Source organism: Aricia agestis, chromosome 11 (genome assembly GCF_905147365.1).
Source record: "Aricia agestis chromosome 11, ilAriAges1.1, whole genome shotgun sequence".
In the NCBI taxonomy this organism is placed as follows: Eukaryota; Metazoa; Arthropoda; class Insecta; order Lepidoptera; family Lycaenidae; genus Aricia; species Aricia agestis.
The window spans coordinates 10,061,872-10,282,311 of NC_056416.1; the positions used below are offsets into that span (position 1 = coordinate 10,061,872).

Sequence of the window (220,440 nt, forward strand, 5' to 3'; positions counted from 1 at the left end):
GTGCTTACACTATGCGAAAAGTAATATTTATCTCGAACAATGAAAAACTGCTTTCTTTCTAGTTATGTATCTATGCACAATTCCATTAATAATGTCGTACTGTTATAATGGAAAAAAAAAAACCCTTTAGAAAGAGTTAGGGGTGAACATGATAAGTAATTGGACATTACTAGTCATGGGACAGAGCACAAAAACATTATATTTAATAAGGTTGCTTTAAAACTACCTGTTTTACTTTAAAATCAGGCGTTCTATTACTTTAAAAACAGGCAGTTTTTATAGCAACCAATAACCATAAATATTGTGCTTCACCCAATGACTAGTAATGGCCAATCACTAGTCATTTACTCGATATCGATTTTTTTTTACAAGGTGGACATCCCTAGTAGAAATTTGTCTTATATTTTTGTCTTTGGGCTGCTCCCTTTGCCTGTCCCGACCGGGACGATTTAAAAAAAAATATCTTTGGACTGGAGTCTTGAGTGCAGTGTAATGTACTTTTGTAAATCGTAATTCCTAAATATCTAGAAAATTATTGCGTTTTATCGCAAAAAATTTAAAATAATTATACAAATTCTAACGTACATCGTTAAAAGTGCTATTGTTCCAACTTTTCTACGCTATCAAGTGGATAAACAAAGTTATCATTATCACATTCAGTGTTCACAATTTTGGATATATTTTGCAGACTTTGTTTTATCAAAAGCATTATATTTTCGTTGCTTGCAAACTAAATTCGTGCTCGGTAACTTAAGAAGTACTCAATGTATTTAGTCACCCGTTTCACTTGCGACTTGTTTTAATACTTCTTTGTTATCAATGTAATTTTATAGTCACATAATCGCTGCGAGTTTGCGAGCATCTCACAAGTCACACATCGGTATGATCGGTACCTAGTTCAGTAGAGTCGTAGTGGTTAATCCGGATTCGCGATCCACATTTACTCATTGTCATAGTCGTGTTGCTTTAGGTTTTAACACATTCACACTGTTTTATCGTGTTTGAGTATTTTTAGAATGTGTCTGTGGCAGTGAAGCTGATGTGATGATGTCTTTGTAAACATTAAAAGATTGTTAATACCTACATATACTGTTATATGAACCGTGTGATTTAGTTGAGTGAATTATTTTGATGCACACTTTCTACTTGAATGTGATGAAAATAAGTAATGCATGTGAAGTGGAAAATTTTCGAAGCAGATATTTAATGTTTATGGTAAGTAAATATGTAATATTAATACTTGTTATTGCTACTGATATCAGTTATTTGATTCCATTAGGGTTAATTTACTTTATGTTATGGTAGTCCCCATGGAACCATGGGGATTGTACTTTATTACACATATTTTGTGTTTATGATAATTTATTTATTTTCTTATCCACTTACAAATTACTATAATACTTGAATACTTTATAACAGTAGCACTTATTGTAAACACTTGTATCTCTATAATTATAATTACACATTATGTTGAGACAATGCATGTAAAAAAATTATGTACATGCAGTTTTCATTTCTGATCAAATAGTTTTATGAATGAGAGTTGTTTTCAAGTTAATCTTTCGATCGTGGATTCTTGGAAATCAATTGTTATTCTATTGTGTCTCGCTCACCAGTGAGCTTATGGGGCTTGATGGGTTCAATATTATCTTATCTAGTCGTCACATTTATTTCCCAAATGCACAGCGGGGCTAAAATGGTCGCTTTGAAGAATCATGATATGAATCATAATATGATTCATTTTTCTAAAATCGCAAATGCAACTCTGCTTGCAATTAATTTCTGTATTTTTGTACTGATTTGACATTTCTCATTTTGACAGTTTTGACAATTCATTTGCTGAATTGATTGAGAGGAATTGCTAAATGTGACCATTTTAGCCCCGCAGACCTTTCAGAGATAGCTACAACAAAGTAAAATATCTCAGCAAGGACTGTATCACAAATTTTATATCTTACTTGTGTCATAAAATACCGAAAATTCTAATAGGTTGGAAACTAAGTAATTGTGATTTTTTAGATTTTTTAGGGTTCCGTACCTCAAAAGGAAAAAACGGAACCCTTATAGGATCACTTTGTTGTCCGTCTGTCCGTCTGTCAAGACCCTTTTTCTCAGGAACGCGTGGAGGCATGAAGCTGAAATTTATATCAATTACTCAGGTCTACTGTCCCTTGAAGCTGTGAAAAAATCAAACTTCTAAGCCAACGCAATCAAAAGATACAGCCGTTTATGCCGCAAATTTTCGACACTTGCAAGGGAATCAAAACCTACAGGGTGCTTCCCGTGAACTCAGAATCTTGAAATTTGGTACGAAGCAACGTCTTATAGCATAGATAAAGGAAAAATTACGAAAACCATAAATTTTTAGTTACATCACATAATATATTTTTTTTTAATAATTTTAAACTTACTACCCATTTCCTCATAAACGCGTAGAGGTATTAAATTGAAATTCACACTAAATACTCAGGTCTATAATACCTTTAAGCTGTCGGAACCCTCGGTGCGCGAGTCCGACTCGCACTTGGCCGGTTTTTTTTTTTCATGGAACTAAAAAGAAAATTGCCATCTTTCAGGCAGCATCATAATCCCCCATTCTTAGAAATTCTGGTTTTTATTAGCAAAAATTTAATCAGGTATGATTTGGTATCTTTATCACTATTGAAATATGATAAAAATGTTCCTTTTGATAGTCCATTTTTTAATGAAAACTATGCAACCGATCAAAAAACTTTTTTACTGATTGTCAGCTGAATTACCAACTATCAAATAACAAAACATGTTTTACATTTGTACCACTTCTGCAAACCGAAAAATTCAATTGAAGCCATATATTATGAGTAAAATCTGCAATTACTTAGTTGCTAACCCAAAAAATCAATTATACTGCTATTGGTGCTATTTAAAGTACTAATATTATTCCACATCACTGTTTAAGGCTATTGAACATTCTTATTTCTTAAATGATATGAAAACTAATGTATTTTATTTCCAATATTAGTGAAAGTAGTAATAATCGGCCAGGTGCGAGTCGGACTCGCACACGAAGGATTCCTTACCATTATAGAGCATGTTGCCTCTTGCTGTTGCCATTATTGATATAGAGCAAAAAAGGCCAAAAACGTTTGTTGTATGGGAGCCCCCCTTGAATATTAATGTATTTTGTTTTTAGTATTTGTTTTCATAGCGGCAACATACACATACACAATCTGTAAAAATTTCAGATGTCTTGCTATAGCGGTTCATGAGTTACAACCTGGAGACAGACAGACAGACATTGAAGTCTCAGTAATAGGGTCCCGTTTTTACCCTTTGGGTAAGGAACCCTAAAAAACGATCCTGTTACTGATAAAAAAAATCGGCCAAGCGCGAGTCGGACTCGCGCACTAACGGTTCCGTACCGGTATAGAGTGAATGTAGACAAAAAATTGTGTTTTTTGTATGAGAGCCCCCCTTAATTATTATTATTATGAGCCTAAACTGTTCCACTGCTGTCCAAAGCCCCCCCTTAATTATTTACTTAAATTCTATTTTATGTATTATTAAATTATTAAAGTATAAGTACAACTTACTACATATTTCGTGAACATTTCAAGTGCCTATCTTTGGCCGTTATTGATATCAATTAAAAAATAGCAAATAAATTACGTTTTTTGTGTGGGAGCCCTCCTTAAATATTTAATTTATGTTGTTTTTAGTATTTTTTATTAAAGCGGCAACAGAATAATACACAATCTGTGAAAATTTCAGAAGTCTACCTATAGCGGTTCTTGAGATACAGCCTGGAAACAGACAGACGGACAGACATCGAAGTCTTAGTAATAGGTTCCCGGTTTTACCCTTTGGGTACGGAACCATAAATAATCGGCCAAGTGCGAGTTGGACTCGCGCACTAAGGGTTCCGTACCGTTATAGACGAAAAATAAGCCAAAAATTGTGTTTTTGTATGGGAATCCTTAAATTTTTATTTTATTTAAATATTATTATTAATTATCAAAGTAGACATATTTAACTAAGGCCGTTATGAAAATGTCAAATGCCTAGCTGTTGCCATTATTGATTACGATACAAAAATTTTAGTACTATATAAAAAAGGCCAAAAAAATTACGTTTGTTGTATGGGAGCCCCCCTTAAATATTAATTTTATTTTGTTTTTAGTATTTGTTGTTATAGCGGCAACAGAAATACACAATCTGTGAAAATTTCAGAAGTCTAGTTATAACGGTTATTGAGTTACAGCCTGGAGACAGACAGACGGACAGAGAGACAGACGGACAGACATCGAAGTCAGTAATACGGTCCCGTTTTTACCCTTTGGGTACGGAACCCTAAAAACGAACGTTTGCGCTAGTCTCACGGAATTCAGAATACGGAAAACGTGCGTTTGCGACCAGCCTACGCTAATAGGATGCGTGATCAATGATCATTTTGACAGTCGATGCAAAAAAAATGCATAGCAGAAGACATAATTATTGTATTCGGGTTACACTTTTGTGTCGTTTGTTTCGTCCTGTCACTAGAACTATGCTTTTATATCCTTTGATATAATTCTGAGGATCCTTCAAGAGTTCTTACAAGGCGCGGCTTTGTACCCGTTCGTCGATAGCTATTGCTTTGCGGATCCAGCACAAAGCATAATCGACCTTTGTTAGCCTCTGTGCTTGTTTTAAGTGCGGGGTTAGTGTCCTCTTGAGGGCTACGTTGTCTCCGAGTCTGGTTTCTGTTCAGAATTTTTTTACGGTGACGATTCATGAGCTAGCGACAACCTGTCCAGTACAATGAGCACGTCAGCATAACTTTTTGCTGTGCACGACACAAAAATTAAAGTCACCTCTTCACATTTTTATGAGTACCTATTGTCTTGTGTTCATAGTTATTTGTATTTACATCATGCATTACAGATGAGCGATTGAGCCCCTCTTGACTTAATGAAAGAACTGAAATTAGTTTAATCTTTATTAAAGTTGCCCTTTGAGTTGTAATCACTGAAGCCAATATGGGACCTAATAAGGGGCTGATAAATTGTCTGCAAATTGAATCTATGTTGTAGTTCATTACAGCCATTTTTTCATGGGAAATGGGGAACATTTTATGCATCCCCGGCAGAGAAAGATCGTGATCTTGACGTGGAAGAGCCATGCTTCGGCACGAATGGGCCGGCTCGAGCGGAGGAATACCACGGGCTCACAGAAAACCGCGATTGCGCTGTGTTTCGCCGAGTGTGTGAGTTTACCGGAGGCCCAATCCCCTACCCTTTTCCCTTCCCTACCCTCCCCTATTCCCTTCCCATCCCTACCCTCCCCTATTCCCTCTTAAAAGGCCGGCAACGATGATGCTGCGAGTGCCCATGGGCGACGGAAGTTGCTTTCCACCAGGTGACCCCTTTGCTCGTTTGCTCCCTTATTTCATTAAAAAAAACACGATATACGATGAAACCCACCCCAACTCACCAGCGGTCGTCCGTGTCGCGCAGAACCATCACAACAGCCTTTGCTGATGCAGTCGTAAAACTCTTCTTACGACTGCATCATCAGAGAAGGTCATAAATTGTGGCTTGTTCAGTAACAAGCCGCAATACTCGTATACGATCCCTACGCAGCGCCCGATCCAGCTATTTCGCCGCTCCGGGCAAAATAATAATTGCCGCCCCAAAAACCGGCCAAGTGCGAGTTGGACTCGCGTACGAAGGCCACCGACGCGACACCGCGCCGCTCTCAATTTGCCGCCCCGGGCAATTGCCCGGTTTCCCCCCCCCCCCCCCCCCAGATCGGGCCCTGTCCCTACGTAAACCTAAGCAAAACTTTGTCTAAGCCGCCTTCCAACATGCTTCGGCAAGGGTAACCAAATTAATTAGTGTAAATCAATTACTTATATTGGTATCGATAACGGGATCGTTATCTTGCGCCTTTGCGTGTTGGCAATTTGGCATCTGAGCCATAAAGGTTGGTATTTAGTACTAAAACCGATATAAAAGTTTTAAATGTCGACTGTCGCATAAACTTGGGATTTTGTGACAAAAACTCAAAACAAGGAATCTCGAATAAATTTAAGGGAAGGGTCAAGAAACTTTTATACGGAATCGACTTCCCCGCATTGGACTAAGCAGATGCCTCTTTCTAGCAGGGGCCATCTGCTTTTGGCTTAGCTTTTTTGATCTTACTTAGATTATTTAAACTTGATAAAAGTTACCACCCCGAACCCGACAAAATATTATAATTAATGTAAAAAAGTCTGTAACTTGTATGTCTGGTCTCTGCTAGTATTAACTCAAATATCAATATTCATAGTTAAGTCATCTAGCAACGAAAGATTTCTGATAAAGCATTATCAGTTATCACGAGACCTCTGTGATGAGTTTGTACCTTCTCGGTCGGATTTAAATTTATTGTTTTTGGTTGTCTGGAAGCTACAATTTATCATAATCTAGTCTGTGTCACAACACACTAGGGCCTAGGCCGAAGTTACGCGGCGTAAATGTGTTTTAAATTTAAAATTACCGATGACACACTATTCCGTCGCGTTCCGTTGTCATGCGTTTGACATTGCGGACGCAATCATGCGGAATTTACGCCGCGTAACTTCGGCCTAGTGTGTTTAGACACTAGGCCGAGCGAGAGCGAGTGAATGCCCATTGCATCTGCATCGGCAGATGAAACAGTATGACCTGGCATGAACGTAGAGTTTGCTACTTTACTGTAAGTCTGCCGAACACTCGCTCTGTCGTACAATATCAATCAATGAAGCATAATAACCAACCGAACAAAGTGTTATTTCACAGTTTTCTGGTATATATACTGTTATGTTTCGTAGAAAATTTCTCCACGTAGCTGGATTTGCAAATTAATGAAGCGTCACCCGCATGTCTGGTGTTGGTGGCATCCATACTTTATTATTATTATAAATGTGAGAGTGTGTCTGTCTGTTTGTTTGTCTATCTGTTACTTCTTCACGCCCAAACCGCTGAACCGATTTGTGTGAACTGAAATTTGGTACAGAAATACTTTGAGTTCCGGGAAAAGGATATAGGATACTTTTTATCCAGGAGAAATGTACGGTTCCCGCGCGATAAATGAATTTTGGCGCAACGGAGTTGCGGGCGTCATCTAGTAGAAAATGCTAGTAGTGAATGGCGAAATAGAATTCATCGAATACGGCTTTCCCACTTGAAAACGTTTTTTTCCCCTGAAAGCTCCATCAGAATAATGATTGGTTTGGTTTCCTTTGCCTTCGTATATGTAAATAGTAAATACCTTATTACTTTTCGATAAATGTTTGTAGTGAGCTAATAACGAAATGCTAGCTAGTTACTGAATATTAATATCGATGTATACGTATATACGATAAGGAGCGTAATATTAATTTGTGCGGTGCGATGTGGGGTGGTTGATTTTTATTATCTTGTGTGGTGGGTGTGGCGGTCGGGAGTGGCAGTCCAAACACTGGCCCGCCGAGATCGATATCGCCGTGGACTATTCCGCTACGACACGTTACAAACATTGGGCTTAGCGTAATCCCACTTGATTATATACAACCTGTCGGCTGTCGAGCGAAACCACCTGTTGTGAACTCCGCTCTGTTACTAGAGGGATGACATTAAATAATAGTCGTGTAATCGTGGCGTTAATTTTTTAGGGTTTCTTCTTACCCAAAGGGTTAAAACGGACCCTAACCTAACCTATTACTAAGACTTCGATGTCTGTCCGTCCGTCTGTCTCCAGGCTAGTGTAACAATGGTACTGCCATAGGTTCTTTTGCGATGTACCTTGTGGGAGTTTCTAATAATTGCTATCTAAGGACTTCATATTATTATATAGTGTCCATACGCCCTGCTGCTGCGCCAGTTCCTTTCCTGCTCCATTCTAGCTAATGGTTTTTGACAGGAGTTTATCTATTTATTAGCGCTTTTGATTGGCTAACGTCAAAACCTTAACCATTTAACGCAGTTGAATAGATAAAATGATGTCTAAAAACCTCTGAATACTACATAAGATTATGTTAGAACTGTCAGGATGCTCAATTCCTGTTCACACCTTAGAACCTCTGTTTACCTGAAGTCACGTGCTTTGGATATTTGTAAATAGATTCGGCCTTTGGTAGTACCTATTATGATCAAAACTGTCGCAAATATAAAGGCAATTTTCAAAATATTTGCTTACAATTATTATTAGTGAATAATGATAAACTTTTGTAGTAAAAAATGTCGAGCAAAGTATTTTTAAATGTATGTTAACGAAGGCATTAAAATGAAGAACTGTGACCGTTGGGTGCTGAATGCTGATTCAGCCTTTGCTTATGTATTCAATGTCTATTAATAACTCGGTCAATATGTAACCAAAGCCGAGGTTACATTCTGCTTAAATGTAGTTTATTTAACGTAATACTGGTGCGAACAGCTGCCTCGTTGATGCCTCATGTTCATTGACATTACAGTACACGCAGATATGGTATCGACTATCAATCGCATGTTAATATTGCTAACCCAGTCACAATCATGATTTAGGGCAAAATTTTATAAAAACTACTAACTAGTAATTTGGAGTTTCTTGTTTCTTCCAACTTTGTACCATATGGTGGCAATGGTTTGACCTAATATAAACATTAAAAATGTAACTTTAGTGTAAGCGGCTTCTTATGATAATTGAAATAACATCTGGTATCTCAAGATCTTTAAAGTATGTTGAGACTTGAGAGCAACAAAACGCATCAGTACTTTCTCCGTATCTAAGTGATATTTTAGGAAACTATCGTATTGTATTATGTATGTAACAACAATAAACGTTAAACAATAAATAGATAATAATTATATTTTTTTATCGACTTGGTTAGCAACATTTTTGAATAAGAGATTGAAGAGAACGCTTATGGAGCAGTTAACAAAATGTTGATTATAGAGAACGGTGATAAGAATAGTCACAATAACACAGAGTATCACTTGTATATTCAATTCTAAGTCAATATTGATTTTGTTTTATTTATGTTAAAAGTTGAGCGTCATGCAGTGAATTTTATCGCCCAATTTTAGCGAGTCAATGGTTAAAATATTGAATAATTTATCAAAATATGTAATTGGTGTTAAGCCAAGGAATTTCTGTAACTTTCTAAAAGTATTGTAATAATAAGATGTTTCGCTGAGAAGATGTACTCACGTCGTAAATCTTTATTATTAAGTAGGTTCGCCAATATTTTGTAATGAGAAAGCTGGGAATTAGCAATGCAAAGATCCGGCTCAGGCGGAGTGAAAAATATTTACTCAGCCATGTATTTAATTAATATTATCTTTGACGTACTTACTGTAATTAATTTGGCAAAGCCGACACACTCCCGACTCCCGAGCGTGTGCAGCTACGGCCGCATAAAAAATAAGTACATCGTTGTTATTATTTAGACATAAGCATCGTACTCCTGTTTAAATACTTTTTATTAAATTAAAGTTATCAATGAATGTCTTCGAATACGGCGGTAAGACCGTTAAATATTTTCAATTCCGCAAAAGTAATCTTCGTCACATTACCTTATATTAAAATCTAAAAATAACTTGTAGTGTTATCGTTGACGTTATCTCAAGGCGAGCGGTGCTGTTGGTTTGTGTCGGCCCGTCTCCACTCCGCTCTGTGCTCTGAATGTATGCTGTAGCCTGTATGCTGTATTCGTACTATTTTTATGTACAAACTAGACGCTTCCTGCGACTCCACGCGCTCAATAAGAAGGGAACCGTACATTTTACCGGAATAAAAACTAGCTTATGTTCTCCCTAGTAGTTTACTCTATGCCTGTACCAAATTTAATCAAAATCGGCAAGAGTCTGTTAACAATAAAATCTTCTTCTTTATTATAGTACCAATAAAATGAAGGGAAATAATGAATACTAATTGATATCGGATGAGCCGCTGAATTGGAAGCTGCCTATTAATGTTAAAATGTTTTACGTCTATACCATAAAGTTAATATAGGTACCTAGCGGAATAGAGCAACAATCTCGAGCTGTCAAACGAAACCGAAATTGGTTTTCATCTGTGTGAAAAATATGTGTGCGTATACACTTACATAAGCATGATTGAATATGATTTCTATGAGATTAAATTGTCATCGTGCGACACGTGCCGACTGGACGTCAAAAAAAGAGTGCTGCTGTCATGTATCAAACGTCTCATTTTACCACGCAGTGTTACTGATAGTGACATCTCTCTTGCTCAGGCCTTTGTTTCTCTATTCCGCTAGGTATATTAACTTTATGGTCTATACGCGACATACATCTATGTACCACACACAATACGGTATGCCGTATGCGGTATGTTTAAGATTAATTTGTGTATGTAAATAAATGCGTGCTTTACGAGCGAAAGACATTTGACATGACGCACTTATCCACAGAATTATTGCTTATGAAAATTCTGAGAAAGTTTTTGCATGCATCACGTTGTATTTTCATGACCGAACTCTAAGGTTTTTGACCTGACAAACACTCCTGAGCTATCCTCAGAAACCGACCACTAGACACTAGTGATGAAAATGGGTGATGGTGTCGTTCTCTCGAGGTGGAAAAGCATAATACGGTTTCTTGAAATCGACCGGGACAGTCATTTTGGCAAAATAACGTCAATTGGTTTAATCGACCGCCGGCTGCGAGGCAATTACTTAGTTGACAGCAGGCTAGCAATTCCTACATTTGAGGGCGGAAAACGCGCTGCAGGAAGACTTCCCATTATTTAGTTACAGAAATAGATACCTATTCGCTCGATTGTGAGATGTTTTACGTAGGAATTGTAAGTTTTGTACGATAATCAGACCAAAGGGAAATAAGGACTTAAAAAGTTTTAAATCGAGCGATCGACTACGGTCTACGCTTCTCATTTAGATATTTGAAAGACGAAAGTCGTTCGGTTCTATAAACAGATTTTAATGATCGATGTATAAAGGTTAAGACTCAAATATTTATAACAAACATCACGTGCAGAAAAAGACAACCTCGCCACCAATAATCCAGGCGGCTCGTAATAATCTGAATCTGCCCATAAGCGCAGTGAGCCATGTGGCTCGCATTTGCGAGACGCCGGCCGCTGATGAAACGGCTGGAACTCATTTTGGAGGAAGCGTGTTAATCAGATTCAAGTGTAAATTCTGACCCCGTCTGACAAAGGAGGCATTTAAAGCGTGCCCACTTCCTTACCGTTCCAACCAACATTGCTGATTCTTTAAAAAATGTAGCTTTTTTTAAGAATAAGCTTAATGTAGGTTGAAATGACAGCAAATTAATAGTTTTGATTTGATCTGACGAGTTTTTTGTTTACGAAAGTAGTACTTACTTTGTTCTATTACACTATAGGCCAGTGATCAAAAACGTTTGGCCGACAAGGCCAAAAGGTGAAAAATAAACTAAAAGAAATCAATATACTAACCTAAGAAACTCAATTTATTTTGATATTTATTTTGATTGATACGTGGGAGAGCCATGCTTCGGCACGAATGGGCCGGCTCGACCGGATAAATACCACGTTCTCACAGAAAACTGGCGTGAAACAGCGCTTGCGCTGTGTTTCGCCGAGTGAGTGAGTTTACCGGAGGCCCAATCCCCTAACCCCTACCCTATTCCCTTCCCTACCCTCAACTATTCCCTTCCCTTCCCTTCCCTACCCTCCCCTATTACCCTATTCCCTCTTAAAAGGTCGGCAACGCACTTGCAGCTCTTCTGTTGCTGCGAGTGTCCATGGGCGACGGAAGTTGCTTTCCATCAGGTGACCCGTTTGCTCGTTTGCCCCCTTATTTCATAAAAAAAAAAAAATATATAAATTCTGGCTTATTTGCAAAATATTCGCGATGCTGATGATGTAACTAAAGGCTCTATTCAAAATTTCTGTTTTGAGAGCATAAGATATACACCGTGGTAGACCTTTTATTAATTGTTAGCATTGCAAAAGAATTGAAAAGAAGTTTGTTCTGTAACAGCGTGCTTCATATTGGGCTTCTGTCGCAGGTGTTAGTGGCGCGGTGAAGGCAGCGGCATGTGGCGCGGCGCGCGGGTGTTCGTACTCGCGGCGCTGGGCCTCCTGGCCGAGCCTTCAGTCGCCGAGCTGCGCAAGCCCCTCGACATCACCATCGGCTACCTGCCCTCCATCAAGGGCGAGCTCCGCGACCGCCAGGGCCTCGCCATCTCCGGGGCCCTGTCGCTGGCCCTCGAGGAGGTACGTAGAGCAAAATAAGTCTTGTCGTCTGCCCGATTGTCTATCTTGCGTTTGCCTACTTATTTACCATCGAGGAAACCGATTCACCGGCAGAAGGCTAACCTTTATCGGTTGGACTATGTCAAATTGATATTAGTTGTGATCTGTCAGCTGGGCTCGACATAACCCGACCCAAATAGCACAGATCCGTCGCCTGTGAATCTTTTTCTCTAATAGTATTTTAGATGGCGAGGTAAGATGTACCCCATCCTATCCTAAGGTTCAGAGCAAAATAGCTCTTATTGAAGTAAAATTTCTTTACGCACGCTTGACTTGGGAAGTAAGCTGGGAAATGCGTGACGAGAGCGTTACGAAAAGTGTGATCGGGTGAGGCGAACCGGAAAGGTGCGCGCGTAAATCTTCTCAAACTTCTGTACAAATGCTTGACTTGGGGAGTAAACTGGTGAATGCGTGACGAGAACGTTACGACAGTGTGATCGAACGAGGCGAACGGAGCTCAAGAAGTTTTACTTCAGTTGTGTGGTCTAAAGCACACTCAATTTTTTGTCTTGTCGGTTGTTCCTCTTACGTGCTCACATTCGTCTGTATCTTCCAGATAAACAATGACACCCGTCTGCTGCCGGACGTGCACATTAACCTGACGTGGAACGACACGAAGTGCGACACGGTGACGGCGACGCGCCTGCTCACCGACATGAGCTGCTCCGGCGTCGTCGCCTTCTTCGGCCCCGAGGGTCCCTGCCACACGGAGGCCATCATAGCGCAGTCCAGGAACCTGCCTATGATCTCCTATGTGAGTATTTAGTTCTATCACAGGAGTTGATTCATAGGCAGATAGCGGACCTATGTCATTTGGTCGCGGTATGTCAAACCCAGCCGACAGACCACAACTAACAAACTAATTGTCATAACTCGACCAAATGACATAGGCCCGTTAACTGCATATTAGGATTGTTGAGGAGAGCAAAGTCCTTTAAGCCACTCTGACATTGGCAACTCACCGAGGCGGCCATTTTTAAAAGAAGAAGAAGAAGTGATTATGAGGAAGAGGAGGAAGAGGAATTTTCATGCGCAAATTTAGAGGATGCGGATGAGGAAGCGGAAGAGGAAGCGGATGAGGAAGAGGATGATAGAAAATAATAAATACTAGCGGACCCAACCCAAAAGTCTTTGTCCTGTCTGTACATAACTAGGTACATACATTTTTAAAAAAATAATTTAAAGGGCATTTTCCAGTGGACCAAACTATGAATCTGAACCATTCTCAAAACACACACAATAAAGAATCATCAAAATCGGTCCAGCAATTAAGGAGGAGTTCAGTAACATACACAACACACGCACACAAAAAAAAAGATGAGTGAATTCTCTGGCTCTGGCGTGTGCGTTGCCATGATTGGATACGCGACGCGCATGCGCAGTGAAATTCCTCATAAATTCCTCTTAAATTTTGAGAAAGCGATAGCGGAAGAGGATTTTTTTATTTTTATTTATGAGGATGCGGTAACGGTTGAGGAACCCAAAATATTGCGGAACTTCCTCATTATGAGGAAGCGGAAGAGGAATCCTCAGCAACCCTATTGCATATTATGAATCAATTACTTAGTAGGTTCAAACTGCCGAACTCACTGCCGCACTCAGTGGAACAATAATTACTTAAATGTAATTAATTCAAAATTTTGACATAAGCGCCATACATTATCTGTCAAACTCTTCATTAAATTCAAGGAATCGTAATTAAATGTCTCTGAGTACGGCGGTTAGAGACGAATATTAAGGGTGGGTTGCACCAATTCACTTTAACTGTAACTTTATAACAAAATGTCAAATACCTAGTAAAAGTCCATAATGGACGCTATATTTGACCATAACCTTTACCTTAACTATACAACGCCTCTGGTGCAACCCACCCTAATTATTATTTAAACGAAGATTTTGACATAACGCCTGGATACATTATCGGTCCAACTCTTTATTAAATTAAAGTTTAATCATCGCTGTATTATGGATTACAGAGTGTAGAAAACTAGTGAAATAAAAAAAGTCTCTTAAATTGACTTCAAATTCTATGCGTCTATGAGTAAAGCCCTAACGTCATGAATTCGCTCTTACTAATTATTCAAACGAAATCGTCGGTACCCCGCTGATTTTATTTTTATCTTTTCAGAAATGTTCCGACTACCAAACTTCAATGCTTTCCAACTTCGCAAGACTCGAACCTCCCGACACACAGGTAAGTAATAATTGTTAGTTGTTTATTATTGTGATATAGAAAACAATTATTTTAACTAAGCTTTATTTGCTCTTTAAAATATTTATTTAAACGTACCGCCGGAGAAATCAATTCATAGGCAGATGGCAGACCTAGGTACGTAGTTTGGTCGCGAAACGCCAAACTCGAATAGCATTGATTTGACATAACCCAACCGTCTGCAGTCTGCCATCTGCTTATAAATCGATTCCTCTGATAGTACTTAGTAGTTACGTACCGTATATTATAATATTTTATGGGGGTTATTTAAGATAATTATTATTGATGGTTATGTTTTCTTAGCACACTAAATAGAGTATGGTAACGACTAATAACGGAAATGGCTGTTGCATTCAACGATTTTAATTGAAGTCGATTTAGATATCTGTTTATGTTTATACTTTATCCTGTTTTCAATTAGACCAGCTGTGGTCCCCAACCTTTTTTTCATGCGGGCCACAAATATGTTTTGGTCTTGGTGTCGCGGGCCGCTACAAAATTTTTCGTACGTATACTTTGCGGACAAGCACAAAACATTGTATAATTAGTATACTTAAATCATTGTATCTGTATACATGGTGTGGATGTTTTCATTAGTTAGGGATTAGTCAAATATAATGTACTTAGCAGTAATCCTTAGTTACAACTTTCACAGGACACGTTGATAATTCTGTCACGAAAAACTGTATCTGTTTCCGTATTTTTAGGCGACAAAGTCAGTGATATCGTTGCTTAAATACTACAGATGGAACAAATTTTCTATTGTATACGAGGAGAGTTGGGTGACGGTCGCATTGACTTTGGAGAACCACGCGAAGAAAAACAATATGACGGTCAACCACCAGCGAGTGGTGATTGACGGGTTCAAGTGCTGCGAGGAGAAGATGTCGTGCTGCGCGCCCGGCTTCTGGTACCAGTTCATACAGGATACGCAGAACAGGACTCGCAGTGAGTAAACCCATAGTTTATTCTTATGCTGGCTTCTCCCGGCGCGTAATATCACGAGCCGCGCCACGCCTACTCGAGCCACACGCCGTGTGAAGAGGGTGGCCCGAGGTGGCGGGGGTTGGCTCGAGCAAGCGCGTCCGATCCGATTGAAGTTGGTAAACTTCAAAGGCGCGGCTCGGCGTGGCTCGAGCGGCTCGTGATATTACGCGCCGTGAAAACGGGTAGCGCGGACTCGCCTGTTGGCTCGTGCTCGCTCGTACAAATCGGCTCGGCGCGGTGCGACTCGTGATATTACGCGCCGTGACAAGCCAGCATTACAATTTACTTAGATCCAATTGCACCAACGACTGTTAAAGTTAACGATCGAAATAATATCATTTTACCTCTCTCGTTTATCGTATGGATGAAAGAGAAGTCATGACATTTTAACAAGCTGTTAAGACTAACAGACGTTGATGAAATTGGACCTTAATATTATAAATGCTAAAGTGTGTCTGTCATTCTACCTCTTCGCGCTTAAACGGCTGAACCGAATTAGATGAGGTATTGAGACACTTTGAGAGACGGAAAATGACAAAGCATAGTTTTTACTACAGAAATATGTACGGTTCCCGCGCGATAAACCGGCGAAATGGAGTTGTGGGCGTTATATAGTTATACGTAAACGATTGATAAAATACTTTAGGGTGTGAATGTGTCCCTTATATTGTTACAGCAAAAGGGTTATTCTGACTTTAAGGTTTATAAAAAATGCGCCAACGTCATGATTTTGCCTTTCATTTCGTTTCTTTCATTTTCACTTTCACCGTGAATTCAATGTAAGGGACACATATATACTGCTCCCAAAGTGATAATGCGCATAGAAAATTTCGTAATTTTTCGGCAACGATCGTATTTCCCACACCACCGTGGGATTTACCGTTTGTACACATTTAAGCAATTTTAAACCCTGTGTAGACAGTCTGAATCTTATGTGCAAATTATAATATTGGATTACCCTGCATTTCCATATCCTTTTATCACCTTTGGATTTCCTTATTCTATATTTAGGTATTTTATTGTTGTATGTTACAATTTCCAATATCCTCATGCTATATTTAACATCGTCGCAGGCTAAATATAGAGTAATTAGGTATAGAAAGAAAATCAAAAAACAATTTAGCGAATGTTAAAATAAGGTCCATAGATCCCGATAGCAACTAAACTGCACAAGCTTTTTTAAGTTTTATTTATATAACCTAGTTATTACTAGTAAAATTGCAGTTTGTTATAATAGTATGACTTGAATATTTGAATAAATAATACAGAAATAAATTAGACACTGTCCATGAACAAAATAAGAACATAATAAAGACACCTCCTCTTTTAATTACAGTATTGACACAATAAAGTATTACACATTAATCTTTTACTACGTATTAAATTTCATTGAGTACTTTATAGCTTTTAAGACTGTCATCGTACCAAGAAAATGGTATGACGCAGTATGTTGCGGTAGATCATCATTACTGCTTTGTTTTATAGACGCGGTGTCACCAAAATGACGAATTCTGACGTAAATATATTTTTCGGAAATAATAGGGAATATATTTGGAAAGGCCGATGCAGAGCGCGCTACTAGCATAAACAGTAAAGAATCTGACCAATTTAAAATCTGAAAAAAAATCTTCAATATTGGCAGACGTTTTCAAACGTCGAACGAAACTTTTTGTTTACTGTCTGTGCTGGTGCTGTTGTATAGCTTGAAATTATTACAGTAATTGTATGCTATTATTAAGCTTATTTTGTTGTACTATCAGAGAAGTTGATTCCAATGCAAATCGGGGACCTAAGTAGTTTGGTTGCGTTACGTCAAACCCAGCTGACAGATCACAATTAACATTGAATTGACATATTCGACCAAATAACGTTGGTCTGTCAATTGCATAGGAATCAACTTCCTCGATGGTACATATCTACTTTTAAACTTAAACATCTACATTACTATTGTATGTGTAATACAAGTGCGTAGAAATATTATAAAAAACAGTTAGGTATATCTTTGGAAGCTCGGAGGTAAAAATAAGGAAAATAAATTTAACGATATCAGACTGTTAGTCAGCAGAATGTAAACAATCTGCGATACATGAACACCACCGCTCCTTGGTGACGATTAAAATATCATATTATTATTTAATATTATGTATTATAATTTAACAAATATTAACAACTAGATGACGCCCGCAACTCCGTTGCGCCAAAATTAGTTTATCGCGCGGGGACCGTACATTTTTCCGGGATAAAATGTATCCTATATCCTTTCCCGGGACTCAAAAGTATCTTCATGCCAAATTTCAGCAAAATCGGTTCAGCGGTTTGGGCGTGAAGAGGTAACAGACAGACAGACACACTTTCGCATTTATAATATTAGTATGGAAAATTTTTGACAAACTGTTCAGGCTACAATTGTTACACAATTGTAGCCTAAACAGTTTGTCAAAAATTTTACCACGCTATCGATTCTGGGTTTTTGTCCCAATTCCTTTAATTATTAATCTAAACATACTGAGTACTGACAAACTTGTCAATCCATGCCAAAAAAAATAGTCATCATGCCTATTGGCATGATGACTATTTTTTTTCTTATCGGTAATTGAAAGACACTTAAAAAATAGAAACACCGTTGAAAGAATGACTCTGATAGCTTAAAAATTCACCAAGATATGACAATTCAAACCCATACTAATATTATAAATGCGAAAGTGTGTCTGTCTGTCTGTCCGTTTGTCTGTCTGATTTCTTTATTTTATTAACAAAATTCGCTAATCTTTGACCTTGTCATCATCCCCATTATTAGAAGCTGTTTGTCTGTTTAGGAAAAAATTGCTTTGAAGATATTTTTAATACTTACCAGAAATGGACATGGGATTTTTATTTAATATTATAGTTAGGTGGAGTTTTGTTTTAAAGTGTTTTTTGTATATTCCAGTATACGTGTTTCTGGGTTCGACGCCGGGTCTGATCGAGATGATGACGGCGATGGAGTCGCTGCAGCTGTTCGTGAAGGGGGAGTACATGGTGATATTCGTCGACACCATCACATACTCGCCCAAGGAGTCCCTCAAATATTTCATTAGTAAGCATGCTCATTAGTAAACTATTAGAGAAGTTGATTCATAGCCCTACGTATATTGGTCCCGTTACGTCCAACTCGGCCAACAGTTTTTGATTAATATTGAGTTGACATAATTCGACCAAATGACGTAGGTCCGTCAACTGCATATGAATCAACTTCCCTGATTCCTAGGCAGTTGTTGGACCTACGTCATTTGGTCGGATCATCTCAATTGAATGTTAATCGTGATCTGTCGGCTGGGTTTGACGCAACGCGACCACACTACGTAGGTCCCTCATCTGCCTATGAATCAATTTCCTCGATGGTACATAGTTTGTTTATAAAATACAGCTTAATTTTTTATTTTATTAATATTATTAAAAGCAGATATTAACTTCAGAAAGTTACTGAGTGTTGTAAATGCTATATTTGCGGTTTCAATGAGTATCAGAGGCTAAAAGTACAGTAGAACTAAAAATCGAACCACATCACTACGCAGTTGACTAACTTAGGTCGCTTATTATCACAACATTTTTTCTCACTTTGTAACTCACTCTTCAGAAACGGAGGATCGTCGCAACTCGCAGCCAGTATGTCCTAACACGCCAGAGTTCAAGAAGCGGGCGCAGTCGCTACTAGTGGTGGTTTCGTCGGAGCCCGAGGGCAGCTACGAGGATTTCACCAAGCGGGTCCAGGACTACAACGGCCGGAAACCCTTCGAGTTCAACCTGCCGGCCGTCTTTGGAAATAAATTTAATAAGGTGAAGAAATACTAGCTAGTAGGCGGGCCGCCTGACGCCTGACGCCTTCGTGGTCTAGTGGGTCTCTTGGCTCAGAGGTCGTGGGTTCGATTCCCGCGTTGGAAACGTGCAATTTCCATGTTTTGGTTAGGACAATGCAGGCTGATCACCTGATTTGTCTGACAAGTAAGATGATCCATGCGTCGGGCGGGCATGTAAAATGTCGTGAGCCTGATCTCTCGCCAACCCACGACCTCCGAGTCAAGAGCCGCGCTCTATACCACTAGACCACACATGTTCGATGTTGGTTATATAACATCTAAAATAAAATGAACGTTTTTATTTTTCAGTTTGTGTCAATATATGCAGCCTACTTGTACGACTCGGTAAAACTTTACGCTACAGCTCTAGATAAAATAATAAGGGAGGAGACCGTGTACAAAAATGAAACATTAACGCGTGACAAACTAACTGCAATATCAACGAATGGTTCCAGGATAGTCGCTACAATGATAAAAATTACACCATTTAAAAGTAAGTATATACTTGCGTCTTTTATGTTGAACTGAAAAAAATAAACATGTCATCTTATAGGACTATAGGTACTAAAGGTGATAAAAGCTATGCAGTAGCTTAAACGAAGTAAAAATTGTGACGTCATGTTTATTATCTTTCTGTTTCCAGGTGTATCGGGTATGTCGATTCGTTTGGACGAGCGAGGCGACTCTGAGGGTAACTTCTCTGTGCTCGCCTTCAAGTTGAACACTAACTCCTCCAATAGCTCCTCGATAAGCTTAGAAGATGATGTCAACTGCACTTACAGCATGAAACCCATCGGACATTTCCAACAAGCTGATAGCGCTAAGGAGTATCCTGTAAGTAGAAAAATATTGTCTCCTAAGGCTTCTTACAGGCGAACGGCATTTGTCGACGGCACGCGTCGTCAAGTGCCGTTCGTCTGTAAGCACTCTTATAATATGTGTAATTTCTTCTGAGATCAAAACTATTCTTTGAACTTTCCTTCCCGGGAAAGGAAGATATCTTCATACTCCATCTCGCTTTAATTACAAACGGTTTAGCATAAAAAGGTAACAAACAGACATATGTGTTTATAATACTAATATGTATCAAATTAATATACCTTTCGATGTTCTGCCTGCGTACTAACCTAGCCGGTAGACCGTATATTTTTGAAACACTCAACTAATTAAAAACATATTCAACAGGAATACAAATTGAATCCCCGTGTGCCGGTCGATTGGCCGGACAACGTGAAGCCAGAAGACGAACCATCCTGCGGCTTTATGAACGAAAAGTGCCCCAAAGATGACTCGCAGATAACTTCCCTCGTAGTCGCGGGCACGCTAGCAGTGACGTTATTCTGTGCGCTGGTAGTCACCGTCAGTATATACCGCAAATGGAAGATTGAACAGGAAATAGAGGGTCTGCTGTGGAAGATTGACCCGCATGAAATTGCAGACTACTTCGGTGGCGGTGGAATGGTGTGGTCTCCTAGTAAGGTAGTGTTCTCTCGTGTAAAAAATTCACGTACAGTGCTCCCAAAGTGATAATGCGCATAGAAATTTTCGTAATTTTTCGGCAACGGTCGTATTTCCCGAGCGTCGCAAGACGTCGCTGCAAGCGCTGTTTTAAACTTAACTTTAAGAAAAACAGCGCTTTGCAGCGACGTAGAGGCGCCTAACGTTGCTTGAACGTTACCATGGTAACGCTGCGATGGCTTTCCGGTGAGACAGCGGACAGCCACCGGATATATTATGATATTTACTTCTATTTCCTTTGAACAAGGTGCAAAATGCAAGTTTCATAGTTTCTTGATTACGACAATCAGCGAAGATTTCCATGCGCATTATTAATTTGGAGTACTGTATGTACTTGTTTAAGAAGTTACATGTAATAATTAATGTCTTCATATTGACTCGAAAATTTATTATACTTTATTACAGTTAAGTTTGGCGAGTGGAATGTCGTTGGAGAGTAAATGTTGTACGCAGATATTCACAACCACGGCGCACTACAAAGGAAACCTTGTTAGAATAAAGGAGTTAAAGTTCTCGAAGAAAAAGGTAAGAATTATTTATATATTTTATGTAACATGTGAGCTTAAAATATTTTTAAACTTTTACAAACATTAAATGCAATAAATATTGGCGAAAGTGTTGATTTTAAACTACTTATTCCATCATAACGCGACCTATAGTCTGGCATAAAAGTGAAGAAATTAAAAAGTAACAACATCATTGATCGTAGTGTCATCCCTTTCAAATCAATCTAAGAAAAAAGGGATGACACTACGATGTTGCCACTTTTTAATTTCTTCACTTTTATGCCAGACTATACACAATATTATGACGAAATGACAATAATTATTCGTTTAAAAGTTAGACCAACTAAAGTCAAGTATGCCTCGTGCTACTTTGAGGTGAACTTTTACCGTTCCGCCGCGTACGACATCATTTATAAGCGTTTCACACAGTCTTTATACTGTGTAAGCCACTTAAAAAGGTTTCTCTTGTTTGTGTAGGACATCTCTCGTGACGTGATGAAGGAGATGCGTCTGCTACGCGAGCTGCGACACGACAACCTCAACTCGTTCATCGGCGCCGTGGTGGAGCCGCTGCGGGTGCTGCTGCTTACCGACTACTGCGCGAAGGGCAGCTTGTATGTGAGTGTCTCTTCGTCTCTTTCGCACCTCGTGTTGGCGTATATAGTCATCTCATATCAACTCGCTGCGCGTGCTGCTGCTAACCGACTACTGCGCCAAGAGCAACGTATTGTGAATACCTAGTGTCGTCTCTTTCACACTTTGTTTCTGCGTATATTTCTTTCTCACTCTTTCTTTCGGCGGTCTCAGGATATATCTTTATTTCAGGCTACTGTTCCTATAACTAATTATTTTTTTCTGGCGTATTTACCGTGTCGAAAATTGTACCAAGGTTATTTTGATAACATTTACTATCTGGTTGTTTCAGGATATAATTGAGAACGAGGATATAAAATTGGATAACATGTTCGTGTCGTCGCTTATGCATGATCTCATTAAGGTAAGCTATTTTTATGGTTATATATAATGTAATTTTAAGCTCATACATTGCAAGAAATATTTACCATCGAGGAAATTTATTCCTAGGCAGTTGACAGATCAACGTCAATTGGTCGGATCATGTCAATTTAATTAATGATAATTGTGATCTATCGGCTGGGTTTGATGCAACGCGACCAAACTACGTTGGTCCCCTATCTGCCTAGAAATCAACTTCTCTGATAGTACATTGACTTACAAGTCCTATAACTTTATTCCTAGGCAGTTGACAGATCAACGTCAATTGGTCGGATCATGTCAATTTAATTAATGATAATTGTAATCTATCGGCTGGGTTTGATGCAACGCGACCAAACTACGTTGGTCCCCTATCTGCCTAGAAATCAACTTCTCTGATAGTACATTGACTTACAAGTCCTACAACTATTTGCCTTTTCACTTACGCGTGTTCATATCGCGGTTCTCTCACACTTTTGCGGGAATGAGATAGCAACATGTACGTGGAAGATACGCACGTGCGCGGCAAAGCAATAAGTAAGAGGTCAATGTACTGATTTCTTCTTGCTTCGTAATTAAACTATATAAGTTTACATCGAATTACATACTGTTATAGTTGGAATAAATAAAACAATTATGTTTCAGGGTATGGTTTTTATTCATAGTTCACCATTGATCTTTCACGGTAATCTCAAGTCCTCGAATTGTGTAGTCACGTCCAGGTGGATGTTACAGGTAACAAGTTTTAACTATTTTTTGTCTATTAAGTTTAAGTGTAACTTTTAAAAATAATTGTGGCAAGATTTATTTATGTTAACATACATTAAATATATCAAACTTACAATACATGTTAATTTGTAGGTTACTGATTTCGGTCTACACGAGTTAAGATATAGTGCAGAAAATGATTTGATGGGAGAGCATCAATATTATAGAGGTATGTAAAACATTCAAATACCTAATACCGGTGTCGACCTCTGTAATAAATTGGAACACATATTTAACGAAGTTCTGAAGTACTATAATAATTTGCTTATTATGTCCTATCACCGTTATTCAAGGCCTTTAAACAAAATTGAGATGGTAGTCTTCCGTTTCCTGCCGTAATATTGATCGTTGTAGTTCCTTTCCGGTCTTTTTGGCGCCAAGATGGCTCTACGATGGCGGTAAGATGGCGGTTTCCGGTGTTCACCAGGGCAGGCGCGCGCGCTTTCTTCCTCATTGGCGTCTTGAGTTTTGTGCCGTAAAGACGTATAACGCTGTTAGCGTTCGTTAAAGTTATTAAAATTATAAGAAATTTTGTTTCTTTGCTAATAACTATAATATTCTTTTTCTTAAATAGTTAATAATTTATTCTAGATCGTTTGTGGTTTCAAAATTTTTTAATTTAAGTTTTAACATTACATTGGTTGAAATATAATGTTGATAAAAGTGTTTGCGAGTGTGTTTCTTCTACATCGTCATCGTCAGATGAAGAACCAGTCGTACAACGGAAGCGAAAATGGGATGACGAGGTATTGCAAAACCTTGTCAAGCAGGTCAGTCAGATCCAAAATTTCTTAGCTTGTCTATCCACCTTTGGATACGATTGCGAAGGAAAATTGTGCTAGTACGAAAATATTGATCATGACGCTGTTTCTAATACGTCGAACTATTTTTAATTTCGATTTGACGACCAACCTCAAAGAACCGTCTATTCAGAATGCCTCTGCGGAGCATTTACAGACACTCAATTATTTACTTGCAACGTAGCTTGCAACACTTTATCTAACTCTGACAATTGGTCAAATATCCGTTAATCGGATATTCAAAAAATATACGCCCGGCCTTAAATTCGACAAAACCATATATGGTTTTGTCGAATAATAATTGGAGGTTAACGATTAACGAAGAATTGAAAGGCCCTGGGCAATTTGAGAAAGCAAATAATTTTAATTTGAATACGAGTGATAAGTCTTTTGGTGCTATTACGAGTTCATTAATAATGCAAAATAATGCGTTAAAAAAGGGTGTTTCTGATTTATTACAATGGATTTAAGATAGTAAAATATCGTTATTATCCAAAATTAAAGATCTTTGAACAAAACAACAAATCTTTGAACAAAAATTAAAGATATTTGATCTTTGGACTGTTTACAATTAGTTTGCGTTAGGCATGCTGATATTATTGAACGTCAGGAACTTTCATAAATCATAAAAAATAAGTAAAGGAATCGTTTTTGAAATTTAAAAATTCCTCCAACATACGAATATATTCTATTTAATAAAGACCAGCCGGGCTAAAATGGTCACATTTCATTTCATTTCATTTGTGAAACTGACGAATATGAAATACGTATTACTAGACATAAATTGCAAGCAGAGTGACCATAAGATTCATAATATGACTCTCCAAAGCGACCATTTTAGCTCAGCTGTTGTCCGATTTTATTAAAAATAATGGAGGTGTACTTAAATAAAATTTTCATTTGTTTGATACTAATATAAAGAATAAAAAGCCAGCCTTCTCTGCGCAAGAGAGGCGGCCTGCTTCGGGTGCTCTGGCTGCGCAACCAGGCCCCAGTTATTACAAACAAACCGGTCGCTTCCAAGCACCGTTTGGCTATACGTAATAATCAAAGTTATGCATATTCTGAAGCACAGGCGGTGCGACCTTTCCACCCCTATGTTTTTAATTATAATTTTGGCTCCCATGCCAATGTAATGAGGGGTTTTTTTTCGGTCCTCATATAAGCCAACAACGTCTCTTACTCCAAGACAACAGGCCCTGGGTACGAAATACGAATAAGTCTTTTAAACAATCCAATGCCCCGAGAGGAAGAGGTGACAGAAAATTTTGAGTTTCAACAGGAGTTTCGAGAGGGGAACACTAATAAAACAATATTTGCGTGCACTTTTTCCACTATATTAAGAAATTATTAACAAATTACACGACGACATTAGTAGAAAAAAGTCGTATTCGGTAGAGAAATTCTACCAAATGGTATAAAATTTCATGATGCTGACATCCCCAATATTTGTTTTGATTATATTTAATTTTGTAAAACTACCTACACTAAGTACACCTGAAGATGATTAATTTCGAAACCGGTCGTGTAATTTGTTAATAATTTCTTAATATAGTGGAAAAAGTGCACGCAAATATTGTTTTATTAGTGTTCAACATGCATTTCCACCAAGAACCAACGGTACAATCAATTACATATATTCGAGAGGGGAGGTTATAACTATGTTTGGGAAAATGTGGGGTGTTCCTTCTTCCCTTTTAAAAAATAATAACCGGTTATAAAATTCAATTTTTACGAAAACCGTCTTCGACTCTTATAGTCACGTTAATTCACGGACTTCGTCCCCAGAAATGGATCAGGTTATTCAAACGTTGCTTAAGGAATAAGCACAGCCTTTTAGAATATGCCCGCGAAACTCAAGAGTTTTTTATCAAAAATGTTTTAACCCCAAAAAGCGAAGTAACTATGCGCCCTATTTTCTATTTCAAAAAAAAAAAATTGAACGAGTTTCTAAAGATAAGCAAATTTCAACTGATAGCTACGCATCGAATACCAGAATTTCTGCAGCCCAACGATTGGCTAATGGTTAGTAAAGATAGACCTAACGCAGGCGTATTATTATCACACCGGTGTCTCTACACCATCGTTGTTTGAGGTTAATGTACAGAGGTCAACTCTTACAAATGACCTGTTTGCCATTTGGGCTGGCCACTGCCCCCAAAGTTTTCGCGTCCCTGACAAATTGGACAGCAGAATTACTACTAGAACAAGGTATGCGTATAGTCGCTTTCTTACACAATTTCGTAATTGCATGCCAGGATAAAACGAAAATATTAGAACAGACTTGTATCACACGAGCTTGATACGATGCTCAAGCTAGGTAAGGTTGTAATTAATAAGATTAAATCCCATACTTCAGCCACAAAAGGCTTTAGAATATTTAGGTATTTTTTGGGACACATGGAACAATCGAAAATCCATTCCAGATTCAAAAGTTCAGAAGTTAAGTTCTAGAAAAGCAACTCTCAGAGAAATATAGAGCATTGTCGGTCGTCTAAATTTCGCTCGACTAGCATTTCCACAAGGTCGCTTAAATTATTGAAATTTTTTGCAACCCATTGCAACAGTGTACTTGGATGTAGCCCCTATGAAAAGCGGTCTCTACCTTTTCACGCTATTGAATTAGAATGGTGTTTAGCTAATTGTAAAAAGTCTTCTCGACTTCACCTCCCCAAATCTAACTACGGACGCTTCCGACTCTGGTTGGGGACCGGATTTAAATGATGTATGTTTAACGTGAGATTGGCCTAATGATGAAGAAAATCTTCATTCAAATTATTAAATAAATAAAAAAGAAATGTTAACAATTTTAAAATGTTTACGCGAATACGGTCCTACGCTAAGTAAGTCGTGTCTGCTTCTGCAGTGCGATAACAAATCTGTAGTGGCATACTTAAGAAATAAAGGGGGGGAACAAATCAAATTCTCTAATGAATCTAACTTATAATTATTATTATTTTTTAGATCCATTCGATATATTATACCGCGTCACATTCCAGGCCGGTACAACAATACAGCAGATCGATTGTCGAGAAAATCTTTTCTCCCCGAATGGCATCTAGCCCCTGCGGTGACCGACATCATCTTTTCGGAAGTGGGGCATGCCCGAGATCGACTTATTTGCATCAACCCGAGCAAAGTATGTCACCTTAGACCAGAGGGTTCAAAGGACGTAGACACAACGCGTTTTCATGGGAATAGACCTTCAGTCTGGCTTGGGTATTCCCACCTCCGAATTTGATGCCCAGAGTATTGATGCATCTCAATCGTGCGAAAGGCGTGTTCTCGTGACCCCAGGCTTTATGGAAAGTGGATCTAAAGTCTCGAGTCACCGCCGTTCACGGTTCGGAACGTGGAGTCGAATTTTCTGTACTTATCTATCAACGGCCTTTTCTCCTCCACGAGTACAAAACCTGACGATGGAGATTTGGATAAGATGGTTAAATTGGTGCAAAGTTTTGGGGGTCCAGCCTACTAACTCCTCGGGGTCCCAATTAGTGTACTTTTTAGCTGATTTACATTTAAAACCTAATCTAGCAAAACAATCCTAGTTCACAAGTCAATTGTTTCTACACTTTGCAGTACAAAATATAATATATCATATCATAATATAATATAAGTCTTGCCTCTCATGTTTTGGAAAAGAAAAATTTGAACACCATATTTTCAACAAATAATGTTCAAAAATGTAATAAGCTGAGTACAGTTTGTGCCATTAATGTATCTACGAGTAGCGTAAATTGTGCAAATTTATTTGCAGATTTCAGGCGATGCGCCATTTTAATATTACTAGCTGTTTGACCGAGCTTTGCTCGGTATCCGATGAAAATGACATTTTATAGAAATGATTCCTAGCTAGATCGATTTATCGCCCCCGAAACCCCCTCTATACTAAATTTCATAAAAATCGTTGGAGCCGATTCCGAGATTCTAATTATATATATATAAGATTATAATATTTATATTCGGATCGTAGAGTGCACGACTTGACTTTATTAATCGTGTGCCTGTCACAGGGCAGTGTTGTAGATGATAATAAAATTGATACTGTGACTTTCTGACCAATGTACGGTTTTAAAACCGATTCAGAATCCCACAATCTATTAGGTTGGAAATTCTTTTCGAACAGTGAAAATCCAAATACTGATCCCGTATAAAATTAGTTGTTCTAGGTAGCGATAGACGGAAAGAAGCCGGCATCAAACATTTATTTGTATCAGATCGGGGAGTACCAAAAACTGCTTCTAGAACAGCAATTTCCGGATGGGTTAAGTTGATTTTAAAAGAAGCCGGTATCGAGGCAACTCCGGGAAGCGTACGGTCTCCGTTGCCTTTTAAAAATACTATACAAAAGAAGCTTATAAGCCGATTTCTTTTACCAGTAATTCTTAACTAATCTTTTTGAACCCGTTACTAGTTTTGATAAAATTTAAAATATGTACTTTAATGTAATTTTGAACAAATTGTAATTATTAAAACCATGCACAACTTAAAATACTAAGTAAATCATTTAAAAATATAATATAACAAACTCCTGTCTCATAATCATTTTGATTCTTCACATTGGCGTCTTGTTCACCAGGCGACAACAAACAATATCTCAATTTTGTTTAAAGGCCTTGAATAACGGTGATAGGACATAATAGCAGAGTTTTACCTACCAATAAAACTCTTATTATGTCCGGAACCTTATTCAAGGCCTTACAGTAAGGTCTGCCTGGTGCTAAAAAATTGAGACTGCAATGAGGAAGAAAGCGCGCGCGCCTGCCCTGGTGAACACCGGAAACCGCCATCTTACCGCCATCGTAGCGCCATCTTGGCGCCAAAAAGACCGGAAAGGAACTACAACGATCAATATTATGGCAGGAAACGGAAGACTACCATCTCAATTTTGTTTAAAGGCCTTGAATAAGGTTCCGGACATAATAAGAGTTTTATTGGTAGGTAAAACTCTGCTATTCTTTATGTAACTAAACAATTTGCTACGGCTTATCTAGAAGATTAGCGCTTAGCCGGACATACTTAATCAGAAATAAATGTATGTGATTTCTTGGCCCGATATTACCCAGATCAAATAACGTAAGTGTGGCAATTTCCTAAATAGTACACAATTTATTTTCCTTTGCAGGTCTGTTATGGAAATCTCCAGAATTGTTACGTCAGCTGGACGACCCCAACGGCACGGTTGGCGGCACGCAGAAGGGGGACGTGTATGCATTTGGCATAATTCTCTACGAAATTATCGCTAGGAAAGGTCCCTTTGGACCAACTACTTTAGAACCCAAAGGTAAGTTTTGTAAGTAATATAATATCATAAGTCAAAATGTCTTCTTTTTCTTTTAGCGTAAGCTCCCCGTTTAGGAGTAACCAGCGTCAGAGTGAAAGTGCAATAATGTACATAACAGTAAACTGATTGCCGTTCAATGCAGCTAGGCACGAGTGATGAGTGATGACTTTATGTGATCATGCAAATACAAAAATGTGCAGTCAAAATATCTGTAGCTCTGATTTACTGGCGTAGGTCGTAGACTATAACCCCCTTACTAATAAACGCTGTATAAGCTTTGAATAGTTATACAGTGTTTTGTCTTCTTCAATCCAATTAAAAATGTCACTTGTGTGACAGGAACACTGTATAACTGTTCAAAGCTTATACAACGTTTATTTTAGTAAGGGGGTAAATATTTAACTACTTATATGAATTCTAAATAGTTTTTGTTCACACTTCAACACCTTTAACTGCAGCGCCCCAGCCCACATTCATTGTCAAGCATTGTCGCACTGTATGTGTTTTTACTTTTTATATGTGTTGTTATTATCACGCGTTGCGAAAGGGGGCTAGATGGATAAATTTAAAAACAAAAGTTTTAACGACACTTTTTGCTATAGTTGAAAGCCGTGCGGCGTGCGCGTGTTTCTCTGTCTGTCTCTCTCTCTCTCATAAAAAGCAACTTCCTTACATCCGGGTGTCCCTTGACACCTCTCAAGTTTTTGTAACTGTTTTTGTGCACAATCTATACTAATATTATAGAGCGGAAGAGTTTGTTTGTTTGTTTGTTTGAACGCGCTAATCTCAGGAACTACTAGTCCGATTGAAAAATTCTTTCAGTGTTAGAAGCCCATTAATTGAGGAAGGCTATAGGTTATATATTATCACGCTTAGATTAATAGGGGCGAAGAAATAGAGGAAAATGTGGATAAAACGGGGGAAATTATTTGAAATTGCTTATTATCTTAAGAACTACTGCAGCAATTTTTATGTTATTTCGCACACATGAAGAATAGACCACTAGAAGGGAAATAGGCAATTTTTTGCAGAAAAATGTACGGTTTTTGTGAAATTCCTAAATACGCGGGCGAAGGGCGTGGAACATCTAGTAAATTATATTAATTCATTATTCGTATCGCAGAAATAGTAGAGCGCGTCAAGAGATGTCGGGCGGGGGCGGAGCCGTTCCGGCCGGACACGGGGGCGCTGGCGACGGACGAGCCGGTGCTGGCGATCCTGCGCGACTGCTGGGCGGAGGATCCCGCCGCCCGCCCAGACTTTCCCACTATACGCGCTAGACTCAAGAAGATCAAGTCGGGCAAGTGAGTTACATTCTTCTTTTTTTTCATTTTTAAGATGTGAAGAAGTCCAATTAAACAATATTTACTTTCTTTACTAAGATTGACCCAAAGCATATGCATATGCAGGTTTAAAAGCACCTCTATAACACCATATTGTACCTTATTTCAGCAAATAAATGATTTTGATTCGAAAAGTAATTTATCGTAATGGCAAAATAATCCTACTACGTCGTTAAAATTATTAAACTTCACTGAAACTTCTATGGATATCAGACAGTGTTTTATAACACTCTTATTTGCTTTATCTAGCTCTGAGGCACGTAATAATATTTTTCTTTCCATGTAAATGTAATTTCACTAGGATGAAAGTGTAACAGCATGATAGCTATCCATACTGTGTCTATCTTTCTGTCTGTCTGGCTGTTACCACTTTAGGCCCGAACCATTGAACCGATTTTGCTAAAATTTGGTATAGAGATACTTTCAGTCCCGGGATAGGAGATAGGATACTTTTTATCCCAAAAAAATGTACGGTTTCAGCATGATAAACGAGTTTTGGCGCAACGGAGTTGCGGGCGTCGTCTAGCCAGCGATAAATTGAGAAATTGCCAACTTACAGTTGCAGTGTTTCATCAGAACCTTTACATGTTATCTCCAGGAGACAGATCTAGGACAGAATATGAAATCTCACTTCTTTATAAACAGACTTGCACAAGGCTGCCGTCTTTGTCTGATAAATGCTTGACAAACAAAGTCCTTGTAGTTATGCGCTCCATAAAATAAAAAATATCCACAGCCGAACATATAACCTCCTCCTTTTTGGAAGTCGGTTAAAAGGTCATTATTACTAATTATAAGAAATTAAACCTTTAAAAAAAACTAATTTTATTATACTCATTTTAGGTCGCGAAACATAATGGATCAAATGATGGATATGATGGAGAAGTACGCGAATAATTTGGAGGAACTAGTCAAAGAGAGAACGAGGCTTTTAGACGACGAGAAACAGAAGACGGAAGATTTGCTGCACAGAATGTTACCAAAGTAAGTATCGGATATTATCGTGTCTGAAGTGTCTAAGAAAATTCTACTTTGTGTCCTCGACGTAAGATCTAATATCATTCATCCAGTACGGCTTAATTAATTGTATGTTTTATGTCTTAACATAGAGCTGCTTCACGACTCACCGACGATGTTGCCTGAAACATGTGACTATTAAAATGATTGTGCCTGTACTTGTTCGTTAAATGATCTTATGGTGGTTAATACGAATTGTCAATAAAATACTGATAGTAAGACCCCGCAGATGTTAAGAGGGTGCATGGTACATGTTGTATATTAGCTAGAATTAAGCGAAATAAGGCTGGGACTATAACCGAGATACGGAAAACCAGGAAATTACAAAGCACTGAATATAAAACTCTGGTCTTTTACAACACACTCGTGCGCTGTTATAATGCGTGACATTTGTTCGTTTTTCAACTATATTAACCTAGAGTTCTGTGTTCGGCGCTCTGAATTTTCTCTGGCATACATTTTAAATCATGTAGCCCCAGTCTGTGTCGATGTTACTAATATTTCGATGTAACAGTTTGTTCCCAATGTAAATGTAAGCACTGTCGAGGAAGACGCAAATACAACAAGCGGCATCTGGCTGACTGCAGTGGTGTGCGCTGGTTTACATTTAGTCCAGTCTTGTCGGTCAGATTCACTCTATATTACGGGTTTATTCAAAAGAAGTTCGACTCGGATTCGAAAACTTATCGCTCGGTTATTGAAAAGTTGTCGACTTGAGTTTATTGATTGCCGCTCATGTCAAAAGTTGTCGAATCCGAGTCGAATAATAATTATGATTCAGGCCCCTGATCAGGCATTTTTTTTTATTTCATCATCTTCATATACCACCAATAATAATCAATATTTTTGTTGAAAATGGCAAATATTTTAGTTGAAAAGTAAATTTAATTGTAGCATCGATGAATAATTTTTTATGATAATTAATTTTGTACAAATACTTAAAACTACTAATGCTACATGTTTGAAAACAAAAAAATAAATCCTATCACAGACTATTTAAAATTGTTTTGTATTTAAAATATTTTGTTAGGTAAAGTAGGCCCGGTTTTAGGAAATATTGCGGGGGAGAGTACAAGTATGAGTGATCCATAGACGTGGACTCGATGTAAAACAGTGGTACATGTATCAAAAAGGAGGAATGTTATTGTATTCACTTTGTTGTACTTGTGTTCTTTTCCAGATGTGGGGGTTGAATCCATTATAGTCGTGATGTTATGAGGTAATTAACTCTCTATTGGTGATCGTAGTATAACGTCGCTGTAGGCGCCGGCGCAGCGCCGGCACGGTGTGAGTCTAACAGTAGCGCTTGCTTGGGGAATGTGATCTAACTCGGCGCGTTGGTGGTGTTGGACTGTTTGTGGCTTACACGCGGTTTGATTTTTTTGTCCTCTCGGTTTGAGCATGTCGATCGTAGACGTCACCTAATACTTTTTTTACAGGTTTAATTTTTCCTTTATAATAGAGTAAGTAATGGCAATAGTGAGTTTGCCATTTTAAGCTTTTATAAAAGTTACTTCACTTTAGTAGATAGATAGCATGGTAGTGTAGATAACTACTATTATAGATTAGATTTTTTATATTTTTATCCCTTTGCCTATTTACCGCTACCGGTGGCAACGATATACGTGCTTCGGTCACAGTAGACTATTGTAACATTCAGTACTAGACCACCTGATCGCATTTTTCACACTTACGACTTGTAAATTCAGGGAATGATGGGGCAAACATGATGCCTAATAATTAGTCAACAAGACAAGACGTCGACAAGAGCAAGCAACCTTTGAATTAGCCAGCATAGTTTTTTTAGAGCATAAATCGCGATTTGGTTCTGAAAATGAGGCATCCCATTCTGACCTATCATCCCCTTGCTGTGACCGAACAAAGCCTGTAGCTAAAACGTTTTCTTTATCGCTTTTTTATAGAATGTTACATGGAATTGAAATTAGCCGAGTCTAACGTCAACGTCACATTATCGAACGCTTATGTCACTTCCGTACATTTTGATCGGTGATTCTAGAAAGAAGCGACAAAAAAAAAGTCTTCGCTAAAGGCTATCGTTGTGTAGCCGGACAAGACTTCGTTACTGATTCGTATGTTGTTGCAGGTCAGTGGCGCATCGGTTGACGACGGGCGAGGGGGTGGAGCCCGAGTCGTTTGATTCAGTCACAATCTACTTCAGCGACATCGTGGGCTTCACCGCTATGTCGGCCGAGAGCACGCCTCTGCAGGTCGTCAACTTCCTCAACGACCTGTACACGGTCTTCGACCGCATCATCAGAGGCTACGACGTGTATAAAGTGGAGACGATAGGCGACGCTTATATGGTGGTACGTATAACGTTTTCTTACCGGACTATGGACCATGGAGAAACAAAAAGGATCGGTCTGGCACGTATACAATATACATAGTACATGCAACTTGCACGATTTCAGTACGATATAATAGCACATTAGAACTACATCCGAGCTAGTTACGGAGGCGAGCAGTAATTTGTCCGCCACCTACCTATTATATTATTTGTTAGTACAGATTTCTATGTGGTCGGAACCTGTTCGACTGAAACTGTTACAATATCACATGGTTAAACCGTAATTCCAGGTGTCGGGGCTACCGATTAGGAATAAAGACAGGCACGTCGGTGAGATCGCGTCGATGGCGTTGGAGCTGCTCAACGCGGTCCGGACACACAAGATAGCGCACCGACCCAACGAAACACTCAAACTGAGAATCGGTATACATACAGGTAATGCACGAGTGCTATAATAATATTTATATGCAAACATGATTGTTCGAAAAAAAACAGTGTTTGTTACTCGTTTACGCATCTAATGCTAATTTTGGCATTTGCAATGTTACTTATAACCAACAGAGAAATTTATAGACAGATCGCAGATCAAGCATAGCCGGCAAACGCAAGCCTTATAATACAGCTGCTTAAAAACTCATTTATTTTTGCGTTCATGAAAAAAAGTGTTGATAAAAAAATAATAACACATCACTGTATTATGTTATCTACTTTTGCGAGAAGAGTTCATTTATCATTAATTACGAAATTTTAGGTGCAGTAGTAGCGGGCGTGGTGGGACTAACCATGCCGCGGTACTGCCTCTTCGGTGACACCGTCAACACGGCGTCACGCATGGAGTCCAACGGCGAACCGCTCCGGATACACATCTCGCCGAGCTGCAAGCAGGCGCTGGACAAAATCGGCGGTTACATCGTGGAGCCACGAGGCACTATACCCATTAAGGGTAAAGGGGTGGTGTGTATTGTGTTTTGTTATACGTTAATGTTAGAGCGAGGTGCAATATGAAGCATTTTCGTTTGACTTGTGAGATAAATCTGTTACCTGATTTAATTAAATCAATGCTTTCAAATTGGATATTTTCTCTATCACTAGTGTAGCATAGATTTAAAAATGCGTTCAACATGTGCGATCGTCTATTTTTTTCGGAGTCCGTGAAATGTGCATCTTATGCCCGTTTTCACCAACCGTTATTAACGCTAAGTATCACCTAGCATTTTTTTTTTTTTTTATGAAATAAGGGGGCAAACGAGCAAACGGGTCACCTGATGGAAAGCAACTTCCGTCGCCCATGGACACTCGCAGCATCAGAAGAGCTGCATGTGCGTTGCCGGCCTTTTAAGAGGGAATAGGGTAATAGGGGAGGGTAGGGAAGGGAAGGGAATAGGGTAGGGGATAGGGCCTCCGGTAAACTCACTCACTCGGCGAAACACAGCGCAAGCGCTGTTTCACGCCGGTTTTCTGTGAGAACGTGGTATTTATCCGGTCGAGCCGGCCCATTCGTGCCGAAGCATGGCTCTCCCACGTATAATTACGTAGCATTCTTTTAGGGACATATATTTCTTAACACAAACACGTTTTTGAAAACCCTTATGTTTTGCCAATGTTCTAAGGCCCTAAGGAGTAAGGACGTAGGTGACACATACAATAATTAATTCTTGAAAGACAGGTACACTTTATGGCCGCTAGGGGACACTTTACGATAGGAGGTGGTTGGTGAAAACGGGCATTAGTTTTTTTAACTTGCTTTCGAGAAAGTAAATTCATAATTTGTAAAAATAGCATTGCATTAATTTATCGAATGCGCACTGGCTGTAAAAATAAAATGTAAATATATAGAACCGTATTTCTGTTGCAGCTACAAACATATTGGTTAGTGGGTGCAACAGAGAAGGCGATACAGAAGCGACCGGTAGAGGGGGAGGAGCGACCTCTGTTTTGTCGACCGCGAAGGAGCCCGCGGCTAACCGACTCCCGACATCCTTCCATTACAGGTACACAAACTCAAGCTAAAACTCTATTGTCTGCATGGGGAATACTTTTTCCGCTTGTACTTAAAGTCTGTACAGAATGAAAATAGATAAAAGTTATAAGGCGCTGCGGCGCTATAGTAAAATAGTTGATTGTATTTTTTTAAGTAGGAAAGTTGCTATAGAAAATATTTCTATATTTAGGATCGTACTAATTCTGCAGTCTCGAAATAGAATAAGTTTGAGTTTATTGTTTACTAATCTGTATTTAGTTACTCACGTGCAACAATCGAGACTACTCCATCTCATAACTGAGTAAGAAAGCATTGATGAACAGCCGTTATTTCTACAATTTTTTCCACTTAAATAATAACTAATACATGATATAAAATTGTGTATAATGATTGTATTTCAGAGTTGAAATCGGAGGGTCGGTCGGGCAGCGGCGGCGTGCGACAGCGGCTACACAGCGGCGCGTCGCTGCCCGCGCACCCCAACATGGCGCTCTGCGCTGCGCCGCTCAAAAACGTTATACCCAGGTAATAATTTTTCGCTTGTATACAAACTTACGTACTAATTACCTTTTTATATAATTATGTCATTTGCTCGGGCTATGCTAAGCACAGTCGATAAGATCACGATTTAGTCTGGACACAAACGTGCTCATTTTGATATTCTGTAGTATTTTTTTAATATTTTGACTCAACCTGACAAAAATAGCGTAGGTGCGTTTGGGTCAATTTTTAAAATATTGTTCTTCTGTGTTTATAGGCACACGCTACGGTCTATCGCGTCTGTGACGGCGTGCGATGGCGGCGGCGAATGCGGCGGGTGCTCGCTGCGGGCGGCGCGCTCGTTGGACGCACTGGCGGGCGCGCGCATGCGCCGACAGCACACCTCGCGCTCGCTCGACGTCGACGTGCCCATCTCCATCGTGTCCGGGCCCATCTTCAACGGGAACGCGCTCTACAACCTCACCGACGACCTGCCGCGGACCGACGAGGACAGTCCGCTCCTGCGCAAGTCGAGCCTCTGCAACAAGTTCGACCGCGGCCGGCGAAAAGCGCCTGAGTCGGAGTACATCGAGTACAAGAAGTGGCACTCGCTCGAGAACGTGGTGGACCAGAAGGGCGATCTCGCCAAGAACACGCGGTTCGCGATCCGCTCGTGGCTGCTGGGGATATTCGGCGCCGGCACGCGCAGCAGCAACGCCTCGCTGCGCCGCGCGCCGCAGTTGCTCGACCGCGAGTCCGCCGTGTGAGCGCCTGCCGCGCCGCCGCGCGCCTACGTGTAAACTGAACGATCTTATATTTTAAATGTATATTAGATTATGTATATGTATATGAAATGCCGCTGTAAATACTTTAAATGTAAGTAAAACGATGTTACCGTAAATTGTGAAATAAGAGTTTAATGTTATTAAATAATTTCTATTGAACGGAGTCTCTTAATAATACTGACGTAGATCACTTCGATTAACTAAGTCGTTTGACGTAAACACAGCTCAGTCTCTTGCATAAATAAGTACGAGAAAGTGCCCTCTCGGCGTCCCTCAACGTGCACCAGAAATAGACTAATTCAAGGCCCCCGTCGCGGCGAGGGGCTGGCCCACTCGCCGCTATGTTCGTGGCAGAAAGGATACCGGCCTCTAGAGGGATGCCGAGGGGAGTGGCGGATATAGACTAGGGCCGAGCGTCAGCCAGCAGGGGCTGCGCGGCGGGGTCGCGGGGCGCCCGAGGCGGCACCACCAGACAGACGGCTGATGTGTGCTCGATGACGGGGCACGACACGCTCGTGTGCTCCAGCAGGCTCGGCGCCTCCAGCAGGTTGCCCGACGTGCGACCCTCGATTACCTGCTGTTGGAAAAATTAAATGAGATGGTTATCGTGCATCGTGCTGCCCGGCTGTGGCAGTTTATAGCACATGACGTTATACGGAAAACCTTTGTACAGGCATCTTATATTTTTTTTTCTGTCTAACACGCGGAGATAATTCATAGCATAAAATAGTATGCATGTATTTAATACGTCTTATAAAATGACTTACTTCCATGTATTCATCGCTTCGGTGGTGAAAAACGCTATCCACGTGCGATTCTAGATGGTTTCCCGTAGCAAACCGTAGTTTCTTTGGAGATTCTAAACTGCAACATCTGTAAAAGGAGTAAGTAGTTAAAAGTTGGCTGTAGGTTTTCCGAACAACATTCAAAAATCATTTATTCTTGTTTATCAAGCTTCTTCAAACATATCACATTGTATGTTTGAAGAAGCTTGATAAACAAGGACAAAACATTGTATGCCTATAATGTCTTAAAACGGTGTGATTGTATGATGTCATTTTTGTCATGCATAATATCGCCAGCCCTAGCGGCTGCACTCAGAAATTTTTATTAATTGCTTAATTTTATTTTAACGACGATTTTGACTTATAATTTAATATATTTTCTGACAAACTATTGATTGAATTAGAGTTAAACAATTATTTAAATGTTTCCGAGTGCGGCAGAATGTCATACAAACCTGTGCAAAGCGCTGCCCTCGAGCCGCGACCTCGTCTTGAGTGAGGTGCGGTGCCTTGCGCCGATGGGGGCGGGGCGGGGCGCGCGCGCGGGCCTCTGCTCCCCCCGCACCCAGTACGTCAGCTGGTCGTGCTTGCCCTTCATAGAGACGAGGCCGCGCTCCTCCACTATGTAGCCGCCGATCTCGTCTAGTAACGCCTTGCACGCCGCGCTGCAGTGGATCTTGAGAGCTGGAGATTTTTTTACGTTTTATGTTTTCAATACCTTACTCCCGACAGAATCAGAATCGAATCAAAAATCGAATCAGCTCAATCCTAAAGCTTTTGCTAATTCCGACATAAAATCGTGCTGCGGCTCAATTCACTAATTCGGCACTAATTCGATCTCAACGGCTTTTTCGCTCGGACTGACAACTACACTAGCGCCACGATCTTTCTGCGGCTCAATTTGAAACTATTGTAATTTTACTGAAAATAAAAACTGATATAATTTTGATTTACGAGTCTCGTAAATCAAAATTATATCAGTTTCTGGGGTTAGCCATGGCTTTAATTAAGAATTATTCATATTCAGGTCGGATCGCTAAGTTTTCAGTTTAAAATTTTTGGACAGGCTACTTGACCTCATTTTTTTCTTCATGCTAATCGCTTCATAATCATTCATTATTACAAAAAAACTAATATTTTAATATTTTACACAGTAGAAACCCATAAAAATGTTTATTGAAAAATATGCCTTATAAATGGCGCCGAAAACACTGTCCGCCATAGTGTGACGTCATACGTTTTGCATTTTAAGCTCTATGTTATATAGTTATATAGTATATGCTAAATGTACGCGTCTAATAGTGCCCAAAAATTATAAAATAATTAAATAAGAAATTAGAAATCAATTGTAATGTTGAAAACTTTTGGAGAAAAGTTTTGGCCATTTCGTTTCCCGTCTACAATAAATGGAGATAATTTATAAAACTGATGTTTTATTTGAATTATTCAAGAAAATATATTTTACAAATCTTTCTAGGCTTATTTTTATTATTTATGTAAAAATAAACTTACATATAACGAGCGCGATAAATAAAAGATATTAAATTACGAATAGAATGACGTCACATCCAATTCGGAAGTACCGCAAAAGCGTTTTCGCAGTACAAATCCTATTTTCATAAAATCATATTTTCAAATCGACTTTATATATCAATCATAAGCTTTTATTTGATGATAAGGGTGAAATACGGTTTCCTTAGACCAAGTTCTACTAGAAATATGTATTTGTTCAATGAAATTGAATATAGGTCAAGTAGCCTTTGGTTGGTTAGTGATAAGATCAACTTCATGGAAATAAACTTTTAGGTACTTATAAGATCACTAGTATGACAAAAGTTACGTACGCATTCCTGTAGATTCTAGTCGACTCGCCGTATTCACCGTGTCGCCGAACAAGCAGTACCTCGGCATCTTGAGCCCTACCACTCCGGCACATACGGGACCTTCAAATGTCAATGTAAAATATTAAAGTTATTTGGTACCCATATCTTAAAAAATTTAAACAATTTTAACCCAAATTTATGTTTTTGTAGCAAGTAGCAACGTCACTACTCACTAGTGTTTTTCCTAACCTAACCCAACCAAAAATTAACTGTACGGGTCAACGCCCGTACCTACAGCACGTGTTACCACTTACCTTATTATCTAGATAATATGTAACTTAGGCAATAATTCAACCCTACATTTTGTATCATTTTCGAAGTATATTAAAAAACAAAGTTAGTTCACAACGTGACATCCTACCGAGCGCGTGGCTTGATCTTTTAACTCATGTCTCATACCCTATTTAGTTATAATCAGATCTATGAGTTGAATCAATACGGGAATATTTTTGATCTCTATCCGAACGGTGAACACTGTACACTAGTATGTATATAATAATAATAATAATAATTAAAATACACTAGTATCTACCGACAACAGCAACAGATTTACCAACTGTATCCGCGGTAGTTAACGTACCCGAGTGTATGCCGATCCGCAGCAGCAGGCGGTGGTCGGGGCGGTGCCGCACGCGGAACGTGCGCGTCGCCGCCAGCAGCGCCAGCGCCATCGACGCGATCTCGCCCGCGTGCATCATGCCGTTGCGGATCGGGAGACCGGATACCTTGTGAAAGTTTCATTAGGTATAATAATCATTAATCATAAACTACTATGAATAAACGGCCTACTTATATAAAATACTAGCTGTCCCGGCAAATGTTGTTTTGCCATATAAATACTTTTTGGTATGAAAAATAGATGTTGGCCGATTCTCAGACCTACTCAATATGCTCACAAAATTTTATGAGAATCCGTTCAAGGTCGGTCGAGGTCAAGCCGTTTCGGAGGAGTATGGCAACGAAAACTGTGACACGAGAATTTTATATATTAGATGTAAGGGGAGCGCCCTATGAGAGATTAATGAAGTAAAAGTATAATCGGACTTCATTTATTGTGTTAAGATTTAGTGTTCACTATACAGGTAAATATAGGTGCCGGCAGGGCGACAAGCCCTTACGGAATCTTATTACCTATAGATTTAAGTAACTAAAGACTATAGGGGCACCTGTCACGTATATGTCAATGATTCACACACACAACATAATTATTGCGTATGTGCATAACTGCATTACTGCACGTTACAAATACATAATATGACATTTATATTATTTTTTGGATGTCGCAATAGACACACGTTCCACTAAGGCCCTTATCACTAGCAGTTGCCGAGCGGCTTTCGCGGACACGCCGCGGCTGCGTACCGATGACGTCGCGGACACGTGACGGATACGCAACGTTTGCACGTTTTCGCACCGCATGCGCCGCGGGTTTGTTACATAATAATATCGGCGTAACTATCTACATATTACAATTGTTACACAATAATCAATATAATTTTCCTTGTTGTTTGGTTTGGCGTACAATTTTAAAATACTTAAATAAAAAACTTACCACCATGTAAGCGTCGCCTATTGTCTCCACTTTGTAAACATCGAAATTTTCTAATATGGAGTCAAAACAGGTGTAGAGGTCGTTGAGGAAATCTACAACCTGAAACAATATTTAACATTGTCACCATTGTTATATGTCTAATAAGAGTATTATTAGTCGAACGCAATTTCAACAAATTGGTTGAGAAGAAACGAAGCAAGAAATGAGTATACTAAGTGAAGAGCTCTCTCATTGGCCGTAACCCGTAACGTAAATGCGTACATTGCGTATTGTTATTTGGAGTGCCGGTTTTAGCACTACCAGCGACCTGGGCGAGATTTCTTCGGCACCCAGGGTGCAAAAGGCGGCGCCCCTTTTGTTTGCGTTCGGCCGCCGGCGCTCCAATTTATCCGGCGCCTGGGCGGTCGCCCTCCCCTAACGCCGCTACTGGTGGTAACTGGTATAATTGGTATTGTTGGCGTATTTGGTCAATTTTAATTTTCTTACAAGTTTTTATTTGCATTGAATGAATGAATGATAAAAATTGTTTCCTGCTTACCTGCAGCGGCGTGCTCTCGGCGGACATGGCGGTGAAGCCGACGATGTCGCTGAAGTAGATGGTGACGGAGTCGTAGCTCTCGGGCAGCACGCGCCGCCCGCGCTTCAGCTGCTCCGCCACCGGCACCGGCAGCATCTCCTCCAGCAGCGCCTCTGTTACACAATTTCATCTATATCAGTATACTAACATGGAGGTATAATAAATAACCACGTGACCGTATTTGGCGCCCAACGTGGAGCGCTATTTCCATAAATCAAACCAAACGTTTTATGGCCAAGCATAATAGTTTGTTTTGGGAATTGGTAGTTACTAATCGACTTAAAACAAAAATAAAGATACATGTTCTGACCTGTTTTCTTTTTCTCCTCTTGCAATTGGTCAGTCCTCTCATCGACGAGGGCTTCCAAGTTGTTAGCGTACTTCTCCATCATAGCTATCATATTGTCAAAAATATTTGGTTTCCTGAAATAGAAAATAATAAGTAACTGAATACTATTTTTAATGTGCCTTTCAATTTAAGTGCATTTCCTATGTAAATCGAGGGCTAAGGCTATGTTCTTCGGCAGTAATTTCCAAAGACGCAAGACTCGACGAGGGTCTACGTAGGGCCAGACAAAAAAATGGGGGTCTACAATCGTAAGATTTAAATAAAATTAATTAATTTGGTTGAAGTGAAGAACTAAATACTTATTAGCTTTAATTTCTCTTATCGGAAAGCATAAGCAGATAATTTTGTTAAGAAGCAAAGCAACTGTTACTTAAAATAATAGTAAGTTCCACCGAATCCACCTAAAATTTGAAAGTGGTCTACAAAACCTCGTTCTACAGGATACTGCCTCGGCCCAAGATTTACCCTATACCCTATAGCAGGGGTCACCAATTAGTTTCGCTCGGGGTCCGTTTTAAGACATGAAATCGCTCCACACATTTTATAAAAAAAAAATAAACAAAGGTAATTACAGAAATTACAAAGGTATTTTTTTAGACATTTTTGTAGCTAATTATCACTCTAAAATTTGGAGTGAAATATTGGTGCATGCTCTATAGCTGATATTGACATTAAATCCTAGAGATGTTGAAGTCCTAAGATGAACGAAGATCATCTTCGAGCATGCTTGGTCCGCACACAATGGGTCGGCGGTCCGGATGCGGACCGCGGTTCGCCATTTGGTGACCCCTGCCCTATCCTACTATAATATTATAAAGGCGAAAGTTTGTTTGAATGTATGGATGTGTGGATGTATGGATGTACTAGATGTCCCGCGCGGCTTCGCCCGCGTAAATTAGGAATTTTACGGAAACCGTACAATACTTTCCCATAAAAAATAGCTTATGTCCCTACTCCCTTCACTTGGTCTACTCTATATTTGTGTCAAATATTGCCATAAAAATTGCTCCAGTAGTTCGTAATTTCTAATATTTCCCCGTTTTTTCCACATTTTCCTGAGTTTCTTCGGTCGTATTAGTCTTAGCGTGATAATATATAGCCTTACACGATAAATGAGCTATCTAACACTGAAATAAGTTTTTAAATCGGACCTGTAGTTCCTGAGATTAACGCGTTCAAGCAAACATACTTACTCTTCAGGTTTATAATATTAGGTAGGTACTTATAGATTTTTTTAATTATCGCTTGACAAATTACTCGAGCCTCGATCTTAAAGACTATGAAAAGTACCAATAACAGGGTCATTATAGGCTCATAAGTCATAACCATGGGACGATGCATGGTATAATATGGTAGTGATGACTGATGATGAATGTAATTAGCATAGTAGCATATGCTTTCCGTTCTTAAAACAACGCCGAAACTCCCAAACTTGTATCTATAAAGAATCAGGAGTTCTTTCAGCGCCTTCCGAACCACGGTATACCAGGTATACCTCGGTGCAAAATCTTACTTGTTGGTAGCATATGCTTAGAATACTTCTCACGAAACCGAAGTCACCACATGTTTCCCTATAAATTTTGAGGAGTTCCCTCGATTACTTATGGATCCTTCATCAGATCACCACTTTTGTGAATATAATACCAACTTGGGATATTACCCTATTTTGAAAATCGGTTAACAAACGGCGGAGTAATCGTTGAACATAAGAAAACGAACATAACACCTCCCCCATTTTGAAAGTCGGTTAAAATTGTAGCCTATGTGTTATTCTGATGTATATCATAGTTTTTTTCAATTCTTGTCTTTGGGACTCAGCTGATCTCAGACTGGCCGTTTAAACATTGTCTTAGTATCTAAAATTAAATGAAAAAAAAAACAATAATCCATTTTCAATTTGTCAACAGACTTCAACCATAAATAAAAGAGTATAATTCGAATGTATAGGCTTGTCACTCAAAAATCTGTCATTTTTCTAGTAGTAGTGTCGTAGTGTGTGTAACGTTTTATTTGTTAAAAATATATATGATAAAAGCATCATTTTAAAATAATATTAGCTCGATGCACTCCTTCACCATATAAACTATAACTGTGCGAAATTTCATGCACCTACGTTTCCCCATTTTTCGTAAAAAGGGTTACAAAGTTTTTCTCTCGCGTATTAATATAAAGATATAGCTTATACATCAGAATAACACATAGGCTACAATTTTAACCGACTTTCGAAATGGAGGAGGTGGTATGTTCGTTTTCCTGTCTTCAACGTTTACTCCGCCGTTTGTGAACCGATTTTCAATTTTTTTCTTTTGGTGTATAGGTTATCATTCCAATTTTGTACCATATTCATAAAAGTGGTGACCTGATGAAGAGATCCATAAGTAATCGAGGGAACTCCTCAAAATTTATATGGAAATATGTGGTGACTTCGGTTTCGTGAGCAGTATTCTAAGCATATGCTACCAATAAGTAAGATTTTACACTAAGGTATACTATGGTTCGGAAGATTCTGAGAGAACTCCTGACTCTTTATAGATACAAGTTTGGGAGTTTCGACGTTGTTTTATGAGCGGAAAGCATATTATGCTACTATGCAAATTACCTTCATCTTAATCATCATCACTACCATAAGCCGTTATAGAACCATGTATCGTCCCGTTTTGACCCTATTATTGGTACTTTTCATAGTCTTTTATGATAATATATCACTTAAACCGCGGGTAACACCGCGGGGCACAGCTAGTAGTCTATACGACTATATTACTAGTGAGTTGTTACGATCTACGTTTCCTACTAGACATTGTGTTTTGGAACCTCAAATAAATACTTTCAGTACTTACATGCCTTTCCTAAGCGGCCTCAGCTTGGTGCGTATGGCCTTGAAGTCCGGTCGTGCTGTCGGCTCCTCCGCCCAGCACTCCACGCAGCACTCGCGCACGCAGTCAAAGCTCGCCGACAGCGCCTCTAGTGGCGGTCTGTAAACAGTCAAATTTTTAATAATCAACTTCCATAGCCATCAAGCGACAAGCGTGTTGATCATGAAGAAACCAGACAAACAGCTTGTGGCTTATAACTTTTAAAAACTTTAAAAAATTATGATATAACCAACCCAAAAAACCTTCTCTCTTCACACTCACGCCCGTCTTTCATATGCCAGGTAAAAAAGGACGACGCGGAATCATCGCCAAGTTAGCGGGCAGTTATAGGTAGGTAGGTTCTTTTTTTTAAAGGATATCTATTAAGTTATTAAAAAATATGTAACATAATCCCTGCCTTATCTATAATGTAATTATACTAAAAAGTTTCAAGCTTTATTTTAATGTATTACTCGAATACTAGCAGTTTAACGTGTTAATTATAGGTGATTTGGAAGCAACTTCGTAAGTTTTTTCTATCGAGAAAATTGTATGCTATCGTGTTTTTGAGTAACATAGTCACTAGTGTTAGTCCTGAAGTTTGCTGCATCTTAATTTAACATTCAATTTTTCATTAATATTAATATTACAGACGATCATGTAAATCAATTTGACATAATACGCGCCCTTAAAATTATTTTTCTGCGAAAAGTCCTAGTTTAGAAGTATTAGCATTAGCATGAAAACATGCTTAGTAGACTAGCTATACCTACTTACTTAATAACGCTTTATTAAGCTTAAAATTAAATCAACCCAATAAACTTCCTAAAGAATGTCCATTACCATAAAAAGTGTGAATCTCATCACATAACGAAACATTTCCGTGATTGCAAAAAAAAATCGCACGCAAAAGAGTTTCAATTAAAAACACCCGAGTCCCGATCACCGAGCACGATTTATTGCCAATTAACTTTTACAAGAATTCAACGACCATCGACAGCTCCTAATTAAACACCGAGAGGTTTTATTGTGAAAGTGCCGCTCGAGTTTTGTTAGCGGGGAACACTTGGGTAAATTGTTGAAAGTTTTGCTGTATTTAATTAAAGAATGTTGCAACTTGCTGTGTGAAGAAAATAAAAATTTAAGTACAAGTGATTTAACGAGTTTGTTGGTATTTGGCGAGGTAAGTAAGTACATTTAATCTTATTAACATCGCAGTACTAAAAGTTTAAAAGTGAAATAAGCCTTTAGCCTAGCAAATTCAACCCTAAACGTAACTTCTAGGAAAACTCAACTTTACTTCGACATTTAGCAAGCACACAGCATCGAAGGGTTCATACCCGTTAAAGCCCCTTACTACACAATGGCCCACGATGGCAAATTGCAGGCCATCGTGAACTGTATACCACGATCACTTGGTGTTAAACACAATGGCGCATGGCTCATTACTGCAATCCACTGGCCATCGTCCGCCATCATACACCATTAGCCCGGGCGCGCACTAGCGGCCAAGCCGCGGCGGCAAGGCCGCAGCGGGCAGCGGCCATCGAGATAGATACCTTATATGAAACCGCCATAGACGTCGCGCACCTTACTAACCAATGGCGATGGCTTGTAGTGGGACTATTGTGAAGATACCTTTAGACGTAGAAATTACGGTTTTACTACCTAGCTAAGCCATGCTTAACTAACTACTTTTTAGTATCCATCTACATTGCTATATTTAACTCTACAAATCCTCTACTGGTAGGGCTGTAGCTAGAGTCAAATTTGAGGTAGGGCAGGCGGCAGCATTGGCTACAGGTAGGGCGGAAGTAAAAAATATCATAATAATTGATTGATTTTTTTGGGTTTTGGTATTTTTAAGGTGGGGCATTGTGATTTTATTGTAGGGCATTGCCCCCCAATGCCCCCCGGCCCCCTCTAGCTACGGCAGGCACGGCCGTAGGTAGATCCAAATCGCTTAGCCATGCTTAACCTTCTCTATCCTATTCACCACATTGTAGCTTAACCCTGCTCAACCCAAGCATCACAACGGACACGTACCTACCTGTATGGCGCGGGCATGGGGTGCGCTAGACGGCGCAGCAGCGCGGGCGGCGCAGGCGCATCCGGACCAAACGGACCGCGCCGCGCGTGCAGTTCATATAGCAGGAGGGAGAAAGCGAACACGTCCGCTGCCGGCGACCCCGCACGGACCTCGAGAGAGGTAGGAAAGCAGTCCTTGCCCCAGCCCGCTGAACGAAGCAGCTCGGGGGATAGGTAGGATAGACCTGTGGATTAGAGAACACTGCTTAGTTTTATTCTGAAGACGAATGTACGAGAAGTCTTGCTTAGCTCTAGGAGCATTGATTTGCTATGGCTGACATTGCAGTAGGTAAACAATTGTAGCTTTATAAACGCTGAGGTAATTAGGGCAAAGCATGTAGAATTTAAACATCATTTCCCGTACAAAAAGTTACACTGCTTACTACGTATAAGTAGAGTAAAGTGTCTCATCGTGGTCACATCCAATGAGTCAGGTTGTTTTCTAATAATTATTAATATCCACAAAATATATTACCATCTTTATAAAAAAACTCACTATCAATATAAGATCTTAGCGCGACGGGATCGGAGGGTGGGACTTCGCCCTTGCGGAACTCCCGCAGGCCGAAGTCGGCCAACTTGACGACCCAGCGCGCATCCACCAGGCAGTTGGACGGCCGCAGCGCCCCGTGGTACTGCAGCGGTGACTCGTGGATGAAGATCATACCCTACAAGATAAGGCAGCCCCGGATTTATAAATAGGCTCTACATTCCGCGGCTATGGAGCGGCACCGTCCTAGGGGGGCGGCAGATTTCGTACATATTGAGGCGGTGGAAATAAAGTGGAATACACTCATAACAAATATAAATCCGGCAAGTGGGATAAGGCCCTTTAGCCAAAACCTTTTCTTTATCGCTTCTTTATAAAATCGCCGACCAAAATGTATGGAATTGACATAAGCTTTCGATAATATGCAGCTAACGTTCAACTCGTGTAATGTCAATTTCATACATTTTGATTGGCGATTCTATAAAGAGGTGATAAAGAAAACGTCTCGGCTACAGGCTCTGGAATTATAAATAGGCCGTATAGGCCGCGGCCTAGGGGCGGCAGCATTCTAGGGGGCGGCAGATTTCGTACATATTGAGGTAGTGGAAATAAAGTGGCCTACCAGGCTCCACCTTTGTTTTAGCTTCGTGGGCTACACGAATAAAAAATATAAATCCGGCACTGGATATGATGGAGAGGTCTCAAAACACTGGCGTAAAAAGTATTAGGATGTACGCGTATAATTTAGTTGTAACTAGTTGGGTGGATTTGCAGTACTATACTTATATTAAATTCTAATTTAGTAGTAACTAGTAAGTAGATACTATTTATGGTCATAGTCAGCCTCTTCACAGTTGTCTGTTCCATTAAGAAATTAAAGTTTATAAACTTTTAAAAGTGTTTAAAAGTTTATAAACTTTAATTGTAATATAAAAATAATTTTCGTACCCTTTTATTAATTGTGTAATTAATAAAAGGGTACGAAACGGAAACACATGTCTGTGAATTGTGATACAACGATGCGCAAATAGAAAAAAAAATCTATCTGACAGGAATCTACCAAAACTTACCCGAATTATATCTCCGACTAGAGAGGCGATAAACATGTTGTCCAGCTTGATGTCTTCATTTTCTAAAATATCCTGAAAATTATTCAACCTTTTAAAATGCTTAAAGTTCTCAAATCATGTACAAATAAAAATGAAGTATACAAAAACAAGAAGCATCTTTTGGGGCCAAGTTTTAATAGCAGATAGTTTAATAAGGGAAGGAAATGAAAGGTCTTAAAACGTTCTTAAGCCAATCAGTTTTTAGCTCGACGAGACTGCATATTTCAAAGTCAATACTGAATCATCAACAATAATAAGGCAGGCCTAAAGCTACATAATATAGTCCAAATATATAAACTATTATTCAAATCATGACAGTTTAAGTTAGGGACATGGCGGTTTTAGGAAGTTTAGCAGTTAGCTGTAGAATTTTAAATATCCCAATGATCTTTATTAGGCTGCGTTCATACCCAACCCAACTGACTGTTAGCAGCTCACTTAGAACAAGATCAACAGCTCTATAAAATAGCGTAAAAACATAGTTGGTATATAAATATATCAAAATAAATATTCACTTTACGTTTACACCTAGTAAACGAAAAATGAATATTTATTTTATAGAAGTACCATGGACTGCGTAACACTCACTTATTTTCGGTGGCAGACCGTCAGTTTGGTGTGAACGCAGCCCTAGGCTTGTTATTCTAGTCTACTCCTTACGAATTCAGTAGAAGTGTCGTTGGCATGCAAATTTGATCTATGATTTCATTTAACAACGGTATATTATATTAAGTCTGCCCATGTTCTCCTTGCGAGCTGGTAATATTAAATATAATGGTGTTAATAGCGGAAATAATTTGCATAATAAGCAGACATCCGTAGGTCTATGGAACCTACACGTCAACGTCTGTGCCTATTGTACGTTTGGAGACAATCACGAATTAGCATACTGACTAATAAACTATAAGTATTATGCAATAATATCTACGGGGTAATCCGTAATACACTGTAATGCTCATGAGCACCTTAGAACGTTTTATAAGGGACACAGGGAAATATATTATACAGCTAAAGCCAAAATTATTGGTAAAGCAACAAAATCAGACCTTAATAATAAGATGTAAAATGAAATATTAATTACCTAATGTAAATTAACGTAAATGTAAAATGTAAAAATGTAAATGTAAATGTAAAATGTAAATACATATACATTATTTACTTACATACATGTAAGTAAATGTAAAAATGTAACACTTCACCCAATATATCACATTTTTCAACTACCCGCATACTATAGCCAATAAAAGTTTTATAGGACATACATAGACCTATAATGTTTTCCAGAACCATAGATTTACATCGTCCAGAACCTATTGACCATGTAGACGGAAATTGGAATTATAGTGGACACAATAATATTATATTGAAGAAAAAAAAAGAATTAAAATAAAGAACTCTGGGTAAGTACCTGAATAACATTGGTGTTTTCATTTGCCTAGCCAAGACTTCTTTACGATTAAAATAATAGCATATAACATAATTCTAAAAATATTAGTTTCTAACACTTTAGATTATTCCAACTTGGAGTCTCAATACAAACAATTTACAGTTACATCCTTCTTCCACTCTATTCGAGTGGAAGAAGGGTGTAACTGTAATCTGTCAAAATTCGAATTTCGAATAAATTGAATTTAAGAGTTGAAAAGAAGAGTTTACGTCCGTATTATTAGTTGTTTCCTCGACATTTCCTCTACTGGAGTCAACCTCAATCCTCAAAAATTATGTAATTTTTTGTAATGTCTGGTCTATGGATGTATAGACTACCACTTAGTAACCACTTGCACGCGTCAGCATTCACACTCCTGTATAGAGAGTATAAAGTACAGACCCTACATTTTTCAACAAAACGTCAAATTTTTTTAGGATTGAGGTTGAGTCAAATGGAGCAAATCTCGAGGTAACTAAGATGGGTGTCAATTTTTACCTTAAGACTGCCCCTGGTGCAGTACTCGGAGAGTGCGCAGACGTTGGGCGGCTCGATGCACGCGCCCACGAACCCATTCACGTTGTCATGCTGTAGATCCCGCATCTGTGGACACAAAAAATCTGTAGACATCTTTTCTGTAGTCATGAATTTTAACTTAATTCTGTATATGCGAAAGTTACCTTTTAACGAATTAAAACCGCACTACCGTTTTGCGCACGTTATAGAGGTATTTTTATATTCATTTATAATTTTACATTCCAATTTTTTACAACATCAAAAATACATTAAAACATTATATTAAAGAATTCTGCAATTTAATAAATCAGACTTCATAATTATTTTTTATTGCCTTAAAAATTTTATGTCCTTGGGAAAAACTTGTTGGGGTGAAAGTCAATACTGAGCGGTTGAATATAATGGTACTCCACTTTATTAAGGTCTGTAAATAACGACTTCGGGACGAATACGACACAGATAGATTCTATTTGAGCACATTATTGTGACTTGTGACACACCGTAGGAAAAAATCGCTCTCATAAATATAAAATTCGGTTGCTAGCAGGAAATGGGTTATATTAGGCAAACCAGTAACTATAATGATAATTAATTATTGACCAATTTCATTAACTATTAAGTACATATTATTGTAATGTTTCAATTTAAAATCTGTTCAAATTTCGAAGCGAAAACGTGATTAGTTTTGTTTGAAAAATTCGAAAAAAGACAATCACCAAAGCAACTACCAAAACAAGACTGACGTCATCTTGTGTTTTAAAAAACGTTCCATTTTCACAGATTATGTATTTCTGTTGCCGCTATAACAACATGTATACTAAAAACAAAATAAATTAAATATTTGAAAACATTTTTTGCTCGGTATCAATGATGACAACAATTAGGCACCTGAAATGTTCACAAAATACTCAGCTGTATTTATACTTTATAATTAATAACTTTATGTCAAATAATTAAGTGTGGCTCCAATACAAAAACATATTTTTTTTACTATTTTTGCTCTATAATGTTACGGAACCCTTCGTGCGCGAGCCCAACTTGCACTTGGCCGATTTTTAATTCATTTGTATTTTGAGTAAAATCATCATAATAGAAATTAGAAACGAGCGAAACGTCCAAACGAGAAACAATATTGTGTAAGTAAACACAAATTGAAATTATTTCAATATAGCGAGCGTGGGCGGAGGTTCCAACAGAATGTTTAATATCGCGGGTCACGGTGGTCCTCCATTAATGTTTTATTATTTTAACAAGTTTTTAGAGCACCGGACAGGTCATAGAGGATCCACTAAAATTAAACTGAAATTTGTTCTATGAATAAATTTACATTTTAGCGTTTTATACTACGCAGCTAAAAATAATAGGTATCATAATATTTCTTGAAACTAAAAATAGTTTTACAATATCTATGCACAAGCATATGGTATTTTTAGACGTTTTCCTGTAAACAGCCTTTCTATTGAGCCCTTTCACACGCGATTAATTCCTAATATCCCTCGTATTGTGGTTTACTGGCGGCTTAGAAATGAATATCCTACGAGTATTTCAACAGCCTTCTATTATGAAGGTTATATTAGAGCTTTATTCAGTAAGAGAGCATAGATGGCGGGTTTTCATCTATAATTTGAAAACATACTTATATTATTATTAATTATTGTTGTGTGAATAATTTTATTATTATTACAAATAATTATCAAAATCCACCCAAGGGATTCTACTCTGAAAAATAATACACAAAAATATTATGTCTGTTATTAAGTACCTACAGATTACAATTCTAATTGAAAATAATCACCAAGGTTCATGAAGAAAAGCCTCGTAGGCGTGTTACTTATGAGTATAATAAACCAAAGGCTTCAAATTTATCTGCAGCTACAGGCAAAGCGGGTGAAATGTATGAGTCTAATTCATCACTTGTCATACCGAATGTTGCGTGAAACACATTAGGAACGCGGGCTCCCAAACGATATTTAGAGTTTTCTAGAACGTTCCAGTACGAATCGTTGCCTCCTGTAGTAGTAGTATGTGAACTTTGACATATTGTACTTTGCAACATTCTTCCAGAAGAGTTCAAAAAAATGTTTACAAAGTATTAATTAATACCATGAAATATTCTTAAACATTCTTCCATATGCTATGTTTTAGGTTCGTCTTGTATAATCTGTTTGGATTCATTTCGATCTAAATGTAAACATAGTTCGTGGACGGCTAGAATGTAAAAAATTTAAAAGTCACGTAACCTTGCTTTAAAAATGGCACATTAGTTTAGTGGAGTTTAAACTTTTGTTAATACTTGGATAAAAATAAATTCAAATTGGGAATATCTTAATATATATATTTCTTGTGTGCGTGTGTATGTGACTGAACTCCTCCTAAACGACTGGACCAATTTTGATGAATTTTTTTGTGTGTGTTCGTGGAGATTCGAGAATGGTTTAGATTTACAGTTTGGTCTACTGGAAAATGTTTTTTCAATTAATTTCTTATTTATAAGGAGTTGTTGATTTTGGAATGTTTTACATTAGATGCGGCGGACGGCGCTATCATCGCATTCAATATTATTCTATTTCAATTTTAGTTTGTCCTGACAGATGGTGCTACGATTAATTTGAAAAAAATTTTGTTATTCAATTCATGTGCTGATTAAAATATTAAATAAATAACACATAGGCTACAATTTTAACCGACTTTCAAAATGGGGGAGGTGTTATGTTCGTTTTCTTATATTCAACGATTACTCCGCCGTTTGTTAACCGATTTTCAAAATTTTTCTTTTGGTATATAGGGTATCATCCCAATTTGGTATTATATTCAGAAAAGTGGTGATCTGATGAAGGATCCATAAGTAATCGAGGGAACTCCTCAAAACTTATAGGGAAACATATGGTGACTTCGGTTTCGTGAGAAGTATTCTAAGCATATGCTACCAACAAGTAAGATTTTGCACCGAGATATACCTGGTATACCGTGGTTCGGAAGGTGCTGAGAGAATTCCTGATTCTTTATAGATACAAGTTTGGGAGTTTCGGCGTTGTTTTAAGAACAGAAAGCATATGCTACTATGCAAATTACATTCTTCATCATCATCATCATCATCATCATCATCACTACCATATTATACCATTTCATAGTCTTTTAGATCGAGACTCGAGTTTGTCAAGCGATAATTAAAAAAAATCTATATCTACTTAATATTATAAACCTGAAGAGTATGTTTGCTTGAACGCGTCAATCTCAGAAACTACAGGTCCGATTTAAAAACTTATCTCAGTGTTAGATAGATCATTTATCGAGTAAGACTCATCATTTATCGAGAAGGTTATATTATATTATTACTCTAAGACTAATACGACAGAAGAAACTCAGGAAAATGTGGGAAAAACGGGGGAAATATTTTTTATGGGAAAATGTACCTACGGATTCTGTAAAATTTCTAATTTACGCGGGTGAAGCCGCGCGGGACATCTAGTATTGTGTAATTTTATACGTTGAAAGGCGTGCAGGTATTCTTGTACATATTGTAATCAGTAATCTATACTAATATTATAAAGCGGAAGAGTTTGTTTGTTTGTTTGTTTAAACGCGCTAATCTCAGGAACTACTCCGTCCGATTTGAAAAATTCTTTCAGTGTTAGATGGCCCATTTATCGAGGAAGGCTATAGCCTATATTTTATTACGCTAAGACTAATAGGAGCGAAGAAATAGAGGAAAATGTGGAAAAAAATTATTTGAAAGGGCTTATCTCACGAACTACTGGAGCAATTTTTCTAGTACTTCTACTACTAAAAGTAGACCACGTGAAGGATCATAGGCTTTTTTTTGATTTTTTATTTGTCTGTGAAATATCGAATATAATATCATATAATATCGAGTTTCTTACGCCGGTTGTTCTCGCCGGGTTAGTTCCCGAACCGGTGGTAGGCATCTGTGTAGCCCCGACGTTCAGAGAATATTTGAAAAAATTTATTCTGAATAAAAAATTTTGAGTTTGAGTTTGAATTTACGCGGACGAAGCCGCGCGGAACGTCTAGTCACTAATATATTATGCCGCTAAACTGCCTTTTTACGGTGGCACACATTACTAAGGTACAGTTTGGCGTTGTCATAATATTTGTAAATCAAAATTTTTGCTATTAAAAAAAACTCACAATCTTCAACTCCTTTTTGATTTCCCTGGTGATATCTATATGGTTTCTTCGGACCCTCTTGACGGCCAGCAGGCGGCCGCGGTAGAAGGCGACCTCGGTGAAGATGGCGGAGTAGCGGAAGTCAAGGTCGGGGTTGGAACTGAGGGAGACCTGGCTGGAGCGCGCGCCCCCCGTGCTGCCCTTCTCCGTGATCGCGTTGTTGGAGCTCGTCATTATTCCTATACTGCTATCTTGCTGAAAGAAATTATTCTCTGACATACTTGTTATGTGGTTACTGTAGGTGTGGACTGTGATGCTCTTATATATGTATAAGGGTAATGTATAACTCTCTACTAGCTAAGACATTCTGAGGAAAGCGCGAGTGTTTGTGCGTTTGGGCTTTGGCAAATGGCGCTCAACTAGCAGAGCCCTAAAACTTGAAGAAGACAGACGAATTGATGCTATTTGTTTAGGCCAAATCGATTGAACGGAAATTGATTAAAGTCGTGTAGAAGTTATAGCCTGGCTGAATCAATACACACTATGTGTAGTGTGTATTGATTCAGCCAGGCTACTGACTACTCACACGTGATAGCTCAAAATCTATAAAAAACCTGCTGTAATTACACAGAGGAGTCGCGGTAAAGGCTCATTTATAGTCAAGAATTAGGTAAGAAGTTGACTATACTTACTTTAATTAAATAAAATTAATTTTTAATTGTCTGCATCCCAGTCTGAATAATAAACGACTTTATAGACGTAAAGTGGATTTTCCCACAGAAAGTTTTCGGACGAGCAAAAGTTATGCGCCAGGTGTGAAGTTTAGCCTATTTAAGAATACTTAGTACTTTATAGGTTAAAGAAAGGACTAAGTTTAATGTAATGTATAAAATAAAATACATTTATTAGATAAATACCTTCTTATCTTTGGGTGCATGAAAAATAGTGAATTGTTTAATATTGTGCAAAAGAGCTTCTATAAATAACTTTACTATAACAATATCGCTTTGTTTTAGTTAAGCATTTAAATAAGTTAGGTGCATCGTGCTACACAAATATAGCTATATATAAAAGATAAAAACTAAAAATAACTTAAACAATGTAGCATCACTAGCACTGTTTATAAGAAAAATTGTATGCCCTCCTAGCCTCTTTCAATAAGCGAAAAATCTATACGTTTGCGTATTACTATTGTGTACAGAGCAAATAGTATGATAAGCGGCCGATTAGCCCAAAAAGCATGCAAACAACATATAAAATGTCCGTTTACCTACTCATTTTGTGAGTGCGCTGGTCCTCTGGTAGGTGCAGGTCTCGGAAGTCGATCTTCCAGAGCAGGGAGTCCAGCTCCTGCTCATAGCGCCAGCCGCGGTACAGCGCTAGTGCGGCTAGTGCCAGAAGCGCGAGGGTACCGCCCGCCGCGCCTAAAGCCCACGCGCCCACGTGACCTGCACGTGATCGGGTGTTAGTACCAGGAACACATAAATATACTTATTAAAAAGTACAGATGATGCTCGCAACTCCGTTGCGCCAAAATTAGTTGATCGCGCGGGAACCGTAAATTTTTCCGGGATAAAAGTATCCTATGTCCTTTCCCGGGATTCAAAGTATTTCGTTGCCAAATTTCAGCAAAATTGGTTCAGTGGTTTGGGCCTGAAAAGGAAAACAGACAGACAGACACACTTTCGCATTTACAATATTAGTATGGATTAAAGCTACATTACTTGATAACTGTTAAGGAGTTTATTTTGCGGCATATTAGTTTACCTAATTTTCACTTCGTATTTCTCTCTACATTCTAGTATTATACTCTATACGCCTCCGTGGTCTAGTGGTACAGAGCGCGGCTCTTGACTCGGAGGTCGTGGGTTCGATTCCCGCGTTGGAAACATGTTATTTCCAAGTTTGGTTAGGACAATGCAGGCTGATCACCTGATTGTCTGACAAGTTAGATGATCCATGCGTCGGATGGGCATGTAAAAAGTCGGTCCTGCGCCTGATCTCTCACCGGTCGTGTCGGTCGTCCGTCCCACTGGGTTATGAGAGTAAAGGAATAGAGAGTGCTCTTGTGTACTGCGCACACACTTGGGCACTATAAAATTACTCCTGCGTAGCTGGCCTGGTTTCAATGAAACCGGCCACCGTCACCGAAACCGGTGTGGGAGCTATTAGTATTATTAATACTCTATACATTTTTGTATATTATTAATTCTTCCTTATTATTCCTTGGAGTTGGACAGGTAGCGTAGGTAGGTACTTATGTGTTTAATGTATTTCAGATTTCGTATTGTCATGTTAGAATGTTTTGTAGTTAAATGTAGACCACCTTATTGATACGTGGGAGAGCCATGCTTCGGCACGAATGGGCCGGCTCGACCGGAGAAATTCCACGTTCTCACAGAAAACCGGCGTGAAACAGCGCTTGCGCTGTGTTTCGCCGAGTGAGTGAGTTTACCGGAGGCCCAATCCCCTTCCCTATTCCCTTCCCTACCCTCCCCTATTCCCTTCCCTTCCCATCCCTACCCTCCCCTATTACCCTATTCCCTCTTAAAAGGCCGGCAACGCACCTGCAGCTCTTCTGAAGCTGCGAGTGTCCATGGGCGACGGAAGTTGCTTTCCATCAGGTGACCCGTTTGCTCGTTTGCCCCCTTATTTCATAAAAAAAAAAAAAAACCTTAACAAAGACCTTGTTCTTTTGGTAGTGTTAGTGTATAGTATAGGTATCATTATATATTTCAGAAAGTTTCATTATTATTATTAATTTTACATTTTTTGTAGGTATTTGGTCGAACGAGAAAATTTACAGATATTATCTAGAGCTGCACCCTTCAGATATCCAAGTAATTTCAAGAAGGATTAAGCTTATTGTTCTTGTAAATAAAAAACTTTGAACCCGAAATGGTTATTTAAAACTAATTCTAATAAAATACTTCAACGAGAGTATATTACATAAGTACTGAATAAATACAGCTTAGTATAATATTTTTCTAAATGAATGCGTATTTTTTTAAAGTCGTAGCCAAAGAGGTCGTACTCGTAGCTATAATGTAGGAATAAAAGTTTTTAGAGAAAATGTATGTACGACCTTAAACTTTGATCGATTCATAGATATTGTAGCCCATCAAGAAGTTTTTACTGTCTTAAAATCTGCGAAGAGTCTATAACTTAACCGCTTTATTTGCAGTCGGTTAACATAGTTCTTATGTGCACTTAGGTGGTCTAAATAGTTTTCCATGTAGCTACAGTAGACGCAGCGGGCATCGCGTGAGCAACGCTCCAGCTACAAAGCTCTTACTCTACCACTTACAATAATTTACAAAACATGTTCAACGTACTGCGATTTTGTTTATATCTTGTTATTTATACATTCACTGACTGATCTATAAACACATTGCTTTTAACTGAAAAATAGCCCGCAAAAGTGGCAATGACGTAGGTATCTATACTATAATATTATAAAGTTGAAGAGTTTGTTTGTTTGAACGCGCTAATCACACTAAAAAGTTGTTTCGTTGTTAGATGGCTTATTTATTGAGAAAGGCTATAAACTATAAATTATCACTCTAAGACTAATAAACGGGAACGAACAATAACCGGGAAAATTATTTGAAGGCGCTTAAATCTCGCGAACTATGCGAACGGATGAATTTTAAGTTTGTAGCAGTTCATTCACCGATTGAAACAAGTTATTTGGCACAGATGTAGAGTAGACCATGACGTGAAGGAACATAGGCTATTTTTTGCGGGAAAATGTACGGTTTCCGTAAAATTTCTCATTTATGCGGGCGAGGCCGCGTGGAACGTCTAGTACGATATAAAAATAAAGACGAAATTGCATCGAATGGTGGGCCGATTATGACTCTAAAATTAATATAGAGTAAACAACGGTTAAGGACATAGAATACTTTTTGTCCCGGGAAAATGTACGATTAAAGCGAGATAGTGATACACGTATGTGAAGCACATATTTTAAATAATGTTTACAATAGTTGCGTTTACATTATTGTGCAAAAAAGTCCTATGACCTAGTGCAAATGTCACTGTTGACTCTAATTAGTGTAATAACTAATAACTAAAAACAACTTTAAGTTGAGGAAGCATTCGATTAATCGACTGAAATTTTACTAACTTTTTCAATGATCCGAACCCGTAGCTCATTTAACAGACAAACTTTTAGTTGACTTTTAGATTGTCAGCAACAAAGTTTGTTGAAAATGTGTTTCCCTTAACTTGGTAAGTGATATTTAAATTCTGAAAAAGAACACAATCTATGACTTTTATTAAATCTTCGGGATATAGGTATTAGACAACCGTTGTATAGCCGTTCTCGATTTGGCTAATTTTAGTCTTGAAATATTCGTGGAAGTTCAGGAAAGTTTTATAAGATTTAAAAGGAGATAAGTGATACAAAGTTCACCGGGTCATCTAGTTGTTTCAATTAAAATATGGGTTGGTTAATTGTGGTTCAACGAACTAGAAAATTCGGGCGATGAACCCAAAAAACGTTTATAATATTTTAAACAAACTTTTTTTTATAACTAAACATGATCCAAGCTTTTTAAGCGATTTGTAACTCCATCAAATCTTATATCTTTAAACGAGCAATTCTTGTATATATATTATATTATATAATTGGAATCTCGGAATCGGCTCCAACCAATGATATTCTACTTATACAGATATGTTACGTCCATACTATTTTCCGGCTTAAATCTTTTCCGAACAATTTTTAAATTCAAAATTGCAGACATTGACAAATTTGACAGATAAGTGAAACAAAAGATACGAAAAACCATTTGCATAAAAGAGACAGTTCTATTTTTAAACGTCGAATCGTATCGCTGTCTCTTTCTTCGCCTGAGCTATGACGAAAATTCGATTTTTCCAGATTGTTCGAAAAAATAATTGAAAATGTAAATAATCGAGGTATTTATTGCAATCAAGACATGTGGTAAGAGATTCCATGTGTTTTTTTTTACTTTCGAGGCATAATTGGTACATTTTCGAAAAACGAACGACGTCATTTTCAATTGATTTAGGTAAGACAAGACGCGGCACGTTCGTGACTGCGCTCGATGCAGACTAAACAACAGACGGCCCAATTGGGCCGTATTTGAAGCTTCACAACGCGCGCGGTAGTAACATATCTGGTTTGAGTATTTCATCAATGGCTCCAACGATTTTCATGAAATTTAGTATATAGGTAGGATTTCGGGGGCGATAAATCAATCTAGCTAGGAATCATTTTAGAAAATGTCATTTAATTCGTGTTTTATCGAAACAGCCAGTATATTTTTAATATTTCATTTATTTATACACGAAAATTTTAATTACGAGAATGAAAAATATACTTACTGACACACTTTTCTCCGCGAAACCCGCACGGGGGCTCGGACAAAGGCACCCTGCCCCCGGGCCACTTCATGTCGCGAAGTAAACGGACCTCCTGCGAACATGTACTTTGATTAAAATAAGGAACCCGTGAAATTTAAAATGTGAAATTTCAAATTTGAATTCGGAACAAACATTTTTAAGTTTCTGTATTTCTGCGAAATTAAATATTAGGTACCCATAGGTACCTGTGTGCAACTGCTTGCTTACCGGTTTTTCTGATACTTAGTAATGAATTTTGGGTCAGAAACTATTTTTTAAAAGTGTGGCGACTATTATCTGCTTGTAAAACCCTAGTCCGTGAATAACGTTTATTTACCTGACTGTTTGAGTGTTGTTAAAAAAATATTTAAAACTTCTGTAGGAAGCAACTTGTATACAAAAAAAAAAACTATAAAATGGCTACGACAACGTATTTTTTACGCCATTTCAAATCTGAAAATATAAGAAATTTTGAATATAAAGCTAAATAGTCCATTTCTTTTGATGTCTCCTTAATGTAGAGACTGGGGAGTAGGGACAAGACAAATCGACAAAGTCCGGATCTGCATTAGCTGGAGTGGAGTAATAACAGATAATACCGGATAATCAAAGGTTTTGGGACCACTTTGTACATTTACATTCATTCGCTATCTTGTCTGTGTAAGAAACATTCATGTTTTATGCTAATAGTCTTGAGAGGGTTTGAAAGATAGACAGAAAATAGATAATAATTATATGAAAGGTCTTCGGCTTAAAATATTGTTAATCTTATGCAGACTACTACTATTGCTAATTAATCATTTTCTTAGACTTTTCAAATTGTAGAGACGTGCATTATTATTTATTCTGCTACTTCTCAATGGCCAAATGGTCAAAGTCGTAAGTATAAACTTTACTTGATCGTCCATCTTATAGGGATGATAATGAAAGTGCGGACTCGAGGAAATCTTAAAATCCGCACTTAAATACTAAATTGCGTTCACACAGGTACGTTGTTAGAGCAACATATCTATAAAATTCTTAGTGTTATACGACCTCCCTTTAACTCTATAATATAATCATAGTCTATGATGACTTTTGTCTATGAATATACAGAGTGTAACAAAACTAAGTGATAATACTTTAGGGTGTTTATGGGTACACCTATACAGAGTTCGCTGTGAATGTAGCAGCGCTGTAAGAGTAACTTTTTTTTCACTTGACAAAAAAATTAGCTCTTTCAGCGCTGCTACTTTCACAGTGGACTCAATATTAGGGACACATACACTTTACACACCCTGAAGTATTATTATTTAATTTTTTTGATACATCTTGTATACAGTTACAGTGCAGTTTCATAGCAAATTCATAGCTCACCGGGACAGTTTTGTGCAACACCGCCAGCGGGTAGAGGCCGTCGGGTCGCGTGGGGTCGACGGACAGCAGCGTGTAGTTGCCCTCGGCGTCACCATTCTCATCCATGTGCACCCAGTAACTGTGCAAATAAAAAAAAAAAATTTTTAGGTTATCCGATATGATATACAACATCGGACGGATAATAGTAATGACAGGAGAAAGAAGAGAAGAGAGAAACATAACTAACGTGATATCAGGTAGGTATGCTGCCTGATATCGTGACGAAGAGTTGGAAAGCGCCCTATGCCGCCCTAAGCTTCGTATGCCGAAGAACAAAAAGTTTTACGTTTCCATATAGGATATCGGATAGGTTTGTGGAAAAAACTAACGTGACAGCTGTTTTCAGAGGCTGAAGTCGCAAAAGAGCCCTTTTTGTTGCACCAAACTAAAGGGCTGTTGTTTGTTTGAACAAACAAAAAATATCCACATCCGAACGTACTTATAACATCCTCCTTTTTGAGAGTCGGTCACAGATAGGCCTATGCGGATGGCTACTTTTCACATTATCTCGACTAACAAAATGTCGGATGGTCAATGAATACCGTTACGTCGTAAATCACTAAATTAGATTCTATTTACAAAGCCTCTCTCTAACTCAAAATACTGAATATCAAAGGAAATAGGTTTTTATACTTGGCGACATTATTTAATGAATTGCAGTATTTATTGGGGAAGATTTATGTCTTCGTTCTGTGATTTTCCCTCCAGATAAGGCTTTAGTACACAATAACACTCTGATTTACTGCTCTTACATTATCTTAAATCTCTGTCTTGTGTCATATAAAATTTACTCTCCCGTATATTATATCCTTTTCTTTGACCAGTATGTCTTTTAAGATGTTCTAAGTTTCAATTTGGATATAATTGATGAAAGACGTCGACTATTTCAAAAATGTTATTAAATGCTGAGTGCGGCCACTTGTATATTCAGAGAAGTTGATTTCTATAGGGTAGGGGTTCCCAATCTTTTTTAGCCTGCGGCGCAAGTCAATCTTTTGTCACGGCGAACTAGTCTACTAGCTATTATAAAAAGATACATAAATTTTATGATATAGATACATAAATTTTATGATATATATCATATAGATACATTTAATAATTATAGTTAGGTTAAGCAGGTAAATAATAATAAACAAATATTTATTCATCTGCCTGCTTTGTATAATTCATATTATATAATTTTATTTTATAATATTTGTGGTGATGGATAATGATGGAGGATCGACTCACGGCGCCCCTCTTGCCTTTCCACGGCGTACCAGGGCGCCGGGGCGCACAGTTTGGGAACCCCTGCTATAGGGCATAGGCAGATGGCGGCGTTACGTCAAATCTAGCCGTCAGATCAAGGCTAACATTGAATTGACATGATCCGACCAAATGACTTTGGTCTGTCAACTGCCTTTGAATCAACTTCTTCGATGGTACCTACCCCATAACACTCCGGTAGGTGGTGTTCCTCATACGCATGGCGATGGCTCGTCCGTCCCTGGGATCCTCCCCCGTGTGTAGCGCCTCCACCAGCGCCCGAGCGTACACCCACACGGAGTCGTGCAGCCATGCCGCTTCTACGGGAATCTAAGAATAGCAATGATACAAAACTAAGTGACAATACTTCAGGGTATGTTTTTTTAAATGAAATAAGGGATCAAACGAGCAAACGGGTCATCTGATGGAAATCAACTTCAGTCGCCCATGGACACTCGCAACATCAGAAGAGCTGCAGGTTCGTTGCCGGCCTTTTAAGAGGGAATAGGGGAGGGTAAGGAAGGGAATAGGGAAGGGTAGGGAAGGGAATAGAATAGAAGGGAACTCACTCACTTGGCGAAACGCAGCGCAAGCGCTGTTTCACGCCGGTTTTCTGTGAGCCCGTGGTATTTCTCCGGTCGAGCCGGCCCATTCGTGCCGAAGCAGGGCTCTACCACGTATGAGTCCCCATACATACTCAATATATATTGAGTTTAATGTCAAAGTAGCTGTGCTGGAAGATTTTTTTTTTCATATTTTGTATGGGAAAATTTCTGACGCTAGGGCGCTAGTCCGTACAAAGCACCAAAATAATTTTGCTCTTTGAGTGCTGCTACAGTGAATTCTACACAAGGGACGCATACACATCATAAAGAATTATTACTTGTCACACTCTGTATTTATCTAAATGAGCAAAATCAAACAGGAGATATTCGTGGATAATAATAATAGTTATTATTATTATATTCGTGGATTCATTTAACCGCAGAAGGATAGGGACAAGGAAGTACTTCATACTAGAAACTTGTCACTGTTGTAGGATGTAGACTATAAAGTCAAAAAAAAAGACTAATGCACCAAATTTCACGTCATAATTCTAACGTCGTTTAATTTTACTCCAAATCCATATTATCAATCTCAGGACAGAACGACTTTTTAGCGCTCTCTTTATGTACTATATATGCTTGCAACTCAGTTTGAACAGGGTTTGTCAAAGGCTAAGCGGTATTGAAATCCGGTCCAAACGCTTTGAAAGCGAGGCGTCTAGCTGGATAAAGTCGCAATTATATTGGTATTAGAATATAGAATCGCTTACTGGGACACTTACTGGCATTCTTAATGGGAATCCGATAGGAATAGTAGCTATCATCCAAACATTTGGCATTGATTGAGGTAGGTGATGGCACTTGCGCCGATCTAGGTACTTGGTCAACTGACAATCGATTATTTTATTTATTGTGGTAGCGAATTAAAAAATAAAAAATATTGCCAAGTGCGAGTCGAACTCGCGTAGGAAGGGTTCCCACCGTTAAAAAACGAAAGTTGGCAAACATTTGTGTTTTTGTATTTGTGTTAAATATTATTTTTATTTTATTGTATTATTAATGATAAAATAAAATAAAAATATCATCGAAGTCTCAGTAATAGGGTCCCATTTTAACCCTTTGGGTATGGAATCCTAAAAACGTATTTGATATCAAGTGCTTATATTGTATTCACTAGTTTCGACAGCAAAGTTAGATATCATAAACAATATGACTTGTATAATAATATTACTAGCTATTTGACCGAGCTTTGCTCGGTATTCGATAAAACACGAATAAATTGTCATTTTCTAAAAATGATTCCTAGCTAGATCGATTTATCGTCCCCAAAACCCCCTATATACTAAATTTCATGAAAATCGTTGGAGCCGATTTCGAGATTCCAATTATAAATATATATATACAAGAATTGCTCGTTTAAAGATATAAGATAAGATAAGATAAGGGTTATTGATAGTTACTATAGGAAATCCTAAAAACGATTAGCAACAATCCAATCCAAACTCGCGTAATATAAGACTTAAGAGTACCTTTTACCTACGTCTTCTTAAATGAAGCTGACTAATGACAAACTCAAAGAATTGCCTACTCTAGCATTTCACGCTTGATGTTGATGACCGCAGTAAAGATAAAGACGGATAAGTTTTCTTAGTCTTCGAATCGTAAAGAAAACTAGGAAGTAGGTTTACAGTGTTTGCAGTAAGCGATCTATACTGTATATAATTACATTATAATGTGCATTTGGGTCACTAATAAAAGCTATCAGTTGTCCGTTTACTGATAAGGTGGTATTTACATGCGTTTAAAACTCTTTGTAGTTGCGAATTAAATACGCGTAGTACCTCGTAGTAGTAGCTCATATTATGTGGCTCAAAACCGCTAACTTTTTGTTTAAAGTTAGCGGTTTTGGTACCGAAACGAAACGAGACGCGATTCGAGGATGCACTGATGCCCAGTTTCAAATTTTTTTACAGGGGTTTATCTATTCAACAGCGTTGTTGCTAAGTAATATTTTGACGTTAGCCAATCAAAAGCTCTATTGAATCGATAAGCTCCTGTCAAAAAACCTCAGAAACTAGGCATTATAATGTCTAGTTTCTGTGCTATTTGCCATTTCAATGTATATATATATATAGTAAGTGTAGATTCAAATGGCACGTAAAGCCGCTTGATAAAATTTTGTATCACAATTATGCATGATCTCGTGTCGTTTCGTTACGTCTTGGCGTGATCCTAAGCCCCAGGGGTAGGATTTAGGTCCAACGTTTTACGAGCCAACGACGCAATTTTCGAATAGTTTTATGTAGTAGTTACACATATCTGGCAATATCTTTACTACTTTACCAAACTTATATTTCACTAGATGTTTGTTACACGCAACTTCGGAACGCCTAATTTAGTTTATCTGGTATCCGTAGGTATGTAAGTACTTTTCTGCATCCCGGGCTCAAAGTATTTACCTATATAACAAAGTTCGTCAAAATCCATTGAAAGTTTCGTAATGTGCTAACAGATAGATGGACACACTTACGCATTTATAGCATTACTGGATGACGCACGCAACTCCGTTGCGCCAAAATTCGTTTATCGCGCGAACCGTACATTTTGCCGGGCTAAAAGTATCCTATGTTCTTTCCCAGGACTCAAAGTATCTCCATACCAAATTCTAGCATTTTCCCAGTTTTTTGGGCGTCAAGAGGTAACAGACATACACACTTTCACGTTTCATCATACTCATAATATTAAATATAGATATGGATGGATAGTACTCGTAGTCGGTCCCACAGTTTTTGAACCCGCGACCTCTGATTCGCGAGACGGTAAAACCACTAGAACAGTTAGCAGTTACACAAATCACGATCCTAACATTTACGCGCCGATTAGCGAGATGATCTGCAACCTAAATAGTTTTGGGTCAAGGCTTCGTACCAACGAGGTTTTGTACATTATCGTTCTTATGATTATAGCGATAAGGTGCACGAGTGGCTTTGACCGTACATCGACAGCTGTTGAACATATTCCTTACTCCATACTTGTCACTTTTATTAATATCCTTCTTATGTTTGTTTTCGAACCTTTAGTTTTTGTGGATAGAACATTAATATCGAAAAGGAAAATAGTATTAAGGCTGTAAGATACTAACAAGCTACGTATGACACATAAGTCGTTCGTAAACTTTGGCGTTTACCTGCATTTAAAAGTATTAAATTTATTGCAAGTATTTTAAAACTCGTTTCTGCATACTGTTATCGCATTCAACATCCGACAACATTTTTGCATTTTAGTAAACATCCGGCATTAATTTTATGGGCAATGATTAGGAATCAAGGTCCCGATTCTTATGCGTCGAATGTCGTTTCGATCTTTCTTATATTATTCGCGTCATCCGCGTGCAAACATGCAATCGACGCGCGTGTTCGCACGGTCTGCGGTCTGCGACTAAAACGACAATTGAGACTTGAAGATCCCATTCCTCATTATTGCCCATAAAGTTAATACCGGATGTACTTTAACTTAACTTACCACTTTGCCTGCACCGAATGCGAGTAACGGGTTCACAAAATTGAAAGGAGGCATTTGCAGTCTTCTGTTGACTTCTTTCGCGAAGGCTGTATATGAAGGAGCGGGGGATGGAGACACTGCCAGGTACGACCGAAATGCCTTCAAAACTTTAGCCTCTGGTTCCTTCCGTAGAGGTCCAGCTAGGTATCTGATGGCTTCCTCGGGCTCATACTTCTCCACGTCAACACCTATAGCAGCGTATTCTCCTAAAACAAAGGCGCAAAATTAAACATTGGACTTTTTAAAAAATAAAGGGTAAGGCTGTATGCATCCGATAAATAAAATATGAAAAATCTAATTTTTTTCAATAAGGTGCACGGTTTCCGAAATACAAGCGATTAATATGGTAATCCTACAGTTTCTAAGTTCCAGTTCAAAATTAACCGTCGCGTCGTTACTTGTTACCTAGTTATCTGAATTTAGCCGACTAAATTAGCTAAGCCTATCAGTTAGCTTGCCAATTTAACAATGCCTCTTGCCTCTTTTAATGTACAATTATTTTTACCAAATAAAGTTCTTTCTTTCTTTCTTCCAATTAACTTAGCTATTTAAGCTGGCTATATTATACAGCCATACAAAACATAGCACAGCCCTATTAAAAAAAACAGTAAACTAGTAATGTTAAACTTTCGTGTGATTAGACAATATACGGGGAATGTAAGTGAATTGCGTGAAACGTACGTGAAGAGAATGTAACGTGGACCATCCGTCAGGCCGGGGACTGACAATGTGAGGGACCATTTATTTATGTTGACCCCAGAGGCTTTAGCAAATGTTGGTTTAGTCACAAACCTTTTAGACTTAGGGCCTTTGTCCATCGCCGCCGTCATCGGGTCGTCACCAAGAACGAGATTATTTTGGGCCAATAAAATGCCACTTTATGTCCTATAGGGACCTAGGCTGTAGGATTTATTTTGCTCTACGTCACTACAAAGAAGCGGTGGCATGAGTCGCTAGACCAATGTCGGTAGAAAATGAAGATAAAATAAAATGAAATCTACAAGCCTAGGGGATAGGTCATAAAGTGGCATTTTATAGGCCCGAAATAATCTCGACATTCTCGGTGACGGTCCGGCGACGGCAGCAGTGGAAAAACGGCCTTAGGAGTGGAGAATATCCTTTGTTTTCACCTTAAGGTGAAAATGAACTTCAGACTGAAGAGAGAGACCCTTTAATTCAACGAAAAGTAAAGTAAAATGTTCGTAGGTTTTTGAGAGTTGAAATATTACAGTTAATGTTCTTTTAACGGCGTTTTATAAATGCGAGTTACGGCATTATAGCATACGAATTCTTTCTTTATGTAAACAGATTTCGCGAACATATTTGCGAGCTCTATGTGTAAAACCGTATAGTTTGTGTATACTTGTGATTTGCACAGTTCGATGTGGTAAATTTCAATTTGTGGTAAGTTTCATATAACGCGAAAGTAAACATTAATATTTACTTTCGCGTTATATGTGGGTCATTGCCCATTGGCAATGGAAATTGGAACAGGGTTTTTAGTCAAATTGCATTTGATAGTATTCGACAGTAAAGTGGGAAATCAAAAATGGGATTTGACATACCTAAAGCAGCGAAGCTTAATAAATGTCAAATCCCATACATTTTGATATTTTACTTTGCTGTCAAAATAATCGAAATTCTAATTTTTATCACCTCTATTAAGTTTTGCACGAAATTTATTCCAGTGTCCGTCCAATTTATCTAATGGTGGATCTCCGTTTTTACTGCACTTGGCCAATCTGGAGAAATGCCAATATTCCAATCATGGTATGCCGTTGAATTTATGGATGTTTTTCCTTGTTATCTTAGATGTAGGTAAAACAATCGGCTTTAATTATTAATGTCAAGAATTCTTTAGAATAATTCTCATGCTCAGAATTAAATGTTTTTAAAAGTCAACGTCATATAATTTTGTAAAATACGTTACTCTCAACGTTCGCGTTAGCCGTTAGGCCATGGAGAAAGACTAGCGACTACTAAAGCGCTCCCTAGACGGTAATTCAGCATGACATGCATTTACGTGACAGTATTAATTGTTGCATGACATGCCGATCGCGAAACGATTATGCGTGCATGTCATGCATATATTGTAGGACGAAAAATTAAACAACCAGTCAATCTATGTAGGTACAGCAAGTAGTTTGCATGTCATTCGCATAAATCAATACAATAATGAATAAACGATCATGCGTGTATGACAGCACGTAACGTATAATGTCATGCTGCATGATCGTCTAGGGTCCCTATTTCTTGTAGAATGTTTAATCGTCTGTTATTACCAATGATCAACGTCGTGTCGATTGCCCATACTCAAGACAAATTGACAATTATTGTGGTAACCATAGGTATTAAAGTAATTAATTAAAGTAGTAAAGCCTCTACACAGAAAGCGAGTGACCTATAATGCATTGTCGTAGCCAATAACAATGGAAAACAATGTAGGAAATGTACATCAAATGTTACTTATTGTTTCACAAAACTTGCTTTCAGCTGTACCAAATTCCATACATAAAACTGCGAATGTAATGGGAAGCCGCACTCAAACTGTTATTTCGCGGTAATACGGGCTCGCGAACTAAATGAAACAAACAACGCAAAAACCAACATGTAAGTCTATATTTAGCTTTATGGATATCGCTGATAGACGTTTGAAGCACATAAAATTCGATTACAAACTTTTGAATGTAGAATTTGGTTAATGTTTGAAAATATTTTCTATAAGCCAGTAGACAGTAAGCAGTCGGGAACTAATAATACTACTAATACAAAATAATACAAAAATAAAAAAAGTTAATGGTAAGTTAGAAGTTTGCACCGAAACAAAACTAGGTGCGACTTGGTGACGCACAAAAGTAATATAATACAAAATTGAAATGTCAGGTTGCGTGATGTTGTTAGACATTTAAATTACCATTATGCATCGTCACGTCCCGTGCCGTTACGATATAGGCCCTTAAGCTTAATTTTAATAACGCCAGTGACTAGTGTTAATCTTTGGTCTAATTAATAGCCTGGCCTTTCGCTTGTAAAGCGAGGGGTATTAAATAATATTAAAATCAACAATTAAAATAAACAAGCGATGATGAAACGGATCACCAATACTAATATCATTAACTAGACTGTGCAGCTTCGCCCGCGTAAATTAGATATTTCACAGACAAATTAGTCCACAAAAAATAGCCTAGCTAGCCACGTAGGCTACTTCTTATTTGTGCAAATAACATAAAAATTGCTCCAGTAGTTCGTGAGATAAGCCCTTTCAAATATTTTCCCCCGTTTTTTCTACATTTTCCTCTATTTCTTCGCTCCTATTAGTCTTGGCGTGATAAAATATAGCCTATAGCCTTTCTCGATAAATGAGCTATCTAACACTGAAAGAATTTTTCGAATCAGACCAGTCCTGAGATTGGCGCGTTCAAACAAACAAACTCTGTTGCTTTATAATATTAAGTATACTCGTAGATGTTTACTCGATGTAATTTACGCTTACCTGTATCCAATAACTTCATAGCGTCTAGAGCTAACATCAGCCCTATGTGGTCGTGATAGTAGCCGACCGACACGTATACTGAAAACAAATTATTCATTACAGCTCAAATTGCATGTCAATCGTTTTCAGGCCCTTTAGCCAAGACGTTTTCTTTATCGCTTCTTTATAGAATCGCCGATCAAAATGGAATTGACATAAGCGTTGGATCGAGATATGAAGTTGAGGTTCGACTCGTCTAATTTCAATTCCATACATTTTGGTTGGCGATTCAACAAAGAAGCGACAAAGAAAACGTCTTTGCTACAGGATCAGGAAGTCAGGGTGGCGTATTTAAAATAGTATAAAGCTACAGAAATAAAACATTACTGCTCAGTTTCTGAGGTTTTTACTGAAGTTATTCTTTATTAACCAATCAACAATATTGTTAAATAGACTATCCTATCAAAATAATAATAATTTCTACATAAACTTCAAAACACGTCAGTCCGGCCCCGTTGTGAACACACACCCGTCCCCCGACACACCGTGACAACAATTATGGACTAAAATATTACTTGACACAAGTTAGGAATTATTTGAACTTAAAGGCAGTAAATATTATTTCATTACTTTTAAAGTTGTTTTGGCGGGGGTTTTTTTAAATTTCTTAATTTAATTTTATTGAGTGTGGAAAAAGACAGCATGTTCAATACGAAAACTATCTTCAATCTCAAGATTCAAGGCTCCTTTCTTGCGAATGTGAACTTATCAAGTCCGTACAGTATGGCTTCTATCACTCGTAAAAAGTCAACCACATAAGACCACCCAATAGGACGCCAAATATACAATATCTCCGAATTGGAATAATACAAGTTTCAGCTATATACTTACTCCGTGTGTCTTTGTAAGTTTCCCGAATTATATCAATAAAGGGATTCCTTGAGAAGTTTTCCCGTCTATTTTCATAGTAATATGGCTGTCGGTACACTTGGACAGTTCTTATGGAGATTTTCTTTTCGTTTGCCGCTGTGATAATGGCAAAGGCGAGCCTGGAGAAATCATGATTCGGCGCTTTAAGGTACACGACCGCTATCTGCAATAAAGTAATTAATAAATGCCTGCACGCATTTTTGGTCATTACATAAAAATACTTGATTGGTATTAACCCTTACACAGGCCCCATGCAGGCCCGGATCTACGTTTTAAAAAGGGGGGAGCAGAATCTCAATTTGCCAAAAATCCAAGCAAAAATGTGCGTTTTCAATTGGTACTTAAATAAAATGCTATGATTGCCCCGCGACAAGAGGCGCCTCCAAGTCTTTTAACAACAGATAGAATTTTGCGAAACAACGTGATGGGGTAGCGCGGTGGGCCACCGGTGGTGACGCACGCGGCGGTGAAGAAAGCGACAAAAGATTGGGAGGTGGCCACCGGCCGCCCCCTAATCTTTGCCGCCCGGGGCAAGTGCACCCTCTCGCCCCCCTCTAGATCCGGGCCTGGCCCCATGTGCACAGGCATTAAAACATTTTACCTGTACAATGTATACCTAAGAACTGTTTCTTAAAAATATTAAAATTAAGACAAAAATTAAGTGGTCGTATTATGCCCTATGCCTGTTAAAGAGCTGTCTGGTGTTTTATAATTTGTTTCCATTATCCCTATTTTTAATTAGGAAACTGCATACTTTTAACTTTGATCTCTTTACTGATAACTGACAATGAATATTGTTTATTATAATGATTTGTAATATCGAAACATCATCTCTTGTATAATAATAAAAAAATGACCGATATTATAATATTTTTTCACAAAATGAATTGTTTAGTAAAAAGTTTTTTGCTTCCTACGAAATATACAAATATTTGTAAAAAAAAAAGGTTTTATGAATTAAAAAAAAGACAAAGATCACTATAAAACTCTAATTACCTAGGTGGTCGATAAATCGTACTATACCTGAGGGTTAAAGCGGGTGTTTGCTGTGATACATTAAATTGTAGCAAGTTATCATAAACATTTATCGTCTATGCAGCTTGATCTCAATGTTCTTTGCTACGGATCTCTATTATGCTCCTATGGCATGACAGGTATTTAAAGACGACAACCACAAGCTAAATTACTATTTTAATAATTATTACTAAGTATGTATTGCATACTTGAGAGCTTTTGCACCACTTGCCGTAAAGAATTTAGCCACAGTTCGAATGACATCAGAACAATGTAAATACAAATGACGAGACAAGTAATTCGATGCCATACAAATTAAACTACCTTATGGCGAGTAGTTACCAAAATCTCAGCAAACAGAGTGTTTAGTAATGTTCAGTCGACACTCGACAGTACAATAATACGGCTTATAATTGCAACATGTAGGAGACTTGAAATATAGTTATTAATGCATTACAGCCTTCGAGGATTCAAACAGGACCTCTGAGAAATTAAACATGGTCCTGCAGGGCCTTTCAGAATTAAAAATGGTCCTTCGAGTGAAACTATAAATATAAAACGGACATCTGAGAAGAGTAAACATGGTCCTTACGAGCAAAAGTAGTCCAAAAATATGGCTTGTAACTGCAACATGTAGAAGTCTCTGTAAAGTTATAACGCATTACATTCCTCGAGGACTCAAAAAGGACCTTTCAGAAATTAAACAAGTAACATGACTAACTTATTTTGCATTTGGTAGTTTCGGTAGCGGAATTAGACCTCATAATGGGATATCAAATATTATTTCGCATCGCAAGCTTGCCATGCGAACAACTCCTATACATTTTTGACATCTAACTTCGCTGTCAAAATGCATTTTGACTAAGCACTCTGTTTCAAGTTACAAATTGTAATTAACCTCTCGGTGAGTACGAAGTGACCTGAGTGCTGAATTCGAGGCTCAATTCAAATTCAGCACTCAGAGTCTGTACAACGAAACCGTTGTGAGACTCAAAAGAACGAATCGGAATGCCGCGTCCTACTACGTGAAATGACGTTGTTAGAGCCTGCTCTAACAACGTTGATTCACGCGCCATTCTGATTCAATTGTTTTGTGGGATATTCACACGTGGGAGAGCCACGCTTCGGCACGAATGGGCCGGCTCGACCGGAGAAATACCACGTTCTCACAGAAACCGCTTGCGCTGTGTTTCGCCGAGTGAGTGAGTTTACCGGAGGCCCAATCCCCTACCCTATTCCTTTCCCTCCCCTATTACCCTATTCCCTTTTAAAGGGCCGGCAAGGCACCTGCAGCTCTTCTGATGCTGCGAGTGTCCATGGGCGACGGAAGTTGCTTTCTATCAGGTGACCCGTTTGCTCGTTTGCCCCCTTATTTCATTTAAAAAAAGCCTCAAAACGGTTTCCAGGTCTTCTGTTATGAATAAAACTTTAGGCAACTATAATATATTATGTGTGTTAAAAGTGTAGTAATGTTTACATGCATGAATCGGAAGTGGTTGAGCACGGCGACGACGGAGCGCGAGATGTCGATGTCGGAGGGCCGCGTGCGCGCGAACGTCGAGTACACGCGCTTGTTGGAGCTCGCCACGTCGCGGCAGTACTGCGGACAAACAATTTTCGAATACTAGAATATACTTTTGCCTGCAATACATGGTGGCCGGGTGTAGACCAACGCGAGCTTAGGTAAGGCGACGCAAGGCAAGCGCTCTGTCTCCACGTTTGGCAAGCGTAGGCCGACGCGGGCCTAGGCGCGCGAACCGTGGAACCTGTGAAAAACTGACACCGCTCCAAAGTGAGGCAAGGAATCGCGAGCGCTCGTGAGTGATGACAAGCGACGCCAAATGAGGTCTATACACGTTGAAGCTTGTCTTTACTCTGCCAACAAGGCAAGCAATACTGAGCGTTGGCAAGACAAGGCAAATGTACCTACTGTCTACACGTTGGCGTTGGCCTTCACTCGGCAATGCTTTACGCTCGGACAATATGTATTTGCAGGCATAAAGTAAAAGCGGCCGATTAAAAGAATTCCCAGCGTAATAAAATACAAACAAACATGGCCTATTACTATGTAAACAAATGTTTGAATGTACCATTAAGAAATAGACCTACGTAATTTAGACGAGTTATCTCAAAAGCTCTGGAACGAACTGTCTGTCACCAGCAGTATTTCCGAACGAATACGACCTGCAAACCTTCAAGAAGACAGCGTATGCCCTCTGAAAAGGCCGGCAATACATATGCGGCCGGCCTTTTCAGAGCTGCTGCAGCTCTTCTAATGTTGCGAGTATACATGGGCGACGGTAGTTGCTTTCTGTCAGGTGACCCGTTTGCTCGTTTTCCCCCTTATTTTATAAAAAAGGCCACCTTTTAAAAACTTCCCAGCGTAATGAAATACAAACAAACATGGCCTACTTCTATCTAAACAAATGTACGCATGTTGATGTACCTACCAACAAGGAATTTATTCATATGAAGTAGGTGCAATACCCCACCTCGGATAACAAATCACGATTTAATATATACTAAGAAGGTAGATAAACTAATGTCTATCACCTGGCTACGAATCAATTTTTTTATGGCACATACGTTTTTAGAACTTTGCTGGAATGGTCAATGGACGTACTACCATCAATGAACAACCTTAGGTAGAGTTCAGAGCTGCAATTCTAATTAATCTTTCAATATTTATCTTGAAATCCAGGTCATTTTCTCATACATCTGATATAGGTTCAATTGTTCGTCTTTCAAAGCCGTTCGTTCGATTTGTCGTCCATTCAGAGTGTTAACCGACCCAAATTTCGAGGAACGAACCAAATTAGGCTCCTAGCATGTGATTTGGTCCATATCGCACCTTTGACTCGCAGAACACTATTGGGCTCTGAGAAGGCTCATCTACGTTCGGAATATATTTTGATTAGGTCTAACGAAACGATCTCAAACCTAAATAGTATTTGTGGTTAAGACTAACCGGTTTAAAAGACCGTAAAAGCGCTTTTCATCGCCCGTGCGGATGTGGCCGTGAAAGTCACCCGCATCCTATAATTTCATAGATGTTTTTCCTGTCATGCGGCCTGCGGGTAACACGCGTCCGGTCAGGAAGGAGCATGTTATCACCCGCATGCGGACAAGATCCACGCGCGGGTGACAGCACGTATAACAGGAAAAGCGCCCTTGTAGTTAATGAGTTATAGCGAGTTAGTCCAACCAAACCAACCAGTCAAATTCTCTTTGTTCGAATATAAAGTTCACCGCGAATTTCCATTTTTGAGTGGATTCTGAAAACCATTCAAATTCGACGCTTTTGACTACTCGGAAATTCACAAAACTTATATTTTATGGTAGGAATTTTCGCGACAACCCAAAATTCTATCGTATGCACCAGCTCACGATAAAATGAATCAATCTTAAAATTAATTTTATATTGTAAATATCTCGTGTTAAGTATAGACTATAAATAAAACTTTAATGCGTGGTTTCGGAGGTTTTTTAAAGGAGCTTAATATTTTTATAGTGTTGTTGATTTAAGCTGATCGCACATTTGTCACCACCGTACGCGCCTTACGCACAACATAGCACACGAAATGCGGCGTGTACGGTGCGGACCAATGTGCGAGATTTCGCATCATATCATTCAACGAATTCTAAAATGCAGTGCGTACTGCCGTGCTTGCTGATAAATGTGTGATCACCTTAATAACGCGTTTAACATGAGCCAATAGTTGGATGATCATTGAATTCGTAGCCGCGCCAGCCTTTAGTCCGGTTGGTCGGTTGCCTTGGGTGATGCAGCATACCCACTGACTTTAGATGTATCATGTGATGTTCGTTGAAAGAATATTGAATAAATAAATATATGTCAAAAAACCTTAGAAATCTCACGTGCTTGTACGCTTAGTTTGTGGGTCCTATGTGGCTTATTTGTGTTGGTGCAATCAAGCATTTATACAATATACATTCATGTATACAAGGTGTAACTTGTAAGAAAACTAATTGATAAAACTTTAGGGTGTGTATGCGCTACTACATTGAGTTCACTGTGAAAGTAGCAGCGCTGAAAGAGTAGGTAAGTAACTTTTTTTACTTTTCTATAGGACAAATCCTGACGCTGGGGTGCTTGTCCATACAAATCACAAAAAATGACTCTGCTACTGTCACAGTAAACTGTACACAAGGAACACATACACACCCTAAAATATTATCACTTAGTTTTGTTACACCCTGTAAATGTATATGTAGTATGTACTATTTGTTTTCATTCATACATTAACCAATAAAACATTTATTAAACATACATAGCTGATCATGGGCAGGTTGAAGGCGGCGGCCATGCGGCCCTCGTGCACGCACGTCTCCTGCGGACCGATGAACGCCGACACGTTGGCAGCCCAGAGCGACGCCACCTGGAAATACTGATGATGTAGTGGAGCCTTATAGGTGTGTTAGGAGAAGGAATGATTATAATTATATATATTAAATGATTAATGATTAAAATAAAGAGGTAAACTTTGATTGTTTGTAGCAAAATGAACCTTGCTTTTTTTAACTTTTATAGTAGAAAGAAGAACGGATTCAGAGGAAATCTAGGGAATACTATTGTACTGTTTGCAGAAAACCTTTATTCTTAATTTATTTATTAAAATGACAGCCTGAGCCAGAATTCAATCCTGTATCAGCATGAAATGCAGAACCACCATTTGACCATTACGAATTTATATTTAGGATACTATTAATATACTTACTGGACGTACTGGACATGCATATAAGGACACTTTTTACTTTTTAGGGTTCCGTATCCAAAGGGTAAAAACGGGACCCTATTACTAAGACTTCGTTGTCTGTCCGTCCGTCCGTCTGTGTGTCACCAGGCTGTTTCTTAAAAACCGCTATAGCTAGACTTCTGAAATTTTTACAAATTGTGTATATCTGTTGCCACTATAACAACAAATACTAAAAACAAAAAAAACCACTGGACCAATTTTGCTGAAATTTGGCATGGAGATACTTTGAGTCACGGGAAAGGACATATAATACTTTTGATCCCGAAAAAATGTACGGTTCCGCCGCGATAAACGAGTTTTGGCGCAATGGAGTTGCGGGCGCCATCTAGTCTATAATATAAAAAATGAGTCGCTGAATGTGTTGCTAAGCGCAAAACTCGAGAACGGCTGAACGGATTGGGCTAATTTTAGTCTTAAAATATTCGTAGAAGGAAGGGAAGGTTTTTAAGTGACACGAAGTTCACCGGGACAGCTAGTTAATAATAAAATTTAAATTAAGTAAATATTTGAGAGGGGCTCCCATACAAAAAAAAAAACACAATTTTTTACCTACTTTCACTCTATACCGGTACGGAACACTTCGTGCGCGAGTCCGACTCACACTTGGCCGATTTTTTTATATATTTTTCAAATCATCTGATTTGGTTAAACGTAACCGCACTAAAAGAGATATTACTGTCATAAAATAATTGCAAATTTTTGTGGCATTCGCGGAAGCCCATTTGTTTTTATGAGGTTATAGACGTTTACAACAAAGTACCTAGCCTAGCATTTCGGCGTTTTATTGTCCCTGAGTGAGTACTAAACACAGAATATAATAATATAATTAAAGTTATTTCACAAAGCTGCGATTAGAGATACTGAGTTTATGACAATCGTGAGTGTTTCCTCTCCTAATTAATGTCTCACGACTAAATGGCAAGAGCTACGTACAATTTATATGCGTATGTGAGTAAGATTATCAACAAGCATATTATGAAAAATTTAAATAGTTATCAATGCTCGACATCGCGATACTTTTTCCATCTGCTCTTTATCACTAACTGCTTAGTACTACGCGTGGAGTTCTATGACATCCTCAGTTACTTAACTAACTACTGTATATTGTTATGAGATCTAAGAGGCGACGCGCGTCTGTAAAACTCTTTGTCAAGCCTCGTTATATTTTGCAACTTTTATTTTTTAGTTTGAAACTCCTTCTACGGGTAACGATGCGCGTCCCTACGCGATTCTACGACGCGTCCCTACATGCTACGCAGTACGCATAGCTACGTCGCGGAATTTGCTACGAGTTCTACGATGCGTCTCCCTATGGTACTGTGGGAATAATGAGCCCTTCCGACCGGGCGAGGTGTTATGCTCGCATATATACCGACGCGCTTAGAAAACTTCGATAGCGCGATGCAGGAATGTTAGGCGAATTGTGGGTATCGCCACACAGTGGATCGAAAATCGAGTTTCATAGACATAGGAACTTGAGTTTCCAGATGTAATTTTTTTGGGCTGAAATATGTTCTCCTAGTTGTTATTACATAACAAAATGTAAAAGACTCAGCTGAGCTGTGTGTAATAATAACGGAGTTATAATTTTTTTTAGAAATTTTTGTATGGAGCCGACAGGAAAAATGAGCATATCTCTGGAATCGCATGGTTGGCCGTTATATCCTCACACACTATTATAGTACTAATTATTCACATTTTGGCATATTTTGTATTACGGCACCATTTGCGATTTTTTTTTCTAAATTTCATCAAAATTAAAAATATTTATTCTATTTGTATTTGTTGCAAAAGTTTATGTTGTGGTTAAATGAGGTCTCTTTCATAATATTTTAAAACCATAAGATCACATAATTGGCCAAGTGCGAGTCGGACTCGCGCACGAAGGGTTCCGTACCATTATAGAGCAAAATTAGACCATAAATTTTGTTTTTCTATGAGAGCTGAGTACAGTGTTGTTGATCGTTTAAACTATTCATTAGGGTTCCGTACCCAAAGGGTAAAAACGGGACCCTATTACTGAGACTTCGTTGTCTATCCGTCTGTCTGTCTCCAGGCTGTAACTCAGGAACGGTAATATAGCTAGATAGTTGAACTTTTCGCAGGACGCAGATTATGTAAAATCTATTTCCGTTACAACAACAAATACTGAAAAACCGGCCAAGTGCGTGTCGGGCCACGCACAATATAGGGTTCCGTAATACCGCTAGTTTTGGAAATTTTTGTATGGTCAGTGAACGTACAATCATAACATACTAAAAACATAATCTCAGTTACTTTCAAAGGAATTTGAACGAAAAGTTCCTTTATACTTCGCCGAATACATTTTTTTTAGTTGATCGACTATTGTCTAGTACTCAATAACTTATGAAATCTTCTTAGAACTTCTTTCTCTCTGAATTTTTTGATTTTTTGAATTGATCCCTAAATCGGAAAAAATCTATGAATATTCATAATATTTTTAAAAAACCTATCCATACGATAGATTGGACGTGAAAAAAAATTATCCCCGCTAGATGTGTAGGGAAGTTACAGACAATAAAAAAATATTTTTTTAAGATTTCATGTAGGTACCATTTTGTCGGCATCATTAATTATTATTTATTTTGGTTATTAAAAAATAACAAAAGTAAAGGAGATATTATTTAAATTTAATTAAATCAATAAATAGGATTCTAGATTATTATAAAGTCGACTTTAATAGCTATACTTCGGACCTTAGTCGACAGTTACGCCATCTAATGAGCAAAAAAACGGTAGCCCCCATTACAGCTTTGTAGGTGCTATAGTCTCTGAGCAAAACCGCGGATAGACAGACAGACAGACGGACAGACAGACAGACAGACAGACAGGCAGACAGACAGACAGACCGGACAGACGAACGGACAGACCAAAACTATAAGGGTTCCTTGTTGACTACGGAACCCTAAAAACAAAATAAAATTAATATTTAAGGGAGGCTCCCATACAACAAACGTGATTTTTTGGGCTTTTCTGCTCTTAGATATCAATAATGGCAACAGATAGGTTGTTGAATTTTTTACACAATCCTTAGTTATATGTGTACTTTAATATTTAACTATAATATTACACTAAAATATAAAATAAAGTGGGACTGTCATAGAAAAAAAAACAATTTATGACCTAATTTTGCTCTATAATGTTACGGAACCTTTCGTGCGCGAGTCCGACTCGCACTTGGCCAATTATGTGATCCTATGGTATTAAAATATTATGAAAAAGACCTCATTTAACCACAGCATAAACTTTTGCAACAAATACAAATAGAATAAATATTTTTAATTTTGATGAATTTTAGAAAAAAAAATCGCAAATGGTGCCGTAATACAAAATATGCCAAAATGTGAGTAATAATTAGTACTATAATAGTGTGTGAGGATATAACGGCCAACCATGCGATTCCAGAGATATGCTCATTTTTCCTGTCGGCTCCATACAAAACTTTCTTAAAAAAATTATAACTCCGGTATTATTACACACAGCTGAGTCTTTTTACATTTTGTTATGTAATAACAAATAGGAGAACATATTTCAGCCTAAAAAAATGACATCTGGAAACTCAAGTTCCTATGTCTATGAAACTCGATTTTCGATCCACTGTGCGCCACAGTACTATGCTACGAGTACGACACACGTATCGTAGAATAGGGACACGTCCCTATGCTACGCATTGCTACGCCATGCTTCCCTTTGCTACGGAGCTTTCTACGACGCGCGTCCCTATGCTACGGCGTTCTACGAAGCGCGTCGTACCCTTTGCTACAGGGCTCTACGAGTTGCGACGTCCTACTGCTACGTGGTCTAGGTCCCGCCAGCCCTTACTACGACGGCTCTACGTCCTTTATCCCTTGCTACGCGCGACGGTCATTCATTGTTCTACTTGCTTATCTTGTTAATGTGTAAATACCAAAACCGATTTAAAACGTGCGAGTCCCGTTTTATAAAAAATAAACATACCAGACTTTTAAAACTTTTCAGATCTTGATGCCCCCGACAAAACTTATGCTATAAGGTTTTGATTTCTGAGTACCGTGTTTTATAAGCGACTTGTAATGTAAAATTAATACCAAAAACTATATTTTTGTTAAAAATTGCCTTTTTTTATGAAATAAGGGGGACGAGAAAACGGGTCACCTGATAGAAAGTTGAAAAACTTCCATCGCCCATGGACACTCGCAGCATCAGAAGAGCTGCAGGTGCGTTGCCAGCCTTTTAAGAGGGAATAGGGTAATAGGGGAGGGTAGGGATGGGAATGGAAGGGAATAGGGAAGGGGATTGGGCCTCCGGTAAACTCACTCACTCGGCGAAACACAGCGCAAGCGCTGTTTCACGCCGGTTTTCTGTGAGAACGTGGTATTTCTCCGGTCGAGCCGGCCCATTCGTGTCGAAGCATAGCTCTCCGACGTATAAAATTCCAATTTCAATAATTAATATCAAAGCCGATATTGGTGGCGGTTGGTGTTAGCACGTGTAAGCTTTATAATTAACAATGCTGGCGGCGTGGCTGAAATAAATAGCGTTAATAAATCTGTTCTGATTCGTATTTTGAAGTTTAATTAGGTATTTGTAAGTGTGTACCGTAGCCTACGGCTGGCGAATAACTAATGACAAGAATACGTTACATTTTTTTTGTATAATAGATAGAGACTAGTTAGGTGACTGAGAAAATAAACTGACCAAATAATGTAGAAAATTCGAAAATAAATAATTTTGTCAGAAGTACTCGATAAATATATAAATGTATACAGCGATAAATGAGATTGAAGATTGAAACCATTTCAAGCAATTTTGAGCTATAGAATAAAACAGTACTTTTAGACTAGTACTTTTGAATTCTAGAAATAATCATACTAGCATCTGATATTTTTAGACTTTGGAAAATTCAAGCATCGAGTTGTCAAAGTACCCAAAGTACCGCCAAGTTATGAGGAGAAAGGGACAAAAATCTGCTTACTTAATTGGCTGTATAAAATTTGCGTAAAAAAGGTTTTACTTGGACCGGATGGCCGTTATTATAGGCTTATGTTGGTAGTTTATTCGTTTGTTTTATTTAATTAAATACTCCGAATTCACGTCAAGTTTTCTACAAGATTGTTATTTGTCGACAGTTTTTGTACGTGATCAGGAAACGAAGTTTTTTGGTCGTGAATATGTGAATACGTAGATGAGACCGATTAGATCTATCCTCACGAATAGTAACAAAACTTTGTTTCTTTTGTTTGTGTGAAAGTATTTCATAATAATGTATCTGTTGTTCTATCTGTAACTTCTTTACGTTCAAAAACTGATTTATATTTCTAATTCGCTATTCGAGCGGTTTGTCGCAACAAAATTTAGAGGTTATGCAAAATAATTAACGATAAACCTCTGCGTAAACATGATTGCGGGCAACATCTAGTTACAAAATAATACATAAAATAATTTGCAATATATTTATAACAAGCTCTCAACTTTCAAAATGAAATTACAACTTTTTTATAGAATAAATGAGGAGGTTAGGATCAATACCACAACTTATCCATTTATTGTCATTTTTATTTTTTTATTCTTGCTCTAAAATATAAATTCTACCATTTAGTAAAATCAGTGAAGTTCAAAACAGCAATATTTCCCTAATAAAATGATGTCGAAAAAAAAAATCGTTCAAAACCTCAACATATCCGGGTTCCATTTTTTTTATTTTCAAATTGATTCAAAACCGCACATATCCTATATATTGTATTTTGCTGTGCAATAATGTATGCACATTCAATACCACACATATCCCGTACTTTTTCGAATAAGTAAATAATATTTGAGCTACTTTTAATTATGGGAAAACATATAGAGCCACGAAAAAGCAGTACAAAATTTGGCGACAGCACAGTCGGGCCATTTGACACGTAAAAAGTCTTGTTACTGTTGTATATTTTGCCCAAAGTTCTGCGCCACCTGCACAGAAGTTTCATATTTTGTATATTTTATATTTCGTTGGCCCGGATACGGAAAGAGAAATAAATTCACAGCAAATAATTCACAGCTGCAATAAACCAATTCAATTAATATTCAATGAACAATCGTCCGTCATCTGTGAATTGTAATTATTGTAACTATCAATTATTATTGTAAAGTTCTGTGAATTTTCATTTAGATTATTGATTACTTAGCATATTTAAATGTTTGGTATACAGGGTGTAACTATACTAAGGGATAATACTTTGGGATGTTCCATTCTGCTATTTACTTTAATAAGTGAACTATACACATATTTAAGTACGGTAACTCCCGGTGTTTTAGATTCAGCTGGCAGATGATGATAAGTCATGAATCATGATACTTATTATTATTATTTCAATCCTATGAATTAAATTTGATATTTAATCCACTTAATTCAACAAAAAATTATAAGCTAAAAGCTAAAATAGCGTACTGTTACTTACTAGCTCCTACAAGTAATGTCAAAACAACAATATGTTTCAATGGCTCATTGATTTCTTTTAACTTCCATAGTTTGAGGTTGGAATCGTCGTAATAACCATATTTTTCGTTCCAAAGTTTTATTTTAACGTCCATTTGCGAATGTATTACAACATAATATTATTATTTACATCTTTATCTAGTTAGTTATTTTAGTCTAGTATAAATAAAGTAGTTATGACTGTCTTTTCGCTTCGTAAATAGTACGTGAAATCACTCTACGAATTTGAATGAAATTTTTAGCTAAAGTTAGAGTGATTAAAACTCAATATAAATTATGGAGGTTTATAAATAACATACTTATTTATAATAAGACGTGAATACACACCTACTAATATTATAAATTCGAAAGTATGTCTGTCTGTCTGTTACCTCTAAACGCTCAAACCACTGAACCGATTTTGCTGTGGCATGGAAAATTCATAGTAATTGAGCAAATGTAGTTACTAGCGTTTTATGAATTCAAACATTTTTAAATTAAGTACATATTATGAGGCAATCGTGCATTAGTAATTTCTCGTGCTATATTTACTCTTTACCCTTTTAACGGGGGTCAAACCACAGATTTCGTGTTGATTACTGGAAATCCCATTGACATGGCCAAAAGAAAGGTCAGCTGGTCATTTAGTTAATTATATTTTAATGTAAGATTATACAATAATTGTGCCTCATACGATCATAAAGCCGACATTCCGAGCCAGTGCTTGCACGTAATCATTAGTCATTTAGGGCCCAAATTCAGATATTTGATATAGCAAATTCATCCTTATGTAAAAAGTGTTGAAACGTTCGTATTTCTTTAGAAATGAAATCGATTAAGTTCGAGTCGGACTCTATTCTTTTTTGTGTAAATCTTAATGCGGTTCACCGTCTTCACCTTCTAACGAAGTTCCAACTAGATAGATTTTACAGTTTCGGAGAAAAGTGGCTGTCAAATACAGACGGACAGACATGACGAATCTATAAGGGTTCTGTTTTTTGCCATTTGGCAACGGAACCCTAAAAACATCAAGTAAGTATTATGTGTTTTCCCTTAAAAACATGAATTTGCGTTAATGAGTTTTTACTTTTTAGAGCTAACGCTAGTCTTAGGGCCAACCCACACGATAACCACACCACGTGGTCGGGCGTATATTTCGTACTAGATGACGCCCGCAACTCCGTTGCGTCAAAACTCGTTTATCGCGTGGGTAAAAAGTATCCTATGTCCTTTCCAGGGACTCAAAGTATCTCCATGCCAAATTTCAGCAAAATCGGTCCAGCGGTTTGGGCGTGAACAGGTAACAGACAGACAGACAGACAGACACACTTTGGCATTTATAATATAAGAATGGATTGTAAATGAACTGGGGGGTGAGCCAACATTTTTTCGTTTTTGCTTCGTTATAGAATCGCCGATGAAAATGTATGGAATTGACATAAGCGTTCGTTAATATGCCGTTGACGTTCGACTCGTCTAATGTCAATTCCATACATTTTGATCGACGATTCTATAACGAAGCAAAAACGGAAAAGTTTCGGCTAAATGGCCTGGACTATTCGACATTCACACAGACAGACACACACCCCCCCCTCCGTTTCATTGACTTTCGTACGTAAACATCTAAACTACTGGCGACAACGCAACCGCGACGAAATTTCGTCGGTACCACAACGCAAATTTACAAAAAAAGCTGCAGCGACACCATTCACTCGTAACCACTGCTTGACGGCATTTTGTCGTTGCGACGTGGTGTGGTTGTGGTACGTGTGGGTTGGCCCTTAGGTTAAAAAGGTTCAAAACTTTGAAAAGCTTAGTGAGTTTGTTCTAGACATTTGGTCATCTAAAAGCCTTATCAAATACGTCATATACTTTAGGGACACAGTTATTTGATAAAAGCGAAACCCTAGACAAAAGTAATTCACAATAGACTAGAATAGGGGCTTTGTTCAAAGCTGACATGATTTGTGTGTAAAAGTGTCTTTTATTTTTTAACCGACTTTCAAAAGGAGGAGGTTAAATATTTGGCTGTGGATATATTTTTTTCTTAGTCTCAGTACCTCATACGAATATTTTTAACCTAACATTAGTAATATTTTTTCCTATAACATCAATTTGTAGCAAAATATTCTTATATCGATAAGAATATTCCTGGAGTGTTTAATATAATATCTTACAGTGAATGACTGAAACACATTTTCATACTACGCTTACTATGAGGCAGATCCATCATACTGCTCAATACGTATTACATATTAACAGTATACAGAAAAGCTCTTAAACACCACCTTTTGATACAAATCCGTCTTATATAGAGTTCACTGTATAGGTAGCAGAGGTGAAATAGTAACTGTTTAGGGTTCCGTACCCAAAGGGTAAAAACGGGACCCTATTACTAAGACTTCGTTGTCTGTCCGTTTGTCTGTCTTCAGGCTGTATCTCAAGAACCGCTATAGCTAGAGTCCTAAAATTTTTACACATTGTGTATTTTTATTGCCGCTATAACAACAAATACTAAAAATAAAATAAAATTTATATTTCAGTGGGGCTCCCATACAACAATCGTGTTATTTTTTACCTTTTTGCTCGATATCAATAATGGCAGCAGGCAGACACTTGAAATCTTCACAAAATCCTCAAACATATGTATCTACTGATAAATAATAAAATTAAAATATAATAAATATTTATAATAATAAGTTCGGAACCCTCCATGCGCGAGTCCGACTCGCACTTGGCCGATTTTATTTTTATATGGGCTAATTCGTGACGCCGCACCCTGGGACGCTTGCCTTTACAAATAATAAAAAATACGAGCTTTCCTTTTCATCTGCAGAAGCAGTACAAATCGGCGGAGTTATTAAAGCATTTTCCCCCAGACAATCTAAATTCTATATCGAAGGACAAATAGACTTCCACACGAATGGATCGACTCAAGTCAGTAAACATCAATTCCTCAGTAAACTATCCTGAAATATTACTCGTGTGTACATTGTACAATCCTTACTAATATTACAAATGCAAAAGTGTGCATGTCTGTCTATCCCTTCTTACCGCTTAAACGGCCGAAATCTGAAGCGATTTAGATTAATTCTGTTCAGATTGACTTTGAGAGACTAGACGGAAAAAATTTGATAGTTTTTGCAGATGAAAAATGTACCTATGGAAAAAACGGCACAAAACAACAAAAACTGTACCTATTTTTCGGCAAAACAATAATTCTTTTAAGAAGAATTTAAATAACAAATTGTTGACTAAGTGAAAAGCAATTTATTTTGCGGAAGAGAAAATAAAAAATACTATCGCATTCACAATCTCGCCATAAGAAATATCGTTAGGCATACCGAGGACAGGCAGACCTCTGGGGCTGACGTAGATTTATTAAGTCTCCGACTCGCTCTATACATACAAAAAGTGAATTAAATTGATAGTGCATCGAGATTGCGGAGCTATTTGATTATTGGGTGTATCATTTTTAGGGTTCCGTACCCAAAGGGTGAAAACGGGACCCTATTACTAAGACTTCGATGTCTATCCGTCCGTCCGTCCGTCCGTCCGTCCGTTCGTCCGTCCGTCCGTCTGTCTGTCTCCAGGCTGTAACTCAAGAACCGCTATAAAGACTTCTGAAATTTGGACAGATTGTGTATTTCTGTTGCCGCTATAACAACAAACACTAAAAATAAAATAAAATAAATATTTAAGGGGGGCTCCCATACAACAAACGTGATTTTTTCGACCTTTTTTGCTCTATATCAATAATGGCAACAGCCGCAACAGGTGGGTACTTGAATTTTTCACAAAGTCCTTTATTGTATGTGTACTGTGTGTATTGTATTGTATTGTATATTTAATTATAATATTAAAATAAAATAAAAATTTAATCCCATACAAAAACACAATTTTTGGCCTATTTTTCCTCAATAACGGTACGGAACCCTTTGTGCGCGAGTCCGACTCGCACTTGGCCGATTATTATTTTTAATTAATATTTTGTTTGTAAAGAATGATGTTTTTAAAAATACGAGGCAAAAGATTACGTTGATGGAAAACGTTTCACAATCCACAGACACCTTTTAAAATGGAGTAGTCTCAACTTCAGCCTTTTAAGAGGAATTGTTTTATTAACCCATCAATCCCTAAGCGGCACCCGGCTGTCGCATACGGCAAAACAATTGAAAATCTTTTGTGTCTGCCATTTCCACGATCGAGGTATTGCGATCAAAATCTATGAAGTTATAGATCGAAATATTATAAGTAGAGCTTATAAAATGTTTCGTTTTGTCGACGATTCTTCGTTGGGTCCATTTAAAAGCAATGATTTTCCCACTAAAATGAAATTAAATTTTATGGCGCAAGGCAAGGCTAAATTTTTATACACATTTTTGGGATTTAACTGCAGTATTTACGTGTCGCAGTAGGTCACAGGGCAGCTGGAATAGCTCGCGTATTTCTGTCCGGACGCGTGAGTTATCTTCCCAGTGATTAGTTTATTGGCAACACTCTGTATCGAGTTGGGAGAGTGATTAAATATAGACCGGGTTCCGCGGTGTTTGGGAAGTGTTGCAACAGTTTAAGTGCTCATTAACTGGACTGAACTATGTGGTTTTGGTTGTATAAATACAAGTGAATACTTTATAGGAGACTAACTTAACTAGTACTAAAGTAGTATACGGTATACCTACCCAGTATGCTCAGTTAGCGTTTTATTTCGTTATTTGGATTTGTCGTTAATTTTTTATTTCAGTATATAATGATATACTTAGATAATAAAATAAATAATTATAATTCCGAAAAAGAAAGTAATTTTCATAAACGTGCAGGTCGACTACTTCAGAGCTTAGCATAGCTATTGGGTACTTCAGTTTACCTGATATACAAGGTTGAATTTTCATCACAAAATTAAATGAAAATAAAAGCAACAGTCACAACATAAACTAAAGTTATCATGAAAAATTTTGAACACTGCACTATAGTTGACTGACCTGTCTGATAGAGACTTCCTCCTGGCCGTACGTTTCTGCCACTACGAAGTCCAGCGAGTGGCCCATCGGGTTCAGCAGCTCCTTGTTCACTTCGTCCACGGCCATGGAGATGGCACCTGTTAAAAAAATGAGGGCCTGGGTACTCGCGAATTGCATTACATAGAGTCAATATTGGAGTTATTTGAAAATGTAAGTAGCGGGCAGCGACAAAATTCCGAATTCGTGAATATCATGCGATTGAAAAACTTGGACTAACTACTATTTGAGTAAAGTACTGTAATCATAACCATTTATTAGTAGAATATTCGCAAAAGTTTGAAATTAAAATTATTCAATTAAAAAAAAGTCTTAAAATATGTTCTGATATAAGTATATTATATCCTCAAAATATTTTTGCCGTTTGCGACCTACTTTTTGAATCCCCTATGAACTGAAAACAATTTTTAAATATGTCTCAATTTGTTATTTGTATTATGTGTCGACAAATATAATATTTGTATTTTTCTCTCCTCATAAATCTGTACAATTTGTCTACAAGCGAGGTGTACTTTATAGCATTGAGCTTTCATCAATAATTGCAAAGTGTCACTATTTAGAGTTATAATTATTATTAATGGTTTATTTGTTGTAAAAAATACCTTGTTAATATTAGATATTAATAATGAAGACAACATTATATTCGCGGTTCTCAAAACTTTGTCTTTGAGACTGTCTATTGTTGAGTGGCCGTTCCGACTTTTCCAACTTGTAAGACTACTAAAAGGATCAATCAAATCAAATCAAATCAAAAATATTTTTATTCGGAGTAATTTTTTTACAAAAACTTTACCGAACGTCGATACTATGGTGCCTACCACCGGTTCGGGAACTAACCCGGCGAGAAGAACCGGCGTAAGAAACTCGCACGGGGCCATCTTTTACTAAAAAGATGGAAAATTACAATTTAAAACATATACAGTACAACACGGTCACATTAACCTGACGCACCACTGGAATGTATATGCAAGCTTCGTAATGACGTCATCACCATGCGTCTAGTTAATTTGACTGTGTTATATAACAATATTATCACTAAGAGCTATTTACAATAGGAATTATGAAAAATATTCTAGTAGCCTATAAGAACCACCCTATTCCCAAGGTGTGTTGTCGTCGATGAAATCATTGATTTTATAATAAGCTTTAGTACACAAACGTTCTTTTACTACATTTTTAAATTTATTGATAGAGAGATTTTGAACGTTTTCTGGGATTCTATTGTACAGGCGTATACACTGGCCTTTAAAAGATTTGCTGACTTTGCCAAGTCTGATCACTGGTATTTCTAATTTGTTCTTATTTCTAGTGTTAAAACAATGATTGTCGCTTTTCTTTTTGAAATTATTTAAGTTCTTTCTTACATACAGTACGTTATCCAAGACATATTGAGATGCGACGGTCAGAATATTTATTTCCTTAAACTTTTCTCTTAAGGATTCACACGATGACATCTTATAAATAGAACGTATGGCTCGCTTCTGCAGCACGAATATTGAATTAATGTCCGCTGCATTTCCCCATAGAAGGATTCCATATGACATAATGCTGTGGAAGTAACTAAAGTAAACAAGTCGCGCTGTTTCTACATCAGTTATTTCTCTGATTTTTTTAACAGCATATGCTGCAGAACTGAGCCTATCCGCCAGATTTGCAATATGCGGACCCCACTGTAATTTACTGTCTAAAGTTATACCTAGGATCGTAAAAGGTAATAAAAAAAATATACCTAACATGTTTCAAGAAAATTTAATTTTATATTTTGACGACCACCGCGGCTCAGTGGTTGGGCGTGTTCGGTGTTGGCAACGCTCATGACGGGGGTCGCGGGTTCGAATCCCGCCGACGGAACAAAAAGTTTTCAATGTTTCTGGGTCAAGGATGTGTATTAAATATGTGTATCATATAATAAAAATCTTAAATATATGTATAGTATAAAGTATCTATGCTTACTTATATATAAAACTCAAAGGTGACTGACTGACATGGTGATCTATCAACGCACAGCCCAAACCACAGGACCGATCGGGCTGAAATTATATGTATATAATAATACTTCTTAACGCGAGCGAAGCCGCGGGCAAAAGCTCGTTAAATATATTTCCGTTGCCTGGTACCCGTAACACAAGTCCTTCAGGTACTTAGCACGGGGCCAGACTGACGTGGTGTGAAGCGTCCATAGATATTATCATTTAAAACTAAAAAAAAAATGCTCTAAATTCAAAAAGGAAGGTCACTAGTGCTGACCGAGACTCGTCCGTCAGTTTAGCGCAGTAATGCGGGCTCTCACCACCTCTCGGCCCACTAGCCCGAACACCGATAAATCAATCAGCCCCGCCGGCGCTGTTGCTTCACGATTAAACATAGCGTTAATTGCTGTTAGCTATCAGATACAACAGATGAATTATCAATTACTTCTTAGTTGAGCAACGATTTCTTGTATGAACAATGGAGTTTTTGGCGTTTGAAACTTTGCAGATAAATTGTAAAATCTTAAGAGCTACTTAAATTTTATTTGGTCAGCTAATTTACGGGGTTTAAAGTTTGAGGCCTGTTACCAATTGCAAAATGAACGTAGGATTATGAATTCAAAAAGATTATGGAAGTACTACGTTTGTTCTTTTTATTAAGAATGTATTTTTATAGTTATAGCTGCAAAAAAACGTTTAAGTATTCTATTCTATTCTATTATGTATGCATGTATGTATATTGTATACTAAGTAAGTATATAGGAAGAACAGTATTTGTTACACTGACACCAATTTGGGAACTTTGACTATTTTGATGATCAACATTTCAACTTTGAACTTTCTTGATAGTTCCAACTTGGAGACGCAACTTCAACGCTAACAATGCGGAAGTTTGCGAGCATCAAATTCTTCAAATCAAGCTATTTCTGGAAAATCTAGAAATATAAAATGTACCTGAAATAACACGTCCAGGTCTTTGGTAGTTCATGTCGCCAATTTTTCTTTGTGATCCAGTCAGGTAGCCTAGGGTAAATTTTTCACCCTTCGCCGTGCCGAGAGCAGCCATAAGTATGCACAGCCGATGCCACTGAAAATAAAAAAAAAAATATATTAAAATTAGCCTTACATAAATACATTACTATTCTATCACGCAACATACTATATCAGCTTCTAACTTTAATATTAAACTAGAGAGTCTGTAAGGGACAGCGCCCTGCATTAAACCTACGTGGTCAAAATAGGTCCACGCCTTCACGGTATACGAGTACATAACATTAACATTCTATTTATTATTATCAGCCTACAGTGTCCCACTGCTGGGCAAAGGCCTCCCCTCTCTCTTTCCAAAGTTCACGATCCTGTGAAGTTGTTGGCCACTCTTTATCAAACGCATCTAGTTCGTCGCGCCACCTTTTCTTGGGTCGGCCTCTGTTACGCCGACCATTCGGTAGCCACTCCGAAACTAGACGCGCCCACCTGTCCGGGTGCATACGGGAAACGTGCCCTGCCCAGCTCCACTTAAGGCTAGCTGCCTTTCTGCCTACGTCAACGAGCTTCGTTTGGGAACGCAGGGTGGTATTCCGGACGCGGTCAATCCTTTTTATACCTAGAATGCTGCGTTCCATGGCTCGTTGGCAAACTCCGAGTCGGGACTTCTGTGAAGCTGTCAAAGACCAGGACTGGGCACCGTAGGTCAGAATAGGCAAGATACACATGTCCACGAGTTTACGTTTTAGGCATATTGGTAGGTCCCCTTTCATCAGATGTTTCATTGACCAAAAGCTTCTCCATGCCTTCTCAACACGTTGGTCTATTTCTTTGTCTTGCCTGTTATAAAAAGATATTAGTTGGCCTAGATAAACGTACTCGTCGACATAGTGTATCTCCTCCCCATCCACTTTGACTCTACGTTTCGTGCTATTTGACATGAGCTTGGTCTTTGTTCGATTCATTTGAATTCACTTCAAATGAATCAAATGAACATTCTATTAAATAAATTATATTTTATAAGTTATAATTTATTCACTTTCCTTAAGAATTATGAGTATAAAATAATAAAAATCGGCCAAGTGCGACTTGGACTAGCGTACGAAGGGTTCCATTATAGAGCAAAAATAGGCTGAAAATTGTGTTTTTATATGGGAGCCCCCTTAAATTTATATTTTATTTTATTTTAATATTATTATTAAATATTAAATTACACAGTCATATAACAAAAGAATGTGTGAAAAATTCAAGTGCCTATACCTCTTGCCATTATTGATATAGAGCGAAAAAAGCCGAAAAAAAACACGTTTGTTATATGAGAGCCCCCCTGAAGTATTAATTTTATTTTGTTTACAGTATTTGTTGTTATAGCGGCAACAGATATACACAATCTGTGAAAATTTCAGAAGTCTAGCTATAGCGGTTCTTGAGATACAGCCTGGAGACAGACAGACGGACAGACAACGAAGTCTTAGTAATAGGGTCCCGTTTTTACCCTTTGGGTACGGAACTCTTTGCTTAATTACAGTGTTTTTAAAACTGTAAGTAAGCAAAAGAAATTAAAATCATAAAAAAATATAAGTTACTTTATGATCTCTAGGTGAACTAAATATTATCATGGCAAGTGTGTGTTTTTATGAATGGCATCATAAAAATATTATTAAAACCAATACTTCATTGGGCAAACCCATGAAAATATAAGAAAGTTATGGCTTTTCGTCACCTTTTGTCCTCGCATCAGAGAGGCTTGCCCGTTTTATTACCCAGTCATAAGCATTAGTAGATAAATGCCTAGGTGTTGCTAGCAACTTCGCTTGGACAAAAATTGGTTTATCGTGCGATACGCGCGATATAATGAGTATAAACTTTCGCGTCTATTAGCACAATAGACAGAGCAACTAGTTATTAGTATGGTATATGGATACAATCAAAAAGTCATCTAAAAACCTTAGATATTATAGAAAAAATTCAATGGTAAATGCACGCAAGTATACCTTTTTTTTAACATCTTAATTTTAAAGACAAAAATGTAGTTTAATCTACGAAGATTATGCCATATCCATAGGTGCATACAGAATATTAATATCGTATTTCGTCTCATACAAATTCATGATTAGATCCTATTGTTACAAAGTTATCTCTAGTCAGTAGTTATACTGAGGCAAAGGCTAATCAAGAGCCAAGAAATCAAATGCCGTTTTGTTTCTCGTTTTTCATGAACGATTGTCCAAAAGGGTGACTTTAGCCATAAAAGCCTTTAATTACGCCGGAAGTCGAGATGCAGACTTTAACAAATGTCTGGTGCTCTGACAAAGGATAATTGAAAGAAATCTTTCTACTTTGTGAATCTTGAGAATTACAAATTTCCTTTTCTAGAAAAGGTGCCTGTAGAAAAAAAAAATCCAATGTCGGTTTATACAGGGTGCAATTAAACCTTCCTGCCAAATTTTGATATATTGATCCTTGTTAAAAATAAAATTACACGTATTTTTTCTTTTATAATCACTCAGTACTAAAATGTTGAGAAATAGCTTCCGACAGTTATCCTAAAAAAACACTACAATTAATGGACACGACGCGTCGCCTGCGCGTGATGTGACCCCGCGCGCGCGTCTCCCCCCGCGTTACCCCCTCTCATTCCCCCGCGCCGCGAGTGACCGTTCTGCAACGATTTTAAATAGGACTAGCTGTTGCCCGCAACTTCGTCCGCGTGAATGTATGTTGTTAAAATCGAGATTTACAAAATTGAACACCCATCTACGACTATTTTATTTGGATCTACATTACACACGAAATTTTTAATGCACCACGAAAATAAAATATAATTATAAAAATTGTAACTGTACTAAGTATAGCTAAATTAATATTGGAATTTGTTGTGTTAGACTGTTGCCTATAATAATTATGACAAAAACGCTTGAAGACACGGATTAATTTCCTGCTGTCCACGTAGTATGCGACATCAGATTTACACTGTAGGTTGTCTAGCATTGTAGTTCTTTCGTCTTGGCAGAAAAAACTCTCCCAGAGAACATGATTCAAACATACTGCCTTCGGTCGTACATATTCTACCATTTCTACCTATGTGCTCGACCGATGCTAGTAACTTAGATCCGTAAAGTTTGACTTTAAAATTTCCATGGCTGGTAACGAATTGAGATACGCAGTGGTCAATATCCATCCAGTGTTTGGATAAGCGTTTACGAATATTAGGAAAAGTTTTAAAGATCGACCTTTGCTAGAGTTGGTAATCACTTTGGTTGTCGTTGTAAATTCCGAGAAGTTTCTTCAATTCCATTACTTATCAAGTCACCGTTTTTAGGGTTCTGTAGCCAAAGGGTAAAAACGGGACCCTATTACTATAAGACTTCGTTGTTTGTCCTTCTGTCTATCTCCAGGCTGTATCTTAAGAACCGTTATAGCTAGAGTTCTGAAATTTTTACAGATTATGTATATCTGTTGCCGCTATAATAAAAAATACTGAAAACAAAATAAAATCAATATTTAAGGGGGGCTCCCATACAACAAACATGACTTTTTTGGCCTTTTTTGCTCGATACCAATAATTACAACAGGCAGGCAGTTGAAATTTTCACAGAATCCTTAAATATATGTGTTATTTGATAATTAGTAATAAAATTGGAATATAATTAAAATTTAAGGGGGGCTCCCATACAAAAACACAACTTTTGGCCTATTTTTTCTCTATAACGGTACGGAACCCTTCGTGCGTGAGTCCGACTCGCACTTGGCCGATTTTATTGTAAACATGGTATCAAATTCGGGCAATCTATACAACAAAAAAAGAATTTTGAAAATCTGACCACAAACAGCAAAGTAAACATTAACTCCTCCTTTTTTTAAAGTCGGTTAAAAAAAAGTATCTAAGATGTTGACCAGGGATGTAAGGTATCATCATGCCAAATTTCATTGAAATCAGTCCAGCGGGTTCAGAGATTAGCCTGTACAAACAGACAAACAGACAAACCGACAAACAGACAGAGAAACAAAAATTTCAAAAACAGTTAAAATGTATTCTACTACTCTTCTAATATGCCCCTGACTCATTTTTTTAAGTTTATTTTCAATGTACAAAAATTTTACCTCTACGATTTTATTATAAGTATAGATAGATAGATAAAATATGTCATTGAAAAAAAAAAAATAACACCCAATTTTTTTGGTTAAATGGACTCTTCTAGTGATACCTAAGCCCTGGAAATATAATGCTTGGAAATAAAATTAATGGATATAAATATAATGCTTTCAACCCAAGCTTCCTTTTACCTGGATATAGAAAGTAAAGCGTTTACATAGTTGACCATAACTTTAAAAGTTGATTGAGTGCATTGAAATGTTACAATTTAAGGGCCGAATATTGCATTTATTAGAGGAAGCAAATTATATTTTTGGGACATGTAGGCCGCCTACTAGTTTACCTAGTTACCTAGTTTGATTCTCGCGTTGAAAAAAATGTTCTTCCTAATGGCATGACAAAAAGTCGGCCCTACGCCATAGAAAAAGTGTGTCAAGCGACTGTACTTCGTAGTGTTTAAACGGAGCCTGTTGCATATGTAAATTGGTATTCTCTTAGGACATTAATGTAATAACTTAAGGCGCTGTGGTGGTTGCAACTACGTAAAATGGGTTTTTTAAAACACGTTTTTAGTAAAGGAAATGTCATTATTTAAGTATAAAATAAGTACCGTTTTAAAATTGAGAAAATTTCCTAAACGCAAAGGTATATCAGTATACAATTTGAAAAATTCTGCTCGATAGAAAAAAATCTCAAAGATGACTGCTATAACGCTATTTTTCATAATTAAATCATTTTATGGCTACATTACACACTTTCTGAAAAAACAAAAAATGTAGTATATGTGTCGTAACCTAACCTAAACTATTTGATATATTTGATTTGTGTAATACTAAAAACAAAAGGTTTTTACTCCAATTTTCTATTTTTAAGGCGCGCTGATATGAATGTTATTTTAATGTCCATAAGAGGATACAACAGGGGCTAGAGAAATGAAAAAAAAGTACGTGTAATATCTATAGCTGTCTCCCTTACCTCAAGCCTATACCGCAGAATGCGATAGAGACAACTGCAGAAAATCCAGAAAATCAACGATTCGTTGTCCCCTGATTCCTTCTCCAAAACTTAACCGATTTAAGTACTTCTTTCATTAAAGATTAAAAAAAGGCTTGAGCTGTGTTCCTATGTTTTGCTTTTTTTGTATAATCTAGCCAAATCTGTTTTCTGGACGTTTGAACACAGCGGAAAATCTGGCCATTTTTTTGGGTTTTTGAACGTTCATATCTTATTTAATAATTAAATTATGAAAAAAAAGAAAACATAGGGACATTGTATTAGTGGCCGTAGATATTTAGGAAAAAATTATAACTCTACTAGCATTATCCAGGGAGGAAACAGGGGACAACGTTTGTATGGAAAAAAGGGCGGTGTGGAATCCTCTTAACGTCAATATTCGTACTGACAGACATAGACCTGCTTATTTTAGGGACTACTGGGCCTTAAGACTTCACTCTGCACAGAAATAAGACGGAGAGAAATTACATTTTCAATACTCAAAGAAATTTAAATACACCCATTGGATAAGCCACACACGTTTTAGTAATTGGCTGAAATGGACTGGTAATGGGCATTGTCCAAAAAAAAAACACATGTACTTTTTTTTTTTTCGTTAAAATAGGGTATTTTAAGAATATAAATTAAATAATTTTGAAATTCATTGGCTAGTTTTTTCTCAATAAATTTTTAAAGTTTCGCTCTGACGTCATCATCGGCGGACAATTGAACTCTGAGTACCTATGTTTTAAATTTCCTTTAAATCTTATTTATAATGGCTGGTTCGTCAAATGCAAGTTCTCATTATGTGAAAGCTGATACGAGAAGCGTACCAAAAGTTCGTGATGTTGGTCGAATTTATTGCTAATTTAACGCCATTGAAGGTCAAACAAAGGTTAAACATATTTGTTCAAAAATATAAGTAACTAATGAATATTTTTTTCGTTTAAATACAGAAAAACGATCGCTGACCTTATTCCTCGAAATGTTTTTGTAATGAGCAAAATTAAAAAAAAATGGTCAATCCTCATTATTGACCTCTGTAGTGTTTTAAATTTCCTTTCAATCTTATTTATAATGGCTGGTTCGTCAAATGCAAGTTCTCATTATGTGAAAGCTGATACGAGAAGCGTACCAAAAGTTCGAAACGTGATGTTCGTCGAATTTATTGCTAATATAACGCCATTGAAGGTCAAAAAAAGGTTAAACATATTTGTTCAAAAATCCCCATTAGAGTGAAAACCGGGTGGTAGCTAGAAGGAAATTGGAAAATTCGTATTGGAAAAATCGTACCTTGCTTACTAATCTAGCATGTTTCACAAGTTCAATAATAAGACATCTTATTTCAAAAAAAATACTAAAAGGGGCGAATTAATAAATATTATCTTCAAGACTGATGATAAAATCTTTGTCAAGGCTTTAAAATATATTTTTCATGATTTCAAATAGAATTGATGATATTTTAAGACAATTTATAACAACGAAGCCTAAGTAAATGAAAATTTCCCTAGACGTAATGAATGATAAATGACACGGTAACAGATTGCTCGGACGTAGTTTACAGAGATATTATTTTTATTTCGTTCAAGTTGCTTGAACTTCGTACTTCCACGGCAGGTGGTGTCTACAAAGTTAAAATTAAACTATCTACTATACAGAGATTACATAGCTTTTGTGCAGCAATATAATATATACTCACTTATTTATAGTTTTTTTTTGTGAGTAATTTTCTTACGGCGCCGCGCCATTGAGAAAGAATTTTGCAAAAAATTAACTAAATAAAAATGATTTGATTTTGATTTCGAATATTTAAAATAAAAAATCGCTACGCCAAAAGTTGTCGTTTTTGGAAGTTGTTGTTTTCGGAAGTTGTCGTTTTAAGAAATTGTCGTTGTCACCCTGAGGGAAATTTAAGACTTAAAAAAACTTTTTTATTCTTTTTCTGTGGTAGTCGGATGATAACAAGAGTAAGTTTTTTATGTGAAACTGGAAGCGCTTTTAAAAACTTTAACCATTTTTTTATGTCCACCGTCTTAGCCATTTCTCTCAATCAAGGAACGAGGTTTCTTCTAATGGGCGGTCGGCGGAAATACATTTTATAGTACTTTTAAAATCGAGGAAAATCGTAACGACAGTTTACTTTAAAAAATTTTGTTGAGTTATTAAGTTTTGATATAGACTGTATACCTACAATATAGGTACACCACTTAACTAAAAAATTATTTTTGAAGTCTAAACTGTGGTCTGTAAAGCCTATCTCTATATATATATATATATATATATATATATATATATATATATATATATATATATATATATATATATATATATATAAAATTGGAGTGTCTGTTTGTAATATTAAAATAACCGTTTTTTACTACATGCATATGAATATTTAGACGGTACTTACACCAAAATAACAATTTTTAGATTTTTTTTCTGTCTGTATGTCTGTCTTTTTGTTCCGGCTAATCTTCGAAATGGCTGGACCGATTTTGACGGAACTTTTATTGGCAGATAGCTGATGTAATATGGAGTAACTTAGGCTACTTTTTAACCGACTTCCAAAAAGGAGGAGGATATTTTCTTTACTTTTTATTTTTTACCTATGTATTTTACATTTTGTTGACGCGGACGAAGTCGCGGGTAACAGCTAGTATCAAATAAAAAACTACTCTAGAGACAGAAGGCAAATTAAAAGACCGTGAACCTATGTTATCCATTCAATTACCTTTTTGCCTACTAGGGTAGCTACTAGGTAAAGAAATTAATTCGGCTTCTACTAGTGCTAAATTCTGCGACTGATCGTTTCTACTTTTTAACGACTTCCAGAAAGGTGGATTTTTGACTCGTCGGGTATCACTTACAAAGTAATTTATAACTTTCACAATGGTAGCATTATCGCACTGTGCGGTGTACATGGACCAGTATAACAAGTTTGGCGGCTCGCCTCTTTTGGGTATATCGTTGCAAAATCGTTGTTCGCCACTTTTTACTCCAATTAAACTTATTAACATGACAATTGAATTTCATTTTGTCAGAAAAATTAATAAATCTGCACCACAGAAACTGCACTCATTAGCGCGTTTTTTGGGGAAAGTTTTTCCTCCTTTTAGTTGAAAAATGTATAACATGATACGGGAGGAGTCAAAATTCTAAAATCTTAAACGTGAGTGCCCTCCCCTATGTCAATACGGCTACCCCTATAGACTTTTTATATTATAATATCATTGTAGACTATACACAGGATAATATTAAAATACATTTTCTTGGACGAATACGTTTAGTCGTAAAGTGCAATTCGGGACTTTCTCTAGGCGGGGACATTGACTGTCAGATAAAAATAGGAATAGATGTGTACCTATATTTATGTAACTATAACCCGGTTAAACTGTCGTTTAGTTTAATCGTCGACAGTCTACAAAACTGACAGATATACCTTGCAGGGGAGAGTGCTGTAAATTACTCGATGCAATAGAAGTACCTGCATTGGATTGGATGATTGTTATTATTGAACTCTAAAGCAATGAGGTACACTTTTCTTAATAAAGAAGTAATATTATATTATAGGGACCTAATTAGATATCGTTTTAAAAAATTAAGTAAAACACAGCCGAACATAGAACCTATACCTTTTTTGGAAGTAGGTTAAGAAGATAAATAGGCAGAGGCAATTAAGACTGTCAGAAAGACACACTTGCATAATATAATTTATTATTTTGATAATATAATATTAGCCTGCAATCTATGTTTGATGTTTATCTACATAATCTGAGGTGCAAACTACGGATCTTTCAAAACTTGGTCGAGGAAAACTTGTACTAGGTTCTGTCGAACATTTATTTAATATATTTGGAAGTCTGACAATTCACCCTCGGGGTACGTCTGTGTCGTAATTTCGTCGACATTTACAATAGTTTATCTTTTTAGAACATAGTAGCATTAAAGGAGTGAGCACACTGAGACGGGCCGTGCCGGGGCTCAGCGTGCCGCGGCTCATCGCAAAAATCCGCCTCCATACAAGATGTATGATGTATGTGTCGGGTCGCAGCGGATTTCCGCTTCCATACAAATTGTATGGAGGCGGATTTTTGCGATGAGCCCCGGCACGCTGAGATCCGGCACGCTGAGATCCGGCACGCTGAGATCCGGCACGCTGAGCCCCGGCACGGCCCGTCTCAGTGTGCTCACTCCTTAATTCATCAAGCCCCAATATACGGTCACCGGTGACCGAGACACAATAGAAATTTTATTGTGTCTCGTTTTTCCACGATCGACGGGTGAATGAACTATATGTTTTTTACCTTAACTTTAAAAATTATATTACTAAACCTGTTTGGTACCTACTTAAAGTCATACCTTAGGAAGATGTTAAATAATTCGAATAACTTTATAAACATAATTTTAAATTATCAAGTAAATAAGAAGGAATTAATTTAATTTCAAGAATAAACTATATGACGTATAGTATCATCTATATTTTATTTTTACAATATTCGTAGAAAATTTATTTAAGGTAAAGGCACAGGACGTGATATTTATAATGGTATTATAAATATCACGTCAAGACGAGTCCCGTGCTATCTCGATTCTCGACGAATAATATCGTCGTAAGAAAATCACGAGGAAAATTCAGTTATTAATAACGTGACGAAAACTGCGGGAAAATTTTCTTGACTTGTATTAAATACTAATATAATAAAGAGAAAATGTTAATTGTTTTTTGCATCGAAAATAGAGGAAGGGCAGAGTGTTGAATGCTAGGTTTTATAGCGAAAAAATGTATGGTAGGCTATTTAGTATTTATGGAGGATTTTTTTCGCGCTCAGTTTCGGACAACATAGTACTTACACAGAAGTATATAATTTTTTTTCTAATTTAAGTACTTTATCGTAAAACGATAATGTCGTCCTTATATTATAGGTATTCAATACAAATTAATTAAAAATTGAAAATCAACAAATCAGCCTCATTAGTACTTATATGTAACATTTTACAAGTAGGTGCAATAATTTCAAGACAGTACCGAATTTGACAAATGAAATAACTTCTTTATTACTAAACCAAATTCCCTCTACTGGTATATAATGTAATCGTTCGAGTATGTAACATAGATGTACATAGCACTAGTATGTCTACGACCGAAGTCAGGGACACCGACCTATTACATGAATGCAAATTATTGAGTAGTTTAGTTTCCAATAGGCGATAACAGCTAATGTAGATAGTACGCGCGGCATTGACACAGATGTCGCGTCAGTGGCCCACACAGGAGTGCGGTTACCCTTCGTGATGTTGGTACTTGTTCTGATGACGATCAACATCATTGGTGATGACCAACACCATTGATTCTTCAACAGTATCACTGTTATCATCGCCATCATCACTAAGTACTAACATTGAAGTACGGTAGTTCCTTGTAACACTATTAGCTACCAATGTAAGTAAGACGTAAGTGACAAGTGTGCCTAATTCCCAGTAAGCCAGTTAGCGAGGTCTTTTAAGTTAGTTTTGTGACCCAGGAATAGGTTATATGACTGACGGTTGCCTTCATCAATGCATAAGAGCAGTTATTTTTTAAATAACAATTTCCCATCTCTTTGATAAATGGTGATGCCACCGCGCCCTGTGTAAGTTTTTTACTCCGGAATCCGGATGAGATCCCACCTCTCTGGAATACTGTATGTACAACTTTTGGAATTGTCCTACATGATGCAAACTGGATGCATCATGTAGGACAATCCAAAAGTTGCTAGGCCTAGCTAATATGGAAATAAAAAATATGAATATTTAGGGCCTGTTTCACCACTTTCTGATAAAGTGCCTAATAGCACAGTATAGCAATATTAGTCCCTACAGTAACGAAACGCCTTTGATGTCGCACGATGCCGCCACCGATGACAGGTACCGAGCAGATATGCCAGGGTTGCCACGAAACGGAAAATAAAATAAAAATAAAATATTGTGCTTGTAATGCAAATGTTATCATTTAATCTGTTTAATCAGCGTGTTATATTTACATATTATGTCGTACTGCCAGATATTTACGTGAAACTTTATTTTTAGATGATTTTAGTTCTCTATTTAAAAAATTAATTAACCCATCAAGCCCTATAAGCTCACCGGTGAGCGAGACACAATAGAATAACAATAGATTTCCAAGGATCCATGAATCACGATCGAAGGATTAATAATGAAAACGCATTCGAAATTTCGAATATATAAAATATCCAATAAATAATTAATCACATGTCAGGGTAAGAGAAGCACTTCAAAACCAGGGATGTCAGACGTACCAATTTCTTGGTACACATAGGTACCAGGTTTTGGTTCCACGTACCATGTACCAAGACTACTCGGTCCTTGTACGCAAAAATACCAAGATTGGCCCTTGACCGACCATCTTTTCCATTGTTTGGTTAAGCAAACAAACCCTCGTTTCTTACAAAAATCTTCGTTATGAATCATTTATCTATTTTTTCAATAAATTTTACATTTTAAACCCGAATTATGCAGTATAATATCAAAAAGATAATGCAGTTCAAAATGATATTTCTTCCGTGCGTTCGATGATTACTGCCCTCTATTAACAGTATACGAAATTAAAGTATTAATTTTTTTCACTGGGATGCGACTTCCGACACAGTTTGTCATCAGTGTTCGCAGCGCTGGAGCGGAGCACAAGCGTACCAGTTTTCTGTCTCCGATACCAGTTTTCAGCCAGCTCGATACAAGGATTTCCAAGTGGCCGTCTAACATCCCTGTTCAAAACTCTTATTACGTGCGCGGTAAGGGCGGTCCAAAGGACAAAATGTTACACTCGGTGTGTGTACCTAGCTAGGTAGGTACTAATTAGTATGTAACAGGGTATTTGACAGATTTTTAATTTATTCTATATTGTTTCTCTCCTTGTTACACTTCTTACAACGTAAACAATAAAACAGAGATGCTAATAAATGCCGCCAAGGCCAACCGATATTTATGAAAATTTAAATCCTTTTTGTTTTTTGAATCATATTTACATCCGTACACTGAACATTTATTATAATATCCCCTTGTTTATAAGATAAGTTATCGTTTTACAACACAAAACTCGTAGACAACGCGCCAACGTCACCCCTGTGGGCGCAGGTATACAAACTCCGCGAGTTTGTGTACGCGGGCCCGCGCCGCCCGCTTCCCCGCGGGTACCCCTCCGTTGCTCTGCGCAAGTACATTCGTTTCACTACTGTAGGGATATGTCATATTGCTATACTGTGCTAATAGGCTATTCACAATTTTTTTGACAGATTCTCCATACTTGATCTGTCACGTTGATTGGTGGATAGCCTTATCAGGAAGTGGTGAAACATGCCCTTAAGTAGGTAGAAAAGCTATAAGATGCCATATTACAACAGACCATAAAGTTAATATACCTAGCGCTAGGTATATTAACTTTATGCAACAGACGTACCATCTGAATCACACTGACACATGCATTAAAATACTTAAATTATGGGTTAAAGCCATGTATAAAAGGTAAGGCGAAAGTTAAGAGCCGTAAATTCGCAACAGCCCATTACCCAAGTATAATATACAGTAACCATATTTTTTTCCGGGACAAAATGTATCCTATGTTCTTTTTCGGGACTCAAAGTACCTATCTCTATACCAAATTTCAGCAAAATCGGTCCAGCCGTTTACGCGTGATGTCGTGACCAAGCGAAATATGGATTCGTTTTTATTTATATCGATATTGTAATAATGTTTCCCAAATTTGTAGGAATTCCTGAATATTAAAAAAAGCAGAAAAAAATACTGCAATTTACATACTTGCTAATATTTAAATTTCCTGCTTTATCTTCGTGTGAGCTATAAGGGTCATTTTATATGGACATGGCGCGTCGTTTTCAATGTAGCAATGTATTCCCTATGTAAGCTTACATCAACCCTCTTCTTAATAAAAATATTGACACATCAAACAACTATACCTATTAAGGTTGTCTAAAACCGCTTTCAGCGGTAAGACCGCCTGTTTGTACAGGTCCATATTATATTATTTTTAAATTGTAATTTAGTTTGTAATTTTTGTACAAATAAAGCATTTTCTATCTATCTATCTATCTACCCTTTAATACGATAACGAACTTGAGACGAACTCGACTTGAATATAGCTCTTCTTTTCTTTATCTTTCCATGGTTTAGAGCAATAATTCCCAAAGTGGTCCAGGTCTCCCAAAGTCACTCAGGGGTACACACGAGACTCAACGGCGACCTTAACTTTTTCACGTTGAGCCTGGGAAAAAATGGAGGTCTACGATCGTAAGCGAGGGCCGAGGGGTAATGTTGTTTCTAAGTTGGGTTGGGGCAATGTAGCCTGGTCATCTGAACGCCAAGAAAATTGACCTATGCGTCGTGTAACAAGTCTGAAGTCGGTCCTGCACCCGATCTCGCTCTAATGATACGGAATACGAGAATAAAGGAAGAAAAATTATTGCCCATGCGTACTGAACACATTTGGGAAATTTTATTCCCGTGTAACTCACCTAGTTTAAATAAAACCAATTTTTATTAAATAAAATTTTTGACGTGGGAGAGCCATGCTTCGGCACGAATGGGCCGGCTCGACCGGAGAGATACCACGCCCTCACAGAAAACCGGCGTGAAACAGCGCTTCCGCTGTGTTTCGCCGAGTAAGTGAGTTTACCGGAGGCCCAATCCCCTACCCTTTTCCTTTCCCTACCCTCCCCTATTTCCTTCCGTACCCTCCCCTATTCCCTTCCCTACCCTCCCCTATTACCCCTTAGAAGGCCGGCAACGCACCTGCTGCTCTTCTGATGCTGCGACTGTCCATGGGCGACAGAAGTTGCTTTCCATCAGGTGACCCGTGTGCTCGTTTGCCCCCTTATTTCATTAAAAAAAAAACCAGCCACCTTCACCAAAAGAAAAGCTATACGTTATACGGTTCCCTGAAACCCTGAAATGTCTAAAACAGGAACAAAGATCGTTTTCATCTCGCTTATTATGATTAAATTATTCGGATATATGCTAATGATTCATACGCCATGATAACAAACGCTACTCGGACGAAACGCATATGGCGCGCTCTCTTAATTCGTATGTCGGTGGTGTGGGAGAAAATCATTTCACTGGTTTTAGTATTCTAGTCAGGTTCACCCGCAAAGCCGAACCCCTATCCCGGCGCCCGCGCAGCCTTCGCCGCCTGATACATATTAATGCGAGTGATGTAATCAAATCATCTATTTTAAATTCCATCTAATGATCGAACTAGACGATTTATTGGGTGGCTGTTCCCACGGTGGAGAGGCAAGGACGCCATAACCCTGGGCTACTTGTTTGGTTTTTGTAACCTGAAAAAAGTTCGCATGCAAATAAATTAGCCTGTTGGCTGCTTTTTTTACTAGCGCGAATAAAATTTAGTCAGACTCTCTCTACCATTGTTTTAGTGCACGTGTAAGCGCTCTTACAGACGAACGGCACGTGTCGGCGGCAGTCAGCGGCACGTGTCGGCGGCAGTCGACGGCAGTTGACGGCACGTGTCGGCGGCAGTTGACGGCAGTCGACGGCAGCCGTTGACAGTTTATGACGCTTGCAGGGGACCTACCACGACCTTTCCTAAAACGATCATGTTTCCAGAAAACTTTGTTGTAAGATTACAATAACATTACCGTACTCACTTTTTAAATACAATTTTACTAAAAAACAGTAAAAAATGCTAAATATTGTTAAATCCGCTGTGAAATATCAACTTTTTTAAGATCGCTAGCTTGATGTTAAAGTAATTATAATGCCTATCTGTCAAACGGTGTCGCTTAGTAGAGGTGGTGGTAGGCCCCCAGTTGTGACGTACCGCCTAAAGGTAAGCGGCCACAGGTCGGTATCATACACAACGGACGTCTCGCATCAAACGGATATTTTTTTCACAGTACTTCCGCTGAATCGGCAGCGAACGGATTATCGAATATATCGAAACCTTTACGCGCTACGTCACAACTGCAAGCGTGATAAACTGTCGACGGCTTCCGTCGACTGCCGCCGACACGTGCCGCCGACTGCTGTCGACTGCCGCCGACACGTGCCGCCGACACGTGCCGTTCGTCTGTAAGCGCTCTTAAAGAGACACGGTGCAGTAAGACTAGATGTCAATAGCCAAATTAGATTAGAAATTGTCGAAAGAGGTAATCTGTAAAAGTTTTTGTAACGTACTTAGTTAGCTTTTAAGATCTACTTAGATAAAGTAAAGCGAAAGAAATGTATCATAATTTTGATTATTATTATTGTTTCTAAAAATTACTGTAAAAAGATTTCCGATGTTGACAACCTATTACGTCTTATCTAAAAGACTTTTAAAAGGCTTTCAAAGCTTAAAGCAAGTTTACAAGTTTACGAGTAATAAGATTTCCTACTATGCTGAAAAGACTTCCACGTTCCTAAATTTTGTGCCGAAGAAATACAAATTAGTTTAGGACAAGTATTAGATTATTCCTTTTTGTGCCTAAAATTTTGTGCTTCATAAGATAAGCTTGTCGTAAATTGCGTTTCATTTCATTTCCGAGGGCGATACTTCAAAATCAAATTAACTAGTGTCTTAGTTTTTGTATCGTTATAATACGTGACATTTATACATATAGTATTATTACCTGACTAGAGAGTTTACTGTGAAAGTAGCAGCGCTGAAAGACCAACATTTTTTTTCACTTTTGTATGGGGAAACTCGTGACGCTCGGGCCCTTGCCCATACAAAAGTGAAAATGTGAAATAAGGAACACGTACACACCCTAAAGTATTATCACTTATTTTTGTTACACACATACAAAATTTCATTAAAATCGGTTGAGCCGTTTTGGAGGAGTTCGCGCACAAACACTGTGATACGAGAATTTTATTTTAGAACAAGAGATATCCTCTAGCAAGGAACACAGTACAGGCTGTAAGAAAAAAAATTACTTTGGAGATTATAGTACACAGGTATGAGTTTTTGGAGATTATAGACCCCATATGGGGTCGCGACCTCAGGGTTGCACACGTACCATAATAATACCCCCAACACCGGTGACGGTGGCCGATTTCATTGAAGCCAGGCCAGGTACGCAGGAGTAATTTTATAGTGCCCAAGTATGTGTAAGTAAGTGCGCAGTACACAAGAGCACTCTTTATTCCTTTACTCTCATAACCCAGTGGGACGGAAGATCGACACGACTGGCGAGAGATCAGGGGCAGGACCGACTTTTTACATGCCCATCCGACGCATGGATCATCTTACTTGTTAGACAATCAGGTGATCAGCCTGCATTGTCCTAACCAAACTTGGAAATAACATGTTCCCAACGCGGGAATCGAACCCACGACCTCCGAGTCAAGAGCCACGCTCTTAACCACTGGACCAACACGTACCATATCAGAATATTGACAGAAACGTTGTCAAACGTCGAAAAAACTATTTGTTAACTGTCTGTGCTGGTGCTGACGTCTACCGTGAAAACATTACAATAATGTATCCTATTGAATTAATTTACAGAGGCGGGTTTAATCATTGTCTGCTAGTTGTATGATAATATTATGTTACTAGTTACTACTACCTAGTGATTGCTTTGTGTAGGAGTTAGGTACAGCTAGTAGCTACACACTTGTAGTTTGTATTTCCTTATACCTACCTAAGTTATAAAGAGTTTAACAAAACTAAATAATAATTTTGGTTGTGCTTATGTCACCTTTCCCTAAAATACATATTATAGATATATGAGCTTTTGCCCGCGGCTTCGCTCGCGTTAAGAAGTATTATTATATACAAACTTTCATCCCCTATTTGAACACCTTGTAGGGTTGGAATTTATCAAAATCCTTTCTTAGCGGATGCCTACGTTATAACATCTACCTGTATGCCAAATTTCAGCCCGATCCGTCCAGTGGTTTGGGCTGTGCGTTGATAGATCACTATGTCAATCAGTCAGTCACCTTTGAGTTTTATATATATATATATAGATTGTGAAAATAGCAGCCCTGAAAAATATATTTTTGGCCTTTAGAGGTATTTCTATATGAGACCCTATGGGAGAGGCGTTGCGAGAATAGACATTTATAGAAATGTCTTACTCTCGCATCGCTGCTACTTTCACAGAAAACTATATAGAGGTAATTAAATGGAATACTGTATACAAACCCTAAATTATTATCACTTAGTTTTGTAACATCCTGTAGATATATAGACACAGAGTAATTATTTTGGTACCTACTGAGTCTTGGGCTTGGATAAAAATAACATTGACAAAACATTTCACTAGCACTAAGCAATAAACGTAGTTTGAAAGACATGAATAGCGATACGATTAAAAGTTGGTGTGAAATGCCCCGAGAACTTATATGGAACGTTCGAAAATTCTCCTTAACTTTGTTTAAAAGTTTCACACACATTTTATTAAAAATAATAGTTTTACAAGTATCTAATGGCCAGTACAGCGAGTTATTAGTAAAATAAATACTAAAAGATTGGTTTATTATATGTAGTTTCTGGTATAATGAAATTCTAATGTAAATGGCAATGTCATTGATAGAGAACTGTAGATTTTCCGTGGCAAAAAATTTCCTTTGTCCTTTCCAGAAACTCAATCTTTTTAACAAAGATCCATGTTGGTTTAGAGGTTAAGCGTTATGAGGTAACAGACAGACGCACTTTCGAAACTTTTCTATTATTGCGAGGCTTTGCTGTAAATTAGAGATGTGCCGACTAGTCGGTAAATACCGACTAGTCGGCCACTTTTGTAGTCCGTGACTAGTCGGCGAATAGTCGACAAAAAGCGCCGACTAATCGGCTTTTTACCTTTTTGCTATTATTGAAATTATATTAAATAAAAACCTTGATTATTATTTATAATGTGTTCAGATCACACCCAATAAGTGTTACACATTTTAAAATTAAATGAAGTGTTTCTGAAATTGCTTGCTAGTAAATATAATATTATTTTTGTAAATATAATTTTAACAACAAATTAAGTATGTATTATTACATCGAGATTTCATGTACATGAAATATTTAATGAAAACCATCATTACTATATCATAGCTTGACAAAATAAAGTAACGTACGCGAAGTTAACATACTTAACACGATTCAACACGTTTGCAGGCGGCGTGTGCGACGCGAAACAGCAGTAAAAAAGCGTTACGGAAACTTCCGAAACCGTGATTGGCCGACTAGTCGGCCAAAGTCATGATCGGCACATCTCTACTGTAAATCCATACAATATTATCTATATATTATATTAATACGTGAACCAAAAACTTTGTATCCCTTTTGACGAAAAACGGGTAAACGTAGGTGGATGAAATTTTGCACAGTTATAGATTATATGGTGCATCGAGCTAATATTATTTTGAAATTATGCTTTTTTTTAACATATTCATAACGTAATCATACATTTTTTTAACAAATAAAACATTACACACACTACAACTCACACACTAGGAAAAATGACAGATTTTTGAGTGACAGGCCTATACATAGAATTATACTCTTTTATTTATGGTTGAAGAATTTGAAGTCTGTTGACACTTGACAACAAGGTTACAAATTTAGAAAATGGATTATAGTTTTTTTTTATTGAATCTTACCTACTATTAGACAATGCTTACACGGCTAGTCTGAGATCAGCTGAGTCCCAGAGACAAGAGTTGAAAAAAATAATTATGATAAAGTCAATATTTTTTACAAAACATGTAGTCCTAATGTCGTTGAAACTAATGTCGAATTTCGACCATTGGGCGATCTCTAGTTATAATTAATCTGTCTGTCTGTTACCTCTTCACACCCGAACCGCTGAACCGATCTTGCTGAAATTTATTATGGAGATACTTTGAGCCCTGGGAAAGGATATCGAATATTATAAATGTACAGTTCCATCGCGATAAACTACTATGTATCATTAGAATTGAGCGAGTACCAGTGTTTACACAATTACACATACCTATATGACTATGGAAGTGTCTACATTGTCATAGTATGTAACTACACAATTTTTACCTAAGTTCCACTTAGTGTTAGACCTTGTCGATAGCTGGAGCGACGATAAGCTCGCGTGTCAAGCTGAGCCACAAGGCCCTGTTTCAACTATTATTAGATTTCCATTGTCCTTTGTAGCATCTTTTCTTTAACTGATCTTTATTAATTGTTTATTTATATTTTTCCTTGTGGGTTTGATAGAATCGGATCATAAATTGCAGATTTCGCAATTTCGAAATAGATTATTCAGAAGACGATTGTACTTTAATTATGATTCATCGGCTTAGTAACACTGGTCATCCTTTTTGCATATAAGTAGATTCTAATTAGTCTTGTTAAAGCTTGAGAACGGCTAAATCGATTTGCCTTATTTTTGTCTTCAAATAATTGCAATAGTTTAGGGAGTGAATAAACGTTAGGTACCTACCTAAGAAAATTCTGGTCTGAAAAACATAGTAGTCTAAGTAGCTATAAATACTGACCTAATAGGTGTTGTAAGTTCTATCAAGTATAGATATTTTTCGACTTTATCGCTGGTTTACCTTACTCTGAAAGAAATATTTTTGAGGAAGTTCCTTTGAAGCGGCAGGTAATTATGGGAGCATTTTATTTGTAGATGGAAAAATGTGATAATGAAGTTCATTTCCATTTACATTAATGTCACTCGATATTATCATTTACGAAACACATTTTCACACCTCGAATCAATAAAATATGTATGCTCGCGTAAAGAATAATTTTTCAAAAGAATTTTTAGATCTTGAAGCTTCTGACAACATAGATAGATACTTACAGGTATTTTATATGAAATGCAATCGTGCATCCATACTAATATTATAAATGCGAAAGTGTGTCTGTCTGTCTGTCTGTTACCTCTTCACGCCCAAACTGCTCAACCGATTTTGCTGAAATTTGGCATGGAGATACCTTGAGTCACGGGAAAGGACATAGGATACTTTTTGTCCCGGAAAAATGTACAGTTCTTGCGCGATAAACCAGTTTTGGCGCAACGGAGTTGCGGGCGTCATCTAGTTTTTCAATAAAGTGGTTACTTAAAAGTGTACCTAAACCTTTGCAGGAGGTCATGGTAGCTTTATTAAACTGATAGTTTAGTTTATACGAACTTTTAAAATTACGTAGAAATATACACAAAAAATGTTATGATAGCCCAACTTAATGAATTGGAACTGAACAATAAGTCAAAAACCCTTACGACGAAACTTGAGAGGGGCAACAAGCAAAAATAAAAAAAGTTTTGGACTGTAGAAAAAATACCGAAACATTAATTTTTAAATACAAAAAAATTTGCAGATAACCAATTTTGAATGAAATTTGATGGTGAAATTGTTCCAGTTGCCAATTATAGTTAGATATGACATAGAACTTGTAACTTATTCTGCATTAATTGTAAGGCTAACCCTACATAACATTGAAAGGTTTGCTTGCTAATGATCTAATATACTATGTTACGCCCATTTATGGTATACGGGCATTTTCAAAAAAATGTGTACCCCTGGTTTTTACCTTGTCCCTTGACTTCGCTACAGATTATTTGTAAAAAATTACATACTAACATTTTGTAATTTTAATGTATGAGGATAAACAAGTTTTCTTTTATTAAAATACATTCACGTTTGTATAAAATTTTATTTAGTATGAGATTTATAAGGGTTTTTAAGTACCGAAACCTATTAAATTCACCTGTCCCCTTCCCAGAAGTTGTAACAAAATCTTTAATAACTATTTTTTTTCTTAAAGTAAGTTACTTAAAAAACATATGTTAGATTCCTAAATACTTAATGTATCAATTGAATGTCTTGTTATTGAAAAATCTAACATAATTTAACTACAAATTAATTAAAATTATAATCATGAAAAAGCAACCCGACCGGAATGTTCGGTTTAGTGACCGTTTTTTTTAGTTTTATAAACATACTACAAAAATATTTTCGGCACTAAATGATAGCACTATATTTCATTGTACATCGAGAAACTTCAATTTGAATTTAGTAGTTAAAAATCTGCTACAAGACGCGGACGCAGGTTGGATGGTTCTTCAGGAACGGTTTATTTGTTCAGATAAGTGACCATATTTTGTAAGCATTATTATACTTTCTCCAACTGTTTCTACTGTTGACACGTTGCAAAATTAGCTTAGTATTTAGTATAAAAAATGAAATTGTGATAACTATTATCGGTTATATACAAACACTTTAAAAGTAAAAGAAAGTAATATTACGTGACTTCCGACTTGTGACTTTTCGTATGGTCACATATAATGGAACGGACAAGTCACAACAGGCGGAAAGCATAAGGCTTAGTTCACATTTTAAATAAATTATTTTTTTATTCACAGATTTTATTAAGAAAATTGGAGATTTTTAAACTGGTACGATTAACGTACAAATATATTTTTTATTACTTATGTGTTAAGGTGACGCCGCGTTAAAGTAAAAAACCGTTTTGGATATGTTTTAGATTGCTAGTTTTCTATGAAAGCCCGGCCCGGCCTTTCACAGAAAACAAGCAATGGAACAGCAAAAAATGGAAAGGGCGTAAGCGACAAAATAGTTTTGTCGCGTAATTTAAAAACCATAAATACATTTCATATAAGCTATGGGCAAATTAAAGTGTATGCTTGAACCAAGCCATGTACAAATTTGGAAGCTTAAATCACTCTCCTCTGTTGGAAAAATAGGAATCCTTTTTTTTTTTTACACAGGTCTATTTGATTGATTATTCTGTGTTATAAAAGTTGACCAATCGTGTTATGCTATGGGTAAATCAAAGACAAAGACATGATAAATACTGACAATGAACTTTAATTTCTTAGCTTTAGTCATTGAAAAATTGATATCGCTACAGCCAAATTATCAAGGCGTCGCCTTTACTTAACAATAACAAATATTTAAAATTTAAGTACCTAAAAGTTTTTTTTTTTTTTTAATTTTGATTTTATTTCCACTACTTTTCTATCAGTAAAGTTGAAAATCATTTTGTGTCGTTGATATTTGCAGATTTATAATAACTAGACATCAGATTATATGCATTTGCATACTTGCATATGCAAATGCATATAATGTCACTTTTTAGGCGATAGTGCATATTTTGGCAATTTTTCGTTGATAGTGCATATTTCGGTAGTTTAACTTCCATGGGCATTAAGATTTCAATCGGAAAATGTTGGTAGAAAATTATTATTGGCGTATAATAAATAAATAAAAAGTCTTTATTTCAAGAAATTAAAAATCCTGGATTTTATGAAATTATAAAAATTGGCGCTTTTATTAATGTAACTACCGGAAAAGTCTTCAAAAAAATAATAAATTTTAATATTAAGTGACTTTTGATTGTGCATATTTTGTGCATATTTCGACCAATTTTCGTGCATATTTGCATGGATATTTCGGCACTTTGATCGTGCATATAATCCGATGTCATTAATAACTTAGGAATTCGTAGACATGTGAACACATCTTTATGATTATGAGATGTTCGTCCCTCTAATTATTGAAGTTAAATCTATGAAATCAAAGAATTTTTTACTTTTATAAGTAGTGCAACAATAAAAATGTTTAAATAAAAGGTTTTTATGTTATAAAAACTCCTTTAAATATGTTAAATATTACTTACTCATGTAAAAAAAATGAAAAATAACCTAGTGGTTGGGTCACATAGTCACACTATGGATTAAAAATAATTGCTATTCTTGTTGATCCTTGAAATTATCTAATTTTTTTTTAATAAACAATTAAATATGCATTTCACTAGATTAAATTAACGAAGAAATCCATTTATTGCTGTATTTTTTTGTATTAAATTATATTTTACATTTAGTCGCACAACGGAATCTGTTTCGTCGAAAATTCGATTTTGTTTCAATAATATCAGAATAATATAACGTTTTCAGCGTTCTTTTTAACTTATTCCATTAGTTCAATATTTTTCCTTGTATATGACATTCAAAAAAAGGTAAATAAATGACCTTAAAAAATATAGACATATTTTTGCAAGGGTACACGTTTTTTTGAAAATGCCCATACATGCTAACTAATAAGCGACAATTATACAGAACTCACCATCGACCATTTGCTGACCGTCACCATTTTTGCTTTGTCACAAACTTGTCAATAAAAAAACAAAAACATAGCTGTCACAGTCTGTGTAAAAATGGCGCGAACTGAAAACTTATTTTCCCGCCATCGCGAAAAGTTACGGAACCGAAGCGGCAATGCGAGTTACGTCCGTCGGCCGCCGGCGCTAATACAGACTGACTCGAAACGCACACTCACCATGCTTTTGACTTGATTCAATGTTGCGCTTATGTTGTACTTAACAGCTTTATACATATTATGTGTTACGTTTAGAAATGTTTAACAGCATAATCAATATCCATAGAGAAATTAAGAAGCGACCATCCCCTATCAACTGTATTTTTTTTCAAGAGTTTAGTCACAATAGACATAACTACCAGTAGTTCGACTGCAAAGAAACGGACAGGTTTCAATATCTGTCAAATTCGTCAGGTTTCACTAGGATTATGAACGGAATGTGCCTCGCGCTGGCTGATATAATTTATTTTCAAATATTTAAAATATAGATTTCAAAATTGGATTCTGACAATTTTAATCGCATGTGCCAAAACACAAACAACAATAAGACCAAAGAGGAACACGTCCAGCGAATATGTCATAGTTTTAAATTCGTAGGCTACGAATAATAAAAACTAAGGAAAAGTAACTTCGTCAAAAAACATGCTCCACAATACTTGTCAAAAAAGTGTACCTTAGGTACACATTTCAATACATTTGCAATATTTAGGGGACCTTGAGCGGTACTAGGACGTTACATGACAGATCAAAAGGAACCAAATTTAAAACGGTAATAGTATGGGAGTTACGATTCCTTAGTTTTTATTATTCGTAGTTCGTAGGTAACAATTTAACAACCCACGAACGTGACGAAAATCGTCGCTAGGGTAACAACCCTAGCGACGATTTTCTTCATAACACGTCAAATTTAAAAATTTCAACATCAGTTCTACGTCGGCATACTCTATAATTCTGTCTACTCTGGTTTAGTTAAGGCGTAGTCTTACTTCTTCCAGATTACTGCACTCTACCTCTCTATTCTCTGACTCTACTAAACTGTTCGAATATTGTTTATAACTTATAACTTACTCTACAGGGTGTAACAAAATAAGTGATAATGCTTTAGGGTGTGTACGTGTTCCTTGTAGAGAGTTCACTGTGAAAGTAGCAGCGCTGAAAGACCAAAATTTTTTTTCACTTTTGTATGGGGAAACTAGTGACGCTCGTAAAGTATTATCACTTATTTTTGTTACACACTGTATATAATAATAGCCCACTCTTTTAAGACGCTCGGACCTCGGTGGCGTAAATAAATCGAAGCCTCCGATATTAAACCTAACTTTTGTCGCACTTTCCGCAAAACAAATACATAGGTATATCAAAACATACCTACCTGTAGGACAAAATATTAAAAAAAATTGAAACATAGCCAGCATCACATTACCCATTTAAATTTGGACAGCAGTTACTTGACTCTTTAACAGCAGTTTGCATTTCGAAGTCTGCAGAGTTTTGCAATTATATCCCTAACCGACAATCGATCCGCAAAGTTTCTAATAACTTACGTTACAATATTGAACTACAATGCTCTCAAAATATAAACGAGTTTTTAGCAAAAACTTTGAAAGTAATAGGTGGACTTATCATTCCTCTCACGTCTGATGTTGAAGCTTACAGCTTACTACGGTAGGTATATTATTATTTAAAGCTCAAGGGGTAAATCCCTAATGTTTTAGTAGTTAAATAAATAATATAAATAATTGCATAATGCAGTATACAAACCTGTAAAAATATAGGACACTATCTACTCATAGATTACGATTTTTGGCGACTCAGTCCAGACTTACTCTTGCATGAAAAACCGTGTAATCAAAATTTCTCGCCAGTTTTATTTGAGGTCGTGGTATCTCTTAGCCAAAGCTATTAGGACTATACATATCGAGGGTTCTCATCATGATTTGGAGTCCTGAATCCGTAAGTCGATACTTTTTGTTCTCGACGTAAAATGCTTAATACACATTAATAATAATTAATTAATGTTCTTATTTATCTTTCAAAAGACAAGTACCTGTTTATTATCAAGCGTCCAAAAATGCCGGTTTCAACTTTGGCAGTGAGTGTTCACAGCGGTACTTATTCATGTTATAAATAACAGAAGTTGTCAGGTCTTTGTTACTCTGGCTTTTGTCTCATTAAAATAAATTGTTTCATTACTTTTGTACAATCTGTAAATTAATATTGGAATATGTAGATATACTTAGTAGGCATGTTTTACTTTAGCCCTTTGGTCTCTTATGCCTAGAAGAATTAAAGAAATCAAAAGTCTTCCAACATAAGAAGAAAAACGATAATAAAAACAAGAAGAAACTGGGCAAGTGCGTGTCGGGCCACGCGCAATATTATAGGGTTCCGTAGTACCGCTAGTTTTTAAAATTTTTTGTATGGTCAATAAATGCACATTTATAACGTGGGTTACACTACTAACAACATATTCTCAGTTACTTTCAAAGGAATTAGAACGAAAAGTTTCTTTATACTTCGCCGAATACATTGTTATTAGTTGATCGACTATACTCAATAACTAATGAAGTCTTCTTAGCCGTGATAGTTTTCCTTTTAAAAGCATATTTCCTACTCCCGTGATTTTTTTCACATTTCCGGAAGCAATCGTTTAGCTGGTAGAAAGGGGGGGACACACACCGGAATATTTTTACACTTTAAAACTTAAAAAAAAAAAAACAAACGGAATCGGAAAATGATCTATGAATACTCATAATATTTTTAAAAAACCTATCCAAGAACACCCCACACGATGGGGTGGACGCGAAAAAAAAATTTCATCCAAGCTTGATGTGTATTGTTAGGGAAGGTAAGTTCCATTTATTTTTTTTAAGATTTTATGTACCATTTTGTCGGCATCATTAATATGTAGGTACATTCATGCCAAATTACAGCTTTGTAAGTCCTATAGTCTCTGAGCAAAAACGCGGACAGTCAGACAGACGGACATACGGACAGACAGACAGACGGACAGACCGAAACTATTAGGGTTCCTTGTTGACTACGGAACCCTAAAAGGGCTTACGGACGCATTAGATTTTATATCGACAGTTAAGTATTGATTAAATAACTCTGTGCGACCGTTACTTGTCTGTTATCTGAGATAGGTACATAACAACTTTAAAAGCATGAATGAATCACAGAGGTGAGCCAAGACAGACAGGCGTCAAGGCAAGCGGCCTTATATAACGTGCTTTACATCGTACCTGCGAAATGTATGTGGTGTGTCGATAAGCGATAATACAAGTTCAACATCATTGGCGAATGACGCATAAGCTATATGCCAAGCTGATTAAGGTTACGCAGTTTTTTATGAAATCGCTTTTGGCTGAGTTTCACCGAAATGAGCGTAGGAGTTGGGGCACAGACCTTGTGACGTTAAGTAGGTATGTTCTTTTAACACCTTCTAGACTCTCCTGTGACCATAAGTTATGTGGTTGAGATATAGAGACTAGAGAGATTAGTGATCTCTGTGCATTGATGTGAGTGGCAGTCTTCTCAAGACAATTAGTAATTCTTATTCTGCAGAATTTTGCTTTTTGCCATCATGCTGAACGGGAAGATTAAAAACAATAAATTAAAAAGTAACAATATAATTTGCTTTGCGTAAAATAAATAAATTTAACATACTGTTCTTCCACTTCATATTATTTACACTTTTGTTTCAACATTACTTAATACGTAACCTTAAATAATAATTAACGTCAATGTCATTGCACCTTCTGAAACAAAAATATTTAGAAACATTAGAATTTATTTTATAGCAACAATATTTAAATATTATATTAAGCCGTATTTAATTACGTTATAAATTAAAATGAAGGTAAACTAAGAATTTAAAAGCAAAGACATTCATCAATCCTCCAGAATATCCTCATAAATTTTCTTTAGCAATAATATTCCAAAGCAAATGATTATTACGGGCATAATAAAAACAATGCTTAAAATACTGGAGAGTGTTTTAGATGAAATATTATACGTACCGTAGTTATTTCAGGAAACAGTGCGCTCAGGTTAAAGTTGGCTCTCGACGACGACACAGGGAAGCTCGAAAGAGCTCGCTCTCCGTTCGGACCCATGTTCTGCGCGTTCGAAGACACGAGGTGGCTGTTGAAGTAGTCCGGTTGATACTGAGCCGACATCTGATTGCCCACGTAGTTGGGGAACGCCGACTCTTCGGCCATCACATTCGGATGCCTCTTAGCGCTATTATTTTTCTGCCAGAGCGCATGCGACGGGTCGTTCCAATCCTCCACGTCGGTATTTATTTTCGCACGCTTGCTTTGATACTTCTTCGCGTTGCCCTCCTTTTTGGAGCACTCCAACTTGTGTTTCGCTGCCGATTCGCGTCGGGAACTCTTGTACGTCGGGAGCTCCTTCTCCTGGTGGTAGGTCGGAGCGTTATTCCGCAGCTTGGCGTCGTACTTGTGATTCGTGTAGTTGCACTCGGCTGCCTGGTTCGAGTAGTCGACGAATTCGCTGGTGAAGTGTCCGCCGGCGTAGTTGCTCGTCATGAGGTTGCCGCCGCTCGGCATGAAATTGGTATAGAACGAATTCGATATCGAATTCGTAGTCGTATTGTACAAGGTGGTGCCCGAAAACTGTTGACTGGCGAAATTATTATCGGCATAATCGATGATAGGGGGAAAGTGCGACACCTGCGCGACGCCCGGATCGTGTGATGTATTGTAGTCGTTATATTTCTGTGCGCCCACCGAGTATTTGGTATCCTGGTGCTTCTGACTGCACGTCCCGCCCCTTATCAGAGCCTCAGCCGAGTAGTTATTTTTCTGGTTCTTTGAATTTTTATCCGTTTTGCTAGTTTTGCTTTTCGATTGAGTAAATTGGGGCATGCTATCAAAGGTGTTGCTAGATTTATTTTCGTTGAAAATATACGGAACCTGCGCCTGATTTTCCAAACGTGTCGGCATAGGTTTTCGATTGTTGTCGTTTATTGCGTGCGTTTGATTTTGTTTCGGTAGATTCGGCGGCTTGGGCGGCTCGATCGGGGCTCCGTTGGGGCGAGCGATGATGTCGGACGATCGATTCATTAGCTGCGTGACCGAAAAGAAGTTGTTGCAGATTTGTAAGTCTGCGTGCGGGCCTCCCTTGTTCAAAAGGTCATTCTTCTTTCGGTCGTGAGGTCCCAGCGCTAAGTCACCGACCAGTGTAGGTAAATTTATAGGAGGCGGCTCGATAGTCACTTCGGCTGTCCCTGCCGGCCTGGGAGTCGGCCAAACGTGCGACTCGTCTGGATTCGACTGCGTCGGAAAATGATGCATGTTTATTGGGAAATAATTAGTGTCCGTTGGCACCTGCTTCTTGGGTTGATTTTGTTGAGTGTAAGGCAGTTTAAATGTGTCCTTTATTTCGGCTTGCGATTGATTGCAGTCGTTCTGCATTGTCCTGACTTCGGAGGTCATCCAATTTATATGCATTTTACTTGGCGACTTCTTGGTAAACTTTTCGGGGATCTGCTGTCCCAGTAGAGTGGGTGTTTTCAAAACATTTTCTGAATTTGCTTGATCGGTAATTTGTTTGTTGTCATACTGCTTTGTCACATGTGTTTTTTGGTTAACTACGGGCTGCATGTTCTCTACGGGAACATAGTTTTGCTGCTTCATAGTAAAATTCTTTGTAACGTTACTGTGCGAATATATATTGGGAATATCCTCCGGCCACAGAGTAGAATTTTGTGAGTAAAAACTTGTAATAGTTTCAGGAAACGTTGTAAATTTACTCGACGATATACTCTTTTTGTTAGAATTAGGAACTAAGGGAACATGAAAGTCAGGATTGAAGGGATTATAAGAAGTAGAGTATGGTGTGGAGACACTTGTCAATATGTTGTCTTTATGCAATGTATTGCTTGCAGTGGTACAATTATTGACGAAATCGAATCCTTTATGTGACCAGCCTAAATCTATATCGTAAGTTAATCTGGACGAATTCATCTTCATAATATTATCTTCTGAGTTGTGACAATCTGTTTTATTTTTGTTCGTGTAACTTTCGACCGCGCACGGGTAAAGTCCCAGACTATTAAATTCATGACCAGACGTAATGTTACTAGTACTGTATATTGTATTTTTTACATTGGTAAATGTGTCGCTTTTGTAAAATATGTTGCTGTTACTAGCTGAAACACTTGTAGTCGCAGGAATTGGTTTGCTTAAGTTGCAATCAAAATCTAAGTTAAAAGTTGATGTGTCTGGTAATGTGCTATTTGAGGAAGCTACTGTCGGAATAGGCAAATTCAAGAAAGGATTTTCGTTACATACATTCGCAGTTGACGTCACAGATGACTTTGAAGGAGTTTGTTGCTTTATTTCTGTATATTTCTGTTGCTCCAGATTTTTATTAACATTATTGTTGCTCATTTGAGTTTTAGCACTTGCTTTTTCTTTTGACTCGGAGGCTTGATTTTTGTCGAAGAATTGTAGTGTTCTATTTGAGTTTTCGCTTTGTTGATTACTTTCTTTACTTATGTTGGGAACTGCATTCGATTGTGGTTCTTCAGCTGGGCTATCTGCTCTGTTTCCACTCACTAATGGGAACGACATAAGAAATGCTGCAGTAGGGGAAGCAGCTAAAAATTCTTCGGCTAATTCTAATCTAGCATTACCAGTTTCAACTACACTTTCGCAAATTGTTGGATCTAGAATACTCTGTATCTTTTCTTTGCTTCTGATGTCGCATATCTTCTCGCTTTCGATTTTGTTACATTTATCATTGATTGCATTGGTTGCAGGATCTGAAGGTTTCTCAGAAACTTTGGGAACCGGTTGAGTTTGAGATGCTAGTTCTTTTTCAGTTTCTTTTGGAGGATCAATCTTAGCGCTCAATGTATCTCTTTTAATTTCTTTAGAATCGTCTGTACTGGCTTTTACTGCTGAATCATTACTTTTCTTACACATTTTATTACTATTTGTATCATTGCAAGTTCTTTCTTCTTCTAAGTTAGTATTTTGTAATGTTTTCTCCTTTTCTTTCATATTATCACTTTCAATATTTTCTGATGCTCCATTACTTTTGGTCGTATTTATTTTTTCTGTCTCCACTTTTTCATTTTCTTTGCTGGTTGCAGTTGTTGACGAAGATTCAGTCTTATCTGTATCTTCAGATGCTTCATCATTTGTTTTTTTCTTTGTGGGCTTCTTGGCAATACCTGTTTTAGTTTTAACATTACTCTTTTTAGTCTTAGAAGCTGATAAAGGGCGGGAGTAAGCCGATATGGGTAAAACATTAACCATAGTAGTTCTAGTTATGTCATTTGCAGTTCTATTTATAATTGGTATAGTTCCTGGTTTACTCATCGGCTGAACATTGGCATCTACTAAGACAATAGTTGGTTGTACTGTTGGAAATAATACTGATCTTTGAGGAAATATGTATGGAGCAGCTGGCAGCATAACAAAAGTATTTTCTGAAATCAAAAACGAGGTTCGTTAAATTACAATACATTAGTTTGAAGTCTATTCTAATACATAAACTTCTCGTGTCACATTATTTGTTGCCCTCTAAAACAGCTTTTTAAATTGTGTATACTTATTACATCTGAGACCAACTATTCAGGTTTGTGTACTGTTTAAGTTTGACTCAAAGTTGGAGATTTCGCAAGAAGTTATTAAGTTTATGATATTATAACCTTAATTGGTAATAATTAGATGAAAAAAAGTTTAATTCAGATGTTTCTTCAATTATTGTAATAAGTTTACAACAAATCAAAATATGCACAGTAGTTATCGTAATAGCCTATTCAGTATCAAACATGTAAACAAATATTTTTTATTAACAATGTTGTATAGAAAAACTGTCATAACCAAATACTCACCTTTTTTAATGTTAGATAAAGGCAATAATTTAGGTAACTTAGGTGTTGGTTGAATTATTTTCTCTATTTTTGCTTTTGGTGTGGGTTTTATTATTTTTTCCTTTGGATTATTCTGTTTGTCTTTTTGTAACATTACCACTTTCATGTATTTACTACCTGTTGAATAAAAAAAAATCATATATACTTCTCTACAAGAAGCCATTACTTACTTTAAAGAATGAAACTAATTCTCTTACGTGAACCCCGTTTGGTAACTCCTATAGCTACTTGTAGTGACACATCTCTCTTGTCTAATTTTTGCTTCTCTATTGCTTGTAGTTTGACTTCCAAAGCCAATATTTCAGCTTCTGTAAAATGGAAAGTTACAATTACACTTAATTTAGATGAGAACTTTAAAGCTTCAACTCCCAAGCGGCCGCAAAAACAATAGATAAACTATTGTGCCAGACACAAAGAGGATTAAAATACGTAACAAACTCTAAGATTAAACTCAAACTAAGATTATATTATGGTTTTGTAAGACTAAAAAGGGAAACTTACTTAATTGTGTTTTTTCTTGAGCACAATTATTTAAACAAGTAATTGCTTTCTGCACAATTTCTATTTTAGCATATTGTATGTTGTCATCGGTGTCGTCTGCTATGTTACTGTTGGCTTTGTTTATAGCTTTGACTATCTCACCCAATTTTGAAATGGCATCGTTAAATTTTAAACGTCTTTGTCGTTCCCATTCCCTTGACCTAATAAAAGTTAATATAAATAATTATTCCTTTTTATTCCTATTCATGGCTTGCGTGTAACCTGGAGGACGGGCAATTTACTGAATTTTATCATTAAAAAAAAATAACAGCATTCTGATTAAAGCTATAATAGTATTAAATAATATTAATTGTATGTAATGTAGCATCTCTGCTTATGTTTATTTAATAATTGTGTTGATCATAGTAATAAATAATCATCTCTTACAAGGAAAGATATGAAAAAGTTGGTAAAACTAATTGTTAAAAAAATCATGAAACAAAATAGGTATTAAAAGTTTTGAAGACAAACATCATCACCTATTTGTACGACTTTTAATAGCAGCCGAGACTTCCATAACGATAACGCCGGAGACTTTTGGATACACCTAGTAATTATAATTTTATGGCAGTAGAATTACAAGTTATTCCATTATTAAGAATTACACACAAACGACAAAAACTAAAAAGTAAATTGCAAATAGCAATTTCAAGATTTTCAAGTGTAATTTTTTATTTTGACGTGATTTTGACTTTGGACGTCATGGTGACACATGATATTGACACATGACATTTACTTTTTTTAAAAAGGTTCAGAGTGGGATCAGATCTCATCCTGTTATGCGCTAGCTAGACACTAGACAGAGTGAGCATGAGTCTTTGGCATGAGTCATGACTCATGAGTCATAACATAACATGACATGCATATTTACGTGGCGGTACCCGATTCAGTGTGGTGTCATTTTTTGCAATATTTTGCGTCTAGCTGCTAACAAATATTTCGTGGATCCTCTGAGGCGCCTAGCGCCAGGAACTTTGATGACTCCTCTCGAGCCCCACCCGCCATGAATTGTAATTTATCGTTGTTTCGTCTGTTTCCAATTGTTTTCCTTTTAGTAGCGACCCCTACACCGAACGTAAACGGATTAATAGTTCGTTTTAAGTATTTAGAAGTGATTATTTACATGTTTTTTCATTATGTAAATGTATGTTTCATTATGTACCTACAAACAGAAATGGAAGGTAAGTGACTTACTTTTATCAGGTGTTGTAAACCTTTGGCTATATTGATCAATTTATTTTCGTTTTATCATAGAACGGGATATTAATGCTACTTGCTAGTCATGTATAACGCCAAAAAATGTATATCTACTTTTTATAGCATTTTATAAACAAATAAACATTGTATAAGTTGTAGTTTTTGAATAAATATAATTCTTTCATACCAGTATGAAGCAGGGGCGGGCTGCTAGTTAATCATAAGAATAAATGTGAGATTTTGTTGGGGTTGGCGTTATATATTTATAAAATATATAACGTCAGCCATATTAATCACCAATCGAAAATGTTTAAGATTCCTGAAGTGTAAGTTTTTATGCAATATCCTAAAACTAACACTGTACACGTAAAATACGCGACAAATAAAGCCACTTTCATTAAGGGAAACCTCTGAAAAATGTAATTTCATCATAGTTTTACAGGTAAACATTTTATCTCCTCTCATGCGTCACACGCCATACAGAAAAAATACCCATGGTGCCTCTGCGGTGACATCCGCATGGAATCGGTTAATATATTTTGTTGCAAAACATGCCGATCGTGAAATGATCATGTTGCACACATGATCATTTCACGATCGGCATGTTTTGCAACATGTCATGCACATATTGCAGGACGAAAAATTAAACTAATTGTCAATCAATGTATAGCACGATGCACGCAGCTTGAATGTCATTCGCATCAATTAATACAATAAAATATCATGCATGCATGCATGTTTAGGCATGCATGTTTAGGCCAGGTGCCTTACTCCCGAAACAAGTTTTTCGGGAGTAAGGCACTTGTAAACATTACACAGTTTTTAAATACACTTATTATCAGTAATTCCTGTGTAAGTTACAAAATTTTGATATTGATTGAAAAGGTATCAATATCAAATTGTTTTAATCCAACAATATAAATAATAAATAACAGCCAATTTCATACGATTTTAATATTATAACCAATGATGAAAAACTCAAAGCAGATATTATGTTACTACCACGCGCGTTGTAAAGATTCAAATACGGCCCAATTGGGCCGTCTGTTGTTTAGTCTGCATCGAGGCAGTCACCAACGTGCTGCGTCTTGTCTTACCTAAATAAATTGAAAATGACGTCGTGCGTGTATCGAAAATGCACCAATTATGACTCGAAAGTAAACAAAACACATGGAATCTCTTACCACATGTCTTGATTGCAATAAATACCTCAATTATTTACATTTTCATTTATTTTTTCGAACAATCTGGAAAAAAAACGAATTTTCATCATAGCTCAGGCGAAGAAAGAGACAGCGATACGATTCGACGTTTAAAAATAGAACTGTCTTTTTTATGTAAATGGTTTTTTGTTTCTTTTGATTCACTTATCTGTCAAATTTGTCAATGTTTACAATTTTGAATTTGAAAATTGTTCGGAAGAGATTTAAGCCGGAAAATAGTATGGACGTAACATATTATCTGTTTAAGTAGAATATCATTGATTATAACATAATAAGAGAACATAAATTAAATTACGTAACGAATGCGTTTGCCCCTGTATGGTTCATAATAATATTATGTTTATGAAAATATTATATAGGCTGCTACGAATAATAAAAACTAAGGCACGCACGATAACTCTGCGCGTGACAGCGTAGGGATTCATTAAAAAAATGGGTAATCCCAATGATAGTTTATTGGTAGTTTTACTTTAATATTATATCCTTATTTAAATTATGTATAGGAATAGGCGTATCCATTAATAAGTAAATATGGCGGGCGGCGCGCCGCCCGACGAAAAGTTATCGTTTAGCCGCGCGCAAAATTATCGTGCGCGCACTTTATAACTGTCAACTGCCAAGTGTGAAGTGGTCAGTGGAGTTTTGCTGGGAATACGAAAGAGTGACGTTGTGTTTTTGTATTATTTTCATAAAATTGTGTTATTTCGGTTTTTAATGTGTTATCACTGTTATGTTGGTAGAATATTAACCATTAAATATTCAATGTCGTGCACAAGTGTGGGCAAGTGATACCACTTCAAGAAACGTGCCATTTTGTGTTCCCTCCAAAACTCCATTGAAAGTTTTAGTAAAGGGTCTATAACGGTTTACCACTTTTCTAAAACAACTGACTTGACTCGTTGACTTTACTGACTACTTTTTTAGACTTTTACTAGACTTTCGACTTGACAATCATCCGGAAAAACGACTTTAAATTTTGTCAACTTTTCACGAAAATTTTTTTACCGCAATATTTTACTTGACACTAGCCATGGTTAAAGAGCCGAGTGCCATATTATGAAAAAAAAAGTGAAGTGTCCATTGAATAAGGAAGCCAATGGAAGTGTCATACTGAATGTGAAAGAGTGATGTTGTGTTTTTATATTATTTTCCTAAAATTGTGCTGGGTTTTTAATGTGTAATATTGCCATAATATTATACTCGACACTGGCCACGGTTATAGCCGAAGTGCCATTATATGAAAAAAAAAAGTGTCATACTATACGTCAAAGTCATTGTTAATTGTCATTGTCATTCTTTAATCTTTTGAATCTCGAGGTCACAGAGTACTTTATTATATACTGGAATAGAGACCTCACTCCCTTTATTTTGTGGAAACCGCAATAAAGCGCCATCTGTAACTTTACAACGGTCTAGTACCGTCGTAAAGTTACAGATGGCGCTTTATTGCGGTACTATGGATTCTAGTATTACTATAAGTACCTAAATATTTATAGAATATTAGATGTACATTTAAAATTAAAATAAAACAACAGAATTTTATACATTTTATTTATTACAAGAACATTATTTTATTTCAAAACATTTTAAAGCAACACAACACTTCTACAAAGTACAAAGAGTCCTATCTCAGTTCTTGCACAGGAGCAATCTCACAGCACTTACAATTTACAAACACACAAACAGGAGGAACGGAGGCTCTACTCGACGGACATATGCACAGAAACAAACAAATTTCTCTGCATTATATATTAAGTCTATGTTTCTCCGTAATTCGTAAGCCGCAAGAAAAAAGCGTAGACGCATATCTATGACAGATAGCACCAAACTCTTCTTCTTCTTCTTTTTAATAATGGCTCCTTGGTGAGTTGCCACTTGCCAATATCAGAGTGAGTGGCAAAGACTCCGTGCTGAAGAAGGTCTAATGCTTAAAATAAAATATTTTCAATAAAAGGTATGTATTGTGTTGTATTTTTGTAACATAACAGCTATAATATTATTTTTCCTTCTGGTAACATCGATAAAAATATCCCAACAAAGATGTCAAAGTCAATCAAACTTTTTGCTTTCGAGTGTGGTGCGAAGCATGTAAAACCATAAACTTAACAGTGTGCTCTACAATTTGTCGAGTTGTTACAGTTACAGGCTCGGACATTGTTGCTCGCCTGTCTTTCTTGCAAAAATTAGGGTAAGGGATAGTTCCCTTTGTGAGTGTGGGCTAGACGAAGGTACATCACGATCATATATTTTTCTCTTGTCCTAATAACCATTGTTCCCTATATGATCTTCTCCCCGCAACCATTCCCCGTCCTATCAATTTTAAATCTGTGTTATGTTTTGTAAATACGTCACTTATTAAAGTGTTATGTACATTTATTGATACTAATAAAATAAAATTGTAATTAGTTAGTAGTTACTAACCCTAAATGTTTGTGTTGTTTTAGGTTCTCTCAACAGACTCATTTTATAAAAGTAGTATACCGTACACTTGTTTAAAATACTATTTTCATAAAAGATTCTCAAATTTTGTATATTTACTTATGTATTTTAGTTGCAAATAACTCAGTAGTGACATCTAGTACAATTTATGATAAAATCTGATGCGAAAGCTTTACAAGCGCCATCTCTTATTTTGCGACGGAGTTATTAACTATTATTATCCTACCAAATTAAAAAGTAAGCATTTCATACAATAATTAGGTACTTGGCTGGTCTTCTTTATTTTGGAGGTTTAAAATTCTTATGTTACCGTGTCAAACATTCTAAGATTGTACACCCTGCTCGAGGTGTACGAGTTGCCATTGGAAAAGAAATCATAAATATTATTTCTAATTAGGTCGCAAGGCTCATGACTCATAGTTACTTAGTGTTTGTGCAATATTGAAGCTTCTACTTAGATTTTAGGAAGTCAGTGATCAGTAACTTGATTCCACCTTGGTACCTTCACTCTGCATTTATTTTTGTTTTTCTTTGTGTACCTATACAATTTCATTCCGTAGTTTAGTGCGTCGTTTCTCGTTTGAAGAATAGAAAAAAAAGCTCAATCATGTCGCTTTATCCATCTTTAGAAGACATGAAAGTAGATAATATGGCGAGGGCTCAGATGTCTGGATCCCAATTGTCTAACCAGCCACCACCTCAACAAATACACCCTCAAATCGCACCTAGTGCACCCATACACATGTATCCGGCACTCGGAGATTACATGGGATTGGAACTTTCATCTAATGTCATCGCTGCAAACATGCCCGAGTATCAATTGCAACATGTAAGTAATACAAAGCACTTATAAATCTTAGTCCCATCATTATTGATGTCTCATTTACATGACATGGAAATTTCCAAATTTTTTAAACTATGTTAATCCATATACAATATACTGAGTTTGAAAACAACTTATAGGTGCAGCCCCAACCTTTGACTCCAGCCACAACCTGTAACATGGTGGCACCAATATCCTCGCAGTCACTTACATTGCCAAAGGCAGCAGTAACTAATGCTATCAGGCAGGTTACTCTGTGCAAGGACAGGGATGGCAAATGTGGCCTGCGACTGCATGCAGTCAGTGGGGGAGTGTTTGTCTGCTGTGTGGCTGCTGGCAGCCCTGCTGCCCTCGCTGGCTTGAGGTTTGGAGACCAAGTACTGGAGATCAACAATGTTATTGTAGCTGGGATGTCTATGGAACAGTGCCACTCTATTTTAAAGAAAGCACCTGTAAATGGTATCATCATGGCAGTCCGTGACAGGTTAGTTGATTTCATTTGGATTTGAATTCTTGTAAGTTTTAATTATAAATAAGATAGTAAAACAGGAAAACTAGCTAATAATAGTTATTTAATGATAAATATAATGGTAAATGTTAATTAAAATACAAGACAATGTATTGTTTATTATAATGTAAAATTAGTTATTGCAGAGTTTGGTAAAGACTATTGTTTAATATTTTTCAGGCCTTTCGAGAGGACAGTGACTTTGCACAAGGATTCTATTGGTCGTGTTGGATTTCAGTTTAAAGACGGAAAGATCGTCTCTATTGTTCAAGACTCCTCCGCTGCTCGGAATGGCTTGCTGACTGACCATCATATACTCGAGATAAACACTAAGAATGTGGTCGGGATGAAAGATAAAGAGATATCAAAGGTTATAAATGACAGCCCTGCAGTTGTCAACATAACAATTATACCCCAGTACATATACGAGCACATGATAAGCAAGTGAGTATGAACAAACAAAGCTATATTCAATTTACTTATGAAATTATCTAATCAATCAGTGCTATCTACTGTTCTGTTTATTCACAGAGCTATTTATTATAATCTTATAGGAATGCACTTTTGTAATGGTTTGGTAAAATCAATTCTTTCCTGGCTATACAATCTGCTTACAATCATTAATTATTATTGTGAGTTGGAATTTGGTAGGGAGTTACAGATACATGAGCTGATTCTCTATGATATACGTGGGAGAGCCATGCTTTGGCACGAATGGGCCGGCTCGACCGGAGAAATACCACATTCTCACAGAAAACCGGAGTGAAACAGCGCTTGCGCTGTGTTTCGCCGAGTGAGTGAGTTTACCAGAGGCCCTTCCCTACTCTCCCCTATTCCCTTCCCTTCCCTACCCTCCCCTATTACCCTATTCCCTCTTAAAAGGCTAGCAACGCACTTGCAGCTCTTCTGATGCTGCGAGTGTCCATGGGCGACGGAAGTTGCTTTCAATGAGGTGACCCGTTAGCTCGTTTGCCTCCTTATTTCATTAAAAAAAAAAAGATATGACAGAATAACCATCAGATATAATAAAATATTCTGTTTCAAATAACTTTCAATCAGTTGTGAGTCACAAATGTGACATGAATCATGGTTTTCCCTATGTTGCACAATACTCTAACGTCAATGTTTAGACTGGCCTTATAGGCATACACAAGTTTTCCGTATTCGCTTTCCGAATGCATGGAACTAGTGGAAAATACATCAGTGATCCCCAAACATATTTCGTCTACTGCGCACTTTGAGAACAAATTCTGTTTCAACTAGATGACGCCCGCAACTCCGTTGTGCCAAAATTCGTTTATCGCGCGGGAACCGTACATTTTTTCGGGATAAAAACTATCCTATGTCCTTTCTCGGGACTCCAAATATCTCCATGCCAAATTTCAGAAAAATTCGTTCAGCGATTTGCGCGTGAAGAGGTAACAGACAGACAGACAGACGGACAGACAGACAGACAGACAGACACACTTTCGCATTTATAATTTTATATGGATTAAAAATGCATCCAGATAAAATAATTTTTTTTCTGGATCCCACACCACACCCCTTTAGACCTTCAGCGCCCACAGGGGGCCGTTATCGTCCACTTTGGAAAAGGTTGAAACATATAAAATATGTCGCACATGTTCGCTTTTTACCGAACAGAACAAATTCCGCACGTACATTTTAAGAGCAAGCGCGTTCGCGGGTGAAAAAAACTAATGTTTGCGCTAGTCTCACGGAATTCCAAATCGTAATTTCACATTAGGAAATCGAATATGGTGAAAGGTGTGCATGCAGCCAGCATTATTAGCACAGAATTTAGATGAAGCTGTCAGAATTCGACGCAGCATTATTAGCACAGAATTTAGTTGACGCTGTCAGATGTCGAGTATGTAAATAAATTTTTCAATGTTCCAAATAATTCGTTAATTAACATTTTCAAATCATAGAATTAGAACGTTATAGTTTGTGCGTTTTACGATGATATGGGTGACACATTATAATTGACAATAGTAGGGAAGTTACCTAAGAAAATTAATCGATAATTTAAAAATATCGAATCACTTCGTAAAGGAATTGCAATCGAAATTATCGATTTCGTACTGATGTTTCAGACTGGCGCCGGCGATTTAAAATGGCCGCCCTTTTTATCGATTTGATTTCGATTGAACAGTGTCAATCTCTATTGGCATAAGTTCCATTTCATGCATCTGGCATTTTTCAAATATTTTCGTAACAATAATTTTCACAGTTAAAATTTATAATTTTATATTACTTAATAAGTTAGGATTTAGCAACTATTAATTTTTTTTCATTTACAATTATAGGAAACATTTGTTTTTGTAGACGGAATATAATTTATTACATTTTGTTTTTTTTTTGTTTTCTTGTAAAAAAAACCCGTAGCAAGGAATATGAGAAGTGTCACCCATATCATCTTAAAACGCACAAACTATAGAAAATGCATTCCATACAATCGTCAGTGCGAAAATGTGTCACCCTCGAAATGAGTGAGCTCACTCATCTGAGAGCAGTGTGCCTTAGGACGTGGTGACAGCCGGACGTGTTTAATTCATTATTTGTTGTTTTTTTTCGCTACATTTCGCTCCAGAATGCCGTCATGCGCCTTCCGACAGTGCAGTAACAAAACGAGGAATACAAATAAAGCCAAAGGTGTAACATTTCACACGTAATTACTAAGATTTTAATTAATATTTAAATTATTGTCTTCCGAAAAATCAAAGTGAAGCGTAAAATGAGCGAAAGAGAAAGTAGTATATGATATTACTGTAAGACAAAAAAGGACGACGATATTTTCTGGATTCGATTAAAGCGTAAAATGAGCGAAAGAGAAAGTAGTATATGCTATTACTGTAAGACAAAAAAGGACGGCAATATTTTCTCGATGCACATTTTGCATGCAAAAACATTGCTACAGTTTTGACGGCATACGTCGTATCTTAGTATTTTGATATCGTTGTTTAAAATAGTGTATTGGATATTTTCCTTGTGTTAAATTAAGAAAACCCACACAGCATACCTTTTTTTTTTTTGCAAAATGCGAAATGCATTAACCCATTCGACGCAGGGGATGGGGACTCCCGCTGCGGATATGTGGGGCTCATCGCGGCGAAGATGGTATGTGCCGCGACCCTACCCACTAAAACTCTGCGACGCTCCTCTCGCCACCCAAGACGAAGCCACGGGCACGACACACCCACCGCAACTCCGTCAGTGGCCGTCCGACCTTTGTCAGACCACACTCATTTGAGGGCGCTTCTCGCCCCGCAGCCCGACAGAGGCCCCACTTGGGGCTTACTTGGACCCGCCCTCTCTGGTGTCACGATGCACGGAGCGTTTTGTGCATCGTGACCCACTCTGGGACTCGAATTTGATGACGGCGTCCCCACACCGCCACCACGAGTACCCCGGCTAGGGTGGATCATTGTGCTGGCATCGCACACGTTGTCGCACGCGTCGTCGCCGCCTTAGCCGTTTCGAGGGGTCGACCGCCTCCCTTTCCCTGCTGCGTTCGGCCTCTTCCTTAGCAGCCATAACCTCCTGGGCGAAGGTGCCTTCCACCTGCCGTCCACGCGGTCTCGCTACTCAGCATTGCACGAATGATAGCTGGTAGCGACAGGTCCTGTCCAATTGCGGCCACGGGGGCCGCACGCTGTCCTGTCCATGAGGGACAGACCATCACAGTGTGTTCGGCCGTGTCCCTTTCGTCTCCACAATGATGACACCGTGTCATTCTCTCTCCTTACTGTCACACAGGTACCGACCAAAACAGCCGTGCCCGGTCAGCACCTGTGTCAGACGGAAGGAGAGTGCGCCGTATGTATGTATGGTGATCCACTCTTTCAGGAGCGTTATGGCCGTTATTAGGGCAACGCTCACCTGCGGCTCTTGAAGCCGCTCCTCCCACAGGATCAATGTCCTTTCCTTCGCCACTTCCCTCCACCGACGTACGGCGTCCGGTAGGGGGCTGCCGCCCCCGGCGCGGACCTCTGCGCAACGCCAGTAAACGTCGGAGAGGGCTCTCGCTTGTAAGACCCAAGGGACGCTTCCAGCAAGTAGGCAGGCCGCATCCCTTGAGATCGTCCGGTATCCGCGAACTGCTCTTATGGCCATTAGGCGCTGAAGCCTCCCAAGACTTAGCGCATTTTTAGGTGACAAGTTTCCAGCCCATATTGGCGCTCCGTACATGGACATTGAGCGGATAACACCCATGTACAAGCGCCAACAGCCCAGGCTCGGACCCCCGAGATTCGGGAGTAGAGTCGCCAAGGCCCCCGCAGATCTCGTGACCTTTTCGGAGAGCCGACGGAAGTGCTCCCCGAAAGTCCAACGCCCGTCCAATACAAGGCTCAGGTACGTCATCGACGGCGATATGGCAATCCTCGTTCCGCCCACGACAATCTCCAAACTCAGTGGTGGCGCATTCCTGGGCCCATAGAACATAACGGCCTCGGTTTTGTTCAACGCAACTGTGAGGCCCAACGCTCTACTTCGGTGAACTGTCTGTGCGACAGCAGCCGTCGCTCGAATCACCGCCTCTCTATGCGTTCGTGCGCGAACAACCACACATGTATCGTCTGCGTAACAAACCAACTCGGCTCCAAGTATGAGTACAACACGGAGTACCCAATCGTATCCGATGTCCCACAGGGTCGGTCCCAGGGCCGATCCCTGTGGAACACCGCAATCCACTTCCAGCTCCTCCCGTCCTTCTTGCGTCGGGTATTGAACCGACCTTTCGGAGAGGTAATTTTTGATGGTCCGGCGTAAATGACGTGGCACCCCGTGGTACTCTAATCCGGCTTCGATGACGCTCCAGGGCATGGAGTTAAATGCATCAGAGATGTCTAAGGACACTGCCAACACAGTTGTGTTGGCAGTGTCCCACCCCGGGACGTCTCCTCCTCGACCAAGTCACGCAGACGAGCCACTGCGTCAATTGTGGACCGGCCGCTCCTGAACCCGTATTGGGAAGGACTAAGGTTCGGCCTGGTGCACTCCAAATGGCGATTAATGCGCGCCACAATTACCCTCTCCAACATCTTGCCCGCTTCGTCCAAGAGCACGATGGGTCGATAGGCCGATGGCTGATCTTCTGGCCGCCCGTCCTTGTGCAGAAGAACCAGTCTGCCTGTTTTCCAGCGCCGCGGCACTCGACCCTGGACCAAACAATTGGTCAAAGCGGTGAGTACCTGTGGCTCCATGTGCTTCATTGCTGCACTCCAGACCCGGCACGCCATCCAGTCCTGGGGACGTGTTCTTCGAGCCCATTTTGTGCACCACCACGGCCAACTCAGCTGACGTGACAGGTGGTACCTCCTCCTCTGCAACTTTAGCCCCGGAGTTCTCCATTCGTGGAACTATGAGGGGAGAACAGTTAGCCCCACGTGGAAACAAGGTTGACAGGACTCGACTTCGGAGCTCCGGCTCTATCGTCTGCGTGATTGGGGCGGCTGCAGAACGCAGCTTTTGGCGTACCCACTTGTACGGTCTGCCCCACGGATCCTCCTCGAGTGACACAGCATACCTAACCACAATAACCTAAAATAACAGATTATATTGTCAGTTCTATTCATTGTTATTTTTGTTTAAAAATAAATTTTTATTTACGTAAATATTTTTATTTCCAGGATGTCAACTTCTCTCTTCAAGGATTTCAATCGCGACATGGCGGTGTAAAGGCTGAGGAAAAAAATGTAAAGACTTACTTAAGCACGAATTTATATTAATTTCACACCCAATTATTGGACATTATCTTTGTATCCCATTTATATTTAAGATTTTGTAAGTAAATGTAACTTTTAGGTGTTAAAATTAGCTTTTTATAGTACCAAAGTGCATTCAAAATTCTAGTTTGTATTTTTATACTTAAGTCAAAAAGTATTTATGATTTAGGCCAAATATTTTGTCAGATTCTGTAACAATTGACACCAGGATAAGATATTACCTACTTGTGCAACGAAACATCTTACATTAAAAAAAGTTTTTTGTGGTCTTGCCTATAATGTTTTTCCTGTTAAATTTTTAATTATGATTTAATTTTAATTATGATAACTATATATTTTTTAAATATTTATACACTAGTTTATTCATGAGTATAATATAATCTGCTCCACGATGCACTTGCTTGTGTAGATTATTTAGTTATTACTTTCAGAATTGACTAACCCATGTTTTATTTCTAGTACTAATTTTAACAAACACCTGTTAATTTTATTCTTTTCCCTAATTATTACCTTTTTCTTTTATGTAACACGAAGATCAAAAGAGATAAGGATATTTATTTAACTATTTACTTTAACAGGAGTTGTTAAAATTGGCACTACAATTTGTTTTAGCAAGAAAAAAAAGTAAAAAGATTTTTTTTGTATTATTAGATTCAGGTAAAATCGACTATATTTGCCATATTATATTAACTAACCAGTAAGTTTAAGTTATAAAAAAGCTATTCACATTCCTTATTCACGTTTCGTTTCCTATACTTAATACTTGTTATGATTTATGATTTTAGATATTTAGAGACTGCAATAGTGAGTTCTCGTAGTTTATAATGTTGGATGTCTGTAAAGTATTTATATATCTGACCGTTTCCTGTTTAGTTTATAGCAATGTAACAATATAAACATTTTTTTTAATAATAAAGTCATGCTCATACAAATATTTTGATGAAGTAGTTTTCCTATATTTAACTAATCTATGTAAAAATTGTTGGGACGAAAGTAGGAACACTTTTTTTTAAATACCTATTCCAATATAGCAATATACATCCTCCATGGCAATATATGTATACTAAAAGTAACCCATAGTGTAGAATTTGTCTGACTGATCTTTGTAACACTTTGGTCTAAACGCTAGAAGCTAGTCACAACTTTGTGACTCATCTGGTGGTTTGGACTATAATGTCATGCGGATTACTTTATTATAAAAAAAACCGCATGTATTACGCCAAATATTATTTGTAGAACTAATACGCGACAACTTTGATCCTGTGACTGTATCTTCAAACCTTTTATAACATTTTATTGTAGATTATAAATAATACAAATTATATTATGTCGATAGATAAGTAATACATGTAATAGATTTATGTCTGTATTCCGTCGATTGAAATGTATTCCGCAAGTAAGGCTATGTTTATGTATATTATTAAGGGCTTGATTCACCATTTCCTGATAAGTGCCGGATAGGCTATCATCCACTACTTAACTTAAGAATGCACCTGAGTCCTGACCCTAACTTGACTACATACTTAAACCTAGATCTCAAAACCGGTTAGGTCTAGAAAACTGATTTTTTTACACAAGTAACTTCAGTTCATGAAGATTAAAACTGCCTTCATATTAAGTCGCGAGCCGCGCGGCAGCCGCACTGCTCCATACTAACTAGCCGCGCGGACGCCGCGCAGCTTGTTGTATAGAAGTCGCGCGGTTGCCGCACTACTCGCGACTTAATGTGAAGGCAGCCTAAATGCTCAAGACGAAATTTATACGATTACCTACTGAAAAATGCTCGAGTTTCTTTTTTAGAAAAAAAGTTGTTTTAGACACATTTTTGCTTGGATCTTCGAAGTTTGCTTTCTTTTCTTTAATATTTTTTAATATCTAAAAAGGCATTGATAAAACCAAAATTTGCTCAAAATATTTTTTTCATAATCATTATAGTCCGTCTTTTATTCAAGTAAAACTAACTTGGCGACGATTCCGCGACGTTCTTTTTTACCTGGCATGTGAAAGACGGGTGTGAGTGTGAAGAGAAAGGACGATGTTTGATTTTACTTAACGCAGCGAACGCCCATAGAGTATGGAGTCTGTCAAAAAGTTGTGGATAGCCTACCCGGCACTTTATCAGGAAGTGGTGAAACAGGCCCTAAATATTATTCCTTCTTACCAATAAACATAATATTTACGCTGTGTACAAAGTTTAGTACTATTTTAAATTTTTGTAACGTGACATTTTTATGCCAGTCAAATACAGGCAGACCATGATAAACTATATATTCCCCCCTTGGGGAATATATTATCCTGATATCAACAATAAAAAATATGTTACAGGTTTGAAATAAATAATAATTTTAAATAAACAGTAAAGCCAACTTGCTAAAATACATTTCATTATATTATACTGTTTAGAATTGTGCCAGATTTAGAGATTATAACTAATTATTATTATGCAATCTTTTTAATACAAATTATAAATTTACACAGTATTTTCATTGATACGTACAGTTGGTAGTTTTTCCTCTTTAGTAGTGTCTTAGAAGACAAAACTACTTAAGAGGAAAAACTAGGTTAGAACCTTGTATGCTTGGCGAAGGCGTGCTTGTAGATGCAACTAAAGTGGGTAAAAAATCCCGGTGTTAAATAACTCTTTCGTCGTCTTTCGCCGTGTGAGTGATGCCGCAAGCAAAACGGGGGTTAGAACATGGCTATAATAAGAAATAGAATTTCTTATTATAGCCATGTTCTAACTAAGAAATAGAACAAAAAAAATCGGCCAAGTGCGAGTTGAACTCGCACACGAAGGGTTCCGTACCAACACAGCAAAAACGGGCTAAAAGTTGTGTTTTTTGTATGGGAGCCCCCCTTAAATTTTTATTTTATTTTAATATTATTATTAAATATTAAATAATACGATCAAATTAATAAAATCAGCGGAAATATTTCGTGTAGTTTTGAAAATCGCTACAGTTATTCCTTGTGATATCCAGATGAACATGTCAGAAGTCCTCAAGGGTGGGGGGTGAGCTAAGAGTGTAGGGGGGGGTCAAAGGGCCCTTTTTTTAGGTTTTTGCTCATAAGTAAAAAACCTGCACAAATAGCATTACGGTTACTTCTAGGAAAATTTTCTACATAAAATTTCCTCTAAATTATGTCCTATAAATTTTTTTGTACGGTCGATACTTTAGGAACTACAGGGGGGGTCAAATTCCTCAAAAGTGCGAATCGCGAAAATAACACGCATCGAACGTCCGAGACTAAGAAAACAACTTATTCTGATTCAAATACCTGCTATTCACAGATAATTATTTGTCCTAGCTGCTATTATTACAAAACGTTAGACTAGTCACCATGGAATTAGGAAGTACTATACAGCTGGAAGGCTTACTTCATCATTTTGAAATATTAAAATGAACCTTACTTCCATGTGCTAAAGTATTATTTTTAGTAACTAATATCTCCTTATAGTAGCGAACACGAGCGAGAAATCGATTTTCTTGGTTTGTCCCTTTCGCACAATTGCCATGTAAAATATACGATAGTACATTGGTAGTAAATTGAAAAAAGCATTTTTCGTAGAAAACGATAAAATAAGGCATAAATATTATATAAACGACATGTTTTAATACTGCGCTTTCCTGCTTCAGTTTAATATTATTTAATTTCAATAATTGTTATTAAACTGAGCTTCTCAGTTGTGCGATTTTCTTTTAAAATGTCTTAAGATTTACACATAGGCAAGAAGCATGGTTACACTAGTTTGAAAGGGACAGACCAAGATTAATGAAAGTGGAAATGCAAATATTTTCCTCACAAGAACTCCAAAAACTCTCATTTTGCTCTTCCATTCTTTTCCTACATAGCTTCAGCGGTTGCGACACAACTTCAGCTATTTACAGGAAAGGCAAAGTGTCAGTTGTTAAGCTATTTGATCAAAAACCAAAAATCAAGGATATTGCCGCCATCTTCTACAATCCAACATCAACATCTGAAGAAATAGCAGAGTCAGGAGAAAGGATGTTTTTGACGATGTATCGTGCAGCCACTGATCAGCTTGATCTTAACAGACATCGATACTCAGTTTTTGTCAAATCCAGCACCAAATCCAAACCAGATCTTTCCTCTCTCCCACCTACAAAAGGATCAGCAAAATTTCACTCATTCCGAGTGTTCCACCAAGTACAAGAGTGGTTAGGTAACGCACTGCCTCCTGAAATGTGGGGATGGAAGCGAGGAGCTGATGGAAACTTCGAGCCTGTTACCACTCATGATCCTCCAGCTCCTGACACCGTGCTGAAGTCAATATTTTGTCGCTGCAAAAGTGATTGCACTGGTAATTGTGGATGCCGAAAAGCTGGTATCACGTGCAGTCTAGTATGCAACGGCTGCTTGGGTTCGTGTACAAATGGCGTACCTGTAGATTTGGTAGATATAGAAGGTGAAGATGATGATGATGTAGTAGAAGAAAATTATTGATTTAATTAAGACTGTCTAATTATTATTTTCTAGTTTTGAATACATTTTGAAAACATACCAATTTTATTTTATTTATAAAACCGTCTCATTTTTTATACCTATATAAAGTTGAACACTCTGTAACTTCTAAAGTATCGACCATACAAAAAAAATTATAGGATCAAATTTAAAGGAAATTTTATGTAGAATGTTTTCCTAGAAGTAACCATTACGCTATTTGTGCAGGTTTTAGACTTATGAGCTAAAATCTAAAAAAAGGGTCCTTTGACCCCCCCCTACACCTTTAGCTCACCCCCCACCCTTGGGGATTTTCGATATGTTTATCTGGATATCTCAAGGAATAACTGTAGCGATTTTCAAAACTACACGAATTATTTCCGCTGATCGTCCATTTTCGGCTTAATTTTCTTAGGCTAAAAGTACACATGTAACAAAAGAATGTGTGTAAAATTCAAGTACCTATATACGTCTTGCCATTATTGATATACCGTACTTAGAGTTATTGATTTAGAGTTTGTTGTATCGGAGCTCCCTCTAAATATTAATTTTATTTTTAACCGACTTCCTAAAAACGAGGAGGTTATATATTCGTCTGTGAATATTTTTTTTATTTTTGTATGTTCGACCACTACTCCGCCGTTTGTGAACAGATTTTCAAAATTTTTGTTTTGTTATATTAGGTTTTGTTTTCAGTATTTGTTGTTATAGCGGCAACATAAACATAAAAATACACAATCTGTGAAAATTTCAGAAGTCTAGCTATAGCGGTTCTTGAGATGCAGCCTGGAGACTGACAGACGGACAGACAACGAAGTCTTAGTAATAAGGTCCCGTTTTAACCCTTTGGGTACGGAACCCTAACAAGCACAGGTGAAACTGTGTTACATCTTTGGTGTTCGTGTGTCCATGAGCGGCAGCTGCAACTACAGTCTATACTCTATAAGGCAATATGCTAAATTCCTAGTTATTTAGATGAAAGTGCTTTATACTCATTGCCGTAAATAGGGCGGTGCCACCGGTGCCCAGGCACAGGGCGTAGACTCTGGGGGGGCGCAAGAATGGCCAGGTAGACTCTTATTTTTTCGATAAGTACTTTCGAATTGCTCCCGATAAGTACTTCTCGCTGCGCCCCAGAGATGTTTTCCAATGTAGTAAAAAAATATATATCCTCAGCCGAACTTATAATTTAAAACCTTCTCCTTTTTGGAAGTCAGTTAAAAACAACGGTGCAGTTATATAAGCTCGCACAGGGCGCCAAAAAGGCTATTTACGGCACTGTTTATACTTACGTATTTTTAAGATCCAATAGAATCCCTGCGCAGAGCGAGGTCACGTCAATGAAGCGATTCTATTGGTTCTCAAAAACACATACCTCGCAACACATCTCTGGTGAAAACGCAGCCTAAGGCTTGGCACTGCCTGCTAGGCATATTATAGTTAAATCAAGTCATTTTCAGAAATAGTAGGTTCTGAAAATTAGACCTAGGTATATCAAGTCAAGAAAAACTTTTTCACTTAACATATTACATATTTATTAGCTAAACTAATTAGGCACGTAAGGAGCAGTCATTCAGTGGATCAGTTCAAATGGATTCTGGAACTTCCAGTTGGGTTTCATAACGATCTCCGGACAGGACCACGACTTCGGTACGAAGAAGCTGTCGCTTTCCGACGGCGGACAGTTCTTGCGAGCGAAGTATTCCATGGGGTACAGACTCCATAGGACACCTGTAAAACGATTAGATGGGTTGTATTATTACTAAGTATGTTAGGCTGCTTACACACGAACTTGTCGGCGGCACGCTTCGACGCAGTCAACGGCACGCGTCGACGGCAGTCGCAGGATTTTTTTTCATTGATTTTTTTACATTTGTCAACTGCCGTCGACGCGTGCTGTCGACAAGTGCTGTTCGTCTGTAAGCGCTCTAGAGTTCTCTTCTAACGGCGTGGACTGGGGCGTTTGTCCCATGGCGTTCTAGGTCTTGAACTTGTTATTTTTTTTGTTCCAAAACAGGTGAGATAATTGTTATGTCTGAATCTTTGTATTTTTAGTAAGATATGTAGGGACTAAATTGGGTAGGTAAGCTGTGCCCAAAATCGAGATTTGTTGGCGCTCATTGGGGGAGGCCTAGCCGTTCAGCAGTGGACGGCAATAGGCTGCTGATGATGATGAATTAGGTAAGCTGTGTTTTAGAAACCTGCCTATGCCTTTAATGTGACTCCATTGGAGTCGCGGGTTTTATTGACTCATCGCTAACCATCAAATGATCTGACTGCTTTTTTCCTATTTCATACAAAAACTTGAAGTAGTTGGGCTTCTGCTGATTGGAGTAAGCGCTTCCACACAAAACTGCGAATTCGCATTGCATCGCAAATATCTGCGACAAAACTCATTCTTTAATTGACATTCAGGGCCGTAGCTAGGGGGGGGGGGGCATAGTGGGGCAATGCCCTACCTTAAAATCACAATGCCCTACCTTAAAAATACCAATAATCGGCCAAGTGCGAGTCGGCCCCGCGCACGAAGGGTTATACCGCGCACGTACCGTTATAGAGCAAAAATAGTATGTGACCTACCTACCTACCTAACCCTTAAATATATTTTTTTAACTTTTATTATTATTTATTAAATTACTTATATTATTAAGGCCTTTGTGAAAATTTCAAGTGTCATCATTGATAGTTTAGCAAAAAATGTTAGAAAAATCACGTTTGTTGTATGGGAATATTTAATTTATTTTGTTTTTAGTATTTGTTGTTATAGCGGCAACAGAAATACATAATCTGTGAAAATTTCATTTCTCTAGCTATTACCGTTCTTGAGTTACAGCCTGGAAACAGACGGACAGACGGACAGACATCGAAGTCTCAGTAATAGGGTCCCGTTTTTACCCTTTGGGTACGGAACCCTAAAAAGGAAGACCTAAAGGACTTGCATTACAGGTATTAGACAACAGAAATGTACTTTATTCTTATATAAACTATACATTATATAGTTAAGATTTTTATTATACCTTTAAAAACTTTTTGTTCCGTTGGCAGGATTTGAACCCGCGTCCCCCGGATTAAGCTGCCACACGCCCAACCATTGGGCCACAGAAGTCGTCGATAATAATTCTTTGTTCTGTGTATAGATGGCATTTGAATCACGATTACATGAAGCGATGCGTCCATTTAATTATAATCATAATGAAAAAAAAAGATGTAGTACTGCAGTGTGCGAGTCCACGTTTTCAACTTTAACTGCAATTAATAGGCCTCAAAGGCTGTCAATGGGTCACGAAAGAATGGCTGGTATGGTATTTCTGGCCTTTGAAAAAAAAAGAACAAAAAAAGTTGATCTGAACGAAGTTCTTCGCATTTTTAATAACATGGCGAATCGTAGAATTCAGCTGTTTTAAATATTTTATGTTATTTTATTATTAATTATTATTTTAATAAGTTTGCAGAAACAATAATAATCTAAATATATTTTTAGTCGTATCTATTGACTCGTATCACCCAATCCAACAATTAATTATTATTTCCTCACTCTCACTCACACGTGGATCGCTACATCCAGAAGTTTAACCATATTGTTCGCTTGTTCTTAAGAATAACTATTGAATGAATTGAATACATCATTGACCTAGAGATAAATCAAAACAACAAATACTAAAAACAAAATAAAATCAATATTTAAGGATTCGTGTTTTTTTGGCCTTTTTTGCTGCATATTGATATTAATGGCAACAGTAGGCACTGGACATTTTTGCGAAATCACTGAATTAATTAATAAAACAATTAAAATGACATTTATATTTAAAGGGGGCTCAATTACAAAAAACACAATTTTGGCCTATTTTTTATCTATAACGGTACGAAACCCTTCGTGCACGAATCCGACTCGCACTTGACCGATTTTTTTGCTTCCGCCCTACCTGTAACCGACGCTGCCCTACCTCAAATTTGACTCTAGCTACAGCCCTGTTGACATTGCGATGCGATTTGCGAATTCGCTCAAATTCGCAGTTCGCATTCCCACACGGAGCCCTAAACTTACCATTTCCAATGAAGAAGGTAAGCCACATGATGAGGTTAAAGACGCTGGGGAAGCGGCGGCCGCTGGCGGTGAGCGGCAGCATCAGCAGGCCGAACACGCCGAACTCCAGCAGCAGCACCGGGTAGAAGAAGCCGAACGACAGCGCGAGGACCACCTCGTGGGCTATCGCTGATATCTGGATAAGAACGTTTTGGTTAATATTCAAATGCCAGTTTTCACCAAACGTCCCCTTACGCTAAGTGACCCCTAGCGGACTTTTAGGGTCGTGACTCATGGATCATGCTTCTCTTGAGACAAATACCTACGTTTTTAATAAAACTTTTGTGTCATCTAAGTTCTTAGATCCGATAGAATATAGATTTAGGCGATCTAATGTAGTCAAGGGTTAATTTATATCTTTAAGCATAGATAGACTTACCTAGTTGCCGCTAGGGGATACATACGATGGTGATAACGGGCATTAGACACACGTTCTAGTCCACAGTTAGGCTATATATTCCCTTACAGGAATTCCCACAATGGTTCAGGTACCTCGGAGGGTACCTTGAGAGCTGACATACTCACATTGAACACGGCGAAGGTGGAAAAAGCCCACCCTGTGTTGGGCGCCAGCGGCATGTAGATTCTAGATGTAGGTACTCTCGCAGTCACGTCGAGTGCACTACGCGGTTCCACGCGCGGTAGTACCGAGAGAGCTGGCGTACTCACAATGAACACGGTGAAGGTGGAGAAGGCTCGCCCCGCATTGGGCGCCAGCGACATGTAGATGTGCTCCCGCAGCCACGAGTGCACCATGCGGTTCCACGCGCGGTAGTACCGAGAGAGCTGGCGTACTCACAATGAACACGGTGAAGGTGGAGAAGGCTCGCCCCGCATTGGGCGCCAGCGGTATATAGATGTGCTCCCGCAGCCAAGAGTGCCCCACGTGGTTCCACGCGCGGTAGTACCGAGAGAGCTGGCGTACTCACAATGAACACGGTGAAGGTGGAGAAAGCTCGCCCCGCATTGGGCGCCAGCGGTATATAGATGTGCTCCCGCAGCCAAGAGTGCACCACGCGGTTCCACGCGCGGTAGTACCGAGAGAGCTGGCGTACTCACAATGAACACGGTGAAGGCGGAAAAGGCTCGCCCCGCATTGGGCGCCAGCGGCATGTAGATGTGCTCCCGCAGCCACGAGTGCACCATGCGGTTCCACGCGCGGTAGTACCGAGAGAGCTGGCGTACTCACAATGAACACGGTGAAGGTGGAGAAGGCTCGCCCCGCATTGGGCGCCAGCGGTATATAGACGTGCTCCCGCAGCCAAGAGTGCACCACGCGGTTCCACGCGCGGTAGTACCGAGAGAGCTGGCGTACTCACAATGAACACGGTGAAGGTGGAGAAGGCTCGCCCCGCATTGGGCGCCAGCGGTATATAGATGTGCTCCCGCAGCCAAGAGTGCCCAACGCGGTTCCACGCGCGGTAGTACCGAGAGAGCTGGCGTACTCACAATGAACACGGTGAAGGTGGAGAAGGCTCGCCCCGCATTGGGCGCCAGCGGTATATAGATGTGCTCCCGCAGCCAAGAGTGCACCACGCGGTTCCACGCGCGCTAGTACCGAGAGAGCTGGCGTACTCACAATGAACACGGTGAAGGTGGAGAAGGCTCGCCCCGCATTGGGCGCCAGCGGTATATAGATGTGCTCCCGCAGCCAAGAGTGCACCACGCGGTTCCACGCGCGGTAGTACCAAAAGAGCTGGCGTACTCACAATGAACACGGTGAAGGTGGAGAAGGCTCGCCCCGCATTAGGCACCAGTGGCATGTAGATGTGCTTCCGCAGCCACGAGTGCACCATGCGGTCCCACGCGCGGTAGTACCGAGAGAGCTGGCGTACTCACAATGAACACGGTGAAGGTGGAGAAGGCTCGCCCCGCATTGGGCGCCAGCGGTATATAAACGTGCTCCCGCAGCCAAGAGTGCACCACGCGGTTCCACGCGCGGTAGTACCGAGAGACCTGGCGTACTCACAATGAACACGGTGAAGGTGGAGAAGGCTCGCCCCGCACTGGGCGCCAGCGGTATATAGTTGTGCTCCCGCAGCCAAGAGTGCCCCACGCGGTTCCACGCGCGGTAGTACCGAGAGAGCTGGCGTACTCACAATGAACACGGTGAAGGTGGAGAAGGCTCGCCCCGCATTGGGCGCCAGCGGTATATAGATGTGCTCCCGCAGCCAAGAGTGCACCACGCGGTTCCACGCGCGGTAGTACCGAGAGAGCTGGCGTACTCACAATGAACACGGTGAAGGTGGAGAAGGCTCGCCCCGCATTGGGCGCCAGCGGTATATAGATGTGCTCCCGCAGCCAAGAGTGCACCACGCGGTTCCACGCGCGGTAGTACCGAGAGAGCTGGCGTACTCACAATGAACACGGTGAAGGTGGAGAAGGCTCGCCCAGCATTGGGCGCCAGCGGTATATAGATGTGCTCCCGCAGCCACGAGTGCACCACGCGGTTCCACGCGCGGTAGTACCGAGAGAGCTGGCGTACTCACAATGAACACGGTGAAGGTGGAGAAGGCTCGCCCCGCATTGGGTGCCAGCGGTATATAGATGTGCTCCCGCAGCCACGAGTGCACCACGCGGTTCCACGCGCGGTAGTACCGGGAGAATTGGGATGATATCCACCATTCCTGAGATTTAAAACACCCAATTTTATTTTATAGTAGATTAATACGTAATAGACTGATTACATAGTAATCTACTAGATGAGATGACGCCCGCAACTCCGTTAACGGAGTTGCGGGCAATTGCGACTTGCGCCAAAAATCGTTTATCAAGCGGGAACGGTAAATTTTTCCGGGAATCAAAGTATCTCCATTTCAAATCGCAGCAAAATCGGTTCAGCTGTTTGGGCGTATAGACAGACAGAACGACACACTTTTCATTTATAATATCACTTAGTATAATATATGTATACATGACGTATAGTCGGGACAAGAATAATGGACCATTTTTGTTATTGACATAAGTAATTACAATTATTTACAACGCTTCTTTTTTTCTTTCCCCACAGGCTTTCCCTTTTATTAACATCTACCACTTATAAAAGACCGATGGTGATTTTTGCGAGAGCAAATTAAGGTCAACCTGCAGAATAATTAATAATTATGTATCTTGCGACAGCAATGCCACAGGCGAAAATTGTGCTGCCAATCAGAAATTTCGTTTAACGAAAATAAAATTATTTACGCCTGTCGCAAGGTAAGGTAGAATCTACCTGGTAGATAATCTCCACGCGGCTCGGTGACTGGACTCTGTTTTACTGTGCAGTGTGTGCATTAATTCAATAATAATTATAATTAATTATTAGATAATAGCATAAGTATTATAATAGTGTCAAAGAGGGCCATAGAATATTTTTTTTGTGATAACTAACAAGCAAAATTTTTGTGAGTAGCTACATTTTGATAAGAGGAAAAACATTTTTATTTTCGAAATATCTCGAACGTGGTAGCTAACAGAGATAGAAAGGATTTCATACTTTGACTTGATGGTACTAAAATATGGATTGTTTTAAATTTTGTAGGACAAGGTTTCTCTTAAATTATATATCTAACTATTAACCTACCAATATACAAAAAAATTTGCTGGTTAAGGTGGTTTTAGGGTACAGTAGTCAACCAAGTTTTGTTGATTACAGAACTTTAAAACGGAACACTAACCAGCAATTTTTTGTATATTGGTAGGTTAATAGTTATTTAATGTAAAAGTAACGTCCTACAAATAAAACAATCCATATTTTAGGACTATCAAGTCAAAGTATCAATTCCTTTCTATCTTTGTTAGCTGCCACTTTCGAGATTTTTTGAAAATAAAAATGTTGTTCGTCTTATCAAAATGTAGCTACTCACAAAAAATTTGTTTATTAATAATCACAAAACATTTGTTCTAGGGCCCCTGACCAGTACGGAAATAGCTTGTGCATTTGAATTCTCTCTAATGATATTATTTTTATGTGCAATGTTTCAATGAATTGGGTTTCTATCGTTTAATCAAGTTATTTGATCAACGTGATTGATATAGTATTTAGCTAAAGGAACCTAATTAGGTACACAATACATCGTCTGCCTCACATAGATATATGGCTTTTGTCTTTCGAATTACATAAAATTAATATTCAATTATATTGTATTAATATTAGGCCTTATTAATAAACGAAAAATAGGTATGACAGAAATAAGTAAGAACTATTCCAGCACAATTCTGGCTTCATTCTTTGTCAATTGTGTTGGAAAGACCATTTGACAGACGATCATAGCCACATTTAGCCTTGTCTTAAATTATGTGTTTTGTGTTTAGTCTAGTCAAGTTCTTACATTTTAATTTATTGTTTTGATTACCCAATAAGACAGGGATCATTATTACTTTACGGTTCGTTTGCTATCAAAGTTGCTTCTGAGAATGTAAATTTAAATCCGATCATCTACTTTAGTCTTTAAGTCTGTAATAAGGGTTCAAAGTTAGCCAATCGTCTCGTCAGTCGTCTGTATTGTTATTTCTATTTTATTCTCGGGAAATAAATAGTGATTACTGTCGCCAGATCCGACGGAACACTTCGCTCTTATGTCTCTAGTAATAATGTTTAGATATACACTGGGTTTATACCTCGTAAAACAGTCGGTCGCCGAATGTGAGCATCTCTGCGAAGGCGTTGAGCCAGGCGTGCAGGAGGCAGTAGAAGCCACATAAAAAGGATATGACCCCCGGCAACACACATGCAAACATCCCCCGAACCACGCTTCCCGCTTCCACCTACAAAACAAACCGATTGACACATCAAACGACATTCAATCACGAAATTGCGTGATTTTCGGAGTTATGAACAGTGAAACTATTTTTGAAATGGACTGGTATATAAAATAAATAATGTAAGTAATGTGCACTCTGATTTCTGACCTCTGTGGTTTCAAATTGATCAACAAAATTATGGGCTAATATGTTGACATAGTAGGAACACTGAGGTTTGATTTTAATAAATTAAAGTATTTCGTCATTAATATTGTCTCTAAAGTTATACTAAGGCAACTTTATAAAATGTTTAATATAGATTCGATGTAATTAACAATATACGATACAGCAGTTCTTTCGAGCTTATTAGGTTATTTCATTAAAATTAAAAGCTTTTAATGTAATATTTCCATTAGAATAATTAAGAATTCATATTGCCTTTCAGTAAAAATGGTAATTAACGAGTGCAGTGCTTTCAGTGGTTCATGAATTATTTAAGTAAGTATAAGTAATGTAAAAATATTTTTTTTCATCCTCAATAAATCCAATTTAAAAGGGGTTAAGGTGTAAAAAGATAAAGGGTTTACCTGAGGCTCCTTTCCATAATCGGACCAATAAGGTAGAATAAACCGCTCGAACAGAAAACTATTATAGAACACAATCGCCGCAACCTCCAGAAAATGTAGGACGACCTTTTCCCATCTTATTCTCTTTGTTCTGAAAAAATCATTCATGTGTATTAATATTTTGATTAGGTACCTATAGGTGCGAATGCGAATATCCGTTACATCACTAATAGGATGACAATGGCAGGTATTACACGCATCAATATTATCATGATGTTAGTATCAATCGATTCACAAGTGTACTGCGATTCGGCCTATTACACCATCAATATTGTTAACAACAGGTACTAAATAAGCGCGAACACTGTCTAACAGATGTTTATTTTTACAAATAATCATTAAATGTCAGAAATCTTCAATAAAGACTTTAATAATAAACGTCCTAAATTAAGGACTAATTACATAATATTAAGGCTGGTTTTATAGTAGAGCGTTTCGCAGCGCCGTTGGAGCGCGCGCGTTCGAAGCTGTAACAAACGTATGGACGAACGGCGCTGCTCAAGCGCGCGGACTTTAAAACGCAACTACTACCCCCATACATATTCGAACGCGCGGCGCTCCAACGGCGCTGCGAAACGCTCTACTATAAAACCAGCCTAAAACTAAATAAACACAAGGAGAACGCGAACACTATTATCACTTACAACGTCTATCCTATCGTAAACCGCCAAGCACGTCCGTTTTATTCAGTCCAGTGGCGCCCCCACTCGACATGGCGCCCCACCAGACAGCAAAAACGTGCCAATCAGCGGTCGCCGGATGTCGACTTCTAGGTGTTGCCAATAATATTATCACGGAATCGTGATAATATTGATGCGTGTAATACCTGCCATTACATTCTTTTCCGAGTTACTCTCAGGTTATTGAGAGTAACTCGGCTTACCCTTTCATTTAATACCCATTTTGCAGAAGTGCATTAGAAATAACTATTCCCGTATCATGGATGAGCAGCCATATTGGATGTAGAATGACGTTACATTCTTTTTCGAGTTACTTTCAACGAGCGAATTTCGATGATAAAATTTTCTATCGATACCTAATTTAATACTAACCTTGGATAATTATCCCTGTAGAGGAGAGTGGGTGCGAAGAGGAAGTAAATGAAGTGAGAGAAGGTAGGGAGAGGCTTGCTCTCGTCGTGACATCGCGGGGTACATGCCTTGGCTATGTCCCATATCTTCATCGCGAAACGGAACTGAAAAGAAAAAATAGGAAATGAACTTCAAGAAATCCCAAGAAAAATACCACGATTCAGCTTTGAATGTGACCCAGAGTCCAGACTCCAGACCCCAATCCAACAAAATTTTAAAAGTGCCTACGTCAAACAAAAACCAAACGAGTTTTAAAAAACCTGAAGCAGTTTTTAATGCCGAAATCTGCCGAAATGGATTAAATCGAAGCCGTAATAATGTTGGACTAAAATTACGAAATCGGGGTACGTTCAAAGCTAGAGTTCTAGGAAATTTTAGGAAGCCTCAAAATGGAACTTTAGCTGCCTAAAAACTTTTACAAAAATTATATGCTTTTTTGGGTTTCTTGTCAAACCCACCAGGCCTTGTTAGCTCGCGAAAGTTAATTACAATTCTTCGCGAGTGTACCCAATCATGGGAGAGCTCCTTGCTTTATATTTCGACATAATACGACTTTGCCAAACTAATTTCAGTTTTGGAACTATTGTTTGCGATCTAAATTGCTTCGCAGGCTTTGTTGCGCCTCGTAAAAACTTACTCTGTTTATATTCTTAACTACCTTCGTGCTCGAAAGTGTAATAACATCATCTCAGCAATTAATTTTAAGTTTTGTTTGATTTATGGCTACGGGGTAAGTTTAAGTGGACGGTGAAGCAAATAATTATTATTTATATATTATGTATTATGATTAATAAATAATTATACTAAAAGCCGAGCTTTGTGAGTGCTCGCATCGTCACACCTTGACTGACTGATGATAACACATCTACATAATAATATGTAAAAATTAAAATGGTTGTGTTAAAGCACGAATCAATATTCAATAGGCGTGATAGTTTTTCCGTAAAGTGTAGTCCATACCACAAAATGTTGGATATGGGAAAGGTATTATATACTATCTAGAGCTCGCTTCGCTCGTCCTGATAAATATTAATATCAAGGCTATCTTCTCGGTGTTAACCCTCCGTCCACCACGTGGGGTCTGACAAACCCCAGACGTACCAAAATTTTCATAACTTTTTTAATAATCGCGTGATTTTTTGACGCTCTATGTAGCTGGGGTTAAGACATTGCCTTACCGTTCGGCGGCAGTAGTTTAGGATTTTTTTCACCGATGCAACGAACAGACGTACACAAAGTGTGTTGGGGTCCCACAAACCCCACGTAGTTGAGGACGTCGTTAAAAAGTTGTATAGACAGAGTATTGTGAAATGTGAAAAAATCTATTTTTCTCGCATATTTGAATTCATTTCGATTTAATAAGCATTTGTGGACAGGTTAATGAACAAATTAAGTATGACTTTCATAGAAAATATTTTAAAAATCGGAAAGATATAAACCATGGATACTAAGAGGTTATTGAAGCGGTTTCACCAATTTTTTGGCAAAGCAGCCCCTGGACCATCAGAAAAATTATCAAGATCAATGAAGAAGTATTCAGATTATATCAGGAAGATAAATTAAAAACTCAAATACGGTTGTGAGCACAATAAGAAACCTATTTGCTTACACATCGGTATGTGCACACTTTCATTGAAAAAAAATGTACTGATTTCAACTTGCCTGAATATCCTGCAGACTGATCATATTAAGTTAATATTATTAAATTTGTATTCCTTATATAGTTATTTTTTAAATTTTAAAGCAGTACGGGAAATAAAATGTAACTTTTCAATTGTGGGAGCTCACCAAAAAAGAGTATATGGTTTTACTTGGTAAAAGATTACTAAATTTTCATTTTTGGGTGTATAGGATTAAAAATGGGAGTTATCTCAGTAAGTATCGTTTTATATTACAATTAAATAGACAAAAAACAGTTATTTCAAATAAAATGAACAAATAAATACAAATTACTCATTTCTTGCCCAGATAAGTCTTGGGGTTTGACAAACTCCACGTGGTGCACGGTGTAACTTTTATTCACGTGGTGCACGGAGGGTTAAGTGCAAACGGGACAGCCGAAAAACCTAATTAATAATTAAAGTATAAGAATTAGGTCCCTCAAAAGTGGTAACTGGTAGGTAAGGAAAATTTATTAGTAACCACTTTTTTCTGCTAATAATTTTTTAAAGTGATTTATCAAAGCCTTATTACATTTATAACTTAAAATATACTTTACTAGATGTTCCCGCGCGGCTTCGCCCGCGTAAATTAGGAATTTTACAGAAACCGTACATTTTCCCATAAAAAATATTTCCCCCGTTTTTTCCACATTTTCCTGAGTTTCATCGGTCGTATTAGTCTTAGCGTGATAATATAATATAATCTATAGACTTACTCGATAAATGATCTATCTAACACTGAGATAAGTTTTAAATCGGACCTGTAGTTCCTGAGATTGGCGCGTTCAAGAAAGCATACTCTTCAGGTTTATAATATTAAGTAGGTATAATTTTTTTAAATTATTGCTTGTGAAACTCGAGTCTCGATCTAAAAGACTATGAAATGGTATAATATGGTAGTGATGATGAAGATGATGAATGTAATTTGCATAGTAGCATATGCTTTCTGTTCTTAAAACAACGCCGAAACTCCCAAAGTTGTATCTATAAAGAATCAGGAGTTCTCTCAGCACCTTCCGAACCACGGTATACCAGGTATATCTCGGTGCAAAATCTTACTTGTTGGTAGCATATGCTTAGAATACTTATCACGAAACCGAAGTCACCACATGTTTCCCTATAAGTTTTGAGGAGTTCCCTCGATTACTTATGGATCCTTCATCAGATCACCACTTTTGTGAATATAATACCAAATTGGGATGATACCCTAAATACCAAAAGAAAATTTTTGAAAATCGGTTAGCAAACGGCGGAGTAATCGTTGAATATAAGACAACGAACATAACACCTCCCCCATTTTGAAAGTCGGTTAAAATTGTAGCCTATATGTTATTCTGATGTATAAGCTATATTATTGTAAAGTTTCATTAAAATCCGTTCAGTAGTTTTTGCGTGAAAGAGTAACAAACATCCATACATCCACACATCCATACATCCACACATCCAAACAAACTTTCGCCTTTATAATATTAAAGTAGGATTGCTATACTGTGGTAATACTGTACCTACTCAGTGGGGGGAAGGGCAGGCGACGCTGGGTGACCGCCCAGGGTGCCAGATAAAAAGGGGCGCTAAAGGCAAACGAAAGGGGCGCCAATTTTTTCAGCACTACCACGCCTACCAGCACCCTGGGCGCCGAAGAAATCTCGCCCAAGGCGCTGACAGTGCTAAAACCGGCCCTGACTCTGTACTGTGGTAAGAGGGCTGGGTCGGTCACAGCCGGCGGGCGCGACGCGGCGGTGGCCGTTACTCAGTGCTGACAGGGGTCGCCTGATTTATGTTGCTTTTCACTTTCATCGGTGTTTTGCCACTTATTTTTTATGTTACTTGTAGGTTTTTCGGTGCGAAACATGCAGACCGGTAAGTAATAGAGGCGATGTGCAAAATATTGAATGGATTCTTATTATTTCTTATAAGTTATAATACCTCTACATTAAGAGGCCTTTAGAGCCCATAATATGGATCTATTGTTATACACACACTGGCAAAATTAGCGGAACATAGGTAGAAAGGGCCAAAACTTGAACTCAAGTGGGTCGGGCTGTCTGAAAGTTTTTTATAGCTTCTAAGCTCATTCAAGAAATAAAATATTGAAAAAAAACTGGCAAGTTGACAGGTTTTTATAGCAATTATGCCCTAATAAGATTTTTTCGATTATTGACGTTGTAAGTGTTCCTGATAAGAATGGCGTTTTAGCGGGGTGCAAGGTATGCTCAGCTCATTTGAGTGTTTGGTTTTTGGAAGAACACATTGCTTAGATACAAAATTAGTGATTTCCCAGCATCTGCGACAGCTAGAGCTGTAACCACGATAGAGAAAGGTCACACCTACCGTTCGGTCAGTCAGGCCTTAGGTGTGTCGGCTTCCGTGGTTCATCGTAACTTTCAATGCTTCAGAGAGACTGGAACTTACGTTCGGAGACGATAACAAGGCAGATATCGGGTGACAATGGTTCAGGATGACCATTTTGTAAGGAAACAAAACTTAAGAAATCGACCTCAAACTGCTATGCAGACACGAAACCTGTCGGAACAGGTCCAAAATGAACGTGTAAGTGATTGTACAGTAAGCAGAAGACTCAAAGAAGTTAAATTAAACTCAAAAGTGCCAGCAAGGGCACCAAAACTTGAGACAGGACACCGAAGAGCCAGGCTAAGATTTGCGCGTGAACATCAAAATTAGACAAGTGAGTGAAATCTTGTGCTGTACAGTGATGGGAGCAAATTCTGTGTACTTTGTATTGACAGGCGATAAAGAATGTGGATAAATCATAAGGAAAGCTACAGGCCATCAAACTTACCGGAAACAGTGGCCTATGATGCAGGCTTCGTAATGGTTTGGAGTTGCATATGATTTGGAGCCCGCATGGAGCTGATGATTATAGATGATGGTACTTTGACAGTACGGTGTGTTTAGTAGTAAGATTCTGTATCTAGACATGGCTTACGGCGGCAAAAATCATTGTAGAAAATTTTTTCACTGACGTGGGTCTTGCACCACAATTCGAAAACACTCGCGTTTATACTTCAGAAACTGTGTTTATTTACGTGTTCCACATGAGTTAAAAATAATAAAACTAAATAAATAAAACGGGGACGCAAGTCAACCCGCCATGCTGCCCGCGCGCTCCCCAAACTCTCTCGAGTTTCGAGACTCTCGTGTCGCTAAAAATTAACGGTACCGCGGTGGCGGACGGACCTGCCTTCCCGATGCAGTAGTTTGCGGCAACTGAATTATAGGTGGCGCTACAACTTTAAGTTTTGAAAAATATAACTATGTGTGGGTTATCATGTCATTAGCCATTTTTTTTTATAAAATAAGGGAGCCAACGAGCAAACGGGTCACATGATGGAAAGCAACTTCCGTCGCCCATGGACACTCGCAGCATCAGAAGAGCTGCAAGTGCGTTGCCGGCTTTTTAAGAGGGAATAGGGTAATAGGGGAGGGTAGGGAAGTGTAGGGAATAGGGGAGGGTAGGGAAAGGAATAGGGTAGGGGATTGGGCCTCAGCTCCGGTAAACTCACTCACTCGGCGAAACACAGCGCAAGCGCTGTTTCACGCCGATATCCGAGACTAGACGTTCCGTGCGGCTTTGCCGTAAATTAGGAATTTCAGCAAATTCGGTTCAGCGGTGAAGAGGTAACACATAGACAAACAGACAGAGTATACAGACACATTTTCGCATTTAGAATATTATTATCTATTTATTTACACTGCGATACTAGTATATGGTTACTTGGTACTTCCAAAAGTATGGATCGTACTATGGTAGCTCCATAATTAAGTATGGACGAGGAGCATGTTATAATGATGTAACAAATGAATTAGATCGTTGAATATGTTTTATCTTATACCTTTGACCTTATACGGATGCGCATGCGTAATGCACTAGGCTATAGTGACATCAAATCTAAACTGATAATCAAGTAGGGCAAACCTCGGTGCACGAGTACTGGCGATAGATAACACTACCCAGTAGGGACAAGTAATGAACTAATGGATACAAAAAATAGTTTGTAGGTTTACATAATATAATATCATAAAAGTATGTTTGCCTGTTACTGATTTAACAGCTACAACGATTTTGTTCAAATATAATATAGACAATGAAGATAAATAAATAAATAATAAAAAACTCTTTATTCAAACAAACAAAACACATCAATTTACACAAGTTACAAAAACAGAAATAGTTTGAATTGGCGGCCTTACTGCTGGAAGCAGTCTCTTCCAGGCAACCATAAAATATAACTTTTTAAATTGAAAATATTTAAAATAAAAAAAGTAAGATAAGGTACTATTAGAATAAAAATAAATAAATATAATACACAAATAAATATACTTAATAGATACTTTATACCGAATAAATTAAATACATATATATTATTATGAATCGAAGAAGAGGAGAAATCGTAAGGGTTTAAGAGTTTGCAGTTAAATCTAAGTAATATTGTTTGAGTCTTTTTTTAAAGTATCAATAGATTTGGACTTATGTATGAGATATAAGATACTTTGTCCATGGATACGGATGGTTTTTATTCCAAAAAATAATGGCATCAGTTTAAAAAATGGCATAAATTGATACTTTCGAGTCCCGGGAAAGGACATAATATTATAGGGCCATAGGGCGTATCTTCAAGAATCGTACATTGTTATGCAATGATATGAAAAAGGTACCCTATGGGCGTTTGTGCACTACACGGAATTTTACCGTCCGGCGTTCATAACTTTCACTTTTGCCATATAAATAAGGTAGGAAATCGAGATGCCGCGCCGCGCCGGATGGTAAAATTCCGTGTAGTGCACAAACGCCCATAGGGTACCTTTTTCATATCATTGCATAACAATGTACGGTTCTTGGTAATTAACGAATTTCTTCGCAAACGTAGTTGCTGACAAAATTTTGTAGAATATTATGATCTAAAATCATTATATTCAATACAAAATTTTACCCTATCCCATGCCATTTGTCCCTATTGAAGGACTCGAGGTAAAATAGCTACGTGGCTACGTCAATGAGTATTGAGTATAAATGGTTGATTAATGAGTGAGGAATGAGTTTTAAATTAGTTACCTACCTACGTTCAGATTCCATCTCCAACTTCCTAAGAAGCTTTGGCGCGTCTCGCGTTTAATAATTCAGATTGATGCCTTTACAGTGCACCTTTAGATAAACTAACTATATAGTGCATTCGCAAGTTTGAAATGATTTTTCACGGTAATTATGTGGCTTAGGCTTAATTATTATTATGTCGTCAATGTTTAAAAAGCGCCGATAAATAAGTAAAGATGTAATGTATAATCATATTATAATTGCAAAATTGTGTCTATCTGTTTGTCTGTTTCATCTTTACTCAAAAAACCGGTTAATCGATTCCGACAATTTTTGATAGAGATACATAGAGTTCCAAAGGATAGTTTCTATGCCGAAAATAACGCCGAAATTCACAAACTTGTATGCATAAGGAATACGGAGTTCTGTTGGCACCTTCCGAACCATAGCATGGTGCTAAATTTTACTCTTTGGTAGGATACTTCTTACTTAGGATACTTTTTATAAAACCGAAATCACTATATTATGTTTCCATACAAATTTTGAGGAGTTCCCTCAATCACTCATAATTATACCCCATCATCAGGTCACCATTTTTGTGAACATGGTACCAAATTCAAGTTAGACCCTATACAACACAAAAATAATTTCGAAAATCGGGCCTCAAACGGCTGAGTAATGGTTAAACATACAAAAAATACATCTATACATGTAAATAAAATTGGAGTGTCTGTTTGTAATATTGAAAGAACCGTTTTTTACTACATGCATATGAATGTTCATACAGTACATATACCCAAATAGCAATTTTTACAATTTTTGTCTGTCTGTTTGTTCCGGCTAATCTCTGAAACGGCTGGACCGATTTTGACGGCACTTTTTTTGGCAGATAGCTGATGTAATAAGGAGTAACTTTGGCTACTTTTTAACCGACTTCCAAAAAGGAGGAGGATATTTTTTACTTTTTTTATGTTTTACCTATATTTTACTCCGCCGTTTGTGGTTTTTTTCAAAATTATTTTGTTGTTGCATAAGATTTGGTCCATTTTGTTGACGCGGACGAAGTCGCGGGTGACAGCTAGTAATATATAATATTATACAGCCGAACGTATGAACCTTTTGGAAGTTGGTCAAAAAGGACGGTTTTCGTGCGATAAATTGATTTCTTCGCAAAGAAGTTGCGGGCACATAGACTATAATTTATTATTATAGTAAGTAAGGTAAGCACTTACCATCTCACAAGTGACGGCCACAGTGGATGCCAGCGCGTGGTACTTATGTACCAGCTGGTGAATGGTCATGAAGATCAAAACCACTTCCAACGCCACCACCCCCAAAAAGCCGAGATAGCTCCATATTTTGCATAGCGCTGGAAAGAAAAAAAATTGTAAATCTATATGACTGTTATCACTAGCTGTTTTAAGTAAAATATATGCTCAATATTTTTTGAAAGTCTGTTAAAAGTAGCCTATAAGTTACTCCTTACTACATCAGCTATCTACTAAAAAAGTCCCGACAAAATAGCTCCAGCCGTTTCAGAGATTAGCCGGAACAAACAGTCAGAGAGACAGACATACAGACAGTAAAAAATGTTGTTTTGGTCTATGTAGCATATACAGGGTGTAACAAAAATAAGTGATAATACTTTAGGGTGTGTACGTGTTCCTTGTAGAGAGTTCACTGTGAAAGTAGCAGCGCTGAAAGACCAAAAAATTATTTCACTTTTGTATGGGGAAACTCGTGAGGCTCGGACCCATTGCCATATTGCCCATACAAAAGTGAAAAAATTTTTTGGTCTTTCAGCGCTGCTACTTTCACAGTGAACTCTCTACAAGGAACACGTACACACCCTAAAGTATTATCACTTATTTTGTTACACCCTGTATATTACTAGTAGCTGAATGTTTTACTCGGTAAATAAATGGAACTGGTTTTGAAGTTATTTATTTCACTACACAAAACTATGTGGGGCAAATTTTCACCTTTTACACCCCAACAACAAAATAAACACAATTTTATTCGTAGTAAAACTTTACAGTGTGTATTTTATATGGTCGTTACTCTGCCTCAGGTACAGTCCATTCCGAGGTGTTTTACCTCTGACAGGATTTTATATCAACTGATGTAAGATTATAAACTCTGAGGTGTAAAATTATATGCTGTAGGTACATGTGTTAATATTTTTCCTATACTATGTATTTGTTTTCGTATAAAACAAGCAGAACTCGGACACATTAACTGTTTTGATTAAACATTGTTTTTCGATTAACATGTTTTATTTGAACGTAGATTTGAACACGTTTAATTGTGATAATAAAACATGTTAAAAACGTGAAAATAGTAGGAGAGGATGGTTAAGGCTGCCTAAGATTAGGGTTGCCATCCGTCCGGATTTCCCCGGATTTATCCTAGTTTGAAGGGTAAACGAAAGATAACTCGCTAAGTATACACACGGTTTCTTGCACGGACTTGAGTTAGTCAGTTTTTTACAAATTCTTGTTGGAAAAGCAAAAATTGGCAACACGTTATCGTGAATACTGTTTAAGAGGCGTCCGGGGAAATAACCACATTTCGGCCAAATGTCCGGGAATTTTGTCGTGCCGACCGGCGAAGGGAATTTGGGTGATGGCAACCCTACCTAAGATCAAATTAATGCTTGGCGCTCGTAGGTCCATACTTTCAGCAGCTACAGGCCACAGGCCGATGATACTGATCATGATTTGATTATATTACGATTATATAGCTATTTAGGAACCTATACTCAGCTCTTCTAACTCTATTGCCAAATTACCTGGATTTTTCTTGACCAACTTCCGTCCTGCGGCGTACAAGTGTAGTCCGGGGTAGAACGACACGGCCACGGCCAGCTCGAACAGCCACAGAGTAATACTCCGACCGATGTCGCGGAAACCCTCCACCACCGTCGTTATACCTATGTTTATTCTGCAATATAATGTTTAGTGGTTATTTTATTGTGCCGTCGTAGAAATTGATTCATAAATCATAGATAGCTGAATGTTTAGTAGGGTTATGTCAATTCAATAGCTAGCTGGGCTTGACTGTAGATACTATAAAAAAGATGGAGAAGACAGTGCAGTTTAGTGGATCGTTTCTAAGTTAAATTAAATGGTTACTTTGTGCTGAGATCAATAATTCAAGTGAGCAAAGTCGTACCAAAGTCCAGTGGCCGGGTAGAGAGAAATTCAGCCATCTAGCTGCAGCTCTTTCAAAAGCGCTAGAAAATTTCGAAGTTATGCGAGGTCCATAGCCGAGTTCCTTTCTATCCAGCGACTACACTTTACCGGAATTACTGCATTTTATCGTGTAGGCTTTATTATTTTTTATATTAACGTTATAGTATACCCCTTTTATCCCGTTTCATGATGCAATAAAGGAAATTTACATTTACGGGTCGCGGGTGATAAAGTTCACAATAAACAAGGAAATAAAATAGTAATAATAATTTTACTTGCTTTCCTCGCTCGACGAGATCGTACACGACCGTGTCGCATAGCAGAAGAAGGAGGATGACCACAAATATGTGGTATATTGCTCTGATGTGTAGGGAGTGTTCTATGAGAACTGTGAGAGGGGACTCGCGAATGGCGAATTCTGGGTCTTTAGTCTTTTCTCCTTCTGTGACTACTCCGTTCTGCAGCGCGCCGCCCCCACCGCGTCGACGCACGCTCATCGCGTTTTCTGAAAAATAAAATGAATTTTAAAATAATAATTATAATGGCACATTAAAATATGGATACGGTTAACGGTGACTAAAATAAAATTCTCGTGTCACAATGTTAGGCCTCGTACTCCTCCGAAACGGCTTTACTGATTTTAACCAATTTTTATGTGCATATTCTGCAGTGGGTCTGAGAATCGGCTACTGGGTACTTTTTATGTTGAATAAGTGCATTTGTTGAATAAATAATAGTAAATTATTACAACTCGAGACTGACGGCGACCATTGTTTGTGCGACGGGATAGCGATGGACGTTGCCATGATGACAACATACTTATTTAGTCACTTCAATAAAATAATATGGGTGAAAGGTGAAATACTTTATATTATGGCAAAGAAACGTTTGCCGGGACAGCTAGTTATATAATATATAAAATATATTTTACACCTACTGAAACTGATATTAAGTAGTTACTTAATATAAGTACCTAATTATTAGCCCTAGTTAGGGTTCCGTAGCCAAATGGCAAAAACGGAACCCTTATAGATTCGCCATGTCTGTCTGTCTGTCTGTCCATCCGTATGTCACAGACACTTTTCTCCGAAACTATAAGAGCTATACTATTGAAACTTGATAAGTAGATGTAGTCTGTAAACCGCTTTAAGATTTTGATACAAAAACGGAAAAAATATTAAAAATTTTAGGGGTCCCCATAGATACAACTGAAACAAAAATTTTTTTTTTCATTTAACCTATGCATGTGGATATCTATGGATAGGTCTTCAAAAATCATATAGAGGTTTCTAATATTTTTTTTTTTTAATTTAAGTGTTAAAATGTGTCGTCGTCGTCCCCCCCCCCCCCCCCTCTAACTTCTAAAGTAGGGACATGATAAGTCTTAAAAAAATATATGATGTACATTACTACAAAAACTACTAACGAAAATTGGTTCGAACGAGATCTAGCCAGTAGTTTTTTTATACGTCATAAATGGTAAACCTTCATTTGACTTTCATTAAATCAACTGAAATACGAAAATAAATAAAAAACGTCTTAATTTCATAAAAATAAACCTTACTGCTGCTGCGGAACCCTTCATGGGCGAGTCCAACTCGCACTTGGCCGGTTTTTTTTTTAGAAAATTTTGCCAAAATGCCTTTCATTAAGCATTGATAATATTTAGCAGAAATAAACGAACATAATATTTATAGTTCTAGTTATTTAATTACCCAAAGTCTGGGAAATATTTTTTGTTAAGTCAAAGAAAATTAGGTAACAAAATAATTAATGTGATGTATTAGTTATGAAACGTAACTCAATAATTAGGAAAGTAACGACGGTGTTCTGAAGTCAGTAATTTTGTAATTAGCCGAGGACTTTAACCCTGTAATCTGTGCCATCGAAAAGGAAGATAACAAATTACTGATTTATGGCTTTTTTACATATATACTTTGAATTTCATTTTAGTCCACCTGTCCACATTATTATTATAAATGCGAAATGGATTTTGATCTTTGGCATATTTTGGCTATGCAGATTCGATTGTATTTTTTGCTGCCTCTTTGTATTCGTATTTTGGGTCATCCTAGTGAAAAAGCGGAGTTTGAACTTTTGAAACTGATCGAGCAGGGATTTAGACGAAACTATTAAGTGCAAGTATTGACTGACAGTTTTGTCGAGCTTCATTCCATGTGGTACACTTGCCACATTTGCAAAATATTCACTTCTGCGGATTCGTTTTCTATTCAGATTCATTGGTTTTCCCGTCCGATTATCTACCGGCTAGGCCGCCAGTAGTAGGTAGGTACCTGTACCTACACTTTAATCTTTTATTTTAGTAGGTAAGTATTACTGATATTTTATTTATCGGTCAAATATATTAATATTTTTGGTACGGTAGACATGGGCGTACCCAGGTTCTGGGCCAGAGGGGGGGGGGGGGGGGGCAAAAAAATTGCAAAAATTCGTTATTTTTATAGATGAAAGTACTAGATAATATACTTAGTAGGGACGTCAACATGATCCAGGGGGGGGCAGCTGCCCCCCCTGCCCTGCCCCCCCCCCCCTCAGTACGCCGATGACGGTAGACGATAAAGCAGATGTGACACTTTTGTCTTTACGATAGCAATCAAACGAACTTCTCTATAATTTGTGGTAAGTATAATAATTTTATCTTGGAACTAAACATCTTAGTTAAATTTTTCATAAAACTCCTTTTGTTCTATTCTCTCTTGGCTTAGAATTTGTAGATAATCTTGTTGAAAGGGACGTAAAATAATCTCAAATAATCTTCAATTTCTATTATGCCTTAGGTATTTTAGGGTTTCCTAGATATTATCATAAGAAAGGTTCATTCAATCTAGACCACTTCTAATTAAAATTGCTACGTTTCGTTTGGCAAATGAATGTTGTTAAATCGGTGTGCCTAATCTGTTACAACGACGTGCGGAGTGGCGAACTTGGAACTCGGAACTATTCAAACCAAACTTGAACATTCTAACACATACCATACGATAAGCTTTTAACTTTAACGTTTTGGTTTCTAATAGGATTGCAAAATTACTCAATGCTTGCTAATTACTGCAGACTGTAAATTAAGTTGTGAACTTTTAATAATAATTATTATATATTACTTATGTTTAAAATATTACGAAAAAAAACCCTAAGTAATTATATCTTTATTATTTGATAAAAAAATAGAATACAGCACACAAACAACACAAAAGTAAAGAAAAAATATTATGCCTTTACAATTCCCATATCCTTCGATCGCGGTTTCTTGGAAATCTATTGGTATTTCTATTGTTGTCGCGGTCACCGGTGTCCGGGACCTTGGTAGGTTATGCCAAAGATATACGTTACGTTATAATAATATTATGTAGCTAGTAGGTACTGCAGTAGTAACAGTAGTTTCTCCTTAGCCATTTTTTAAATTAATATATTTTAAACAATCCCTGGATAACTGTTTATTTAAGGACTACCAAAATATATACTTACTTAGGTTATTTTGCAATTAATAATTATGTGCATACCTTTATCATACATACCCATGAGTATTTTTGTAGCTTGGAGAGCAGCTGCTAGCTTGATAGATATTTAGATCCAGGTGGGTCTAACGAGTAAGACTTGATCTACAAAGATCTCCAAAGCGGAAAACAAAACTCATTCAAATGGTCGATGCCAGAGAAGTGAATTATTATCTTAAACTAACCTCTGACTGACGATAGCTAAGTATAAAAACATTACAACAATGTTGCTGTATATTTTCAATTTATTTTTGAACAATTTTAAACATTCATGATCTCTGCCGCTATCACTAAGTTCCCACAAGTATTTTAAGTTTCATTCATTTCGATAAGGTACCAAAATTTTACTGAAACACCTAAATTACGCTTTCACCGCAAATCTACATTTAATAAAAGGTTTAAATGAATAAAAGTTTACTTACAATGTTTTCGGCGTCACACAAAAACACTTCTGTTTACAACTAAAATTTTCGATCTACCGTCACGACTCACGAATCTCAAAAGTAAACCATGAAATCTAGTAAACATGAATATCAAATTGGAAAAATTCAATATAAACTTACATTTCTTATTTCTGTTCACAATTTTAATATAAAAATTTAATACAAAAGTACACTGTACCTACTGTGTTTATTATAATTGTTTATCACGTGTATGTCCACTGTCCACGAACAATTGACTATCACAGTCGCCCCAGACTAATAAACTAGCGATACGACATACCCAAGTTATCGTTAAGATTGTGAATGAGCTGTTTATTATTTTAATTTATTTACTGGAAATATTATTTTATTATATTATTATTAATGTATATGTATAATAAAATAATATTTCCAAAAAGATTTAATTCTAGGATCCAGACGTAACTTCGTGATGTGGTAGAAAGGTTAAGAAGGTATTCGTGGACAAACCAGCACACTTGCAAGGCCACAGCTGATATCGCTTCAACTCCCAAACGGCCTCATCAGGCCGCGATAACAATTGAAGACAAATGGCACATATTTTATTTCTCAATCTTTGACTTTGTCTGCTATTCTTTCTATGGTGGACATCCTAAGCTTTGCTGATGGAAAGCAACTTCCGTCGCCCATGGACACTCGCAGCATCAGAAAAGCTGCAGGTGCGTTGCCGGCCTTATAGGAGGGAATAGGGTAATAGAGGAGGGTAAGGATGGGAAGGGAAGGGAATAGGGGAGGATAGGGAAGGGAATAGGGTAGGGGATTAGGCCTCCGGTAAACTCACTCGGCGAAACACAGCGCAAGCGCTGTTTCACGCCGGTTTTATGTGAGACTGAGAACGTGGTATTTCTCCGGCCGAGCCGGCGCATTCGTGCCGAAGCATGGCTCTCCCACGTCTAAATTATTTATTTGGTCTATGTTTTTTATGTCAATATGAATTCACCTTTATAACTAACCACAGGTGTGCAGTGTGCACCGGGAAACTCACGTTCATTTTCGGTGCGTATAGTCTTCGATTGATAATATTATATAACGTGAAATCAGCAGTATTATAATTAATTACACTTACAACTCATAACTTCTGATCCACTTATCACACTCTTGCCTAAATTACAACATATCAAATTAATATTGATAAATATTAGTTTTCCAATGTAAGAAAGATGCTAATCATAATAGGATTTTTATAATGATAAAGGTATCTTACATAATATCTATATATCTTCAGTGTGTAACAAAAATAAGTGATAATAATTTAGGGTGTGTACGTGTTCCTTATAGAGAGTTCACTGTCATAGTAGCAGCGCTGAAAGACGAAAATTTTTTTTCACTTTCGTATGGGCAAGGGCCCGAGCGTCACGAGTTTCCCCATACAAAAGTGAAAAAAAATTTTGGTCATTCAGCGCTGCTACTTTCACAGTGAACTCTCTACGAGGAACACGTACACACCCTAAAGTATTATCACTTATTTTTGTTACATCCTGTATAAAACTCAAAGGTGACTGGCTGACATGGTGATTTATCAACGCACAGCCTAAACCACTGGACCGACCGAGCTGAAATTTGGCATGCAGGTAGATGTTATGACGTAGGAATCCGCTAAGAAAGGATTTTGATCAATTCCACCCCCAAGGGGTTAAAATAGGGAATGAAAGTTTGTATATAATAATACTTCTTAACGCGAACGAAGCCGCGGGCAAAAGCTCGTATATAATATATATAAAACTCAAAGGTGACTGACTGACATCGTGATCTATCAACGCACAGCCCAAACCACTGGACGGATCGGGCTGAAATTTGGCATGCAGGTAGATGATAATTATGACGTTGGCATCCGCTAAGAAAGGATTTTGAAAAATTCTACCTCCAAGGGGTTAAAATAGGGGATGAAAGTTTGTATACTTCTTAACGCGAGCGAAGCCGCGGGCAAAAGCTCGTAATTACTATAGGGCTTAATGCATAATTTTATATTAATTTTACTTTCAAATTATTATAGTAATTATTACATGGTGTTTGATGAGAGGAAAAGATTCATGGTGAAGTACACGAACGAACAACGTGTCTACAAATCTTAAAAATTTACTACAGAAATTCGGAGTCGGTGGCCATATTCCATAATCATGGCCAATATCTGTCTACAAGGACGAGAATTACGATCGAAAAGTTAACTCCGATTTTCGATCGTAATTCTCGCCCTTGTAGGCAGACAGATTGGCCATGATTATGGAATATTTTTGGCCCGAATTAGAAGATAATGGACATGGACAGCATGAATTTTCAAAAGGACGGTGCTACAAGCCACACACAGCACACGTTATACAATCGATTTATTAAATCGCACCAACGAGGCGGTCAATCGAGTGGTCCATTTTTTGAAATAACACGCTCATCAAGAGCGTGTTATTTCAAAAAATGGACCACTCGATTGACCGCCTCGTTGGTGCGATTTAATGCCTCTAGATTTTTTTCTTTAGAGCTGTGTCACAGAAATTCTGTGACACAGTTCCAAAGAAAAAAAAAACAGCCAACTAATAATATATAATATTAAAATATTAGTAGTACCAAATTGTGCTTCAATCCGATACAAAATTTTTGAAATATCTCGGATGATTTTAATTTTATTTTGAAAAACAGTTGTAAAGTCCTTATTGGAAAACCCCTTATTTCCAAACGTCGGGTGTAAGTTGCTATTATCGTTATTCAGGCGTTATTTTTTTTGTTATATTAGTGAAAATAATTTAAGTTGGCACCAGCGGTCATTGACCTTTCGAGTCTAGGAGCTCTATGTAAAAAATGCTCTTACAGTATTCTGTTAACTTAAGAAAAAAATGTACTTAACTCTTATAAAGACACATACTATTATACATTTATCGGAAAGCCTCTTGGTAATTCTTAGTATGATAATCTCCAACTATTTATGAGTTTAAAGTGATATCATTCATACTGTGTTCACATTGTGTATGCAAAATAGCAAAATACGATAATGCCCTTAGACTAGAAACACCTGTCACTTCACTTTCATTTGTGGTTTGTATAGAAATTAATAAAATGACAAGTTTTTTCATGTCAATGTCAGTCAATGACCGCTACAGACTGAATTTCGCGAGTGGAGTATTCGGAACGTGCACGTCAGTAGTAACATATTTGAAACGAAGTTTTAGGGACATGTGTCAAAAAATAAACAACAAGAGTTTGTTTATTTTGTAAATATTATAGCAAATAAAATATATTTAGAACAATAATTAATGGTATTTGGGTTAGATTTAGTTAAAAACTACTTGTGGAAAATGAATATAATCATAAAAACTGGTTTTGAAAGTGTAAAACACTCAATAAGTTTCAAGGCCCAATCTATGCTAAAAGGAAATAAATTGGTGTTAGAAGGACATGTAAGGGAAGTAGAAGAGCTAAGAACTAATGGCAATGTTATTTAATACGAGCCAATATAATTCGTTGAACATCGGTGACTTTAGCACCCTATAAAACAAGTTCAAACGTAAGTAATGAACCAACCAAAACCCACTTTTACGTCCGTGCCAAAACCGTAACTAAGCATTTAGATAAAGCAAGTCTAAACATTTTTATTCATTCTTACAAATAGATAATAATGATCCGGTTAAATGCAGCTGCGTTTGTAACCAGAGCGGCAAGTGCAAACATATTGCTACCTTAATAAGTAACAAAAATACAAGCAATACTTTATACTTATAAATGTAATGTTTCTAAAAATCTTGTTTTTATTTATTTTTTACAACATTAATACTCTGAAAGAAAATCGGAGTCTATAAATTTACTAAAACACTGCAAACATTCTTCATGTTTCTGAGTCTTTGCATTAATACACTTTCAATCAATGAGTTTCTAAAATAGTAACATAGAATATCATTGCTTTCAATCACTTCAATATGGATTCTTACTTGAGCAATGTTATCAGCGAGCAAGTCCTTTCGGTTTCCTCTTGAGAGTACTCGTTTTGTTTTGCTCAAAATGGGGGCATAATAATTTTAACTCTTTTACCCCTTTCATCTAAGACTTGCTTACTTGAAAAACCTTTTTCATTCAAACTCTACCTTCAGCTTCTAAAAGATCAGTTAAATTAGATGTAGTATCTGGTTTATCGTCATTTGTGAGTCACTGTTTCTTCCACCTGATACTTTGGATTTAAATGAAATAGGTATTCTAACTATCACTGCAAGTTTTGTCGTCGGGTTTTGGAGAACATGGTGATCCATCATTCATCAATACTAAAACAATAGTTAGGTACTCAATTAATATAATAAAATGCAAATCAAAAAAAATTGACTTGACTGATAATGCAATTTTAGGTTAAGTATATCGAATCACATACTTTTTCATTTTTACAGCAGCTATCTGATCTAATTTCCTAGCGGATTTAGGAAAAACATTAAATCTGTATATTGACTACCTATTTTTGCTGTTATTTTTGCAGTCTACGATACAAAAACCATTAAGACCAATTTCTAAAAATTTCAAAACAAGATTGACAAGTTTGTTTGACTACTAAGTGAGCCCCTTTGGTTGCATATTTTTGCCACGGCAAACGCGGCAATCGCTTTCTTTACCCCCTCCACCCACTTTGCACGCTCGGATCTAATTTTTGATTGGCCGTGTTCATCGGCGTATTTTTGGACAAACCTTTTATTGCGCATGTCCAAAAGATGTCATGGCAACGCCATAACAAGTTGCTGGTCAAGTCGTAAACAACGTCTTAATTGTTTATACATGATTAAAATAATATAAGCTAAACATAAATACATAAGCCTAAATTGTCTAACAGCCGCAAAAATAATTTATTTAACACTATGATAGTGTTTGATTATTTTATTTTGGAAAATATGGATATGGATCACTTGGAAAAATTTAAAAATTTAATTGTTTTGTTTTTATGAAATGAGAGGGCAAACGAGCAAACTGGTCACCTGATGGAAATCAACTTCCGTCACCCATGGACACTCGTAGCATCAGAAGAGATGCAGGTGCGTTGCCGGCCGTTTAAGAGGGAATAGGGTAACAGGGGAGGGTAGGGATGGGAAGGGAAGGGAATAGGGGAAGGTAGGGAAGGGATTAGGGTAGGGGATTGGGCCTCCGGTAAACTCACTCACTCGGTGAAACACAGCGCAAGCGCTGTTTCACGCCGGTTTTCTGTGAAAGCATGGTATTTCTCCGGTCGAGCCGGCCCATTCGTGCCGAAGCATGGCTCTCCCACTGGTTTGTTCATTGCAACGCCACCAACAAATTGCAATTGGGTTAAATGTCAAGTCGTAAACAGTTGTCGTTGCCATGGCATGACATGAGTTGGACATGCGCAATAACTAGGTTTTGCAGCGAATGCGCTAAAAATTAGGCCGACGAACACGGCCTTTATAAAGATTTTTTGACATGACAAGTGACAACGTCTCGATAGAGCCGGCTGCACGCACAAAAAAACATGACTCATGCGGCGTCACCTCGCTCTGTGGCGTTCTATTTAAGGCGGGGATTAATCTCAATCCAAAACGATAACCTTGCACACAACCAAAAACCAACCCATCGCAATAAGATTCATTTTAGCTTAGCATAAAACTGTAGTTACTAGGGGCGGATCTTCTCTATTTTTCATGTTTTTTTTTAAATATCTTAGGAAATAAATATTAAGAAACAAAATTGTTTGGTTCAGAAGATTTTAATATAGATTTACTAACAATTTATTCAAATAAAATGTATATTATCGTAGTTAATACTTATAATTCGATGAAATAGATTTTTATCGGAGGTGAGTTTGTAAATTAATTACCTACAGCCAAAGTATTACGTTTTATTAAAATGTTTATGGTTTAAAGCATTTTAAATATTGTGCTTTATATCTCATATTTTTTACATTTCGTTATTATATTGGAACTAGGTAAACCGCAAGTCACTGAATAACAAATTGGGGTTTATCCTCGCCTTAAGGCCATCCCCTGCGCAAACGACCTTGACTATACATTTGCCGCGTTGCCGAGATCGCGCGAAATTCCATTTTTTTACTAATCTTAGTTCAAAAGTGACCTAAAAAAATTCAAACGTCCAGTAGTTAATGAAATTGTCGATCTATTGGCGTGTGTTTCCAATAACCTTAATTTGTAAATACTATACTACAATATACATAACTACCAGTAGTTCGACTGCAAAGAAACGGACAGGTTTCAATATCTGTCAAATTCGTCGGGTTTCACTAGGATTATGAACGGAATGTGCCTCGCGCTGGCTGATATAATTTATTTTTAAATATTTAAAATACAGATTTCAAAATTGGATTCTGACAATTTTAATCGCATGTGCCAAAACACAAACAACAATACGACCAAAGAGGAACACGTCCAGCTAATATGTCATAGTTTTAAATTCGTAGGTAACAAGTTAACAACCCTTGCGACGATTTTCGTCATAATGCGTCAAATTTAAAAATTTCAACATCAGTTCTAAGTCGGCATACTCTATCATTCTGTCTACTCTGACTATACTGAATGTATGCTTGAATTTAAATAAATTGGCATTAATTTGGAAGCTGATATCATGAGTATAAAAAGCAAAAAAAGGAAATTAATAACTACGAAAGGAATGTTCATATACTGAAGATGATGAAGATTATTGCTGTATTTTTATTATGATTTTATAGCTTTCGAATTATGAGATAATAAGGCTCTAAAAACGGTAAATTACGGTATCTTTGAAGTGTAAGCGAGAGCGCGGAACGAAAAGAGGCACGTTGTCAGTAAATTTGTCACGTTCAAACTTCAACTATCGTCAATAAACCGACTTTACAGACAATCGTTTTTTAATTTTAGGGCCTGTTTCACCACTTCCTGATAAAGTGCCGGATAGGCTATCCGCAACTTTTTTGACAAATTCTCTATACTTGATCCGTCAAGTTAATTGGTGGATAGCCTATTCGTCACTTATCAGGAAGTGGTAAAACAGGCCTTTAGAATTTAGCCTAAAACTTTTTTTAAACCTTCGTTCAGTAGATTTCACATAAAAGAGGATCCATACTTATTATATCATATTATGAAAGTTTTGTGCATGGAATTATAGTCCATTTAATCAACTTTCGCATTTAATTTAGAAGTCAAATTAAAAGGTGTTGCTGGATCTTACCAAACCAAAATAGATTGCATTAAGATAACATCAGGTGTTCTCCACATAAATGAACGTAATATTTCGAGTAATATACAGTATGTCCTGTATAAATTGAGCGGTATAAACGAACAAGCAACAGTGTAGCAGCTGCAGAATTCGCAGATACCAAATTGGAAGATTAGCATGTCAGTGTACGTGAAATGTGAAGCCAGAGCCCCTAGCCAAGAAGTTTCATTATCGCTTCTTTGTAGAATTAGATGACGCCCGCAACTCCGTTGCGACAAAATTAGTTTTTCGCGTTAGAACCGTTCATTTTACCTGGATAAAAAGTATCCTATGTCGTTTCCGGGGATTCAAAGTATCCCCATACAAAATTACATCAAAATCGGTTCAGCGGTTTGAGCGTGAAGAGATAACAGATAGACAGACACACTTTCACATTTAATATTATAGATAGCCGATCAAAATGTATGAAATAGACATTAAACATGAGTCGAATGATTCTCATTCGACTCGAATGATTGTCGAGTCGACGACTTTATTTTGTCGAGCGCTTATGTCAATTTCATACATTTGATCGGCGATTCTATAAAGAAGCGATAAAGGAAACGTCTCGGCTAAAGGGCCAGCCAATACAGCGGAGACCGAACAAGCATTGTGTGTTGATACTGTCTTTTTTCCACTCTGGTTTCTAGATATTGAGGTTACCAAAGGGCGTCGCCAAGGGGGGGCAAAGAGGGGCAGCTGCCCCCCCTAGATATTCTAAAAAAGTTGCCAAAAATAATGCAAACAACGACCACTATAAATTAAAACCTGATAATTAAAAAAAATACAATGTTATTATAACTTATAAGTTTTTTATTGCATAGTCAAGAGCTCGTGCTCGTAGCTTTACCCATTGGACTCTGTACTGTCACAGAATATATTATATTTATATACTATATAGTACTAAGATACTGTTTTTACAATCGCTGTAGATGTAAGACTCGTAGTACAAGTGAAAACCTTCATGTGCTGTCGACTTTACCTACAATCCATAAGTACCTACTTTTCTCATTCGTAGAGAATGAGAAAATTATGAATTGTAATAGGTAAAGTCAACTTGCCCCCCCCTGCGCCATCGGCTGGCGACGCCCTTGGAGGTTACAATGTTCTAGAATTAAATGGATCCAGATGTTTTCGATGTTGACATCTCGGATAATGAGTAATGACTCGTATTTAATCCACTGTCTGTTCTCTATTCACTTTCGGCCATTCCCAATATTTGATCTATATCTCTGGTTTTGCCCTACTAGAGATAGGAATAGCTCACAATTGACATAAAATATATGTCTCTAATGTCTAATGTGAGCTATTCCTATCTCTAGTAGGGCAAAACCAGAGATAGATCAAATATTGGGAACGGCCGTTAACTGATTGTAGTGAAATTTGATATGGAGTCCCAAGCAAGGGGGAAAATTAGGTTTCCTCTAGTCCAATTTCTGTGCAAAAGAAACATGCAAAATCTAGTAGGTAAGTACTAAACCTAAATCGGAAAATGTTTGAAAAATGCATGTCATTTTATTAGACGCAGAGCACCGATCTAGCGTTACTTAAAAATCCATTCGTCTGCTACAGAAAATGCACGTTTAAGCTCCACATAATATTCCCTACATAGCAGAAATTCACTGAGCGAGTGCATTTACGTACACATTTCATAATGTTTGTGCTTACACCGCGCCGGAGCAAGGATTTATTATAGCTTAAACCTTTTTCGTTTTGAGACGTCGCCCACGTTGTATCTAATACATCTAGTGGGTTGCACCAACTTACTTTAACTATAACACAATGTCAAATCAACTGTCAAATCTCCGGTTAAAGTCATTACGGACGCCATATTTGACGAAAGTAACCGCTCAATTTTTGTCGGTTAAAGTTAATGTTTTTGACATAAGGTTCACAGTATTGTCATAACAAATTATTTTTACTGCCAATTTGTTATAATAATATATCTATACATTATACAATAGTATACATATTATAAAACAAAGTCGCTTTTTTTCCTCATGTCCCTTTGTTCCCTTTAATGTTTAACTACTTACGCAACGGATTTGATGCGGTTTTCTTTAATAGATAGAGTGATTCAAGTGGAATGTTTATAAGTATAATAACATTCATTAAATAGTAGAGAAATACTGTAATTGTTGGGGTTTCTAATGTGATGTCATAAATAATAATATTTTTTTCCGCTTACATTGCAAACGCAGGCTGCCTACGACGAGATATTTATCAAAATAATGTACCAAGTATTGTACACATTGAAAAGGTCTACAGAAAACTATACATAAACAGTCATTCTCTTTTATGACAAATAATGGCTAATTTTCGAAGCAATTTTAATAAATACAGCATTAATCCTTATCTAATTAAATAACTTAAAATTACATTGTTGATTTAATGTAGATCTATATGGCCATTTACAGCATATGATTTAAATGAATATTTTCGAAGATATAACGGATTATTTAAAAATTGCGGGACGTAGCTTTTGCGGCGGTACCGACCAATGCGGGCCACAGGTAGTAATAATGGATACAAGTCAAAACTGCTGAATCGATTTAATTCATTTTTTCAGTGGGTACATATTTTATACCCGATACGAAGCCGGGTCGGGTCGCTAGTAATTTATATAATATATTAATATAACATATAAATTATGTAATATAATGGATGGATAATTCAATTTTTATACTCTAAACCCCATTAACTTTAACAAAATGTCACTTGGACATATTTTGTCAAGGTCTGTGGTTATTGTTACAGTTATTGCTAAAAATTAACCTTAATTAACTGTAACTATAACAACGCAGGGTGCAACCCACTCTTAAAGTTTAAATGAAAATGTAAGGGTGATTGTAGTTTTTATTCGATTTTATGAGCGGTACAAAAGATTTATTTCCTGGGCGGGACGTTGGTGCAGACTCCTTTGAGGCACTTGAGGGGCTCTCGGCAGACGGCGGAGGGGGTCTCGCCCAGCTCCTTGCTGTACTTCTTGCAGGCTTGTCCTTCCGCTGGAAAATCCAATTAAATTTATTACATTTTGTAAAGCTTCTACTATCTAGTAATTTTTCAATACCGCTCCTCATAATATAATAAAAGAGCAAAAAAGATTTTATACATTTGTCTCCGTTGATATTTGTAAATTAGTAGCACTAATCTATATATATAAAACTCAAAGGTGACTGACTGACATGGTCAATGAGTTTCTAAAATACTAGTAACATAGAATATCATTGGACATGGTGATCTATCAACGCATCAACGCACAGCCCAAACCACTGGACCGATCGGGCTGAAATTTGGCATGCAGGTAGATGATATGACGTAGGCATCCGCTAAGAAAGGATTTTGATCAATTCTACCTCCAAGGGGTTAAAATAGGGGATAAAAGTTTGTATATAATAATACTTCTTAACGCGAGCGAAGCCGCGGGAAAAAGCTCGTTTATTACATGAAACATCATTATTACTATTTATTACGAATGTTCCGACTAAATTTCCACATGTTGAATAACATTTTGGCTTGCTGCTACGAAACCAAATATTCGGCTAGATTATAAAGTTCGCGCTCCGCAATTTTGGCCCACAAATTTGCTTCAGCTTTGAACTAAATTTACATTCACAACCAAACTGTTCGGCCCAACTCGGATATTCAGGGCTTTTTTTAAAACATCACATCGCATTTTCAAAGGATCAAACATGAAACGGGAGATAAGTTCAGTTAGTTAGGAAATGTAATTACTAATTTCACATTTAAATTTTCATTCTTTTCTATTAGTTTAATAATTAGTACCTGGATGACCGTATGACCGTATCTGGGGGCACGGTAGTGCCCCCGCCAAGTCGAGCAAAAAAGCGGCACGGCCGTACCATTCTTTTCTCGAACCAATTCAGGCTCTTTTTGACCCCCTATAACTTCACTGTGGATAAACCAAGAAGCCTGAATTTTCAGTTGCTAAGCAAGCATTGTATAAACACGGTATGTTTAAAATTTCAGTCAAATTGCATTAGTAGCTTAAGAACAGTGACTTGTTAAAGTTTCTTAATTTTGTCACTGACTGACTGACTGACTGACCGATCACCAAAAGTCTAAGGCACTTCTAGCAGACATAGAACCTTCAAATTTAGAATATAATTAGTGTTTAGCGTCTTTATCAAGGAAAATTTCAAATATTTCAAAATTTCTGTCTAGTTTTCTAGATACACTAACTTCGTAAATAACTTTGTAATCCCATATAAATGTATAGGATTACAAAGTTACATTTGCGTTTACGAATCATTGTACCCGTACCATCAATATCTCCGGTTTATCGTAGGTAGAGAGATATCTAGCTAGTGTTTAGTGTCCTAATTAAGGGAAAACCTAATAAACATTTCATAATTACTGTGCAGTTTTCTTCTTCTTTCTCTAACTTCGTAAATAACTTTGTAATCCCATATACATGTATATATGATTACAAAGTTACATTATTGCAATTTATGAATCATTGTACCGGTACCATCGATATTTCCGTACGTATATTCGAAGGAGTAATAGTTGTAGAGGTATCTATATATTATATGAAGCAATAGCTTTTGCCCGCGGCTTCGCTCGCGTGGAATTAAAAACTCGCGTAAAATACGAATATTCTTGTAAACCTCCTTTGGAAACCTGACGTTTTTCCAAGACCAAAAGTAGCCTATGTTACTCTTCATCCTTTCAACTATGTCTACGACAAAAATCAAGTCGATTGGTCGATTGTCGATTGGAAGGACAATCAAACAAACAAACAAAAACACTTTCGCATTTATAATAATATTAGTATGGAGGATATTGGATAGTCATGAAAGGTAAGTAGTATAGTAATACTGTATACATAATGATTATATTATTATTAATCGTCAATTTTATTTGTTTCTTATAAAAATCGTTATTGATATTTATAGAAGTAAAAGGTACCAAAAGAAGAATAGTAGGACTCTACAAAAAGAAGTGAGATCCCATCAAAAACATCCTGTAAAAAAACCAAGTCTCGCAACTCAGTTTTTATACCGTAAAAATTTATGAGATCCATGCAATACCAAGTCGGTTAATTTATTCAGTCCCAACCTGGGGGACCTTCTGTCTCAAGTAATTACGTAAGTTATTATTATATCAATATTAAAAATCTTTTACGATTTAAATAAATAGATCGACTTGGACATCGCATGAAAACACAATGTATCTTACAATTTATACATAATTATTAAATAAGTAATAGATTGTTTAGTCTATTGCGCTCCATGCGACTGATGCAGGCCCGTAGGTAGTGCTGTGTGATATTGTACAGTGTTATACTAAATAATCTAACCATGCGATGTCCAAGTCGATCGACATTATCCATTTGGAATTGAAATTGGAAATTATCCATTTGAATGAAAACGAGCGTGCCACCTTTTCCCTACTTACTGTAACGTACCGATGATAAGAAACCTGTCCATTATCTAGGCCAACGTTTCTATTCGAATTTCTACAGCTCAATACTGCACAATTAGGCATTTAGGCATTTTTAAAATTCCGATTGACGTCCGATTCCGATAGCAGACTAAGCCCCAATTTCACCAACGTCTGTTAGTGCTAACAGCTTGTTAAAATGTCAAGTTTTCTCTTTCATTCATAAGAAAAACGAAAGAGGTAACGTGATACTAATTCGAGCGTTAACTTTAACAGTCGTTGGTGAAATTGGGGCTTAAGAACAGACTTTCGAAAGACGAGCATTGCTCGTCGTTTGGGAAAGGAAAACGGCACGCGAAGTACATACACATGCGGTATCTATAATAATAATATAATATATCTATGGACGCTTCACACCACGTCAGTCTGGCTCCGTGGTAAGTACCTGAAGGACTTGTGTTACGGGCACCAGACAACGGAAATATATTTAATACTTTTTTATATTATATTTTTAATATTATACATATATTTAAGATTTTTATTATATGATACACATCACACATATTTAATACACATCCATGACGCATGGAACTTTAAAAACTTTTTGTTCCGTTGGCGGGATTCGAACCCGCGACCTCCGGCTTGAGCTACCAACAGCCCGCCAACTGAGTCACAGAGGTCGTCGGTCTATCTTGATCTATGTCTGTGGGTACTACCTAATAGATACTTACACAGCAGGGTGACGCAGGCGGGGCAGCAGGCGCACTTGCCGGCGTGGTTAGCGCGGTACAGGCTAGGGGAGCGACAGGACGACGACGCTATGGGCTTGTCGCACGGGTGGTCCTTACAGTAGCTTCGGCCACAGACGAAGTCCCCGTACACCAAGGCCACGGCGCACGCCAAAACCGCTAGTACTAATACCGCCCTCATAGTGGAAGCTGGAATATTTGGTAAATTAAGGGCCTGCTTCACCACTTCCTGATAAGTTCCGGATAGGCTATCCACAACTTTTTTGACAGATTCTTCATAGCAGTCAAGTTAAGTGGTGGATAGCCTATGGCACTTATCAGGAAGTGGTGAAACATGTCCTTAGAGTTGGAAATTTGCTGCTTTCAATGTCTCTTTTCGTAATACATATAATATTATATCCATCGCTAAACCGATTTTGAATAAACTTGGTAAAGAGATATTAGATTAATTTAATCCAGGGAAACGACATTTTTTTTATTTAAAATGTACAGTTCTCGTAGATTCCACGCGTAAAACGAATTACAGCATAGCAATTTTTTGCTGCCAATTTCTAGTAATTTATTTTAAAATAATACAAAAATAAGTACTCTAAACTTTGCGATTAAAGTTGTACATTTAAGTGTCTAAGCACACTATGCTGAATTTCCGCGGCGGAAATTCCGCATGATTACGTCAGCAATGTTAAACGCATACAATAAAACTTAATTTCGGCATGGTGTGTCATCGGTAATTTAAAGAAGGTACATTGAAAGCGGAATCATGCCGAACTTCCGCCGCGGAAATTCGGCATAGTGTGTTTAGACTTTAGACACTTAATATATGTATATACAAGAATTGCTCGTTGAAAGATATAAGATTAATTGCAAACAAGAAGTAGGTATGCCTAATAAAGGTAGGTAATTGAAAGGAGAAAATATGTTTCCATGCAAATGTTTAGTGATAACAGTGTGCTTATCTACGAGTAACAAAAATCAACTTAAACATTCACGCCGGTCAGAGAGAGATAAAGTATGTAATATAACAGAGTGATAATAATTTGGCGTGTGTATGTGTCCCTTCTATAGATTTCACTGTGAAAGTAGGAGCGTAGAAAGAGTGTTCTTACAAATTTTTATAAAAGTTACTCTTCCAGTGATGCTTCCTTCACTGTGAACTCTGAATGAAAGGAAATAGTGCATTGGGGTAACTTCGGAAGAAAAAAAAAATGGGGATATTCCGAAAATGGCAAATAATTACCAAACAGAAAGTAATTTTGAGCTCTGGCTACATTAACCGAGACGCCAATTTAATCACCTCCCCCACTTCCTTTCCCTCGAGCCGTCAGCCGGCAGTGTATGTGCGCTAAGTTCATTTTTTCGCGCCAAGTGCAATTTTATGATTTTTTTGGGATTATCAAAATTATCGAAATTACCCCGTATTTTTTTACACAGAAATTAGGTAAGTTACGTAATATTTTGTTTGTTTTAAAGAAGCTTTGACGTTTTTTGCTTTCCTAAGAATAGGTTATGTTGCTCTAGCTATGATTTTTAATAAACATTCGAAATAACCCCAGTGGGGTAAATTTGTTAACGAAATTTCCCCAAAAATTTTTTCATAGTCTTTTGCAGGGGTGTGCAACATAATAATATTCCGATTTGATGGTCCTAAAATATGGATTGTTCTATTTGTAGGACAAGGTTACTCTTGAATTATATAACTATAATAACCTATCATTATACAAAAAAACAGCTTATTAGGGTACCGTTTTAGTCGTTTTAGTTCACTAATCAACAAAACTTAGTTGACTACGGAACCCTAAAACGCACCCCTAACCAGCAGATTTTCTGTATATTGATAGGTTAATAGTTCTATCTCTGTTAGCTACCACTTTCGTTGGCTTTTTTATTGTTCTTATTCTATTTATTTCTTTGCTCCAAATGTTGAGGACATCTGCATCCCCGATGGGGTAATTTCGAAAATTTTTCGGTACAAAACTTAGTTTGGTGTCTTCTATGGCTTGTATGCACAATGTTTTTGTATGGGGTAAAATAGAATAAAAATAAATATGTGCCTTAAATGTATTTTTACATTAGGTCGTGTTTCGGCTGTTATTCGAAATTACACCTTGAGTATTCGAAATTACCCATGAAAAGTAGAAATAGGGTTATATTTTAAAGGGGTAGTTATATCAGAATCCGTAAATACTTTTGAACTAAAAAATATACAATTCACATGGAAATATGTTTATTATAACTAAAATGTTACAGTTATAGGTAACAATATATACAAATTCGTCTTCTAAACTTGAAACAATGACACAATATACTCACTCTTCCAAAAACTTTACGATATTGCCCCAATGCACCTTATATTATTTGCTTTTAAAAAGTTTTAGAAGATACTGGACTACTTACATTAAAAAAAATACTCCAGTTAACGTCTAATCTTTTTTTTTATGAAATAAGGGGGCAAACGAGCAAATGGGTCAACTTCTGTCGCCCATGGACACTCGCAGCATCAGAAGAGCTGCAGGTGCGTTGCCGGCCTTTTAAGAGGGTTGGGGTAATAGGGGAGGGTAGGGATGGGAAGGAAAGGGAATAGGGGAGGGTAGGAAAGGGAATAGGATAGGAGATTGGGCCTCCGGTAAACTCACTCACTCGGCGAAACACAGCGCAAGCGCTGTTTCACGCCGGTTTTCTGTGAGAACGTGGTATTTCTCCGGTTGAGCCGGCCCATTCGTGCCGAAGCATGGCTCTCCCACGTAATCTATCTATCTATCTACCTAGATAAGACTACGAAGGACGACATATAAATAAGATACAATCTACATCGCAGCAAAATCTTTTTACATCGGGATTCCCCTTGTAGAATGAAGTTTTGAGCAAGGTTTTAACTTTAAAACTTATAAGTTATAAATAACGCATTAATAAGGGCAGCTGTTTCACCACCTCTTGATAAGTGTCGGATAAACTACCACAACCTATCTGACAGATAGAGTATGGATTATCATCCTAGGTCGCAAATAAATAAAAATATCTGTGACTATAGTTTGTGCGTTTTAAGATGATATGGGTGACAGTTTTCATATTCCTTGCTACGGGTTTTTTTTACAAAAAAAACAAAAAAAATCAAAATGTAATTAATTATATTCCATCTACAAAAACAAATGTTTCCTATAATAATTGTAAATGAATAAAAAGAAAAAGTTGCTAAATGCTAACTTATTAATATAAAATTATAAATATTAACTGTGAAAAATTATTGTTACGAAAACATTTGAAAAATGTCAGATGTATAAAACGGAACTTATGTCAATAGAGATTGTCAGAGCGATGACACTGCCACTAGTGACGAGTAGCCGAAACTTTTACGAAAATTTTATTGTCAAGCTTTAATTATAAGATTTCTTGAGAAATTTGGGAATTTTCAAGACTTAAAATGCATTGTTGTATTCCCGGATGTTCTAATACATACAAGAAAATTAAAGGCAAATCGAACGGAGTAAAATTTTACTATTTTTCTGCCAAAAGTATTCACATCCCTTGGCATATTGAAAAACGAAAGAAATGGATAAAAACCGGTAAAAACATACGTAAGGATTTAAAAAGTTCCATGAATGTTATGTGTAGACTCGTAAAAACACTGAATTTTGTAGATTATAAACATACACTCATTTTTGATGAAAACAATATGAACCTAACCTATAACCGTTGCTTCTTTCAGTAAACATCCAAACTGGCTTCCATCTAAATTGATATACATACTTATGCACCGCTCATTTAATTGGTATAAATTTGCATCAAAAGTAAGGATAATTTGGAGAAGTCCTGCCAGGAATTCAACACTGAGGATAGTATTGAACTTGAACCATCTTGTCAAAGTGTTGGTTCTCAAAAGGATGATTCTTCAAGTAGGAAAACGATTGATAGTGCAGTCTTTGGGTGTTATCTAAAGAATACTTATGGTGTTGGTGGTGTTTGCACTGATGAGTTCCAGACTGAAATTAGTTAAAAATAGTGACAAACAAAAGTTGTGAAGATGGTATCGAGCGAATCGTAGAAGGTTCATGAAATAAAAGCATTTATTTTAGTGAACTTGTTTTATTTTATTAATCCACAGGCATTTTCAGTAATTATTGTAAGTATTTTTGCATATTTATTATTTTATTGCAATATTTATCAAGTTTTTACTTTCTATGCTGATGGATGCTACTAATTACTTTTTCACAATGATATTCTACTCTTTCATACAATATAATTGCTTTTTCAGATATTTTCTTAGATAACTAGTTACTAGATAAGCTTCATACATTTTTATTCACGCTTTTGTTTTTTATTTACGGTTAGAAACTCATCCATACTCAATATTATAAATGCGAAAGTGTGTCTGTCTGTTAGCACTTCACGCCCAAACTGCTGAACCAATTTTGCTGAGATTTGGTATGGATTTACTTTGAGCCCCGAGAAAGGACATAGGATACTTTTTATCCCGGGAAAATGTACGGTTCTCGCGCGATAAATGTTTTATGGCGCAACGGAGTTGCGGGCGTCATCTAGTATTTTACTTTAATCCTTCGATCACGGATCCTTGGAAATTAGTTGTTGTTCTCGCGGCCGCATGTGGCCACTTGTGAGTGTAAGTATCAAATCATTTTATAGTCTAAAAAATAAAAAAATCACTTATAAACTAGCCGGGGTCAAAGAGAATGCGAAGCCAAAGTCACTCACAAGTTACTTCTTTTACTCGCATTGTGTCGCTGCTGTCGAATTACGACGCCCTCTATAGTTTCTGTACGGTCCCTATAGAAGACACGGAAAACGTAGTATCACTTGACACTTCCCTTCAAACATTTTCTTGCCGCAAACCTTCCGACTTCCACGAATATTTCAAGACAAAAATTAGCCAAATCGCCGTTCTCAAGTTTTTGCGAGACTCAAAATTTAAAATTCATTTTTATGTAGATTAATCTTATCTTATTATCTTATATCTTTAAACGAGCAATTCTTGTATACATATATATAATTGGAATCTCGGAATCGGCTCCAACGATTTTCATGAAATTTAGTATATAGGGGGTTTCGGGGGCGGTAAATCGATCTAGATAGGAATCATTTTTAGAAAATGTCATTTTCATTGAATACCGAGCAAAGCTCGGTCAAATAGTTGAATGTTGTAAATAATACGTGGAATGGAGTAATGGCAAAACAAAGAGCTATAAATTGTCGTTCCTAACTCCCAAGCCCCTAATGGCCTAAATATAAACATCAACGGAACGTGCAGTGCTCAAAGCTTTCAGATACTCCACTCGTAAACATCGTTAATATTTCAATTTTCAGTTGTTTGTATTTTGTATTGGGAAGAGTTTATAAAGTTTTGTCAATCACGTCAAAATACTGTAACAACTACAAGCAGGTTTTAAATCGTTTTATATTATTATGACCTTTCTACAAGAATCAGATCAAAGGTAAGGAGAAGTAAACTCCTTCCTATCTTCAGCAGGCCGGCACCCAAATCCGAATTGACTGAATTGAACCGTATTTTTTTCAGGATAAAAAGTATCCTATGTCCATTCCCGGGACTCAAAGTATATACCCAGCTAAATCGGTTCAGCGGTTTGGGCATGAAGAGGTAACAGACAGACAGACACACTTTCGTATTTATAAAATTGTATGGATATATTATTATGTCTTTAATAAAGACTATCTAAGTGACAGCAAAACTGCACGGTAGTCAGTAGGGCGGAAGAAATTTACGAAAAGAATACCGAGCTTAAATTAAAAGGGAAATAATACATTATACATGTCGCAGTCATCTGGTTCAATCTGCGATTCGATTGAATGACTAGCGCATTCATTGAATGACTCGGCCGAACGTTGGGTGAACAATAGTCACTCAACGTCCAACTAGTTAGCGATTTGTAACATAGCCCTTTGAAGAGAGCGGACATGAAATCAGTTAGATATTTGAACGTATTTAATTTTTTCCCATTGCGGCGCTAGTAGTCACTAAAACAAATATGGCGTCAAACAGCTTGCACAGCTGATAGCACTAGTGTGTTGATATTTTTTCGATAAAATTTACTTGCTATATTTGTAACAAAATAATATAACTGCGTGGATTTACATAATATACACCCGGTCAACGGCTACTTAAATAAACAGACATATAACCTCCTCCTTTTTGGAAGTCGGTTAAAAATATAGCATCCTATTTAACGACTTCACTTTATTACTTTTAGTCAAGACGTTAAACGTTACAGTCAACGTCTTGACGAGTTGTCCTTTAGTCATTCAATTGAATTGTGTCATTCAATGAATGCGCTAGTCATTCAATTGAATCGCAGATTAAACCAGATGACTGCGACATACACGTCATAACGATTAACGACTGCTTTATAACTAGATAACGCCCGCAACTCTGTTGCGCCAAAATTCGTTTATCACGCGGGAACCGTACATATTTTTCCAAATTTCATCAAAATTGGTTCAGCAGTTTGGGCGTGAAGAGGTAACAAACAGACAGATAGACAGACACACTTTCGCATTTATCATAATATTATAGTATGGATTAAAAAAAATAATCAACTGGGTTTTTGAAGTTTTGGTAATTATTGTGAAATTAAAACAAAACGAATAACAATGAAGAAAATTTTCTTCAACTGGCTATGACCCATAAGTTTGTTAAGTATTTTAAAATTGTTTAGGACTTAGCAAGCTAAAATAGCACAATACTGTAAAGTACAAAAGAATACCTTTTACTAATTAATAGAATAATTTTAAATATTCTCTTTCTTTCAATTGTTTGGCATTTCTCATTTAATTAAGTATTAAACAAATCTTACGTTCTTTTTAATTGGTCTTGCTAAAAATATTCTAATTTTAGAATATAAAAATGTAAAACTTACTTGAATAATATACAGCTAACAGTACAGGAGTTAAAACTGTGAATGCTGCAGAAGTAAAATTTCTAGCAAATATATGAGGTTTCATCGATAACCCTAAACTTTGTTTATTAATCTCTATCTCTATATTATTATCTGTACTATAATTAGTGTTTATGTCAATCTCTCGAGATATCAAGACCACTCTTCTGCGAAGCTCATGTAATTAATTTAATGGATTTCGTTCTGAGAAAATATAATTTGCACTGATCTAATCGTATTGTTTAAAAAAATGGTATAGGTAATATTTTGATATCATGAAGCCGTTAGAATGTATTTGAGTATTGTTTTCAAATCTTCGAGGTTTTTCCTAGAGGCTAGTCTTTTAGTATTAAGAGGAAATGAGAAACCCATACTTAGGGCTTGTTTCACCACTTTCTGATAAAGTGCCGAATAGACTATTCACAGCTTTTTTGCTCACAGCTCTTTTTCTCCATACTTGATCTGTCAAGTTAAGTGGTGGATAGACTATTCATCACTTATCAGGAAGTGGTGAAACAGGCCCTGAATATTATTAATGCGTAAGTGTACCTGTCTGTATGTCTGTTACCTCTTCACGCCCAAACCGCTGAACCGATTTTGCTGTTTGGTATGGATATACTTTGAATCCCGGGAAAGGACATAGGATACTTTTTTCCCCAAAAATGTACGATTCTTACGCGGTAAACGAATTTTGGCTCGGCATCATCAAGTAATTAAAAAAATTGATCGTGTTTCAATAAATTGCAGAGAACCCTTTCTCTTAGAGGTAGGCATCAAGTAACTCAGGTATTACATTTTATTGGGTAACCTTTGGTATTCGCGCCGGCACCAACCGCCTAATGGACTTTCACGGAGGCCATGAAATTGTGCGTCGCGCGTCGGCGATGCCGAGGCGATTAACGTGAACTGGTTTTTTAACCGACTTCCAAAAAGGAGGTTATATGTTCGGCTGTGGATATTTTTTTTCTCGAGAATATTAAATCAATAGGCCCTTGCAAATGCAAAAAAAGGAACTTGCTCTAATCTACAATGTGATTTTTAACTTCAGTTAAAAGATCACATTGTAAAATAAGGTTCAGAAAATTCCATGTCGGATTGATCCTATAAATGCACAGACAAAAATTAAGACTTTATTTAAAGTTAATACGGAGACTTTTACAATTACAAGCAATTTGAATAGGTATTCTTATTAAATGAGTACTCTTGTATGAGTGTATTTAAGGTCTCTTGAAATAGTATAGTGAGATATCTGAAATACCACAAAAGTTTCATACAAATTAATTATTCTAAAGAGCGTAAAAAATAATAGTGGAAGCCCTAGAACAATTTTTTTTGTGATTACTAACAAACAAATTTTTTGTGAATCTCGAAAGTGGTAGCTAACAGAGAAAATAAAGGATTTCATACTTTGACTTGATGGTCTTAAAATATGGATTGTTTTATTTGTAGGTATTTATTTGTAGGTGTTTTATGTGTACTATAAATACCATCGACGCGACGCGACTAACTGCCGCTACTCCGCAGGACTTCGTGGCCAGTAAGTTATGTGTCTACGTCTACGTAATTTTCTATACAAACACCTTAATTGGTCGCCATCTGCAATTTCGTTATTTAGTAGAAGCATAATTAATTAACCAAGAGTAATTATCTACCTGAAGTTTCATTGGAAATAGCGAAAATTTCAGGCCACATTTGCAGTCAAATTATATGAATGGCCATCGAAATGTGGTCAATAAATAATATATCAATTTGTATATTGGTTAATTGTTCCGGTACAGTGTTTGTTGAAAATTTTGTATACAGCTTGCTTCAACAATGGATATTGATTATTGAAGCTATGCTACTAATATATCTATATATTAATACGTGAGCCAAAAACTTTGTATCCCTTTTGATGAAAAATGGGGAAACGTAGGTGAATGAAATTTTGCACAGTTATAGTTTATATGGTGAAGGAGTGCTTCGAGCTAATATTATTTTAAAATTATGCTTTTATCATACATTATTTTAACAAATAAAACATTACAGACACTACAGCACACACACTAGGAAAAATTACAAATTTTTGAGTGACAAGCCTATATATACGAATTACTCTTTTATTTATGGTTGAAGTCTGTTGACAACAAGGTAACAAATTGAAAATGGATTAAGTATAAGTTTTTTTAATTAATCTTAGATACTATTAGACAATGCTTACACGGCCAGACTGATCAGCTGAGTCCCAGAAACAAGAGTAAAAAAAATATGATAAAGTCAATATTTTTTTTACAAAATATAGGTAGTAGTCCTAATGTCGTTGAAACTAAGGTCGAATTGCGACCATTGGGCGATCTCTAGTTTAAATAATTATCACATATTGACTATGCAATAAAAATATTATGGCACATTAATTTAGCCGATAATATTTGTAATTTTGTATACATTAATATCAAAATGATGCAATGAAACCTAGTAAATTTTTTTACCCTCTAGAAAACTCTATTTGAGAACGTTACCTGATTAACTGTATATTTTACCAGATAACGTATTTCAACATTATTATGAACATACAAATATTCGGAACTTGTCTACAGATATTAAACTGGAGGATAATCCATACTATCCGTCAGCGCTCGCGCTATATCAGTAGTCCATGCGAAAGTGTGATCGCCCAACGCTTAACCGATTGTGCTTAAATTTATTATGGAGATGCATCAAGCCCCGGGAAAGGATGTAGGATACTTATTATCCCCAAAAATGTAAGGTTTCGGCATGATAAACGAATTTTGGCGCAACGGAGTTGCGGGCGCCATCTTGTGATATAATAACGTGTAGGGTACAATTCCCAGCTACATATGTATAATATTATTACGTACATACTTGCCAGCTAACAAAGCAACTCTGACATTAGCAATTAGGAGTCCTCCTGTGCTAATATTGATATCGGTTCATTAGTACTGTCTGTATGTTCGCTCTGGTTCTCGTCACGTTTCGTTAACATATACATATTGGTTCTATATACTACTTAATAAACCTAGGTAATTGGCTAAGTACCATTCGATAATAATTCTGATGACATAGACAAAAAAATCAAATATGTATGGGATTTGGATTATGGCATCGCAAAATTGTACGCAAGTTTTTTATGCTGAAAGCCCAATATTTTACCTGGAATCTTAAGCCATTTCATGGGTCTAGAGTGGTTCAAGCATGAAGGGGTTACAGAGAAACTTACGCGTTCTTAGCTTGCTATTTCAGTCTCCGTAATTGATAAAGGTGAAGGTTTTAAAAGACGTATAAGGCACTCGTAGCTTCCTCGAGAGACTCTTGGAATATTGTCCTTGTTTCAGATATTGAATAGGGGCACGTTGATCATTTTGAGACACACATATTATCTATATTATAAACGAGCTTTTGCCCGCGGCTTCGCTCGCGTTAAGAAATATTATTATATACAAATTTTTATCCCCTATTTGAACCCCTTGGGGTTGGAATTTATCAAATTCCTTTCTTAGCGGATGCCTACGTCATAACCAATGGTCGGCGTAGGTAGTGCCATTTAGGGTGAATGACCTCAATTGTATATGTTAACATGGACATACCTCCGGGATCGCGGGATAAAATCCCGCGTTCCGAATTATCGCGAATAATCAAGTATTTACTTTACAATTAATGAAAAAAAACGAGTTTTGAGTCATAATTTCGCCGGATAAAAAAGGCCTAAATAAATGAGTCACTAAACGTTTTTCTACGTCTAATATTTCTTCAGCCATGTTTTGCTTAGTTGCCAGTATGAAAAAAAAAGATTACGCGTCAAAATCGATATCTATTATTTATTAACTAAACATAACTCTTTCTTTTTAATTATAATCCATATTTATTTAATACCGCAGGAGCAAGACGTGTGCGGGGTGCGGGGTGGCCCGCACCCCGCACACAGCAAGCAGACACTTGCGAGTAGCGCATGGCTTGTTGTTCTGTGTGTAGCATTTTTTTTGCGCGTGAGTCCAAAATATCCCATCCACACATAACAGACGAAAAGAACAAAAAATGTTATATTTATTTGGATATAAGTAGTATATCGTAAAGCACTTTCAGGCTTGCCTGTGTTGCCTGCGAATGATCGCTCGGTTGTTTGCGTCGAATGTTTAACGGTGCCACTAAGCGAATTCATTATTGTTTATTGTTGTTTAAATATATTTTAATAGAAAGTCAATATTTGATAAACATTAAATGGATTTTTATAATTAAACAATCAAATTATTTGCAGGTAACACAGGCAAGCCTGAAAGTGATCTACGATATACTACTTATATCCAAATAAATATAATCACATTTCTGTTATTTTTTTACTTATTTGTTAATATCATATAAAACTTATAATTATGATAAATAAATAAAAAACTAACAAATTATTTCTTTATTTACGTTTGTCACAATATTTGTTGTTTAAATATCGAATTCTGAATGTATTTCCGATTATATATTATTTCAATGCGAATCCCAAAATCGCGGGATTGAGAGGCATGTCCACGTTATGCCGCGATTAACGAATCCCGCGGGATGGCACTACCTACGCCGACCACTGGTCATAACATCTACCTGCATGCCAAATTTCAGTCTGATCCGTCCAGTGGTTTGGGCTGTGCGTTGATAGATCACCCAGTCAGTCACCTTTGAGTTTTATAAGAATATAAGAAAGATATATAAGAAAACACCCGAAAAAAACTAGATTAAACTCAAATTTCATAATGAACTATAGCCACAGTATAGCAATATGACATACTAATATTGCTATATTGTGCTATAGTTAGGAACACTCGTGTAAATGTTAGCTTTCAAACAAAAAAAACTAGATCAAAATCGATCCACCTGTTTGGATGCTACGATGCCACGGACAGATACACACAAACAGACAGAGAAACAGATAGAGACACATCTATCTGAGACACGTCAAACTTATAACACCGAGGGGTGTGTGTGTTTTTGTGGGGGGGCTAATAACTTATAACCCCCTTCTTTTTTGTCGGGGGTTAAAAATTGAATAACTCAGCGAAAGAATAAATTGAATAATCTAAGGAATTATGTGGTCGAAATTTGCCTCTATTGACTACGACAAAAGGTCGTCCGCTTGTGAAATGTTGCTTTTAACGGTTACTATTATTGGAGTTTTTTGAGGGCTTTTAGATTGATTTATTTTCGGCAATAGAAAAGTTATGAGCATTCAATATGATGTAGGAGTGAAAAAAGGTCTGAAAGAAATTAAATTCTTTTTTTTGCTAAGCAATATTTATATTAATATTTTATACGTGGGAAAGCCATGCTCGTCATGGGCCGCCATGGGCCGGCTCGACCGGAGAAATACAACGTTCTCACAGAAAACCGGCGTGAAACAGCGCTTACGCTGTGTTTCGCCGAGTGAGTGAGTTTACCGGAGGCCCAATCCCCTACCCTATTCCCTTCCCTACCCTTCCCTATTCCCTTCCCTTCCCATCCCTACCCTCCGCTATTACCCTATTCCCTCTTAAAAGGCCGGCAACGCACCTGTAGCTCTTCTGATGCTGCGAGTGTCCATGGGCGACGGAAGTTGGTTTCCATCAGGTGACCCGTTTTCTCGTTTGCCCCCTTATTTCATTAAAAAAAATCTCTATAAAATTTCATCACAATCGGGTTCAAATGAACATGAGTTAAACCATGAGGAGTAATAGACTAATCCTCCTTTATGTCTTATTTGAAAATAATACCAAGCCTATTTTTTCGAACAATCGTATAATATGGTATCAGATTAAGGTGATGTCTTGATAATTTGGCTGCAGCGATATCGATTTTTCTCAACAATGACTAAAGCTAAGAAATTAAAGTTCATTGTCAGTATTCATCATGTCTTTATCTTTGAATTACCCATAGCATAATACGATTGGTCAACTTTTATAACACAGAAGAATTAATCAAAAAGACCTCTATAAAAACAGGGATTCTAATTTTGCCAACAGAGGAGAGTGATTTAAGCTTCCAAAATTTGTGCTATCAGAGAAGTTGATTCCTATGCAAATCGGGGACCTACGTAGTACGTAGTTTGGTTGCGTTACGTCAAACCCAGCTGACAGATCACAATTAACATTGAATTGACATATTCGACCAAATAACGTTGGTATGTCAATTGCATAGGAATCAACTTCCTCAATGGTACATAGATTCGTTCAAGAAAACAATATAATTTGTCCACAGCTAATATGAAGATAGATGACGCCCGCAACTCCGTTGCGCCAAAAATCGTTTATCGCGCCGAAACCGTTCATTTTCCCGGGATAAAAAGTATCCTATGTCCTTTCCCGGGACTCAAAGTATCTCCATGCCAAATTTCATCAAAATCGGTTCAGCGGTTTGGGCGTGAAGAGGTAACAGACAGACAGACAGACAGACACACTTTCGCATTTATAATATTAGTATGGATGGATATATTTATGGTTTGTAAATTACGCGACAAAAACCATTTTGTCGCTTGCGCCCTTTCCTTTTCTTGCTTTCTATGTTCCATATTCCATTTATTGTTTTCTATGAGAGGCCGGGCTGGCCTCTCATAGAAAACATGCGATCTAAAACATAATATCCAAACCGATTTTTTACTTTAACGCGGCGTCACCTTTATATACCTACTTATCGAGTTTTTCCTGAACGGCAGTTTACATAGAATATTACAAATAATATTTCTTCTTTTTCATAGTACATGAGTAGTTTTAGAAGTAGATTTCGTTCTGCAACTTTTAGGATGCGGAAACAATGAGAGGGAATAAAAGTTTCGGGTACTCCCCGAGCTTCGGCGACAAACAAAAAGATTAAACGACTTCTATTGCATAACAAAGTTGAGAAATTTAAAGATATTTTTTTTTGTAAAAAAAGGAAAAATGAGCATTTACATAGCTTGATGGAAAGCGATTTCAATTCCTCGCAAAATCCTCAACATAACGAAAAAGTCGCAAATTCGTTGCCGTCTTTTATTTGGAACTTATATATATTAAATCATATATTTTGCCTACTACAGTACCGTGGTACAATAATACAAACAGTTAATTCGTATTAGTAGGTTGGATTCTGTATAATCTAAAAATAACTTTATGTAATGAATTAAATTAATATAATAATACTAGATATTCCACACACCCTGAATCAGACATTTATAAAGTTTATTTTTAATAATCAGCATCGTTTTGTGCTACGTGATCATTACTAATATTATTAGAGATATTAATATCTCTTAATTACAGTGTAATATTAAGACCCAGTTTCATCAAGCAATGTTAAATAAATAACGGCTTGTTATCAGTTAACGGCCTGTTAGAGCTATCGAGCGTTCCACCATACGCTAATGTCATGTCAAATCGCCTAACACGGTGTTAAATTTTAATTCCTGCTGGGGAGGTCCGTTAAATATATAACAGGCCGTTATAATAGTCAAAACAATAACTTTTTAAAGACAATATCCAATATCAATAAAATAATCTGTTTTGACTTTTGAGTGTTGCCGCCATGTTTCGCCACATCCTTAGATATTATTTATTATTTTTCATGTTATGCATAATTATTTATTTTCATTTTGTCAAAAATTCAGCCCTCGGATTTTCCTTGACATTGCAAATACACTGACTTGTATCAAAATTACCAAGGCGAAATAAGTAAACAAAAGTTTGTATCATGATTCATGTTTTCAGCTTTGACAGATCATAATTATTAACCTGGTAAATTAGGAAGAACTATTATAGCGTAACAAATGTATGCGATCAGTGATATTTTAATTTGGTCGCATTATCTACTATTATACTACTATGGAAGAAAGTGACACATTGCAGCAAACATGTCATATTAATCTTGTACATTGCAATTTCATCGCCTTATAACAAGAATGAACGAATTGATAGTTGTTCACTCGTTGTTCACTTAACATTGCGGCTGCGTTCCAGAAGACGTTAATTTTGACCAAAACGCTCAAAACGTCCCCTTCTGCCGTTCCATTTGACGACCGCGGTCGTGTTGATCGTGGCTATGACGTCACTCATGACGTCATCATTTTCGCTCAAAACGACCCTCGACGAAGATGGGTCAAAGTGGTCGTTCTAGTTTTTTTTTTAATTTTAACGTAACTATATCGCGAAAGCCATGTTCGGAAAGTTTTGATGAGAGAGTAGAGACAAGAAAAACTTCATATTATTTCATTACTAAAAATATTTTAATTGAAATAGGTATTATAATATTAAATAATATTTAAATAATAAAATATTTTGATTGGAAAAGAAATTGTTTTAAATGAAAGGTCAAGATATGATTTCTTATAAAATATAATAAATACTAATTTTCGTCTCTCCTGAGTCGTACCTGTTGACTTAGCATTACGTGGTACCGTATTGTTACATAAAAACTTTATGTGTCAATAGTCAATATGCAAAGTATGTGGTTTGTTATTGAAATATGATTCAGTGTGAAAACTGAAATATAATAAAAGTTTAACTATGTATATTAAAATATGTTTACTTATGTAAAAAAATTTAATACTAAAAACGAAACATATATATTATTATGTATTTTATTTGTAAAATAAAATATGTTACTATAAACAATTACCTACTTTTATTTACGACTTCAAGAAAAGGATCGTAATATCCAAGTTCTGTTCAATGTAAGTATGTATAAAAAAATATTATATTATGTTCTTTTTTTAAACTTTTCTCAAAACGATCCATAATCCGTTCCACTTGGGTTTGTATCACTGACGCTCACAAGCTAGTGGAACGGGAAAAACTACGGTCTTGAGCGTGAGCGTTTTTAACGTCATCTGGAACGCGGGGTGCATTTACTAATCCGCTGTTAAATTTTTACTGTGGGACATAAGTATTTTAACAGTCTGTTTAATTTTCCAAAGTCCGTTAAGTAATGCCTTGTTAGGATTTAACAAACAGAGGTTGGTGAAATTGGGTCTAAAGCTAGTAAGCATTTTGTAAAATAGTTATAATGATTTTGGCATGTAAGGTGCCGGTTGGCAGCGAACGACATGAAGCAACCGCAGAGAACGTGTCGTCGCGACACTACTGGTTTCTATGTATTTCTAAGAAATGCCCTGCAAGCTAGCGACACGAATATAAATATTATGCTTAGTACTCACATGCGGTTTTGCTCGATAGTTTTACCCCAAATCGAGTAATAATTACTCTGTGGACCGCAAAACTGACAGCTCGAAGGCTCGCATCGAGCCGCTCGAAGGCTTGATGGAACCGTATCGAGTCGGATTGATGGAATGAAATATATCGATTTAGAAAACTATCGAGCAATGCTGAATGTGTCGACGAAATTCCGAGCCGCAGGTTTTGCTCGATGTTATTGCTCGATCAAGCAAAACCGTATGTGAGTACTTAGCATATAGAAATACATAGAAACTAGCAGTGTTGCGACGACACGTCGTCTGCTGCAACTTCATGTAACCGGCTTCTAACTTGTACCTTAACGGTCACCGCAGATATACAATTTCAAGTTGGCCGACTATCGTACAACTAAATTGCGTAGTGTCGCAATTTGATTGGACAACTTTTTAATTTGTAGATAATCGGAAAGGAATCGCGGTTCTTATACGATCTGTGTCCAATTATTTAGTTGGATGCAATGTGCGAGCTCTCATAAGCCGCTATAGACTATTGGTAAACTATGCGATTTAGTTGGCCAACTTGAAATTGTAAGCCCGGGCGCGCACTAGCGGCCAGGCCGCGGCGGCCATCGAAAGTATGGTGTGGCCGCTTGACAGCGTGCGGCCAGGTGCGCGTGGTCTATGGCGGTTTCATACTAAGGCATCTATCTCGATGGCCGCAACGGCCTGGCCGCCGCGGCTTGGCCGCTAGTGTGCGCCCGGGCTAAGTCAGCGGTCGCTCTAAGCCTACGTCTACGAACTTGTAGACCCTCTACGTAGCGTATACGAAACTCGTAGCTAAGTCAGTCGGGTACTCCAAGCAGGCTCAGCGGCTACAATACTATCAAAGAAATGACTTTTATAGACAGATGGTGGATATTCGTTATTTGGTCGGATTATTTCAAGTTAAATAGATCGTAAGCTATCACTAGAATAAAACCTAACTCGACCAAATAACGTTGGTCCGCCATTCCTGTCATGAATCAATTTCTTTGATTTGATTTGATTACTCCAACAATAAGGGCGCTTTACATTCGTCCGCGGATCTCCGCACGAAAATGCCCTCATCCTATCATTTGATAATATATGTTTTTCCCTGTTGTTGCCTCTTTTGCACCAAACAAAGTTAACTTCCACATTACATTGTGTACAAACACACTTCTAGCCGGCAACGGCGTCCATATTTAATTGCGCTTAACTATTCCGCCGGGATCGGTTTCGATCGCAAACTGGATGGTAATGGCGTACTTAATGTTATTACGAATTAATGAGAACCAACGAACAGCGGCTCGAATATTTGCATAAATATAGAGTTACAGATTTTATTTTTTGGTAGATGGTAACACAATGTTTTAATGCTAAAACTATTAACACAACAAGTCATCAACATTACATTGTGTGAAAATAGTAATAGGTATAAATGTAAATAAAAAATAAAAATGATTTATAAATAACTTAGTCCCACTAAGACGAGAACGAGCGAATCAATTTGGCTAATTTGGCCTTGAAATGTCCGTGGAAGTCAGAAAGGTTTATATTAGGATTTAGGAGCAGGATAATAAGATGACTAAGTTTATCTAGTAACTAGTTGATATTGAAGAAAACTTTATGCTTAGGAATAGGCTGTATTCGTCCCTAAGCCCAGGACCAAATGTACAATTACGTCTACGTTCTGCTTCGGAATTTTCCGAAAACTTAAATTAAATGTCCATAATACAGTGTGTAACAAAAATAAGTGATAATACTTTAGGGTGTGTACGTGTTCCTTGTAGAGAGTTCACTGTGAAAGTAGCAGCTCTGAAAGACGAAAAAATTTTTTCACTTTTGTATGGGCAAAGGCCCAAGCGTCACGAGTTTCCCCATACAAAAGTGAAAAAAATTTTTGGTCTTTCAGCGCTGCCACTTTCACAGTGAACTCTCTACAAGGAACACATACACACCCTAAAGTATTATCACTTATTTTTGTTACACCCTGTATATAACTTCCACACATTATAGCACGAGCACTCTTAACAACTCCCAACTTACTTCTTACTTTGCATGTACGAGCGCCAACTTTGAATACCTATTAAATTAACTTTGAGAACTTTTCGTAACAATAAGTATGCATATAATATGCATAAGGATATCTATCTATTTTCTATACAGGGTGTAACAAAAACAAGTGATAATACTTTAGGGTGTGTACATGTTCCTTGTAGAGAGTTCACTGTGAAAGTAGCAGCTCTGAAAGACGAACATTTTTTTCACTTTTGTATGGGGAAACTCGTGACGCTCGGGCCCTTGCCCATACAAAAGTAAAAAAAAAATGTTCGTCTTTTAGAGCTGCTACTTTCACAGTGAACTCTCTACAAGGAACATGTACACACCCTTAAGTATTATCACTAGTTTTTGTTACACGCTGTATAGATAAATATTAATTTTAAATATTATTAGTCTCGCTAAAACCCGGGAACGGCTTAATCAAATTGGTCGATTTTAGTATTAAAATATTCGCCGTAGTCTAGGGGAGGTATATTAGGAGGAAAGCGATAGAAGTCCACCAATCACCGGGTCGTCTAGTCCATTATATTATTACTCAGTACTGTTTATAACGAATAATAAACTATAGGCCCGGCAAAATTTTTAAATTGCACGACAAAACTGGAGGGATCAATAGACGCATGTAACACCAACCCTTGTTCCTCCACATAGACCTTGTAATCGAACAATGCATTTTGCCCCTCTTTTTTGTCAAGTGCAACTGTAAGTCTTCTGATGTTGTGAGTGTCTATGGGCGACGGTAGTTGCTTTCACCAGGTTTGCTGGTTTGCCCCTTAAATTTTATAAAAAAATAAATTGACGCGGCCTACGCAAAATTTTATTTTATTATTTTTACTACATAAAGAAACTTAAATAGACTTTTTGACTTTTGTGCTTTGAGCCAAGTATCTTCGTTATTCGACGATAATTTATTAATGAAATAAAGGTATCAAAATATTGTAAAACAAACATTTATCAATCGCTGACAGAAAACCAATAAATTGGCTTATTTTCCAAAACAGCGCTAGCACAGCTGTTCGATCAAAACTGACACCCAAAAACCCCTTGCAAATTAATTTATAATCGATCAGTATATTATAAGCTTTGTACTCTTAATATTTTAAATCTGATGGTGAATAGTTAGTCTGAGCATTCGTTACGCTATCGAAAATTATTTTTAAATGAATCTATTGTCAATACGACATAATACAGGGTGCAATTAAACCTTCCGGCCCGATATATTGATCCTCGTTAAAAATAAAAATACACGTATTTTTTCTTTTATAATCAGTAATCACTCAGTACAAATAATTGAGAAATAGCTTCCAAAGTTTTCCTAAAAACACCACAATAATTAATAATATTAAGATCTTGAATGTACTGTAACTTCTTAGTGGAAATTCATGTTCAATTAAATAATTATACTTAAGTTCCTTGCACTTCCGATGCAAGTAAAGTGCAATGCAAATAAAGTGGAATAAGTGCAAGGAAAGTGTATCATTATTTAATACCACAATGCCTCCCTGGCGCCACCCCCCGCGCCACGGGGGCTCTACCCACGGCCGCGAAGTGACCGTTCTGCAACGATTTTAAGTGGGATAAAATATTTTATTGAAAAAAAATTAACACCCTTTTTTTTGGTTAAATGGCCTCTCCTAATAATTTATGATACCTAAGGTCTAAAAAAATTTGCCCGGTAGGTTTAATTATTGTACCCTGTATAATGCAATGTTTTCACGCAAGAATCAAGATTCAAGATCGACTTTTGACAACGTTTCTGTCAATATTCGGATATGACGTGTGCAACATTTCGTATTTTGGTCGTCTAATTAAGTCCGGCCGCACATTGTCCGAATTCTGATCAGAAACAGTTGAATTTCGCCGGACCGCCACCCCGCACACTATCCGAAATATCCTTCCGGCGAGTTCGAGCTCATCCGGCTCAGTACAAAATGTAAGAGACAGCTTTCTGATCAGAAATTTCGGAAAATGTGCGGCTGGGCTTATTATGCTCGGAGCATAATGAATTTGCGTAACTTTCCCAATTACATTGTACATCATATTTATTATTACTAAATGTAATTATTATATTATTAAGTTACAACAGTGGAATTTACATTAAGTATCCATTTCTGTAATAGGGAGTTATTAGCATGAATAATTTAGTTTCGTGAAAATATGAATATTATAATAGCTTTAAAGCCCGTTTGGAGTTGGCCAATAAAATATATTTTGTCGGATGTCTTAGAAAATTAAATGCGACGGCCATTACAGGACTACATTAACCATAGACCTAGGGTAATGGACAGAGCGTTCTGTTAAGGCCATCCCCCGAGCAAATGACCTTGACCATACATTTGACGCGTTGCTGAGATCGCACAAAAATCCATTTTTTTTACTTATCTTACTTCAAAATTAATCTAAAAAAATTTAAAACGGGGAATATGTAGTTAATGAAATTATCTATCTATTGTCGTGTGTTTCAAATAAACGTAATTTGTAAATACTAGTGAGATGCTGAAAGTATGCTTCAATTTTAATAGATTGGTATTACTTTGGAAGCTTAAATATTATGAGTTTATAAACAAAAATAGAAAATTTAAAACGGGGAAAGGAATGTTGATATATTGAAGATTATTGCTGTATTTTTATTGTAGCTTTCAAATTATGAGTTTATAAGGCTCTAATTACGGTAAATTACGGAATCTCCGTAGGGGAAGTTCCCTAAGCGTTGCACCTGATTCTCTAATTGCTTTAAGTCCTTTACTGCTTTAAGTCCTTTTTAGCCAAATTAAAAAGGCTTTAAAATTCCCAGCCTTATGAGAGATGGAACGAGGCGAAAAGTATTCCCCAATTTACTCCCTGGACAATGCGTTTAGACAAATGGTTTTTTATACAATATTGGGATCTGTTAAATCTATGCCTCTTCGTGTGCGTTTGATTTTTCTAAATTTAGTAATAAATAAAAAATATGACCCTTCAAAAATCGCAAAAAATTAATGTCCCGTACCGCGCCAATCTATCGCCCATAAAACAAATTTGAAAGATCTTTAAGATAAAATAAAAACGAAAAGGCATAGATTCACTTCACACATACAGATAGGTTGTATTTTGAAGGAGGAATCAGAGGACTACGTTACCTCGATTTACTGTATCTGTCTCTATCACAATACACGTGCCGGCGCAGGGTGAAGCGTGATGGCAATAGTTTCGTTTATTTATTTATTGGCACATCAACAGTTTATAGTAACATATTTCATTTATACTTAAACTAATTACAATAAAATATCACATTCTATCCTACTTACTAATAATAGATGTGAAACATCGTTTTTGAACATAATATAAATTGACACAAGTTAAAAATAAAAATAAGCTAAACTAAATATGTTACTTATATGAACCCAAAAACATAAAACTTAAAATGAAATTATTATCCATAAGTAAGTTCTTACAATGAAAATAAAAGTCTGGTACTTAACAAAAATTATATAAATATAAACAACAAAATATAAATAACAAAAATAATAAACTCAGTAAGTTTAAATTCTACTGCACCCGTGTTCCCTCTTAAACGTATTGTATTTGCTCGAAATGCTCTCCATGGAGCGCTATTTAGTATTTAAGTTATTTATAGCTTTTACTTTTATATTATGGTCTGAATAATAATGATTAGTGAGTACAAATATTTGATAGTCTACGACTTTATGATTAAATCGCAACGCCTACATTATTGTTGTCAATGTTTTCTTAACTTAGTCTAACGTGAACAGTGAAAACTTTGTATTAATATATCCTATTAAAAAACTTTGTAACAATTCCGAAAGTGTTAATAACTATAAATATTATTTTCATTTTAATGAAACTAATGATAAGTGATGAGTGCGAATGGGTATATCGGGGTGACTCGATAGAGCGCTGTAATATTTATGGTAATACAGCCGTTAGCCGGGAGATACAAATCGCTGACAGTCTGATTTATTCAGCTTATTTCCGGAGCCCAATAGTGATGTATTTTTATTGCACATACGGTACTCTTAACTGTATCATTTTCGGTTATAATAGATACACTCAACATGAGTATTCAACAGTTCCTCTCGTTTCATTGGTACATTGTTGTAGATAGATGGGCCAAGTTCGGGTTGGGCTCTCGTACAAAGGGTTCCGTAACATTTGACATCAAGGAATGAATAATATTCAAAAGTAATTAGTTATAATTTTTATTTACTTTGATATTTCAGTTGATTAATTAAAAATAAATAAAATACTTATAAAGATTATTTTTCCGACCCAAATATCGACCAATAGAATTGCACCATTCGACGTCACGTGGTACAACCTACATGGTATTATACTGATAATTTTTTGAAAATTTTCTCTGGTAGTTGCTATATATAAAAAACAAATTCTAATTCTATTGGCCGACATTTGGGACGGAAAAATAATCCCCCGAATACCACACGAGCTTCAAAATTATCTGGCATTTCCCTCAAGGTTCCCTGCAAACAAATAAAGTCGTCAAGTTTTCGCTTCGCGCTCGTGATTTTTTAACCTGAAAAACTTGACTCCTTCATTTGTTTGCAACGAACCTATCGGGAAATACCCGATAATTTTGAAGCTCTTGTGGTATTATAAGTGAAAATCTACTTACTAGGTCTCGTTCAAACCAATTTTAGTTGGAAGTTTACATCGTATATTTTATAAGCTTACTTTAGAAGTTTAGGGGGGGGGGGGGACATTTTATTACTTCAGAGTGTCTGGAATCTTGGATCTGTCTATAGGATGATACACAGTATTTCCTGATAGTACTAATAACTAAGTTCTGTTCAATTGGAATACAGGTACTAACCATGTAATTTAAATCCCCAATGTTTAAAATCGACGATTTATTTCAAAACCCGGTACGTCCATTGACAAATCGAAATCAAATCAAGCATGTCCACTTCGACCTATCACAACTGAGAATGGCGTCCAAGATGGCTGCCAGTTTGAAGAATTTACGAGATAAATAAATGTCGCTGTCGTCGATTTTATTGAATTTTGTGAAAAAAATGGAAGAATGCTGTATACAAATTAGTGTGGTGAATCCTGAAAGAGCAAAGAAGATGTCTGTGTCAAAAGTTAAAAAGAAACATGCCGATTGCCGAGAATTAATTTAAACTATATTGTAATAAGACGTGTTTTATTTTATGGCTTAGTAAAATATTGCAATGAAGCAACCCTCAGTACGGGATTGTCAAAATAAGATTTATCAAAACTATGTAAGTCCAGTACCTATTTTTCGAAATCCGATGAGTCCACAGCGATATTGTTCATACTCCGATAAATTTCGACTGTATACACCAAACACCGATATGTCCAAACTTTAACAAGGTTTTAAAGCGTAATCTCTTATTTAAACTGTATTTTATATATTTTCCTTTACACACTACCTCCTATATAAATCCCCATTTGCTGACGATTCCAAGAAATACCTTTATTAATAGCCAAAAACATATTTCTCTGATTTGCCAAGTTCCGCTTATGGTGGACATACTGGGATTTGATATTAATTGCCTACACAGATATAAGATTAAAAATGTCACTTGGTATTGAACTACTAGTGCAACTAAACCAATATGCATAGTGCTTGAACGTCCGACTGATAATGCATTTAGGCTCAGTATATTTAGACAACAGTTAACCGCAGCAGTAACAGCGTGTTTAGTTAATGGAACAGTTAAACAGCAGTAAAGGCTCGCAGTGAGCAAACACTGGCTTACCTAGGTAACTAACCTATAACATACTACATTTTTTTAACAGAGCCGGACTAAAATTGTAAGCTGAAAAGACTTGCATGCAATTTAAGTGTCTAAACACACTTTGCCGAATTTCCACGGCGGAAATTCCGCATGATTCCGTTCGCAACTTCAAACGCTGTATACAATACGTGACGGAAATTCGGCATGGTGTGTCATCGCCCATCGGTAATTCAAAATATTATATTGCAGGCGGAATCAAGCCGAACTTCCGATGCGGAAATTCGTCATAGTGTGTTTAGACACTAAGGGTTAATTCAGACCGCAACGCGACGCGTAGATGCATTTCTAAATTTATATGGATTTGACAGATTCGCAAGACGTCTCACGCGATTGAAATCTGTCAAATCCATACAAAATGCCGCGCCGCTCCTCGCCTCGCCTCGTTGCGGTCTGAATTGACCCTAAGTTGTCTATTTTTTGACCGAAAAGGAGGAGGTTGTATGTTCGGCTATATATACAGTTTAACAAAACAAAGTTTTATTTATGGTGCGATCAGACATGCGCGTTTTCTGCGTTTTTTTCCCAATCGCTACTGCAGCGGAAAAAGTTTCGTCATGAATTTGCCCATACTAAAGTTTAAAAAAGTTACTCTTTCAGCGCTGCTACTTTCGCAATAAACTCGACGTAACACGTCATATACACACCCTAAAGTATCACTTTGTTTTGTGATACTCTGTATTTTTTTAAGTGTACGATTTTGGTATTTTTTATATTATTTTCAGTACAATATGAATTATAACCATAATAATATATTTTATTAACTTCATTTTGCATTGTGTGTACATTAAACATTTCCTGCACAAGTATAATAATTATGCTTATTATATTTGCTAACGAACCTTTGTTGCAGTGAGTACAATTACAGCTATAAATTAGACCATTGCATTGTAATGAACTACTCATTGATGTATTTTTACACACTGAGCAGATTGAAAAAGTGACTACATTGGCTCTAAAAGCAATTTCATAAGGCTTACATTTTGATACCTTTTTCTATCGCGCTGACACGAGGATTGGGGCACAGTCACACAGCTGATAATGTTTAGTCTATCGCCAATATCTCGTACGAGAGAAATGACATTATGTCCAATAGCAATCTCTGAAACATTTCTGCTCATTATTACAAGAGAAGCGAGACAGAAATATTATCAGACTTTCTAGATGATTTTGTCTGGATATCGACTTAACTAAAGATTGTTACTGCAGAACATACAGATCAGATCAACGATATCAAAATACTACGTTCTAATTCTATGGATCAGATAACATTTAATCAAACTTACTGTAGTAATTCATTCATATATAGTAGGTAGGTAGTAAAATTCCGCATTCTTAAAATGCGCGTAGGCCGTAGATGACGAAGTTCTAGACACTAGACGTAATACCGCGAAGACTATACATAAACCTGAACCTCATACTACGATACTATCGATCTGTACCACCTCTTCACCAGGTACTACAAACCTTTATCCCCTGGACTCACGTAGAGCGTAGCAAATAGAATCACTTCCAATGTTTAGAATTAATTAGGATAGTCTGTCTACGTGCGTGAGGAAAGGCGGCGAGGTTTAATCGAGGACCTGGCGGATTAGCACTGGACACGTATCGAACGCTAGAGAATTCTATAAGAAGAAATAGTTCTTTAATATATTATGAGGTGTTCTCTGTTTCAATTAAAATCTGAACATTTTATATGAACTAAGTAAGAGTGGCTTTTTATTAGCTGATTGCACTTATTTTATCAGCAGCGTACGCACCGTACGAGACGAACGCAGCGCATAGTATACGACACAAAATGCCGCGCGTGCGATGCGGACAAATGTGCGAGCCGCGATGTTTAGATAACTTCATACAACGAATTCTAAAAAGTATGTGGAAATATATAAGCTTTAAATGTATTTTAGCATAGAACCTCAAATTGCTACTCGTATAGCGTTTCGTTTGGGAAAACACGCGACGCACGCTAAATCCGCCCGCGCAGGAAACACACTCGCACTCTTAAGAGGATACACCAGGGGCGAGAGAAATTGAAAATAGGTATCTGAAAATGTATTGCTGTCTCACCAATCTCAAGTCTCCCACCGCAAAGCGCGATAGAGGCAACACGACAAAAGTTCTAATAAAAGGACAGAAAATCTTCGATTCGTTGTCCGCTGATTCCTTAGGGACATGCTAATAGTGGTCATAGATATTCAGAAAAAAATTATAACTCTACCGGCATTATCCAGGGAGGAAACAGGGGACAACGTTTGTATGGAAAAACGGCGGTGTGGATTGAGGTGAGGACCTCTTAAGCGTCACATGATACAATAAAATCTGAAGAAAATGAGTCTGAAGCACTCACGCACGAAGGGTTCCGTTCCGTTATTGATCTAAAGTTAGCAAAAAAGTGTGTCTTTGTATGGGAGCCCCCCCTTAAATATTTATTTTGTTTTGTTTTATAATAGAAATATAAAATCTTTGAAAATTTCAGAAGTCTAGCTGCTAGCTATCGCGGTTCTTGAGTTACAGCCTGAAGACATACAGAGAGACAGATGGACAGACGGACAGACATCGAAGTCTCAGTAATAGGGTCCCGTTTTTACCCTTTGGGTACGGAACCCTAAAAATGAATACGTCACATAATGAAAGACAATAATAAATATACAGGGCGTAACAAAACAAAGTGATTAAACTTTAGGGTTTGTATGAATCCCCTGTATAGAGTTCAGTTTGAAAGTGCAGAACTGAAAGAGATACTTTTTTAAACTTCTTTATTGCCAAAAGTAGTTAGGGATTCCCGGGGAACTTCATGACGCTGGGGCTTGCTTATTATAAATCACAAAAAAATATATTGCTCTTTCAGCGCTGCTACTTTTACACTGAACTCTATACAGTGTGTAACAAAAATAAGTGATAATAGTTCCTTGTAGAGAATTCACTGTAAAAGTTGCAGCGCTGAAAGACCAAATTTTTTTTCACTTTTGTATGGGGAAACTCGTGAGTCGTGACGCTGGCCCTTGCCCATACAAAAGTGAAAAAAAAAATCGTCTTTCAGAGCTGCTACTTTCACAGTGAACTCTCTACAAGGAACACGTACACACCCTAAAGTATTATCACTTATTTTTGTTACACCCTAAGCGACACATACACACCCTAAAGTATTATCATTTTGTTCTGACCCTCTACAAAGGCACTTTAATTTTACCGAGATCAAATTTTTTATTTGTGTATGGATCAGAAATTGTAAAGTGAAATAGTTGTGTATTAATCTAATATTAGCTTCGTGAATCTAATATAAATTGGCTGCCTATATTCATAGGAGAAGCCAAGTCGGGTCACCAGATACATTTTTATAGACCCCCGTTAACGACTTGTGGTTTTTTTCCACGCAAGCGTAGACACCTGTCGGGCGCTTGTGGACCCCTGTGGACCCCTGGGGGCACACCTGGACAACTTTGGGAATCAATGTTTTTAATCGTTACAAAAGTTTGTTATTACTCGATAATTTCAGTACAGCCGTAACACTCAACCGGCCTTGTAAATGTTATTGTTTGTAGCTCGGAAATTATTTTATGCCTTATATGGGCGATAAATTATAAAACCATAATATGGTTACAACTATAAAAATAATCAAATTCTTCATTAAAAGACTTAAATGGATTTACGCATTTTTTTTACAATAGGTTCTAACTTCTAAGTGTTGAAACGAGTGAAGTTGGGTAACGGCAGCTGGCGATTAAAGCCGCGCGCGGACAATTGAGGCATGGAATTTACAAATGAGCTAAGTGCCAAAATAAAATTATTGAGAAATTGAATAAAAATGCATTAGCTTTTCAATCAACGTTTTATTTGGATTAATAATATGAAAACAGAAATCAAATAGGTACTGTTTACACATGTACCATTTAATAATATTAGTAGTAAGTTATTTCTGAAAACAAATCAATATTATTTTAATCAATAAAGAAATGGGTCAAATGACAAGATATTTGCTTTACATATGGGCTAATTACCATGTTAATTATTGTTGGGGCTAAGTGCCAATATTCTGAAATAATTAGTTATTACACAAATTCCTGTAGAATTCTTGATAATTTTCTGGCAAGTATTCAATCATACTTTCTAAGTCCTTCTTCTTTTCTCTGCTTATAGTATTTTTAGCCACAAGTCGACGTAACTCCACATTTTTTAAGTCTGAAATAGATTTCCCTCTTTTCAATACATTTATTTCTTTCCATGGTTCCAAGTCTCCTAAATTTTCTTTTACATGCACTACACCTGGCTTATCTTCCCTTACTAACAACCGAGATGCTGTTGAGATATTCAGTTTTTTAGTCACAATTATGTCATCTGCAGCAGCTTGGAGGTCAAAAAAACAGTCACTTGTCATATCAATCACCTGGAAAGGTTTTGCTGTATTTTTTGCACCAGAAATTACTTTTTTTAGGTCCTGAGGTACATAACTTTTCATAACCTTTTTTCTTTTTTCTATGATTCCAAAGTCTCTATCACACTGTAGGAAACTATGACCTGTTATTAAAAATTTCTGTTCGATTGATTTAAAGTGGCCATTTGCCACTAAATACATCAATAAGAAAAGCATCATTCTGTTTTTATTTTGGCCGGCACAGTTATCGCACCATATTATAAGATGGTCCTTTTTTGTAATTATTCTTTTATTTATAAAAGTCAGTAGGCATGACGCTATTTCATTGCCTCCTCTGCTACAGATTCCTTCATGCCAAAGACACATGAAAGAGTTCCCAATATCAGCCACATTGATGCATAGGTTATAACAGCTAAGCTGCCGTTTGTAAAACATCTCTGAGTGAGTTAGAGTGGGCACGAAGAGCACCTGCTGAAGATCTATGGCTAGTGTGACAGTAGTACTACCTGGTAGTTGAGACTGCTGCCTATCTATGCCCATTTGCTCACGGGATTTTTCTGCTTTCCGGTGATGTAGTTCTAAAGCAATTTTTGCAGACCGACTACCTGAATTTTGAGAACGCACTGTTGCCGACAAGCGATCACAAACTTTACAAGTATCAGTCCTAGGTCTCTTGAACTTTAAATTAGGAAAATCTCTCAAAAATATTTTTCTGTAAAACTTATATGATACTTGGTTATCAGGGTGCATTTCATTAAAGGATTTAAAACACCTATGTATATTCAAATCAGGGCTAAGATACTCTTTTGAGCTTTTTGCTCGTGTATAATGACTCTCATCTCGGGGGAACATATTAATGTGATCTTTAATTCTCAGCACATCTAATTCAGTATATTTTGATGTTTGGTGTGAAGTCCTTTTGTCAGTAAATGATGTATCGCCATGCTTCTTTTTACGAATCATTGTCTCTATTTCTTTTTTAGAAATCGCAAAAACATCCATGAATGTTTTTTTGCAAACTGGTACTAATGTGCCATCACCTTTAGGTATAAAATAAAAAATAGTAGCTTGTCGTCTACTTTCAGATGGTACATCATAATTACCATGTCGGCGTCGTTTAATGTTATGCAGATGCAACAGCCCCATCAAATATGTTCTTTGTGTTTTTAAACCTTCTCGGTAGAACTTGTCAAATAAAGTTAATTTCATGTCATGGTCTATTGTATCGCATTGGTTCTTACATTTGCATATTTTCTGCAACAAAGATAGTTGATTAGCGAAGATAAGATATTATTAAACTAAACAACTTTAAGAAACAAAAACAATGTACTAACCAGCATAGAAGGTGGTTTTTTTGGCGGCATGACTTTTCCTTTCCTGCTAACATAACTCTTTCCTCTTTCTTTCAAAGATTTTCTTATTAATGTTTTATTTTTAGTTTTACTAGAATCACTCATTTTCACAATACTCTCTAGTCTCTATTATATAAATTTTAACAAACAAACAAATCACAATGAATAAAGAAACTTTTATTCATTGACAAATCACCACCAAACGATTATTTTGACTTTGACATTTACTACGATCAAATACACGCGCGACCCATTTGTAAAGAAAAAATCTTTGGCACTTATACCCAACGCCATCTATGAAAAATTACCAAAATTAGAATAAAATGTTGTAGGCACTTTGCACCTATGACATGAAATGGCAGCACAACATAGATCCTTTGAAAGGTAAAATTTAAATTTTGCTTTTTTTGGCACTTAGCCCATTTGTAAATTCCATGCCTCAATTAACCTAATTTAAATGAAGCCATCAATCGTAACCCCCAATTAGATCATAAGGACTGCTGGGAGGAAGGTAAGATTATAAAATACTGTCAAATTTTGCTTTTGGGACGTTTAATGCATGAAATTATACGCTCTTATTAAAATGCGCATTTTAGAGCTCCGTTCCCAAAGGGTGAAATCGGGACCCTATTATAAGACTTTGCTGTGTGGCCATCTGTCTGTCTGTCTCCAGGCTGTAGCCTGTATCTCAAAAACCACTAGACTTCTGAAATTGATTGAACGTCGTGTGACACTTACCACCAGTTCGGGCACTAGCCCGGTAAGAAGAACCGGCGTAAGAAACTCGAGCATAACATTGTAATGAAATAATTGTTACACCTTTTATTTAAGTTTAAGAGGGGAGGAGATCTCCTCTCTATTACCGCTGTTACATACGAGTATGTAACTTGTAGCTATGCGCCACAGACATAGCAAAGTGAATGTGGTTTGCTTTTTTATGACAAACATAGATTACAAAAAAAAAATAAGACAGATCTTCAATTTTTTTGGTCTGTGATAAGATAAGGATAACCCTAATCTGGTTTTAGGCTAGTAAGTCAGCAAAGTTAGAATTACTTAAGGTAACAAGACAAATACAATTTCTCGAGGTGGTGGATGGCATAAAAGTTACTACTTTGTCCTAGAATAAAAAGATATAATAACACGAACAACACAAATCTTGGGAAACGACTGTTTAGTAAATTGTACAGAGATCATCTGGCGCGGGAGCTATAATTCAGAAAAACTTATACTTAAATGTAACAAGATTTTTAAGCTGCGTATCGTCGCAGGCAAATATGAGTTTAAGACCTTATTGCGATGGAAATAGGGTTTCAAATTACTCCACATCAGAGGTACAAGAGACAAATCAAGAGTTTCGGACACACAAACTCTTAAAGTGGATTGAATGTTTCACAATGAGACATTGTCCTTTGTCCGGTCCACAACAAAAACGGTGAACACACGCGCTTTGTTGCTTGATTGCTTGATGTTAAAGGGATGGGCGGAGTGATGTTCTTTGTCCGAATAAACGAGGTGTCGTAAACGAATAATTCTTGGCTTATTATTCAGAGTATGTAAGTAATTGCTTATATTTATCTTTGTAATTTCAAATAACCAAAAAAATAACCAAGATTGTAATTTCAAATAAGCAATGTATTATTTGGCAGTACAATGTACTGCCAAACAATACAATTTTTATTAAGATATGATATATTGGATACCTAAGATACGATTGAAAATTAAAGGAAAACGAATCTAGAAACTCTTTTTAGTTATAATTATAATGTAAAATTAGCATCGCTATTTCTGTACAATTGCCACAGTGAAATTAGTGACAAGTAACAACAACTGATAATATTTTAATTACAAATTTATTGGCAAGTGGCAACAGATAAAAATGTCTGCGTGTGACGTACACGAACAGTGAAAAGACAACAAAGGGGATCACGCACACTTCCCGATATAAATCTCTTTAAAACTTCTTCTGTAAGCCTGCGAAAATATTTTTCGCCATAATAATGGATTTACAGATAATTCCTTTGACAGTAACGGGGCATGTAAATGGCACGAAATTGTATCTCTGACGGCAGAACTCCACAATAATTTATTTTGTTATTTGTATGTGTGACAGTTTACACGCATTTTTAAGAGGATACACCAGGGGCTAGAGAAATGAAAAAAAAGTACTTGTAATATCTATAGCTGTCTCCCTTACCTCAAGCCTATACCGCAGAACGCGATAGAGACAACTGCAGAAAATCCAGAAAATCAACGATTCGTTGTCCCCTGATTCCTTCTCTAAAACTTAACCGATTTAAGTAGTTTTTTCATTAAAGATTAAAAAAAGGATTGAGCTGTGTTCCTATGTTTTGCTTTTTTTTGTATAATCTAGCCAAATCTGTTTTCTGGACGTTTGAACACAGCGGAAAATCTGGCCATTTTTTTGGGTTTTTGAACGTTCATATCTTATTTAATAATTAAATTATGAAAAAAAAGAAAACATAGGGACATTGTATTAGTGGCCGTAGATATTCAGGAAAAAAATTATAACTCTACTAGCATTATCCAGGGAGGAAACAGGGGACAACGTTTGTATGGAAAAAAGGGCGGTGTGGACTCCTCTTAAATGAGTTTGTGTTTATTTAATGAAAGCTAACTTGTTTATATTGTACTAGCTGACCCAGCAAACGTGGTTTTGCCATATAAACTGGGGATGAACAATGATTAAATTACTAAAATGGCTATAAAAAATAGGGGTTGGTGATAAAAAAAGTAAAAATTTAGGGTTGTATGTATTTTTTTATGTCACATTATAAAAAAAATAAAAACAAAAATTTCGTCCAAAAATTAAAAAAAAAAAATTTAAGGGTGAACAACCCTTATTACTTAGGGGTATGAAAAATAGATGTTGGCCGATTCTCAGACCTACTCAATATGCTCACAAAATTTCATGAAAATCGGTCAAGCCGTTTCGGAGGAGTACAGGAACGAACATTGTGACACGAGAGTTTTATATATAAGATTAAAATATACATCAACTAGATGACGCCCGCAACTCCGTTGCGCGAAAATTCGTTTATCGCACGGGAAACGTACATAACGGGATAAAAATATCCTATGTCCTTTCCCGGGACTCAAAATCTCCATACCAAATTTCAGCAAAATTGGTTCAGCTGTTCGGTCGTGAAGAGGTAACAGACCGACAGACATTTTGCATTTATAATAATATTAGTATGGATTATTGGGGCTTAACGTAGGCTTTACGAACTTAAGAAAAAAAAACATTTAGCGCTGGATTGCATCACTGGATTAGAATAATGTAACTGGCCATAACCCTTCCTTTTGGCGTCGCCGTAGTCGGGTAAAAACGGTCAATTTTTGGTTTATGACTCTAAATTCTAAAACAAGATTTCTGTTTTTCTTTAATTGAGGTAAGGAACCCATAGTATAATATTAGCATGAAGACAGAAGATGTGAAGGATGATTAGTTCGTTATTTTTAATATTTGTCTAAATTTTTTTTTAATACTACTCAAAGAAAATGATAAATAATGGCAACGAAATTTAAAAAAATATATTTAATTTCACTTTTTTAGTGTCCCGAGGAAAACCTTTTATTTTAATACGAAGTTGTTAATTCTATTTTAAAAAATTATCTTATTCAAAGATAGTATTCAAAGATATAAATTATTTATGAGCAATAAATAAGTTAAACTTTTCCAAACTATAAGACTTTCGCGGGGTACTTTTTAGATGCCATAAAATATCGTTTTATAAACTGACATGAAAAATTGATATGTTTATAAACGATATAAAATATTCAATTTCAATAATAAACGTTTTCTGTACCTTGCAGATCAATGAAATCTGAAGGCTTTTATTTATAAGAAGGACTATAATTGACTAGCAATTAATATTTTATTTGTGTTGTTTTAAAACTCTATTCAAAGTTGGATATAAAAAAATGCACATATTTTAAATTTGCTTCACGATAGAAGTATTATAAATAAATCTCCTTTAAAATGATGCTACAGAAATTGTAGCTCGGAATTAATTCATCTTTATATTCCTTCCCCCTTACTAATAAACGTTGTATAAGCTTTAAATAGTTATACAGTGTTTTGTTCCTGTCACACAAGTGACATTTTTAATTGGATTGAAGAAGACAAAACACTGTATAACTATTCAAAGCTTATACAGCGTTTATTAGTAAGGGGAAATAATAAAACGAGCGAATAAAAAATTACTTTGCGACAGATAATGAACATACAGCTGTTTTAATAACATGAGCGGTATTCATTTGACTAAGCGAAAAATAAACTAAATTAACGACTAATATTGATTTATAATAAAATCCAGAACGAGCTTACAAAATGTGGATTGCGATTAATCTATTTCAGATATTAAAATTCTATCCGAGCGACTGTATTACTAAGTGAGCGACTGGAAATACTAAGCGGGCAACTACAATATTAAATATAGATTAAATTTTTCTAAGTGCGGTTATTTATTACGAGCTACTAAAAAATTCATTTTGAGAAAACTTTTGTGAGCTGCTTTATTAATGATAATAATTGGTTGTTCTATTTGAGGCTTTATATTTTATATTTTGATACGTGTTTTAATGAAAACTACATATTGTTAAATGCGTGCGAATTCGAATGGGGGCGAGGCGACGAATCGTTGCAGTCAGGTGAGTTGGGCTGCGGACCAATACGACTTTTTTGGGTTAGGTTAAATGGCTAAGGCGGGAGCGTAGCGCAGCGAAGCTCCCGCCTTAGCCATCGTGGTTATTTTTTTGTAAACCACCCAGAAGTAGGAGCCCCGCGTAGCGGGGCTCCGTCGAATCATAATTGAAGCCAGTTGTTTTTTTTTTGGTATAGGTCGCCATTAAAATTTTACCCATTTCTTTGACGTTTCGTTAAGGATTATAATTTGTGTAATTTATTAATGATTTTTATATATAAACGGGGTTTACCACCCCTCCCCCCTCCTCCCCTGCCCCCCTAAATCTTTGGGTATGATTCTAAGCTTTTACCGTTATATAATTTAAGTTCCTACAAATAGAACAATACATATTTTGGGATCATCAAATCAAAGTATGAAATCCTTTCTATCTCTGTTAGCTACCACTTTTTTTCACATATTAAATTGTTGTTCCTCTTATCCGAATGAAGCTACTCACAAAAAATTTGCTTGATAGTAATAAAATAAAATTGTTCTATCCCTGTCCGTACTAGTCCGTGAATAAAAGTGTTTCATCAAATAGTTATTTCATATTCACTTTTTTTGTTTTAATGTGTGCTCATTATACTCTGCTCATTAGTGTATTTTTCAAAGTGGTTTTTGGTATTCGAAACACTTCATTTAAGATAAAATGCCGCTCAGTATAAAAATTACGTTTGCCAAATATTGAAAAAATGCAGGACGTAACGTTGACACTCAAACAGATATTAGGTCGCTCAAAAATTATAAAGCTGCTCATTTTGTATTTTGAGTAACTCAAATAAATAATTTCTAAGTTGCTGTTCTGTTAATTTCTCGTCACTCACTCTCAGTCGCTCAAATAGTAATTCTATAACCCAAATTTAGTAATTTTGACACCTAAAACTGTAATTTACAGTCACTCGATTAAATACTACCCATTAGTAAGGGGGTAAAAGTCTATACGAGCAGAAATGAGGGTTCAGAGATCTTTTCTATTAAGGGGGCGATTAACCCTAAAGTGTCGATTTTATAATTCATTTTTATACTTGAAAATAAGCCCCGAATTGTTTCATTTTCTAAAATTAGATACTACATTATATTTCCGAGAATTCGATCTGAGCAAAAACACGATACCTTAAAATTTTCTCGATAGAAAAATCACAAAGATGCATCTAATTTTCACGAATTTTTCAATAACCGTGTATTGAACTAAGTTAATATTTTAACACATTGTATAAAATTCTATCATTGAGAGATCGACCTAGCGGATTTTTAAAATGTAGTATATTTATCGAGTTATTGAGAAAAAACTAATTTGGCGATGAATCCGCGTCGTTCTTTTTCACCTGGCATATGAAAGACCGGCGTGAGTGTGAAGAGAGAAGGACGATGTTTGATTTTTGGGGTTAGTCGCCCTCTTAAGTGTTACTCCGCTAACGGTCTTTGTAGATGCGTTTCGCTTTTGTAAATAACAGTTTACTTTATTTAAAAGGCAACATAAACCGACATGAAACCTCTGTACTTAGAGAAAGTACAATAGTAATAGCTCACTACTTACTTAAGTTCCGTACCCAAAGAGTGAAAACGGGACCCTATTACTAAGATTTCGTTGTCTGTCCGTCTGTCTGTCTGTCGGTAATAGCTAGAGAATTGAATTTTTCACAGATTGTGTATATCTGTTGCCACTATACAAACAAATACTAAAAATAAAGTAAAATTAATATTTAATATAGGCTCCCATAAAACAAACGTGATTTTTTCTGGCCTTTTTTGCTGCATATCAATAATGGCAACAGGTGTACTTGAATTTTTCTCAAAGGCCTTTAAATAGTTATATATTATGTAGGTACTTTAATATTTAATAATAATATTAAAATAAAATAAAAGAATTAAGAGGGAGCCCCCCTTAATTTAAAGGCCCCCCAAACAAAAAACACAATTTTGGCCGAATTTTGCTGTATAACGGTACGGAACCCTTCATGCGGGAGTCCGACTCGCACTTGGCCGATTTTTTTAACTAGAACAATTTTCTTGTCATGATCTTTTTTAACCTTTAAATGGAGCTTTATATCGTCGACGTCGTCAGCCTACTGAAGGACATCAGGTTCCTGAAGGAAGAGCTGGCCGGAGTTCGGGGTAGATTGCAGGCGTCGGAATCTATCATCAGTGACCTACGTAGTGAACTATCACAATTGAAAAGTAATAATTCATTATGTGGGTCACCTGACGCCGCATGTCACCCGACGTCGAGGCGCACAGGCGATCACGTATAGCCCGTCAGCATTATCGGACGGGTCAACGAACACCGCCGCTGCCGCCTCCGCCCGCGTTCCCCTCCCGGTTGCGCCTACGCCGAGTCGAGAGTTTGTATCGGCCGATAATAATGTACTGAATCCTCAATTTGGTCAAACTATCGTCCGAACTCCGACTATAAGTCTGTAGCCTGCGAGGGCTAATTATGATGATAAATGTGATCTGCTGAGATCCGTTATGCTAAGTACTCACATACGGTTTTGCTCGATCGAACAATAACGTCGAGCAAAACCCGCGGCTCGGGACTTCATCCACACATTCAGCATTGCTCGATAGTTTTATTCTAAATCGATATATTTAATTCCATCAAGCCGGATCGATGCGAGCCTTCGAGCTGTCAGTTTTGCGGTCCACACAGTAATTATTATATTACTCGATTTGGAGTAAAACTATCGAGCAAAACCGCATGTCAGTACAGTTTATCATTACGGTGGTTGCACACGGCTGGCACAAACGAGATTCTTGTAGCTGTTTTTTACGCTTCGCCGCTTGATCAAGGATACAGTAAGGTTCCGTTCGATTATTACCGATACCGTGGTAGTATTTCAAAGAGTTTTCAATAATTCCTCATACCCATAATACAGTCGAAGACCCATAGGACCGTATCCCCTTTCGATCTTATTCCTTTATAATAAGTTCAAAAGTGGTAAACCGCCTGTATCTTAAGCGTAACTATACGGTCTAATAAACTTTCTAAATCAGCCTCGAGTCGATGTAACCTAACGACAGGCAGACGGACCCAGTATTATGTTATTTAATTAAACTTGTGAGTCAAAATTTAATATACAATTTAAAGAACTCCCGCGAAAGAATTCCCTAAAATGTAATTCCACAGTGACGAGATTAGGAGAGGAGGATTTTATTAGCTTTTCTTCTATTTTCCTGTTGCGCAAATTTTATTTTAAAAATGTATTCTTGCTCATAAGGATTATTATGAATAAATATTTGGTTTCATTTAGATGCAAATTAACTTTGGATATTTTGCGAAGATCGCAGGCATTCGTAGGAGAAAATTCGTAAAATTGTGTTTGTATTAGTGTAATGTATAATAACGAAAATGCTGGTATTCCTACATAATATACGAAATTAGTTGTAGTTTACAATAATATTTTATAATAAAAATACCGCATGGGATTACAATAATTTCATGAATTTAACCTTTCTTACGGTAGGTGGTGTGTCGTCGCGTAGGTCGTAGGAAATGACATGATACATGATGCAAAATTACGGTTTTTAATTACTACAGTTTTTTTCCCTGATTAGCCTAGTAAACGAATGCCCAAAATGGGGGTCTGCTTGGAAAAGTCGAAAGCAGAAATTTTAACTTTGGTACTTTGTTTAGAGTAGCTAGGAGATAAACATACTAAAAGTCCTGACCCCTCCGAGGTGAGCCCAAGGGGGGGGGGGGGGGGCAAAGAAGGTCCCGTTTTTTGGTTTTTTGCTTACTCATCAAAAACGGTGCTTCGTACGAAATTCTCTTCTAGTACATAATAAAAGCTAATTAAATTCTCTACACCCAAACAAGGTACCAAAGTCAAAATTTCTCAGATTCATTCGTTTACTAGGCTAGATCCCAATAATCTTTTTAATATCTTTTACCTTTTCCTCCTCACTGACAAAAATGTCCACATTTCGTAAACATGTAGAGCTGTTGTAGATATTACAGTTATACAATATTTTGGTATTGCCTGTGAAGCCACTATTAACTAATTTATTCTATATATTATAACTAATTTATTCTATATATAATATTTAAGGGCAAGTTATGCGAAAAACTGTATAAATAAAACATCTGTATAAACTTTTTTCTAACTTGAAAACCCTTATATATAAAACGTTGTTACGTTCAATTCTAAAAATTAAAAAATATATAATTTTTTTACGTAAGTTGGTAACTATATTGGGTTAACGATGAAAGTTTTGCTATTTGGCTCGAATAATGTGAACTATAAATTTAAATTTATAGCGTGCGCGTTTACAAGCTCATGAAATAACTATAAAAGAGAATATAAAATATCAAGCTTTCTTACAAACCGAGCTCCCTAGCTCGATTTGTTGAGAATCGACCACTCGGACTCCTACAGCCTGCTATCTCTTGTGGGCTACAGATACAGGATGTAACAAAACTAAGTAATAATAATAAAGAGTGTGTACGTGTTCTTTGTAGAGAGTTTACAAAGAACACGTACGTAAGATTATGTTTAAATTACCACGCGTACTACAAAATATTTTTTCTTTTACTAAATCGCGTGATAATTTAAATATAATCTTCCATACCTATGGACGATTAATCAATCAAGAACAAATCAAGAAAAAGGAATAGCATATCAGCCACGACACAAATTTCGCGTTATGGTCTTTTTGCGATTGCCAGAACGCGTCGTGGCCGTTTTCATTAGAGCCACGACGCGAATCTCGCGTCGTGGCTGTTTCACTGTGACCACAACGCGTTGTGAGCCATTTTTTCGCTCATTGAGCGATTTCGGTCTTTGAGCGTAACATTGTCCCTTAGTTTTGTCACACCCTGTATATTTTAAATATACTAGATGACCACCGCAACTCCTTCGTGGCGAGAACATTTTGATCGGCGAACTACGAAGCGATAATGGAAACGTAGTGGCTAGGGGCTCTGATTATTTTACATTGTATTTTACACATAAATAGTTGATTGTAAGGCTCTATAACTGGGATAAGCTTCGCACATAATTAAGTGTAACCGCGCTTTTCGATTTTAGTTTAGGCCAATTTGGGACGAGACGCGAAGGGTCGGGGCGAGATTGGCCTTGTCGTATCTAATATTAATTCACAATTAATCAACAGATACCACTTGGGCGATAAACCGAGATGGTTGACGTTCATAAATAGAAGGTATATTATACTATACAGGCACTAGATGATGTCCGAACTGTGTTACGCCAAATTCGTTTATCGCACGGGAACCGTACATTTTTCCGGGATCACAAGTATCCTATGTCCTTTCCTGGGTCTCAAAGTATCTTCATGCCAAATTTCAGCAAAAACGGTTCAGCGGTTTGAGCGTGAAGAGGTAACAGACAGACAGACAGACGGACAGACAGACAGACACAGACACACTTTCGCATTTATAATAATATTAAGTATGCTATATATTTTACATTGGAATTACGTTCGTAATAAGTATAATATTATGCTTATAACTTTATACAGGGTGTAACAAAAGTAAGTGATAATACTTTATGGACGTGGTGTGTATGGACAAATCACCTGTATGAATTCACTGTGAAAATAGCAGCGCTGAAAGAGCAACTTTCTTCACCTTTGTATGAGAAAATTCACAACGCTCGGGCGCTTGCTCGTACAAATCACAAAAAAAGATTTCTCTTTCAGCGATGCTACTTTCATAGTGAACTCTATATAAGGAATACAATATATTTATACGTGGGATAGCCATGCTTCGGCACGAATAGGCCGGCTCGACCGGAGAAATACCACGTTCTCACAGAAAACCAGCGTGAAACAGCGCTTGCGCTGTGTTTCGCCGAGTGAGTTTACCGGAGGTCCAATACCCCAGGGGTCGGCAGACTTACCAATCAGATGAGTCAAATATCAAGTTTGTAGATTTTCCCAAACCCTCAAAGAGCCGCTACGTACATTTTATAAGTCTATTACATAATAATAATTAGAGTCTAATTTGCTTCACACTACAAAGCTACATTTATAGTTTAAAATAATAATTAATTACTGAAAGAAATTTATTAATTATATAATAATAATAATAATATATAAAGGAAGAAGTACAAATAGAATTAGACCGAAATAGAGACTCACAATTTACAGAAGTAACACAAAATGAAGCCGATGTATCTTTATTACAAAGGCTGACTGATGTAGATCAATATCAAGAGACACCAACTAACACTAATAGTGAAATGAGCCCGAATACCATAGTACAATCGAGTAGCAGGAAAGTTCCCAATCTATCCCCTGAAATAGTTACACAACTAGAAGAAATGTTTTCGAAAACTATTGATGAATTTAAAGAAAGTAACCCTACAAAAAGACCATACATTCCTAAACTAAAAACATCTAAAAGGTTATCAGTAATTATAAGCCATCTAAATTCTAACACCATACCAAAAATACTAAATTCAGAAACAGATTTTAATACGCTGCAAACTATAATATATAGCTCAGCTTATACAATAGCTAAATTTAGTGGGGCTAAAATGAATAATGATAAAAACAGAATAAATAAAAATGTTGAAGCTCCCTGGTGGCAAAGGCGATTAGAAAAAAGGATAGGCAATTTAAGAGCAAATATAGGAAGACTTACTGAATACATAAAAGGAACCCGATCGACAAAATTAGAGAAACATATACTTACTATCAAACAACAATTTAAAATGCACTCCCAATATGAAACACAGAACACAGAAATCTCACACTTCCTCGATACTTTAAAGCAAAAATTAAATACGTTGACAAGCAGACTTAGAAGGTACAAAGAAACGACAAACAGAAAGACACAGAACAAGGAATTTAACATAAATGGAAAATCTTTTTACAGAAAACTATCTAACCACGAAAGTAATAATTCCACAGAAAACAAAGCTTTACCGACCTCTGAGGCTTTACACGAATTTTGGACAAAAATATGGTCAACGCCCATAGAACACAATCAAAATTACTGGATAGGTGAGGATAAAGAAAAAATTAAGTATGTAACAGAAATGAAATTCGAAAAAATAGGACTAGATCAACTTAAAAAAGCAATAGCTAAAACTCATAACTGGAAAGCTGCCGGCTCCGACAATATACATAATTTTTGGTATAAAAAACTTACTTGCACTCATGAGCTTTTAGAACAACATATTAACACATTCATACAATTACCTGATAAAATGCCAAACTTTATAACCCAAGGAATAACCTATATGCTACCTAAAGACCAGAAAGATACAGAAAACCCAGCCAAATATCGTCCTATTACATGCCTCCAGAACATCTACAAAATAATCACATCATGCATAAGCGAATCTATATACAAACACACACAAGATCATAACATCTTAGCCGAAGAACAGAAAGGCTGTCGTAAACATAGTCAGGGGTGCAAAGAACAGCTTACAATAGATGCCGTAGCTTCGAACCAAGCACTGAAAGAGAAACGAAACATCCACACCATGTTCGTCGACTACAAAAAAGCGTTTGACTCCGTACCACACTCATGGCTCATTTACATACTGCAACATTATAAAATACATCCACTCATAATTAACTTTCTGAAAAATATAATGTCACGATGGAACACTAAATTAAAAATTTGCAACCATAACAATACTGCTGAAACCGATTTCATCCCCATAAAGAGAGGAATCTTTCAAGGCGATGCCTTGAGTCCTTTATGGTTTTGTTTGGCACTTAATCCGCTTTCATCTCTACTTAACTCCACTAAAATAGGATTCACAATTAAACATAATTCACAACAGACCCTTCTCACTCACCTTATGTACATGGACGATATAAAGCTTTTTGCAAATACGATCTATGACTTACACCGACTTGCCGATATCACTCAAATATTCTCAAAAGACATCTGTATGGAATTTGGAGTAGACAAATGTAAAATACAATCTGTAAATAAAGGAAAAATAGATCCCACTTCATACGAACTTGACAATCAGGAAATTATAGGACCGATAGATCAAGCAGAAGGATATAAATATTTAGGTTACAACCAAACACAGACCATCCATCACAAAGATACAAAAAAGTTACTGCGCGAAAAATTTAAAAGTAGATTACATAAAATATTACACACATACCTCAACGCCCAAAATACCATTAAAGCCATCAACACTTTTGCAATACCTATACTTACGTATTCATTCGGAATCATTAAATGGACCAAATCCGACCTCAAATCACTGCAAACCACAATAAACACAGCACTAACTAAACACAGAAAACATCACCCAAGAGCTTGCGTCCAAAGGTTGACCCTACCTAAAATTGAAGGAGGCAGAGGACTAATCGATATTACAAATTTACACAACAAACAAATTATTATTCTTAGAACATACTTTTACAACCGTTCACAACAATCACCAATCCACAACGCCATATGTCAGTCAGACTCATTCACTCCACTCATGCTTGTAGATCACACGAAACCTATCACTCTTACCTCCAATCAACAAAAAATAGACACATGGACTCAAAAGTCTCTTCACGGCCGCCATCGTATGGATTTAACCAGCGCCAATGTTGACAAAGTAGCGTCAAACATGTGGTTAAAGAGAGGCGAGCTGTTCCCAGAGACCGAGGGATTTATGGTAGCAATCCAGGATCAGATCATTGATACTAAAAATTACAGAAAACATATTATCCGGGATCGCGGGGCAGGCAGCGATCACTGCAGACACTGTCACCGCCAATCTGAAACTATCCAACACATCACCGGCGCTTGCTCATCCATCACACAAACAGACTACAAACACAGACACGACCAGGTAGCAGCAATCATACACCAAACACTAGCACTCAAACACAACCTCATCACAGAAAA

At 37.2% G+C, this 220,440-nt stretch overlaps 7 protein-coding genes and 1 long non-coding RNA gene across 18 annotated transcripts; 3 read left to right on the top strand and 5 right to left on the bottom strand.

Annotated features, from left to right (window-relative positions):
* Positions 1–470: 470 nt before the first annotated feature.
* Positions 471–37,199, top strand: LOC121731517 (receptor-type guanylate cyclase Gyc76C-like). 4 transcript variants are annotated; one of them, XM_042120968.1, is made up of 25 exons: positions 471–489; positions 1,016–1,215; positions 11,973–12,180; positions 12,776–12,973; positions 14,348–14,413; positions 15,139–15,379; positions 18,348–18,494; positions 19,035–19,234; positions 19,564–19,747; positions 19,898–20,088; positions 20,440–20,733; positions 21,178–21,297; positions 21,756–21,896; positions 22,204–22,275; positions 22,917–23,006; positions 23,133–23,208; positions 28,968–29,126; positions 30,250–30,430; positions 31,313–31,453; positions 33,591–33,813; positions 34,085–34,229; positions 34,546–34,748; positions 35,650–35,785; positions 36,177–36,300; positions 36,533–37,199. In XM_042120968.1, the coding sequence occupies exons 3-25, from the start codon at positions 12,001–12,003 to the stop codon at positions 37,020–37,022; spliced, it is 4,002 nt and encodes a 1,333-aa protein (XP_041976902.1). In that variant the 5' UTR covers positions 471–489; positions 1,016–1,215; positions 11,973–12,000; the 3' UTR covers positions 37,023–37,199. The 4 variants fall into 4 exon arrangements, with proteins under 4 accessions (XP_041976902.1, XP_041976900.1, XP_041976901.1 ...); XM_042120966.1 differs by lacking the exon at positions 471–489 and adding an exon at positions 540–640; XM_042120967.1 differs by lacking the exon at positions 471–489 and adding an exon at positions 543–745.
* On the bottom strand, positions 37,153–114,879 carry LOC121731521 (guanylate cyclase 32E). Its single transcript, XM_042120974.1, has 26 exons — positions 114,705–114,879; positions 91,508–91,640; positions 88,548–88,663; positions 76,623–76,730; positions 73,808–73,930; positions 71,278–71,479; positions 70,408–70,485; positions 66,876–67,120; positions 62,993–63,138; positions 61,525–61,642; positions 60,151–60,241; positions 56,070–56,243; positions 54,817–55,046; positions 50,650–50,754; positions 48,687–48,758; positions 47,623–47,794; positions 47,089–47,311; positions 45,024–45,158; positions 42,148–42,260; positions 41,799–41,950; positions 41,261–41,359; positions 40,289–40,433; positions 39,670–39,768; positions 38,281–38,509; positions 37,808–37,913; positions 37,153–37,617 (listed from the first exon to the last, which is right to left on the bottom strand). The coding sequence occupies exons 1-26, from the start codon at positions 114,729–114,731 to the stop codon at positions 37,444–37,446; spliced, it is 3,615 nt and encodes a 1,204-aa protein (XP_041976908.1). The 5' UTR covers positions 114,732–114,879; the 3' UTR covers positions 37,153–37,443.
* LOC121731547 lies at positions 47,192–50,106 on the top strand. The gene is made up of 2 exons (XR_006036249.1): positions 47,192–47,247; positions 50,010–50,106. It is a non-coding gene; the product is annotated as an uncharacterized LOC121731547 (long non-coding RNA).
* Positions 114,880–118,353: 3,474 nt separating the features above from the next.
* LOC121731518 lies at positions 118,354–123,836 on the bottom strand. The gene is made up of 6 exons (XM_042120969.1): positions 123,669–123,836; positions 123,151–123,350; positions 122,847–122,957; positions 122,611–122,766; positions 118,760–122,202; positions 118,354–118,498 (listed from the first exon to the last, which is right to left on the bottom strand). Exons 1-6 carry the CDS (start codon positions 123,704–123,706, stop codon positions 118,487–118,489), a joined length of 3,960 nt encoding a protein of 1,319 aa, XP_041976903.1. The 5' UTR covers positions 123,707–123,836; the 3' UTR covers positions 118,354–118,486.
* A 4,555-nt stretch (positions 123,837–128,391) lies between these two features.
* On the top strand, positions 128,392–135,069 carry LOC121731538 (syntenin-1-like). Its single transcript, XM_042121013.1, has 4 exons — positions 128,392–128,877; positions 129,012–129,355; positions 129,560–129,823; positions 135,013–135,069. Exons 1-4 carry the CDS (start codon positions 128,656–128,658, stop codon positions 135,059–135,061), a joined length of 879 nt encoding a protein of 292 aa, XP_041976947.1. The 5' UTR covers positions 128,392–128,655; the 3' UTR covers positions 135,062–135,069.
* A 6,010-nt stretch (positions 135,070–141,079) lies between these two features.
* LOC121731533 (sterol O-acyltransferase 1) lies at positions 141,080–164,239 on the bottom strand. 8 transcript variants are annotated; one of them, XM_042121003.1, is made up of 11 exons: positions 163,525–163,640; positions 160,286–160,511; positions 159,604–159,755; positions 158,045–158,181; positions 150,060–150,202; positions 148,969–149,098; positions 148,259–148,405; positions 146,230–146,283; positions 146,016–146,099; positions 143,618–143,792; positions 141,080–141,303 (listed from the first exon to the last, which is right to left on the bottom strand). In XM_042121003.1, exons 1-11 carry the CDS (start codon positions 163,541–163,543, stop codon positions 141,146–141,148), a joined length of 1,425 nt encoding a protein of 474 aa, XP_041976937.1. In that variant the 5' UTR covers positions 163,544–163,640; the 3' UTR covers positions 141,080–141,145. The 8 variants fall into 8 exon arrangements, with proteins under 8 accessions (XP_041976937.1, XP_041976939.1, XP_041976941.1 ...); XM_042121005.1 differs by lacking the exons at positions 146,016–146,099; positions 163,525–163,640 and adding an exon at positions 164,082–164,239 and having other exon boundaries at positions 146,146–146,283; XM_042121007.1 differs by lacking the exons at positions 146,016–146,099; positions 163,525–163,640 and adding an exon at positions 164,144–164,230 and having other exon boundaries at positions 146,146–146,283.
* Positions 164,240–173,983: 9,744 nt separating this feature from the next.
* Positions 173,984–184,302, bottom strand: LOC121731544 (fungal protease inhibitor-1-like). The gene is made up of 3 exons (XM_042121021.1): positions 184,180–184,302; positions 177,278–177,484; positions 173,984–174,145 (listed from the first exon to the last, which is right to left on the bottom strand). Exons 1-3 carry the CDS (start codon positions 184,262–184,264, stop codon positions 174,027–174,029), a joined length of 411 nt encoding a protein of 136 aa, XP_041976955.1. The 5' UTR covers positions 184,265–184,302; the 3' UTR covers positions 173,984–174,026.
* A 20,681-nt stretch (positions 184,303–204,983) lies between these two features.
* On the bottom strand, positions 204,984–207,076 carry LOC121731529. Its single transcript, XM_042120996.1, has 2 exons — positions 206,875–207,076; positions 204,984–206,794 (listed from the first exon to the last, which is right to left on the bottom strand). Exons 1-2 carry the CDS (start codon positions 206,995–206,997, stop codon positions 205,211–205,213), a joined length of 1,707 nt encoding a protein of 568 aa, XP_041976930.1. The 5' UTR covers positions 206,998–207,076; the 3' UTR covers positions 204,984–205,210.
* Positions 207,077–220,440: the final 13,364 nt, after the last annotated feature.

Bases quoted from the DNA above. Each gene is read 5' to 3' on its own strand.
- LOC121731544 (XM_042121021.1), bottom strand. From the start codon at position 184,264: ATGAAACCTCATATATTTGCTAGAAATTTTACTTCTGCAGCATTCACA. The intron at 177,485-184,179 runs GTAAGTTTTACA...CAAATATTCCAG, and splicing joins GTTAGCTGTATATTATTCAA to CTTCCACTATGAGGGCGGTA. The intron at 174,146-177,277 runs GTAAGTATCTAT...TGGATTTTCCAG, and splicing joins CGCCTGCGTCACCCTGCTGT to CGGAAGGACAAGCCTGCAAG.
- LOC121731517 (XM_042120968.1), top strand. From the start codon at position 12,001: ATGTGGCGCGGCGCGCGGGTGTTCGTACTCGCGGCGCTGGGCCTCCTG. The intron at 23,007-23,132 runs GTAACAAGTTTT...GTTAATTTGTAG, and splicing joins CGTCCAGGTGGATGTTACAG to GTTACTGATTTCGGTCTACA. The intron at 33,814-34,084 runs GTACGTATAACG...CCGTAATTCCAG, and splicing joins TAGGCGACGCTTATATGGTG to GTGTCGGGGCTACCGATTAG.
- LOC121731518 (XM_042120969.1), bottom strand. From the start codon at position 123,706: ATGGAAGTCTCGGCTGCTATTAAAAGTCGTACAAATAG. The intron at 123,351-123,668 runs GTGATGATGTTT...AACTTTTATTAG, and splicing joins ATTAAAAGTCGTACAAATAG to GTCAAGGGAATGGGAACGAC. The intron at 122,958-123,150 runs GTAAGTTTCCCT...TCCATTTTACAG, and splicing joins TCAAGAAAAAACACAATTAA to AAGCTGAAATATTGGCTTTG.
- LOC121731538 (XM_042121013.1), top strand. From the start codon at position 128,656: ATGTCGCTTTATCCATCTTTAGAAGACATGAAAGTAGATAATATGGCG. The intron at 128,878-129,011 runs GTAAGTAATACA...AACAACTTATAG, and splicing joins CCGAGTATCAATTGCAACAT to GTGCAGCCCCAACCTTTGAC. The intron at 129,356-129,559 runs GTTAGTTGATTT...AATATTTTTCAG, and splicing joins ATCATGGCAGTCCGTGACAG to GCCTTTCGAGAGGACAGTGA.
- LOC121731533 (XM_042121003.1), bottom strand. The intron at 150,203-158,044 runs GTAAGTGCTTAC...TTTTCTTTTCAG, and splicing joins TGGCCGTCACTTGTGAGATG to TTCCGTTTCGCGATGAAGAT. The intron at 148,406-148,968 runs GTAAACCCTTTA...TTTGTTTTGTAG, and splicing joins ATTATGGAAAGGAGCCTCAG to GTGGAAGCGGGAAGCGTGGT.
- LOC121731529 (XM_042120996.1), bottom strand. From the start codon at position 206,997: ATGAGTGATTCTAGTAAAACTAAAAATAAAACATTAATAAGAAAATCT. The intron at 206,795-206,874 runs GTTAGTACATTG...TCTTTGTTGCAG, and splicing joins AAAAACCACCTTCTATGCTG to AAAATATGCAAATGTAAGAA.
- LOC121731521 (XM_042120974.1), bottom strand. From the start codon at position 114,731: ATGGTGACGGTCAGCAAATGGTCGATG. The intron at 76,731-88,547 runs GTCAGTCAACTA...CAGTATTTCCAG, and splicing joins AGGAAGTCTCTATCAGACAG to GTGGCGTCGCTCTGGGCTGC. The intron at 71,480-73,807 runs GTAAACATTACT...ACTTTATTGCAG, and splicing joins ACCACTTCCGATTCATGCAT to ATAGCGGTCGTGTACCTTAA.